This window comes from Pelobates fuscus, chromosome 3 (genome assembly GCF_036172605.1).
Source record: "Pelobates fuscus isolate aPelFus1 chromosome 3, aPelFus1.pri, whole genome shotgun sequence".
Taxonomy (NCBI): Eukaryota; Metazoa; Chordata; class Amphibia; order Anura; family Pelobatidae; genus Pelobates; species Pelobates fuscus.
The window spans coordinates 389,105,090-389,393,447 of record NC_086319.1 but is presented as its reverse complement, the minus strand read 5'-3'; the positions used below and the strand labels follow the sequence as shown (position 1 = coordinate 389,393,447).

Below are 288,358 nucleotides of genomic sequence, written 5' to 3'. Positions count from 1 at the left end.
CGTTTGGGTTTGCGGGAGAGTGTGGTTATGAGGGTATTGAAGTAATTAACTTTTGCAGAGGAAAGAGCCAAGCTGTATGAGCTCAGCATAAATTTATATTGGAGAAAGTCAGATGCACAGTGAGACTTTCTCCAACAGCGTTCAGCAGTTCTGGAGCATTTTTGGAGGTATCGAGTGAGCTTGGTATGACAGGGTTTTTGTTGGGGGCACTTAAATGTACAAGGTGCCATGATGTCTAGTTGAGAGGAGAGGGGGGAATTGTAGAAGGAGGTTGTAGAACTAGGACAGGTGAGATTTGAGATAGGTAAAAGGAGAGTTTGGAGATTAATGGAGAAATGCTCTAGGTCAAGACATTGGAGGTTTCTGTGAGAGTGATGTTCAGACGGTGGTGTCAATTGGGTCTTAGGTATGCCAATGTAAAAAGTCAGCAGAAGGTGGTCAGATAGTGGAAAAGGAATATTGGAGAGATTAGAGGCAGTACAGAGGTTGGTGAAGGCAAGATTAAGAGTGTTTCCCGCTGTATGGGGCAGGGTATTGTGATGAGGTTTATGGGGTTTATGGTTGTCTTAGTGTGTGTACAGAAGGTGAAGGGCCCTGGATTGGGAGAGACATCACCAGCTGCTAGAAGTAGGAGGAGAGAAAGTGACAGGAGGTGTGAATGGATTTTGTGTGCATGGGGTAATAACTTTTATTTCATTTTCATTCAATAGTTATATTCCTTACTATTCATTCTTTACTTTTATTTTCATATTTGTATTTTATTTTAAATGTATTTTTTTATTTACCTTTTTATATTTATATCTAATTTTATTTTATTTATATTCTATATATATATATATTCAAATTTATTTTCATTCTTTTTATTATTCATGTTTGTTTGTTTTATATATATATATATATATATATATATATATATATACAAATATATATATATATTGGGTGCAATAAAATACACATACTACTGAAAAAGTGGCTTCTTACCTTCTTACTGCTGACCCCTGGAAGTACCACTGGTGTGGAGGAGGCAGGGAAGGTTTTAGCCCCCCAGTCTGAATCAGGGAAGGCACCCCAAGGCACAGAGCATCACATCTTCTTGTGAGTGTACATCTAAGAGGGGTGGATTAATTGGGAAAACCTCTTGGGAAGCTGCATCATTTATATAAAAGCTAAGGACCACTGTGTTTGGTGTGTTGCACACCTGGTTTGGGTGACAAAGAGGTGAGATACACACCAAAATGTTGTTATTGTATATTTGCAACATTATATCCTGTTTTTTCTCTTGCCTCAATAAAATAAGAATAGACACAAAAAAAAAAAAAAAAAAGATTTACTTATAACAGCACCCCAAACTGAACTGAGTTACAATTTAAACGAACACTATAGTCACCAGAACTGATAGAGTTTAATGGAGGCAGAGGGGGCCGAGCCTGCTGCACAAACATAAGCATGGCGCTGAAAATAAGGTGTGTTAAAAAAAAAAGTTGGGCCGATACCTAGACTAAACTTTCACAACCCACACGTTTGTTTTCCTGACACTATAGTGTTCCTCTAAGCTTTAATCTGTTTTATTTTTCCTACATTGTTTCAAATATTGAGACTTTTTTCCTTTTTTACTGGTTTCTCACACTCTGCATTTTATTTGAATTTAAAAGCTTTAGGGCATCATTGTTATAATATATTTGTTTTTCCCATGGTAATTTTGTTTAAAGTAGGTTTTTCGAAACTTTGCTGACAGTAATCAATTAAATATAGCGTCATCAATACGGCAAGCGGAAAATGTCAACTGTCACTTGAATAATACTTTAAGCACAGTTACAGAGAAATTCCGAAATCTTAGCCAAATACCAATTCTAAAAGTTAATGTGTACTTGCGATTCTAGTTGACTGCTCATACAGTAAGAGTGTAAATCATGGGTCCTCAAACTCCGGCCCCCCCAGATGTTGCTGAGCTACAACTCCCATGATTCTTTCAATTACATAGATAACCAGAGGATCATGGGAGTTATAGTTCAGCAACATCTGGGGAGGCGGAGTTTGAGGACCCATGGTGTAAATTGTGTGAGTGGTTAAAATGCCACATTAAAAAAAATTAGCCATATTACTTAGTGTACGTGAAAAAAGGATACTGTAGAACATAACTCCCATCATTATTAGCTAGGAAAGGCTAAGCGAGCAGTGCGGAGAGTTATAGGGTTCCACACATCTTGTATCCATGTAAGATTTGGGGATCTGGACTAACTCATAATTTACAGCTAGTGTCAGAGCTATTTGGGGCAGGTGGTAAACAGAATTCAAAATTAAGTCCTAATTCTAATGTCCAAATTTTTCGGTATAAACGTCTCTACTCAACACAGTTATCTGCAGAAAATAACATCCTGCTAAAAACGTAGTAGAAAAACGTGCAAGAGTGTACCGCTCTCACATATTATTATTATTATTATTATTATTGCCATTTATATAGCGCCAACAGATTCCGTAGCACACATACAATTTATAAACATCCAATAATTTATCCGCACCACATTTTTAAAAGGAAATATTTATTTAAAAAGTTTCCACTTCCCAAATGAAATTCTTCAACGTACAAATATTTAAAATATACATATGTATAAATCATTGTTTAAACAAAAGCCTTAAAAAAAACATACATTCGAAACAAAAGAAAATAATATTTGCGTTAAAATATTTACATCCAGCACTGAACAAGGAATTGTTATATATAAAACACAACATACATGGTCAGCATTCTAAATTTTCTTGAAATATTTAAGGCTGTAATTGGGGGGAAATGCAGATTAAACACTACAAGAGGCATGTACTAATTCAGGAACCCAATAGCAAGTTTGCAAATGTTAATCAAATTGTACATTCATATCTTAAACCTATTTAGTGGGGTTTTTTTCTCTGTTAACCTAGCTGTAATTTCTTCACTTCTCCTCCTACTCCAAACAAGTGCGAAATTTTAATTCACTGTTCTGGAAAGCAAAATGAAATCAATTCAACAAACCCCCTCCTACCTTCCACTAGGCTCCAGCATTGGTCTTCACCTGATGGAGAAATTAATTTTACCACATGAGCTCAAAGACATCTATAGTTGAACCACATTCTAAATATGAAATTGATATTTCGTCCTAAATTTACAGGCTGGATATTCATCACATGTTTCAAATAAATATTTTGGGAAAAAAATACTAAATTAATATTTTTAATCAGAAAGAACTCGGTAATGGAGGGGTTAACAGTAACTAAAGTCATAAAACAAACATGTTTCTGTAACAGCATCCAGGAAAAAGACATTTTTAAAACATGTGAAATACAAATTACACTTAGAAATGCATCAGCCCTTTGATTTGACACATGCTAAATGTTTACATGTTCTTTTACACATTCGTTTTACAAGTGTTAATTTTCTTGCACATTTTTTGGGTTATAACACCAGGTTTATTATATTTACTAGTCACTATTTTGGCATTTTATTTTTTTCTTTTAGTTAGTACATGCCTCATGTAACAGAAATATGTGAGCATAAAAATAAGTTCTCTTTTTCCAAAAAAAAATGACTATAACGTTCTCAGGATGTGGGAATATCAATTACGTAATCACAATCTTTCAGATGTAAAACCATGCGCAGTAAAAGGGAAATGTCACGTATGTTACTGTAAATAATTTTTTTCCCCTCTTGTTTTTGTTTCATTTCTCACGCTTTCACAGAATTTAAGTGTTTACTATGTTAATAAATGTAGCGGAATGTCAAGAAGAATTTGCCTACTCTGAGTCAATAGGGAAGTGGTGCCACCTTTCGGAAATTGTGTTCTTTAGACTCTTACTGCACAAGTTATCTTGTATCCTGCACTGAGTCTATACGGCACACACTACACATATTGATTCTAGCAACATTCTGGACCATGAGCATGATTTGCCAAAAACATATGGTTAATTTGCATAAATTAGCCATTACGCCAATTTGCACATGGCTGTTGTAACCGAATCCTCCGTTACCTTTGTACTTGGAGAGGAGAGGACTGCAGGTCAGCTTCCTTCCCAACGACTATGGGCCCTGTCCTGAAATAGGGTTCAGTTTTGGGGAGGCTGGTACACGGGTTGCATTAAGATTGTTTTCCCCCTGAAGTGTTCCAGCGTACCACCACTTGGTGGAGGTACTTAGTCGGAGAACGAAAGCTCCATCACATCATGTGGCAGAGGTTGGAAGGAGGCTGAGCTGCAGTCCTCTCCACATACCAAGGCACAGAGGATTCTGTTACATTGTTTAATAGAAATGATACAGAAAATGTTTATTTTATTAATATTTTTGTTTTACTGCTAAAATAATTTAAATATAAATAATAGTTTCAGTAATTAAGGTAAAGAAAAAAAACAGAACACTTATTCTATTGATCAAGTTTTGTTTTTTTCTTGTTTTTTTGAGACTGTCATGGTATAATTATTGGCACTAGAACTGCATTACTACAAATTTAGAAGAATTAGATCCATAATCTGGTTTTAAAAGAATTTACTCAAATTTATTATTATTTAGAATTTTCCAAATTTAGACTTATAAAATACATGCTTGAATATGATACTTCTTTGGGTAAATATTTATTGCTTTCTCCAGCGATCTCACAACTCAATGTTGGCAGGTACCTAACCGTGGGACAAACTATTTACAGAGCCACTAACATTGCGGAAGTAGTTATGGTTCAGTCTTACATGGTTATTCAGTAAAGTGACAATTTCAAATTTAAGGTAAAAAAAAGGCAAACTGGCAAAATCCTCTAATTTGGTTATACTTTCAGTTCTGCTACTCAAAGTTCAGCTGGCCTTAAATTTGAAATTCACTTTGAATTCACCTTGAATTCTCACGTTAATAAATAACCTCATTAGATTTCAAAGCGTATTTGAGATACTAAGCTTTTATTTGCAGTATGGAAGTTATGAAAATGTCCAACCTGTGTGAGTAATGCACTGTTCCTGGTTGGATGTGTCTTCTGAAGAGGGAGGAGTCTCTCTACACTACACAGCAAATCTGCAGTGAACATTTAAGGTAACTGTTTATGTTTTACTCTAATTTCTTTTGTTTGCATTATTTTTTTTAATAGCATTAACACATAATGCATTAAAAAAGGATCAATTTTCCCTATAATTTTAAACGTATGTCTATTCTTTGTTTAACTTTTGCTATGAGTTTTATTCACTAAATAGTGAAATGATTTGTAAACCGTACCGAAAATGTAGCCCATAAAGAGTTAAACAAAATTAGAAAAGAGAAGAAAAAGTAATTGTTTTTACCTCAATCTCAATTCTCGTGTAGAAATTCCGGTTTAAGGAATAAATCCCCTTTTTATGCATCTGTATACTCTGTTACTGATATCTCATTTAGTAACGGGTCACAGCCAGGTCTGCTAGAATTAGCTTAAAATGAATTACAGGAAGCAGTAAACCATCAGTTGGCAGATGTTTGTGGGTTTTTTTGTTGTGTTTTTTTTTGGGGGGGGGGGGTGAGGGGGGGTCTGTTGTTATAATAGGAAACTGACTTTAAATGTTCTTTTTAACTTGCAATTCTTAGAAGTTTGGAAATGTAAAGGAAATTTCAGCCAACACTATTTAACATGTCTGCAGTTGGGCATCCTTTGTGCAGATATGGTATGGATATTTATGACTGATTTTATCAAGCTCAATCAAAAGGCAGAACACTCCAAATATGTATAAGACATTTAAAGGTTTACAAAACCAGTGAATTAAACCCAAATTGGAAATTTTAAAAATCTATCATCTAAAAAAAAAAAATCTATAATCACAACTATTGAATATCTAGGCCTAAATGTTGCAGTTTGCCACCCTAATGTTAATGCATTCAAGATGGCGGCTTAGGGGTAAGATACAATGTATCTATTATATAAGTTCATTATCAGCTTAATCTAGTGTTATATGTCTTACAGAGGAGAAAGAGAATGACAACTTTACATCTCAAAAACAAATATTCCCACCTCCCCCAAAAAATAAAAAAAATAAAAAATTCAAACTAGAATGTGAGAGGTGTAAAAATTATGCTCAGGACACATTTCTCTCCAATGTCAACTCCAAAACAGAGTGGCACCCCCTAGTGTTCAGGTTTTTTTTGGAAGCTCTGAGTTCAGGTAATATACTATCCGCAGTGCCTGTTTTTTTCGGTCTCCATCTAACCATACGATTAGATATAATACTTGGGTTGTTGGAAGCAAGTAAATATAGCGCACTAGCTACAGTAAAATCTCACTCTGTAACTTCTTCTAGACATGTTTACATATTTACCTACAGCTACCAACTTTCCTGTTTACCAATTAACCTTACTCTATTGGTCTGTCTCTCTACCTATATATACTTATCTTCTTTTCTATTACTATGTATCTACCTCTGTACCAACTTCTATTGCTATAGACATCTACCTATCCCTATTTCTATAACTCTGATATTGTGCTTCTCAATATTTATTCATCAGTATCTCTTACAGCCTCCAGCAATGAGTTTTCCAACCAAATCTTTATTATTGTGTCTCCCAACCTATCATTACCATCTGTCTCACAACCCATAATTTGCATATGTCTCCTGACTTATCATTACAACCTGTCTCCCAACCCATTGTTATTATCTGTCTCCAAACCTAGCATTGCCACCCATCTCCCAAACCATCATTACCATCCGTCTCCTAAACAATAGTTACCATCCGCCTCCAAACCTCATTACCATCTGTCTCCCAACCTATGGTTACATCAATCTCCCAACCCATCATAACCATCTGTCTCCCAACCTATCGTTACCATCTGTCTCCCAACCTATCGTTACCATCTGTCTCCCAGCCTATGGTTACCATCCATCTCCTAACCTATTGTTACCATCTGCATCCAAACCTATCGTTACCATCTGCATCCAAACCTATCGTTACCATGTGCCTCCCAATCTATCATTAACGATCTATATCTTTACTTATTAAGTTATCTTTCTGACTATTTTCACCAACTGTCTCTCTTATCTTCTCTTCTCTTCTCTTCTCTACCAGTTGTTTCTCAGCCTGTCATTACCTATCTGCCTCACCACCTGTCATTACCAATCTGCCTATCAACCTGCCTTTATCAATCTGTCTCTTTACCTATCTCTGTAGGTCTGTCTCTACTCTTCTGCCTCTCTATCTGTACTTAGCAATTGGCCTATCATTCTATCTATCTATATGTATAAGGGCCAATTTAAAATTAATAAAACAATTAGTAGTGAATTGAAGACTTTTAAGACCACTCAGGTTACTATTTCCAGCATCTTAAGAAATAAAACGAAGTAGTGTTGAAAACTACAGACATATACAGTATATACAAACATATAAATTATATACATACACAAACATCTAACTCATATAAATATACTTTTGCACGCATACAAAATATATACAGACAAAATATGTACACAAGCATAAATTATATAAATACGCATATAAAAAGCTTACATACACATATAAATAAAACAATAATAAACTAGGCACTCATACATCCACTCATATAGAACTTATATTCACTCAAACTGAATGTGGTCGCACTCATGGATATGATATATGTGCACACCTGCTAACGGCTCACACATACGTATTTATGCGTTAGCTGATGTGACTGGCAGTTCATACACACACTAGAAGTCCTATCAGAAAAGTCAGGATGATTCCGCCCTTTGGAGACAGGCTGTCTTTTCCAGCACTGCTATACCTGCCCCCTCCTCTTCGCCCTCCTCTTCCCGAACCACTGGGATTCTGTTTCCTGTTCCTCCCTGGACGTTCCTTTGGTTCCGGTTCTGGTGCCTTAGGTCTTACCACAGGTTTATCAGTGACAGGTTCGCCAGCTCCGGAACCACTGCTGCCATCATCATCTACTAAAAGATAAAAGATGGTGAATATATACATGGGTACTAAATCGAAATTCTGCCTCTTGTACAAACATGTATGTAAAAAGTTTATCAAAGTTGGTATTGTTCGCAAAAACAATGTGATTATTACATTATCAGAAAGTGTCCTTCTATTATAAACCTTGAGCTTATCATGCTATCAGGAGACACGTTGTTAACAGGCGTTTTCTCATGACACTATCAGGTGGCACAATGCTAGCAAACAGACTGTTAGGATGACATCATTGTTATGATGATATCTCATGATGACACCATACCAGATTGTGGTTATAATATCTTCAGGAGACATAGTATTCATGGGATATCATGATTATGATGTCATAAGGTAGTAAGTACCCTGCTACCAAACACATTGTGATTATGACATCATCAGAAAGAACCTTGATGAAAGACATATTGTGATCCAGACATCACCAGATGATGCATACACTCACTTCATACCCAAAATGTTCCCCCAATTTGCTCAGTTCATTTACAGCAGGGCCCCCTATATCACGCTGGCAGACTGTCCAGATTAAACTCAACATTTTCCACAGTTTTGGGCACTAGCAGGGTTATTCAATAAAGTGAATATTAAAGTAATGGCAAAATAACCAAAATAGAAGCATAACTGGCTTAGAGATAATTTTTTCAGTTTAGCCATTTTGATCTTGGCAAGCAAATGTCCATGGGTGTACTTTTACGATGCTCAAAATGCCACCACATATGTATGACAAGGAGATGATTCGAGTAGACTACTGGAGTTAGCCTACATTAGCTTTACTTTATATAGGCAGTTTTATTTACAATAGTACATTCAGTACTATTGTGTTAGTACCAGATTTTGGAAATGCTGTAAGATAGAAATTTGTTTGTAGGATCGTCTAATAAAATATTACGTCAATCAGTGGTGAATTCCACAAAAAAAAAATATCTATATATCTATATATATCTATTTTTTGTGGTATATATTTATACAGTTGTAAGAAAAAGTATGTGAACCCTTTGGAATGATATGGATTTCTGCACAAATTGGTCATAAAATGTGATCTGATCATCATCTAAGTCACAACAATAGACAATCACAGTCTGCTTAACTCCTTAAGGACCAAACTTCTAGAATAAAAGGGAATCATGCCATGTCACACATGTCTTGTGTCCTTAAGGGGTTAAACTAATAACACACAAATAATGAAATGTTGCCATGTTTTTATTGAACACACCATGTAAACATTCACAGTGCAGGTGGAAAAAGTATGTGAACCCCTAGACTAATGAAATCTCCAAGAGCTAATTGGATTGAGATGTCAGCCAACTGGAGTCCAATCAATGAGATGAGATTGGAGGTGTTGGTTACAGCTGCCCTGCCCTATAAAAAACACACACCAGTTCTGGGTTTGCTTTTCACAAGAAGCGTTGCCTGATGTGAATGATGCCTCGCACAAAAGAGCGCTCAGAAGACCTACGATTAAGAATTGTTGACTTGCATAAAGCTGGAAAGGGTTATAAAAGTATCTCCAAAAGCCTTGCTGTTCATCAGTCCACGGTAAGACAAATTGTCTATAAATGGAGAAAGTTCAGCACTGCTGCTACTCTCCCTAGGAGTGGCCGTCCTGTAAAGATGACTGCAAGAGCACAGTGCAGACTGCTCAATGAGGTGAAGAAGAAGAATAAATAATGTTATTAGTTTAAGCAGACTGTGATTTTTATTGTTGTGACTTAGATCAGTGCTCCCCAACCTTTTTATCGCCGCGGACCGGTAAACGTTTGATAATTTTTCCGTGGCCCGCTTGTTTTGATTTAGTAAGACAAAAAAAAAAAAAAACAGTCACATATATTAAAAAAAACACGCAGACACATACATAGTCAGAAAATCACAAACACAGTCACATAAAGACATAGACTCAAAATTGTGTGTATGTGTGTGTGAGCGGTGCAGTGTGTATGTGAGGGTGGCAGTGTGTGTGAGAGTTGCAGTGTGTGTGTGGGGGGCAGTGTTTGTGGGGCAGTGTGTGTAGTGTGTGTATGGGGGAAATGTTTGTGGGGCAGTGTGTGCAGTGTGTGTATGGGGGCAATGTTTGTGGGGCAGTGTTTGTGGGGCAGTGTGTGCACGGGGGCAGTGTTTGTGGGGCAGTGTGTGTAGTGTGTGTATGGGGGAAATGTTTGTGGGGCAGTGTTTGTGGGGCAGTGTGTGCATGGGGGCAGTGTTTGTGGGGCAGTGTGTGTAGTGTGTGCATGGGGGCAGTGTGTGTAGTGTGTGCATGGGGGCAGTGTTTGTGGGGCAGTGTGTGCATGGGGGCAGTGTTTGTGGGGCAATGTGTGTAGTGTGTGTATGGGGCAGTGTGTAGTGTGTGCATGGGGCAGTGTTTGTAGTGTGTGTGTAGTGTGTTTATGGGGCAATGTGTGTAGTATGTGTGTGTGGGGGCAGTGTGTGTAGTGTGTGTATGGGGCAGTGTGTGTATGGGGGGTAAGGAGGCTTTTTAAAAATGTATTTAATTAAAATTAATATATTGATGTCCCCCCTCCCTTCTTACCTTTACTGGGAGGAGGGGGGACATTTCTTAGTCCCTGGTGGTCCGGTGGGGAATCCCTGGTGGTCCCAGCGGTGGTGAGGTGAACTCTAGCCCAGTTACAGGGCTAGAGTTCACTCTCGCGAGATTTGGAGCGTTGCCGTGGTTACCGCGGCAACGCTCCAAATCTCGCGAGAGGAGGACCCGGAGGAGCTGCAGGTAAGAGCTCCTGGGTCCTCTCTCTCTCCCCTGCCGGCTGTCAGCAATGTGCCTGCAGACCGGGGAGGGAGATCTCTGATCTCCCCTCCGGTCCGCAGGCACATTGCAGGGCTGGCACTTGGGCAATGCCAGCCCTGCATTAGCCGGCAGGCTCGCACACCCCACACCCCTGGGCGGCCCGGTACCGTTTGATCCACGGACCGGTACCGGTCCGCGGCCCGGGGGTTGGGGAACACTGACTTAGATGATGATCAGATCACATTTTATGACCAATTTGTGCAGAAATCCATATCATTCCAAAGGGTTCACATACTTTTTCTTGCAACTGTATATATTTGTGAAATATAGTTTCCTCTATTGGGGCTGTGAAGGTTGTACTTAACTACTAATAGCTAAAATGGATCTAGTAAAATGAGTGAATTTAATCTTCCCGATCATCATCAATATCTCAAATAGCATCAAATATACCACAAAAATACCATACCACAAAAACAATTAGATTCCTTTCTTTACAAGACAGTTACTTATCTAGGCAGCTGTCCACTGATGAATCTGCACTTCAAAACCCTGAAGAACTTTAGCCTGCTGAAATGTTTTGTGAAAAATTGTACTTTTAGAAATTAACCTTGACAATCAGACAACCCTATAACTTCTCCTGCTATTTCCTGGTTCGGTAAGCTCAGTGGAGCTAACCTTTAAGAGGCAGCCGATTGCCGATTGAGCTGCATTGGGAAGCCTGTTAATGGACAGATATAGAAAGTCTGGGCGGGGATCTGCAGCTTTTGCAACCTGTTTTTAGATATAACCGTAGTTTAAAAATGCTCAATGAAATGCATGAATGTTAGGCTGCTGAAAATTCACCACAGGGTCTGGAAACCCTTGCGCTGCCATGGACTTATGCACTAACCCGTTTCTGCTTTCCTTGTCTCTATATAACCAGCTGCTGGGAATACTCAATGAAGTCACCACTCATGGATTATTAGTAAGCATTCAAAGGGTTCAATGAATTACATCGTGTGTATAAAACACAGTTTGTCAAGGTGTGTATTCACCAACAGCATCAATGGCAATATCAACCAATCATGGGGTCTGTTAACATCAAAAGTGAAAGCATCATCTCAATATAGAGTTTGCAATACTGACAGTCTGGGTCATGGACTCAGCGTAGACATGCAGTTAGGTACTTTTCTATTATCAGCACAAATAGTAACAGTTAAAAGCAGGGGTTCCCAATTATTTTTTCCCTATGGAACCCTTTGACATAGTGTATCAACATCGTGGAACCCGTTTTCTCCCTTTTGCGCTGTGTGTCTGTTTGTCATGGTGTGTGTAAATGTGTATCTGTGTGTGTGTGTGTGTGTATGTATCTGACACAGATACATACACACAGTGTGTGAGTGTATGTATCTGACACAGATACATACACACACACACACTGGCACACAGATACACACACTGACACAGATACACACCTTGACACATAGTGTGTATCTGTGTGTGTATCAATGTGTCAAAGTGTGTGTATCTGTGTTTTTATTTGTCAGTGTGTATATCTGTGTTTGTATGTGGCAGTGTGTTTATCTCTGTGCCAGTGTGTATCTGTGTGTGTGTATGTATCTGACATGCAGAAACACACACACATTGGCACATAGATACACACAGACAGACACACACACCTTGACACACAGATACACACACCTTGACTCACAAATACACACACACTCAGACACTTGCACCCACAGATACACACACTGGTACATATACACACATTGACACATCCACACAGTGTCATATACACACACTGACACACTCGATACATACACACTGACATACACACACACACACACATAGGCACATACAAACACAGTAATATACACTGGCACACACACACACACACACATACTGACATACACATGCACACTCAGATACACACAGTGACACATACACAAACCTTGACACACAGATACACACACTGACACTCAGACACACATACACTCTAACTGACAAACACACATACTCTTTTACAGACACACATACAAACACATATACATGTTCACTGACAAGCACACATACATTCTCACTGACAAACACATACACACTCACACACTCACTGACAAGCACACATACACTCTCACTGACAAACACGCAGACACATACAAACTCCAGACACACATACTATTTTTTATTGTTTTTTTTTACTCCACCCAGCCCCCCTACCTTTGGGAGTGCTGGCATGGAGTTTCTGTGCCCATGTTGTCCAGTGAGGCTGCTGGGCTGAGCGTGCAGTCCCAGGGGTCCAGTGAGGCTGCTGAGAGGTTGGCATCCGGGCTCCCTCGCGCGCCTCTTAGTGATGCCGGAGCCAGAGTGACGTCATTTTCCGGCTCCGGCATCACTGCTGTGCGCAGGGAGATCACTGCCCACTGCTCCCTCACCACCCGCGGTCATTTTGTTTTTAGACATTTTGGCGAAACCCAAGTTGTGTTCTCGCGGAACACCAATTGGGAAACACTGGTTTAGAGAAACAATTATACATTACAAAAGTAAAAGCAGAATACAGTTTGTACCTGTGGCATGAGACATAGTTCAAGCTGAATATCAAAAGTCTCCAATCACAAAAGAAACATTTCATAGTTTGACAAAATTCGAGTTTAACTCTTTCAGAGCAAAAGTATCATAATCATGCCTATTGACCATTTGACACTTACAATGAATATTTTAATTGCCGATATACTTACTGAATAGTGATTTTTTTATTTGAGCAGTGAAGTGTCCCTTTAACATGGACAATGTGGTAAAGGGGTTCTCTATTTAAAACCTTTCTCTATGTACAGTCAAATCACAACTCCAAGTACCCATTAAATCTCATGGTATTGCCCTAGATAACCCTGAATTTAATTCTAATGATGCCTCTAGTAATGATATTTTCCTGCATTTCTGCATAATGTCAGTAACAACTAACATTTGGGCTAGGCTAGGGGAGAACTTGAAGGCTTGCAAAGGCTGCAGACACAAGATCGGACGTTTTTGCAAGCTGTTTTTAGATGTACCCCCAATGAAAAATACATAATTAGGTGCGTGCATGTTTTCATTGAGGGTATATCTACTAAACAGTTATTTTTATATTTATTATTCAAATTAAAATAAAAAATATTTTAGTTTTACTTTGGGCAATGGCTCTTGGAACTTGGGGCCAGCATCTCCAGGCTAGCTTGCTTGGATTCGATAAAAATAGGTCTACTGCCCACATTTCTATACCTCCATATCCCCTGTTGGGAAATACAACAGCATTTACTGCATAATATGTATATATACGTTGCACTTGAGCTGTAGATGGCACTGTGTCGTTCAGAGTACTGTTTATATATGCATAACCAAAATCCGCATCAGCACAGAAGATTTTATTAGACAGTTCATGTGGTCAGTTGAAAAATAAAAAAGACACAATTTCATTGGCCAAACTAGTCATTACTCCTGTAGTATAAAAGGAGTGTATTCACTAAACTCTAAATAATTGAGCCAAAATAGCCAACCACAGCCGAGACTAAGAATTTTAAGAGCATTAAAAGCAGAGGTTTATAAAGAATTGTTATTTTTTTGGGAAGTCACAGTTCCTTGTTCTGTAGACACAAAAGGTTCTGTGCACTCCCTCCACAAACAAGGTGCTTAGCTGGACAAGAGGCTAGCCAAACCTCGGTCAATAGTAGAAAAAACTACTGGTGGTCCAGGCACGCAAGGTGTGTAAATCAGGCAGGTTTATTGGAAAACACAGCAACATTTCAACCTCAACTGAGGTCAAGCTTGATAAAGACACCAGTTGAGGTTGAAATGTTGTTGTCTTTTCCAATAAACCTGCCTATTTACACACCTTGCGTGCCTGGACCATCTTGTTTGTTCTACAGTTCCTTGCTCTGTAACCACTTATTTTATGAAAATTGAGTCTCCTGTCCTCTTGTTCATTCCCATGGGATTAATTTATCCACATCCCAGACATACATTAAAAAAGTCATAAATCAGGACAAGTAGCTTGTCATGAGAGAAAATCAGACAGTGGTACCACTCTGGTCTCGTGGACAAATATATATTTTTTAAAAGGCCCACACCCCTGGAAATGCATGGATCGACCAGTTGTACAGAACAAATTTCCTCTTTATAGAATTCTAGAATTCATTATTTCTCCAGCTCTATTTTGATTTACAGCGGTCAGTGGGGTCCTGGAGACTGGAACAATTGTATCCAATCTTCGTGTATAAATTGCAAAGAGCAAATCGTATTAGATCGTGTTCTTTTGGTTAATTACACTGTGCAAGTTTTATCAGATGGGCAAATCTCCTACAAATCAATGCTGGAAGAATAATGTGATGAAATAAGCTCTGATAAAAAATGGGTGATCAATGTTTTCTGAAAAAAATAAAAAAAGCAATCCCAGTATAAACTTTAGCAAAATGCTTGTCAAGCCAAATACATCAGTTTAAAGGAAAACAAACTAAATGTACATGTTACACTGGTGTTTTCATAAATTTGAAGGTTAATCATTAAAATTGAAAATGATCAAGCATTATCATGGCATATAGGTTTTTCCTCATATTGTCATAACACGGCAAATGTACCCAGTATCTGCAGGTCGTCAATGATTATCTAGGAGATTGTATTGTCACTTACAGGGGTCTTGTGTATCACTGTCCTTCCCACTGTAAGCTGCCCGCAGTTTGCTCCTCACCACACGGAGTTGTAGACCAAGCTGTCGTGTTCTAGGGTCGGGAGGCGACATCTGAAGTTCCACCTCTGGATTATTTATCTGGTTGACGAGTCCATCACCTGTTACCTGTGGAAGATACCTAAAGGAGCACAGAGAAGGTGAATACAGATTAATATATTTCCAAGAAAACTAAAAACGTAGGACTCGTTTTAATATTTTTGGGAAAGATTTACAAAAATTTATTATAATAATATTTTTGATAAACTTTTGAAAGAACTTAAAGGACCACTATAGGCACCCAGACCACTTCCGCTCAATTAAGTGGTCTGGGTGCCAGGTCCCTCTAGTTTTAACCCTGTAGTTGTAAACATAGCAGTTTCAGAGAAACTGCTATGTTTACATTACGGGTTAATCCAGCCTCTAGTGGCTGGATTCTCAGTGTGAAAATCGCATTGAAGACACGCTGGATGTCCATAGGAAAGCATTACGATAGCCAGGTTTTACTCTGCTATTTCTGCAGAAGCACCTCTACTGGCTGTCGTAAAAACAGCCTCTAGAAACATTTAACCCCTTAAGGACCAAACTTCTGGAATAAAAGGGAATCATGACATGTCACACATGTCATGTGTCCTTAAGGGGTTAAACACTGCAATGTAAACATTCTCATTCTTGAATGAAGTGGTCTGGGTGCTTATAATGTCTTTTTAATATTACTGGGTGCAAAGTCAGCTGAGGCAATAGTCAGTAACCAATGAGACCAAATCTCTGCGTATGTGTTGGAGGCATTAGCTGCACTCATGTTGAGGTCCTCCATTGCTCTGAGCTCTTTCATCTGAGAAACCCAGTTACTGCTTCTCCAGCATCGATCATTGTGGTTTGGGTTAATAGCATAGAGTAGGGCCGTATCAGTATGGGCGGTATCAGTTGGTCATCAGTTTGAAGGCTGTTTCCTGTGTTTTGCTAAAGACTGACCAGTGGTGCGTCAGGTAGCACATCTTCTCCCATGCTTTGTCTGTGAAAGTTCTACGCAGGGCAGTTTCCCACTTGCCCATAAAAATAGGCTTCCCTGTCGGGGTTTCCTCCTGCAGCATGGAGTACAAGAATGATATTCCATGGGGCAGGAGGTCTGAGTCCATGCATAGTTTTTTGAAAGTGGTGGGGTTTCAGGTCAGCGCAATGCCCGTAGGAAGGGTGTTAATATAACTCAGTAGTTGCCTGTATTTAAGGCTCTGTAGGAAGGTGTGAGTGGCTCGCTCTATCAGGTTTGAGACCTTCCTGCAGCTGTTTGTGTGAAGATATGATGCAGTCCGGGTGCAGTTTTTTTTAGTAAGTCTCTGAATGCGTTGGGGTTCAGGCCTGGTGGGAAATCATTGTTATGAGTCAGGGGAAGTAGAGGAGACGGGTATGGTGACAGGCGGCACCTTCGGGACACCCCCTACCACACTCGCAGGGTGCTGTATAGCAATCTTCTCGTTCCCCCGCCCCCAGCCTCCCGGGCCACCACAGCAAAATGGTTACTGGTCTAACCGCTTCTGTCTGTTATTCCCCCTCTTTTAGAGTTTATGGATCTTTGACCATTTCATCACTCTTTGGAGGTGAGAGGCCTCGTAGTATAGGTAGAAGTCAGGCATGGCCAAACCTTCTCTGTCTTAAGGTTACACTCTTGGCCGTTTCCCATTCCAGGCGTAGCATCCCATAGCCTTTCTCAGGAATGTGAAGAAAGATTTCGGCATTGTTATGGGGAGGGCTTTTGGGGTAGGAAATTAATTTTTATGACATGTATCCTGCCTAACCAGGAGATATGTCAGTATGCCCAGCTAGTTAGTTCCGATAATTTCGACAGCAAGTGGGTGAAATTAACCCTACATAGGTCTCCGCTTCGCCTAGTTAGCCAAGTGCCTAAGTATTGTATCTTATGCTCTGCCCATTGAAACGTATAGCTCTGGTGGAGCATGATGGCCTGAATATTGGGTACACTGATTTTAGTATGTATGATATGGAGAAGTTGATCTTTAGGTTAGATATAGCTCCAAAGTTGTATGTTAGGCAGTGAGATTTCTGGCTTGGTGACGAAAAATAGGAGACCCCTTTGTGGTGTGCGCCTTCAGCTATGACCCCTGTGATGTCATTGCCCTGTCTTATGTGTTGCAAGAATGGTTCTAGGGCAAGAATGAAGATCAGGGGGAATAGGGGCAACCCTGGTGTGTGCCATTATGTATAGTGAATTCCGTCGTTAGTGCCCTGTTAACTATGACATGAGCGGTAGGTCCATGATATAGTGCTTCGATCCATTTACGTATTTGTGGTCCCAGACCCACATGAGTCAAGGTTTGGAAAAGATAGTCCCAGCTGACCCTGTCGAAGACCTTCTACGCGTCTCTTAATAGCAAGAGAAGACCTCTGACTCCTCCCCGCCTCTTGTGCATACATGTGAGTGCTCGGATAGTGTTGTCCCTAGCTTCTCCCGTCACAAATCACACCTGATCCGGGTGCGCCAGCCCGGGGATATGGGTTTGCAGTCATGTGGATAGGATCTTTGCCATCAATTTGATGTCACAGTTGATGGGCATGATGGGCCTGTAGTTTCCACAAGGCTCTCGGTCCTTGCCCCCCATTGGTGTTATCGTGATGTGGACAGCTAATGTTTGTTTTGTGCAATGTCCCTCCTGTATTGCATTATAGGATGCCAATAGCGTGGGGGGAGTGGGGGTTATTGGGTTTCGGCAAAGTCTTTGGATGCTGTCCTGTAGGCGCCGTCTCACCGCGGCAGTTTGGGGCTGTGGGAGCAAGTATAGGTCTGAATAATAGGTCCTCACTACTTCCAGTATTTTTGTGGGCAGGTGATGTAGGGTGTCATGTTTGTCTCTTATTCTGTCTATGAATGTCGTCTGTCTCCTCTTAGCTAGCATTCTCGCTAGTGATTTTCCACTCTTGTTTCTATGGAGGGAGAAGAAGGCTCTGTACCTTACCGCATCCCTATGGTGTTTTGAGTGGAGTAGTGAGGTCAGGTCCTGTCTTAGTTGTTGGAGTATCGCTTGATGGGTCGGATGTTGTGAGCTTTTGTTGAGCTTCTCTGTTTTTTGGATGTCCTCAATGATTTCAGTCAGTCAGCTTTCCGTTTGTTTTTAAAGTGTCGCACCCTGTCGAATAAAGTGTCCCCTGACCACACTATTGTGGGCCTCCCACAGTACAGTTGGTAAAGTTTGTATATTTTTATATATGATATATTTTTTAATATTTAATTATTTTGAAGAAATCATTTTAAAAGTGTATCCAAAATATTAAATCATTTGAAAGGCTAATCCAAAAATATAAAATTGAGGTCGTAATACTTAGTTGAGTACACGACATGTAGTGAGCACTTAATTCTGTAAAATGTCAAGTTACATTCAAACACCTTACCTAAACACCTGATAAGAATGATCTCAAAATGCTCCAACACACCTCTCTAGAAGTTAGTATAAGGTTATAATAAACAGATTGCTGAACACTTTGGAGGTATGCCAGACCAGTTTTCTAATCCAGAAGTGAATAATGACAGGCCTATAATTATTTATCCATTGTAACACTATAGCCATCATTTTAATGAAAATGAAGTCATCTGCAGACTTTTGCTCCTCGGTATAGCAGACTACAAAAGCTCTGCATAGAGTATATTGAAACTCAATGCTAAAATATGTTAGAGCTCCTCAACTTTGTCAATAGCCTGCAATGTTTATTGGACATACACTTTTTCCGCATGTTAATACTGGTGGCATAAGGTTATAAAATATGGGCCTGCAGAAAAAGGGTCCCTTCTTTTAGTTCCCCAGAATCCTATGCTATCTTATCTACTCATCTGCTACACATATCTACTGAACCAATATAAATTGGGGCAGTTGAACCAAGTCTGACCTTCCACGAGTTTGTCCATTCCAACATTTGTCCTGGTTGCTGAGTCCGGCAGAGACTCTATGATCCGAGCAGAGGGAGAGGGGAAGGAGCTTCCAGAGCCCCCGCAAGGGACGAAGTTTGTCAACAATTTCTGAAACCTGAATGGAAAAAAGGTGGCATGTGATGGAGAAGTTATGAGTTCACAAGCCCACCATGTCTATTTTATTCTGCTTCTTCTCACCAGTCTGTCAATATTGGTGCCAGCTGCTGATGTGGGCTTCTCCTCATTGCTGTACTTCTGAAATTTCCGCGTGGGTTCTTCTCGTGGGGAGCGCCTGCTGCGAGATGGAGGTGGGGTTCCACAGGCTTGGAATATCTATATAAACACATGAGTAGAAAATGTGGTCTGTAGCAAACACCAAAAAAAAAGAAATAAAAAATCTTTCCAGTTTGTCATCTACGGAAAATCTGCCGTCCGAAATAATACTGACTAGTGACTACTCACATTTTAAACAAATTGTTTGTATATATTTATTTCAGATAAATATCCATATTTCTGTATTTATCTCCACATGGTCTCCAGCAATAATACACATAATTATTGATAACGAATAAAGCCTATGTATATGTAAGACAATGTTGCGATAGCTGTCTCCTTGCCTACAGAGCTTTGGACAGGTTTCATTCCCTCTCAGAGTCTGCATAGCCCAGCACAGCTGTTTTCCTAGATTGGGTTCAAAAGCTTGCTTTCCTCTGTAGAGTATAATACTGTTTTTGCTCCACTATTGTTATTGTATTGTTATTATTGATATGTATATAGCGCCAACTTATTCTGCAACGTTTAACAATATTATGGACGGGGGAAATTTAACAGTAAAAGGGACAATTACAAAATGATACAGGAACAATAGGTAGATGAGGACCTTGCTCATATGAGTTTACAGTCTAGAGAATCGAGCCTTTCCCAATTGTATTCAGCTGTGCAGCTCCAACTGTCCTTAAATTATGCACTACTATACCTGGGCTGTGAGTTGAATACTTTCCTCCTGAAGAGTCATTATCGCCTCCGAAATCTTTACTGAGATGGATTCAGTGGCAAGTTCCACATTAAATGGACCGGTCAGACGCTCTGCAAGCTCCTGAAGTCCATCTGAAAAAAATTAGTTAAAAACCTATTAAATGTTTATTATCATTATTCTCAGGGCTGATAATTTCCACTCTCCCACTAGCCATTTGCATGATAAACTTTACCCCTGATGAGTAGCATGAAACCTGAAATTGTGAGCCCTGATTATTACAATTAGTATCATTTACATAGTGCAGACATATTATCAGGATTGGTAGGGAATCTCAACACGCAAATTTAGGAAAGCTAAGCAAATAGAGCGTATTACTCCTCCTTAACATTATAGTACAGAGCAAGAATGGTCAAAGAACAGGCTGAGGTCAAGGGGTACAGAAAGACAACAAGACGGTGAAACAAGTCAAAGTCAGGGTTAAAGTGAACAGAATGGTCAAAAATCATGCCGAGGCCAAAATTATGAGTTGCATAATTAGCGATGCCCCCTCAGGACCATGCCTATACCATCCAGATTCCATACCTCCTATAATTGGGCACTGACATTGTAAAAATATTATTATTATTATTATTATAAACGCAGAAAGATAAGTCCTGCGCTCACTCCCATCACTGGGCGGCAGCAATGACTACAGTACACATCAGCACCAATATATAGTAAAAACCAAAGAAAAACAAGTTACCTGCGCTCTCTCCTTAATCCCTATGTATTTTTAAACAAATGGAGGTTTTTTTAGTTACCTCCAATGGCCATGAGAGCCCTATGTATTTTTAAACAAATGGAGGTTTTTTAGTTACCTCCAATGGCCATGAGATGTTTGATATTTTAAAAAAATTTCAGTTTGTGCTAGATTTGATGTTTTTTGGAAATTCATGAATTGTAAGAACTACGGAACAAGGAAAAAATCAACTCACTTGATTGTAGACCAAAGGTTATAGGAGATGTAAAAGCTGAAGTAAGCATGCTGCTCAGGTAGTGTAGGTTAAAAGAGGTGTGGGTAGATGGAGCTAGCATGCTGCTCAGGTAGGGAGTTGTAGGAGGTGTGGGTAGATGGAGTGTGCATACTACTCAGGTAGTGTGGTATATATAAGGTGTGGGGAGCATGAGTGGGCGAGTTGCTGAGGCAGTGTGAGTTGTAGGAGGTGTGGGGAGCTGGAGTAAGCATTCTGCTCATATAGTGTGGGTTATATAAAGTCTAGGGAGCTGCAATGAGTGCGTCGCTTAAGTAGTGAGAGTTATAGGAGCTGTGGAGAGCTGGAGTTGGCGGGCTGCTCTGGTAGTGTGAGATATCAGAGGTGTGGGGAGCTGGCGTTGGCGAGCTGCTCAGGTAGTGTGAGTTATAGGAGGTGTGGATTGCTGAAGTGGGCGAGCTGCTCAGGTAGTGTGAGAGATAGGAGGTGTGGGGAGCTGGAGTGGACAAGCTGCTAGAAGAAAATCAATACGAAACCGCACTCCACATGTAGAATATGCATTTTTTTTTTGTTATTTATTAAATAACAGCATTATCATGAATTGTGTTTAAGGAAACATGCACAGACACCAGTGTTGGTTTGGAGCACCACAGATGTTATCATTTATTTGATGTAATTAGAAGGAGAAGCATATCTATTGAAAATAGGCAAGTACTGAAATTGTGGCCCTTGCGGCCCCTGTCCAAACATCTGGCACCCATCTTTTAGATAACTTTACATTAAAATCAGCTTGAAAATACAAGCATTAGGTATGGTGTGTGCTGGCTGTATGTGATGTTTGTTGGGTGAGCTGGCTGTATGTAATGTGTGAGTGTGGTGTGTGTTGGCTGTATGTAATGTGTGTGTTGTAGCTCCCCACACCTCCTATAATCTACACTACCCAAAACATGTGTAATATGTATGGTCATGCTCTGTGTATCCCCCTCCTGCTTGGCTTTATTCGAGGAAAGGGGCTATGATCCTTGATGGTCCAATGGGTGGGGGGGTCATACTACCTGGGGGTCCAGCAGGCGTGACTCTGTTTGGTGGTGTAGCTGGGATCCTGAGTCTTTGATGGTCCCACTGGGGAGCGTGAGGTTTGCTTCCCAGTTCGACTCTCAGCAAGTCAGAGTGCAAGCTGGGAACATTCGCCGGCAGCGCTCGGATTCATTAAAAACAGCTGAATCACAAAAGAACCCCTACTGAGGTCTGAACCTGCCAGAGATTCAAACTTCATGCTACCAGCTCTGATCCCCCCACCAAGACAGCCCTGTGGCTGAGTAAAAAGAATAAAACAGGCTGCCTGCCCAGCCACTGCTCAGCAGCGCTCCCTTCAAGTGGTGCCCATGGCACGTGCCATATCTGCCATACACTAGATACACCACTGATCACAAAGCTTTCACAATTTATTTTATTTGTTTCAAACTGCGGCTTAAGGTGTTAAAAAGTTTTACGTTTATAACAATTTCTAATGTCAGCGGCAGTACCAGCAGCTAATGAGTAAGACGTTTTGGATTGCGACCACCTTGAAAAAAAAAACCCACACAATTCTGCCCAAAATTCAGAAATCATCGCCAAATGTAAACAAGCATGGGATTGTGATAAAGGCCTGTGCCAGCTTATCATGCCTGCCATGTATTCAGTGCCGACCAGTTATCCAGAACTCCTGGCAGCCTTCTAAATGAAGGCTAGACATTGAGCTGCACGGATTCAGTGGTGGCCCAACCAAAAACCCCACACTCTGTCTGAATCCACACCCACAAAATACACCTCCACTTCCATTGCAACAAAAATGACTTGTGTTTACTCCTCCTTCAGCTGATATGCCCCTTTCACTGCTTCCCCAGTTCCATTCGGCCAAAACAAAATAAATATCGACTGGTTGTAACTGATATTTTTATTTCATTTTGACTGGATTTGCTTCCAGACAAAATTCTAAGAGTTTAACACTGTTAAGCAGGTTGGCTGTTTAATAAATATTGTTCCATAAATGAGCTTCAGAAGCCCTTTTATTGTTCTGTTTTAATAACTAACCCTGTTAATCATTAAAAAAAGATAACAAATAAAAGTCTGGAGGCATATCTACTATCAGCGACCAGCCTGTGGCTGCTTATTGCAATAAAATAATATGAATAGCTTACAGGAGGGGCACATTTCCCCCCTCCCCCAAACAGAATTTGGACAGATCATTGTCAGATCATCACTCTACCCTAACCCATGGCTAAATTTCTTCTCTGTACAACTACGATCTGCCACATCTCCCCACAATATTTGCATGCAGTCACATCTATCTATAGTTCACCTGAACAAAGCCTCAATCCTCTTTTGTGCCTTTTCACTTAGCCCCATACAGGGCCGATGCCACCGTTAGACGTACTAGGCATTCGCTTAGGGCGCCGGCCTGCTAGGGGCGCCCACCGGGATGCTTTTATGAGGGGGGCGGCAAAATGGATCTTTGCCTAGGGCGGCAGAAATCCTTGCACCGTCCCTGGCCACATACCTCTTCAATACACACCACTTATTCATTCTAAGTGCATATTCCACAAATTCCTAGACTGCATCTCCGCACATTCCCAGGGCACCTTCTCCACATCAATCCATGTGCTCTGCATCCCCCGTGCATCTTTACCATGTGCCTCAAGGCATCTTACCACATGCCCACACTGTCTTTTTCTCATATTTCCCCAGTGGATTTTCCCACACTGCCCTAGGACTTATTTCAAACTTTATGGAGCCTTTTTACTATTTATATCCTATCGGTACAACTTGATAAGGTGTTATTTTAAGTGTTTACAGCGCTGCACTATGTTTCTGTCTCTCCTTTGTTCCCACATGTGTATATCTGGATAAGCAGAAGAAAAGGAAGCTCTGCATCTATACATTCTATTCTGCTCATTACAAATATTACAAATAGTCTGTGAATGCAATATATCTCTGTCTGTGAGTGCACTATATCTCTGTCTGTGAGTGCACCATATCTCTGTCTGTGAGTGCACCATATCTCTGTCTGTGAGTGCAATATATCTCTGTCTGTGAGTGCACTATATCTCTGTCTGTGAGTGCAATATATCTCTGTCTGTGAGTGCACTATATCTCTGTCTGTGAGTGCACCATATCTCTGTCTGTGAGTGCACCATATCTCTGTCTGTGAGTGCAATATATCTCTGTCTGTGAGTGCAATATATCTCTGTCTGTGAGTGCACTATATCTCTGTCTGTGAGTGCAATATATCTCTGTCTGTGAGTGCAATATATCTCTGTCTGTGAGTGCACTATATCTCTGTCTGTGAGTGCAATATATCTCTGTCTGTGAGTGCACTATATCTCTGTCTGTGAGTGCAATATATCTCTGTCTGTGAGTGCAATATATCTCTGTCTGTGAGTGCAATATATCTCTGTCTGTGAGTGCAATATATCTGTCTGTGAGTGCAATATATCTCTGTCTGTGAGTGCAATATATCTGTCTGTGAGTGCAATATATCTCTGTCTGTGAGTGCAATATATCTGTCTGTGAGTGCACTATATCTCTGTCTGTGAGTGCAATATATCTCTGTCTGTGAGTGCAATATATCCCTAAGTCCTGTTTGGAGATAAGACTTACTACACTATTGTGGTCCTTTTTTTATTTATATTGCAGATTATATTTATATATTGTCTAATAAGAGGAAGTAGAGGAATCTCCCTCTAACCCGCATACTATTAAAGGTAATTTGTCTCTTTTTCCACTGGTGTTTATTTCTACTGAGTATTGTGTATTATTCTTGGTGTGCCACATTCTGCCATGTATCTTCCCACATACCCATCATTCCTTGACACAGTTACATATATACTCACACACTCAAGACAGCCACACACTTATATAAAGACTGACACACACAGAGACGCACAAATCATCCAGTATCTGCTTACCATCCCTTTCCTGAACCCCAAATGTGAGTGGGAAGGTGAGTGTAATCCTGTCAGAGTGCCAAATCTAACAGCTACATGGAAACACGTCATATAATCCATTAGTAAGAGGGGGCTCATGGGGCAGGGGAGACTAGTGGGGTAATAAATGCCAGAGAGGGCAGAAACATGTTGCCCCCTCCAACTGCTGTCTGGGTCCAGGGAACCTGAGCAGGGACAGCCTTATTTAAGCCATCAACACTCCCATGGATTCTCACATCAAAAGAAATGCAATTTCTTTCACAGTGGCATTGACCATAGCCATATTCTTTAATGGCTTTTATTGTTGGCCTCCATAAATACTATCTGAATCAGTATTTACATTTTATTTAAGTTGTAGATTGCATCTGAAATTGAACACACTCAAACATAACTGATTTCCAAAATGTACTGTTTTTATTTTTATCTTTAAATTAATTGTTGTGCCCAAATTTCAATTCTGATGTAAATCCGCTGTTTTATGTAAACTGCTTTTAGGTTCTTGTGTTGTTTTCTTACCCACTCAGCATATTTTAGTTATTGCTGGATTTCACGTTTCATTTCTCTTGTTCTGAGACAGGTGATTTTTCCACAGTATGTGGTAAAAAAAAATCTCACTAATAAATGTGCAGGATGTTTCTGAATATGATATTAAGAATCTGACAGGAATTATGTCAATGCTAATAGACTCGATGTTATTGGCCAGGAGGTGCTCGAACATTTGATATCACTACCCAAGATGTGCCAAAATAAATTGTGTCATTACACAAGAAATGTCATAGTATAGAAGATAATGGAATTTTAGAATAAGGCACCAGGAGGAAACCCAGGCCCCGTAGTAGGTACGTTTTTGCACAGGAATGTTCCAGATAGGAACCATGGATACATCGACTCACTAAGATATAGGAACGCACAATTCAGACACTGATAGAAAACACAAGGTTAATTTACCAAGGACATCTCACAAAATTCTCACCAATTAGGCTGTTCCAGTCAGCGTCCATGTCAGCCTGGTGTGCAAGGCAGCCCTTCATCACATTAAGACAAAGTCCATGGCAAGGCCGAAGGGATGTGTGGCCACGGCACATTGGGCAGTACCACATCCTCATAGTCGCACGGAGACAGTCTGGGGGGTAAGACGCCTTAACAACAAAGAGAAAAATGGGAGAAAGAAAGCAATCAGCATTCACATATTAAAGAGAGGCTGATACAATGGGAGTGTGGGTCTACACAGGCCTAGCGCCTGCATTGTCCTGGCCCTGATCTGACATGAACTAGCAAACCAGAAACTGCAACTCTTCCAGTAAAGTATGTCTATGTGTATGGCAAAGGTAATGTGATATACAGCATGCCTTCAGTATGAGCTTGGCAAGAACGTCACACAATAATAACTACATTAATGGTTGAATGACTACATAATAACCATTTAATCCGGGGAGCCTATTTAAACATTGAACAATAATGATAGTGATTAAACTATGAATGGTGTAGCCCTGGAGAACTGGAACATAAGACTCCCATGAGACGTGTAATCCCATTAACCCATAAACCATGGACTAATTAGTAATCACAAAGGGCTACTATTATTCTCCAGAATTTATCGCCGGGATGTTTTCCATCTCGATTTAAAAAAAGCATGTTTTAAAATGTAATGAAAGCGTAGGGTTACAATTTAATTGTTTTCTTCTTCAATGCACACTGAGGTAACAGCTCATCAGTTATTACCACTTCAGACAGGGTTTCTTGGAGGCAAACAACAATTGGAACGTTCGCCCTCTGTTGCCCCAACTGAAGCTCTGCTCTCAGTTTAGAAAGAATAAATAAAGTCATGAAGGTGACCTGAGCGGGTCTTACCTTGGCTGCCCTGCTGACGATATCTCCTCCGGTTGCTAAACCCTGGACCAAAGTCCGAGCTGCTCCAAGTGCACGTGTTATCTGTATTAAATGAAAAGATAACTATCAATAAAGTCTATAAAGTAAGTTGAACTAATAAGGAGGAAAAAGGACATGTCTAATATTGTAATGACAGACTGGATTCAGTGCTAAAAAAAACTCCAGCAACAAACTTATCATTAAAGGGACACTATAGTTACCATAACAACTACAGCTTATTGTATTTGTTCTGGTGAGTATAATCATTACCATCAGTCTTTTTGCAGCAAGCACTGCACTATATTTTCAGAGAAATGCAGTGTTTACATTATAGTCTAGGGACACCTCCAGTGGCCACTCCTCAGGTGGCTACTAGAGGTGCTTCCTTGGGCAGTGCTGACATTCAGTTTGACTGAAATTCAGTGTCTCCACCCTCTGCATGGAGACACTGAATTTGTCTCATAGAGATGCATTGATCCAATGGATCTCTATGAGGAGATGCTGATTGGCCAGAGCTGTGTTTGGCTTGTGCTGGCTCTGCCCGTGATCTGCCTCCTTCACAAGCTCAGCCAATTCAATGCTTTACTATGGGAAAGCATTGTGATTGGCTGAGATCTTCACTTCTGATGATGTCATCCAAAGAGGCAGATCAGGGGCAGAACCAGCACCTTCAAATTGGAATAAAGGTAAGATTTTACTAAATTTAGAAGGGGCAAGGTGGGGACCTGGGGGGCTACATGGCGTTTTTAACACTGTAGGGTCATACATGTTTGTGTTCCTGACCCTATAGGGTTTCTTTAACCCCTTAAGGACACATGACATGTGTGACATGTCATGATTCCCTTTTATTCCAGAAGTTTGGTCCTTAAGAGGTTAAAGAAGAAAGTAGTCAGTAATTCAGAATACACATTGACTGTCACATTATCCAGTCTATTAGGCAGGCACCTGATGAAAACCAAGAAATGAAATGCATTGTGCCTTGCGGGAGGCTATATTATGGTGATAAGTATCACTTTACTTCATCAGATGTTATTTATTTAGTTAGCACTATTGTCCTTTTAAATTGTATGTTATTTTACATCATTGTGTTTACTACATCTATTCATTTATTAGTGTGTTAACGACTCCTAAATCCGAAGCCTGAGAAGGGGCCACCTTGAAGTGGGTTATATGGAGCCTGGTCACGGTTCTAGACCACGTGAGTGGTTCCTTTTAGCAGAATAGCAGACACAATGTGTAGTGCTGTGTTATGCTATGTGGGTTTATTTATTTTTTCTGTTTTATGTAGATATTTGTACACTGTATATAAAAAATTTAAAGGGGGATTGTGTCTCCTTGTTTATATTGATGGCACTGTTTTTAGGGTGGGTGATTTCTTGCACTGTATATTTTGGTTGATTAACATTATCCAATCAGTCTACGTCCCATGCTGTCTGTCCTGACCTCCAGATCCCTCCACTCCTTTCTCTTATTTACTCACGCACCACAATAAGTCCGTCACCATACTCCCATAACAACCTAGGGTGGTGAGAACTTACTGTTGTGCTCTCTTTCTATTTTCAGACATCCCAACATTTAAAATGGACGAAGATGGCCAATTTAATTTTAGAGGTGTAAGTGGGGGTGTGGCCAGGGGTGTATCTTATTTACACAGACTGATTTCTAAACACATTTATTGTAGTTTAAATACACATTACTGGGAGTATTATTGCTGTGTAGCTCTGATATACACTCAGACACATTACTGGGAGTATTATAGCTGTGGAGCTCTGTTACACACTCACACACATTACTGGGAGTATTATTGCTGTGGAGCTCTGTTATACACTCAGACACATTACTGGGAGTATTATTGCTGTGGAGCTCTGATATACACTCAGACACATTACTGGGAGTATTATAGCTGTGGAGCTCTGTTATACACTCAGACACATTACTGGGAGTATTATAGCTGTGGAGCTCTGTTATACACTCAGACACATTACTGGGAGTATTATTGCTGTGGAGCTCTGTTATACACTCAGACACATTACTGGGAGTATTATTGCTGTGGAGCTCTGTTATACATAGACACATTACTGGGAGTATTATTGCTGTGGAGCTCTGTGATATACTCAGACACATTACTGGGAGTATTATTGCTGTGGGTGTCTGTTATACATTCAGACACATTACTGGGAGTATTATTGCTGTGGAGTTCTGTTATACACTCAGACACATTACTGGGAGTATTATTGCTGTGGAGCTCTGTTATACACTCAGACACATTACTGGGAGTATTATTACTGTGGAGCTCTTTTATACACTCAGACACATTACTGGGAGTATTATTGCTGTGGAGCTCTGTTATACACTCAGACACATTACTGGGAGTATTATTACTGTGGAGCTCTTTTATACACTCAGACACATTACTGGGAGTATTATTGCTGTGGAGCTCTTTTATACACTCAGACACATTACTGGGAGTATTATTGCTGTGGAGCTCTGTTTACACTCAGACACATTACTGGGAGTATTATTGCCGTGGAGCTCTGTGATACACTCTGACACATTACTGGGAGTATTATTGCTGCGGAGCTCTATTATACACTCAGACACATTACTGGGAGTATTATTGCTGTGGAGCTCTGTTATACACTCAGACACATTACTGGGAGTATTATTGCTGTGGAGCTCTGTTATACACTCAGACACATTACTGGGAGTATTATTGCTGTGGAGTTCCGTTATACACTAAGACACATTACTGGGAGTATTATTGCTGTGGAGCTCTGTTATACACTCAGACACATTACTGGGAGTATTATTGCTGTGGAGTTCCGTTATACACTAAGACACATTACTGGGGGTATTATTGCTGCGGAGCTCTGTTATACACTCAGACACATTACTGGGGGTATTATTGCTGTGGAGCTCTGTTATACACTCAGACACATTACTGGGAGTATTATTGCTGTGGAGTTCCGTTATACACTCAGACACATTACTGGGGGTATTATTGCTGTGGAGCTCTGTTATACACTAAGACACATTACTGGGAGTATTATTGCTGTGGAGTTCCGTTATACACTAAGACACATTACTGGGGGTATTATTGCTGCGGAGCTCTGTTATACACTCAGACACATTACTGGGGGTATTATTGCTGTGGAGCTCCGTTATACACTAAGACACATTACTGGGGGTATTATTGCTGCGGAGCTCTGTTATACACTCAGACACATTACTGGGGGTATTATTGCTGTGGAGCTCTGTTATACACTCAGACACATTACTGGGAGTATTATTGCTGTGGAGCTCTGTTACACACTCAGACACATTACTGGGAGTATTATTACTGTGGGGCTCTGTTATACACTCAGACACATTACTGGGAGTATTATTGCTGTGGAGCTCTGTTATACACTCAGACACATTACTGGGGGTATTATTGCTGTGGAGCTCTGTTACACACTCAGACACATTACTGGGAGTATTATTACTGTGGGGCTCTGTTATACACTCAGACACATTACTGGGAGTATTATTGCTGTGGAGTTCCGTTATACACTAATACACATTACTGGGGGTATTATTGCTGCGGAGCTCTGTTATACACTCAGACAGAGCAACGATATGGAGCTACTAGAAAAGAGGGACATTTGGGTAGAAAAGAGGGACAGGGGAATTTGGGTCCGAAAAAGAGACTGAACCTCATTAAACGGGACTTTCTGACTCTTTCACATGTCTGTATTATGTTTACCTGAAAGGCGATTGCGCGAGCTATCTGAACTTCAAAAAAACACAGACAAAGCATAACAATTTTCCCTGCAATTTTCATAACCTTGTGCAGTCAACTTGTCAGCTTGTAACATTGTTGCACTCTACATTGACTTAAAGGATCACCATAGGGTCAGGAACACAAACATGTATTCCTGACCCTATAGTGTTAAAACCACCATCTAGCCCCCCTGTGCCCCTCATGCCTCCATAAATATAGTAAAAATCTTACTGTATTCAAGCCAGAAGCTGTAAATCTGCATGCTGTTAGACTCAGAAAAACAAGCAGTCTGCTGACATGTGGTATCCTGATCCAATCACAGTGCTTCCCCATAGGATTGGCTGAGACTGACAAGGAGGCAGATCAGGGGCAGAGCCAACATGATTCAAACACAGCCCTAACCAATCAGCATCTCCTCATAGAGATGAATTGAATCAATGAATCTCTATGAGGAAAGTTCAGTGTCTGCATGCAAAGGGAGGAGATACTGAATCACAGGATGCTGTGCACAGAGCTGCCCTGTGCTCTGCTGACAGCAGATCTGAGTGGATGGAAGCATATTATGCCTCCATCAACTCTCAAGTCCCTCTGGTTCACTCTGAGTGACTGCAACTGGAGGTGTTCCTAGCTTTCAATGTAAACACTGTATTTTCTCTTAAAATACAATATTTACATGAGAAAGGCTGCAGGGAGCTATAGTTCTCACCTGAACAACCTCATTAAGCTGTAGTTGTTCAGGTGACTATAGTGTCCCTTTAAAAAGTTCAGCACTCTCTATAATGCTAGCAATTAGATTACCGCAATGTAGCATACATACCTGCAGTCTTGGACATAAAATGTCTGTCTCAACTTCTCTGTGATACCAAAGAAACTCACTGAGACATAGTAAATACTGCACAAACATCACAGACATCATTTGTGCATACGCAACCTTCTGGAGTGCTCTGTGCATAGTTAATATTATATGTTTATATACAAAAAGAATAAGGAAGGAAGACTATGGGGATTTTGAAACTGCATCAAGAAAAGGCAGAAAAAAAAGATCCTGCAGAATCTAATGGAGATTCCCTAACCCTCTCCTCCTTCCCCTGGAAGAAGCAGCGGCTGACATTATGCCCCTGGGGAACAGAAGGTGTAACATAGAAACATAGAATGTGATGGCAGATAAGAACCATTCGGCCCATCTAGTCTGCCCAATTCTCTAAATACTTTCATTAATCCCTGGCCTTATCTTATAGTTAGGATAGCCTTATGCCTATCCCACGCATGCTTAAACTCCCTCACTGTGTTAACCTCTACCACTTCAGCTGGAAGGATATTCCATGCATCCACTACCCTCTCAGTAAAGTAATACTTCCTGATATTATTTTTACACCTTTGCCCCTCTAATTTAAGACTATTGCAGAGTTCTAGAATCTATTTTCTTTTCATTTGTTGATATTATGAATAGATAAACTGTTAATCCACTTCAAATGGCAACATGTCCTATTCACGCAACAAGTGACAGACTGAGAAAAATAAAGTACCCGGTGTATGCTATTATTATTAGCATATATAGCGCCAACATATTCTGCAGCGCTTTACAATTATAGAAAGGGGATATTTGAAGGCTGTGCTCAAAGGATCTTACAATCTATGAGGGTTAGAAGTAGGCACATATATCGTTAGTATGTAATTGTCTCTAAGCTTTAACAGTATCTGAGACATTTTGTCTAGAATAAATGTTAGTAAAACAATTTAGAGTTTGTTTTCCCTTAAATCTGGTTCTATACCTGTACTCTTAATCGTTTGGGTGAATCGGCAAAGGGTCGTAACTCCTCGGCGGTCCGGCCCGCGCATTCCATGTAGTCTGCGCTCAGCTCGTAGTGAGGGAGAAGGAGGCGGAGAGTGCGTTCTAGAAGTCCTGCCCAGAACTCAGACAGTGCGTCAGCAAGCCTGGAGGCTCCTCCCCCCATGTAGTACGCTCGCAGCTCGGAGTAGAGCGTGCTGAAGAGTGCAGCATTCTGGGAGTACAGGCGTCCGTAGGAGAGCACAAACATGGAGGACAGCGAGTGTTCAGAAGAGTCAAGGAGAGCCAGGAAAAATTCTACACAAACAAAGAGATAAAAGCAGTGAAATTCACTTGGCGTGATTGCAGATCTTGTGAAACAGATAACCAGAACAAAAAAACTAAGTGAGGTTCAGGAGGACAGAGCAACAGCTTTTGTTCTGATGGACTTGCAATGTGACCGTCTGCGCAGAGACATGTGACAGAGAACCATTCTATTAAGAGATTCAGGATACAGCACGACGGATGGTTTTATGGAAGTGTGAATTAGATGAAAATGGGGCAGAAAAAAAACAAAGAAACGTGGAATTTGTTTCCCTATCAAGCTCACATGTTTACACCTTGATATCAAGAGGAATTAAGAAATTAAGAACCATCTCAGACATACTCTTAAAATGAAAGAGAGTCATCTTATATTAATTAGCCGATAGATAGACAGACAGACAGACAGACAGACAGACAGACAGACAGACAGGCAGGCAGACAGACAGACAGGCAGACAGGCAGGCAGACAGACAGACAGACAGATAGATAGATAGATAGATAGATAGATAGATAGAATGGCAGGCAGACAGACAGAGAAATCAATAGATAGATAGACAGAGAGATCAATGGATAGACAGATAGATAGACAGACAGACATATAGATAGATAGACATATAGATAGATGGATAGATACATAGATGATAGATAGACAGAGAGATCAACAGATCGATCGATAAAGAGAGAGAGATTTACTTATCTTTATTCATTTATTTATGTATTTTTAGATTTATTAAATAAAGAATAGAATTGATGTTCCAAGTTTTGGTTATTAAATTACTGAATAAAATCAAATAGGGAAAAAGGCCAACAGGTACAGAAATAATATAGAGAAACATGGAGATACAACGTGACAGAGAAAGAGAGCGTTTTCATTAAATTATGCATCAAAATAAACACATGCCCCAATCTCAAAACAATCAGCCCCTTTTAAGTTCTGACCAGCTCTCGCTTCAGAGGGAAACTGGATTATAGCGGCCAGGAATCAATCAATAGGGTAAGTGTGCAATAAACTAGAATTGGTTTGAGGAGAAGAATCAATCAATAGAGCTTACAAGTAATTAACGGAGACTATACTATATCCTATTGGACAGGTCAATAAATACGCCCAACTTCATGACCAAAAATACATAAAAATGCACTAGACAGGTCAAGAATATAGTCTATCAATGTGTCAGAGAAACGGAACTAACTGCTCAATGTAACAGGGATTAATGAACCCTTAGAAATCTATCTATACACTCAGAACTTGTTGTAAATGTATGAGCGCCCCCTGCAGTCAGCTAGAATATCAATTCACTAACATTAACAGACCTGCCAGCTTTGAAACACATTTACTAATCAGTAGTACATGAAAAGCTGTTTCTATGTTTAGCAATAGAGAAATTAGATGCTATACAGTAGCCAGTTATCAAATTAAAAAGAGGTTTGGTAATCCAGGTTTAATGGACACAGATATGCAGATAAAAGTGACATTAAGACGGAGTTCAGGTTGCCCAGAGACCTAAGGAGGATGCTAGATTGGGGGGAGAGAGGGAGAGGGAGAGAGTGAGAGTGAGATATGGGGAGGTAGAGGAAGAGGGAGAGTGAGAGGAAGAGGGAGAGTGAGAGTGAGATAGGGGGAGGAAGAGGGAGAGGGAGATGGAGAGGGAGAGTGAGAGTGAGATAGGGGGAGGAAGAGTGAGAGTGAGATAGGGGGAGGAAGAGGGAGAGGGAGATGGAGAGGGAGAGTGAGAGTGAGATAGGGGGAGGAAGAGGGAGAGGGAGATGGAGAGGGGGAGGAAGAGGGAGAGGGAGATGGAGAGGGAGAGGGAGAGGGAGATGGAGAGGGGGAGGAAGAGGGAGAGGGAGATGGAGAGGGAGAGGGAGAGGGAGATGGAGAGGGGGAGGAAGAGGGAAAGGGAGATGGAGAGGGAGAGGGAGAGTGTGTGTGATATAAAGGGCAAAAAATGTAGGGAGGAAAAGCGGACCTGTTAATAAAAACTACATCATGTGTGGGTGAATGTGTATGTATTGGGAGTTATTCACTTAACCTGCTGAAATATCCAAATTAAGAAAATGGCTTTTCTTACTTTTAATCTTTGACCTGTTTAGTCTATAGCTCACTAGTTTGGTGTAGTTGTATTCAGCAACCACACACAAAGTTATTATATTCATTTTGCTATCAGTTTTAAAGCAAATGCATAGATTGGAAGATAAACCTATTAATGTGGTCTTTTTCCTACATTTCAGTGAAATCTTCGGCATAGACACTATGCTGACAAATTGACTGACAAGGGAGAGCAGTACGACCCCCCCCCCCCCCCGCCCCCCCCCCCCCCCCCCCAACTGCGGTTGCTATGGAAACTCCCTAGCCAGCACAGCTAGCACGACGGTCATGCTGGCAATGAAGCCGATGTGTCCAGCGTCACCCAGGAAGCTCGCCCTGCTTGGGGTTGTGTCCCCACGGAGGGCAAATTAAAAACAAGGGAGCAGATGGAGCGTGAGTTGGACCGGCGGTGGGTGTTACACACTGAAACGGAGGGATGATGAGTGATATCTCTATATTTTACACTGAATACATCGTGTATCTATGTGATATATGACGCATTTAAGGTATCTGGGGGAATTTAAGTAAAGTAAATAACTGCACTTAAGGTTCCCTTTAATTCCCACACAAGAAAGATAAAAAAAAATACAGTTTAAAACAATATCCTACTGTTGCATTTAAATAAATAAAACAAACTGTGCGGCTTTAAAGATGTTTTAATCTCACAGTAACTAATTTCGTTCAATAGAGATATAATCTCATTTAAAACCACTTGAAATCCAGCAACAAATTATCCAGCACTTAAACATCCCTTCAAGGCTTTCGTTTTTTTTTCCCCATGTCCCATTCAGCAGAAGTGTTACATTTCACACCGAAGAGACACCACTATTGCAGAGCAGACAAATGAAGAATCCTGGAATTTTGAGTGTTTTACGAGCAACGTACTAAATCAGACTCTGCATTGCACGGTATGTGCTTCCTGTTCAGCCATTTCCTTTATGGAATTGGGCACAGGTAGTGACATGCATACAGCAGTACAGCTGGCCTCCTAACTGTCCAATTCAGGAGGGACAGTGCGAATTTCAGGGTCCTGTCCCTCTGTCTCGATTTTGTTCCCTGGTATTCAAAAGCGCAACATTACACATGCTCACACTACACACAGGGCACTAGGACCATGCAGAGTAGTGGGTAGTCTGCATGATTGGTAGGGCTTCAGACTTACCTGCCGAATTTTTCTGCAGGACAATGCACAGCAGGTTTACCAGCCAATTTATCTGGCAGACCAATCCCCTTTTGTATTAGGTCCCCTCGTTTTGATGGAAATACTGATCACTTTTACCCCACCCCTCCAGTGACCCACTTCACCCGATGCTGATGTTTGGGGGTATTGCTGCTAAATATGCTGTGGCTCTTAATACACTGGGAACAGTAAGCGCAATGGTGTTGTTAGAATGTGATTATAAGGGCTCTGAGTATTGATTTCTGCATCTTTAATATTAAATTTTAAGTGCAATGTACCTGCCACAAACAGCCCACCCCTCAACCCTTTCTGATAACATACACACAGAATGTGACGGTAGATAAGAACCATTCCTCCCATCTAGTCTGTCCAATTTTCTTAATACTTTCATTAAGAAAGGAGTTTAAGCCTTATGCCTATCCCACGCATGCTTAAACTTCTTTACTGTGTTAACCTCTACCACTTCAGCTGGAAGGCTATTCCATGCATCCACTACCCTCTCAGTAAAGTAATACTTCCTGATATTATTTTTAAACCTTTGCCCCTCTAATTTAAGACTATGCCCTCTTGTTGTGGTAGTTTTTCTTCTTTTAAATATAGTCTCCTCTTTTACCGTGTTGATTGATCATAGTTTCCCAAAGCACTTCTGGTCATGACCAGAGATAGAGGCTGCAGAAATACCAAATTAATGTATGGTAGTACAAGTAAGGATTTCCCAATAGGGTTGCCTTTTCCCTTCTAATAACCTTATTACATATTGGCATAGGAGCCAACAGTCCTGTAGTTTCCGGGAAAGCCCAGTATTATGTGGCAGGCCCAACCCCTTCAATGACCATCACGCCCCCTATACTCTTTTATTCTTCAATGCACACCTCACCCATCAGGTCTGTCCTGACGATATCAGGATAGTTGCGAGGCATGCAAATTGATATCACTTTTTGAGCCTGCTTAGTTTATATAGGTATTTTACTTTGTGAGACCTTGAGTGTCTCTGTTAGTGAGTCTGTGTTTTTTCCTGTTTGCTGTTAGTGTGTCTGTATATTTGTTTTTTAGAGTTTATGTGTTTCTATGCATTGCATATTTCTGTGTGCATGTCAAATATGTGATTCTGTCTATGCCTGTATGTCTATCTATCTATCTATCTAAGTTTTCCTTCATATATATGTGTTTGTGTGCATGTTTGTGTCTTTATCTGTGTCTGTTACTATACCTTTCAACTGTCCAATCTTGGCGGCACAATCTCGCTTTTCGGGTTCATTCCTACCACACCGATTTTGTTCCCTACTGTCCTGCTTTTGGGACAGTGCCTATTTTGTGCCCAAATCCCTCTGTTCCTCTTTTCTCTCCTAATGCTCCTCTTTTCTGGGTGGTCCATATTGGTGATGTGTCTGAGTGTATAACAGTGCTCCACAGCAATTATACTGATAGTAATGTGTCTTTAAACTACAATAAATGTTTTTAGATTTCAGTCTGTGTGAATAAAACACACTCTTTTTCTTTCACTAACCTGGCTTGGAAAAGGTAAATTTTTATGCAAGCCAGCTGACCGCTCTCAGTCAATCAGCAGCGCCATTGCACGGCAGCACTCCACGCTTCCTGAATCTAAAAATTCAGAAGCTGGAAACCACCAAGGAAGGAGTGGAGACCAGCGCTGGAGACAACTTAGTTGAACGGTTTAACCCCTTGACGTAAGACTGCCAGGTACCAAAACAACTTTATTTAGATTAAGTTGCTTTGGTGTGTGGAGTGTTCCTTCAAACTCTTTTTGAGCAGGTTAACAGTAAAAAAGAGTCCCTGGCCATCCACAACCTGGCCCATACTGGAGGTATGGTTAAGGCAGAGATTACACACTTCCTTGTAGCCATACTAATTCATATCTGTAATGTCCGCTGAGATAGGCTGAACGCAGTCAGCTGACGCTCGCAGCCAATCACAGCCACCCACTGCTCCCTCATTAGTCCAAGCAGCACATAGGGGATGGACTGTTTAGGACGCTCATTAAAACGAGGGGGCTACAAACTACTAGGACTACCGGGGCATCTACAAACTAGTGGCCTTTCTTGCCCATGAAACACAAAGACCTCTGCGTAACACAAAGACCTCTTACTCAATGAAGAAATTATATATAGATTTAACAAATGTAATCTGCAGATGGTTCTAGTTGGACTTCATAAATCAAAGCAACATCCATCAGAATGGCTTCTGCAGCCTAAGGGTGGCAATCAGAGACAACTGTGTATGTCTAAGAGGTTGACTCCTGAAAATCCATTGTCTACTGAAAATCAATTGACAACAAGGGTTCATCTTATCCTGCAGCTGCTTATTCACATCATACGAACTCATCACAGTCTGTCTGCCTGATTGGCTTTAAATACCTCAGTCTGTGAGGTTACAGCCCACAAACTATACCTGCTTGTAGTCTGGGTGAGTAATTACACCCCTGCTCCCTCCCAGAAATCCCTACCGTGCTTGGGGGCAACAACAGCTGATAATCTCAGCCTATCATAGGCCTTGTATTGCGATTAGTATGTGCTGCTGCTAAAATTATAAAACATAAAATTATTCCTTATATAGATAATGTACATGTGAAATTTAAATAAACAAAATCACAAAAGGTCACCTCGAAAGTCGCAGAGACATGTATACGGCATAGCAAAAAATCCTAGTTTGATACTTTATATACACTGCAGCTATCTACTGCTAAGGCCAATCACGGGGTGAAGGCCATGGAGAGCTATGGCAAGGTGTGGTTGCGTTTAAAGCTTGTGTTTCTGTGCTTTACACGTTAGTCACTAGTCTGCAAGTGGCCAGTATGTTTGCAAACAGATGCTATTGGCGGTCAGCTTGTAATAAATTAGAAACAATGGAAACGTGTAGCAGCCAATGTTCTAAGCACTACCTGTTGTCAATGGTGACAGCTTACGGAAGCTATTCAGTGACAAGGTTGGAGATGCGCCCTTTCTTTAATAGCATGCTTCTAACTATGTCTGATTGTAATCTGATGGCAATTTCAATTTACAAATAAAGTGCGCAACGGGAAATAAAAAAAACTGGCGCAACTATTAATGGTATGCCCAACAATAACTTGCACAAATAAATGGCTATATAATGTAATACGTACTCAATAAAAAAGATGGACACTTAACAGTCATTTTACTTTTACCTAAGAAAAAATAAAAAGTTGCAAAACAAATTCTCTGATCATTATTTTAATAAGAACCATTTACAAAATTGCTCTGTGCTGCGAGTTATTTAAGTACTAATGATCACGCACTAGACATTTAAAGTGGGCCCCTAATTACAGGTGATTTGCAGATATATCATTCTTTCTTCACAATCTGCTTGACTGAGAATGTGTCAGTGTCACAAAGGAACGTACCTAAGTGCTGCTGCATTAAATTCCTTTGTTGCAGACACTGAGTGTGATTGGAGGTCTTTCAGTGGCACTCGGGTGTGCTGAGTGGGTTAATCTCCACGCTACGCGCTGCTTTTATAAGCCTGGCGTTTCACACATCTCATGGATGAGGTTTTCGGAGGTGCACACTAACAAGGTAATTTACAAAAGTGAGATTTGTCGGGAATTCAGAGTGAATTCAAAGAGAATTTCACATTTAAGACCAAAGGCTGATGTAGAAAATGTTCCTTTTGTGTTACGACCATTGTTGTGCGATTTGGCAAATGCAGGTTTAACCCATGACACTGAGGTCATGCCTAGGTACTTTTCCAAGGAATGATCATGGAAGTTTGGTGACACTTACGTGATATTAAATATGTGATATTGTTTAGTGCAGGGGTGCCCAAAAGGAAGACCCCCAGATGTTTTACAACCCCAGCTTTCATGATGCTTTGTCATTCTGCAAAGAATCATGGAAGCTGTGGTTCTACACCATCTGGGGATCTTTCTCTTGGCACCTCTGGTTTAGAGAGCATAAAACAAAGCAAGGCATTCTGTTAGGTAGAATATTGCAAGTAACCCATAGCATATTCTCATTCAATGACTGTATGAATAAACTTGACACTGAGAAGAAGAAAACATCTGTTTGGTCTCTTTCAATATTCACGTAACTGTAGCCAAAATTAAATTTAGCTACTTTGGTCTTTTATGTGAAATTCACTTTTAACGTTGATAGTATTAAGAGATCTCTGTCCCTCTGCTTCTCTAACTGGGTTATTAACTAAAGTAAATAGCCAAACTGGAAGCATAGCTGGCTTGAAGAATGTTTCCAGTTTGGGTATTTTAAGTTTAACCCCTTAAGACCGCAGCCAAATGTACAAGTTGTGATCCAAAAAAACCGTAAACAAAACCTGGCATTTGCGCTATATGTCTGTCCAACCATAATTCACCTCTTTCATATTAAATGCACCCACACTTATTATATATCATTTTATTCCGGGGAAACAGGGCTTTCGTTTAACATCAAATATTTAGGTATGGAACATAATTTAATATGAAAAAAATATAAAAAAATGGGAGAAAATAAGAATTTTTAAAATTGTTTTAGTTCTACGTGACATTCTAACTGTCAATGTCAAAATACTGTTTGCTTTTACTGAAATACAATACACATATTTGTATTCAGCGATGTCTCACGTGTAAAACAGTACCCCCTATGTACAGGTTTTATGGTGTTTTGGGAAGTTACAGGGTCAAATATAGTGTGTTACATATTTCAGTTTTTTCACTTTGAAATTCGCCAGATTGGTTACGTTGCCTTTGAGACCATATGGTAGCCCAGAAATAAGAATTACCCCCATGATGGCATACCATTTGCAAAAGAAGACAACCCAAGGTATTGCAAATGGAGTATGTCCAGTCTTTTTTAGTAGCCACTTGGTCACAAACACTGGCCAAAGTTAGTGTTAATATTTGAAAATGTAAAAAACTAATTTGAACGCAAATTTTTGCCAGTGTTTGTGACTAAGTGGCTACTAAAAAAAACTGTACATACCCTATTTGCAATACCCTGGGTTGTCTACTATTGCAAATGGTATGCCATCATGGGGATAATTTTCATTCCTGGGCTACCATACGGTCTCAAAGGCAACCTGGCGAATTTTAATGTGAAAAAACTGAAACGCAAGCCTTATATTTGACTCTGTAACTTTTGAAAACACCATAAAACCTGTACATGATGGGTACTGTTATACTCAGGAGACTTCGCTGAACACAAATATTAGTGTTTCAAAACAGTAAAACGTATCACAACAATTACATTGTCAGTGTAAGTGCCATTTGTGTGTGAAAAATTCAAAAAATTTCACTATCACCGACGATATCGTCGTTGTAATATATTTTACTGTTTTGAAACACTAATATTTGTGTTCAGCGAAGTCTTCCGAGTAAAACAGTACCCCCCATGTACAGGTTTCATGGTGTCTTGGAAAGTTACAGGGTTAAATATAGTGCTAGAAAATGTAATTCCCTGAACTTTCGGCCTGGGTTGTCAGGCAGGTCCTGCAAATTGTAATTAATAAAATGACCTAATTATGTAAAATTATTACATAAATATATGCGTAGAATTATTATATATATATGTGTGTATATATATATGTATATAATTTTTTTTAATCATTTTTATTTATATATAGGTATATATATAGTGATATATACGTATATTCTTATGTATATAGATACTTATGTATATAGATATATATATTATTTCGTTCTACATGTATTTTGATATCAATATATATATATTAATTTTAAAATACAGTTAGAACGAAATTACGCATGTTTATATATTTTTTATCTATTTATTTTTTTATTATTTTTTATTTTATTTTTTAACGTATTTATATATTTATTTCTTTTTTATTATATATAAATATATATATATAATGAAAAAAAAAAAAAAAACAAGATGTTAAGCGCTAAGTGAATATAAACCCCTTATATGGCAAGCAGGTTTCACTATGGACAAATGGTGAAGGAAGTCCATATAATATTGTATGACAATTACTGATGTAAATTAACCAGCATAATAGGTGAAAAAAACACGCAAGGGGGGGGAAGAGACAATGCCTGCGACAAAATCCTCCTTCAGGTGATGTACCTTTAAATATAGAAAGAAAAATACATAGCGTGATACCGTAAAATATATATTGGTTTATTAACAATCTGGGGCCCCCAAATTAAAAACTCTTTACAAGAGATTTTTGTGGCTCTTGTCTCCAAGTCCCACACAACAGCTTGTCTGTTTTAGCCCAGCGGCTCTTTAAAACACGTTACCGATCCCAGTCGTCTGCAGTTGATGTTTAAAGTCCCGTGCACTCGGACAAGTTGTTTATCAATGCAGGTAAATGCTGGAATCTCGGTTTAAATGTTCGGCTTACTGGTGTCTTTAGTAAGTTGATTTAATCAATTTCATCTACGCGTTACGCCTGCTAGAACCCAGGCTTTTTCAAGATGTCTTGAAAAAGCCTGGGTTCTAGCAGGCGTAACGCGTTTTAAAGAGCCGCTGGGCTAAAACAGACAAGCTGTTGTGTGGGACTTGGAGACAAGAACCACATATATCTCTTGTAAGAGTTTTTAATTTGGGGGCCACAGATTGTTAATAAATCAATATATATTTTACGGTATCACACTATGTATTTTTCTTTCTATATTTAAAGGTACATCACCTGAAGGAGGATTTTGTCGCAGGCATTGTCTCTTCCCCCCCCCACCCCCTGCGTGTTTTTTTCACCTATTATGCTGGTTAATTTACATCAGTAATTGTCATACAATATTATATGGACTTCCTACACCATTTGTCCATAGTGAAACCTGCTTGCCATATAAGGGGTTTATCCACTTAGCGCTTAACATCTTGTTTTTTTTTTTTTTTTTCGTGTTGTTTATAACTGAAAATATCTGAGAATTTTCATGTGTATGTTATAGCAGCTTTCTACTAATTAGTCACTTATTACATCTGTATATATCGCGCTCTCTAAACAGTTTTGTTTTGTATATATATAATGAAAATTATATATATATTTAATCAATATCATTGTACATGTATTTTGATATTAATATATATATATATATAATTATGTATATATTAAATTAAAATACACGTAGACAGTGTATGTATATTTATGTGTATATGTGTATATATATACTTAGATCATATATATAATAAATATATATATGATCTAAGTATATATAATCTTATTTTTACACTGTTTTAACTGATTTTATTTTATTTTCAGACAGCAGGGGGAGTACTTGTGATTACAGGCACTCCCCCTGCTGGCACTGCCTTGGACGGCTATGCCGTCCATGTGATCGCGGGGTCCTCGCAAGGACCTCGCGATCACATGGCTCTGGGCGGCCGAAGAGGACAGAGGGGGACTCCCTGGGCTCCCAGGTAAGTCCCCCATACCGCGATCTCCGGCGTGGGATCGCCGGCGACCGGGTAAGTACATAAGATCGCAGGACGTTCTATGCCGTCCTGCGGATTTTAGACCTTCTAAAATGGGGACGGCATAGAACGTCCTGCGGTCTTAAGGGGTTAAAGGGGCACTATAGTGTCAGGAACACAAACATATTCCTGACACTATAGTTCTAATATCACTATTTACGCAATTAACCAACTTGTCAGAAAATTAAAAGGGATAACACTCACCTATTTCCAGCATAGCCCAAGGATCCTAGTGTCTGGCCCCGCCCCTATTCACTTCCTTGGCTGACATCTTCAGAATTGATTATCTCAGCCAATCACAACGCTTTCCCACGAGAAATGATGATCTCAGCCAAGGAGGTGGGTCAGGGGGCGGAGCCAAGCGCTGCCCTGGACAATCAGCATCTCCTCATATGCTTTGAATTAATGCATCTCTATGGGGAAAGCTCAGCATCCACCCCCAACATCCACCCCCAACAGGCCGCATCCCCGTGGGATCTTTCTAGCAACAATGGCTGCGCAGTCGCTAGTTTTAAAAAGCTTACTAGATATGCACCAACCTGCTGCATGGAAGGTGAGGGCGTAGAGAGGTTTTAAACATCCCTTGTCGTTATACTGGGCTCCCTTTGCCCCCCTATTGTGGTTTAATTTATATATATATTTTTTACTTTGTTTAACCACTTAAGGACATATGACATGTGTGACATGTCACGATTCCCTTTTATTCCAGAAGTTTGGTCCTTAAGGGTTTAATGTAGCGGCTGGCCAGCATCCACATACATTTCCTTAGTATTGCCAAGAATTAAATAACTATTTACTCCAGGGGTTGCTAGCATTGACAACAGGCAAATAGCAATTACATTTATCGTCTGTTTGCAAAATTAAGTGAAGAATGTGCAGCCGGACAGAATCATTGGGTTCTGAATTTTATTAATGTCGGAAGTTTGTGAATCTTCCAAATCCTATAAATTGAATGGGATTCAGATGTGAAAGCACTGATTTTTTTCAGCATTGAACGTATCTGGATGACTTGCTCAGACCATCTGATATCTTACCGATTTGGCTTAGTAGATATGAGAATTGCCATTGCAGTCTGAATTTGGCCATTTTCACTGGAATTAGTCCACCCTGACAGTCTTCTTGGTAAACGTTTACCCATAAGGATAAAATGTCTACAAGGATCACTACCGCACTGATGAGTTTGACCATTAACGGAATATAATTAATAAGTCTAAGAAAATGATCCACATGCATATCTCTTCGTTTGGTAGGATAAGAGAAACAGATAGGTCAAGGAGGGTCACTCACTATGAAATGTAGGAAATTGCAAAATGAATGGAAAAATGTAGAGAGAAATAATCAATACCGGAAAAAAACTTTCACAAATTCAGCTCTAGTCACAGCTTAGCTATTTTGGACTACGCTTTGCCGTTCGGCAGTTATTTGCCTATAATTCGGCTTTGCATTGGCTGAGAGAGATAAGCAGATCTAGATTAGGCCAAGTTGAACCGTGTCGTTTTAGCCATGGAGGGAATTCTACATCAAATTGGCTATTTTGCAGTGTTTACAGAATAATACCTGTGAATTAGTAAGGATGAGATGCCACGTGTGATCATAAGGCCGGTGTTTTCCGAAAGATGTTACGGGAGAATAAAAGAAATACATATAATAGTATAATTTAAGACGGACAATACTTACCGTGAAATTTCTTTCGTGCGCCGGTTAATACCCCCATAGGATAGCTGACACTCTCATTCACTATTCGCACCAGATCCCGAACACTTTCTGCACTGAGTCTCTGCTCTGTTTCACTGGTGCAGCAGGTGTACTCCTGGGGACATATTCGGAGGTGCTCTCCTACAAAGGAGGTAAGTGGAACTTAATAAACCATAAAACCTAGACACAGTGTGGGTTAGTAGGATCAATTCCGGCAGAAAGCAGACAAGCCTTATCCCTGGGTAGAGAGCGAGTGACAAACACCTGTCTGTACATAAGTCCGAATGCAGCATCAGGACCAAACCTTCCATTAAGAAAGTAGGCAGGCACATTCCTAGCATATACCTTGGTGATGCCTAACATTAGTCTTTGAACATCTTGTGTGCTATATTTCCCATGATGCTGCATACCAAAATCAAACAGTATCCCCAGACAAATTTGTGTCAAATAGAGAAAATAAATTGGATAAATATATAATATATACATTGTTGAAGGAGTAGCAGCGTTAGTCCACTGATGCAGATGTAAAATAAAAGATGTTCGTAGTATATTGCAATACATTTTTTTAGTCTGAAGCATTTAGCCTTGACAAAGAGAGGATCTCCCCAAACCTCATTGTTCCAAAAACCTGCGAGTACAATAACAAACAATATTACAGAATATTTTACAAGCAGCATGCGCTTCAAATAGACAGATACAACAACTAGATCATTGATAGTAAATATAAAATATAAAATATGGATCAAACTGAACGACTGACAGAGAGACTGAAGATAACAGGATACAATGGAGATGATGGAGATAGATAGATAGATAGATAGAGAGATAGAGAGATAGATTACATACATAGAGAGAGAGACAGACAAACCATTATATAAACAAATCAGGAGGTGATGACAAAACATGCAGTATTAAGTAAATTATATATTTTATTATACATTATATATACAATATTGAATCCATGAAATATAATGCTGTGTATAAAATACATAATACATAATATTCAGCCGGTGATAACATTATATACAATATTATAAAATATATATAAAATATATAGATTATTCAGTAAATGGTAATACATTCTTTATAGAATGTTCAGTAAAGGATAACACATTGTATATAGAATATTCGGTAAATGATCCATTCTACACAGAATATTCAGTAAATAATAACACATTCTATATAGAATATTCAGTATATGGTACATTCTATATAGCATGTTCAATAAATTATACATTCTATATAGCATGTTTAATAAATTATACATTCTATATAGAATGTTCAGTAAAGGATAACACATTATATAAAGAATATTCAGTATATGATAACCCATTCTATATAGAATGTTCAGTATATGATAACCCATTCTATATAGCATGTTCAGTATATGATAACCCATTCTATATAGCATGTTCAGTATATGATAACCCATTCTATATAGCATGTTCAGTATATGATAACCCATTCTATATAGCATGTTCAGTATATGATAACCCATTCTATATAGCATGTTCAGTATATGATAACCCATTCTATATAGCATGTTCAGTATATGATAACCCATTCTATATAGCATGTTCAGTATATGATAACCCATTCTATATAGCATGTTCAGTATATGATAACCCATTCTATATAGCATGTTCAGTATATGATAACCCATTCTATATAGCATGTTCAGTATATGATAACCCATTCTATATAGCATGTTCAGTATATGATAACCCATTCTATATAGCATGTTCAGTATATGATAACCCATTCTATATAGCATGTTCAGTATATGATAACCCATTCTATATAGCATGTTCAGTATATGATAACCCATTCTATATAGCATGTTCAGTATATGATAACCCATTCTATATAGCATGTTCAGTATATGATAACCCATTCTATATAGCATGTTCAGTATATGATAACCCATTCTATATAGCATGTTCAGTATATGATAACCCATTCTATATAGCATGTTCAGTATATGATAACCCATTCTATTCAGTAAGTGAGGAAAGAATACCAGATATTGGGGCTCGCATCCCAGGGGTGTCCCCCAGGCCCCTGTCCCGCAGTTCCCTTGTAGTATCCGCACAGCTCCGGACCTCAGTGGCCGCGGAGTCCATCCCCGGGCGGGGGACCAGCAGCAGCAGCAGGAGGCTGAGCCCGGGCAGGTCCATGATACCGGGATACAGGCAGCACCGGGCAGCCAGCAGCTGGGAGGACAAAGAACACACAGAACTCCCGCGGTCCTAGCGCCGCCAGCACAAGCCTATGTGTGGCCAAACACTGGAGGGCGTGTACACTGAGGGGGGGAGGCAGCTGGGGTGATAGGGGGGCACACACAATGCAGCTCACAGATATATATATATACAGAGACAATAGAGCTCACAGGGTATATACAGAGACCAATACAGCACACAGGGTATATACAGAGACAAATACAATAATAGGACAGGGTGTACAGAGAAAGTATACAACTCATAGAGTAGGGGGTATACTGAAATGCATCTGGGGAGCATATTCCCCTACTATGTAGTTTATATATGGTATAGGTATATTCCCCTCTATATAGTTATAGTATAGGTAAATTTCCATCTATATAGTTATAGTATAGGTATATTCCCCTTTATATAGTTATAGTATAGGTATACCCCCTCTATATAGTTATAGTATAGGTATACCCCCCTCTATATAGTTATAGTATAGGTATATTCCCCCCTCTATATAGTTATAGTATAGGCATACCCCCCCCCCTCTATATAGTTATAGTATAGGTATATTCCCCTCTATATAGTTATAGTATAGGTATATTCCCCCCTCTATATAGTTATACTATAGGTATATTCCACTCTGTATAGTTATAGTATAGGTATATTCCACTCTATATAGTTATAGTATAGGTATATTCCCCCCTCTATATAGTTATACTATAGGTATTTTCCACTCTATATAGTTATAGTATAGGTATATCCCCCCTCTATATATTTATAGTATAGGTATATTCCCCCCTCTATATAGTTATACTATAGGTATATTCCACTCTGTATAGTTATAGTATAGGTATATTCCACTCTATATAGTTATAGTATAGGTATATTCCCCCCTCTATATATTTATAGTATAGGTATATCCCTACTCTATATAGTTATAGTATAGGTATATTCCCCCCTCTATATACTTATAGCATAGGTATATTCCCCCCTCTATATAGTTATGCTATAGGTATATTCCACTCTATATAGTTATAGTATAGGTATATTCCCCCCCTCTATATATTTATAGGTATATCCCCACTCTATATAGTTATAGTATAGGTATATTCCCCCCTCTATATAGTTATAGTATAGGTATATTCCCCCCTCTATATACTTATAGCATAGGTATATTCCCCCCTCTATATAGTTATACTATAGGTATATTCCACTCTATATAGTTATAGTATATGTATATCCCCCTCTATATAGTTATAGTATAGGTATATACCCTTCTATATAGTTGTAGTATAGGTATATGCCCCCCTCTATTTAGTTATACTATAGGTATATTGCACTCTATATAGTTTTAGTATAGGTATATTCCCCCACTCTATATAGTTATAGTATAGGTATATTCCCCCCTCTATATAGTTATAATATAGGTATATTCCTCTCTGTATAGTTATAGTATAGGTATATCCCCCTCTATATATTTATAGTATAGGTATATCCCCCCCTCCATATAGTTATAGTATAGGTATATTCCCCCCTCTATATACTTATAGCATAGGTATATTCCCCCCTCTATATAGTTATACTATATGTATATTCCACTCTATATAGTTATAGTATAGGTATATTTCCCCTCTATATAGTTATACTATAGGTATATTCCACTCTATATAGTTATAGTATAGGTATATCCCCCCCCTATATACTTATAGCATAGGTATATTCCCCCCTCTATATAGGTATACTATAGGTATATTCCACTCTATATAGTTATAGTATAGGTATATCCCCCCCCCCATATAGTTATAGTCAGGGCCAGAATAAGAGCCCAGTGGGCCTGGTGCTGACAATTATGCACAGAATGTTATCATCCAAAAACACTAAAACAGACATACCTCTCAAGCGTTATGTATCTGGTAGAGATGTTGTCGGAGGGAAACTCATAGGATGTAGCTATAAGAAAAGCCAGATTCTCTTAAAATATGCTAATCTCTCTCTAATTCGTGCTTTCATCTTTTAGGTAAATCCATACCCCCTAACAGCAGTTTCCAGTGAAGCAGGAAGTCAATGGGCGGTGTAAAAGGGTGGGCCACTGACGCAGATCATGTAACCAGAACTTCCGAAAGGCCCGAATATGCCCATAAAGGAGGCGTGTCTGCCCAAAGAATTGGAAGGCTAGCCTGGCATGAATGCATGTCAGGCTGCCTGCCAATCATGCATGCTGGCCAACAGCACCCTTATTTATTTATTTATTTATTACAAATTCTTAAGAAACGCAGTCTTATTACCCATAGGGTCTCGATGCGCATACCAGCAATCAAAAACAAGCAAAACAATATCCAGCACACAACAGCATTATAATCACATGCATTTGGACCAGGTTAAAAATTTCATGTCATCCCGTATGCCTGAGCAAATAAAACTGTTTTTAAGCTCCGGCGGAACTTCAGTAGATCATTCTCAAGTCTTAATGTCAGAGGCAGGGAGTTCCAAAATTGCGCTCCCTGAACATCACTCGTCCTCCCTCCGCACTTTTTCTTTTTAAAATTTGGAATCTTCAATAAGGCTAAATCAGCTGATCTCAAGGATCGACTGGGAGCATAGCGTGTGAATTTATCCTTCAGATAGTCTGGTCCCATACCGTGGATTGCCTTATATACCAAACAACCATTTTTAAACAGAACCCGTTCACGAACGGGCAGCCAGTGCAGGGCTTTTAAAGATGGAGTGATATGGTGATTGCGGGCCACACCCATAAGTAGCCTAGCAGCTGCGTTCTGTATCAACTGTAGCTTGTGTATGATGTTCTGAGGCAGTCCAAGGTACAGGACACTGCAGTAGTCCAATCGGCTACCGATGATGGCGTTGACCACCGAGATTTGATCGGAGGGGGCAATAAATCTAAAAATAGACCTCAGAAGCTTCAGCTGGTAGTGGCAAGAGCTTACCACCTGATTGATCTGGGGCTTCAGTGTCAACCTAGAGTCGAAAATGACTCCCAGATCTCTGACCTTGGTGGCAGGACTCGGAGATGGAGAAAACGAGTCCGGCCATGAGGGAAAGATACTATTCACCTCCTGGTTACTGAAGATGATGCATTCAGTTTTGGAGCCATTAAGTTTTAAATAATTGGCTCCCATCCACGACTGGATATCCTGTAGGCAGGAAGAAAGATTGATTTGATCCTCCTTTTTCTTGGCCAGGCGAAAGTACAACTGGGTATCGTCGGCATAGATATGATAGGGAAGCATGTGGCGGCGGATGATATGGGTCAGTGGCCTCATATAGATGTTAAACAGGATTGGAGATAAAGCCGAACCCTGGGGGACTCCACACGTCAGGGCGATGTTAGAGGAGTAAAATGTTCCCAATTTTACCCTTTGAACCCTGTCGTGGAGAAACGAGGTCACCCAAGCCAGCGCCCTGTCATCCACACCAGCCACAGTAAGTAGCCTCTCTGTCAATCTATCATGATCGATGGTATCGAAGGCCGCCGATAAATCCAGGAGTACCAGGGCAATTTCCTCCCCTCTGTCCAAGGCCCACAGGAGATCGTCGTGGACTTTAACCAGGGCAGTCTCTGTCCCTCTACCAGGTCGAAATCCCCTGAGCTTGGCATAAATGTGTCTAATGATGCGCTCGCTCCATGCTTTCTAAGGACTGTCCCCTAGCACTCACGTGTCCACTTGTCTCCTTACCTTCTTACTAGCAGGCAGAAGCACCTGGTATACAGTCTGAGACATAGAAAAGGTGGATGTAGTGAGTGTAGAAGAAAGGGAATATGCCACAGTGTTAATGAGACCACAGTCAGCATTACCTTAACTAATTTAATTTCAGCTAGTCCACACAAGTTTTGTTTCTATATATACCTCATAAGTTTCCATACTTAAGCTAGAGTATGTGAAGAGTAGTTAGGGTTGCCAACTTACTTGGAAAAAAATACAGGCCTTACTAATTTGCATAACTAATTATGTATGCGTGACATCACATGATGTAAATCACAAGGAGTGACATAAGAGAACATTCTCTAAAATCACCAAAGAACTACTTACAATTTTATTCTGCTGTACAGATGGATTCCTCCCAGTGTCTCCCTGTCTCCCAGGTCTCCCAGTGTCCCCATGTCACCCAGTGTCCCCTAGTGTCTGTGTCCCCATGTCTCCCAATGTCCCCATGTCACTGTGAGACATGGGGACACATAGACACTGGGGGACACTGAGACTATGTATCACAGTGTTTCAGTGCCCCATGTCTCGCAGTGTCCCCTTGTCTCTGTGTCCCCATGTTGCCCAGTGCTTAAATGTCGCCCACTGTCCCCTAGTGTCTGTGTCCCCATGTCATTAGGGGACACTGGGATGCATGAGGACACGGACACTGGGAGACATGGGGACACAGACTCTGGGAGACGCGTGGAGACTGGGAGACATGTGGACACTGAGACACTTGGGGACACTGAGAGACATGGGGACACAGACACTAGGAGACATGTGGACACTGGGAGACATGGGGACACTGAGACACTAGGGACACTGGGAGACATGGGGACTCAGACACTAGGGACACTGGGAGACATGGGAACACTGAAACACTAGGGGCACTGAGAAACTGGGAGACATGGGGACACTGAGACACCAGGGACACAGGCTGTGAGACATGGGTACACTGAGACACTTGGGGACATTGTGTCCCTGGTGTCTCAGTGTCCCATTGTCTCCTAGTGTCCCCAAGTGTGTCTGTTTCCCCATGTCTCAGTGTCCCCATGTCTACCAGCATCCCATAGTTTCTCAGTGTTCCCAGGTCTCAGTGTCCCTTAGTGTCTCAGTGTCCTCATGTCTCAGTGTCCCCAAGTGTCCCCATGTGTGTCTGTGTCCCCATGTCTCAGTGTCCCCATGTGTGTCTGTGTCTCCAAGTGTCCCCAAGTGTCTCAGCATCCCCAGAGGTCTCCCTGTGTCCCAATGTCTCACAGTGTCACCTAGTGTCTCAGTGTCCCCATGTCTCCCCGCAGCCTTTACCCCATCCCTCACTTCCCTGAGTTGTCTCTGCAGGCTGGGAGCCGCTGTCTGAACTCTCTGTGCTGTGTAGCTGCTCCCCCGCGGATCAGTGAGTAGAGAGATGCAGGTATATGCTGTAACTTCCTATCCCTGCCTCTCTCCACACACACAGCGAACCCTATTGGCCGGTGCTGATATTGCAGAGTAATCTTTGTTTATACTGAGAAAAATACCGGCATTTGTATTGCCGGTAATACTTCAATTACGGCACCGTCCAGGCAGCCTCAAATAAAAAACGTTCAGGGGGCAACCCTAAGAGTAGGTATATCCCCCCTCTATACAGTTATAGTATAGGTATATTCCCCTCTCTGTACATTTATAGTATAGGTATACCCCCCTCTATACAATTATAGTATAGGTATATTTCCCCCTCTATATAGTTATAGTATAGGTATATTCCCTTCTCTGTACATTTATAGTATAGGTATATCCCCCCTCTATACAATTATAGTATAGGTATATTTCCCACTCTATACAATTATAGTATAGGTATATTTCCCTCTCTGTACATTTATAGTATAGGTATACCCCCCTCTATACAATTATAGTATAGGTATATTTCCCCCTCTGTACAATTATAGTATAGGTATATTTCCCCCGCTGTACAATTATAGTATAGGTATATCCCCCCTCTATACAGTTATAGTATAGGTATACCCCCTCTCTATATAGTTATAGTATAGGTATATTCCCCCTTCTATATAGTTATAGTATAGGTATATCCCCCCTCTATACAATTATAGTATAGGTATACCCCCTCTCTATATAGTTATTGTATAGGTATATCCCCCTCTCTATGTAGTTACAGTATAGGTATATCCCACCTCTATACATTATAGTATAGGTATATCCCCCCTCTATACAATTATAGTATAGGTATACCCCCTCTCTATCTAGTTATAGTATAGTTATATCCCACTCTCTATGTAGTTATAGTATAGGTATATCCCCCTCTATACAATTATAGTATAGGTATACCCCCTCTCTATATAGTTATAGTATAGGTATATCCCCCTCTCTATGTAGTTATAGTATAGGTATATCCCCTTTCTATACAGTTATAGTATAGGTATATCCCCCCTCTATACAATTATAGTACGGGTATACTCCCTCTCTATATAGTTATAGTATAGGTATATCCCCCTCTCTATGTAGTTATAGTATAGGTATATCCCCCTCTCTATGTAGTTATAGTATAGGTATATCCCCCCTATATACAATTATAGTATAGGTATACCCCTCTCTATATAGTTATAGTATAGGTATATCCCCTCTCTATGTAGTTATAGTATAGGTATACCCCCTCTCTATACAGTTATAGTATAGATATATCCCCCCTCTATACAGTTATAGTATAGGTATATCCCCCTCTATACAATTATAGTATAGGTATACCCCCTCTCTATATAGTTATAGCATAGATATATCCCCCTCTCTATGTAGTTATAGTATAGGTATACCCCCTCTCTATATAGCTATAGTATAGGTATATTCCTCTCTATATAGTTATAGTATAGGTATACCCCCTTATACAATTATAGTATAGGTATACCCCCTCTATACAATTATAGTATAGGTATACCTCCTCTCTATACAGTTATAGTATAGGTATATCCCCCTCTATACAATTATAGTATAGGTATACCCCCTCTCTATATAGTTATAGTATAGGTATATCCCCCTCTCTATGTAGTTATAGTATAGGTATATCCCCCTCTATACAGTTATAGTATAGGTATATCCCCCTCTCTATGTAGTTATAGTATAGGTATATCCCCCTCTCTATGTAGTTATAGTATAGGTATATCCCCCCCTCTATACAGTTATAGTACAGGTATATTCCCCTCTCTGTACATTTATAGTATAGGTATAGCCCTGTCTATACAATTATAGTATAGGTATATTTCCCCCTCTATATAGTTATAGTATAGGTATATTCCCCTCTCTGTACATTTATAGTATAGGTATATCCCCCCTCTATACAGTTATAGTATAGGTATATTCCCCTCTCTGTACAATTATAGTATAGGTATATTTCCCCCTCTATACAATTATAGTATAGGTATATTTCCCACTCTATACAATTATAGTATAGGTATATTCCCCTCTCTGTACATTTATAGTATAGATATACCCCCCTCTATACAATTATAGTATAGGTATATTTCCCCCACTGTACAATTATAGTATAGGTATATCCCCCCTCTATACAGTTATAGTATAGGTATATCCCCCCTCTATACAGTTATAGTATAGGTATTTCCCCCCTCTATACAATTATAGTATAGGTATACCCCCTCTCTATATAGTTATAGTATAGGTATATCCCCCTCTCTATGTAGTTATAGTATAGGTATACCCCCTCTCTATATAGCTATAGTATAGGTATATTCCTCTCTATATAGTTATAGTATAGGTATACTCCCCCCCTATACAATTATAGTATAGGTATACCCCCTCTATACAATTATAGTATAGGTATACCCCCTCTCTATACAGTTATAGTATAGGTATATCCCCCTCTATACAATTATAGTATAGGTATACCCCCTCTCTATATAGTTATAGTATAGGTATATCCCCCTCTCTATGTAGTTATAGTATAGGTATATCCCCCTCTCTATGTAGTTATAGTATAGGTATATCCCCCCTCTATACAGTTATAGTATAGGTATATTCCTCTCTCTGTACATTTATAGTATAGGTATACCCCCCCCCCTATACAATTATAGTATAGGTATATTTCCCCCTCTATATAGTTATAGTATAGGTATATTTCCCTCTATATGTAGTTATAGTATATGTATATCCCCCCTCTATACAGTTATAGTATAGGTATAACCCCCTCTATACATTTATAGTATAGGTATATTTCCCCCTCTATACAATTATAGTATAGGTATATTTCCCCCTCTGTACAATTAGAGTATAGGTATACCCCCTCTCTATATAGTTATAGTATAGGTATATCCCCCTCTCTATGTAGTTATAGTATAGGTATATCCCCCTCTCTATGTAGTTATAGTATAGGTATATCCCCCCTCTATACAGTTATAGTATAGGTATATTCCTCTCTCTGTACATTTATAGTATAGGTATACCCCCCTCTATACAATTATAGTATAGGTATATTTCCCCCTCTATATAGTTATAGTATAGGTATATTCCCCTCTCTGTCCATTTATAGTATAGGTATCCCCCCCCTCTATACAATTATAGTATAGGTATATTTCCCCCTCTGTACAATTATAGTATAGGTATATTTCCCCCGCTGTACAATTATAGTATAGGTATATCCCTCCTCTATACAGTTATAGTATAGGTATATCCCCCCTCTATACAGTTATAGTATAGGTATAACCCCTCTCTATATAATTATAGTATAGGTATACCCCCTCTCTATACAGTTATAGTATAGGTATATCCCCCCTCTATACAGTTATAGTATAGGTATACCCCCCCTCTATACAATTATAGTATAGGTATACCCCCTCTCTATGGAGTTATAGTATAGGTATACCCCCTCTCTATATAGCTATAGTATAGGTATATTCCTCTCTATATAGTTATAGTATAGGTATACTCCCCCCCTATACAATTATAGTATAGGTATACTCCCCCCCTATACAATTATAGTATAGGTATACCCCCTCTCTATACAGTTATAGTATAGGTATACCCCCCTCTATACAATTATAGTATAGGTATACCCCCTCTCTATATAGTTATAGTATAGGTATATCCCCCTCTCTATGTAGTTATAGTATAGGTATATCCCCCTCTATACAGTTATAGTATAGGTATATCCCCCTCTCTATGTAGTTATAGTATAGGTATATCCCCCTCTCTATGTAGTTATAGTATAGGTATATCCCCCCTCTATACAGTTATAGTATAGGTATATTCCCCTCTCTGTACATTTATAGTATAGGTATACCCCCCCTCTATACAATTATAGTATAGGTATATTTCCCCCTCTATATAGTTATAGTATAGGTATATTCCCCTCTCTATGTAGTTATAGTATAGTTATATCCCCCCTCTTTACAGTTATAGTATAGGTATATTCCCCTCTCTGTACATTTATAGTATAGGTATACCCCCTCTCTATACATTTATAGTATAGGTATATCCCCCTCTGTACAATTATAGTATAGTATAGGTATATCCCCCTCTATACAGTTATAGTATAGGTATATTTCCCTCTCTTTATAGCTATAGTATAGGTATATCCCCCCCTCTATACAGTTATAGTATAGGTATACCCCCCTCTATACAATTATAGTATAGGTATATCCCCCTCTGTACAATTATAGTATAGGTATATCCCCCCCTCTATACAGTTATAGTATAGGTATATCCCCCTCTGTACAATTATAGTATATGTATACCCCCTCTCTATATAGTTATAGTATAGGTATACCCCCTCTCTGTACATTTATAGTATAGGTATACCCCCCCTCTATACAATTATAGTATAGGTATATTTCCCCCTCTATATAGTTATAGTATAGGTATATTTCCCCCTCTATATAGTTATAGTATAGGTATATTCCCTTCTCTATGTAGTTATAGTATAGGTATATCCCCCCTCTATACAGTTATAGTGTTGTAGAATTATTAACCCCTTATAACCTATATCCATTATTAGGCCCCTTATAAACTATATAATCCTTACTGGGCCCCTTTTAATACTATATTCTCATATTCAGCTCTCATGCCTCGTAGCTTAAACTTTACAAGATTCCTTTGTTCGTAGAAACAGCATGTCAGTAGAAAATGCTAGAATCTTCTGATTCAAAGAACACACTGTAGCAGATAGTATTGATAGAGTGTATAATTGCCAAAGAGGCCTTGAGAATACTGAGGATACTAACCTTGAAAGACTAAAGGTACCAGCTACTCTTTGTGGATAGCTGCCAAAATGCCCCCTCCCATCGAGAGAACTCCTCGTACTAGCAAGATGGCGCTGAAATCTGGAGGAGAACTTTATGACGTCAGTTATGATGTAAGACGTAACACCCAACAGGGAGGGCATTTAACTAACCACTTCTTCTCTAAGCCAATTGACAATGTCTATTTGCTTATATCTCGATATTTTGCAATGATGTAATTTTACCTTTAAAAAGGGCTTGCTTAGCCACCCTAACAGGGGGTTGAATACGTTGGGCTGTAGACAGACGGGGTATTTACTATGTGCATACACCCTAAGTCTCAAAGAGTACTTGTGCTATGTTAGTTCAACAGCTATTTGGAAAATGATTGTTTTTATATTACTGAAAAATCTAAAATCCAAGACGTGACACCATGATTATCTACTGCTTGCTGGACTATGGCTTAAAGGCTGCCATTTATGGGGATACCGTCAAGATGGACAACTCAGCGATTTAACTTTTTTCCTTTATAAACTAGTTACTGTTTTTGACGTCCTTACCTGCGATGATCTAAACCAATTGTTTACTGTTAACTACGGTTGCTCTCTAATTGCATGTGGTGTCTTGTCTTGTTATAAATAAAGAATTCAAAAAAAAAAAAAAAAAGGGCTTGCAAGCCTGCTTTTAACCAGATGCTAATAAATTTCCTGAAGTGCTTTTAACCTGAACTCCGTGTGTCAGTGTGAATTTACTTCTGCGTATACGCAATTTAAACATCTCTAATTTGGACAGGAACAGATAGTCATTCAAACTTCTTTGTTTGCTTAAAAGATTCCCTTATCAGCTGGCGTCCAACTGTGCGGCCTGGGTTATGCCCTGCTAGAGCAGCCGTCCGAGAAAGACGTGGAGCAGATGAATCCTGGGGGACGGATGGAGATTGATCACCTCTGATTACACGGTTGAGTCTGCAGCTCCTATCCGGTATGTTCCGGCCCCTGTGATTGACCTGCCCCAGAGTCTGTGACTGGCTACCTAGAGGTCATCAAAGTCAGGTAATATCTTGCCCAGAGACCCCACACCTTACTTGTTGATATTTACTTTTACCTGCACATACTGACTATCTGTTGCCTGGGTGTGCTCTTATTGATTTGTCCTTATTTTTAGTGCCCGGGTAGTTTTATTTGTTTATTTGCCTGTTTACCCCTTTTAGGTACCACGTGGCTGTGGTAGTAAGGAAAAAGGGGGGTGGATCTGTGGAAGTTTTCCTGGGGATCTTCTGTTTGCCTGTTTACTCCTTTTAGGAACCACGTGGCTGTGGTTGTAAGGAAAAAGGGGGGGGGGGAATCTGTGGAGGGGTGTAGACTCCTGGGGGTTTCCCATAAGTGTCACTTTGACTGCTAGCCTCATTGGACATCACTTTACTCTGCTTGTTGTGTGCAGAGAGGTGGAACACTGCAGCCTCGAGCGCTGACGCTGGGTGTTCCAGTTTAACTTTTGTGGCAGGTGGATTCAGGCTGGTATTGCTGTCTCCATTACCACGTGGTAGTGATACTTGCGGGAGGGTCTGCAGGTGTACTACGGGATTGAGTTAGGTGGCTTTTGCCACACGTGTAAGGAAAGGGATTTTTGTTAACCCTGTTTGAACTGTTGAACTTATTTGAACTGTGATGCATGCACTGTATTTTACTTGAAATGTCTTAAATTGTCTGTCACACAGATTCCTGTGTTTACTTTTGTCTTACTCTCTGTACTATTTACACTTTCCCCTCCTGTCTCTCTCTCTCTGTCTCTCTCTATATCTGGGACGCCTCATATAGAGGATCTGGGACAGAAATTAGGAAAGCTCAGTAAGGGGTGGCTTGCGTGTGATTTGGTAGAGGATAGAGAAGGGGAAGAGATGGTTAAGAAGGTTGATAAGATTGCTAAAGTATGTGGAATTGCCGTACCTGTGTGCGGAAGATTGCAGCCAGAAAGCTAGGCGTAAGTTATTGACAGAAAAGAAAGGGAAGCTTTTAGATCATGATTTAGTCCGTACAGCAGAAGCCTGGTTATATTATAATTGTCCTTCTGTCTTGTTACTATAACGTAACTGTCCTTCCAGCACTGACATGGTTAAAGAGATTCGTGCTTACAGTCTCTCTCTCTCTCCCCCACCCCTCCCTCCTTGCCTTCTGTGAGACGCGAGGGGGGAGAGAGGGGGGGGGGGGCATGATTTGTTTCTTCAGTGAGAGTTATTCAGAAACTACTGATAAGACTTAGCAATGGAATTTTTGCTAGAAAATATTCTAATTGTGTATTTTGTTATTTTAATAGAAGTTGTGCCATTTATATGACGCCAACAGATTCCGTAGCGCTTTATATATATATGTCAGGATCGGGACAGGGATCCAACACGCAGAGTACAAAGAGTGGAAAGGTACGTATACCGGGCCTTAGAATGGCCGGACTAACGTACCGAGAGTAATAAAGAACAGTCAGAGACAAGCCGAGGTCGAGGGAACGAGAAGACAGATAAGCGAGAGACAAGCCGGGTCAAGGGATAACAGAGAAGCAGGGAAGTACAACGAGCCGAGTCAAAACCAATAGAGCAAACTAGAATACCAGAGCACTGAGTGACTAGACAAGCTAGAACCACGACAGGGCAATGAGCTGAAGTGAGAAGTAAGCTTAAATACCCTGGCTCTGGATGGTAATCACGCCTCTGACAAGTACCGATTGGATATCGGACACTTGAGTGACAGGTCGCTCGTGATAGCGTCATGACGTCACGTATTGAGCGTCCTGCTAGAAAAGGACGTGGATTCCTCGCGGCCGGTGTTTAAGTGACTGGATGAACCGCGAGGAACGGAGGAAACAGCTCGCCTGGACGGATAAACCACCAAGTCTCTACCTCCCTTAGAGGTAGAGACCTCAGGTACCCTGACAGTACCCCCCCTCTCAGATACGCCCACCGGGCGGAATGAACCGGGGCGAGATGGGAAGCGGAGGTGAAATGCTCTGCGAAGGCGAGAAGCATGAACGTCCTCCTGAGGTACCCAACTCCTCTCCTCAGGACCATATCCCCTCCAGTTGACCAGATATTGCAATTTTCCCCTTGAAATTCTGGAGTCAATGATGGAGCTGACCTCGTACTCCTCCCGACCCTCCACCTGAACAGGACGAGGTGAGGAGACCTTAGAGGAGAATTTGTTGCAAATAAGAGGTTTCAACAAGGAGACATGAAAGGAGTTAGGAATGCGTAAGGCAGGTGGCAGAGCAAGGCGATACGCAACCGGATTGATACGAGTGAGAACCCTGTAAGGGCCTATGTAGCGAGGAGCAAATTTCATAGATGGAACTTTTAGGCGAATATTCTTAGTACTCAACCATACCCTATCCCCAGGAACAAAAACAGGAGCCGCTCTTCTATGCTTGTCAGCGTGTTTCTTGAACAGCGAGGAACTATGTAATAGAATTTGCCGAGTCTGATCCCATAATTTCTTCAGGTTGGCGACATGATCATCAACCGACGGTATCCCCTGAGAAGAGGAAACCGAAGGAAAAATCGAAGGATGAAAGCCATAGTTCATGAAGAAAGGGCTAGAGCGAGTTGAATCGCAAACAAGGTTATTGTGTGCGAACTCCGCCCAAGGAATCAGACCGACCCAATCGTCCTGGTGTTCGGAAACAAAACAACGCAGATACTGTTCGATCTTTTGATTAGTACGTTCAGCAGCTCCGTTAGACTGAGGGTGATAGGCAGAGGAGAAGTTCAATTTGATGCCCATTTGAGAACAAAAGGATCTCCAGAAACGTGAGACAAATTGAGAACCTCTATCAGAAACAATCTCCGAAGGAATCCCATGTAGGCGAAAAACCTCTCTCGCAAAAATCTCCGCCAATTCAGGAGAAGTCGGAAGTTTAGGTAATGGCACGAAATGGGCCATCTTAGTAAATCTATCCACCACCGTGAGAATAACAGTCTGTCTCTTGGAAGCAGGCAAATCAACGATAAAGTCTATGGACAAACAGGACCAAGGTTTCTCAGGAATGTCCAAGGGGTGTAACAGGCCACATGGAGATGCATGAGGTAGTTTAGTCTTGGCACAAGTCTCACAAGCTGCGACGAACTCCTCAATATCTTTTCGAAGTGAAGGCCACCAGAAATCCTTGGATATCAGAGAGTATGTCTTGCGAATACCAGGATGACCAGCTATTTTACTTTCGTGAAAGCATTGTAAGAGCTCCAGTTGAAGTTCAGGAGGAACAAAGTTTCTTCCCTCAGGAGTGTTTCCGGGAGCTAGATGTTGTGACTTCAAGATCTGGTCAAGTAGCGGAGAATGAATTTTGAGACTGGTATTAGCAATAATATTGCATTTGGGTACAATGGATGACAACAGTGGTTCAACTGAGGCAGAGGGCTCATATTGGCGAGATAGCGCATCGGCTTTAGAATTCTTTGACCCAGGTCTGTAAGTCAGAACGTAATTGAAATGGGTAAGAAACAACGACCAACGAGCCTGCCTGGAGGACAGACGCTTGGCCTCTCCGATATAAGACAAGTTTTTGTGGTCTGTCAGAATGGTAACAGGATGTAAAGTACCTTCCAATAAATGTCTCCACTCTTTCAAAGCCTTGATAACCGCTAGTAATTCTCTGTCACCAATGTCATACCTGCTCTCAGTACCGGTCAATTTTTTAGAGAAAAATCCACATGGATGTAATGGTTTATCAACACCCAACCTTTGAGATAGGACAGCACCTAAACCAGTCTCTGATGCGTCTACCTCAAGTAAAAAAGGCAGAGAAGTGTCGGGGTGAACCAAAATTGGAGCGGAAGCGAAAAGCTCCTTGAGAGTTTTGAACGCCAGGAGAGCTTCAGTAGTCCAATTCTTAGTATCAGCCCCCTGTTTGGTCATGTTAGTGATAGGTGCGATAATGGAAGAATAGCCCTTAATAAAGCGCCTATAATAATTAGAAAAACCAATAAATCTCTGTACGGCTTTAAGACCTTTGGGTAAAGGCCACTCTAGAATGGATTGGAGCTTATCCGGATCCATCTTAAATCCCTCCCCAGAGATCACATAGCCGAGAAAGGTTACCTGGGTTTGGTCAAAGCTACATTTCTCCAACTTGCAGTACAAGCCATGCTGGAGAAGCTTGTGCAAAACCCTCCTGACTTGCTTGTGATGAATCTCAATGTCACTAGAATGAATGAGTATATCATCTAGGTATACAATGACGCAATCTTGCTGAAATTCCCTAAGAACCTCATTTATCAGATCCTGGAATACAGCTGGTGCATTGCATAAACCAAAAGGCATAACAGTATATTCATAGTGACCATATCGAGTATTGAATGCCGTCATCCACTCATGTCCCTGCTGGATTCTCACCAAGTTATATGCCCCTCTGAGGTCTAACTTGGTGAAAATTGTAGAGCCCTTCAAACGATCGAAGAGTTCGGTAATCAAGGGGATCGGGTAGGCATTTTTAATGGTTATCTTATTTAGGCCTCGATAATCAATACAAGGTCTCAAAGAACCATCCTTCTTTTTAACAAAAAAAAATCCAGCCCCGGCAGGGGAGGAGGACCTTCTAATGAATCCCTTGTCTAAATTTTCGTGAATATACTCCTCTAGAACTGAGTTCTCTTTCGTAGATAACGGGTATACATGACCTCTGGGCGGCATGGTACCAGGGAGTAGGTTAATTTTGCAATCAAAGGACCTGTGTGAGGGTAAGGTATCGGCTTTCTTTTTGTCAAATACAGCCTTTAAATCTAGATACTGAGACGGAATTTGTGTCTCTGTAGGATTGTCAGAGTTAGCCGATGTATTGGTTAAGCCGAGAGGTGAGACTTTCCGCAAGCATTTCTCTTGACAATTCTGTCCCCACGAAACTATCTCCCCTGACTCCCAATTAATAATAGGGTTATGTCTCTTCAACCAGGAGTACCCCAGAACTATGGGAATAGACGGAGAAGAAATGAGCAGTAAGGATATGTCTTCTCTATGTAGGATGCCAACAGTTAAGTTAATCGGTATGGTCTCATGGAAAATAACAGGCTCAAGTAACGGTCTACCATCGATGGCCTCAACGGCCAGTGGTGTCTCTTTTAACTGGGATGGAATAGCATGCTTGGCAGCAAAACCCTGATCTATAAAGCTCTCAGCAGCTCCAGAATCGATTAGTGCCATAGTCTTAACTACTCCCTTCTCCCACTTTAAAGAAACGGGTAACAGAAGCCTGAGCTCTTTGTAGTTGTGAATAGAGGACAAAGTAGAAACACCCAAGGCCTGTCCTCTAGAGGAACTTAGGTGCGAGCGTTTCCCGAACGATTGGGACAATTTAGGCGTAAATGACCCCTGACTCCACAATACATACATAAACCCTCCCTTCTCCTGTACTGTCTCTCCCTCTCTGTGAGATGAGTACTGCCTATCTGCATAGGTTCAGGAATACGTAAGTCCTCGAACTCAGAAATTTGAAAGGTAGGCGCTAGTTTAAAGGAGGGTCTACGGGTCCTATCTCGAGTGTTCTGCCTCTCTCTTAAGCGTTCATCAATACGAGATATAAAAGAAATTAAATCCTCCAAATTTTCAGGGAGTTCTCTAGTAGCGACCTCGTCAAGAATTACATCTGATAACCCATTCAGAAACACATCTATATAAGCCTGTTCGTTCCACTTAATTTCTGCCGCCAAGGACCTGAACTCTAGTGCATAATCCACAAGTGTTCGATTGTCCTGTCTAAGGCGCAACAGTAATCTAGCTGCATTGACCTTTCTACCAGGAGGGTCAAAAGTTCTTCTAAACGCAGCTACAAAGGCATTATAATTATAGACTAGTGGATTATCATTCTCCCATAAAGGATTGGCCCCTCTCAAAGCTTTTTCAATGAGTAGAGTAATAATAAATCCAACCTTCGCTCTATCTGTAGGATAAGAGCGGGGTTGTAATTCGAAATGGATGCTAATCTGGTTTAGAAAGCCACGACACTTCTCCGGTGACCCGCCATAACGTACTGGTGGGGTAATACGGGAAGAAGCACCTACAGTGGCTACCTCTAGGCCTGAGACTGCAGGAGAAATAGAAGGAGTACGTGTCTCCTCAGGTGGATTACTAACACGAGACAAAAGTGCCTGTAGTGCCAAAGCCATCTGATCCATCCTATGCTCCATGGCGTCAAACCTGGGATCCGAAGAACCAAGCTGACTGTTTGTACCTGCAGGATCCATTGGCCCTGTCGTAATGTCAGGATCGGGACAGGGATCCAACACGCAGAGTACAAAGAGTGGAAAGGTACGTATACCGGGCCTTAGAATGGCCGGACTAACGTACCGAGAGTAATAAAGAACAGTCAGAGACAAGCCGAGGTCGAGGGAACGAGAAGACAGATAAGCGAGAGACAAGCCGGGTCAAGGGATAACAGAGAAGCAGGGAAGTACAACGAGCCGAGTCAAAACCAATAGAGCAAACTAGAATACCAGAGCACTGAGTGACTAGACAAGCTAGAACCACGACAGGGCAATGAGCTGAAGTGAGAAGTAAGCTTAAATACCCTGGCTCTGGATGGTAATCACGCCTCTGACAAGTACCGATTGGATATCGGACACTTGAGTGACAGGTCGCTCGTGATAGCGTCATGACGTCACGTATTGAGCGTCCTGCTAGAAAAGGACGTGGATTCCTCGCGGCCGGTGTTTAAGTGACTGGATGAACCGCGAGGAACGGAGGAAACAGCTCGCCTGGACGGATAAACCACCAAGTCTCTACCTCCCTTAGAGGTAGAGACCTCAGGTACCCTGACAATATATATATATATATATATATATTTTGTGTTTTGTGATAAGGCAGTGAGGATCGTGTGGGAGACTAGCTCACAAGAATACATTCCACCTTTCTGAGGCTGTATTTCCTTTCGCGGTGCAAAGTATTTTCTCCAAGACTGGTGTGTAAGATAGGGAGTCGGGGATGTAGCTCAGTGTTGATTACGAAGGTTAGGAAAGTGAATCTGATGCAGGAATAGAGAATTATTTGGACGAGTTAAAAATGTAAAGGCAAGTGTGATTTGTTGCAATACTATGCAATGTGGATAGAGGGAATATGCAAAGTTGTTAAGTTAGATTGTGAAGAGGAAAAGTGATTAATGGCTGTAGGTAAATTGTTTGAATTCCGTGAGTCTATTTTTCATCAAGCTATCTTAAAGTACATGTTTCTAGAGAGTCCGTTCATAGTTTAGTATTTCATTTTTGCAGAACAGAATGTTGCTTCTCTGATTTATTTTATTAGCTATGATATAGTGTAAAGTTGAAACACCCTAAAAGAAAATGGCTCCTAGTACAAAAGGAGGTTGGCCCTTCGGCCCTTACCATGCCCACACCTCCTGCCCACATCCAACATGGCCGCCACTTCCTCACTTCCTTCCACGCCTCCAATATGGCGTCCCCCAGTACCACAGCACCTCTTATGCCGGTCCTTCCGAATGATTTACTTCCACCAACCCTTAGTACACCGGCAGCCCCAGCCGGAGGAGTGACTGTCCTGCACCCCTTAAACCCCAAAGATCTAACAGGCCCAAATCTACCACTAAGGCCCCGGCACCTCCTTCACCTGATTCAGCCCAGGAAGACTAGGATATTGGCAAGCCTGTATCATTAACCCCTGTTATGGCAGTATCTGCAGGGGAACAAGGGGGGCCATTAGCCACTGTAACTTTACCCATTGAAGGCCACCCCACCACATTCCTTGTTGATACAGGTGCAGCCCGAAGTGTTCTGCGAGAACAAGACCTGCCTGATTCTTCCTTTTTATCCAATATTGATGTCTCCTGTGTGGGAGTGGATGGTCTTCCAAGACAAAGCCCATTAACTACTCCTTTGCGGGTTGGCAGCTGCCCTAGTCTGCTTGCCCGTTTTGTGGTGTCATCCACATGTCCCATTAACCTGTTAGGTGCTGATGTACTTTCCCGCCTACAGGCTTCAATCACTTTCACACCTGATGGCCAAGTGGAATTATCTTCAGCCCTCTCTGACTCAGATACCTCAGCCTTGTGTTCCTTACCCCTGATGCTTCATCTAGAGACTCCACAGGGCTATGCAGAAGGCATGAGAGACAATTTCCCCGAATCTCTAATGAACAGTGTCCCCATGTCAGGGTTCTCACCTGTGAGACAGACGGCCAGACGTGGTCGCTCCTGGAATTCCCAACAGGGGACTTGAACCGGGGAACTTATCTATCCTAGTCCTGCTTTCTGCCTCTGAGCCACAGCAGCTTTACCAGAGACTACTGATTCCGGTCTTGTTCACCCTGGCAAGGCTACTACACCGGGGGCTGCACCTTGTCTGTGTCTCACCTGACTCTGATCGATCATCAGCAGGGTATTTAAACCCAGCCTCGCCCTGTGCTCAGTGTCAAGTCTTTGATCTAGTGTTCCTGTGTCGTACCAGTGTTCCAGTTTATCTGCTTCGTATTTTTGACCTCGGCTTCTGACTACGTTTATTCTGACCTCTGGCATCCCTTGACTTCGGCTACTCCTCGTTGTTCCTGACCTCTGGCATCCTTTGACCTCGGCTATCCCTCGACTATCCTGCTGGTTCCGTCCTTGCCTGTCCTGCGTATTTGGTACTGCATCCTGCACAGCCCCCGTGCACAGACCCACAGGCCGGGTGAATTCTTACCTGACCACCTTGGCCTGTGGCTATCTGCAAGGGTGAGCAAAATATCTGTGCTACAGACTCCCAACTCAGGTAAGACCCTGACACCCCAAGACTTTGTGGTCCTCAGGCCCAGAGGACATAGGCCATCTGAAGGTCCCACCAGTAATGGTCAAACTTATCCCAGGGGCAAAGCTACCAAGAAAGTCCCAATACCCATTGAAACCTGCCCAGGCGGCAGCCATTTCCAAACAAGTCCGGGCATTACTTGAAAAGGGGGCTCTTGTTAAATGTGAATCTCCATGTAATACTCCTTTATTTCCTGTGAAAAAGAAGACACCCAAGGGTGAACCGGAGAAATACCGAATGGTCCAGGACCTCAGAGCAGTAAATGAGGCAACAGTCCTGGACACCCCAATTGTGCCAAATCTGCACACACTCCTCTCTGGCGTTCCACCTTCTGCCAAATACTTCACAGTGATTGACCTAGCCAATGCATTCTTCAGTGTTCCGCTGGAACAAAGCTGTCAATACCTGTTTGCCTTCACACATGAAAAACAACAATATACATGGACTATTATGCCCCAAGGGGCACAGAATTCCCCAAGCCAATTTGCAAAAGCAATGAGTATCATCCTTGACCCCTGGCAGTCTGACCATCCAGAGGTTGTCCTACTCCAATATGTAGATGACTTGCTCCTTTGTGGAGATGATGTTCCCATAACTGAAAAATGCTCTCTGGATCTCCTCTGTTATCTTGCAGATCAAGGATGCAAGGCGTCTCTCATCAAACAATTCTGTCAGCCTACGGTGATCTTCCTAGGCCACTGCCTGTCACATGGCACCAGACACCTCACGCGTGACCGTGTCAGAGCAGTGTTGGCCATTCCACCTCCAAAGAGCACAAAGTCCCTACATGCTTTCCTAGGCCTTATCTCATACTGCAGAGCCTGGATCCCTGAGGCCTCTCTGCTCATGCAACCCTTGTATGACGCTCTCAAATCGGACCCCTTCTGCCTGTCGCCAGAGGCACTTGACAACTTCTATACTCTCCGGCGAGCAATTGCCTCTGCCCCTGCTCTTGGCCTACCAAATTATGACAATTATGACAAACCTTTCAAATTGTTTGTGTCTGAAAGACAAGGCCATGCTACAGGCGTCCTCACTCAACCACATGGTCCTGGCGGACGTCAGAGGCCTATTGGATTCTTCTCCTGTCAACTGGATATCGTAGCCAGAGGCACCCCTTCCTGCCTTCGTGCTGTCTTCGCAGCCCAAGAACTTATTGACTGTACTGGGGACCTAGTTCTTGGTCACCCTCTTAATGTTTTGGCACCTCATGACATTTCTGCGATAATCAACCAAGTCCAAATCAAACATGTCACAGCTGCCAGACACCTTCGACTCCAGTGTCGTCTTCTACTGCCTGACAACGTCACCCTCCAAAGATGCCAGGTTCTAAACCCGTCCACTCTTCTGCCACTCCCTGAGGGGGGTACCTATTATGGATTCATCATGGATGAAGGATATGTCCTACTTCTTACACACACCCTGGCAAAACTGCTACCCAACTTGCCTCCCTGTGACGGGCCTGAATATGCTTTTTGCACCATGTGGTACAAGCCAACCATCAACCCTGAACCTCGCTATGAGGATGAACTTTTCCAGTTGGTTGAGATAACACTCACCTTACAGGACTTCTACTATGATACTGAAGGTAACAGCATGGCCTTAGTCCAACTGCCACATGAACTTAAACATCTGTACCATCATTGGGACACAGCCATTCCACATGTCCCTGTAACCAAGTCAAAGACTAAGTCATGGGGTGATCTTGGTCCCATGGCAAAATTATGGGCCACCATGGATGATTCACAACACCAAGAAATAGGCGTTGCCAAGTATCCATCAACTGAACGTGAACATATAAGAGCATGGCCACGTTACTTTCTGGAAGAAGAATTTGAAGACCTGGTCATACAGCATGACTATGATCCAGAAACCCCCCATGACTGCTTTGAACAGATGAAAATGGAAACAACGCACCTACCAACCGTGCATGAGGATCAACTAACAGATCCTGACATCACCCTGTTTGTGGACGGCTCCAGGTATGCTGACGAAGAAGGAAAGTATCATACAGGATATGCCGTGACCACAACAGATGAAATTATTGAGTCATCATCTCTACCATCAACAAAGTCTGCACAAGAAGCTGAATTACAAGCTCTAACTTCAGCATGCAAGATTTCTGAAGGAAAGCGCGCCAATATCTACACAGACTCAAGATATGCACTGGGCGTGGCTCATGACTTCGGAGTGATTTGGAAAACAAGAGGATTTCTTACTACTGCCGGTACACCAGTCAAGCACAGTTTTGCGATCAAGGAGCTGATGGATGCCCTCCTACTTCCAGAAGAAGTGGCTGTTTTGAAGATAAAAGCACATGGGAAGTTGGACTCAGATGAAGCAAAGGGCAACCATCTAGCTGATCAAGCTGCAAAGCAAGCTGCAAGAGGACCACAGGAAGTGGAAAGAAGAGTGTCCGGAAATGAAGAAATTCCAAGAAATGAAGAAATTCCAAGAAAAGAAGAAACTCCAAGGAAATGAAGAAATTCCAAGAAAAGAAGAAACTCCAAGAAAAGAAGAAACTCCAATATTCACTCTGCAAACTCTTCCAACCGACCTAAAGATCTTACGAGAACAACAGGCTGCAGTAGCCCCTGAGGAAATACAGAAATGGAAGAAGAAAGGAGCAGTCCTAAAAGATGGAGTATATTACAACAACCTCAGATTCTGTCTCCCTAAGAGTTTGTACCCAGCAGTTGTTCAATGGGCACATGGCCCTGCACACTTATCAAAAGATCTGATGAATGCTCTTGTACAAAAGTACTACGAAGCTCCTGGAATTACCACGCTAACCAATAACTACTGTAAAGCGTGTGTCATCTGTGCTAGATGTAATCCTGGGAAAACAGCTAAAGTCCCCTCGAAGCACCTGGCTAAGCCCATGTATCCATTCCAAAGAATCCAGATAGATCATATCCAGATGCCAAAGAGCGGCAATTATGAATATGCACTAGTGATAGTGGACATGTTCTCAGGCTGGCCAGAAGCCTACCCAGTGATTAACATTACCGCCAAAACAACAGCACGACGTCTACTTACAGAAATTGTGTGTAGATTCGGATTGCCGGAAGTCATTGAAAGTGACCAAGGTCCGGCCTTCGCAGCATCAGTTGCCAAAGAAATTTGGACTGCTCTAGGAGTGACTCTTGCTTTCCACACCCCTTACCACCCACAGAGTAGTGATCCTGATTCTGACACAGGCAACCACAGTCTGCTACCCGGTGATTGGGTCCTAGCCAAGAAATTTGTGCGAAAACACACTCTGGAACCAAGATTTGAGGGACCATTCGAAGTTCTCCTGATCACCGCTACCTCTGTCAAGCTGGCTGGTAGGCCACATTGGATTCACGCCTCTCACTGCAAAAAGACACCTGCTCCAGAAGAAGCTGATTCCGCACAACCATGTACTTCTGGTACCTAATCCCCTTGATTGGCCTTCTTAAAGCCCAGCAGGTGGCTAAAGATGCTAGTGGGTACACCTTCTGGTATAATTCATCATGTACCCGTGTGGCCACCTTTACCTTTGATTACTGTGATATTGTAGATTGCCCATTCCCTAAATCACAGATTCAAGCCATTTATAAAGACATACCGCAAGCAAAAGACCCCTACATTTGTGTAGTTGATAACCAATGGGGGCATAATTGTGATCATTGGGGGGGCGGCGGGATGGAATACCGGGCCTGCCTGGGGTTACAAACCAAAAAGTGCTTTATCAAAAGTAGATGATCATGGTAGATCCCTCCTCCAAAGAATGACTTTAAGAAAGCCTGGAGGAAGAACACCTATGAAATTAGTATTAAATATTGAACATCCTGGCCCAGAGGATGCTGGCCAATATGTAATGGGAATGTACTGGTGAAGGGGTTCCTACAATAAACTAGGACATTTCTACCTCAATGATATGTGTCACTCTCCAGAGTGGCAAGGGGCTGTACATATGGTCCCAAATCCGCTGAAACCACACATTCAGTCCTTTAGAGACATGATGGCCATTGCTAACCCTACTTTTGAAGATACCATGGCCACTGAAACTGGATTTAATGACATTAATTTGTGGTTAGAGTGGATGAGATATAATGCCAATAAGCATAATTGAACCGCATGTTATGTATGTGGTGGTGCCCGACCTCACCTTGGCACCGTTCCCCTAATCCTCCCTTTAGAAATAGGAGAGTGTACCTTGGTCAAAGTCATCATGCCCATCCACATTATTTCTGATAATCATCCTGACACTCATAGTCCGGCACACACATCAGCCAGAGCCAAACGGGAAACCCCAGTAAAAGGCAGTTTTGACCCACATGTTTACATAGATGCCATTGGGGTACCTAGGGGGGTACCTAATGAATTTAAAGCTAGAGATGAAGTTGCAGTGGGGTTTGAATCACTGTTCACTATAGTCACTGCCAATAAGAACCTTAACTGGATAAATTATATCTATTACAACCAACAGCGCTTTGTTAATTATACCAGGGATGCCCTCCAGGGTTTAGCCGAACAATTACAAGCGACATCCCAAATGACCTTCCAGAACAGACTGGCCTTAGACATGATTTTGGCTGAGAAGGGGGGTGTATGTAAAATACTACCCGACACCATGACTTGTTGCACTTACATTCCAGAAAACACAGGCCCTAATGGTAAGGTCACTTTGGCCATAGAACAATTAAATAAACTCTCAGAAGAGTTAAACAAGAATTCTGGGGTGACAGATCCCTGGGAAAAATGGTTTGGTTGGATGACTGGTTGGCAAATAGCTTTAGTTCATATTGGTATGGCTCTACTAGTTTTTCTTTTTGTTCTCGCTCTTCTCGTTTGTTGTGTCCTCCCATGCCTCAGAAAATTCCTACAGAAGACTGTAGACCAAACGACACCAACCTTTACTCATCTGGAAATTGGTGATCAAGATCTCACATCGCCCTGCATTCCGCTACAAACTCTTCCCTATGACGATGAAGTGCAGAAATTCTAGGGAGGGACCAGCTTAGGGACAGCATCCGTCTGTACAGGTTAAGTCTACCGTGTGGAGAAGTGGTGGGCTCGCCACCGTGGGCCACCCATGGGAGTGAAGCGTTCGAGTGCCATACTGACGGATGAGTTAGCCTACTAGGGTCAGATTAGGGACAGAATTGCACTTTGCACTAACACCAAAGTAGCGGACATGGTTTTTTTTTTATGTGTCTTTGGGCTAACAAATCTTCTGATATTAACAAATAAAGTTTATCCTTTTTAGCAATTAACACTCTATAGGGGGGACTGTTGTAGAATTATTAACCCCTTATAACCTATATCCATTATTAGGCCCCTTATAAACTATATAATCCTTACTGGGCCCCTTTTAATACTATATTCTCATATTCAGCTCTCATGCCTCGTAGCTTAAACTTTACAAGATTCCTTTGTTCGTAGAAACAGCATGTCAGCAGAAAATGCTAGAATCTTCTGATTCAAAGAACACACTGTAGCAGATAGTATTGATAGAGTGTATAATTGCCAAAGAGGCCTTGAGAATACTGAGGATACTAACCTTGAAAGACTAAAGGTACCAGCTACTCTTAGTGGATAGCTGCCAAAATGCCCCCTCCCATCGAGAGAACTCCTCGTGCTAGCAAGATGGCGCTGAAATCTGGAGGAGAACTTTATGACGTCAGTTATGATGTAAGACGTAACACCCAACAGGGAGGGCATTTAACTAACCACTTCTTCTCTAAGCCAATTGACAATGTCTATTTGCTTATATCTCGATATTTTGCAATGATGTAATTTTACCTTTAAAAAGGGCTTGCAAGCCTGCTTTTAACCAGATGCTAATAAATTTCCTGAAGTGCTTTTAACCTGAACTCCGTGTGTCAGTGTGAATTTACTTCTGCGTATACGCAATTTAAACATCTCTAATTTGGACAGGAACAGATAGTCATTCAAACTTCTTTGTTTGCTTAAAAGATTCCCTTATCAATAGTATAGGTATATTCCCCTCTCTGTACATTTATAGTATAGGTATACCCCCCCTCTATACATTTATAGTATAGGTATATCCCCCTCTGTACAATTATAGTATAGGTATATTTCCCCCTCTATACAATTATAGTATAGGTATATCCCCCTCTCTATACAATTATAGTATAGGTATATCCCCCCTCTATACAGTTATAGTATAGGTATACCCCCCCTCTATACAGTTATAGTATAGGTATATCCCCCTCTGTACAATTATAGTATAGGTATATTCCCCCCTCTGTACAATTATAGTATAGGTATATCCCCCCTCTATACAGTTATAGTATAGGTATATTTCCCTCTCTATACAGTTATAGTATAGGTATATTTCCCTCTCTATATAGCTATAGTATAGGTATATCCCCCTCTCTATACAGTTATAGTATAGGTATATCCCCCCCTCTATACAGTTATAGTATAGGTATATCCCCCTCTATACAATTATAGTATAGGTATATCCCCCCTCTATATAGTTATAGTATAGGTATACCCCCTCTCTATATAGCTATAGTATAGGTATATCCCCCTCTCTATGTAGTTATAGTATAGGTATATCCCCCTCTCTATGTAGTTATAGTATAGGTATATCCCCCCTCTATACAGTTATAGTATAGGTATATTCCCCTCTCTGTACAGTTATAGTATGGGTATATCCCCCCTCTATACAATTATAGTATAGGTATATTTCCTCCTCTATATAGTTATAGTATAGGTATATTCCCCTCTCTATGTAGTTATAGTATAGGTATATCCCCCCTCTATAAAGTTATAGTATAGGTATATTCCCCTCTCTGTACATTTATAGTATAGGTATATCCCCCTCTGTACAATTATAGCATAGGTATATCCCCCTCTGTACAATTATAGCATAGGTATATCCCCCCTCTATACAGTTATAGTATAGGTATATTTCCCTCTCTATATAGCTATAGTATAGGTATATCCCCCCCTCTATACAGTTATAGTATAGGTATACCCCCCTCTATACAATTATAGTATAGGTATATCCCCCTCTGTACAATTATAGTATAGGTATATCCCCCCCTCTATACAGTTATAGTATAGGTATACCCCCCTCTGTACAATTATAGTATAGGTATATCCCCCTCTGTACAATTATAGTATAGGTATATCCCCCCTCTATACAGTTATAGTATAGGTATATTTCCCTCTCTATATAGCTATAGTATAGGTATATCCCCCCTCTATACAGTTATAGTATAGGTATACCCCCCTCTGTACAATTATAGTATAGGTATACCCCCCTCTGTACAATTATAGTATAGGTATACCCCCCTCTGTACAATTATAGTATAGGTATATCCCCCTCTGTACAATTATAGTATAGGTATATCCCCCCTCTATACAGTTATAGTATAGGTATATCCCCCCCTCTATACAGTTATAGTATAGGTATATCCCCCTCTGTACAATTATAGTATAGGTATATCCCCCCTCTATACAGTTATAGTATAGGTATACCCCCCCTCTATACAGTTATAGTATAGGTATATCCCCCTCTGTACAATTATAGTATAGGTATATCCCCCCTCTATACAGTTATAGTATAGGTATACCCCCCCTCTATACAATTATAGTATAGGTATATCCCCCTTTGTACAATTATAGTATAGGTATATCCCCCCTCTATACAGTTATAGATAGTATAGGTATATCCCCCCTCTATACAGTTATAGTATAGGTATATTTCCTCTCTATACAGTTATAGTATAGGTATACCCCCGCTCTATACAGTTATAGTATAGGTATACCCCCGCTCTATACAATTATAGTATAGGTATATCCCCCTCTGTACAATTATAGTATAGGTATATCCCCCTCTGTACAATTATAGTATAGGTATATCCCCCCCTCTATACAGTTATAGTATAGGTATACCCCCCTCTGTACAATTATAGTATAGGTATATCCCCCTCTATACAATTATAGTATAGGTATATCCCCCCTCTATACAGTTATAGTATAGGTATATTTCCCTCTCTATATAGCTATAGTATAGGTATATCCCCCCTCTATACAGTTATAGTATAGGTATACCCCCCTCTGTACAATTATAGTATAGGTATACCCCCCTCTGTACAATTATAGTATAGGTATACCCCCCTCTGTACAATTATAGTATAGGTATATCCCCCTCTGTACAATTATAGTATAGGTATATCCCCCCTCTATACAGTTATAGTATAGGTATATCCCCCCCTCTATACAGTTATAGTATAGGTATATCCCCCTCTGTACAATTATAGTATAGGTATATCCCCCCTCTATACAGTTATAGTATAGGTATACCCCCCTCTATACAATTATAGTATAGGTATATCCCCCTCTGTACAATTATAGTATAGGTATATCCCCCCTCTATACAGTTATAGTATAGGTATATTTCCCTCTCTATATAGCTATAGTATAGGTATATCCCCCCTCTATACAGTTATAGTATAGGTATACCCCCCTCTGTACAATTATAGTATAGGTATACCCCCCTCTGTACAATTATAGTATAGGTATACCCCCTCTGTACAATTATAGTATAGGTATATCCCCCTCTGTACAATTATAGTATAGGTATATCCCCCCTCTATACAGTTATAGTATAGGTATATCCCCCCCTCTATACAGTTATAGTATAGGTATATCCCCCTCTGTACAATTATAGTATAGGTATATCCCCCCTCTATACAGTTATAGTATAGGTATATTTCCTCTCTATACAGTTATAGTATAGGTATACCCCCTCTCTATACAGTTATAGTATAGGTATACCCCCGCTCTATACAATTATAGTATAGGTATATCCCCCTCTGTACAATTATAGTATAGGTATACCCCCCTCTGTACAATTATAGTATAGGTATACCCCCCTCTGTACAATTATAGTATAGGTATATCCCCCTCTGTACAATTATAGTATAGGTATATCCCCCCTCTATACAGTTATAGTATAGGTATATCCCCCCCTCTATACAGTTATAGTATAGGTATATCCCCCTCTGTACAATTATAGTATAGGTATATCCCCCCTCTATACAGTTATAGTATAGGTATACCCCCTGTGGCGAAACCAGCTTCGCCACTGTGAACTGGAGAGGCCTGGCTGCTAGCCTCCTGCCCGCTGACTATGGCCCCTGGACATATTGCACTTTAAAGACTATATTTGGGCATGTACTAATTTATATTGCTGCTACTGGCCCTTTAAAATCAGCGATGGACATATGGGGACTTTTGGGACTACTGTCCCTTTAAGACTGTGTAACATATCACAGTAATACTGTCTTAAATATTATGTAGGTATTTATGTGTTCAGTTAAACTGGGGATATGTAGAAATGTGTGTTTTATGTGTTAAATGTATCAGTAGGTAATTTTATGTCTTTTACTGTCTTTTTGCAACCATGTGGTTAATGGAGTCTGACTCTAGTCCTAGATAATTGAATTACTTCTCCAATTATCTCCAGGGCAGAAGGGAGGAAGCCGGGATGCATTGTGGGGGATGTTTTACTTCTGTTTGAGCCAGATTGTGCCATGCTGCAAGCCCAGGCCCAAAAGATACTTTTAGTAACTTTTTAACCCCTGGTCGGATTCATGCCATTTTTTAATATGTTGTTCCCCTGAATGGATTGATTGTGGATATGTATTTTTATGTGAATGTGATGTATGGTTTTAAAGTTATGGAAGTTGTGTAAAAGTATATTTTAAACTGTATGCATAATGGGATTATGTGTCACACTAAGGGGAGGGGATGTGTGGGAGGTAACATCTCTGTCATTGGTTATTTTATGCCTCCCCCTGGGTGTGGCCTGTATGTGTGAGTTGGAAATAAAAGCCAGACTGGATGTCCCAGTCTAGAGTTCTTGCTTAACCCTCAAAGCGATGTGTCGTCTCGGTCTTTGGGGGAATGGGATTGTATGCTGACTGCCAAGAGTGTAAGCCGATGTCTGCTTTTCTTGTTCAGCTGTTCCAGTGTTCGTGTGGTTCCAGTCGGGAGAATGGTGTTTGCAGTAGCTGCCTGTGCATCTGGAAAGGGGATTATCGCCTAAACTGGGTTTTATCCTCTTGTAAGTGAAACGGTCCGTTACAATTGGTGGCAAGCGGCGGGATCGTTCCTACAACCAGAGGGACAGCTACAGACAACACCATTTTTTGGATTACAAATTGAGGGCAACGCTAGTATCCGTACAGCGACCCTATCTACAAAGGAACTCAGAAAATGGAGGAGAAGTTTCAAGTTAGATTGGACGATTACGTCCTGGAGTCTGGAGCAGTCTCAGTGGAGAACATGTTGATGTACAGAGAGACTGTCAGAGCCAGATTGTGGGACGAAGCCCTAGAGGAAGTACAGTATTCACGAGGGGATCAGCGCCGCAGCAGAAGGCAGCGAATTCTGGCTAGAATGGCAGAGCGGATGCCCCTCCTGAGAAAACAGACCACAGAAAAGTGGGTGACTAGACTCGAGATTCTAGTATACGCAGAACTGGTGCTCGACGACGCATACCAGGCGCTACAGTGGTACGCGGCTCAGTGTGTCCCCAGGATGGCAGAGTATGAGTTCCCAGAAGGCGGAGATTACACTGGCCCCGGTCGATTTTGGAATAATAGTGGTGACGAGGACTTTGGGGAAGATACCGACTATCGTTTTTGGGACCTGTACGGCATCCGAGAGAACATGCTGGGTCTCTTTGGCGCTATTGACCTCGAGGCAGACCTACGATATTTGGTTAACCAGGAATGGAACCTGGAGGGGGATTACCTGCGACTCATCAATGAGGCCTGGGAAGAGACAACCGGTCCTCCCGCCCAACAGCAACCAGCAGTACCCGAGGTAGCAGAGGTATCCAGCGACTTGGAGCAGACAAGTATGGAAGGCTCTGACGCTGAAGATGATTTTATGGCCAAGGTGAGGCAGCAAGTGGCCCAGTATGGGGGTTATATATCCATGGACACATTCCAGGGGATCTGGAACCAGGTCATGGCTGAGCAAAACTCAAAGATGGACGAAGAGTATGATGAGCAGGAAGAGTGGTACAGCAGCAGAGTAGAGGCTGCATCCGAGGAGGTTAGCCGCCCCCCCCTGAGGCGGCAGGAAGAACCCGAAGTAGGGGTCCTCATAGACTGGTCCTGTGAGCAACCCCAGGGAGGTGAAGGTGTCGTCCTTCCTCCCCAGCGGCAGTGTGTACCCCAGGGAGGTGAAGGTGTCGTCCTTCCTCCCCAGCGGCAGATTGTACCTCAGGGAGCTGAAGGTGCCGTCCTTCCTCCCCAGCGGCAGTGTGTGTCCCAGGGAGATGAAGGTGTCGTCCTTCCTCCCCAGCAGCAGGCTGAGTTACAGGGGGCAGAGGTTGTTGTTCCTGCCCCCCAGCAGAAGAGTGATATGCCAGGAAGGCAGTGTGAAGTAAAGGGAGAGGAGAGCAGCGTCCTCCCTCCCCAGCGGCAGTGTGTGTCTCCGGGAGCTGATGGTGTCGTCCATCCTCCCCAGCGGCAGGCTGAGTTACAGGGGGCAGAGGTTGTTGTTCCTGCCCCCCAGCAACAAAGTGATGTGCCAAGAAGGCAGTGTGAGGTGAAGGGAGAGGAGAGCAGCGTCCTTCCTCCCCAGCGGCAGTGTGTACCTCAGGGAGCAGAAGGTGCCATCCTTTCTCCCCAGCGGCAGTTTGCCATCCAGAGAGAGGAACTTGTTACACCCTCTCTCCCACGGCAACCTAATCCACCAAGGGGAGATGTTAAGCCCCACAACTGTGCAGATGGGACCGTAGTCTCTGCACTTACAGCACAAGGGATAGGGACGGTCGGTCCTGTTCCCCAGCCTCAGTGTGATGGATCCAAAGGGGAGACAGTCGGTCTCCCCCTCCGGCAGTCGAGCTGTGCACCTAAAGGGGAGACAGCCAGTCTCCAGCAACCAGGCGCCCACCAGACTACTCCCGTGGTAGGGCTGACAACAGGACAGAGTACCGCTGGTCTCTGCCCCCTCAGCAACCCACCAAGGCAGCCTACCCGTCTCCCACCCAGCAGTGGTGAAACACCAGAACTTGGACAAAATCCTTCCTCACCCAGATGTAGTAACCGGTTAGTGTGGGTGGGCTGCTCTGTTATTTCTGTTTCGTGGGTGGGTTGCTGGACTAACCAGGGCACTGACCGGCAGAAAGTCAGGTACCCTGTTAGTCTAATTGACAAAGGGGAGAAATGTGGCGAAACCAGCTTCGCCACTGTGAACTGGAGAGGCCTGGCTGCTAGCCTCCTGCCCGCTGACTATGGCCCCTGGACATATTGCACTTTAAAGACTATATTTGGGCATGTACTAATTTATATTGCTGCTACTGGCCCTTTAAAATCAGCGATGGACATATGGGGACTTTTGGGACTACTGTCCCTTTAAGACTGTGTAACATATCACAGTAATACTGTCTTAAATATTATGTAGGTATTTATGTGTTCAGTTAAACTGGGGATATGTAGAAATGTGTGTTTTATGTGTTAAATGTATCAGTAGGTAATTTTATGTCTTTTACTGTCTTTTTGCAACCATGTGGTTAATGGAGTCTGACTCTAGTCCTAGATAATTGAATTACTTCTCCAATTATCTCCAGGGCAGAAGGGAGGAAGCCGGGATGCATTGTGGGGGATGTTTTACTTCTGTTTGAGCCAGATTGTGCCATGCTGCAAGCCCAGGCCCAAAAGATACTTTTAGTAACTTTTTAACCCCTGGTCGGATTCATGCCATTTTTTAATATGTTGTTCCCCTGAATGGATTGATTGTGGATATGTATTTTTATGTGAATGTGATGTATGGTTTTAAAGTTATGGAAGTTGTGTAAAAGTATATTTTAAACTGTATGCATAATGGGATTATGTGTCACACTAAGGGGAGGGGATGTGTGGGAGGTAACATCTATGTCATTGGTTATTTTATGCCTCCCCCTGGGTGTGGCCTGTATGTGTGAGTTGGAAATAAAAGCCAGACTGGATGTCCCAGTCTAGAGTTCTTGCTTAACCCTCAAAGCGATGTGTCGTCTCGGTCTTTGGGGGAATGGGATTGTATGCTGACTGCCAAGAGTGTAAGCCGATGTCTGCTTTTCTTGTTCAGCTGTTCCAGTGTTCGTGTGGTTCCAGTCGGGAGAATGGTGTTTGCAGTAGCTGCCTGTGCATCTGGAAAGGGGATTATCGCCTAAACTGGGTTTTATCCTCTTGTAAGTGAAACGGTCCGTTACACCCCCCCTCTATACAATTATAGTATAGGTATATCCCCCTCTGTACAATTATAGTATAGGTATATCCCCCCTCTATACAGTTATAGTATAGGTATATTTCCCTCTCTATACAATTATAGTATAGGTATATCCCCCTCTGTACAATTATAGTATAGGTATATCCCCCCTCTATACAGTTATAGTATAGGTATACCCCCCTCTGTACAATTATAGTATAGGTATACCCCCTCTGTACAATTATAGTATAGGTATATCCCCCTCTGTACAATTATAGTATAGGTATATCCCCCCTCTATACAGTTATAGTATAGGTATACCCCCTCTCTATACAGTTATAGTATAGGTATACCCCCGCTCTATACAATTATAGTATAGGTATATCCCCCTCTGTACAATTATAGTATAGGTATACCCCCCTCTGTACAATTATAGTATAGGTATACCCCCCTCTGTACAATTATAGTATAGGTATATCCCCCTCTGTACAATTATAGTATAGGTATATCCCCCCTCTATACAGTTATAGTATAGGTATATCCCCCCCTCTATACAGTTATAGTATAGGTATATCCCCCTCTGTACAATTATAGTATAGGTATATCCCCCCTCTATACAGTTATAGTATAGGTATACCCCCCCTCTATACAATTATAGTATAGGTATATCCCCCTCTGTACAATTATAGTATAGGTATATCCCCCCTCTATACAGTTATAGTATAGGTATATTTCCCTCTCTATACAATTATAGTATAGGTATATCCCCCTCTGTACAATTATAGTATAGGTATATCCCCCCTCTATACAGTTATAGTATAGGTATACCCCCCTCTGTACAATTATAGTATAGGTATACCCCCTCTGTACAATTATAGTATAGGTATATCCCCCTCTGTACAATTATAGTATAGGTATATCCCCCCTCTATACAGTTATAGTATAGGTATACCCCCCCTCTATACAATTATAGTATAGGTATATCCCCCTCTGTACAATTATAGTATAGGTATATCCCCCCTCTATACAGTTATAGTATAGGTATATTTCCCTCTCTATACAATTATAGTATAGGTATATCCCCCTCTGTACAATTATAGTATAGGTATATCCCCCCTCTATACAGTTATAGTATAGGTATACCCCCCTCTGTACAATTATAGTATAGGTATACCCCCTCTGTACAATTATAGTATAGGTATATCCCCCTCTGTACAATTATAGTATAGGTATATCCCCCTCTGTACAATTATAGTATAGGTATATCCCCCCTCTATACAGTTATAGTATAGGTATATCCCCCCCTCTATACAGTTATAGTATAGGTATATCCCCCTCTGTACAATTATAGTATAGGTATATCCCCCCTCTATACAGTTATAGTATAGGTATACCCCCCCTCTATACAATTATAGTATAGGTATACCCCCCCTCTATACAATTATAGTATAGGTATATCCCCCTCTGTACAATTATAGTATAGGTATATCCCCCCTCTATACAGTTATAGTATAGGTATACCCCCCCTCTATACAATTATAGTATAGGTATACCCCCCTCTATACAATTATAGTATAGGTATATCCCCCTCTGTACAATTATAGTATAGGTATATCCCCCCTCTATACAGTTATAGTATAGGTATACCCCCCTCTATACAATTATAGTATAGGTACCCCCCCTCTATACAATTATAGTATAGGTATATCCCCATCTGTACAATTATAGTATAGGTATATCCCCCTCTATACAGTTATAGTATAGGTATATCCCCCCTCTATACAGTTATAGTATAGGTATACCCCCCCTCTATACAATTATAGTATAGGTATACCCCCTCTCTATACAATTATAGTATAGGTATATCCCCCTCTGTACAATTATAGTATAGGTATATCCCCCCTCTATACAGTTATAGTATAGGTATATTTCCTCTCTATACAGTTATAGTATAGGTATACCCCCTCTCTATACAGTTATAGTATAGGTATACCCCCTCTCTATACAGTTATAGTATAGGTATATCCCCCCTCTATACAGTTATAGTATAGGTATATTTCCTCTCTATACAGTTGTAGTATAGGTATACCCCCTCTCTATACAGTTATAGTATAGGTATATCCCCCCTCTATACAGTTATAGTATAGGTATACCCCCCCTCTATACAATTATAGTATAGGTATACCCCCTCTCTATACAATTATAGTATAGGTATATCCCCCTCTGTACAATTATAGTATAGGTATATCCCCCCTCTATACAGTTATAGTATAGGTATATTTCCTCTCTATACAGTTATAGTATAGGTATACCCCCTCTCTATACAGTTATAGTATAGGTATACCCCCTCTCTATACAGTTATAGTATAGGTATATCCCCCCTCTATACAGTTATAGTATAGGTATATTTCCTCTCTATACAGTTATAGTATAGGTATACCCCCTCTCTATACAGTTATAGTATAGGTATATCCCCCCTCTGTACAATTATAGTATAGGTATATCCCCCCTCTATACAGTTATAGTATAGGTATATTTCCCTCTCTATATAGCTATAGTATAGGTATATCCCCCCTCTATACAGTTATAGTATAGGTATACCCCCCTCTGTACAATTATAGTATAGGTATACCCCCCTCTGTACAATTATAGTATAGGTATACCCCCCTCTGTACAATTATAGTATAGGTATATCCCCCTCTGTACAATTATAGTATAGGTATATCCCCCCTCTATACAGTTATAGTATAGGTATATCCCCCCTCTATGTAGTTATAGTATAGGTATATCCCCCCTCTATACAGTTATAGTATAGGTATATCCCCCCTCTATACAGTTATAGTATAGGTATACCCCCCCTCTATACAATTATAGTATAGGTATATCCCCCTCTGTACAATTATAGTATAGGTATATCCCCCCTCTATACAGTTATAGTATAGGTATACCCCCCTCTGTACAATTATAGTATAGGTATACCCCCTCTGTACAATTATAGTATAGGTATATCCCCCTTTGTACAATTATAGTATAGGTATATCCCCCCTCTATACAGTTATAGTATAGGTATACCCCCCCTCTATACAATTATAGTATAGGTATATCCCCCTCTATACAGTTATAGTATAGGTATATTTCCTCTCTATACAGTTATAGTATAGGTATATCCCCCTCTATACAGTTATAGTATAGGTATATTTCCTCTCTATACAATTATAGTATAGGTATATCCCCCTCTGTACAATTATAGTATAGGTATACCCCCTCTCTATACAGTTATAGTATAGGTATATTTCCTCTCTATACAGTTATAGTATAGGTATATCCCCCCTCTATACAGTTATAGTATAGGTATATTTCCTCTCTATACAGTTATAGTATAGGTATATCCCCCCTCTATACAGTTATAGTATAGGTATATTTCCTCTCTATACAGTTATAGTATAGGTATATCCCCCCTCTATACAGTTATAGTATAGGTATATTTCCTCTCTATACAGTTATAGTATAGGTATATCCCCCCTCTATATAGTTATAGTATAGCTATATCCCTTTATTTGGAGCTGTATTGTTTTTTGTTTGTTTATTTTTGTTTTTAATGTTACATCAGAGCTTCTGAATGCACAACTTATTCTGAAAAGAAATATCATTAGTATAGTGCCCTTTAGGTGGTGCAGCGTGCTGGTCACTGCACCCCCCTCTAGGTGGCGTGGCGAGGCGGCATTGAATGGCTGTGCTGTATGTGCTTGATTCTAACTATCATATCATTGACATCCCAGAGAACATCAGCAAAATGCTGTTACTGTGTAGTGGGGATATAGAGAGACGGAGTACATATATATATATAACATAATAAAGACAAATAGAATTAAGAGCTGCGCCTAATAAAAATAAATAAAATAATGGACAGATAGTCCAAATATAAAAAATGAAAATAGAAAGTCTTATCTAAATCGTTCTGATGTGGTCGTCTGGTACATCAATGTTCAGTCCGCAATATTTGTCCTTGTTTGGTTCTTCCTTATGGATCCACTCATATGTAAGAGACAAAGGGTATATAAAGGAAGCCAGATAGTGTAGTATTGTTAAAAATAAAGGTAATAAAATGGATAAAACTCTTGAATGCAAACTCACATTTGAAAGAGCAAAAGCCTGCTCTGGTGTAGAGGGCGTGCAGCGGTTTGGATATGCAGTAGGTGTCCTCCGTCTTTAGTGTGTTTTCTTCGTCCTTTGTATGGCAAACACTCGGGTAGAGAGAGACAACCAAAGGAAGCAGGAGGAGCTGCAGTATCTCTGGAGCTGGAGCAGCGAGGTTTGGTCCTGAGAAATCCTAGGTGGGGATAATACCACCAGCGCTATTTTAAAGGAGCAGTGTACCTGCTCCCCCATTGTGAGTACCCATTTTATTTCTTTCATTTAACCATAGTTTTATATCCAGTGTACACTATTGGTTGTCTCTCTCTACCCGAGTGTTTGCCATACAAAGGACGAAGAAAACACACTAAAGACGGAGGACACCTACTGCATATTCCATAAGCGGGGATCCAAACCGCTGCACGCCCTCTACACCAGAGTAGGCTTTTGCTCTTTCAAATGTGAGTTTGCATTCAAGAGTTTTATCCATTTTATTACCTTTATTTTTAACAATACTACACTATCTGGCTTCCTTTATATACCCTTTGTCTCTTACATATGAGTGGATCCATAAGGAAGAACCAAACAAGGACAAATATTGCGGACTGAACATTGATGTACCAGACGACCACATCAGAACGATTTAGATAAGACTTTCTATTTTCATTTTTTATATTTGGACTATCTGTCCATTATTTTATTTATTTTTTTAGGCGCAGCTCTTAATTCTATTTGTCTTTATTGTGTTACTTTTAAGGGTCTTTGAGGGATTCCCTTATAGAGTTGCTGCCTCCTGTGTTATCCAGCGCTTACTCATTTTTCTGTTTTTATATATATATATAACATACCCAAACCCAGTTAGCATATACTAACGGTAGGGTTTAATATATTTTCATTTGGGCTAAAGTCCAAGGTATTTCTTGAACCAGGCAACACACTTAACCAAATACACATGCATTCCCACACACAAACACATAAACAAAAACATACACACGGATATGCCTTTCAAAAACACTCCTGCATTCATACACGCACTCTACGCAAAAACACACACTGGCGTTCTGCATTTCCACACATGCTACACAAATATATATATTTGAATACATATACACCTACAAATACAGCTCTGTGTTTACAGAGTTCACAAAAATACAGCTTTGTATTTACATACTGACTTTGGACACGGCGATGGTCCACACAAATACACCCCTCTATTAACATACAGTGAAAGTCCACACAAATACACCCTTCCCTTAACACACAGTGACACTCCACACAAATACACCATTCCCTTAACACACAGTGACACTCCACACAAATACACCATTCCCTTAACACACAGTGACACTCCACACAAATACACCCTTCCCTTAACACACAGTGACACTCCACACAAATACACCCTTCCCTTAACACACAGTGACACTCCACACAAATACACCCTTCCCTTAACACACAGTGACACTCCACACAAATACACCCTTCCCTTAACACACAGTGACACTCCACACAAATACACCCTTCCCTTAACACACAGTGACACTCCACACAGATACACCCTTCCCTTAACATACAGTGACACTCCACACAAATACACCCTTCCCTTAACACACAGTGACACTCCACACAAATACACCCTTCCCTTAACACACAGTGACACTCCACACAAATACACCCTTCCCTTAACACACAGTGACACTCCACACAAATACACCCTTCCCTTAACACACAGTGACACTCCACACAGATACACCCTTCCCTTAACACACAGTGACACTCCACACAGATACACCCTTCCCTTAACACACAGTGACACTCCACACAGATCCATCTCTGCAGTTACAAACCAACATTCGCACTTTAGTGAATATTCTGATAGGATTATAGGGAATTGTGGAAAACAGAACATTCTAGCCCAGGAGAGCTGAAATGGAAAAATTCAGCAACTCTGCTATCATTATAATTACAGGAACTGCAGTAAAGGGTATTTTGCATTGGTACCTATAAAAATAAAAACCTTTTTTTCTCCATTGACTTTGACTGAAGCAATTTTTTTATTTAACAGAAAAAAGAAGGAATGGATATCTCAATTGGGATAGGTATGGGAAGATCTGTGCAGGAAAACAGTAAAAATGAAGGCGAGGGTGTCTTTGACGAAACTGGCATTGGGAAAGCAGAGAGAATTAATTAAATCCTGGGTTTACTTTTTAAGATCAAAAAAAACATTTTAAAGGGGTTACTTTTTTAACTTTTAGAGCAATGACAAATATTAAATATGTCTGAAAAAAAGAGAAATATATAGCAAGATAGTATACATGTTTAATACATTTAAATAAATAAAATATTATTGTTAGAATTAACATATTTATATAAATGTCTTTTTCTAATTGTCTATGCAACATGCTGTTACAACGTATGTTTTTGTTTATGTATAAATGTTCTTTTTCTGATCCTTTAAAAAAAACAAATGTATTTACTAATTTTATGTAATAAAATATAATTGAAAGAAAAATGAATAAAAGAAAACATATGATTTGTTCACTTTTATCCTTTTCAGTGTCAATCTCACTGGGGCCACCTCTCTGCCCCTCACTGAGATCATCATTACTGATGATCTCAGCCAATAATACTTCTCCATAGAGAAGCATTGGGGAGAGCCTATGGTGCATGCTCAGCAATTGCCGCACTGAGTTAACCAGTATATCCTCATAGAGTTGCATTATACCAATGTATATCTATGGAGACATTCAGCATTTTCATGTTGGGTGTGAGGATGCCAAATGTAGCTTATACAAAGATTGCAGAACAGTAATAGAGGCTGTCTGAAGTGTTTTTGGTGAGAAATGTAAACACAATTTTTCACAGAAAGGCAATATTTACAAAGGAGAGAGTGCAGATGTGGTTCCAGAGAAACTCTAATGTTTACATTGCAGCTCTAGTTCTGCCCTCAGAGGCTGTCTGCCAGACAGCCACTAGTGGGCGTCCTGCATCGATTCAGAGCTTTGGTCTGGTATATGGCAGGGTATATAGAGAGACAATACAGCACACAGAGCAGGGTATATAGAGAGACAATACAGCACACAGAGCAGGGTATATAGAGATATAATACAGCACACAGAGCAGGGTATATAGAGAGACAATACAGCACACAGAGCAGGGTATATAGAGAGACAATACAGCACACAGAGCAGGGTATATAGAGAGACAATACAGCACACAGAGCAGGGGATATAGAGAGACAATACAGCACACAGAGCAGGGGATATAGAGAGACAATACAGCACACAGAGCAGGGTATATAGAGAGACAATACAGCACACAGAGCAGGGTATATAGAGAGACAATACAGCACACAGAGCATGGTATATAGAGAGACAATACAGCACACAGAGCAGGGTATATAGAGAGACAATACAGCACACAGAGCATGGTATATAGAGAGACAATACAGCACACAGAGCAGGGTATATAGAGAGACAATACAGCACACAGAGCAGGGTATATAGAGAGACAATACAGCACACAGAGCAGGGTATATAGAGAGACAATACAGCACACAGAGCATGGTATATAGAGAGACAATACAGCACACAGAGCAGGGTATATAGAGAGACAATACAGCACACAGAGCATGGTATATAGAGATACAATACAGCACACAGAGCAGGGTATATAGAGAGACAATACAGCACACAGAGCAGGGTATATAGAGAGACAATACAGCACACAGAGCAGGGTATATAGAGAGACAATACAGCACACAGAGCAGGGTATATAGAGAGACAATACAGCACACAGAGCAGGGTATATAGAGAGACAATACAGCACACAGAGCAGGGTATATAGAGAGACAATACAGCACACAGAGCATGGTATATAGAGAGACAATACAGCACACAGAGCAGGGTATATAGAGAGACAATACAGCACACAGAGCATGGTATATAGAGAGACAATACAGCACACAGAGCATGGTATATAGAGAGACAATACAGCACACAGAGCAGGGTATATAGAGAGACAATACAGCACACAGAGCATGGTATATAGAGAGACAATACAGCACACAGAGCAGGGTATATAGAGAGACAATACAGCACACAGAGCATGGTATATAGAGAGACAATACAGCACACAGAGCAGGGTATATAGAGAGACAATACAGCACACAGAGCATGGTATATAGAGAGACAATACAGCACACAGAGCAGGGTATATAGAGAGACAATACAGCACACAGAGCATGGTATATAGAGAGACAATACAGCACACAGAGCATGGTATATAGAGAGACAATACAGCACACAGAGCATGGTATATAGAGAGACAATACAGCACACAGAGCATGGTATATAGAGAGACAATACAGCACACAGAGCAGGGTATATAGAGAGACAATACAGCACACAGAGCAGGGTATATAGAGAGACAATACAGCACACAGAGCAGGGTATATAGAGAGACAATACAGCACACAGAGCATGGTATATAGAGAGACAATACAGCACACAGAGCAGGGTATATAGAGAGACAATACAGCACACAGAGCATGGTATATAGAGAGACAATACAGCACACAGAGCAGGGGATATAGAGAGACAATACAGCACACAGAGCAGGGTATATAGAGAGACAATACAGCACACAGAGCAGGGTATATAGAGAGACAATACAGCACACAGAGCATGGTATATAGAGAGACAATACAGCACACAGAGCATGGTATATAGAGAGACAATACAGCACACAGAGCAGGGTATATAGAGAGACAATACAGCACACAGAGCATGGTATATAGAGAGACAATACAGCACACAGAGCAGGGTATATAGAGAGACAATACAGCACACAGAGCATGGTATATAGAGAGACAATACAGCACACAGAGCATGGTATATAGAGAGACAATACAGCACACAGAGCATGGTATATAGAGAGACAATACAGCACACAGAGCATGGTATATAGAGATACAATACAGCACACAGAGCAGGGTATATAGAGAGACAATACAGCACACAGAGCAGGGTATATAGAGAGACAATACAGCACACAGAGCAGGGTATATAGAGAGACAATACAGCACACAGAGCAGGGTATATAGAGAGACAATACAGCACACAGAGCATGGTATATAGAGAGACAATACAGCACACAGAGCATGGTATATAGAGAGACAATACAGCACACAGAGCATGGTATATAGAGATACAATTCAGCACACAGAGCAGGGTATATAGAGAGACAATACAGCACACAGAGCAGGGTATATAGAGAGACAATACAGCACACAGAGCATGGTATATAGAGAGACAATACAGCACACAGAGCAGGGTATATAGAGAGACAATACAGCACACAGAGCATGGTATATAGAGAGACAATACAGCACACAGAGCATGGTATATAGAGAGACAATACAGCACACAGAGCATGGTATATAGAGAGACAATACAGCACACAAAGCAGGGGATATAGAGATATAATACAGGACAGGGTATATTGAGAATACAGCTCACACGGCTGTATTCTCTATATAACCTGATAGAAATAGAATACAGAGCAGGGTATATAGAGAATACAGCTCACACGGCAGGGTATTTAGAGATATAATACAGGGCATGGTATATAGAGATAGAATACAGGGCAGGGTATATATAGAGATAATACAGGGCATGGTATATAGAGAGATAATACAGGGCATGGTATATAGAGATACAATTCAGCAAACAGAGCAGGGGATATAGAGATAGAATACAGAGCAGGGTATATAGAGCTATAATACAGCACACAGAGCAGGGTATATAGCGATACGATACAGCACACAGAGCAGGGTATATAGAGAATACAGCTCACACGGCAGGGTATATAGAGATATAATACAGGGCAGGGTATATAGAGATAATACAGGGCACAGAGCAGGGTATATAGAGATAATACAGGGCATGGTATATAGAGATATAATACAGGGCATGGTATATAGAGATAATACAGGGCATGGTATATAGAGATAATACAGAGCAGGGTATATAGAGATAATACAGAGCAGGGTATATAGAGATAATACAGGGCAGGGTATATAGAGATATAATACAGGGCATGGTATATAGAGATAATACAGGGCAGGGTATATAGAGATATAATACAGGGCATGGTATATAGAGATATAATACAGGGCATGGTATATAGAGATAATACAGAGCAGGGTATATAGAGATAATACAGGGCAGGGTATATAGAGATATAATACAGGGCAGGGTATATAGAGATAATACAGGGCATGGTATATAGAGATATAATACAGGGCATGGTATATAGAGATATAATACAGGGCATGGTATATAGAGATATAATACAGGGCATGGTATATAGAGATAATACAGGGCAGGGTATATAGAGAATACAGCTCACAAGGCAGGGTATATAGAGATAATACTGGGCATGGTATATAGAGATAGAATACTGGGCAGTGTATATAGAGAATACAGCTCACAGGGCAGGGTATATACAATGAACTGCAGACTTTCCAGTTTGTTGGATATTTTGGTCTGAAATTTTCAATCCTCTTTGTCAGTTCCCAGTTTATTGAGTAACTCCCCCCCCATGTCATTCTCAATTATTTCCTCCAGTGGATCATCTGTCCCTCCATCTGTCAGTCTCCTGAGAGTTGGCTCTGAATCATCCGTAAGGATCTAAGACGAGTTCCTGCATACAATCAGATCCGCGTTTACAGGGTGAAGGGCGTTCTTACTCATTCTTAATCATCTAACCATTACCGAGCATCTGTCATGGAATCACAGAACGGGAACGTAAAAAGAGCAAATACATTTCCTTTTTTTTTTTTTTTTTTTTAAAACAGCACCCCCCCCCCCCTTCAGTGCTGATAAATTACACATTCTAAAATGCTAACAAATGTGTAGATACACGTCCCAAAGTTCCTCCTTTCTATCCTAATGACCACTTTTTAGCAGCTATAAATATCCAGCGTGAGAACATAACAGAGCTTTACAGCAATAAAACTCACAGCAATGTGTCCATGAATTAAACCACAATAAATATGTTTAGAAATTCAATATCTCTAGATAAGCATTGTTATTATTGTTTAAGCAAACCTCCAAATATTTTGGTTAATTATCACTTGTTTACGGAGCTGCATGAGGGATACAATTTCTGAGTTAGTTTATGCGGCTCACTTATATTATATTTAGCATATTTATACTGATCCACTAAAACTGGTTTAAGTTAAAAGGACACTCCAATGCCAAATACAAAAAATAATACAATTCACTGTTTAATAGATTATACCTTTGATGAAAACTTGCATTATTTGAATTCAACTTTTTTTCACAATTTTAATGGCAGGTATATCTAAAACCTACTTGCAAAAGCTGTAGCTCTTTTGTCTACACAGCTTTTGCAAGCCCTTCCCTTCTAACCCTGCCCAGACTTTCTGTGGTTGTCCAATCACAAACCTCCAAAGCAGCTAAATGAAAAGTCTTTGGAAGGCTGGGTTATTTCTGCCTCTTGAGTTTATCTCCGCTTTTATCTCCGCTGAGCTAACCTAACCAGGAAGTAACAGCACCGGCTGTCTGCTTGAAAGCAAGGGGGGTGTAACAAGGTTCATTTATAAAAAGTGTCATTATCTATTGAAAGCTGCACTTTTTACAAAATGAATTAAAAAATAGGACACTCTTTGTACTTAAAGCATTTCTGCAAGCTAAATGTGGAATGTCCCTCTAAATATTTTTAGAAATCAGTCTGTTTAATAAAAATGCTTAAGACTTTAAAATTGACTTATTAAGTTACAGTGATGGTTGGTTAGCGGTAAAACAAGACATTTTGTAAAATTGCCCCATCCCCGGCGACTCTTTTAGGCGCTACTACTAAAATAAAGAAGTGAAGAAATTGGAAACAAGCGCTGATAAAAAAAAAAAAATTAACTCCTTAAAGGAACACTCCAGGTACCATAACAGCATGCTGTGGTGGTTATGGGCCAGAAATGCCCTTGTGCTTTCCCAGGCTAAGTAGTGAAAACGGTTGAGAACAGTTTGACAACTTATATGGGATTTGCCAGGCACAGATTACCTACTCTAGCTAAGCCCTACACCAGCAGACTTAAATTAATGCAGGTGGCACAGAAACAGTCCTGGCACCATAACCACTACAGCAGGCTGTTGTGGTTAAGAAGTTAATATTTTTGAAGTTCGCAGCCAATGGTGAAGGCCATAGATTGGAAAGATATATTAGCTCAGGAGAGCGAATGGACATTCCTGCTTAGTAACTTTTGGCTCTCCAACTTTGGTAGTGGAGGCATGGAGCCGAACCCGGCAGACCTAAGGTAACAAGTCAAATGGTCAAACATGTTTTGACTCCTGACCATGGCGGGAGCAAAGCATTCCTGGCACCAAAACTATTACCGTGAACTGTAGTGGTTATGGTGCTTGGAGTCTGCCTTTAAGGGGTTAACAACAAAAATGTTAGTCCATTGATATCTGAAAAGCACGTGTTAGTTTCTGAGGATAATAAAAAGGCTAATTTGAAATATTATTATATTTCTTCATGATATAGTAAGCGAGAATGGCTAGGAATTTGCTAATCGCTAATAAAAAACAACCTATATTCAGAGATATGATTTAATTAAAGTTAATGGAAATAGAGCCCCAGAGCCTTACGGTAATCACCCACAGGTACCTAGTAAGCTGAGTGCAGAAATAGCTAAATATTTAAAGCCTAGAATATACAGACCTGTGAACTCACATCACTGGAAAATTGTTTGAGTAGTTATTAAGGGATAGTATTCAGGAATTGAATTGAAATGGCAATGTGATTGGTAGGAATACGAAAGAAAGGCAGATAATATCAAGCTAACTTAATAGCATTCCCTGAAGATATTGATAGAAGCACCTCCTTGGCTGACATCATCAGAATTGACAATCTAAACCAATTCAATGCTTTCCCATAGGAAAACATTGGATTGACTGAGATCGTCAATGCTGATGATCTCAGCCAAAGAAGGCGGTTCGGGGACAGAGTTAGCACCAGCGGACCCACGCATCGCTGGAATGAAGGTGAGTTTATTACCATCTTAAGGGGGGCACGGGAGGGTCGGCCACCTAAATAGTGTTTTTAAAACTTTAGCGTCAGGAATACATCAGGGACTTCCTGGCATTATAACAACTTAATTCAGATCAAGTTGTTATGGTGCTCGATGTGTCCCTTTAAGCATGCAATATATACAATAGGGGTTAAGTTTTAGATATGAAGAAAGGCTATGCAAGTTGCATATTTACTCTACATTAAATTTGTCTGATATATAAAATGAGAAATGGTTACAATATACACTATACAACAATATAAAAGGTCTGAAAGTTTGTCAGCAAAGCACAATATTTAAAGATATTTAGGTTGTTAGGACACCAGACCTTGTTTGCAGAGGAGACTGGAAGAAGGATAGGCCAAGGTATCAAGGGGCATATCTATGTTGTGGTCGAAAGGCCAGCCTGTAGTCAGGGCATGCAATAGGAATTTGTGGTCCCGAATTCAAACCAATAGTCAAATACCTTGCGCAGTCGCCTTTTTAAGCGAGCATAATGCAGACATGTGAAAGAGTCAGAAAGTGGTTTAATGAGGCTCAGTCCCTATTTTGGGCCCAAATTCATCTGTCCCTCTTATCTCTCCTAATGTCCCTATTTTTTAGGAGCTCAATATTGTTGGTGTCTCTAAATGTATAACAGAGCTCCACAGCAATAATACTCCCAGTAATGTGTCTTTAAACTACAATAAATGTGTTTAGAAATCAGTCTGTGTTAATAATATACGGTTTAAATAAGATAAGATATGTTCTTGTTCAAAATTACATTTTTAGTTGTATAAATTGCTATTAGTAAGTCACCTAAAATTTCTCAGCACAGTCCCACCCCTGGCCGCACTCCCACTCACACCCTTAACCCCTTAAGGACCAAACTTCTGCAATAAAAGGGAATCCTTAAGGGGTTACAATTATAGTGTCCATCTTTGTCCATTTGGAATGTTTGGAGATATTTAGTAGTGAATATGCAGAGTTTTAACAGCTACTTAAAATGACAAAGGAATAGCACATTTTACACAAAAACAGCTGACTTGGAAGAATTCCAAGCATGATTTGGGTCTTACTATGGCAAATTCCACACACAAGGTCTTTTTAATTGCTGCGTAGTCTTTGCCCCATCTTGACTGAGAGGTCCCCATTCATTTTAAAGAGTCCATCCGTCCAATAAATGGATAGGCAGCGGGTTTATTGTCAGGTGCAGGCTGTTTACAGAGCGCAAGTCTCCAGAGGCTCAGTATCCCAGCCACTAATAATTTCTATAGTCTGTCAATCAGTAGCTGAAATCAGAACATAAAAGCTGCTCACTGGCAGAATACAGCATCCTATGCCGAGCGGAAAAGATTAATCACATAACAATCCCATACATTTTTTATACTGCTGTCGCTGCACCAGCAGATATGGGATACATCCTGACAGACAGCACTTTTATGTGCTGGTCGACAGCCTGAATTTGTACACTGCTTGCACAAAATCGACAGGCTTCGCCTGATGAGACAATAATGATGGAAGATGTCATTTCATGGCTGCAGTAAAGAGCCAGTATTTCTCTTATACCTTTTCAAAGTAAATAATCAAAATACTGAAATTATTAGCATTACGCTTGTGCATTCGTTTTGTTTGCAGGATGTGTTTTGTCAGAATTTTGGTAGATTTACTACAAATTTTGTAATGCCTATTTAATTGCCTCTGACTGGATGAACCCCACTCTCCAGGAATTACTGGAGAAAATACACATTAATTATATTTATGAGGAAATGGCAAAACTCACCGCAAGCAACGAGCCTAATAATCAAATATGGGCTCCTTGGTGGTCCTTTTCACGCAAAACACAGAACCTTACACGCTTGGAGGGGTGGGCGAACTTCCACTATAGCATTTCCGCTTAAAGGGATACTATAGTGACAGGAATACAAAGCTGTCTTCCTGGCACTATCGCTCCCCCTGCCTCCCCTCTTCCTCACGCCCCTCCAGTGTATAAAAAAACTTTTATTTACTTAACTTATCTCAGTTCCAAAGTCCCTCGGCGTTGGGTCATTGCTCCGCCTCCTCAGACGGCCCGCGATGGGCGGGCACTAATGCACATGCACAGCAAATACCACGCGCACATTAGACCTTACCATAGGAAAGCATTGATTCAAGAAAAATCTGACGCTGTATGTCGTCCAGCGTCAGATACCGATATATACAGATAAGGTCTGTTACGATGCAGGAAGCGCCTCTAGTGGCTGTCTGGTGACTTCGAGCTGTTTTACATTGCAGCACTAAGAGGAAAAGGGACACTGCACCCAGACCACTTCAATGAGCTGAAGTGGTCTGAATGCCTATAGTGTCCCTTGAAGCTTATAAGTGATTCCTTGCATTGGCCTCTCCAGCTTTAGATGTGGGTCCCGGCACCCAATAGAAGGAGATAGACTAGCTGTGTGATTGTGTATTTTACAACAAAATTGTGGCCAGGCCCCACACAGCTACAGGATTGGTTAGGGGCCCCCCAATTAAAAAAAATACTGTCCACCCCTTTCACTCTATTAATAAATCATATTATAATGAAATTATAAAAATACTTACCATCGGCCATTTTCTATTTTCTAAAAATCTCAATTTTTTTTAACACCACAAAAGGCAAAATAAAAATGTACTAATTACCAATGCTACTATTACAAATAAAAAAGAGACCTAAACCACAAAAGTCGCTACGCAGACAAAATTAATCTATCTTCACCCATGGAGAAGGTGCAATAAGTCCTTATAATGGCTTTTGCACAGTATGCAAGCTCAGTCAGAGCATTCTGAATAGATGGTGAATGACCCAGCGGGTGCTAGAGAGCCACATTAGAATATTAGAAGAAAAAAAAAGCCCATGGGGTCAATATACTAAACCCCCACAACAAACCAGAAGACAATGTATCTCATACACAAGCACTAGATACATTGTTTCTCTATGGGAAGCATTGGAGGCACAGCAGAGTAATTGCCGCTCATATGACATGTCTTCTAACGGTTCTCTATATTAAGCATTCTGTTGGCCCAGAGATTATCAGTAAGGTGGTGAGCAGAGCTGTGGGGAAAAATCGTTATTTAATAGGAAAGGGAGGGCAAAGGGGCTATATGAGATTTACTAACGTATTTATTCGTAATACTGTAATTAGGACCGATCCTAGGGTCACAGGCGGCTGGGTGCAGAAATTTGTTTGGCGCTCCTATGTGGGCGTGGTCATCCTCCTCTTTGCGCATGTCCAGACATACATGTCTCTATGGCATTGATGCCACCTCTCCATCTATAAGCCCCACCCATTTATCTAATCTGACACACACTCACTGACTGTCACACACTCTCACTGAGAGAGACACACATGCAGACACACACAATCTCATTGATTTGAAACACACTCACTGACAGACACACACATTCACTGACACAGAATCTCAATAACAGACACATTCTCAATGACATACACACATTTTCACTGATTTGAAGCACACTGACAGACACACAATCTCACTGATTTGAAGCACACATACTGACAGACACAATCTCACTGATTTGAAGCACACATACTGACAGACACAATCTCACTGATTTGAAGCACACTTGCTGACAGACAAACAATCTCACTAATTTGAAGCAAACATACTGACAGACACAATCTCACTGATTTGAAGCACACTCGCTAACAGATACACAACTCACTGATTTGAAGCACACTCGCTGACAGACAAAGAATCTCACTAATTTGATACACACTCACTGACAGACAGATACACTTACTGACAGACACACACACACACACACACACACACTCAATGACAAACACACATGCAGACAGCCACACACACTCACAAACACACACTGACACAGACACACATTGACAGACATAAACACTCAAACACACACAGACAGACCAGACAAACTCACTGACAGACACAAACACTGACAGACAGACACACTCCCTGACAAACACACACACATTTTTGAAGCCAACCCTGCTTCTCTACCTCTTCCTGGAGTCCAGTGTGGGGCTGTGCTGTGCCCGTTATTAACTCCTCCTACGCGCTGTTTAGTAATGACGTCATATTCCGGCTCCGGGCATCACACAGGGTGCATGAGGTAGGAGTGGGAACTGCAAAATAAGCCTCCCTTGTCGCCGTCTGCCTGCCTGCCTGCCTCCCTCCTCTTCTCCCCCACATTCCTCCAGCATATATCAGAATAAGGACTGCACTGGAGGCACCCATAGGGGGCCATTTGGCCACCTCCTGGGCCCAGTGCACCCACCCAGGATCAACCCTGACTAATATTCCTTTTAGTTTTGAGCAGGTGGAAATCAGTGAAGAGTTGTTGCTGCCTTGTTGGCCTGGCTGAAAGAGTGCATACCTCCCAAGTGTCCCTATTTAGGTGGGACAGTCCCTATCTCTGGTCCAAATCCCTCTGTCCCTCTTTTCTAGGAGCTCCTTATTGTTGGTGTCTCTGAGTGTATAACAGAGCTCCATGGCAATAATACTCACAGAAATGTAGCTTTAAACTACAATAAATGTGTTTAATAGGTTTTTGGGGCTTATGGAGTAAATATAAAAAGATACCAGGATAGGCTGGTGATATGAGCAGTAGGTAGGAAATGAATGAATGAAAAAGATTTAAAACAATGGGCAACATGAGGCGGCAAAGGAAGAAAAGTAATTGCATATTCATAATGTATAGAATAATGTTATATTTAGGACACTTTGAAATTATTATCTTTATCATTATTGAAATGTTTTATTAATCAGTAAGTGCCAACACTTTTTGCAGCACCTAATACACGGTGCTTAGATGTTTATTACACATTGTATTTAAACCCCTTAAGGACCAAACTTCTGGAATAAAGGGGAATCATGACATGTCACACATGTCATGTGTCCTTAAGGGGTTAAGAGAGACAGACTGATGAATGTAGAGCTATATGTGAAGGTTAGGACTGAGTTCCATAGGCTCTGTAATTTCCTTCACCATGTTAATAGATTTCCTTTGGTTACTAGAGGAGACATTGTTAGGCAAAGTCAGATTTCTCGTTAGATGACCACGCCAGAATGTTTTACATAAAATTATACTTTCCTTCAAGTGGCTTGATGTTGTTATTACAACTGACCGCAGAAGGAACAAAGGTTTGAGTCATCTCTACTGTACGTAAAATCTGCACCCTGGTGGTTTGGATGGTTACTACAGATGTCACAGCTAGTGTAATAAGTAAATCATATTTGTTTCTATAAAGTAATATCACTATTGCTAGATTCTAGAAAACAAAACCTTAAAGGGATCTTCTAAAACCAACTTTAGATTAATGAAGCAGTTTTAGTGTGTTGATCATGCCCCTGCAGTCTCACTGTTAAATTCTAAAGTCATTTAGGAGTCAAATCACTTTTGTTTCTGTTTATGCAGCCCTAGCCACACGTGCCCTGCCTATGACTCACACATAATACAAAAGTAGTTTAAAGGACCACTATAGTGTCAGGAAAACAAACTTGTTTTCCTGACACTTTATAATCCTTAGGTTCCCCCCAACCTTCAAGGCCCCCCTCCTGCTGGATTGAAGGGGTTAAAACCCCTTCAGCCACTTACCTTTATCCAGCGCCGGGCTCCTGCCGGGCTCTGGTGACCTCTCCTCCCCCTCTGACGTCAGCTCCCAAGTGGAGCCGAATGCGCATGAGCGTCTAGAAGCGCGCACATTAAAAATGCCTATAGAAAAGCATTTCTCAATGCTTTCCTATGGATGTTCTGCGTGCTCAATGCGATTTTGGCATTGAGCGTCGGGGAAGCGCCTCTAGCGGCTGTCAGGGAGACAGCCACTAGAGGCTGGATTAACCCTGCAATGTAAACATAGCAATTTATCTGAAACGGCTATGTTTACAGCTGCAGGGTTAAAACCTGGGGTAAGAAGATAAGGTCCAAATATGGACCTTCATATAAGAGTATAAAATACAGCTAAAGGAAAAACCTCTCAACTGAAAGAAGAAATCCACTAAAAAGTCCCTTTAAGTGCAATGAAAAAAGAAAGTATCAGATAAAATCCAATACATTTTCAGGAGTGGTATACCTTTAAATTGAAGGAGTATTATTCAGTGCTAAACAGACAATGTATAGCTTGTAAAAACAGGTTATGAACAATATGTGCAGATGTATACCTTAATGTTAAAAAACATAATGTAATTACTAAATAAAGTATAAAAACATATATAACTTAGTGATATAAAATGTCCCTATATGGATACAGTAGTATCTTTCAAATTCAAGTTCACAACAGTCTGTGATCTGTGAGCTATTACAGCTATTTCCAGTTCTAGTCAAACTGGGATTATTGAGCTGGATAAGCTGAATTGATATTGTACAACATTATATATATTATCAGGTTCTGCAGTATATTTAATAATAATAATAATGTACCTGGTATATAACTTAGTATAATAACTAACAGATCATAGTTAATGGTCTGTAGTTTAGTAGATAAGTTCATTCTTTCTTGCGGAAAGTGAATTGAAATCCAAGGTGCTTAGTGCATTAAAATCCGTTTATTAAATAGTATAAAAAAGGAGGAATATGCACTCACAGTATTGCAAAGAGTTTCTGGTGCTAAACTGGAAACTGGAAAGTACGGCGTTAGCCGCTTGATCTTATCGGTCTGCCGGCAGATGAATGGACCTGTTGATAGCCGCGTGCGTGTCTCCGATCTCCCTGCGTTCCAAGTGAAGCCCGTTCTTCTTTGCGATGGGTGCCAGAAAGTGATAGAGTCCTTTCGCGTTTCGTAAGTCTAGTGCTCACTTCATTAGAGGATATTGAGCAGGAGAAGCCCACGGGTTTAAATAGCCGGTGTCTACCTTGGCTTATATTAACCCTTTGAGGCTTAAGTCCATACTTGCTCTAATTGTTTAGATTAATTCCACAATTTAAATTTCTATAAGTTATTAGTAATATACACATATAATCTTATTAAACTTTACTACTAAAAAAAAAAGTGATCTTTAATTAAAAATTGGTCATAGTATACTAATACATAAATCTATTAAATATAGCAACATACTTCCAAAGAGATAAAATATAAATAATAAACGAATCTTGTAAAAAGTAGTTATTGACACATCAGAGTATAAGGTTTGAGAGAATGAATATGTGCATAAGTTATTAATATAATGCAAATGTGCATATACATAAAAATATAGATATGCAAATGAGAACAATTAAAAGACTGTAATAGAGAGATGAAATTTAGGACTGGAGAGAGACTCATCAATTGTGTAAAAGTGAACAATGTAAAAAGAGGGAGACATAGGATAACATAGGAATAATAATTACAGATTAAAAGATAAATAGATAAAAAAAAAGTAATTTTCCTATAAAAATGCTGGCAACTCGAAATCCACATTAAGTGCTTTTGGTTCTAATGTTTCTAATTTAAATATCCAACTGGCCTCTGCTTTATCTAATTCTTTATCTAAACCGCCTCCTCTCCATGGGGTGTTCACTTTTTGTATTGCCATAAATGTAAGGCCCTCAGGATTTCTTATATGTTTAACATCAAAATGTTTAGAGAGATTATGTGAGTGGAGTCCATTTTTGACTGGCGATATATTATCATGTGCCAAAAATTCATAAAACTTTAACAAAACCACCAGGGCGCCCTATTATTTCTGGTATTGGTTCTTTGGCTTCCAATCTATCTGAATATGTTGACCAATTCCTCCAAGTAATTGTTCCAAAATTACGATCCCACTTAAGAGACACCACTCATATAATTAATATTCTATCAGATATCCACTGGGATAAAGACCTTATTTTAGTCACAGCTGACGTCACATCCCTATACACTGTCATTGAACACTTACAGGGATGTGAGGCTATTCAGTATGCGTTGGCAACCCATTCAGAACTAAAAAATTACCAAATTGAGTATATTGTCAAATGTGTAGCCTTTATACTCAGCCATAACTTCTTTTGGGGCAACCACCATCACTACCTTCAGATTGAGGGCACAGCCATGGGGACCAGATTTGCGCCTAGTTATGCAAACTTATTCATGGGAAAATGGGAAGACGAACATATCTGGTCCAATAACCCATATGGCGCAAATCTGGTCTCATGGCATCGCTATATAGACGATTGTATTTTTATTTGGAAAGGAGACACTGTAGCACTTGAAAATTTTAAATAATATCTTAATTTTAACCCTTATAATCTTAAATTTACTTTTAACCAATCTACAGAAAAACTTGAATTTTTAGACTTGGAAATCTACATTAAGAATGATCAATTAGAAACTAAAACGTTTAGAAAAACAGTAGCATGTAACAGTTTCATCCCTCACAATAGTTTTCACAAAAAAAGCTGGCTCAACAATATCCCATTTAGCCAATTTAGAAGGATCAAAAGGAACTGTTCAGAACCTAACATTTGTGATGAACAAACAACAAAGATGATATCACAATTTCAAGCTAAAGGCTATTCAACAAACATACTCAATGAAGCCCTATGCAAAACTTCACTTTTAACAAGAGAACAAATTTTAGCAACGAAACCAAAAATTAATAATGCCAATCTAGAAGCTCCAGCTTTTATAACCAGATATAACAATCATACTCATGAATTTAAAAAAAATCTTACAAAAGAATTGGAGCATTTTAAAAGGTGATCCTCAATTAGATCTAAAATTAGAAAATTAACCTAGAATAATATATTCCAAAGCTCCTAATCTAAGTTTGCTATTAGCCCCCACAACCAAACAAGAAAAAAAACACAAGAAAACACCAATACCATCTCAAAGAAAACTTCAGGTTTCTGGAAATGTGGAAGATGTCAAGCTTGTAAAAACAATCCAAATCAACCAATAAAAACAACACAATTTGCCCATCCCCAAACAAAAGATCTTTTTAAAATTAAATCACAACTAACATGTAACACTAATGGTGTAATTTATTTGTTAAAATGCCCCTGTGAGAAATTATACATAGGGCGTACAAAAAGAGCATTCAAAACAAGAATGGGAGAACATATTAGGAACATCAAAAATGGACTCCACTCACTAATCTCTCTAAACATTTTGATGTTAAACATATGAGAAATCCTGGGGGCCTTACATTTATGGCAATACAAAAAGTGAACACCCCATGGAGAGGAGGCGATTTAGATAAAGAATTAGATAAAGCAGAGGCCAGTTGGATATTTAAATTAGAAACATTAGAACCAAAAGGACTTAATGTGGATTTCGAGTTGCAAGCATTTTTATAGGAAAATTTCTTTTTTTTTTTTTTATCTATTTATCTTTTAATCTGTAATTATTATTCTTATGTTATCCTATGTCTCCCTCTTTTTACATTGTTCACTTTTACACAATTGATGAGTCTCTCTCCAGTCCTAAATTTAATCTCTCTATTACAGTCTTTTAATTGTTCTCATTTGCATATCTATATTTTTATATATATGCACATTTGCATTATACATATCTCTTTGGAAGTATGTTGCTATATTTATATATTTATGTATTAGTATACTATAACCAATTTTTAATTAAAGATCACTTTATTTTTTTTAGTAGTAAAGTTTAATAAGATTATATGTGTATATTACTAATAACTTATAGAAATTTAAATTGTGGAATTAATCTAAACAATTAGAGCAAGTATGGACTTAAGCCTCAAAGGGTTAATATAAGCCAAGGTAGACACCGGCTATTTAAACCCGTGGGCTTCTCCTGCTCAATATCCTCTAATGAAGTGAGCACTAGACTCACGAAACGCGTAAGGACTCTATCACTTTCTGGCACCCATCGCAAAGAAGACCGGGCTTCACTTGGAACGCAGGGAGATCGGAGACACGCACGCGGCTATCAACAGGTCCGTTCATCTGCCGGCAGACCGATAAGATCAAGCTGCTAACGCCGTACTTTCCAGTTTCCAGTTTAGCACCAGAAACTCTTTGCAATACTGTGAGTTCATATTCCTCCTTTTTTATACTATTTAATAAACGGATTTTAATGCACTAAGCACCTTGGATTTCAATTCACTTTCCGCAAGAAAGAAATAACTTATCTACTAAACTACAGACCATTAACTATGATCTGTTAGTTATTATACTAAGTTATATACCAGGTACATTATTATTAATATTAAATATACTGCAGAACCTGCTAATATATAATTTTGTACAATATCAATTCAGCTTATCCAGCTCAATAATCCCAGTTTGACTAGAACTGGAAATAGCTGTAATAGCTCACAGATCACGGACTGTTGTGAACTTCCATTTGAAAGATACTACTGTATCCATATAGGGACATTTTATATCACTAAGTTATTTATGTTTTTATACTTTATTTAGTAATTACATTATGTTTTTTAACATTAAGGTATACATCTGCACATATTGTTCATAACCTGTATTTACAAGCTATACATTGTCTGTTTAGCACTGAATAATACTCCTTCAACTTAAAGGTATACCACTCCTGAAAATTTATTGGATTTTATCTGATACTTTCTTTTTTCATTAAAACCTGGGGTACCTGGCACCCAGACCACTTCATTGAGCTGACTATAGTGGTCCTTTTAATGTTCAATCAAATGTGACAGCATTTAAATCACACACAGGAGGCTATAGCAGGTGTTGTAATTTTATCATTATTTATCTTTAAAATGCAATGTATGTGTGTTTCGTTAAGAGAGACGATGATGGCTCTCACACTCCTCCTTAAATATGTGGGCCGTCATTGTCTCTCTGCACTGTAAACTTGGTGCCTACTTTTGTAAAACTGTGCTGTTAAATCACAGGTCTGCTATCTTCGGCCCCAACGCCTAACCCACGAGAGCTTCTAATGTGTCCAGTTGAGAAAAATAATTCCTCTTACCAAACGACTTTTGAACAGATTCACTACTTTGACTATTTCGTTCTAAGATGCTCTAAACTTCTATTTGACTTCCCAAAATCTACCCGGACTGGCTTTATGATAACTCGATTTGCTTAATCCATTGAACACGGACTAATAAAAAGGAATTGACCTGGCTTTGTTCCAAGGATTGTGTAGTCAGGACGTTCCCTCTGAAATAAACCACACATTGTGGATTAAAGCATTACGCTTTCATTCATTATGTTGTTATTAAGGAAGTTCCTAATTAATATTACTGCAATATTCATCTTCTGGAAATAAAGAAGTAAATCTTACTAACTCCAGTTTCCGCTGGATTCCTTCCTGCTGCTGTTTTCACCTTGAAAATGTGTTACAAGTTCTGTGCAAACAAATTACCAGATTTTACTATTTACATGACGTAAAGTCATGATTTTATTAACGACACGGAGGCGAGTATTATGCTGCACTCTTTCTTTATTTCCCTCAGCAGCAAAGAAAAAACTTTAACAATAATATGAACACAGGAACAGTCCTTAACACATATCTTCCCTGGCAACCAATCAGCCAATCAGGTTCCACTCTCCAGCATAATAGGCGGTGTTCTTATGACAATTTCCTCTTTCTTGCGATCCCGAATTTGTACCGCCATCCAAACGAGAGAAGTAATTCAAACAATGGGAGAAGTCATTGATGGATGAACTTTCAATTTAGGCTGTAAAAGAAAGTAGAATTTGGTAGTATCCAAGTATAAAACTGGTTGTATGCATAAATACCATGTTATACTTTATGAGGCAATATCTCCACTGCAACTAATCTTAAGTCAATCTGTCTGAGGTGAGAACCCAACGTGTATAGTCAAAACCCATCACATTACCATTGAGAAATCTGAATCAAGTTAACTTACCGTACTAACTTACCCAGGTGAAACAACATCCAGGGAAGGGTGGGAGGGATAATACTCGCCTTTGTGTTGTTAATAAAATCATGACTTTACGTCATGTAAATAGTAAAATTTGGTCATTTTATTAAGACACGGAGGCTCCTATTATGCTGGTTTAAAGCTGTGATATAATTGTTCCGGCAAAGTGTTCAATCGGTTTGAAGTAGAAGTCACGGAAAGTGGATTCCGAAGACCAATCGGCCGCTCTTAAAATATCCTCCAAGCAACATCCCACCGCGGAGGCTTTTGAGGCCATAGCTCCACGAACAGAATGTGGAGAGAACATGTAAGTATTGATGCCTGCCAATGTCATAATCCATTTGACCCATATGGCTAAAGAGGGAGATGATATTGGAAGATGTGGTTTGCGGACAGAGATAAATAGTTGGGGTTTCGTGGGATTGCGAAGTGGAGCTGTACGGATTTTGTACTCCCGTAAACATGCAACTGGACACAATAGAGGCTTCTGTGGGAAGGCCGGGTATAGTACTGACTTAGAAGACGTTTTGGGCCTTCTAGAGATATCAAAGAGGACGCCTTCTGGTGTAAAGGATTGAGCGTCTGTATCCAAAGCTTGAACATCCGAGACTCTTTTGCATGTGTGTGGCTATTTCTCCCTTTAGTCCGTTTTGTGTGTCCCTACCCTCCAGATCTCTTTGTGTGTCTTATCTTCCAAGCCATGTAGATATAGATATGCAGGCAAAAATACATACACACTTACACGATAATAGAGGCACACAGACATTGTTTTTTAGGCACACAATCAAACAATGTCATACAGGTACACTGTCATAATCAAACAGAGACATACAGACAGAGAGATACAGACATACAGAAACAGTCACACAGACATACAGACAGTCACACGGAGACATAAAGGCAGAGACATGCACACATAAAGAGACATACACACATACATAATAATATCATATAGTATCAATAGTATCATAATAGTATCATAATAATAATAATACAGAGGTACAGAGACATGCAGAGGCATACAGGCATACAGAAACATGCATACAAAGACGTAAAGGCATGCAGATACATACATACAGACACATACATGCGTACAGAGGCATACATACATACATGTGTACAGAGACATACATAGAGAGACAGACATGCACACAGAGACATCCAGAGACATCCATACATACAGGCACACAGAGACATACATACATACAGGCACACAGAGACATACATACATACAGGCACACAGAGACATACATACATACATGCACACAGAGACATACATACTTACAGGCACACAGAGACATACATACAGGCACACACACAGAGACATACATGCACACAGAGACATACATACAATACATACACACATGCACACAAAGACACATACAATACATGCACACAGAGACATACACACAATACATGCACAGAGAGGCATACATACAGGCACACACACAGAGAAATACATACATACATACAGACACAAACACATACATGTGTACAGAGGCATACATACATACATGTGTACAGAGACATACATACAGAGACAGATATACAGAGAAATCAATACAATACATACATGCACACAGAGACATCCATACATACATGCACACAGAGACATACACACACACACACACACAATACATGCACACAGAGACATACACACAATACATGCACAGAGAGGCATACATACATACATACATACATGCACACAGAGACATACACACACACACACAATACATGCACACAGAGACATACACACAATACATGCACACAGAGACATACACACAATACATGCACACAGAGACATAGACACACAATACATGCACACAGAGACAAACACAAATGCACACAGAGACACACATACACACACACACAGACAGTCACAATGACATACCTACTATACATACAGGTCATTGAGGTGCATGCTGACAGGTGACCGGCTCTGTGGAGTCCTGACTTGTAGCCCAGCCCCATCACTGGGCGCCAGCCGCGCTGTATGGTTCACAGGGAGCAGGGATATGATGTCATTCATATCCCCGCCCCCTCCACACAGCTTACGGCAGATACCAGTTCTCCAGGCTCCTCGGGCGGCAGTAAGCTGGGCGGGTGGTAAGCGGCTGCACTGAGGGGAGGCGCTTGCGCTCGACTTAATAAAGTAACCGGCTGGAGGGGAGCGCTCCCCTCCAGCCGGACAGTCTGACATTGCGCCCCCACGGCCGGTGCACCCTAAGGTGGCCGCCTGGGCCGCCTTATGGTAGCGCCGGCCCTGACCACACCTATACCTCATTAGAACCTTCACACCAGTGAACATAAGTGCGAAACTGCAAGCGAAATGATTAATTAACCGAATACACGTGGTCGACAAAAGGATGGTGGCCATTTTGTCTCCCGAATGCGGGCCGCGGTACTTGGTCGTCGAGTGTCTGGAACTCTTTTGGGCTAGGCATTAGCACGAACTTTAAAAAAGATAATACCACTGTCCGTCCCATTTCCCAACCAGCTATTCGAAGAATTTCGGGAGATGGAAACTACCGACTGGGGGGGAGCATCGCTCCCTGAAACCAAGAGAATACCTTGTATGGTGTTCACACAGCAACCCCCGAACAGAGACAGTCCGGGACACCTATTTCTCTGGAACTGTTTTGGGCTTTCACCTCGTGGCCGACCGGCCGGTCAGAACTTCACCCCAGTGGCGATTGCATTCTACCAAACGGATCTGAGCGCTATTTGGCCAAGTTGGGCACTCAGACCAGGGCTATCCAGGGATATAACTCTTGTAGACATGTATGTATTTTATGCATTTTGCAAGTGTGTATAGTGAACGATTAAGTCACAATAAAAAATATTTTGCACATTCAAAGTTAGTTAAATATTTACACCACCTTGTGTGTGCTCAACTAGGAGTGTACCACATATTACAGTGACCTGTACTCTAATTAATTTCCTTAAAAAATGTAAAAATACTATTCATCAAATGTAAAATAATTTTTATCCTTGTAAATACATTTGGGAATGTAGGTTATTGCGTGATTTTGATTCACTTCTATTCTTCTCCACATTATTCTAATAATACAAGCTTTGAAATTGCTCTGGTAATGACACCCCCTCTGCCTTTTACTAATATAGGATAATAAAGTGTTTCCACTCTTAATGACATATATCGGAATGCGACAGTACATTACCTTGTGTGGTATATGCTTCTTAGATATATGTCTTTAAAAAGCAAACTACCTTAGTGAGAGCTTTGAGAAAAAGGTAAAATAGCATTCGGTGAAACAGCAAATGTCAGTATTAGGGGACAATGTCCCTATCATGTAAACAAGGGCAAAAATAATATTATGGTCCCTCCCACTGGGCCATCAAATAAAGTGTAATAACCCAGACATAGCTACACCCTGTTTACCCATAATTTAAAACAATGGGTGGGTGGACAAAAAAAGTTTTTGTAAATGTTTTTTTTTTTTCTGTGTGTTTCAAGTAAATTAAATCTGCTTTCTTTACACTCACTAACATGAAGCTCTCTATTAATTCTTATTAAAATTGACATTCCCACTTGTTACAAATAATAACATTTGGATATTGATGGTGAAAATGACACAAGTCACATATAAGACTGGAATTAGAGAGCAGAACTTGGCCTAGCCGGCTGGCATACTCTGAGAGCAATTATCTGCTGTTATTAAAAGGTTACACAAAGACTGCTCTATGAACAGCAGCCAGAGCCCCAGTTATGGCTTATCCTGCCACATCCAATATGGCACGATGACTGCTCTATGAACAGCAGCCCCAGCCCCAGTTATGGCCTATCTTGCCACATCCAACATGGCACTCACACACTCTACACAGCAAACGTGATGACGTACCGCGTGGGCGGGGCTTCCGCTAGACGTCGCGGCCAGTGAAAAGAGAAGGGCGGGGCTTTAGTTTTCACAACTAGTGATCGGAAGTGGTGGCTGTGGCGGGAAAGGATTGTCCTGAGGTAACTGAGGTCGAGGGGAGTTTGCTGCTCTGTCTGTGAATAATAACAGTAATAATCACCTAATTAATAATAACCTTATCTGTGCTGACAGTAATAATAATAATAATAATAATAATAATAATCACCTAATTAATAATAACCTTATCTGTGCTCACAGTAATAATAATAATAATCACCTAATTAATAATAACCTTATCTGTGCTCACAGTAATAATAATAATAATCACCTAATTAATAATAACCTTATCTGTGCTCACAGTAATAATAATAATAATCACCTAATTAATAATAACCTTATCTGTGCTCACAGTAATAATAATAATAATCACCTAATTAATAATAACCTTATCTGTGCTCACAGTAATAATAATAATAATCACCTAATTAATAATAACCTTATCTGTGCTCACAGTAATAATAATAATAATCACCTAATTAATAATAACCTTATCTGTGCTGACAGTAATAATAATAATCACCTAATTAATAATAACCTTATCTGTGCTCACAGTGATAATAATAATAATCACCTAATTAATAATAACCTTATCTGTGCTCACAGTGATAATAATAATAATCACCTAATTAATAATAACCTTATCTGTGCTCACAGTAATAATAATAATCACTTTATAATAACCTTATCTGTGCTCACAGTAATAATACTCACCTAATTAATAATAACCTCATCTGTGCTCGCAGTAATAATAATCACCTAATTAATAATAACCTTATCTGTGCTCGCAGTAATATAATAATCACCTAATTAATAATAACCTTATCTGTGCTCACAGTAATAATAATCACTTAATAATAACCTTATCTGTGCTCACAGTAATAATAATCACTTAATAATAACCTTATCTGTGCTCACAGTAATAATCACCTAATTAATAATAACCTTATCTGTGCTCGCAGTAATAATAATAATCACCTAATTAATAATAACCTTATCTGTGCTCACAGTAATAATAATAATCACCTAATTAATAATAACCTTATCTGTGCTCGCAGTAATATAATAATCACCTAATTAATAATAACCTTATCTGTGCTCACAGTAATAATAATCACCTAATTAATAATAACCTTATCTGTGCTCACAGTAATAATTATAATCACTTAATAATAACCTTATCTGTGCTCACAGTAATAATAATCACCTAATTAATAATAACCTTATCTGTGCTCACAGTAATAATCACCTAATTAATAATAACCTTATCTGTGCTCGCAGTAATAATAATAATAATAATAATCACCTAATTAATAATAACCGTATCTGTGCTCGCAGTAATATAATAATCACCTAATTAATAATAACCTTATCTGTGCTCGCAGTCATAATAATCACCTAATTAATAATAACCTTATCTGTGCTCACAGTAATAATAATCACTTAATAATAACCTTATCTGTGCTCACAGTAATAATAATAATCACTTAATAATAACCTTATCTGTGCTCACAGTAATAATAATAATCACTTAATAATAACCTTATCTGTGCTCACAGTAATAATAATCACCTAATTAATAATAACCTTATCTGTGCTCACAGTAATAATCACCTAATTAATAATAACCTTATCTGTGCTCGCAGTAATAATAATAATAATCACCTAATTAATAATAACCTTATCTGTGCTCGCAGTAATAATAATCACCTAATTAATAATAACCTTATCTGTGCTCACAGTAATAATAATAATCACCTAATTAATAATAACCTTATCTGTGCTCGCAGTAATAATAATAATCACCTAATTAATAATAACCTTATCTGTGCTCACAGTAATAATTATAATCACTTAATAATAACCTTATCTGTGCTCACAGTAATAATAATCACCTAATTAATAATAACCTTATCTGTGCTCACAGTAATAATCACCTAATTAATAATAACCTTATCTGTGCTCGCAGTAATAATAATAATAATAATAATCACCTAATTAATAATAACCTTATCTGTGCTCGCAGTAATATAATAATCACCTAATTAATAATAACCTTATCTGTGCTCACAGTAATAATCACCGAATTAATAATAACCTTATCTGTGCTCGCAGTAATAATAATCACCTAATTAATAATAACCTTATCTGTGTTCACAGTAATAATAATCACTTAATAATAACCTTATCTGTGCTCACAGTAATAATAATAATCACTTAATAATAACCTTATCTGTGCTCACAGTAATAATAATCACCTAATTAATAATAACCTTATCTGTGCTCGCAGTAATAATAATAATAATCACCTAATTAATAATAACCTTATCTGTGCTCGCAGTAATAATAATCACCTAATTAATAATAACCTTATCTGTGCTCACAGTAATAATAATAATCACTTAATAATAACCTTATCTGTGCTCACAGTAATAATAATCACCTAATTAATAATAACCTTATCTGTGCTCACAGTAATAATCACCTAATTAATAATAACCTTATCTGTGCTCGCAGTAATAATAATAATAATCACCTAATTAATAATAACCTTATCTGTGCTCGCAGTAATAATAATCACCTAATTAATAATAACCTTATCTGTGCTCACAGTAATAATAATAATCACCTCATTAATAATAACCTTATCTGTGCTCGCAGTAATAATAATAATCACCTAATTAATAATAACCTTATCTGTGCTCGCAGTAATATAATAATCACCTAATTAATAATAACCTTATCTGTGCTCGCAGTAATATAATAATCACCTAATTAATAATAACCTTATCTGTGCTCACAGTAATAATAATCACCTAATTAATAATAACCTTATCTGTGCTCACAGTAATAATAATCACCTAATTAATAATAACCTTATCTGTGCTCACAGTAATAATCACCTAATTAATAATAACCTTATCTGTGCTCACAGTAATAATCACCTAATTAATAATAACCTTATCTGTGCTCGCAGTAATAATAATAATAATCACCTAATTAATAATAACCTTATCTGTGCTCGCAGTAATAATAATCACCTAATTAATAATAACCTTATCTGTGCTCACAGTAATAATAATAATCACCTAATTAATAATAACCTTATCTGTGCTCGCAGTAATAATAATAATCACCTAATTAATAATAACCTTATCTGTGCTCGCAGTAATATAATAATCACCTAATTAATAATAACCTTATCTGTGCTCGCAGTAATATAATAATCACCTAATTAATAATAACCTTATCTGTGCTCACAGTAATAATAATCACCTAATTAATAATAACCTTATCTGTGCTCACAGTAATAATTATAATCACTTAATAATAACCTTATCTGTGCTCACAGTAATAATAATCACCTAATTAATAATAACCTTATCTGTGCTCACAGTAATAATCACCTAATTAATAATAACCTTATCTGTGCTCGCAGTAATAATAATAATAATAATAATCACCTAATTAATAATAACCTTATCTGTGCTCGCAGTAATATAATAATCACCTAATTAATAATAACCTTATCTGTGCTCACAGTAATAATCACCGAATTAATAATAACCTTATCTGTGCTCGCAGTAATAATAATCACCTAATTAATAATAACCTTATCTGTGTTCACAGTAATAATAATCACTTAATAATAACCTTATCTGTGCTCACAGTAATAATAATAATCACTTAATAATAACCTTATCTGTGCTCACAGTAATAATAATCACCTAATTAATAATAACCTTATCTGTGCTCACAGTAATAATCACCTAATTAATAATAACCTTATCTGTGCTCGCAGTAATAATAATAATAATCACCTAATTAATAATAACCTTATCTGTGCTCGCAGTAATATAATAATCACCTAATTAATAATAACCTTATCTGTGCTCACAGTAATAATCACCGAATTAATAATAACCTTATCTGTGCTCGCAGTAATAATAATCACCTAATTAATAATAACCTTATCTGTGCTCACAGTAATAATAATAATCACTTAATTAATAATTACTCTATCTGTGCTGACTGTAATAATAATATTCACTTAATTAATAATTACTCTGCTGACTGTAATAATAATAATAATCACTTAATTAATAATTACTCTATCTGTGCTGACACTAATAATAATAATCACTTAATAATAACCTCATCTGTGCTGACACTAATAATAATAATCACTTAATAATAACCTCATCTGTGCTGACAGTAATAATAATAGTCACCTAATTAATAATAATTACTCTATCTGGTGACAGAATGTGTGAGAAATACTGTACTAACTCGTAATAATAATCTTTGGTGACAGTATGTGTGTGAATACTGTACTAAATATAGTAATTATCTTTGGTGACAGTATGTGTGTGAGGTATACTGTACTAACTATAGTAATTATCCATGTTTACAGTATGTGTGAAGAATACTGTACTAACTAGTAATAATTACTCTGTGCTGACTGTAATAATAATTACTCTATCTGTGCTGACTGTAATAATAATCACTTAATTAATAATTACTATCTGTGCTGACTGTAATAATAATAATCACTTAATTAATAATTACTCTATCTGTGCTGACACTAATAATAATCACTTAATAACCTCATCTGTGCTGACAGTAATAATAATAGTCACCTAATTAATGAGGTATACTGTACTAACTATAGCAATAATAAGTATCCATGGTTACAGTATGTGTGAAGAATACTGTACTAACTATAGTAATAATAATCTGTGGTGACAGTGTGTGTGTGTGAATACTGTACTAAATATAGTAATTATCTGTGGTGACAATATGTGTGTGAAGTATACTGTACTAACTATAGTAATAATCATTTGTGCTGACAGTAATAATAACTACTCTATCTGACTGTGTGTGAGGAATACTGTACTAACTATAGTAATAATAATTTCCTCATCTATGGTGATAGTACGTGACTGTTTTATGTTCAACATAAAGTGGCTTGACATAAAAATGGCCTTCCACTGCACTGAGTATGTATGTATGTATGTATGTATATATATATATATATAATCTATATATCTCTATCAGGGCTTGCCAAATTTGAAATCTAGCAGCCAATTTTTTTTTGGTGACAGAATGTTAAGTTTAATTTTCAATGTGAAAAATGCAATTCGTAAGTGTCAGTATAGAGAGCAGAACCACTACAGCTTAATGTAGTTGCTCTCGTGTCTATAGCCTGTACCTGAAGACCCATCAATATAAACATTGCTGCCTAGTTACAACTCTAGTGACAGTCACTCAGATGGCCACTGGAGAGTCCTTGGTCGCAACACTTATGTTCAGCGTCTCCACGGTCTGCATCGGGGCGATGAAGTTTCACCATGGACATGCATTTATTCTAAGAAGATGCTGATTGGCACAGAACGGTGTTTTGCTGCACGTGCGCAATATGCTTCCAATGCTTTCCTATGGGAAAGATCACAAAGATTTATGAGCTAACCCATGGAGGCAGGACCAGCCATGGCTAAACCGGCACAGCATGATAAAAAAGGTGAATAAAAACAAATTTCTCATGCGCTTGGAGGGGGCAGGCACTTAAAAAGACACATACCTACACACCCACACATTGACCGACACGTACACACATTTTCTTACAAACTCACAAACTGACATTTTTATTTTAAATCCACTAAGCCTTCCTACCTTAGGGGGGAGTGGATCTTTCTCTGGGGTCCAGTGGGGCTTCTCTCTAATCTTTCTGCGAGTGAGGGAGCAGTAATCTTCCTGCAGTTCCTATCTGCTCCCTCGCGCTCTCAGTAGTGGTGGCGTGACCGGAGTGATGTCATATTCTGGCTCCCGGCCTCATGAAACAGCGCGCAAGGGAGCAGAGAGGAGCTGCAGTTAGATTACTACCCCCCTGCTCGCTGCCTCAGCTGGCCGCCTCCATGCTCACAAGGTCTTCCAGCTCCAATATTCCCCTCTGCCGGCTTCAATGCTCCCTCGGGCAGCCGCCTTAACTTAAAGGACCACTATAGGCACCCAGACCACTTTAGCTCAATGAAGTGGTCTGGGTGCCAGGTCCATCTAGTGTTAACCCTGCTGCTGTAAAATCGCTCCCTCTCCAATCTTTTATTTTTTTTATTTTTATTTTTTTATAAGTTTTACCGGGCAGAAGAACAGGTTGTCAGGATTCTGGTTGTGGTGGGTCTTGAAGTGATTGGAGACGCTTTAATCCTTTTTTGATGTTGCGCATATGTTCTGAGACCCTAATGTATATTAGGGATCGACGATTATCGATTTTACCGATATTATCGGCCGATATTCAGTATTTTCGGCAATATCGGTATCGGCCAATAGAGATACCGATATTGCCGATGATACCTCCTAGGACCGCCGGGCTCATTACAAGCCCGGCGGTCCTGGGGGGGCCCGCAGGAAGCTGTTACTTACCTTCCCAGCAGCTCCCCAGTGCAAATCTCGCGAGACCTGCGGCCGCAGAGCGTTGCTATGGGTTACCATGGCAACGCTCTGCGCAGCACGCAGACTGCAAGATTTACACAGGGGAGCTGCGGCCCCCCCCAGTACTTAACAAGCCACCGGACCACCAAGGAATACTACTTAGCAGGGAGGGGGGACTAAACAAACAAAAAAAAACATTTAATTTTTTTTTTTTTTTATTAAAAAATGCCCCCCCATTTTACACAAATTACATCACTACACACACCCACACTGCATTATATACACACACACCCACACTGCATTATATACACACACTACACAAACACACCCACACTGAATTATATACACACACTACACAAACACACCCACACTGAATTATATACACACACTACACAAATACACCCACACTGAATTATATACACACACTACACAAATACACCCACACTGCATTATATACACACACTACACAAATACACCCACACTGCATTATATACACACACTACACAAATACACCCACACTGCATTATATACACACACTACACATACACCCACACTGCATTATATACACACACTACACAAATACACCCACACTGCATTAAATACACACACTACACAAATACACCCACACTGCATTATATACACACACTACACAAATACACCCACACTGCATTATATACACACACTACACAAATACACCCACACTGCATTATATACACACACTACACAAATACACCCACACTGCATTATATACACACACTACACAAATACACCCACACTGCATTATATACACACACTACACAAATACACCCACACTGCATTATATACACACTCTACACAAATACACCCACACTGCATTATATACACACTCTACACAAATACACCCACACTGCATTATATACACTCTACACAAATACACCCACACTGCATTATATACACACTCTACACAAATACACCCACACTGCATTATATACACACTCTACACAAATACACCCACACTGCATTATATACACACTCTACACAAATACACCCACACTGCATTATATACACACTCTACACAAATACACCCACACTGCATTATATACACACTCTACACAAATACACCCACACTGCATTATATACACACTCTACACAAATACACCCACACTGCATTATATACACACTCTACACAAATACACCCACACTGCATTATATACACACTCTACACAAATACACCCACACTGCATTATATACACACACTACACAAATACACCCACACTGCATTATATACACACTACACAAATACACCCACACTGCATTATATACACACACTACACAAATACACCCACACTGCATTATATACACACACTACACAAATACACCCACACTGCATTATATACACACACTACACAAATACACCCACACTGCATTATATACACACACTACACAAATACACCCACACTGCATTATATACACACACTACACAAATACACCCACACTGCATTATATACACACACTACACAAATACACCCACACTGCATTATATACACACACTACACAAATACACCCACACTGCATTATATACACACACTACACAAATACACCCACACTGCATTATATACACACACTACACAAATACACCCACACTGCATTATATACACACACTACACAAATACACCCACACTGCATTATATACACACACTACACAAATACACCCACACTGCATTATATACACACACTACACAAATACACCCACACTGCATTATATACACACACTACACAAATACACCCACACTGCATTATATACACACACTACACAAATACACCCACACTGCATTATATACACACACTACACAAATACACCCACACTGCATTATATACACACACTACACAAATACACCCACACTGCATTATATACACACACTACACAAATACACCCACACTGCATTATATACACACACTACACAAATACACCCACACTGCATTATATACACACACTACACAAATACACCCACACTGCATTATATACACACACTACACAAATACACCCACACTGCATTATATACACACACTACACAAATACACCCACACTGCATTATATACACACACTACACAAATACACCCACACTGCATTATATACACACACACACTACACAAATACACCCACACTGCATTATATACACACACACACTACACAAATACACCCACACTGCATTATATACACACACACACTACACAAATACACCCACACTGCATTATATACACACACACACTACACAAATACACCCACACTGCATTATATACACACACACACTACACAAATACACCCACACTGCATTATATACACACACACACTACACAAATACACCCACACTGCATTATATACACACACACACTACACAAATACACCCACACTGCATTATATACACACACACACTACACAAATGTACACACACTCTGCATTATATACACACACACACTACACAAATGTACACACACTCTGCATTCACTATGCACACTACACAAACACACTCTGCATTCACTATATATACACACTACACAAATACTCACTGCATTCACTAGACACACTACACACACACTCTGCATTCATTACATACACACACAGCTCCCCTGTCTAAACACACTTCATCCACTACACGTGGCATGTATATTTTGTGCATTTACCGTTAGAATTCGTTTATTTTTTCAAAATGGTAAATGTACAGAATATCGTTAAGTTATTGGCTATCGGCCTGAAAGTTCACAGATTATCGGTATCGACTCTAAAAAAATCAATATCGGTCGATCCCTAATGTGTATACGCAACATCAAAAAAGGATTGGAGACCCACAGCGTCTCCAATCACTTCAAGACCCACCACAACCAGAATCCTGTCAACCTGTTCTTCTGCCCCTTAAAACTTACTAAAAAAGATTGGAGAGGGGGCGATTTTAATAAAAAAAATAGGAACAGAAGAAACAAGGTTTATTTATAATTTCAATACTCTTATACCCCACGGCTTAAACTCAGATTTTGAGATCTGCCATTTTTGTTTAATCAAGAGTACTTATACACTTTACTTCTATATGCACTTTCATTTCTTCCCTTTTATTCTCTTTTTTTATCCACCTAAAAAGTTGGGGTTTACAATGATTTAAGGGATACACCCACCTGTCACAATAAGTTTACGTATACCGGTTGATAATGCTAATTACTTGTATACTAGAGGTCTTTAAAGGATCACTATAGGGTCAGGAACACAAACATGTATTCCTGACCCTATAGTGTTAACACCACCATCTAGCCCCCCTGGACCCCTCATGCCTCCATAAATATAGTAAAAATCTTACTGTATTCAAGACTAAAGCTGTAAATCTGCATGCTGTTAGACTCAGAAAAACAAGCAGTCTGCTGTAATTTTCCGGCTTCCGACATCATTACACAGCGCGAGGGAGCAGAGAGCAGCTGCAGGCAGAGTACTGCTCCCGCGGGCGGCCGCATCCTCCGTGCTCCCGCAGCTGGCTGCCTCATCTAGGCTCCTCAATATTACCTGTGACAACCGCTGTCAAAGCTCCCTTGGCGGCCACACTAACTACAGAGCTGGCACATCCCAGGCGCCAGGGCGGAATTTTTAGTCGCCGTGGCGACCTGGCACCTGGGATTTCTCGACATCTGTTTTACAATGCATGAAGCCAAATATTGATACACGTATATTATGTTAGAAGAATAGCAAAAAAACTAAGGAAATAATAATGCTACATGCTTAATGAACAATAGAACTTTACATATGTCTCCAATACTGTCTTGCTGATTAGAGGCTATCCTTTATAAATGTATCACTAGTTAGGTGTAAGGGTTGTTTTTTCAAATTCCTTTGTAAATTTTAAAAGCCTAGTTTAAAGCTATGAAGCCACAATAAGCTCTCCTTATTAACTGTTCTTTTTAACTGTGTCTAATTATTTTCAGTGTTAAAGGGACACTATAGTCACCTGAACAACTTCAGCTTAATGAGGTTGTTCAGGTGAGTGCTACAGCTACCCGGAGCCTTTTTCTTGTAAGCACTGTATTTTCTGAGAAAATGCAGTGTTTACATTGGAAGCTTGGAACACCTCTTGTTGCAGTCAATCAGACGGCCACCAGAGGGACTTCCGAGTTCAGAGGCCCTAAAAAGGCCTCTCGACCGATGCATTCTGGGTGAATGCATCAGACGGGCTATCAGCACACAAAGCACTGTGAACGCGCTTTGTGTGCTGATAGCCTGTCAGCACTGCTGTGGGCGTGGCTTCAGCTGACAGCTTCAGCTTCAGCTGACAGCTGAAGCCCGAACCCACAGGGACGCTTACGGTCCACAATAGTGGTTGAAGGGGGGGGGGGGAGAGACCTACTCTCCTCCCCCCCCCCGGCCCCCACCGCTGTGCGGCGGGTGGGGGCCCTAAAATTATCAATAAGGGGGGGACCTATTGTCCCCCCCCGGCCCCCACCCCTGAGCGGTGGGTGGGGGCCCTAAAATTATCGATAAGGGGGGGGACCTACTGTCCCCCCCCCCGGCCCCCACCCCTGTGCGGCGGGTGGGGGCCCTAAAATTATCAATAAGGGGGGGGACCTACTGTCCCCCCCCCCCGGCCCCCACCCCTGTGCGGCGGGTGGGGGCCCTAAAATTATCAATAAGGGGGGGGACCTACTGTCCCCCCCGGCCCCCACCCCTGTGCGGCGGGTGGGGGCCCTAAAATTATCAATAAGGGGGGGACCTACTGTCCCCCCCGGCCCCCACCCCTGTGCGGCGGGTGGGGGCCCTAAAATTATCAATAAGGGGGGGGACCTACTGTCCCCCCCCGGCCCCCACCCCTGTGCGGCGGGTGGGGGCCCTAAAATTATCAATAAGGGGGGGACCTATTGTCCCCCCCCGGCCCCCACCCCTGAGCGGTGGGTGGGGGCCCTAAAATTATCGATAAGGGGGGGTGGGGGCCCTAAAATTATCAATAAGGGGGGGGACCTACTGTCCCCCCCGGCCCCCACCCCTGAGCGGTGGGTGGGGGCCCTAAATACAAAGGGGGGGGGACCCTAGTTAACCCTCCCCCCCCCCCAAAAAAAAAAAATTATCTCCCTACCTACCCCCCTCACCCTAAAAATAATGAGGGGGGGAACATTAACTAAAAACCTGTAAAAAAGAAAAAATGAGATAAAATCAACTTACCATTCGATGTTTTCTTTCTTCTAAAATCTTCTTTCTTCAGCCCAAAAAAGGGCAAATAAAAATCCATAATAACCGACGCAATTAAAAAAAAAAAAAAAAAAAAAACGAGCGCAAAAAAAATAATCCGTCTTCACCCATGGAGGGCTCCGCGCAGACTGAGCTCCGCAGGGTGGGGAAGGCTTATAAAGCCTTGCCCTGCCCTGCAATTAGGCTAAGAACACTCTGATTGGTGGGTTTAAACCAATCAGAGTGCTCTTTGTCATTTTACAAGCGTGGGAAAGTTCTTTGGAATTTTCCCACGCTTGTAAAATGACACAGAGCACTGTGATTGGATGGATTTCAAGCCATCCAATCACAGTGCTCTGTCATTTTACAAGCGTGGGAAAATTCCAAAGAACTTTCCCACGCTTGTAAAATGACAAAGAGCACTGTGATTGGATGGCTTGAAATCCATCCAATCACAGTGCTCTGTGTCATTTTACAAGCGTGGGAAAGTTCTTTGGAACTTTCCCACGCTTGTAAAATGACACAGAGCACTGTGATTGGATGGCTTGAAATCCATCCAATCACAGTGCTCTGTGTCATTTTACAAGCGTGGGAAAATTCCAAAGAACTTTCCCACGCTTGTAAAATGACACAGAGCACTGTGATTGGATGGCTTTAAATCCATCCAATCACAGTGCTCTGTGTCATTTTACAAGCGTGGGAAAATTCCAAAGAACTTTCCCACGCTTGTAAAATGACAAAGAGCACTCTGATTGGCTTAAACCCACCAATCAGAGTGTTCTTAGCATAATTGCAGGGCGGGGCAAGGCTTTATAAGCCTTCCCCCGCCCTGCGGAGCTCAGTCTGCGCGGAGCCCTCCATGGGTGAAGATGGACTATTTTTTTTTGCGCTCGTTTTTTTTTTTGCGGGACAGTAGGTCCCCCCCTCATTGATCATTTTAGGGCCCCCACCCGCCGCTCAGGGGTGGGGGCCGGGGGGGGCAGTAAGTCCCCCCCCTCATTGATAATTTTAGGGCCCCCACCCGCCGCACAGGGGTGGGGGCCGGGGGGGACAGTAGGTCCCCCCCTTATTGATAATTGTAGGGCCCCCACCCGCCGCTCAGGGGTGGGGGCCGGGGGGGGACAGTAGGTCCCCCCCTCATTGATAATTTTAGGGCCCCCACCCGCCGCACAGGGGTGGGGGCCGGGGGGGACCACTGTCCCCCCCCTTATTGATAATTTTAGAAAGCGAGCTGAGCTGTCAGTCAGACAGCTCAGCTCGCGAACGCGCATTCCGCGCACATGCGCGGTAAAGCGCTCAGGTTCTTCATAGGGCGGCATTCAATGCCGCTCTATGAAGAACGCGATTGGTGCAGCGCGAAGCCGTCCCATTGGGCCCCGCGATTTCGTCATTTTGACGAAAAAGGGGGCGCGGCCTAGCGGGGAGCTCGGCGCTGGAACGGAGGTAAGTTTTTAATATAAAAACACCTCGAAATTTATTTTTAATAAATGAAAGTACATATAAAAGCAAGAAGGAAGGCTGGGGGACCTGTCTTTCTTGCTTTTATATGGTGACTATAGAGTCCCTTTAAGTCTCCTTTTCATCAGGGCACCTTGTATATGTAGTACTGAGTTCACTGAGAATTCTCAATTTGTTATATAATACACTGTTAACACTGCCCTCAATGGGCAGTGACTGCATCAGTGTTAGTAAAGTGACTACATTATATTGGCTAATACAATGTTATTAAGTGTTCTTGCATAGCAAGACCACTTAATGTTATCTCACATATATATTATTAAGTGTTCTTGCATAGCAAGACCACTTAATGTTATCTCACATATATATTATTATTAAGTGTTCTTGCATAGCAAGACCACTTAATGTTATCTCACATATATATTAAGTGTTCTTGCATAGCAAGACCACTTAATGTTATCTCACATATATATTATTAAGTGTTCTTGCATAGCAAGACCACTTAATGTTATCTCACATATATATTATTAAGTGTTCTTGCATAGCAAGACCACTTAATGTTATCTCACATATATATTATTATTATTATTCTTATTATTCTTATTATAGCCAAATTTGCCACCCTAACTCCTCCCACAGTTTTTACACTACATAGACAAAAATATACCAAAACGTGCAGATTGTTCCCGATCGGATTGCTATTACTTTGTGGAACGTTTCGCCGAATGGTTCACGGAATATCGTCGTTCTTGTGGCGAAATTTGTCCCATAGGAATGAATGGCAAAGCTAGAGTGGGAGCTGGCAAAAGCTGAAAAATCAGGACATGATTTCTAAACTGCCACCACTCCCTCATTTTCAGGCCCACCTACACAAATCTTATATCAAAACGTTCAGCTATCCCTGCTGCCATTAGAAATGTCCACGGCTAAGCCATAGTCCTGATAGTTTTCACAATATGACCATTTGTTTGCAACTCACGCAGTCCATTGACATTCATTGAAACTCCACTCTGCAAAGCTCACATTTGAAGGGCAATTTCTAAACTGCGACTGTGCCTTCATTGTTAATATCTCAGAGACATACTATACATCAAAATGTAGGTCTGGGTCTTGTGATTCTCACAATATAAAGCTCTTCACTGTAGGATTTATAGTTTTAGAAATATGACCGTTTGAAGATGGCAACCGCAAAAATACTCTGACCTGTGCCAGGCTGCAGCAGCAAGTGATGTCATAGACAAAGCATTTTACACCTGCTCATTTTTTTATAACTGTATGTTTTAATGTAACTGTGAAGCACTTTGGGCAACAACATTGATATTAAATGTGCTATATCAATAAATAATAACAGTTACTCCGCCCACTCGAGTTGTAGACTACTGGTGGAGGCAAGAACACTTCACAATTTCCCCAGAAATTGTAGCTTTTCTAGTTATTATTATTCTTATTATAGCCAAATTTGCCACCCTAACTCCTCCCACAGTTTTAACACTACATAGACAAAAATATACCAAAACGTGCAGATTGTTCCCGATCGGATTGCTATTACTTTGTGGAACGTTTCGCCGAATGGTTCACGGAATATCGTCGTTCTTGTGGCAAAATTTGTCCCATAGGAATGAATGGCAAAGCTAGAGTGGGAGCTGGCAAAAGCTGAAAAATCAGGACATGATTTCTAAACTGCCACCACTCCCTCATTTTCAGGCCCACCTACACAAATCTTATATCAAAACGTTCAGCTATCCCTGCTGCCACTAGAAATGTCCACGGCTAAGCCATAGTCCTGATAGTTTTCACAATATGACCATTTGTTTGCAACTCACGCCTTCCATTGACATTCATTGAAACTCCACTCTGCAAAGCTCACATTTGAAGGGCAATTTCTAAACTGCGACTGTGCCTTCATTGTTAATATCTCAGAGACATACTATACATCAAAATGTAGGTATGGGTCTTGTGATTCTCACAATATAAAGCTCTTCACTGTAGGATTTATAGTTTTTAAAATACGACCGTTTGAAGGTGGCAACTGCAAAAATACTCTGACCTGTGCAAGGCTGCAGCAGCAAGTGATGTCATAGACAGGGCCATTTGCACCTGCTAATGTTTTTATAACTGTATGTTTTAATGTTACTGTGAAGCACTTTGGGCAACAACGTTGCAATTTAATGTGCTATATAATTATTAAGTGTTCTTGCATAGCAAGACCACTTAATGTTATCTCACATATATATTATTATTCTTATTATTCTTATTATTCTTATTATAGCCAAATTTGCCACCCTAACTCCTCCCACAGTTTTTACACTACATAGACAAAAATATACCAAAACGTACAGATTGTTCCCGATCGGATTGCTATTACTTTGTGGAACGTTTCGCCGAATGGTTCACGGAATATCGTCGTTCTTGTGGCGGAAGTTTTCCCATAGGAATGAATGGCAAAGCTAGAGTGGGAGCTGGCAAAAGCTGAAAAATCAGGACATGATTTCTAAACTGCCACCACTCCCTCATTTTCAGGCCCACCTACACAAATCTTATATCAAAACGTTCAGCTATCCCTGCTGCCACTAGAAATGTCCACTGCTAAGCCATAGTCCTGATAGTTTTCACAATATGACCATTTGTTTGCAACTCACGCCTTACATTGACATTCATTGAAACTCCACTCTGCAAAGCTCACATTTGAAGGGCAATTTCTAAACTGCGACTGTGCCTTCATTGTTAATATCTCAGAGACATACTATACATCAAAATGTAGGTATGGGTCTTGTGATTCTCACAATATAAAGCTCTTCACTGTAGGATTTATAGTTTTTAAAATACGACCGTTTGAAGGTGGCAACTGCAAAAATACTCTGACCTGTGCAAGGCTGCAGCAGCAAGTGATGTCATAGACAGGGCCATTTGCACCTGCTAATGTTTTTATAACTGTATGTTTTAATGTTACTGTGAAGCACTTTGGGCAACAACGTTGCAATTTAATGTGCTATATAATTATTAAGTGTTCTTGCATAGCAAGACCACTTAATGTTATCTCACATATATATTATTATTCTTATTATTCTTATTATTCTTATTATAGCCAAATTTGCCACCCTAACTCCTCCCACAGTTTTTACACTACATAGACAAAAATATACCAAAACGTACAGATTGTTCCCGATCGGATTGCTATTACTTTGTGGAACGTTTCGCCGAATGGTTCACGGAATATCGTCGTTCTTGTGGCGGAAGTTTTCCCATAGGAATGAATGGCAAAGCTAGAGTGGGAGCTGGCAAAAGCTGAAAAATCAGGACATGATTTCTAAACTGCCACCACTCCCTCATTTTCAGGCCCACCTACACAAATCTTATATCAAAACGTTCAGCTATCCCTGCTGCCACTAGAAATGTCCACTGCTAAGCCATAGTCCTGATAGTTTTCACAATATGACCATTTGTTTGCAACTCACGCCTTACATTGACATTCATTGAAACTCCACTCTGCAAAGCTCACATTTGAAGGGCAATTTCTAAACTGCGACTGTGCCTTCATTGTTAATATCTCAGAGACATACTATACATCAAAATGTAGGTCTGGGTCTTGTGATTCTCACAATATAAAGCTCTTCACTGTAGGATTTATAGTTTTTAAAATACGACCGTTTGAAGATGGCAACTGCAGAAATACTCTGACCTGTGCAAGGCTGCAGCAGCAAGTGATGTCATAGACAGGGCCATTTGCACCTGCTAATGTTTTTATAACTGTATGTTTTAATGTTACTGTGAAGCACTTTGGGCAACAACGTTGCAATTTAATGTGCTATATAAATAAATAATAACAGTTACTCCGCCCACTCCAGTTGTAGACTACTGGTGGAGGCAAGAACACTTCACACAATTTCCCCAGAAATTGTAGCTTTTCTAGTTCTTATTCTTATTCTTATTATAGCCAAATTTGCCACCCTAACTCCTCCCACAGTTTTTACACTACATAGACAAAAATATACCAAAACGTGCAGATTGTTCCCGATCGGATTGCTATTACTTTGTGGAACGTTTCGCCGAATGGTTCACGGAATATCGTCGTTCGTGTGGCGAAATTTGTCCCATAGGAATGAATGGCAAAGCTAGAGTGGGAGCTGGCAAAAGCTGAAAAATCAGGACATGATTTCTAAACTGCCACCACTCCCTCATTTTCAGGCCCACCTACACAAATCTTATATCAAAACGTTCAGCTATCCCTGCTGCCACTAGAAATGTCCACGGCTAAGCCATAGTCCTGATAGTTTTCACAATATGACTATTTGTTGCAACTCATGCCGTCCATTGACATTCATTGAAACTCCACTCTGCAAAGCTCACATTTGAAGGGCAATTTCTAAACTGCGACTGTGCCTTCATTGTTAATATCTCAGAGACATACTATACATCAAAATGTAGGTCTGGGTCTTGTGATTCTCACAATATAAAGCTCTTCGCTGTAGGATTTATAGTTTTTAAAATACGACCGTTTGAAAATGGCAACCGCCAAAATACTCTGACCTGTGCCAGGCTGCAGCAGCAAGTGATGTCATAGACAAAGCCTTTTGTACACCTGCTAATGTTTTTATAAATGTATGTTTTAATGTAACTGTGCAACAACATTGCAATTACATGTGCTATATAAATGATAACAGTTACTCTGCCCTATCCAGTTGTAGACTACTGGTGGAGGCAGGAACACTTCACACAATTTCCCCAGAAATTGTAGCTTTTCTAGTTATTATTATTAAGTGTTCTTGCATAGCAAGACCACTTAATGTTATCTCACATATATATTATTATTCTTATTCTTATTATTCTTATTATAGCCAAATTTGCCACCCTAACTCCTCCCACAGTTTTTACACTACATAGACAAAAATATACCAAAACGTGCAGATTGTTCCCGATCGGATTGCTATTACTTTGTGGAACGTTTCGCCGAATGGTTCACGGAATATCGTCGTTCGTGTGGCGAAATTTGTCCCATAGGAATGAATGGCAAAGCTAGAGTGGGAGCTGGCAAAAGCTGAAAAATCAGGACATGATTTCTAAACTGCCACCACTCCCTCATTTTCAGGCCCACCTACACAAATCTTATATCAAAACGTTCAGCTATCCCTGCTGCCACTAAAAATGTCCACGGCTAAGCCATAGTCCTGATTGTTTTCACAATATGACCATTTGTTTGCAACTCACGCAGTCCATTGACATTCATTGAAACGCCACTCTGCAAAGCTCACATTTGAAGGGCAATTTCTAAACTGCGACTGTGCCTTCCTTGTTAATATCTCAGAGACATACTATACATCAAAATGTAGGTCTGGGTCTTGTGATTCTCACAATATAAAGCTCTTCACTGTAGGATTTATAGTTTTTAAAATACGACCGTTTGAAGGTGGCAACTGCAAAAATACTCTGACCTGTGCAAGGCTGCAGCAGCAAGTGATGTCATAGACAGGGCCATTTGCACCTGCTAATGTTTTTATAACTGTATGTTTTAATGTAACTGTGCAACAACGTTGCAATTAAATGTGCTATATAAATAAATAATAACAGTTACTCCGCCCACTCGAGTTGTATACTACTGGTGGAGGCAAGAACACTTCACAATTTCCCCAGAAATTGTAGCTTTTCTAGTTATTATTATTCTTATTATAGCCAAATTTGCCACCCTAACTCCTCCCACAGTTTTTACACTACATAGACAAAAATTTACCAAAATGTGCAGATTGTTCCCGATCGCGTTGCTATTACTTTGTGGAACGTTTCGCTGAATGGTTCTCGGAATATCGTCATTCTTGTGGCGAAATTTGTCCCATAGGAATGAATGGCAAAGCTAGAGTGGGAGCTGGCAAAAGCTGAAAAATCAGGACATGATTTCTAAACTGCCACTACTCCCTCATTTTCAAGCCCACCTACACAAATCTTATATCAAAACGTTCAGCTATCCCTGCTGCCACTAAAAATGTCCACGGCTAAGCCATAGTCCTGATTGTTTTCACAATATGACCATTTGTTTGCAACTCACGCAGTCCATTGACATTCATTGAAACGCCACTCTGCAAAGCTCACATTTGAAGGGCAATTTCTAAACTGCGACTGTGCCTTCCTTGTTAATATCTCAGAGACATACTATACATCAAAATGTAGGTCTGGGTCTTGTGATTCTCACAATATAAAGCTCTTCACTGTAGGATTTATAGTTTTTAAAATACGACCGTTTGAAGGTGGCAACTGCAAAAATACTCTGACCTGTGCAAGGCTGCAGCAGCAAGTGATGTCATAGACAGGGCCATTTGCACCTGCTAATGTTTTTATAACTGTATGTTTTAATGTTACTGTGAAGCACTTTGGGCAACAACGTTGCAATTTAATGTGCTATATAATTATTAAGTGTTCTTGCATAGCAAGACCACTTAATGTTATCTCACATATATATTATTATTCTTATTATTCTTATTATTCTTATTATAGCCAAATTTGCCACCCTAACTCCTCCCACAGTTTTTACACTACATAGACAAAAATGTACCAAAATGTGCAGATTGTTCCCGATCGGATTGCTATTACTTTGTGGAACGTTTCGCCGAATGGTTCACGGAATATCGTCCTTCTTGTGGCGAAATTTGTCCCATAGGAATGAATGGCAAAGCTAGAGTGGGAGCTGGCAAGAGCTGAAAAATCAGGACATGATTTCTAAACTGCCACCACTCCCTCATTTTCAGGCCCACCTACACAAATCTTATATCAAAACGTTCAGCTATCCCTGCTGCCACTAGAAATGTCCACGGCTAAGCCATAGTCCTGATAGTTTTCACAATATGACCATTTGTTTGCAACTCACGCCTTCCATTGACATTCATTGAAACTCCACTCTGCAAAGCTTACATTTAAAGGGCAATTTCTAAACTGCGACTGTGCCTTCATTGTTAATATCTCAGAGACATACTATACATCAAAATGTAGGTCTGGGTCTTGTGATTCTCACAATATAAAGCTCTTCACTGTAGGATTTATAGTTTTTAAAATACGACCGTTTGAAGATGGCAACTGCAAAAATACTCTGACCTGTGCAAGGCTGCAGCAGCAAGTGATGTCATAGACAGGGCCATTTGCACCTGCTAATGTTTTTATAACTGTATGTTTTAATGTTACTGTGAAGCACTTTGGGCAACAACGTTGCAATTTAATGTGCTATATAAATAAATAATAACAGTTACTCCGCCCACTCCAGTTGTAGACTACTGGTGGAGGCAAGAACACTTCACACAATTTCCCCAGAAATTGTAGCTTTTCTAGTTATATTTTATTGTAGTATGCAGTGAAGGCAATAATAAGAAATGTTATTTTAATTTCTCCATATACACATCTCTACAGTTAATAAAACCTCTGTTGTGATGCAAAAAATGAAAGGAGCACTATATGGTCAGGAACACAAACATATATTTCTGACCCTATAGGGTTAAAACCAGCCTCTGGGCCCCCCTTGCTTCCCTTAATATGGTAAAATCTTACTTGTATTCAAGTCTGCAGCTACATGCTTTGTCACGGTTTCCTTTTGAACCTGCCCACTGCCTGCTGACATCATCAGAAGTGGTAGCCTGATCCAATCACAGTGCTTCCCCATAGGATTGGCTGAGACTGACAAGGAGGCAGATCAGGGGCAGAGCAAGCATGATTCAAACACAGCCCTGGCCAATCAGCATCTCCTCATAGAGATGAATTGAATCAATGAATATCTATGAGGAAAGTTCAGTGTCTGCATGCAGAGGGAGGAGATACTGAATCACAGAATGCTGTGCACAGTGCTGCCCTGTGCTCTGCTGACAGCAGATCTGAGTGGATGAAGGCATATTATGCCTCCATCAACTCTGAAGTCCCTCTGGTTCACTCTGAATGACTGCAACTGGAGGTGTTCCTAGCTTTCAATGTAAACACTGTATTTTTTCAGAAAATAGTGTTTACGTGAGAGAGGCTGCAGGGAGCTATAGTTCTCACCTGAACCACCTCATTAACCTGAAGATGTTCAAGTGACTATAGTGTCCCTTTAAGTATTGACTTTTTGAAAAATCCATATTCCAAAGGTCATAGATAGAAATTAGAACATACCGTAGTCATTTTTTAGACTGTTTTTTAGGTTATTATATGTACAATTTTTTTTATAAGAAATATTATTTATCTCCAGAATATACCCTACCACTTTAAACATTACCTTTTTAAGAAAACATTAATTTGGTGATTTCTATTATTCACTCTGTCAATATAGACCTATTACCCATTACTGCAGATTGAAATCACAAAAAGGAAGTCTAACAGCTTAAAAATAGCTTAAATGTTAATTAACACTCATTGTTAGAAAGATATCTTATTACCTTTTTAAGAAACCATAAATTTGGTGATTTCTATTATTAACTTTATTGTCAATATAGACCGTTTACGCATTACTCCAGATTTACATCACAAAAAGGAGGTCAATAGCTTAACAGCTTAATTGCTAATTAACACGCATGGTTAAAAAGTATCTTCTAAGGCTGAGACCACGGACAGCGATTTCTAAGTTCCGGAAAAATTCCCAAGTGGAACGCACCTGTCACACGACATGCGTTCCAGTGACGTCAGCTATGTGCCCAAGTTGGCAAAAGTGACGCAAACCGCATAATGCGTTCCAATGTGCGACAGCCGAACCCGGAAGTACATTCATCTGTTTTTTCAAAAGGACGCCAAGGAGCTTACACACACTATTACCGAATGAGGAAGCCCCCTGGACACTTTGGACATTATAGCCACTTGGCAGGACTCTATTCTGGACTGATTGAGCCCCACTGTCATCTTTTATTCATTTAAACCGATTTTATTGGTTTTTATCACATCTTTTGGCACACCTTTTATTTTAATTTTACCACATGACAAGAGGCTTCGTATTTTAAAGAATACCTTGCTTGTGCAGCTCTACCCTATTTATCCTGAAAAAAACACAAGGCCACCTGGAAAAAGGACGGGGACATCCTATTAAAAGGTCCCACCGCGCTGCCAATGAGAGCCATATGTTACGATTTGGCTCCAGGCTTGTGAGTACTTAATCTCCATACCATTTACACATCATATATACTGGCAATATTGCACCATATTTTGTCTTTTTTTAGATACATCAAGACGTGTGATCCACGTATTGTATGTATAGTAATTTTGTATTTCTTAGAGTGGTATAAGGGGTTCCCACTTAGGTGGTCTGTAGCATCTTTTGCTACCACACTCATCTACTTCTATCGCATTCACTGTATATATTTCTTTACTTTCTTAATTTACTGTACATGGGCTTTCATCAGGATGGCAATAAAACACACAAATTCATATACAACATACTTATATAGGTAAGCATAAAAGAGTATAGCCAATGTGAAGGTGAAGCGCTATATAAATGGGTAACCAGAATATAGAATATATTCCGTGCAGTGGAGAGCAGAAATATAATAAAAAGATACCTGCGTGGTCTATTTGAAATCACAATGGTTCTTAAGTAGTTTCCTAAAAACACAAGCAAGAAAACCAAAACATAGTGCAAACTACGTTACAGAGGTAGATATATATATCTATATAGATAGATAGATATAGATATAGATATATGAAAAAACAAAGTTCCCACTCACACTTTTAGGAGCTAAAAGGGTATAGCTCAATAGAAGCGCTTTCAGGGTTCGTAAAGGCGATCCTTATCCCTTCTTTAATATGAGTTCTTCTCTCTCTTGTATTCTGGAATGGATAAGGGAGAACACCTCTGGTGCAATAACGTACGTTTTATGTATAATATAGAATAAGGGAAATATGGTACTTACAAACCCAGAGCCTTCCACATCGGCTCTGATCCAAAAGCATATGTGGATTAAGGACCACACTCCTTCTTTGTAAATAGCAGGAAAATGCCAATAGTGATTATAAAAGAATATTAACTTTATTTTACTATATGCAATAAAAGTATAAAAATATATATATAAAATAACACAATATAGGCATAAAAGTAAAGTGTTCCAAAGTCTTGTTTCTCACAGTGGTCCCAGGACGCGTTTCGCCGTGAAGGCTTCCTCAGCTGGATGTGAAAAAAGTCTCAATGTCTTTTCTTGCACTGGTTCCTGCTATATGTACCCCTCTCAGGGGTAGACTAATTGATTTTCGGCTTGTAGTTTTGCGGGCAATCACCATGACGACGGTGACGCCCAGCGTATCTAGCCTCTTTCTTTGCATACTTCCGGGTATCCATGTCGGTTCGTCACTTCTGGTTTCGTGATTTCAAGCCGATACGTCATTTCCGTGCGCTCCAGCTTGCGGTTCACCTCCCCTATCGTGTACCCGAACCGGCATAATTGTAGGGAAAAAAGAAAGTAGATTTAAATGCAGCAAACATTATACCTATACATTAAATAATGCAAATATTTAAAGAGTTCTTTTGTTTGTTGATTTCTTGTATCCATAGGCTTAATGGACCAGTATACTATATTTAAAGGTATTCCTTTCTTCTATTAGTATAGAACTGAAGGTCCTAACACCATAGTTATTTTCCTGGGTATTCACCTCGATTCCATGGCCATGGAAGCCAGCCTCCCGTTAGATAAAATAAGTCATATAATTCATATCATCAACCAATACGTCCAAGTTGGTTCCTGTAATCACAAGGAGTCAAAATTACTGTTGGGTTTCCTGAATTTTGCATTACGAATCATTCCTTTATCTCCAGACTGTTTTTTTCCAACGACGATAGTCTTATCATCCTCGCTGGCTATAATGAGTTTCATTAGGAGACTGACTTGGTTAGCAGCCTGTAATAATTTTTATTTGGTTTGTTGCCATGTTCATGGAGTTTTTAATACCGCAGCTGACTAGTTGTCTCGTTTTTAATTCCAGGCATTCCGAGAAACACTACCCACTGCCTCCTGTACAGCCACGGCCACCCCTTCGTTCCAGGAGCTAGTCATGGATTAAATTAATTACTGGTCCATAGTCAAGTCCTGACCAGCTTAGCCCGTTCAACCAATACCCGTCAAGCATATGATAGGACTTTCTCTTTGAATAAGAAATTCATGGCTGAACATACAACTCATATTATGTTTGACATTACATCATTGGTAGCGTTCGCTACTTTTTGCCACCTTAAGCTTCAGCTGTCCCATAATACTATCAAGCTATACTTAACGGGCACTCAACACCCTATGTATTCATATTTCCCAGACAACACCAGTTTTCTTTCTTCTTATCCAATCAAGACCATACTTAAAGGCATACACAATTGATAAACAGCTGTTCAAGGCAATATCGTACTTGCTAGATGCATCCCCTTTTGAACCTATCACCAATACGGTCATTAAAGCTACAATCTACCTGGCCTTTTTTGGATTCCTTAGACCACGTGAATTTACCATCCATAGCAAAAATCACTCCCATGAATGTCTCAAATGCTCCTACTTGGTTAGACATCACGATCATTATGTACTGTCACCAGTACCAAGACTAGTTGGCTGGGACAACCAGTTCAGATCACATATTACCCGACGCAAAACAGATGGTGCCCAGTGAAGGTTTTGGAGGCTTATCTCGTCACCCTACCTACACCATCAGACACACCTTTGCTGTCACTTAACGAAGCAGTCCTAACGACATCAAAGTTCATGTTGTATGTATGATTGTTACTAACAAGATTGGGTATAAGTACATACCAGTCCATGTTCTTAAATCACAAGGTCAATGGAAATAATCCGTCTTTTCAGTATACATACCGCAACCCATACAGGAGATGCGGAGGGCTTTTGAAAAAATGGCATCTTAAGGTATTTCTTTGTATTAATTCATTGTATTAAAATTTTCTTTGGCAAGTTACTTCTTTCTTTTTGCCCACTTTATTTACTGACCTACCGCATACGTTGGTTCCGGCACACTTCAACCGACTTTGTTTTATAACGTGTTGCGTCACAACATGACTTTGCATCAACATATCGATGGTTGCACCAAACACAAATATCTATATCATTTTTTCTCTATAGATTTCTAACTCACAGGCTGCAGGAGGGACAGCAGAGAGTCTGTTCAGTGGCAGTCAGGAGGAAAGAGGGTGGGCTTGGAGGAGGTAGGAGTGCGGGCTGGCAATCTAGGAGGTTACAGACTGGAGGGCTAGAGGTCCCGCGCACACACGCAAAAATAAAATAAAAATACAGGAAAAGTGGGATTGCAGGGGCGATCTAGTACAACGTGGTTGCTACTTCCGTTAACTTAAAGTGTCACTCCAGGCAGCCCTTTTTACTCACCTCGTTCCAGCGCCGGGAGCCTCGTGAAGCCGCGCCTCCTATTTCGTGAAAATGACGAAATAGGCGGGCCCGAGCAGGGAGCAATCAGCCTCTTCCATTCAGAAGTGTCATTGCCCCCCTGTGCGCATGCGCGGCTTCGCCCCACATGCGCACATACTTCATAGGGCGTCATTCATGCCGCCCTATGAAGTCCTGAGCGCACTACCGTGCATGCGCGTGGTGTGTGCGGCCTGACCGCTCAGCTCGAGGTCTTTGCCCGCCCCCTCTCCTCTGCTGACCGGCAGGAGAGAGAAGGCGCACACACAGTGCCTTCTATCTCCTGCACACGTCAGACGTATTTTAATACGTCTGACGTGTACATGGCCCTTTTAGGGCCATACATGATAGGAAGTCCCTCTGGTGGCCGCCTGAGTGAGTTCTCTGAAAATACAGTGTTTACATTAGATTGCCTGCAGGGAGCTATAGATCTCACCTGAACAAATACATTAAGCTGTAGTTGTTCAGGTGACTATAGTGTCCCTTTAATAGAGCTAACAAAAGCAGGAAGTGAATATCCTTAGCTGTGTGTTTGACAGCTGGGGAGGTGTTCCTATTGTTAAAGAAAAAAGTGCCAGTTTCACAATTAAATTGGCAGTTTTATAAATGGAACTTTAAAAGGGATATTCTATAGCCATAAAGCATTTCAGCAATCTGAAGTGCAGTAAGAGTCTGCGGTGGTCTTTTAAAGGGACACTATAGTCACAAAATCAACATTAGCTTAATGAAGAAATTTTGGTGTATAGACAAAGTATCCCATACCAGTCCAGGATTTAGGGATTACCCTGTTGTGTTTTTTTTAATTTTAATTTTAATTTTTTTTTTTTTTTAAACACCTTAGACACAACAGGGTAATCCCTAAATCCTAGACTGTTAGGGGGTACTTGAGGACTGGGTTGGGAACCACTGGTATAGACCATGCATCTGCAGTCTCACAGCTTAATTCTCTGCCATTTAGGAGTTGTCACTTTTTATGTTTATGCAACCCTAGTCAGACCTCCTTGCATGTGACTTACACAGCTTTCCTAAATATTTCCTGTAAAGAGTCATCTAATTTATATTTCTATTATTTCACATTCTGTTTCATTTAGAAGTTCTTATCTCCTGTTCAGTTAATAGCTTGCTAGACCTTGCTGGAGCCTCATGTATGCAATCAAAGTTTAATTTACAGAGCAGGAGATAAAAATATGCAAAATAAGATATCTGGTTCTCCAGCCATCCTCCTTCCTCCCGCGCAGCTCTGTGTTTTCTCTGGGAGGAAGTTGCTCGCGGCTGTCAATTCATCTCAGCGCTGCCAAAATCCAAGGGAGCCCGGTTGGGCTGTTAAAGGGCCACAACGCTCGATCGGGCCATTGCGGATAAATACCCACTAGGAGGCCCGTCTTCTTAGTGCATGGGGGATAAATACAGATGAAGGCAGCGGGGTCCACAGGCCTTGTGCCCCCCCAGAAGTAACTGGGCCCGGGGCAGCTGCCCCCTTTGCCCCAAGTTAAAGACGGCCCTGCTTCCACCGCAGCAATAGAAAAATTACTCGCATGGAACCACAAGTCCCGGTCATCGGGAGATATAAATTCCACATACCTGCTCTTCAACATGTAGATTTTTTTTAAAAATTCCACAACCCTGAACAGATAACCTGAATAACTCCAAAACTATTACATAATATGTCAAGAACATTACATTCCATACGAAATGATAAAAAAAGAAATGCACATGTGCCTTGAGGAGATGAAAGGAGTTCAGTTTATTCAACACAGTTTACCCATAATAGTGGTGCTGATTTATAGGGCTTTATACTGCCTTTTATTATAGCCACAAGAGGTCTTCTGTAGTTGATATACAAACCTTTTCAGGATTTCAAACTCCCACCACTATCATCCTCAGCCAACATCCCATCCAGTCTACTTTAGAGTCTGCCCCCACTTGTTATTATAGAGCCTTTACCTGTTTATGGCTCTTTTTAATGGGTCTATGCTATATATGTCTTTTTCTCTAAATACTTAATATAATAAAATGTATCTAATTGTATATATCTTTCTAGTACTATATTTCACAAGTAACCTTTTTGTGTCCATTGGGTTTTTTATCTTCTGGACATTTGCATTCTTCCTATTGTCAAATGAAGGGTTACCCACTTTCCAGGTGCCCTTAAAGGAGCACTATAGGGTCAGGAACACAAACATGTATTCCTGACCCTATAGTGTTACACCCACCATTTAGGTGGCTTGCCCCTTTAAAAGGTAATAAAACTTACAATATTTTCAGCGCAGCACGGGTCCCCTGATCCGCCTCCTTGATGACATCAGAATTGCCAATTTGTAGCCAATTTTCCATGATTTGTAATTGCAAATCTTTTAATAAAATGTAATACTTGCTTCCTAGTACTTGCTGTCCACTAGGACTCTCCACTTCCCAGCACCATGTAGAAAAAAAAAAAAATTGGTTCATTCAATGGAATGGATGCTCTAAAATTCAGATTTACCCCTTACCTATAAATCTTGGAATTTGGATATGTGTGTTCAATTACGGGTTTGGATGTCACTTCAAGCAGCTTGTGGGTGGCCAGTCCTTAACCCCTTCTACTTATTTATAATTATAGTTCCCACCAATATCTCCCACACCACATTGTGGTAAGTTCACTTGAAAACCCTTGAAGATGTTTGTCTTTGCTTTGATGCTCAGCATAAGAACATTCTTAAAAATGTAGGGCTTGTTTATATATTATATACTATAATTTCTCATTTTCCTTCCAGGATGTCTGTGCGTCGCTTATCCCACCCAATGGAGCATACTGCTGTATTACCATCTGTGCAAAGCAGCCCCTCCAGTGAGTTGTTGCCTCGTAGCATCCATAGCCCTTCCTCTGAGCGCTCACTTCGCATTGCTGGAAGCTCTGCATCAGAGATGTCTCCTGAAGTCCACTCCAGCTGTTCCTCTCCTGAGCTGCCATCACGTATCACCCGTTCACACACTTCGTCTATAAGGTCCAAAACCATGTTAACATTTATTGGAGGTGGAGGAGCACCTACAGTTGGTGCTGAGAGCGCAACCAGCCTGTGAGGAAAAGCTTATTTAATCTTTTTAACATGTAAATATGATACTGAAATGTGTACTAAACAATGCCATACTGTCTAATACTAATGCCGAAAGCCATTTTATTAAAAACAGTTTTTTTTTATATATATATATATATATATATGCTATTCCATGGGTTTTGCACTCTGTGTTCTTAGTCCAGTGCTCAGCTGCACAAATAATATCTCCAGTAGCAAAGCAGCACTCGAGGACTTGTCAAATAAGGTAACTTTAATCTATAGATTAATACAGATTACAGTACGGTGGTCAATGTTTCAGTTCATACATTAGAACTTTCTTCAGGACATAATACATTAGAAGAAAGTTCTAATGTATGAACTGAAACGTTGACTGTAATCTGTATTAATCTTTAGATTATATTTACCTTATTTGACAAGTCCTCGAGTGCTGGCTTTGCTACTGCATAATGTATATATCTGTATATCTATATCTCCAAAATTCAGAGGAGGGTTTTAGGAGTAACTTTTATTAAAGAACCAATTTGACAGATATTTCATACAATGAATGCTTAACATATGGAAATTTGTTTGGCGAGTTAGAGAAAATTAAAAAATTACATCTTTTAAATGAGCTCCATTTGCCACCTGACTTTTTAAATCGCATTGTTCACAAGATTAGTAAATGTTTGAGGCACTAGCGCATAAAATTTTGCACAGATATTCACCTTGAGTTGCTCAAGATTACATAGCTTGTTTATGTACCCCCGCTCCTTCAGTGGTCCATACAGGAAGTAATCAGGAGCTGAAAGGTCAGGCAAACGTGGCGTCCAATCAATTTTTTAAAATTACCCACTCACTGAACAGTTGTCTCATGAAGTCCATTGTTGTTCTGGCTGTATGGGCAATAGTCCATCCTGATGAAACCACATTTCAGGACGATTTTCCACTACAGGACGTAAAAAGTTTTCAATCATATCCCAATATCTCACTAATAAAATTCCAAAATTTTTACTCGTTTCTTTGTGAAATTCGTGATGAATCTCCCAAGACTCCGTTAAATGCACCTTCAATAAAAAAATTGAACTGACAAATAAGTTATTTACAAGTCAAAGTCTACTCTGAATTTTGGCCAGCCCTGTATATGTATGTATGTATGTGTATGTGTGATATATAGTGCACTGGATTGTGTGTGTGTGTGTATGTATATGTATGTGTGTGTGTGTATGTATATATATATAATTATAATTTGTGTTGGGTGCTTATGATAGTACAGTGTGAAATACCATAATTAAATGTAGGATAGTAAAAAGAGCAAGTCGGTTGTGGTGTGCCGGAACCGACGATGAGGTAGGCCTGAGAAAGAAGAGGGCAAAATTAAGTAATCAAATTTATTACAGACAACCAATATTGATACATTTATCAACCAAACATGTTTTTGAAAGCATCCCTTAATTCTTGTACTGGGTTTGGTATGTATCGTGAGTAAGCGGATGACTTCCAGCGCCCCAGTGTTTTTATAACATGCATTGGAATGTTGACACTGGAGGCTGTGGATGCTGCTCCTATGCGAAAGGAGTGCCCTGAGTAGTTAGCTGCGTTGAGGCCCAGTTGAGTGAGCAAGGACCTAACGTAGGTCATGAAGGTTGTAGTGGTGAGTACTGAACCTTGTAATTGTAGTAATGGTTGTGATGGTAGTAAATTATGATGTATGTATGCATCAAGAACCCTGACGGGACACCACCTGTTGTGTGTGGGATAGTACGGAATGTTTACTGGTATGTGCTGACTGGTTTTGGAGTGAGGTAAAGTCAGGACGTAATGATCCATGTGTTTTGTTAAGTGGGAATAGAGGAGGATAGGAGTAGATTGTGTTGTGGTGGTTGTAGTTAACTCTCTAGGTCTTAGAAATCCATAGAAAGCTATGTATATTGCTGCTTTGATGATAGAATTTGTATTGGTGTCAAACGGTTTTAAATCAAGCAGGTTATACAATGCTTTGAAGATATGGTTATCTATGGGAAGCCTCTGTGATGTATGTGTGGGTTCAGATTTCTGAATGCCTCTGAGTATGGTCTTAATCTGGTGAGAGGCCATGAAACTATTGTTATTTGGGTGTAAGATTAGCATATGGTGTTGAATGCCAGTGAGAGAGAGTTTGATGGTGTTATGACATTTTAAGTTTAAGGTGGCAAAAAGAAGCAAAACCCCAAAAAGATGTCATAACAAATGGTTGCATGATGTTATGTTCCAGAATGAATCTTTTGAATAGTGTAAAAGTCCTGTTGTATATTTTGTGTGTATTTTTTTATAGTGCCAATTCGGACAATGTCCTGCTATGCTGCATGATGGTTTCTAGTCCAGTATGAGTTGTTGAAATGTTGGAGTGATGGTGGCTGTGGGTGCAGCTGACGGGAGTGCTTGATGAAAAGCCTGAAATTTAAAACGAGACAAATTGTCAGCAGCTGTGTTACATATACCTGGAACATGGAAACAACATAGAAAGAAATTATGAAAAGCTGCCAAACAAGTGAGTTTCCTCAGAAACCTCATGATCGTAAGGGATTTGGAAAGACCTTTGTTGATGATGTGACAGGTTGCCTGGTTGTCTGAGTAACAACGAACTGGCATATTAGCCCATAAATGACCCCATGCTACGGCAGCCGCCGCGATGGGATAGATCTCAAAGAGAGCTGAGGTAGTGGAAAAACCTTCCAAATCCTGAACTGCTGAAGGCCAGCTGCCCCAAAGCCATTCGTTCCCAAAAATTGCTGCAAAACCTGTGGTAGATGCCGCATCTGACCAAATGGTAGGAGATGAGTCAGTCAATTGAGGGAGGAACATACTTTTACCATTCCAAGTGGTTAAAAATCTCTTCCACATGTTTAGATCTGCCGTAGCTTGGGTATCTAAGGACAACCTGTGTGTGTCATGTAGGAAACGTGGAAAAAGATGCAATAGTCGTGATATAAAGGAGCGGCCTTGAGGTATGATACGCATAGCAAAATCTAGTGATCCCAGCAGGGACTGTAGCTCTTTGCGGTTGCAAGTACCGAGCTGAAGGTAGCTGTTGATGTAAGTAAATATGTTCTCTATCTTGTCGTGTGGTAGGCTCGCTTGCATTGTGGCTAAGTCTAATTGAATACCCAGAAAAGTGATAACCGTGTCTGGCCCCTCTGTTTTCTTAGGGGAGATAGGTACACCTAGTTGCTCAAATAGCTTGGTGGTAGCTTTGAGACTACTAGGAGGGGAAGTATTCTCCTTGACCAGTAGGAAATCGTCCAGGTAATGTAATACCGTAGGGCATCCGGCTATGTTCAATAGTAACCAGCACAATGCTTCGGCAAATGTGTCGAAAATAGCTGGGCTACTTTTGGACCCAAAAGTTAAACGGGAGAAAAATAGTAGTTCCCAGACCACTTGATGCCATGCAGGTGCCACAGTGTGGGGTGGATTGGTAGTCATTTAAAGGCATTAGTAATATCGGTCTTACTAAGCCAGGCTCCAACCCCTGCTTGTATGATAGCATTAATGGCGTGATCTATGGTGGTGTATTGCAGGGAGAATTCCTCGGAGGGTATGAGGGAGTTAAGACTGGGGTTGGCCGATGAGTGTGGTGCCGACAAATCAATGAGGAGTCTCTGTTTAAGGGAAGATTTCCCTGTGATAATACCAATGGGGTTAGTGCGCCATTCTATGAATGGAGGAGTTTTGAAAGGCCCCAATACGAAACCCTCAGCCACTTCTTGGGGTTTGAGAGTGTCAACTGCTGTGGGGTTGTGTTGTGCGGATTGTATATTAGGGCATTCCAGAGTCCCGGATGGTATGTGTACCTGTGTGGAAGCCTTCTGTTAAACCAGAGATAAGAAAGTCTACTAGGTGTCTAGACAAGTGCTGAGACATAAATGCAGTAAATACCGGCATATTAATGGACGTTAGGTAAGGCTTGGAATACATTTTATTTGGACACATGGTTTTGCATGTGCCCTAAAACATTTTAAACAGATATGCAATAATCTACATCCACTATAATTACAAGACCCAACATTGAAGTTATTACTTGCCCAGAAACTTGCCCCAGTTTGTCTCTTGACAATTTCTCTGGAACACCAGAGGAACTAGCTCCTTGTGTGGAGGCATGTTCGTCCGCTGTGTTGGGACAGAAATTTGTCGTATGGGCTGTAGAGGAGCAGTATGCACTAGCCGGTGATCTTAGACCTGCAAAGTGTCTGCAAAATATGACGGTATCAATCCTTCCCCAGTTGGATCTTGTTCCATACTTGGAGAAGGCTCCAGACACTTTTGCAGAAAAAGACCTATGGTAGTCATAAAAGGCTGAACCACCATATTTGTTGCCCAGGTCTACCAGCTTGTGCATATAAAGATCAAACTCCTCTCTTCTGTTGGGATAGACCGCCCAGATGACATCCCGGTAAATACCAAAGGCCAGTACAAACTCAAGGATAGTCAGTTTTCTGTTTAGGCAGGCATCCCTAGATCTGACAACAACAGACACCTCATCGTAAGCATAAGTCTTATTTTCCACAATATCCTGGGAGGCAATCAGCAGGGAAGCCAGGTTGACGTCTTTACCTTCCAGGATATCCCTTTTTATGTGCTCAGGGATCATATGAGCAGGGCTAACTTCCTGGTCATCCAGGGTGATCCACCAAATTGTACTGGCAGGCTAGCTAAGCCGGATGGCGAAACATTATACTTGTTTGGTGACAGGTGAGGCCCTACTAATTGCCAAGCGGCTTGAGAGGCTCTATATATGCGTTGGCGCGAGGGGATTTGAGGCCACTCGTCGTAGTGGCAGGAGTTTTAGGCCTCTCGGTGACTGTAAGACAGAAAACAGGGGAAGGGAGTGACAGGTGAGGCCCTCTCTATGCAACATGTGAGGCGGCTAACTTCCGTGTGGCCCGATGGGTGTTTGCCTCTGAAACGTTGAGGCGGGGTGTTGGCCTCGCGGGACCACTAACTGATGGCGACTGCCAAGAAGGGGTAAATACCTATTGGGAAGCCTATGACCCTATTGCCAGTACTCTAACCTAGGGGGGAGAAATGAAATGTATGGTAGAATACCATATGAGCAGGTGTACGTACCTGGTAGTATGAAAAATCTCACAGGAAAAAGCGTATGGTGCAAATATATTTAAGCTGGACAGCCTGAAACGGATAAAAGAGAGTAAGTATGAGGAGTGTGGACTGTTGGAAAGAAATAGACTTTGTAGCCTGTACCAGCGATGTTTTTAAGGCTTGCTGGCGTGTGACTTGTAAAATGAAATGTTGTGATATACCATGGAAATATAAGTGTTACCCAGGAAAAGTGATGCTGTGGCTTTAATACAACATCTGTCTGAAATAGTGGGGAATGTATGACGGGTGTCAAGAAAAAATAAGAGGAAGGGTTGAGGGAGGCCGTGGCCTATGTATAAACAGCATATGTGTTATATAATAACAGTGTGTAAGGGAAAACATGAAAATTGATGTAAGTTATATATATATATGTATATTACTGTGCAGTAAAAGACTTGGTGGATCAGTACGTGTGATTCAACCTGAGCATGCATGAAAAGGAAAACTGTATGCTTATGTATGTGTCATAGTTTACAACACAGAAATGAGGCCTGTAACGTAGGCTGAGTCAATTTTAAATGAAATGGATAATTATGGAAAACTCCTGGAAGCGTGGGAGTCAAAATGATCCATACAGATATGTTAGCTGGTTTCAGGCACATTGATAAAAGACGTGATACCTTTAAATAGAAATGAAAATAATCTGTCTATTAAAACAAGCAACTTATTAACCGAATGTCATATACATGAAATGATGAAATGTAACTCCCGAAAAGATCTATGCGTAATACATAGCAGAATAACCGAACCCAATATGAAGGGAAACAGAAGCTAGGATGAATAGTTTAAACGTATGCATTTTTATGCGAACAGCAAGCGTGCTTAAGTATAACATGAATAAAGTGCCGACCGGAAAACACAACCGAAATGATAGTTGTTCAGTGTAGCAAGGGAACAGTTTGTGCGAAATTATCACTTCACTTAATACACATGATTTGGCCGAATAACCGTACGAAATGAAGCCGTGAACGGCTTGTGTAATTGCGGCATAGCAGAGAAAAAAACGTAAAGCGAGGACCCGTGCTGTACCGTGCGCCGTGGGAACCGATCCTGGCGTGACAGGTAGGTCTAACTTACGGTTTAGGAGTCCCTGGGACGCGATCTACGACGAAGACCGGGGTAAGAAGCTGGCCGGACGGAAAAGGCCTGCAACAGGATTCCTGGACACAGCTTGCCGCGGAGAAACTCGTGGGTAAGAAAACAAAGATGGCGTCTGAGAGAACCCGGAAGTGGATCCTCATTCCACGCTGATCTCGAACGGTAAGGAGAGTGCCTTAAGTAGGCTAAGAGTGGAAACCAGCACCTCCCACAAATCCAGGCAAAATTGCCTTAATACATACATACATACATACATACATACATACATACATACATACATACATACATACATACATACATACATACATACATACATACATACATACATACATACATACATACATACATACATACATACATACATACATACATACAGAGATATATATCTCTCTTGTAACGTGGTTTCATACAATTAATTATTTGGATGTAAAACTAAGCAGTTATTTACATGGTAAATGTAGGGGAGTGGTGGACTAATATATAAGTGAAAGTATAGATATGAGCCAGACAAAATAGCACCACTGAGGTGCTATAAGTTGTAATGTAGGTGTGTGATGAGCAACGTACACACTTGAGGTATGGATGCCAAGATGCCTTCAAATCATACAACAGCCAAAATCTAAACAGTTGGACTATGTGGCTGCTTAATAGAATCTTCAGGATTGAAAATGTGAATGAAAGACTTCTATAACAGGGCTTGACAGATTTGTTTGGAATCTAGGAGCCAGCTAAACAAGTTAGGAGCCATTCATTTTCAACGAGAAAATGCAATTCTTAAAGGGACACTGTAGTCACCAGAACCACTACAGCTTGATGTAGTTGTTCTGGTGTCTATAGCCTGTCCCTGCAGGCATGTTAGTGTAAACACTGCCTTTTCTGCAAAAAGTCAGAATTTACATTGCTGCTTAGTAACGCTTCTAGAGACAGCCACTCAGATGGTCACTAGTGTCTTGGGTCACTGCTGCACCACGTGCAGCACCCAGGTTCAGTATCTCGAAGCTCTGCATGGAGGTGCCTAATGTTCCTCGTAGAGATTCATTAATTTAATGCATCTCTATGAGGAGATGTGGATTGGTACATTTGCTGCGCATGCACAAATCCTCCAAATGGGGGGAAAAAAGGTGAGTAAAAATGATCGGAGAGGGCAGGTACCTAAATGCGCGCGCACACACTGACAGGCTCCCATACACACTCATGCTGACAACAGGCTTGCATGCACAAACTCTTGACAGACACACACACACACGCACACACACACACTCTTGACAGGCTCTCACACACACTTACGCTGACAACAGGCTTGCGCACACACACACACACACACACACACACTGACAGGCTTGCACGCACATACAGGTGCGCACACACACACATACATACATACATACATACATACATACATACATACATACATACATACATACATACACTGACAGGCTCACACACACAGTGACAGGCTCTCACATAAACATACATTTTTGTTTTAATTAAAACCCACTCAGCCTCCCTACCTTTGGTAGAGCTGAGATGGTCTTTCCTGGGGCCCAGTGGTGCTGCTTTCTTCTTGTGTGAGAAGGAGCAGTACTCTGCCTGTAGCTCCTCGCTGCTCCCTCGCGCTCTGTAATGATGCCAGGGCCGGAATTACGTAATTTTCCGTATTCCGACGACATTACACAGCGCGAGGGAGCAGAGAGCAGCTGCAGGCAGAGTACTGCTCCCGTGGGCGGCTGCCTCCTCCATGCTCCCGCAGCTGGCTGCCTCATCTATGCTCCTCAATATTGCCTGTGACAACCGCTGTCAAAGCTCCCTTGGCGGCCACACTAACTACAGAGCTGGCACATCCCAGGCGCCAGGGCACCTGGGATTTGTCGACCTCTGTTTTATAATGCATTGAGCCAAATATTGATACACGTATATTATGTGAGGAGAATAGCAAAAAAACTAAGGAAATAATAATGCTACATGCTTAATGAACAATAGAACTTTACATATGTCTCCAATACTGTCTTGCTGATAAGAGACTATCCTTTATAAATGGTAGCAAAGGTAAAAGAATGAGACAGCGCTAGTTAACTTATAGGCAGCAACCCTTTAAAAGGGGATCCCTCAGACCCTTTAGAGCAAGACAAGTATAAATAGTAAAAAAAAGGCTGCGCCACAAAAAATAATAAAAAGTCCAATTAGAAAGGAAAGTCCAACTTTTGTATCCTTACAAATGGTCTTTGATGTAATGGTGAGGTCTTCTACTACTGTAGTGGTTCCACTTTATATAGAAGATAAAAAGAGAGAGAAGGACAACCAATGGTTCAGTATGTAAAATTCAAATGTAGACGTAAAGGAATAATAGTATAAAACTCACATTTACCAGAGCTAATATTCAGCTCTGGAGTGAAGCGCATACAGCGGTTTGATCCCCGCTTATGGGATATATAAAGGGTTCCTCTCCGTCACTGGTGTCCAATTCTCGGGATAAAAGAGACAGCCAATAGTGCTCACTGTATAGCAATATTGTTAAAATAATAAAATAATGTACTTACAAGAAAAGAGCAGACCAACTGCTCTGTGATGACAGCTTAGGTGGATTGATCCCCACCTAGGGTTTCTTTAAGTACAGGAAACTTCCAGGGGTATTTTCCAGGGTTTTTTAAAAAAAACAATTGAAATAAAAAATAAATAAAATACCCGTATATACTCGAGTATAAGCCGACCCGAATATAAGCCGAGGCCCCTAATTTTACCCAAAAAAACTGGGAAAACTTATTGACTCGAGTATAAGACTAGGGTGAGAAATGCAGCAGCTACTGGTAAATTTCTAAATAAAATTAGATCCTAAAAAAAATATATTAATTGAATATTTATTTACAGTGTGTGTATAATGAATGCAGTGTGTGTATGAATGCAGTGTGTGTGTGTATGAATGCAGTGTGTGTGTGTATGAATGCAGTGTGTGTGTGTATGAGTGCAGCGTGTGTGTATGAGTGCAGCGTGTGTGTATGAGTGTAGTGTGTGTGTGTTGCAGAGCCTTGCTGGGGGGCTGGGCAATTTTTTTTTTTTTTAATTTTTTTTATTATTATTATTTATTTATTATTTTTATTCATTTAATTTAATTATTATTATTATTTATTTATTATAATTTTTTTATTATTACTAATTATTATTTTTTTGTCCCCCCTCCCTGCTTGCTACATGGCAGGGAGGGGGGCTCCTTCCCTGGTGGTCCAGCATTGGCAGTTCAGTGGGGGGGAGAGGGGTGCTGGCAGAGCTGTTACTTACCTGTCCTGCAGCTCCTGTCAGCTCTCTCCTCCTCCGCGCCGTCCGGTCAGCTCCCTCTGTCAGCTCACACTGTAAGTCTCGCGAGAGCCGCGGCTCTCGCGAGACTTACACTGGGAGCTGACCGAGGTGCTGAACGGACGGCGCGGAGGAGGAGAGAGCTGACAGGAGCTGCAGGAGAGGTAAGTACAGCTCTGCCAGCACCCCTCTCCCCCCAGTCTGTATTATGGCAATGCAAATTGCCATAATACAGACTCTGACTCGAGTATAAGCCGAGTTGGGGTTTTTTAGCACAAAAAATGTGCTAAAAAACTCGGCTTATACTCGAGTATATATGGTAATAATAAAAAGCCAGGGTAAAAAGAAAGGTTATGTGTCTATAAAAAAGGTGATTGGCACAAACAAATGACCAAAAATACTTTAATATATATAAAAGAACACAATACTTAAATTTCCATAACGCGTTTCGTCAAAAAGACTTTATCAAATGGAATAACATGTAATACCTGGCTCATAGGTGTTATATAAGAACATAACTAATTGAAATTTTGGCGCCAAAATTGGTCCATCCAATCAGAAATAAAAACATATTTATAACATTAAAATGCATAAATAGCTCAATAAATAAATAAATAGTTTATAATACTATAACATGATTCTGATGTGTTTGTGGCGCAGCCTTTTTTTTTACTGTTTATCCTTTATAAATGTATCACTAGTTAGGTGTAAGGGTTGTTTTTTCAAATTCCTTTGTAAATTTCAAAAGCCTAGTTTAAAGCTATGAAGCCACAATAAGCTCTCCTTATTAACTGTTCTTTTTAACTGTGTCTAATTATTTTCAGTCTCCTTTTCATCAGAGTAGTACGGAGTTCACTGAGAAATTCTCAATTTGTTATTTAATACACTGTTAACACTGCCCTCAATGGGCAGTGACTGCATCAGTGTTAGTAAAGTGACTACGTTATATTGGCTAATACAATGTTATTATATTTTATTGTAGTATGCAGTGAAGGCAATAATAAGAAATACGTTATTTTAATTTCTCCATAATACACATCTCTACAGTTAATAAAACCTCTGTCGTGATGCAAAAAATTAAAGGAGCACTATATGGTCAGGAACACAAACATGTATTTCTGACCCTAAAGGGTTAAAACCACCCTCTGGGCCCCCTTGAGTATTTCTGACCCTATAGGGTTAAAACTACCCTCTGGGCCCTCTTGCTTCCCTAAATATGGTAAAATCTTACTTGTATTCAAGTATGCAGCTGCATGCTTTATCACGGTTTCCTTTTGAACCTGCCCACTGCCTGCTGACATCAGAAGTGGTAGCCTGATCCAATCACAATGCTTCCCCATAGGATTGGCTGAGACTGACAAGGAGGCAGATCAGGGACAGAGCCAGCATGATTCAAACACAGCCCTGGCCAATCAGCATCTCCTCATATAGATGAATTGAATCAATGAATCTCTATAAGGAAAGTTCAGTGTCTGCATGCAGAGGGAGGAGACACTGAATGTTTGGATGCATTTTAGGCAGCCATGACCCAGGAATAATCTCTAACAGCTATCTGAGGAGTGGCCAGTGAAGTTATCACTAGGCTGTAATGTAAACACTCAATTTTCTCTGAAAAGACCGTGTTTTCAGCAAAAAGCCTGAAGGTAATGTTTTACTCACCAGAACAAATTCAATAAGCTAGTAGTTGTTCTGGTGACTATAGTGTCCCTTTAATTTATGCAAATTTACTGTATACTTCTTTAAGCACAACAATCTTTAAACAGTCTTATGTGCATTTCAATGGTCATATCAAAACTTGTGTTAATTTGATATTGTTTGAAACTTGATTTTCTCCAAAACTTCATGTTTCTTCACCCAATGTTTATCTCTTGTCACAAGTTCCTTCCAGAGAATGTTCAGTCTCTAGATCCCCAACCCTTCCCTTTCTGTATTGTCCTGCTGGGATAAGACATCATGATCTTGTAACACGTTTGTTTCAGAGATTTGAGCAGCGAGGAAGACATTGATATATCTGATGATGGAAGTGACTTTGAAGAGACTTTCAAAAAGAGACCAAGGAGAAATTTCAGATCATCTATCAGTGACACTGTAGTGAGTGATACATGTTACACTGTGATCTTCAGTTATTCTTATGCTGTAATTGTCGTTTGCTTGCAACTTGTACATGCTTTTGTCTATCTTCGTTGTCATTAGATGTGAATACCTTGCTTCCCCCATGTGTGAACACCATGCATCTATCACAGTGTTTGTTTGTTTTGGCTTGTGTATTACAGAGTTAAGAGTGCATCTGACTCAATGCAATGGCTTACTTCTTTTTGAATTTCTAGGCCTCCAAACGTCCAAAGAGGGCTATAGAAAAAGAAACCCCTCAAGATAATGCAGAAGACTTGTTTGAAGCGATCAAACAGGGGAAAAGTGCCGTGCAGGTAAGCACTTCGAAGATGTTTCATTTTATTTTTATTTATTTTTCTAAGTATTACATAAAAAATTCACCTGATTTTAACAGTTTATGTAAAGTATTTAACATTTATCTACATACAAAATCAATAATAGGTGAAAACATGACTTAAATATTTTAAATTAATTATAAAGTGCTATCCATGTGACTGTACTTTGTATGTGCAAATATCCAAAGATGAAAATATCTACAATACAAATTTAATCTCACTATAAAGTGTTTTAAAGTGAAATAAAATTGAATTCAAAGTGAGAACCGAAAAAGATTGGCATGACAAACTCAGGGCATAAAAATATATGACCGTAATTTTTAACCAAAATTAGAATTTCACTCACAAAATAAGAGTGAAAGATCAACCCCTTTTGCGCGATGCATTGGTTCCCTGGGCCGAATAGTTATGAGTTGGTACTCTATCCACTCCTATTTTGTGAGTGAGATTCTAATTGTGGTTTCAAAATTAAAATAAAATACGTGCACAGTTGTTTTTTTTATTTTATTAATTTAGAAGTATGAACTATTTAAATCGAGAAGTTAAAGAAAGGAGTATATTTGTAATATTTTATAGCGCATCATATTGTATTTCAACATTCATCTAGTTACAGCTGTATAGCAATCCCACTCACATACTAATATAAATCAAATTTAGTGGTGTATTAAAAAAAAAAAATACCCATACATACATACATACATATTGGGGTGTAAAGAAAAATCAACAAAGCATTCACTTAACAGAGTCAAAATATGAAGAACTGTTTCATGTGTTTCATGTAGATTATGAGTAACAGCCATGGTGCTTCAATGTCCCTCCAGTACAATATGCAATATTATTTTATGGCTTTGTTATTTATACACCTTTTTTGTTTTAATTGAATGTTAAATATATTTGACTCTAGCTCTTTATCTCTTTATCTTATGCCTCCTGGAATAAAAAAATTAGATTCTAATTGATGAATGGCTGGAGAGTTACAAACAAGACCGTGAGTCTGGCTTCCTTGAGTTAATCAACTTTTTGATGAAAGCATGTAGCTGTAAAGGTGAGTTTGGATTAGGAGATTCCTCGCATTACTGAAAGATTGTCTACTGACTGGTAGATAACAATTTTATTTATAGAATAGGCTGATGTACACATTTATGAAGTACAATATAGTCAACATGCACTTAGACATTGCCTGAAGGTACTCTGATATTGTGCACTTATTTATTTTCCTCTTATGTTCTACGTTCATGTTGTGCCAGCCAAATGATTAGAATATTTGTACGATTAAACTGTTTCTAATTCTTGTACAAGCTATTTGGAGCAGAAACAACTCCCGCCCATCTGTTCATGGTGACAGTGTTGATGGTGCTGTAATATTTTATTCTACATTTATTTGTGATTTTGCCAGAATAATGTTTAGATTATAGTTAATTTTACTGTTATCCACACATTTTGTTTTGTGTTGATATGATTTTTTTTTTAAAAAAACCAAACCGTAAATCTAAAAATTGTAGAAACCGTTTTGTCCATTACACAGTATGGAATACAGTAGAGAACTGTTCAATAACAAAAAAGCATATGATAAATCTCATTTAATAAAGTTTCTCACCTTTCTGGGTGGTATTTTTGTTTTGTATATTCCTCATTAGAGGCCTACAATCATTGGGTTTTGCACAGTATCTTAGCTGTACTTTTCTAACATACTGCACTTTTCTGGGCAGACCTCTCCAGTGTCCCACCTGGAATCTGTTGAAGCCACTCTCCCAACTTGGGGGTCACAGCCCTGAGTGCTACTATCACATCTGGGACTGCTACTGACTTCACTTTCCACATCCTCTTTTAGCCTTTGGTATTTTTCCACCATCTCGTGTTCCTTCTTGATGTTTTGGTCACTGGGTGCATATATATCCACCACCACTGCAGTTTACTGTTCCTTGCCGAACACCATGATGTTGGGTTGGTTGGCCATTACTTGCTTGTCTCTCTGGATCTGAAAGTCTCACAAGGGCTTACCCGTGTGTGTGTGTGTGTGTGTATATAAATTTATATAGCGCCATCAAATTCCGTAGTGCTGTACTATATGTGTATATATATATATATATATATATATATATATATATATGTGTGTATTTTTTTTTTTTTTTAAATGGATAAAATAGCATACAAACTTTAATATATCCTAATCAGTCCCATTCATTTAAAATGGGTACCAAAGTATAAGCAAAATTGACACCTATATGCTATTGCATTCACGATAAGATGGTACTGGGGTGATCAGATCCTGATTGTTCGGGCAATGGGACCCAACATACAGATTATATCCTGAGATAATGCATACCGGTCCTTAGGATGCATTATCTCAGGCTTTACATAGGTAAACAGAGAATAGTCAGGGACAAGCCAGATACATTGAAATCCAAAATATAGAGTAACTATAGCCGAGTGAAGGATTACAGAAAGGCGAGTAGTCCATAATAGCTGAGATCAGAACCAGAATAATTAACACAAATAATAATGCACTATTGGGAACTATTAAGAACCACAACAGGACATCAAACCAAGCCCTAAATAGCCATTTCTAGTGTGGTTCATTAAGGAAGTATCCATGCCCCAAAACGTGCGGTAACAACAAGATTGACATTGCCTAATGTCATCAGCGCAGTGACGTTGGCACGCATGCATTGCATCATAAAGTGGGCAGAGCAGACGGCATTCAGACCTCTGGGAAGAGTGGTAGTGCCATGAGAGGTCACAGGTAGGTATAAGACCTTCAGGAGGGTGTCCCCCAGGAGTCTGGATACAAGGTGTGGCGTGTGGTGGAGAAAACAGATTGCTTTTCTCCAATCAACAGAATAATTCCAAAGAGACAGGGAAGGAAGACAAATGTTTGTGTAGCAGTATTAATAACAATTCATGTTACAAATGTTTAGTAGGGAAAACTAGTATGAATTGAACATTTCTTCTCTATGAACATTGTGCACTCTTATTCCTAAGAACTTTTTCATTCAGTGGTTTTGTAAAGTAACAAGATATTGCTTCAGCTTCCCCCCCCCCCCCTCCCCCCGTTTCTCTTGTGATTTAGGTGTGGTAACACAGGAGATGCTAGAACATATGCAGAATGCAGACATCATACGAAAGATGACAGAGGAATTTGATGAGGTTTGTGTCTACATTTGCCCCTAAAAGTAGTCTTTCACTAGTGGTAATTTACTGTGTAGTTTGGAGATTTATAACTTGAATTTAGTCATTTTACTCAGACTTCTTTGTTTTCCATCACATTGTCATCCTACAAGGGGGATGGACAGACTCCTTTTGTCTGTGTCACGTTGCAGGGGACTAATAATCAGAAAGGAATTTTGCTTTTACACTTTCTTTGCTGTCCCTGGTACCATAGGCTTACTAAATCGTTTCCCCTGTTATTGTCTTTCTATAGGACACTTCAGATTACCCGCTGTCTCTCAGTAACCAGACCTGGAAGAAGTTCCGCTTGAATTTAGGGGAGTTTTTTGTAACTCTAGTGAGCCGCTGCCAGTACAGTATAATTTATGACGAATTTCTAATGGATGCTCTCATTTATCTTCTTACTGGACTCTCTGACTCGCAGGTGCGAGCCTTCCGACATACCAGCAGTTTTGCAGGTTAGAGCAGCCCTGAGGGGGATCTAATGAATGCAGTTGACTGTATTACTGGGATATATTTATACCATTAAAGGGACACTATAGTCATCAAAACAAGTTTAGCTTAATGAAGCAGTTTTTGTGTATAAGTCATACCTCACTGCCATTTAGGAGTTAAATCACTTATGTTTCTGTCCATGCAGCCCTAGCCACACATTCCCTGACTGTGAGTGACATGGCATGAAAAAAATGGTTTCATTTTAAATTAGAGGTTAATTTACTTTAGAAGTTTGTCTCTTGCTCTTTAAATTGATCTTTAATCACATACTGGAATCTTGTGCAAGGTCTAGCAAACTTTTAACAGTGCATGAGATAAGAAATTCTAAATTAAACAGACTATGAAATAAAGGAAGCGTAAACATTAAATTACTCTTTACAGGAAGTGTTTAGAAGGCTGTGCAAGGAACATGCCGGGAGGTGTGACTAAGGCTGTATAAACAAAGTGATTTAATGGAACACTATAGTCACCCAAACGACTTTAGCTTATTGTAGCAGTTTTTGTGTGTAGATCATGCTTCTCAAGTTTCACTGGTTATTTATTTGCCATTTAGGAGTTAAATCACTTTGTTTCTGTTTATGCAGCCAATGTAACACCTCCCCTGGCTGTGACTGACACAGCCTGCATGAATTTTTTTTTCTCACTTTCAATCAGATGTAGTGTACTTTAAACAATTGTATCTCTTTCTCTGTAAATTGAACTTTAATCACATACAAGAGACTCTTGCAGGGTCTAGCAAGCTATTAACATAGCAGGGGATAAGAAAATCAAAATTAAACAGAACTTGAAATGAAGGACTCTTTACAGGAAGTGTTTAGGAAGGCTATGCAAGTCACATGCAGGGAGGTATGACTAGGGTTCATAAACAAAGGGATTTAACCCCTAAATGGCAGAGAATTGGGCAGTGAGACTGCAGGGGCATGTTCTATACACCAAAGCCACTGCATCAAGGTGAAGTTGTTTTGGTGACTAGTGTCCCTTTAAATAAATACATTTGTGCTGCTGGAAGCATAGTTAAAAGAGCCTTAAGCATTACACTGTAGTGGTTTTAATTCCTCCCCCCTCCCCCCCCCCCCCGCCCCAGGTCCCCTACTCCATTGTAAGTAACTAACCCTTTAATGGTGTAATTTGACTTATTAACCGTGTTTTGCCTGGAACAACTCGCTCTATGCCTCCACTACAACAGACAGAGATCCAGAAGCTTTCGTTATCTCTCATGAAGTAAGCCTTCAGCTCTGTCAAAAGTAATAGAGGCGGGATATGGCGCTCTGCAGACCACAGGTAAATATGTGAAACCATTTTTTTTTTCTTTTTTTTTTTTTCCAAAGCACTCCTGATGCCCATACCACTTCTGCACCCAGTTAATGCACCACTATGCTGTAATGACTTGTACCATGGTAGGCTTGTTTCAATGTGATATAGATCAACACTTAAGTGTTTGCACATGTTTTATATATTGTAAAATTGTAAAGCTCCTTGGAATATGTTGGTGCCATATGAATGAATAATAACCACTGCTTCTGGTGCTCAACATGAGCTGCATTTTCTTTTAATCTAGCCATGAAGCTGATGACTGGGCTGGTTACAGTGGCACGGGACTTGACTATTCACATGGAGACATGCAATAGACAGTATGAAGTTGAAAGGGCAAAAATCCCTGAAAAGAGAGCCCCAGAGAGACTGGAGGCTTTGTTACAGAAGCGGAGAGATGTAAGTCTTTTGTAGAATGAAAAATATCTTTGGAGTGTGATCTCCGCTAATGGCATAAGATGATTGTAATGCAATAGAGCACCTAACTGTGTTTTCCAAATACGTTGAATGCTGGGGCCTGGAAAACAAACAATAAATGGGATTATCGTTTCTTCTTGAAAATCTCAGGGAAAGATGCGGTTACTTTCCAGCATTTTTATGTTTAAATATTTTAACTGTGTATTGTATTAAAAGGGGATGATTGATTGACATGATTCAACAGTTGCATCTGGTCCTCTAGATGCTGAACAATAATTTGTATAATCTTTGCCAGGATATAGCTTAAGAAAAGTATGGTAATCTAATAAGCCAAAATTACAATCCCCTTGATGCAATGTACATTTTACATCTAGATCTAAATTGCATTTTCTGTTGAAGATACACTATAGGCACCCTGACCACTGCATCTTAATGAAGTAGTCTGGGTGGCAAGTCTCCCAGAACTGTATAACTGCAATGTTTTCATTGCAGTGTTTAAGTACCTCTAGTAGCTGTGTGTGCTTCTGAGGAAATAATAAAGGTAAAATCGGAGGGATGTTTTGCCACTCATACACACAAGCCTCTGAATGCCCTCCTATAGCATGTCAGAAGGAATGAGACTGGCACCGCGAGGGAGAAAAGGTAAGTAAAAGCACCCCCCCTATTTACTGTAGAGCAATGCTGTGTTAACCTCAAGTTAAATCCTACCAACTGAGACTGCAGGGGCATGATCTATAAACACAAACTGCTTTATTAAGCTAAAGTTGTTTTAGTGACTAGTGTCCCTTTAATGATACATAATTTCCCTCTACAGCTCCAGGATAATTTGGAGGAGATCGGGAATATGATGAATGGAATTTTCAAAGGAGTGTTTGTGCATCGTTATCGGTGAGTTTAGCAGCAGCTTTTTCCCCCCCCTTATCCTTCCCTCGGGGATTGTGAGATTTTCACTTGTTCTACTGTCATCTCATTTCTATGTCCTGTTAAGCTGTAGAGAAGTTTTGTTCCCAGTCAGTTTCGTTTGAATCTCCACCTGCTATATGATTTTTATATTCACCACATTTACTAGAGAAACATGATTCCACTACTAGAGAAATTGGTTTCCTTACTACGTCAAGAATTTAGATAAGGTGTAATGGTAAACTAAAGCATGATTGCAACATTAGTATCTCCAAACCTCTAGATTTAATTATTTTTAATAATGTTCAGTGTAGGCAAATGTTTAAGAAATCAGAGATTGGAAAGTTGATATAGCACAAACTCAGATTGTGAATATTTATTGAAAAGGTAAAATACAGATAGATTTTTTTTTTTGTAGTAATAACAATTAGCTGTAGACCCTGTATAATGTGAATATAAAACACACCATAGTGTAAACCATTACAACTAAATTCAATTGGTAAGTAAAAATGGAACACACAATTTTCAGAGCCATAAAGGCTAGGCTCTGAACTATAGAAGCATTTCATCCACTTATAGGGATGGCTGGATCTGGTTGTTCCTCCCAATATTGCAGGTGTAGAAACTTTCTCAGGGACTGGGACCTTCAAGATGGCTATTAGTCATTTTTCTTCAAATAATTGCCCAATATGACGACGTATTCATCCCAGTGGAACACGTCCGTCGTGTTTCCCAAGATGGCGGTACGTCTGTTTCCGGTGACACACTTCCGCTCCGTCCCGTTTCACTGGAAATGGACGTACCACAATCTTGGGAACCCCGACGGACGTGTTCCACTGGGGTGAACACGTCGCTATAATGAGCAATTATTTGAAGAAAAACGACTCATAGCCATCTTGAAGGTGGCAATAATGGACAAACGCCGGAATCGGAAGTATCGCCAGAAGTATCGGCGCCGGTCCATATTTGGGCATGAAATTACCTGAGCAGTGGCCACACTTGCTTTTGTACCTGGCAGGGGGTACAGGTGTGCAAGCTAGAGCTAAGACATACTGCACCTAAGGAACACCATAAATGGTCGTTGTGCTTATTTTATTTGACATTTTATTTATTTTATATATTGTTAGAAATTCCTTTTTTAACCATCTTCATCTGGTTCCTGAGTCCCTGGCAACGTTTCCACACCTGCAATCTTGGGAGGAACAACCAGATCCAGCCATCCCTATAAGTGGAGCTTTTATGGCTCTGAAAATTGTGAGTGTTTTTACTTACCAATTGAATTTAGTTGTAATGGTTTACACTATGGTATGTTTTATATTCACATTATACAGGGTCTAAGCTAATTGTTATTGCTGCAAAAAGGACCCATCTGTGAATATTTACTGAAAAGGTAAAATACAATCTGCGTTTGTGCTATTAATTTTCCTATCTCTGATTTTATTTGCATTTATAGTATATGTAGTGACTATACACTGAGGTGGTTATAAGCTGCACTGGGTTATATTTTGTGATTGTAGCGTCCTTATTTCCCTTTTTACATTTTTGTATTTGAAATGCTTAAGAAAGCAAATCATTGAAAGTGTAACTTTTATGATCCTTTTTTATGCCATCCCGTTCCTGGTGCTTTTGTGCATGAAAGCTCAAAATAACAACTTGGGAATAATAGACTTAAAAGTGAAAGTATATATTCAGGGGCTATTTTCCCCCATCTGTAACCTTCCTCTAACAACATGTTGCCTTCTACATTGTCTTTCTGGTTATCTACCATTTGACTTAATTGTGGCCATTGTTTTATGGAAGTGATGTTTCTGCTTTGTCGTGCTTTCAACTTCACTTCCTCCAAGTGTCTGTTCTGGCCTCCAATCAGTCCTTGTCAGTGGTTTTTTTTTTGGTTTTGTAAAACATACTATTCAAGTTTTGTGCAATTTAAATTCGCTTAATTTAAATTATTTAATCTAACATAGGCATACCAACATACTGCCTGCCCTTTTCTCTACTTTTATGACTTCCACTTTCATTTATGTCTATTTTTCCACATAACCATCATAATGTCTGTCCTTCTTGCATGCTTTGTGATCTTTGCTTTGTCCTTTTCATAAGTGATATTGTTCCTGATATACGTGCTCTCTGCATGGAGGAACTTGGCAACTGGATGAGAACTCATAGCCAGTCCTTCTTGAATGATAGTTACTTGAAGTATGTGGGGTGGACACTTCATGATAAGGTGAGAGAAATGGTAATAAACTAGAAAGCACTTATTAGAATTCACTGAGATACTGTGGTGATAAGTGGTATTGTGTGTTTGTAGCAGGAACATTTCTGAGTAAAAATCTTGAATTTTGATAATTCTGACCATAAGTAATGTTTTTCACATGGATAGCAAGGACATGTTAGATTGCAGTGTGTCCGCAGCCTCCAGAGTTTGTACAGTGTGGAGGAGATGTCTGGAAGGCTGGAACTTTTCACAGAACGCTTTAAGGTAAGTTATTAATGACGGTCTTTGTGCGTGTGTGTTGCAATTATCACAGCTATATTTAAAAGTCCTATCTATTTTTGTATTTCTCAGGAGCGTATGGTGTCCATGGTACTGGATAAAGAGCAACAAGTTGCTGTCGAAGCAATAAAATTGCTTGGTCTCATCTCAGCGTAAGGATAATATTTTCTTGCTGAATTAATTATTTTGACCAAAAGTATTATGAATTGCTGGTCTTAAAGGATACTGGTTTTCTTTAACATAAGGACCCTTTGTCAAGTTTTGAAAGGAAATAGATTGTGTGTTAAATATATATACTTCACAGAGCAGCATCACAGTATCCTGATGTTCTTTTTTTAAAGTGCATTTTGTAATATTTTTCTTTATAGTTTCAGTCAGAAAAGTAAGTCAATTTTGTGCAGTGAGAGCTCTTCACAGTGACTTTTAGCAACATGATGTGTTTCTGAACTGCAGGAACATGGACAATATGTTAACCAAGGAGGACTGCGAGACTGTTTACCCATTGGTATTTGCATCCAGCCGAGCCGTTTCATCTGCAGCAGGAGAATTTCTTTACAAGAGGTTTGTGACAAATTTAGCCTATCTTTTTTGCCTGTGGTAAAAAGTGATTACGTCTTGGTTTGACAAGAGGTGTGACATAGCTCTATTCATTATTTGCTTACGATAACACAACATAAAAACACTTGCGTTTTTATTTTTGGATTGGTCACAAGCAGATAACACATTTCTTCCCTTCAGGTTACTGGATATTAAAGCTAAAGAGCTCAGTACTAAGGAAAAAAACCGTCGTGGGTGGAACACTGCCTTCTTCAGACTGTTGGTTTCTTTCTTTATTGAAAGTGAAGTGAGTAAATATGCATCTGCCGTATATGTTCTATAACATTTTCCCTCATGCTTTGACTCATGTATAACCTTCTCTCAACATCTACCATGCCCCAGATTGCAGACCATTTCTGCCTTTTTGTTTCTTAACTTGATTTTTCCCACCATACCATCACAGCTTCATGATCATGCTGTTTATCTGGTGGATAGTCTGTGGGACAGTGCTCGCACTCAGCTGCAAGATTGGGAGTGTCAAACTGACCTACTTTTGGAGGAAGAAGGTAAGGTTTAAACGGAAGGAGAAACATTTTTGAGACAAAAACTGTCCCTAATAATTCTAATTGTGTAAGTTGAAATAATAATGTTATGCTTTTAACCTACACAGAGGCTTGGTGTTTGGATACAGACCAGATACTAAGCTCAGTGGCTTCAAAAAGCTTTGAAATTAACAGTGGCGGTTTTATGAATATTTTGTTGATGGAATCATTAAAACTAAATAATAATCCAAAGGTTGTGTGGAAGTCGCCAGCAAATGTGTAAATTAAGACACGCCTACCAAAGGAGTGTGTTCTTGAAAAATGGTCGGAGCAGTGGCAACTGACATTTAATCTGGATAAGTGCAATATAATGCATCTTGGGTGTAAAAACCCAAGGATAGAGTATAGAATATTTGCTACAGGAAAGGGATTTAGGGGGTAATTATTTTAGATGACTTAACCTGTTAATGGTGTTCCATGCTGTCCTGTTTTAAATGGGCTTTAAAGCCGTTGCGCTGCATTAAACCCCGTAACGCCTTTGAGCCCCAGAGCCCGCTCTCTACTCATCTCCACCGCGATCATCTTCTTAAACATGATGATCTCAGCCAATCCAATGCTGGTCTGCTCTGCAGACAGCCACCTGTGCTCTTGCAGCCGCACGCGATCTACTGTAAATCAGACAGGAAAGATGTTTTCTGTCTTGGGCTGGTCGCAGCCACAGCACAAAGCGTCCCAGGGGAGTCGGGCCACAAAGATATATTTATTGTGGGCCGCAAGTTTGACATGATTGCCTTAAAGGGATACTCTAGGCATTAAAGCAACCTTAGCTTAATGAAGCAGTTTTGGTATATAGAATATGCTTCTGAAGGCTCACTGCTCAATTCTCTGCCATTTAGGAGTTATTTTTGTTTATGCAGCAATAGCCACACCTCACCTGGCTGTGACTCACACAGCTTGCATGAAAACAAAATGGTTATATTTTCATTTAGATGTTAACTTGCTTGGCAGTTTTTCTCTCTACTGTAGTGCTTATGGTGCTGGGAGAACCCTGGCACAGTTCCACAGTAGTTCACCTGTTTAAGAATGGTTTGAGCCCTGACCCGGTACCTTTCACTGGCAACAATGGAGCTGGGAGCTCCTTCCATTAGCCCTATTGAGCTACACCATGTCATTCGAGGCTGGCTGAGAGTGTCAGCTGAATACTGTTAGATATTGAATGCAGCCCTGCAAGGCCAGGCTTAGCTCAGTGGCAGAGCTACGTCTACCAAGGAGGTGGTGGGCACTTGGCAGACCCCCAAGTAAGTTGTCAGAACATTCTTAAATGGTTTGACTACTTACTGAGGGAGGTTGTCAAGCTGACTGACATTAAATCGTATTGTAGTGGTTATGGTGCTTGGAGTGTTTCTTTTATGCTTGTGACTTTGTAGAAAGAATAGATGTTGAGTGAATTGCATTCAGTCTGGTTTCCGAGTATACTACAGAGTGAACAGATCATTATTTTTGGGATATTCCCCCCCCCCCCCCCCAAAAATTTTATTTGCTTTAACCCTTTTATCTTTTGCTCTCTGTCTCTTTCCCCCCCATTCATTTGGTCTATTTCTGTTTATTTCAGTCATCTTCTCACCATTTATATTTTACTATACAAATCATTCTTTTTTGGCGAATGTATGTATATTTCTTTTAAACTGACGTGTCAGAACATACTGCTGCTCTTGTGTGTCTTGTGAACGGTTTGTTTACTGTTTTTTCTTTGTTTTTAAAGCCTCCGGATCTTGTCTTGTCAAATATTCAGCAGATTATGTGACTTGGCATTGGCCTGAATTAAGTACAAACTGGCTATAGAAAATTTCAAAAATGCTAGTTAAGATCAAATTTCCTCTCTATGTTTGATTTTATCAGTTTTATTGCAGCAGTACTTTATCTACAGGGTTGCTTCTTTACAGCTTTCAACCCATGTTTCCAATTCCTAGAGCAGGCATAGGCAACCTTCTTTTTTGATTTTTTTGTGTCACATGTTTTGTTTTCAGAGGGTTTGAGGGTTCCCTTTTGTTGGGGCGCTGCCTACATTCTCTTTAGTATTAGCGCTGACCCTTCTTCTATTCTTTTTATTATAGGGGATGTAGTCCACAACATCTGAAGTGCCGATGGTTGCCTATCCCTGTCATAGAGGATTATTCACTAAACAATGGAGTTTGTCTGGAGGGATAGAATCCAGTGATAATGCCTGAATTCTGACTGCAGTGGCAATTCTCATATTTACTAAAGCCAAATACAGTTGGAATTTGGTCTGCCGAGCAAATCGGCAGCAATCGATCGGGTGCATTCTTTGTCCAGATTAAAACTGGTGCTTAAGCGTCAGAGTCCCATGCAAAGAATAGGATTCCTAAGGTTCGCAAAAGCACCAATTTTAAACTCTGTAAGTTCCAAAGCATCCAGCAGAATGCATGTTGGCAAATTATCATTCACTTGCTTTCATGCAAGCGTTGCCAGTGGGCAAATAGAATTTTTCTTAAAAACGGGACTGCATTTAAAAGAGTTTTGGTTTTGCTTAATTCCATACCAAATACATGCTTCCGAATTGCAAACTCCGAATATTGCTAAATAGCGTGAACAATGTCTAGATTTTGCAATCTGAATGGGCCCTGTGTGCAGCCAGATTGTTTTGCCACATTTGGCACTGGCCCATTCACATTTAAATGAGAAGCCCCTTTAACTCCTTAAGGAACAAATTTCTGGAATAAAATGGAACCCTGACATGTCACACATGTCATGTGTCCTTAAGGGGTTAATGTGCAATATATTTTGTCTGATAGTATATAAATGATGTATAAAATGGCTTAATAAAGTCATGTTTGGTGTTGAAACGTTGTCTACGTTTGGATGTGTGAATACACTATTACATTATCTATGCCGAGTGTTGGAGTCTTATTTTCTTCATGGTATTAGTGATCTTTTGGAACAGGGGTCATTTCGGGCACAGGCACCAAACGTTAGAATTTTTTTTTTTTTGCATGCCTCTACATTCATAGTGCTTTCATATATATTTTATCAGTTTGTTTTTTGTCAAGATTGGAGTCCTGCAATTCCAAGTTAAAGTAACACTAGTGCTAGAAATACAAAAATGCCTTCCTAACAGTATAGTTCAGACTATCTGTTGGGGTCCTCTGCCTCCATGAAAATGGAGAAAATGATATAATTTTTCAGCTGTAAGGTAATAGCTTCTTGTTACAAGGATAAATCTGACTGTAATTCTGGGGTTAAGAGGGAATTTTTTTCCTAGTATGTTGCAAAATTGGAACTGCTTCAAACTGTTTTTTTTTTATTTGCCTTTTTTTTTTATTCTTTATTTATTTCAAGACAGGGTTACAAAAATAATGCATACAAAACAAGATAACATTGCGTACAATCAAAACTTTGTACAATCATGATTTCCATGTTCATTTACATATTGCCAGCAAAATTACAGCCAGTGACATTGTAACAACAGAGATCTTGAAAAGCGTCAGCGACCGTGTATCGTGAAGTAGAGCTTTGCCTTCTTTTTGATCATGAGCAAAAAACTAAATGTGAGGAAGGGTGAACTTGGACACTTGTCTCTTTTCAGCTTATGTAACTATGTAAATAAGGAATTTAACTTACATTTTCTCCCTTGCCGTGCCGGTCTTGCCTCCAAATCTTGGCTGAAATCCTCAATCTTGGTGATCGCAGTTAATCCAATTGGAAGGCTATTGTGCATGCTCAGCAAAAAATTCAGAAAGATGCATTGAATCACTGTGCACCACTGAGAAGAAGTGTGAGTGACTGCCACTAGAAGTGTTACTAGACAGCAATGTAAAAACTGCCTTCTATATGAATTTGAAAAGCAAAATCATATAATCATATCTTCTAACATTTTGTGGTACAAAAGTTGGACTGGAAGTAGGTGTGGCTGTTAGGGACACAACAGTGATGTGTTAAATGTCTCTGATAACGTGGTAGAGGGATTGTTACTGTGAACTGTTGAAAAGGCTGACTATGGTCCAGGCTGACCAGACTTCTAAGTGTCCTCCACTGCTAAGAACAGTCATAAAGCACTGTAAAGTTTGTACAGTTCACTGTTTAGTAAATAAACACCTAGTTTGGCGAAATATTGCCAGCTTCACTAATGAGTAATTAAACTACATTCATGTTGATGTCTGATGTAATAGACTAGTAACTTGAGATATTCTGTCTTTTGATATCCAAGTCTTTTCTATGGTATTTAAGAGGGTCTTCTGTTGTTCATTCTTTGTTACTGAACTAATGTTCTGGATTTCAGGCTGAGTCACAGCCTGTGAAGTGTTTAATAACTTATTTTTCATTCCAGGTTTGGATGACAAGCAAGAGAATGCACTGATAGAGATCTTGGTTTCTGTTATTAGACAAGCTGCAGAAGGAACCCCTCCTATTGGACGAGTGCCTGCCAAGAAGGTTGCTCCATCTAATTCATTATCTCTTCCTTAACTTACTGTAATCTATTTGCTTTTTACATGCCTTGTCATTAACTATACTGTTGTTGACATTTTTCATTAATATAGAATTTTTTATTAGGTTATGTCTGCGAAGGACAGGAAGACTCAGTTAGAGCATAAAATCAAACTAACCAGACACATGATTGTAGCTCTACCCCATCTCCTGGCCAAGGTATGGAAAGGGGCACATAACGATTAAAGTGTGTTTGTGTGGTACACTTTCATAGCCTGGGAGATACATATTGTGACACTATTGTACACAAAGATATATCCAGCAGATTTTAATACCAGGATCATGCTTAAGATAGGTAAACAATGTAATAGAGCAGCAGGAAATGCTAGCAGAATGCTTGATTGTATAGGGAGAGGTATTAGCAGTAGAAAGAGAAGGCAATTGAAACTTTAGAGAGAGTTCAGACAAGGGCTACTAAACTGGTTCATGGATTGCAGGATAAAACTTACCAGGAAAGGTTAAAGGATCTTAACATGTATAGCTTGGAGGAAAGACGAGACAGGGGGGATATGATAGAAACATTTAAATACATAAAGGGAATCAACACAGTAAAGGAGGAGACTATATTTAAAAGAAGAAAAACTACCACAACAAGAGGACATAGTCTTAAATTAGAGGGACAAAGGTTTAAAAATATCAGGAAGTATTACTTTACTGAGAGGGTAGTGGATGCATGGAATAGCCTTCCAGCTGAAGTGGTAGAGGTTAACACAGTAAAGGAGTTGAAGCATGCGTGGGATAGGCATAAGACTATCCTAACTATAAGATAAGGCCAGGGACTAATGAAAGTATTTAGAAAATTGGGCAGACTAGATGGGCCGAATGGTTCTTATCTGCCATCACATTCTATGTTTCTAACCCTTGAGTGGCAGAGATATGACCAACACATTGCTGAAACGGTTAAAGAGTTACCTTTTATTGCTTTGATTAACTGATCAAAGCAATAAATTAACTGCAATTGATTAACTGATTAAATATAGAATGATTTAGTTACAGCTGTAAAGATAGGCACTTTCACTTACCAGGATTTTTAATACTATCTATATCTTATATATGCCAAATATGTGTTTTGTGACGTCTGAAAAATGATATAAAGTGTAGAAATAAAGCCTTTTAATCCTGCAACTGGGCGCCTCCATCTTGGTTCTGTGTTAATCATTGTTATGAGCTCTGCCCTTTGAACACTTAATTTATGTTTCTCTTCTTTTAATGTAATATGTCCTGGCTGTGCTGGGACTTAAGTCTCAAGTGGATTGTGATGTTGATTGCTTCTTTGATATAAGTTATTTATTTTTTAAATTGAGCATGGCATAAAAAAGGGTTAACATAGTCTGCACATAGTTTTCAATATTATTCTTTTCATATAAATGATGATTCTCTTTAAAAAAAACATATAGGTGATAGGATTTAGTTTTCACCTTAACATTTCTATCTTAAATGTTCACTATATTGTCAGGAACACAAACCTGTATTCCTGACCCTATAGTGCTAAACCCACCATTTAGGTGGCTTGCCCAGCCCCTTAGTCCCCCTATAAAAGTTTTAAACTTACCTTATTTCCAGCGCTGCGCAGGTCCGCCGGTGCTGGCTCCGCCCCCTTTGTGACGTCATCAAGATGACTGATTTTTAGCCAATCCAATGCTTCCCGTAGGGAAGATGCAGTGAATCCATGTATCTCTATGAGGAAAATTCTGTGTCTCCTAGCAGAGCATGGGGACGCTGAATGTCACGGCTGCTTACTGTGCAGCCCTGAACCAGGAAGCCCCTCCAGTGGCCATCTGAGGAGTGGCCACTTGGAGGTGTCCCTAGGGGCAAAGTAAACACTGGCTTCTCTCTGAAAAGGGAGTGTTTACATGAAAATGCCTGAAGGGAGCAATTATACTCACCAGAACAACTACATTAAGCTGTAGTTGTTCTGGTGACTATAGTGTCCCTTTAAGGTATGATACCTGTGAAGATTAGCGGTTCCATTATGGATTATATTCCTGGTTATGAGTCTCTATATGGAACTAGTATGTATAAATACCTGTACAATAAAATGAGTGCACAATGTGGGGGTGATTAGGGACTAATGCTCAAACACCTAAAAAGTGGTATCCCCTACACCACTTAACAATACATAGCATACATACATACAAAGGCGGAGCTCAATGCAGCAAATATTCTGAAAAGTAAAACAATGCAGCAAAATAGTGTAACACAGTATATGAAAATTTCCAATATAAGAATGTAGTAATATTACTCACAAGCCTAGAGTCATACCGTCATATGACTCAGGTTGTATACGCCTTTGGACCATTCAAGGTTGTCCAAACCCCTTCTGTATAAGGTGCTTTCTTTAAAGTGCTGTGCTTTTTTCCTTCCAAGTGCTTTGGGTTCCTCCTTTCCCTTTTTGGCCGGTTTCAAATAATAGATACACCAGGTCCAGGGTAGTGAATCCAATAAAGTGCTTTATTCATTTAAAAAAAAATCATAAAATAAATATATCTGTGCCAGATGTGTACCTGGATAGACTAAATAGTCAATGTCAATTGTCCAAAACGCGTTTCGCCTTGTTAAAAGGCTTCCTCAGTTGGCTGTTCTGTCTCTTCCTCTCTCCTTCTGTTTTTAAATCACCCGCTTCAGATTGTTGGTCCTTGTACTTCCGTTTCCGGTTTCTCGTCACTTTTTTTAGCCATTATTTCGGTGGAACGCCACCTGCGTCGTGTTTCCGCTTCCGGTTTTGCGGTCTGTAGAACGCACGTGCGTTCCAGCTTGCGTTACCACGATCTCATCAGTTATAATCACTAGGCAGAAACACATACATATGTAATACATATAGATAGTGCAATCCTTCACATCAGAACTGGACCTTATTATTTCAATGTGTTCAATTCCAGAGTTACTCTTATAATACTGCTGTATTTCTATATTGGTATATTTCAATGTGTTCAATTCCAGAGTTACTCTTGTAATACTGCTGTATTTCTATATTGGTATATCTTTCAAGAGTGACTTCATTAATATTTATATGAATTTTTAATGTTTTTGGTTTGTATTTACCTCCATGTGTATTAGGTACTATAATCATGAATATGTTTATAAAAAGAGACTGTTTAAAATGAACTTGTAAATAAAAGGCAGTACTGATATGATCTAGAAAACATACTGATAAAATGAAGTAATGTTTCAAAGCCAATTTTTAAAACAATTAATTAAGATGTACCATATTAATTCATAAAATGGCATAATTCAAAATCATTATTTAGCCCATGTGGAGTCATAGTGTTAAAATTGTAAATAAATTTCATCTCTTCCCTTCCAATTTTTTTAATATAGTCGCCACCTCTCCAATCCTTCTTCACTGTTTTGATTGCCATAAAAATTAGTCCTTCAGGGTTAAGGTTGTGGACTTTTTTAAAATGGTTTGAGACGCTATGCGTCTCTATTCCCTTTCTTATGTTTCTTATATGCTCTGCCACTCTTGTGTTTAGGTTTCGGATTGTTCGGCCTACATATAAAAGGTTGCATGGGCATTTTAAAACATATATTACTCCCTTTGAATGGCAGGTTAGATGGTCTTTTATTTGGAACTTTTGATTTATGATGGGCTCCACATCTATTATATGGCGTTTTTTGCTTTTGGTATTTCTGCATGCCAGGCATTGCCCACATCCATAAAAACCATTACTCATATTCAAAAAGGTTTTGTTGGATGGTGTTATGTCTTTGTTACAACTTTGCACCAGCGTGTTTTTCAAATTCCTCGCCCCTCTATATATTATTTTGGGTTTGTCTGGCAGAATGTTTTTAAGAACAGGATCATCTTTCAAAATGTGCCAGTGTCTATTTAAAATCTTGTTTATTTTCCTATTGTTTCCATTAAAGCTGCATACAAATGGAGTGGTATGGCCACCCCATTTCGGATTCTTCTTTTTATCTTTATAAACTAAAGTGCTTTCTCGTGGAATCTTACGGACCTCTTCTAAAGCTACTTGAAGTTTTGTTTCCTCATACCCCTTTTGTAAAAATTGGTTCTTAATTTTGTTCGCTTGTGTTATATAGTCATGGTCTTCTGTGCAGTTGCGTCTAATTCGCAGGAATTGTCCTTTTGGGGCGTTCATTAGCCAAGGTGCATGATGGCAGCTTTCCTTACTAATGTACCCGTTGGCATCAACCTCCTTGAAGTGTTTTTTTGTTACGATCCGTGAGTCCATTATGTTGATTTCTAAATCTAAGAAGTTAATTTTATGGGCTAAATAATGATTTTGAATTATGCCATTTTATGAATTAATATGGTACATCTTAATTAATTGTTTTAAAAATTGGCTTTGAAACATTACTTCATTTTATCAGTATGTTTTCTAGATCATATCAGTACTGCCTTTTATTTACAAGTTCATTTTAAACAGTCTCTTTTTATAAACATATTCATGATTATAGTACCTAATACACATGGAGGTAAATACAAACCAAAAACATTAAAAATTCATATAAATATTAATGAAGTCACTCTTGAAAGATATACCAATATAGAAATACAGCAGTATTACAAGAGTAACTCTGGAATTGAACACATTGAAATATACCAATATAGAAATACAGCAGTATTATAAGAGTAACTCTGGAATTGAACACATTGAAATAATAAGGTCCAGTTCTGATGTGAAGGATTGCACTATCTATATGTATTACATATGTATGTGTTTCTGCCTAGTGATTATAACTGATGAGATCGTGGTAACGCAAGCTGGAACGCACGTGCGTTCCACAGACCGCAAAACCGGAAGCGGAAACACGACGCAGGTGGCGTTCCACCGAAATAATGGCTAAAAAAAGTGACGAGAAACCGGAAACGGAAGTACAAGGACCAACAATCTGAAGCGGGCGATTTAAAAACAGAAGGAGAGAGGAAGAGACAGAACAGCCAACTGAGGAAGCCTTTTAACAAGGCGAAACGCGTTTTGGACAATTGACATTGACTATTTAGTCTATCCAGGTACACATCTGGCACAGATATATTTATTTTATGATTTTTTTTTTAAATGAATAAAGCACTTTATTGGATTCACTACCCTGGACCTGGTGTATCTATTATTTGAAACCGGCCAAAAAGGGAAAGGAGGAACCCAAAGCACTTGGAAGGAAAAAAGCACAGCACTTTAAAGAAAGCACCTTATACAGAAGGGGTTTGGACAACCTTGAATGGTCCAAAGGCGTATACAACCTGAGTCATATGACGGTATGACTCTAGGCTTGTGAGTAATATTACTACATTCTTATATTGGAAATTTTCATATACTGTGTTACACTATTTTGCTGCATTGTTTTACTTTTCAGAATATTTGCTGCATTGAGCTCCGCCTTTGTATGTATGTATGCTATGTATAAATACCTGTAACTGAGTTTGTAACTGAAAGTTGCGGCGCGTACATACCCTGAGCAACTGGATTTTCATTTTTACTATACCCTGATCAACTGACCTGACTATTCTTCTATGTTGGCTTCAGAAGATATAATATCTTGTTTGGTAGAAGTCTACGTCGAGCTGCTTAAATTAGGCACCGGGGGCTTCAAACGCTGGCTTGGAGCTTCCTTTAGCGGCATCTTCCCCTGGAGAGTGTTCCCGACGTCTGACAAAGTAAAGAACCATGCACATTATAGCCAAGGAAAGGTGCTATCTGCTGGATAAGAGGGAACATACAGCTATGCAGTCCAAAGCGTCAGTATTTAAATTAACAGGACCTAGAAAGAAAAGAAGATGTAAAAGAAGCCTTCCCTCCTCCTCTGTATCTGTCGTAGGTCAGGTTAGTGTAGAGAACCTGTAGAATCCAGAAAATCAGTATGATGGTACCAGATCCACCAAAGGGCTTGGACCCTAAAATGTGATATGTATAGACAAAGGGAGAGTACACCCCAAGCCAGGGGGGGTGGGGTGAATTATATTAACAGCTAAATAGCTTGCTTAAAGATGAGCTTTCTGTGGCAATAAACCAAATTCCCACAGCTAGATTATACAATATGTATCCAATATACAAATACTTTATTGGATAAAATAGGAACAATAAGATACAAAGTGGAGTAAAGCTGGGGAGCCAATATAGTTGCAATGTAAATATCAACACCAGATTCCATCCTTGTCTGTTGGTCTCAAAATACAGCTAAATATAACATGGCGGAAACGAAGCCCTTGTAGTACCTGCTGAGACCAAATGACAGGATAAATTGGTGCGAAAAAGTTCACTAAACAGTGAGCTAGGTAGCTATGTCATGGAACAGCTATAAGTACAGGAGTCAAGAGGGCCAGGCAGATATAGCCTGAATCTAGGAGATATTGATAAATTAAATTGCCATGGGTAGTATTGTCGGTTTCCAGTTGAATGAGTGTGGTAATCACTCATACCTACTAAAGAAACATGGGAAACTTTAAGTATCTTTTCTTCTACCGGTGGATAATGAAAACCTCTTTGGAATAGTTTGGTGGGAGAAGGGAGGGGCAAACATCCATGCAGAACAAATAAATCTAATCGGTACTAAATGACCTTTCTTCTAGTCCTTAAATCTCCTAAGAAACACCTTTTTAGGTGTAATATGCTAATACCTTATCTCTACTAGATTCATGCCCTCTGCTTCAGTCAACCCACACAGACACATCAAAAAGAAAAAGGTGCTCCATATTCAAGTGCTCCATAAGGTGAAAATAGAAAGACCTGACACGCGTTTCGGTGCATAGAACTGCACCTTCGTCAGGGGATAACCTTCTCTCTGTGTGGACCGGAGTTTTAAATGCATAAACCTCCACGTGATGTTGTGTTTGCAGTTCACATTATTGCCAAGTGTGAGAGAGAGGAGGGGGGGTGGCATCCTCTGACAGACAGGTCAGATCCTCCACGTCACAGCTCCCGCAGACTCTCCAAAATTTTCATCATCACAGCTCTGCCCCTGGGGGGCGGGGGAGGGATAGGCGGAAAAGCAAAAGACCAAGGCGGAGTAATAGTCTATAATTTACAACTACATATTTTATTTGCCGATACAGTTCATAAGAAGGTGATCTAAGTAGATCTATAAGTCTCCTTCCTCCAGCCAGTACTTGGTGTGCTCGGATGTTGATAGGAGCTGGGTCATCAGTGAAGAGTCTTTAGATTTTTAGGCTGTAATATTTGTAGTTGATTCTCTTTACTAGTCAATTTGACAATTTATGGGGAACTATATTGTGAGTTCTCAGATGATCAGAATAGTGTCAGAGGTTCATATATTCAGCTGATAATTGTAAAAATGAGTGTGCAATTGGTATAGAAAAAAATGTCATACACGAATCATGGAGAAATCCATATAATTAAGATCCTAATGTTATTAAAATTATTAAAGCATATGTTCAGTGAATTGCATACTCTGTCCAACATTTTAGAGATTCTGGATATAAATAAAAGTTAAAAAAAAAAATATGTTCCATAAGTTTTAAATTGCTGCAATATTTACATTTCCAGTATGAGTTATCATTGATAAAAAGGAATAAGAAAATCCCTCATTAAGTCCAGGATTTTTTTCATTAAGTCCAGGAGGGGGATAGGGTTTTCAAAACCGTAAATCCAAAAGCATTTTCTTCTCCTCAGACGTTTGTCTAGATTACCTTTCCTTTGGTCCAATTTGACTAGTTCAATGCCCAGGAGTTTTAGTACTGTGGGGTCCCCATGATGGGCAGTCTTAACATGCCTGGAGATGGGGGTCTCTATATTTATAGCAGTTCTTACAGAATTAAATGCTCTAAAATTCGTCTTTTGAAGGGACGAAAAGTCTTGCCCACATATACCATGTTACCCTGGCATACCATTAATTATACCACCCCTTTAGTGTTGCAATTGAAAAAGGAGTAAGGTTGAAACTTTTTGGTATGTGAGCTGTTTTCAAAGCTTTTTGAATTTTTGCAGATAAAGTTGCATGCTTTGCAGCGGCCACATTTGTAGGTCCCTATCAATTTATTTGACAACCAGTGTGTGGGAGATGTTATTTATTGGAAATGGCCGTGTACCGATAAATCTTTGAGGTTTTTACCCCTTCTTGCCGCTAAACATGCATTCAATGGAATTACATCCTTTAGCTATTCGTCCTGTCTAAGCAGTGGCCAGAATCTGTTCATGATTGTTTTCATTTGGTCCCAGCCTGCATCAAATGTTGCCACGCATCGAAGTTGTTTTTTATCTGAATTGGTGTGAGTGAAGAGGGACACATTGTTTTACCTTATACGGCCTTCTCTGTCTGTTAAGAGCCCTATCTTACTCTCTTTAGGCATTTGTTCTGATATCCTTTAGCTTTGAACATAGAGCGTAGTTCTTTAGCTCTTTTAAAAAAAACTTCAATATCCGAACAACTATGCCTAAGTCGCAGGTACTGGCCTATGGGGATGCCGCTTTTCTGCTGCACTGAGTGATAGCTCCTCCAATTGAGTAGGCTATTAGTGGCCACATTTTTTTCTGAATAGATCAGTTTTTATTCTTCCATTAGACTCAGGCGTCCAAGTTAAATCTAGGAAATTGTGGGAAGGACTACCCACTCCACAGTAAACTTTAAATTCTGATCATTATTATTGAGTGACTGTACAAAGTGGAAAAATGTATCACATGTACCAGTCCAGATGATCATGATGTCATCAATGTATCTCTTCCATGAGTATATACATTGAGTAAATACATTTTGAGGGTCAGTAAAGTCTACTTGTTCTTCCCACCAACCCGTGTGCAAGTTGGCGTATGAGGGCGCCCAAGACGTCCCTATTGCTGTCCCCTGCACCTGGTGGTAAAACACTCCATCAAATATGAAGAAGTTATGGATGTTGACAAATTGAAAGAGATCAATGGTGAAATCACTGTGTTTATCTAAATGTGCTCCCCTCTTCCTTAGGAAATAGTATGTTTAAGGCCCAGGGAGTGAGGAATCGAACTATACAGGGCCTCTACGTCCAAATTGCAAAGTATTGACTTATCGGGCATATTTACATGAGCCAAGTCTGCCAAAGCTTGTTTAGTATCCCTCAAATACTAGGGGAGTCTGACTACTAGAGGTCTTAGAATACGATCTAAATATGTGCTTACATTTTAGGTCATTTTATTTCCCGATACTATAGGTCTCCCTTATAATACTGGATGTCGTTTGTGTATTTTAGGTAGACTATAGAGCATCGAGAGAAGTGGATTTGTATTCAACATGATTTTGTAATTATTCTTCGAAATCAATTTGTCATTCAATCCTGTTTGTAGGATATTTTTTAGTTTTTCCAAAAAGACCTTTGTGGGATTTGATTTTAAGGTCTTATAGGTGTTTTTGTCAGTGAGGATATTTTTGGTCATCTCGACATACTGGGTGGTGACTAAAAATACAATATTCCCCCCTTTATCTGAGGGTTTAATTGTTATCCCTTCCCTCTCTTGTAAGTCCTTCAAAGCTTGAAATTTCTTTATTGTTAGAATGGAATTTGGTTTGAGAGTCAGGGTTGGAGATGTTGTCGATTTTCCTTGCATACCAATTCAACAAACGTTTCCACATATTTAGAGTCTCCCAATCTTGGGCAATATTGGCTCTTTTTTTCTCAGATCAGTGATTGGACACTGGGCTCCCTCATCCCTGTCATTTTTTTCTAATAGTTCTGCTAACATCAAAGTTAGTTGATAATCTCTGGATTCAAGGCCAAGCAATTGAGCTTTTTTGACATTTTTTAATTTTGTGGTTCTTGTGTAGTATTAGTTTCCGTGCAAACAGGTGAACATCCTTGATCCAGTTGAACTTATTAATGCGTGGAATTGGGATGAATTATGTAGAGCCTGGCTGTAGATGTCATGATGAGAATAGAAGAGAGCTCAGATGATCGTGAACGTCATCTGAATGCTAGAACAGTCCTTGAAGAAATGGAGGTGCAAGGCAGAGCTGGTACTTATGGTGGGGAAATATGAACACATTTCTGTTGAAATTAGTTAAATTAGCAAACCTTTAGCAGTTGTGACTGAGATGATAAAAAAAATATTTTACACAAAAAAGAAGTCCAGATCAGGCTTGTGGGAGTAGCAATTCTAAAAAAGGATTCATTAATGTGACAATAGTCATAATCATTGGGAGCATAAGACGGACACTTTCTATAGGTCCCTGGATGACTCTTATGTTTAAAACACCCTGTGCTCATTATAGGTACAGGGTGTGAATTGTTATTTCGTAAATGTTTTGTATGTTCTCCTGTCCTGCTTGTGCTCTTTACTGACAAGGTGGATTTGGCTGTTGAGCCTGTACAGCGCCATCTATGTGTTCTGATCATCTTGCAACAGTTATGTGCAGCGCCACCTGTTGGTTGCAGCTGTTATTTGTATTACCTGAATAGCAAGACTCTGTAATTTGCATCTTGGATTTGCATGTTGTAGTTTCTGCAGACAGGGTATATATTTCTTGTCAGTTATTGTTTTCCCCACCCCTTTATAAATATTTTATTGTGTTATTTTGAGTGTGTCTATGATTCTCCATGCAATTTAGTTATATTTATTGGATTGATAGTGTGTTGCCATAACTTTAATGTAATGTCTTGAGTGAACTGTGTGTCCTGTTTGGTTTGTCTAGGGATCAGAGTAACAGAGTTTTTGGCTGGCTGCTGTTTCCCAGATGAGTTAAGAAAAAGCTAGGCCTGAGACCCCTAATTGCCTTTGTAAAGGCAGTAGATGGAGACATTTTAGGAAAGGGGATCTGAAATAGGAACTGGAAAGGTGGAGGGGATATGTACTGCAGCTTGTCCTGGGAAAAGCTAACTTTAGTCGGAGTACGGGAACAATGTCACAATTAATGAGTTCTGTAAAATGGAGGCTTTATCGTGTGAAAGTTCACTGTTAGGATTTAATTTAGCCACACTTTAAATAAAAAATTTGGAAAGGATAATGTTGATTTAGTATCGCTTCTGCCTTTAGCAAAATATTTCCATAAAGCAGAAAATTAAAAATATGAGAAGCGTAGGTTAATTCCACATAAGTTTATTAACTGGCTTCAAGCTTTTTATATTTTGTCAGTCGTGCTGAGAAGAGAAGCCAAGCTTTGTAATGTTTTTTTTTCAACATTTAGAGGCAATACCCGAGGCTTATAAGAATTTGAGATTTAGCATGGACAAACTTTTCAGACAAAAGAACACTATATCCAGGCGCTTAGTAAGTGTAGCATACTTGTTAGATTTGCTAGGAAAAAAGATATTGGTGAAGGCGTACGTAAATAATTGCTGAAAGGTTATTTTAAAAGTGTTAAAGTTCCTGATGTAAGGCATCCCATTACTTATTTGGTGTTAGGAGATTTACTTGATGTTTTGAATGTAATATGTTTTTCTCAATTTGAACTATTATGTTTTCAGTACTTTTTTTTTATTATTTATTTATTTTATTTTTTTTTTAGAAATTGTCAGAAATGTGATTGCAGTCTTAAAAAAAAAAAAACTATCATATGGGAAATGTTGATTATCAAGGAGAGAACAGTTTTCCCAGTTGAAACGTTGCAAGTTTATTTAGCTGTCTGCCCTGCTGTACCTGGTTGTTTGTTGGTTCCTACATCAGTCTCTCCACTAACAAGTCCTTGCAGTTATGCTTTGAAAGACTTTGTTATAGAGGGAAATTTACTTCTCATTCTTTTAGGATTGGGGCAGCTAAATTGAGTTTTGGAGCAATCAAGAAGATTTGGATTTGGGAATCAGATTGGGTTAAGTTATATGTGCGTGATATGTTTTCTTCCTCTTGTCATTATTTACATTGCCATAATACAGACCAGGGGCTGTGTAGGAGGGGGGCTGGCAGGAAGTGTTTACTTAACTCTCCTGCAGCTCCCTTCTACTCCGCGCTGGTCCGGTTAGCTCCCCTGTCAGCTCCCAGTGTAAGTCTCGCGAGAGCCGTGGGGGTCATAGCGCGGCTCTCGCAAGATTTACACTGGGACTTGCAGAGGGAGCTCACCGGACCGGCGCGGAGGAGAAGGGAGCTGACAGGAGCTGCAGGAGAGGTAAGCGCTCTCTGCCAGCCCCCTCCACTGAACTGCCAATGCCACTGGACCACCAGGGAATTAGAGCCCCCCTCCCTGCCCTGCCATGTATCAAGCAGGGAGGGGGGACGAAAACAAATAGAAATATAAATAACAATTAAACAAAAAAAAATTATTATAATAATAAAAAATAATAATAATAAAAATGCCCACCCCCCACCAAGGCTCTGCAACACATACACAAACACACACTGCATCACACACACAATGCATTCATATACACAAACTGCATTCATTATATACGCACACTGTAAATAAATATTCAATTAAAATAATTTTTTTAGGATCTAATTTTATTTAGAAATTTACCAGTAGCTGCTGCATTTCCCACCCTAGTCTTATACTCAAGTCAATAAGTTTTCCCAGTTTTTGGGGTAAAATTAGGGGCCTCGGCTTATATTCGGGTCGGCTTATACTCGAGTATATACAGTATATTTAAAAACGTTTTTGAGGTGACGGTTGTACCTCTGGAGTAGATGGAGAACCTGTTAGTTAAGTGGAGTGCAAGAAGTATGGCTGTATTAAAGAGACACTTCAAGCACCATAATCACTACAGCCCACTCCGCTTGTTATGGGGCAGGGGGTGCCCTGGTGCCTTCTCTAGTGCCCTAGTAGTCAAACTGTTTAAGAAAGGTTTAAGAACTTTTCTGGGGTCTACTTGGGGTTCACTGCCTCCTTTTCAGGTAGAATGTCATTCACAGAGCTAAACATGATACAACAAATACAGAGTGCGCTAAGTAGGACAATGAGAGATAATAAACAAACATAATATAAAGAGTCTCTTAAAGTACAGCGAAGACCAATAGTGCAAAACCGTTTTAGGAAAGCTGGATCACGAACAACATAGAAGTAGAGAAGTACCAACTCACAATTTAAAGAGCTATGCCCAGCTCTAGGTAAAATAGCATACAGTGGTATTTAATACTCCCCACATGTAGGATATAACTGGACACTTGGAGGTGTATCCTCAAGACTTCTTACAGCATTCCAGATAAGTGTCCGCATATAAAATACATAAAAGGGGGAAAAACCCAATGGTGCAATAATGTAGGTTAACTGCAACTACAGACAACACTGAGGTCCTAAGAGTGCCAACTTACAATTGGGAGAGCTATAACCAGCTCTGGGTAAAACCGCATACAGTGGTATTTAAACTCCCCACATGTAGGATATCCTTCTAGCGATGCTTGCAGTGCCGGTCTTATGAAAATAAAATCACAAGAGAGGGCCCATAGTGTTTACCGTATAAAAAATAGCAGTAAGGGGGCGTGGCTTGGACGCCGAGGCTAATGGCGGCGTAAACCGGGAGCTCCCCAAAGGCTCAGCACAAATCCTCGCCCTACAAGCGATAACGACCGCATAAATGGGAAGAAACCATCGGACATCGCAGGCCAGTCAGCCCTCCAGCACCCCGAAGGGGGCACAACACTCAGCCATGAGGCAATTTCTCGTGCCGCCGGCCGAGCCGCCAGCCCAGGCCTCAAATGACTCCGAGGCCTCAGGCCTCTCCCGCCCGACCTCACCACATGTCGAGCACCCAGGGGGAAACAGCACACATCACCCCCAGCCTGAATGGATCGAGATGATCCGAAACCTACCCACTAAAGCCGACCTGAAAGAGGCCAACGCCGCCCTACACAAGTCCCTCTCAGAGGAACTGCGCACCATGCGGGAAGACATTCAGGGCACCCAACAGAAGGTGGCCCAATTGGAAGCCGACTGCGACCACATGGCAGCGGCACAATCCGCAACCACCTGCAAACTCCAACAGCAGGGAGTCCAACTACGGCAAATGGCGCAGCACATTGAAGACCTTGATAACCGTGGGCGGAGGCAAAACATACGGATCAGAGGTATGCCAGAGGACTTAGACCAAACCACCCCTATCAGGGACACGTTGTCAGAGCTCTTTAACAACCTCCTCGGCCGACCGCCAACCACCCACATAGAATTTATTAGGGCACATCGAGCCCTCAGGCCAAGAGGACCCCCTGACGCCCCTCCTAGAGACATCATTTGCTGCCTTGCCCACTTCCAGACAAAGGAAGACATCCTACACAGAGCCAGAGACACCAAACAAGTGATCTCCAATGGGGTAGAGGTACAACTGTTCCCCGACCTATCACCAGCGACACTTGCCTACAGGAGAGCGATGCGCCCTCTCACACGGGCACTGCAGACCAACAAGGTCCGTTACAGATGGAACTTCCCTACGGGCCTACAAGCAACCACACAGAACGGTCCTTTCACTGTGAGAAGCGAAGAGGACATGGAAGACCTCCTGAGGGAGCTACACCTCACGCCGGTCCAAATGACCTGGCCAGACCCTCTGAACTTTTACTCCTTTCCACAGGGGCCGAACCCCCCAGCCCCAAGCCAACAGCAACGAGTGAGGAGGCCCCGACAGCAAGCTACGAGACCGTCTGGCGCACCACACTAACGGCCCGAAGTGGATATTACCCGAAACTGGACATTGTGAAAGACTTGGCCTAACCCTGCACGGCCCTCCTGGACACCCCCGACCACATGCCCTCCCGAGACACTGCCTGAACTGTTTACCACACGGAACCAGCACAGCAATGTGGAACTGTTACCGCAAGCGACCCCCCTGACGGGCCGAGCCACCACACCAGCGGAACCACCGAGAACTGAGATGGACTAACGCTGGTGGACTAATACCAACACTGCCAGACCTGGCATACAGAACTGCTGTGAGCCCTGGCTACTACTAATACTGCCAGACCGGGCATACAGAACTGCTGAGAGCACATGCTCGCAAGTACACCAGGGCCGTAAAGGAGGGGGGGGGGAGGGGGGGAGGGGGGGGACCTGACTCCCTGGCTGGGGCCTGTCGCCGCCACCCACCCGGCCAGTAACGACCCTCGGCGAGCTGACCGGGAGGGGTGGTGCCGGCGGGCCACACCTGGGGAGGGGGTTCCGGGGTGGCCCGGAGATACTGGAACCCGGGGTAGCCAGATCGCAGACTTGACAAAACATTGATGGAGTGACGACAGGGACCCACGGGGCCAACACACACAGAGGGGCGACGACACCGGGGGTGACCTCAAGCCCACTCACTAAGCACACCCCGGAGCCAAGACGAAGCGGACAGACCACTGACAGACAGGGAGCACACAACACACACTACCCGCTGAAATAGAGACCAAATAGACGGGGGGGATTGAACGGGAGGGGGAGGCGAGGGAGGGATCCCGGTTATGACATAGAGTAATAGGCCTCTACAGGCAAGCTTCACGATGTCCACAGCTAGTTGGCCAAAACTTTGTTATCGTTTTGATAGACTCGTTGTCTAATGTATGTAATGTTAATGTTAATGTTCTAATGATGTTCTCGATGATAATGCTAAATTTCGATGACTTTACTCCCACACAGGCCACGAGGCCACACAACCTCGGGCGAGGATTACGACACCAGCCACATACGAGACGCGCATTGGAGCCACAGGGGATCGACACGGGTCTGTGACGGCAGTAGGTGACCAAGGAGAGATCCGACGGTTACGGACCGGACTCAGACGTGCCCGCTAGGTGAGCCCTGACCTCCTTTCACTACCCCACGGGACGAGGCGTCAATCCAAGGTGTGCTGCCCACACGGGTCACAAGTGGAACCGTGCGCCGCAGCTCCCCGACGCCTACACCCAGACGCCACCGCAAGGTGACGAGACCAATACACCCCCCCACCCCTGACACTTCCCTCTACACCACGCCCCTATACCCCCTCCCTCACCCCACACCCCCCCCCACTACTGACGGAGAGACCCCACTAGGCAAAACATGGCACTGACCCCCGCCCCCCTCACTATCATGACTGTCAACGCCAGGGGACTCAACCAGCCCGAAAAACGGACTGGAGCCCTGAGGGACTTCCATGCCCGCAGAGCCTCAGTGGTCATGATCCAGGAGACACACTTCAGGAAAGGTGACAGACCGAAACTGACGGACCACCACTACCCGCACGGATACTTTAGCGACTTCCAAGGAGGCAAATCTAGAGGGACTGCCATTCTCATTAACAAACGAGTGCCGTTCCAGGAGGGGGGGTGCCTCACCGACGACGAAGGTAGATACCTTTTCCTCAAGGGCAAGATAGCTGAGCAGACCTACACATTTGCAACCATCTACGCCCCTAACAGACGTCAGTGCCGCTTCCTACTCCAGACACTACGCAAACTCCACACGTTCGTTGAGGGGACACTGGTACTAGGGGGGGACTTTAACATCACACTGGACCCAACCTGGGACTGCTCCTCCGGCACGTCCCATACCCCACCACAACAGCTGCACTCCCTCAAGTCACTCCTTAGATCACACCGGCTGGTAGACTGCTGGAGAGCTCATCACCCCGACGAAAAAGACTACACACACTTCTCCCACCCCCACCAGACATACTCCAGAATAGATCACTTCTACACCACACAACACGCGTTACCCCTGGTGGAAGACGCGACGATTGGTGTGGCGACGTGGTCGGACCACGCACCCGTTACCCTACGCTTAAAATCCCCGCTCTACCGACCCTTCATCACTAAATGGAGACTCAATGAGTATCTCCTGACCAGAACAGACCTCACAAACCACATCGGAGGAAAGATCAAGGACTATTTCCTAGACAACCCCCCAACTGAGACGTCCCCGACGCTTAGATGGGAAGCCCACAAATGCGTGATCCGGGGACACTTTATACAACAAGGGGCCCTACTCAAGAAACGCTCCGAGGCCCGCCTGACCCAGATCCTGACGGACATCCAACACGAGGAAGACCTAAACAAACACTCACAACACTCCACACACCAAACGAAACTCCTACAGCTGAGACGCGAGTTAACCTCGCTGCTCCACTCTAAATTCCACAGGGACGCGATAAGGCACAAAGCGTTCTTTTCCATACACGGGAACAAGAGCGGAAAACTTTTGGCCAAGATGCTTACCAAAAAGAGACAGCTCACATACATCGACAAAATTAGAGATAAAAGCGGTAAACTCCATCGCCTCCCGACCGACATACTGACCACTATAAGGACGTACTACGCGGACCTTTACTCCCTGCCACAACCACACACAGAGACGGCGAAAACACGACTACGAGACAAAATACGCACATATCTCACCACCCACACATCCCCGACTATAGACGACACAACTGCAGCACTGCTGGACGAACCTATCACTCTGTCAGAGCTGGCACAGGCGATCAAACAAACTAAACCGGGCAAGAGCCCAGGCCCTGACGGCCTCCCATTAAAATACTACAAGACCTTCTCGGACAGTTTATACCAGCCACTAGTAGACTCCTTTAACGCGGTGAGAGAGGGCCAACACATCCCCAAACAAGCCCTGACAGCCCACATCACCATAATCCCCAAGGAGGGCAAGGATGGGGAACACTGCGGGAATTACAGGCCAATCTCCCTCATCAATTGCGATGTCAAACTCCTTGCAAAGATCCTGGCGTCGCGGCTACATTCGCACATCCCCAGGCTGGTCCACCCAGACCAGGTCGGGTTTGTGGGAGGTCGTGAGGCCAGGGACAACACCATCCGCACACTCACCCTCATGCACGGCAGGGGGGCGGGAGCCGGGGGCCTTCTCCTACTGTCCACGGACGCGGAGAAGGCCTTCGACAGAGTCGGTTGGACATACCTTTTCGACACCCTGACACACGCGGGCCTGGGAACCCACATGATGCGTTGGATCACCGCCCTATACCATGAGCCGACGGCACACGTCCTGGTTAACGGCGCGCTGACCCCCGAACTCACAATACACAACGGCACCAGACAGGGCTGCCCCTTATCCCCACTTTTGTTTGTCCTAGCCTTAGAACCATTCCTGACACATATCAGAAGCAACATTGACATCACAGGCATCACGACGGGCGACGTCCACCATAAAGTGGCCGCCTTCGCAGACGACCTGTTATTCTTTATCACCAACCCAGAAATAACCTTGCCCAACATCCAACAGGCCTTTAAGGAATTCGGAGAGATCTCCAACTTAAAAATCAACTATGCTAAATCCCACATCCTGAACGTCAATATCCCCAAAAGACGCGCTGACCCCCTACGCCAGAGCTTCCCGTTCCAATGGGCAGACCAAAAAATCAGGTACCTAGGAACCTGGCTGACTAGGGACAGCAAAGACCTCTTCCAAGCCAACTTCGCCACCACACTCACCACCTTCCAGAAAGACATGAAAGAATGGGCACACCCACACATATCCTGGCTCGGGAGAGTCCAGGTCATCAAAATGAATTTCCTCCCACGCCTACTATACCTCTTTCAAACCATCCCAATTAAACTCCCCGGGGCGTTTTTTGCCACACTAAACACAGCCATGATCAAATACATCTGGGATGGTAGACGTCCCAGGATGAAAACCACCACCCTAATGAAACCAAAAAACATGGGGGGCCTAGCACTGCCAGACTTCCGCTCATACCACACGGCCACACATCTCCAGAGGGTGATGGAATGGACGAAAAGCGGAGTCCGTAAAATGTGGAAAATAGCGGAGGAATCGGAAGCGAGCATGCCGCTCGCAACCATACCCTGGGGCAGGAAAGACCCAGACACCCGAGCCATGTCCCCGTACATTAAATCCACTCTGGACATCTGGCGCAAAACGGCGAAAACACATAGCTTGGCACCCTACCCATCCCCCCTGACACCTCTGGTACATAACGCAGACTTCCAACCGGGCTTCGACCCGAAAGCCTTTCAAAACACCCCCCAGACCCCGATTCCGAGACTGCACCACGTCATCACCAACGGCAAATGCACACCACTAACATCCATGCTAGGAGGTGAGACACCCACCTTCACACAATGCTTCAAACACGCTCAACTTACCGCCTTCATACGCACCCTACCGCAAGGCACCGCACTCACCAGGACCCGGACAGCGTTCGAGACACTGTGCGATAGTCCAGACCCAACGACACACGGGGTCTCCCTCATATACACATTATTACTAACAGGGACACCTACTGCTAAACCTTTATTCATGGGGAAATGGGAAGCGGCACTGAACACGACATTCACAGACGCAGAATGGGAGCAGATATGCTACCTCACCCACCACTGCTCGACACACAGCAAGACCCAGGAGACAGCATTCAAACTCCTGACAAACTGGTACCGCACCCCACACCTCCTCCACAACATAGACCCAGAACACGCCAATCTCTGCTGGAGGTGCGAGAAGGAAACAGGGACCGCAATCCACGTCTGGTGGGAATGCGAAGTAATTAGACCATACTGGGAAGACATACACACAATTGTAAAGATGTTCTCGGACGCCCCCCCCCCCCTGGAACCGGCAGCAATGCTCCTTCACCACACCACAGTATCTAAATCCAAATACAAGAGGTCTATGACGGTTAGGATCCTAAACGTAGCTAAACAGATAGTCCCCCTCTACTGGAAACAAAAGACCGCACCCCCGCTGAGGGTATGGTTTGCCAAGATGGAAGAACTTAGGGCCATAGAAAACCTGCTCATGTCAGCCTCAGACAAACCCCAGACATACGCTGAGACCTGGACATTGTGGCTCCTTGAAACCGCCAAGGACACCTTCCTGGACAAGCTCAAAGACAGAGACACGACTGAACCCCGACCCCCCCTCCCCCCCCCCCACCACGGCTTAGACTGAACGCGACTCGAGACTGGAACCCAGGACCGGACCACCCTGGAGCTCCAATGCGCACCTCCATTCTACCAAAATGAAGACACGTTCACACTGCGCTGCTACCTACACAGCAGCACTCAACATATCACGCTTTCAGACACAGGTTTAAGTATCTACCACAGCGGTCACACGCAACGCCCCGCTGTGGCACACATAGCTAACAGATCCCGAACGGGAAGGAGACCCAATACCAAGTACTGCAACACTCCTCCTAGAAGGTGAACACTACCATGAGCCTCGAACACACACTAGGGATGCAAATAATCCAAGCACACGAAACATGACTAACATAACGCTGCATGCCCACATGTTATACGGGACCTGCGTGCCCGACATTACAAGGGGCCTGCGAGCCCAACTGAACATGCAAAAGTACTGCCCTCAACAAGGGACAGGGCACACAATATGCTCTTGCTTAAACACCTGTGACATTGTATCAACCTGTTCACTTACCCGTGAGGGCCTGCGAGCCCGAGATCTTTTTGGTACTGAACGTTAAACCTGTCTGCATATTCTAACTTGACTAGAGACCTGCGAGTCTCCAAACTTTGAACGTAAACAAAACAAAAATAAAAATTATATTTACAAAAAAAAAAATAGCAGTAAAAGGTAAAATGAAACGTACTTACAGTGTTCAGAGCAGCCACGCTGCTCTATGAACCAGGCGTAGGTGGAATAATCCCCACCAGGGATTTCTTTTGTAGTACTGGATCTTTAAAATGATAACAAATCAGCTAGGATAAAACAGCAACAAATAAAAGTAAGTGTGCAAAATACTTTTATTGGCTTCTTATAAAAACACAACGCGTTTCGCCAAAACAGGCTTTATCAAGTGTAAACAACCAATCCTGGCTATTCACCTTTTATAGGCAAGTAAAATGGCTTAAAATGTGAAGATTGGCGCCAAAATGATGTCATTTCCGCATGACTGTGGTCACATGATTAAAAAAAATATTTTTTTTTCCTTTATTTATACACATTAAAACAAAAGAACAAGTAAAACAGTAGATAATGCTCGTTTTCCAATATATTATATATAGGGACATTTGAATCCCATGCAGAACCTTTATTCAACTGAGGAAAAGTGACATATGGTGAAAGTAAAAGTAAGCATTAAATACCACTGTATGCTGTTTTACCTAGAGCTGGGCATAGCTCTTTAAATTGTGAGTTGGCACTTCTCTACTTCTATGTTGTTCGTGATCCAGCTTTCCTAAAACGGTTTTGCACTATTGGTCTCTATTTTTGCTTTTGTATTTCATATTTACCACTGAGGATTCAAAGCAAGAACTGAAGAATATACACTCCAGGTCTTCGCTGTACTTTAAGAGACTCTTTATATTATTTTTGTTTATTATCTCTCATTGTCCTATTTAGCGCACCCTGTATTTGTTGTATGTTGTTCTCTCCATTCTTTGAAGGGTTTGAGGGTTACCCTTCCCCTCAGGTGTGCAGCTCTATTCTCCCCTGTGATCAGTACTGTAGCGCTGTTCCTCTCCTATTTTTTTTTTTTTCTGTTACAGAGCTAAACATGGCCATGCATGGCTGTGTTTATGACTGAGCGCACTTGGCTGAGGCTTTCATGCAATGAACAAGGCAGGGCTTAGTTAAGATGGCCAATGGAAGTACGGGCAAGGAGCTTCTCTTTGTAGAGGAAGTGGTGGCGGCAGGGGCCTGCGGACTCTAGGTAATGTGTCAAATCATTTTTAAAGGGACTATGCAGACCCCTAAAGCACTTCATCTTGCTAAAGCACTTTGTGTGAAGAGTGGGTCCTCTTCTCTCCTCCCCCTCCATCATTTTACAAAAAACTCAGTGGAGCTAAACTCAAAAGATAGGCATTGAGCTGTATTGGGTAATTGTACACGCACAGAAAGTGCGGAATTAGAATGGGAGGGGAGGGCTTTCAAAAGGTTCAGACAAGAGATCCACAGCCTTTGCAAGCTGTTTTTATATATGCCCCTATTGGAAAAAAGTACATTCTCACTGGGGTATAACTTCTAAAGTGTTTTTTATTTTTTATTTGAGCAGTTGAGTGTCCCTTTAAACAGTTTGATTATTTACTCTGTATGGGCTCCAAGGCACTCCTGGCACCATAACCACTAAAGAAGGTTGCAATGGTTATGTCATTCAGTTATTAAAAATGTTTCCCTTTAAAGGATCCATTCAGCTGCTATTACACAAGTTGGATATTATGTATTCGGACATCCTTCAAATATAGGTGATTAGTTGCCCTTGGAGGACCTCTATTGGTGAAATATAAAAATATACTTTGTACTTCATATAGGGAACTAAGAGAAAATAGTCAAAGACAAAAGGAGTTTTTCTATGGAATCTTTTGAGATACCTTTTTTTAGTTGCTTAGGTTTCAGGTGTAATAACTGTTCTTTATGTTTTAATCCGTGTAATAAAAGCCAGGATTTAATTTAATGCCATCATCCTAATATGATTTTGTGTTTTTTGGTTTGAATTTTATCACATGACAGGAGGCTTCATATTTTGCATAACTTTCTTTACTTTATGCCTCCAGCAGCACAAGTCAATCAGAAAAAACTTTAAACCAATCAGTAACAGGCATCACATCCATATATAAAGCCCTGACAGACACATGACTTCCTCTTTCTTTGCTGCTTACCAGCCAAGGCACAGGTCAGATATTACAAGTATCATTATATTTGAATGTTTATGGTGTGGTATTTGTCCCCTGCTACACTCTCCCTTCTCTACCCTGATAATTTGCTAAGTTTCCTTTACATTTGGTATTAGCTTTGTCTTTCTAACCTGATAATTTGCTAAATTTCTTTTACATTGTGGGGATTAGATTTGTCTTTCTTCCCTGATATTTGCCAAGTTCCTTTTACATTGTGGGGATTAGATTGGTCTTTCTACCCTGATATTTGCTGTTGCTTTTACCTTTTTATATTAGACTTGTCTCTGCTGGCACTTTGTTTTATCACATTCTCTGCTTTAGTCTCGCTTGGATCGCAGCGTTTTACCGCGATCGCGTTTTGTTTGCTCTGGTGCCAGGACTTCAAGGCAGGTCTCTGGGGGTTGGGGGTACCGGGGGGACTCAGTACTGCACCGGCGGGCCGCGATCGCTTTAGCAATCGCGGGCCGCGCTGCGCATTTGCGCGCGAACGGCAGCCATCTTGAATCTCGTGAGATTCACGTCGGCCGTTTGGTTTTAGCCAGTTCGTGATTCCCACGAACTGGCAGCCTGATCTGTACTGTCTAAAATAAGTTTCATGTGAAATAAAGTTCTCCAAGTCCTTTTCTGGGAGATTATGTATGGAATGTTCACTGCTGAAATCAATACTGTTACATAGCATTGGCAGGTGGAATAAAGTTTTATAGGTACCTTTTCTGGAGGATTATGCATGGAGTGTCCAATTATGTAGGACTGATCCTTGCTTTGTGCATATAGTCTCATGTCTGCTGGCAGTTTGCTCTATAATGTTATATACAAATGTCATGTTGAATAAAAGTTTTCTTGTACATCTAGAGGATTATGAATGGACCGTTCCCTGCTTTGGGCATATAGTGGATGCATTACTCTATCTGGTGGCAGGGAGATTAAATAGAGACGCTAATTTACCCAGCTCCCTACTCCAACTGGACCTCACAACCACTGGATACACTCCTTCCCTACAGGGATACACCCAGGGTGACCCCCAGGCGAGTCTTACTCCAGTGCTAGTGGCATAGGTACGAAGGGGTGACCCCCCTGCCGGACGGGGTGACCCCCCGAGCCCTTTCTAGGGCTTCTATCTTCAGAGTACGCTCTGTCATTGTATGCACAGACCAGGGCGCACTAGATGCATGTATTCCGACACCTCTATGCTTCAACTGGGGGATCCGTATGCCCTTCCCTTAACCGAGAAGGAGAACTCACAGTGCTGCCAAACTCCACAATTCTAGGCCATATAAGGATGAACCCTTGGATTATACATATTGAGGCTTTCACGTCTCCCATACTCGGGCTACGTCCCGACATTGCAGACCGCTCATCCCGGTCTTACTGAGGGTGTCTTCATTCTCAGACCACTCCCCGGATCCTGCGAAAGTGGTACTGATTGATCGAAATTCTGGGTAACCCCAGTTATACACAGAGGCCCACTGAGTGGCAATAAGTTTACTGTTGTACAATCCTGTCTCCCACAGACCGAAAGGGTGTGAACCAACAGGTCGGCTTTCCTCAATATCCCCAACCGATTTTTCAGGCGAGGATTAAGGCCGCCAGGGCAGCTCCGGGGGAAGAAGTCCTCTCCAATATGCTGGCTAACAACCCATCCAACAGAGCGGGTGCAACGGCACCAACACCAATGCAAGCGAGAGATACCGACAACGTTAGGTCGGTCACCTTATCATCTAAACACCATTGGAAGGGCTCCAACGCGGCTTCTCCAAAGGGGAAAGAGAACACCCCGACTTAGCGGAACCGTCTCTCAGAATGTCCTTTCCATTAATCATCTCAGGCTCCATCATCAGGGGACGAGGACTTCATCCCTCCCCCTTCTCTGGAGATCATGAGAGAATGGAGAGCAGAAGAGTCTCCATCTGAAGAGGTAAAGTGACAAGACCCGCCTAGCAAGAAAGGTTTTTCTTTGGCACTCTGGACACTCTTGTTTTGACTCACGCGCCATCCGACACCCAGGGTCATCCGAATGGGGTTTACCGGAGCACCGGGCACACTTTGCCCACTTCCGGCATAGGGGAAAAGAAGTCCGAGACAAGCTCAGGGTGGAATGCCCACGCCCTCTATGACCGAACAAGAAAGTCCTCACCATGGAGCTCGGTATCACTGTGGTGATATTTATGTCCCGATCAGGCCAGGGTCCATGTAAAGGTGTAGAAGGACTCAAAACTAGTTCGGATGAAATACTGGACATGATCAGCCCCGAGTAAAAATTCTATACTTTGCGGAACTGACCCCACCCAAGACTCACCTCTAGAAGCTCACGATGTGAGGGAATGGGTGCAAAGGGCAATATGTAGGTTGGGGAACGCAAGGCAGACAGGGACACAGAACGGCGCAAAGCAGCCCAATTAAAGATGGTTTTTAAACCATTGAAGTTAGGGACGAAAGAGCGAGGACCTCAGGCGGAAGGACTATTGTTTGGAGAAACATTTATCTCAGCAACGGTTTGGTAGTAAGGAAGAAGACCGGAGACTATCGCTCAGTCATCAACCTACGCCAACCCAATGGTTTTGGGGCGTACCGACAACTCAAGAAGGAAGGTATCCATCTCTTTGGGGACCTACTCCTTGAAAGGGATTCGCAAGGTTGGATTTGAAGGACACTTACCTACTGGTTCACATGGTGCCTCATGAAGTTTCTGAAGCCGGTCACGGCGCACTGAAGAGCAAAGGGTATCCGCTGTCGCATACCTAGACGACTTGCTGACCTTTTGCAAGTCCAATTCCTGACTACGTTTACAAACGAGATTTATTTTACAGTTTTGGGAATTGTTGGGATTCATAGTGAACAGAGAGGAGTCGGTTCGATCCCAGTTCCGAGTGACTCTGTTCCTCTACTTCGGAATAGATTCCACCTTGGGCGGATTACACCTTCCCACATTACACAATCCGTAAGGAAATCCGACGGGTACGGCGGAAAGTCACCATTATTATTATTATTATTATTATTGTCATTTATATAGCGCCAACAGATTCCATAGCGCTCTACAATATTATGAGAGGGGAATTTAACTATAAATAGGACAATTACAAATAACTTACGGGAACAATAGGTTGAAGAGGACCCTGCTCAATCGAGCTTACATTCTATAGGAGGTGGGGTGTAAAACACATTGGGACAGGAATTTGCAGTCAAATAAGGTGGGTTGCCCTTTAGGAGAGAGCAACCATAACCCTTTGACTATTTCCCAGGACAACTTCACTACCGGGCCAGACATCGGCTGAAAGCTCACTGCCTGAGATCCGGGCACACCTATGAAATTGGGATCAGAATAGCAAAGACTTCGATAGTACTCATTACTGAGGTAAAGGAGTCAAGCGTGGCACCCAGAATGATTGTCCTTAATTGGGATCATCCTCTGCTTCTTCAGTTTTAACTTGCCATCAGGCAGATCCAAAAGGAGAACATCATCCATTGATAATGCAGGAGCGTCTGGAGTTGGTGGATTGGTGTCTTCCAGGGGAGACTGGTATGTCAAGGGACTATCGCAACCAACTAGAGACCTATTATGGGACTCATGGACACCAGGCATTCCCCGAAAGAACTTATCCGCATGGAACACCTGGAGTTCGCTGGTGTATGGAAAGGGACTGCGATCCCTTTATTACCCCTATCTCCTCGATGCTGAATCTTTATCATACCTTTTCACTACGGGCCGATCGGAACGATCAGACCGTTCCATTAACGGGATACGTTCCGCGATTTTGACGACGCATAGTACGATTCACGACATTCCGGTCGATCAGGAGCCTTTGATATGCCGCTTTCTGCGGGGTATCAAGCTGTCCAGAACCATGAGGCAAAGTATCACTGTTGTGGGACTTTGATTGGGTTCTTTTGGAACTAGTCAGATAACACGGACCTATCCCTCCGTAAGCCGTTAGCCATAGTCACGTTACTTTTAGGTCTTTTCGTTGGGTATCAGATGTACTGGAGTTTGACGTAGACGGTATTTTCGGTTTCACCAGAAGGAATGATTTCTACGGTGTCTCGTAGAACTAAATCTTATTCGCGTCCGTATCTTACCCTGTTCCCGGCGGTTTCCTAGTCTTTGTGCCGTTACAGCGGTACTTTGTGATATGGAGATCACGACAACACTTAGATTGTCACATTCAGGACATCTGCTGGTCTTATACCAACCATACAAGCCAGTTACCATGAACACTCTGTCTAGATGGGTTCATTGGTTGTTATCGCTAGCGGGGGCTGGAGACGTGTTTTGGGTACTCATTCGGTACGAGGCGCGGCTGCTTCTGAGGCCTTCACGTTGGGGGCCCTCTATATTTTACAGGCGATGAATTGGACACGGCGAGACAACTTCCGTATATTTATTTTCGTCAAACCACACACGCATCCTTCTCGCTCATACTACAGCTTTAAAAATGCAAAATATGAAGCCTCCTGTCATGTGATAAAATTGTAGATTATGGTAACGTAGTGTACCTATAATCTTAATTTTAATAATGACAGGAGGCGAGTATTTTCCCTCCCTATACTCTGGGAAATTCTAATTGTCTGGTTGTTATTTTCACAGTGTAATTATAAGGTTTTGGTATTTCAGTATATTTATGGGATGCTTATCTGGTTGACATGTGTTAGATCCGTGTTGATTACTGAGTATACTATGGTTGTTTAATGTTTCAGTATATTAACTTAATATAAATATAGAAACGTATAGTACTGGATTTAATGTGGACAACAGTTGGATTCCATCACCTTTCACGTATTTCTGTTCTTTTCAGCGTAATCATCATAGATGGATTCAACAAGATAAAGCTGGAAGGTTTCAAGTCTCGTTCCAAGTTATGTTCTACACGTTACTCAGGACTGTTATTTGAATTCCCTGACGTTATAATAGACTGTTTTTCGCATCAAAGAAAGAGGAAGTCGTGTATGTCAGGGCTTTATATATGGATGTGATGCCTGTTACTGATTGGTTTAAAGTTTTTTCTGATTGACTTGTGCTGCTGGAGGCATAAAGTAAAGAAAGTTGTGTAACATACTCGCCTCCTGTCATTATTAAAATTAAGATTATAGGTACACTACGTTAGCATAATCTACAATTCTAGCTCATAATTTTTATTTATTTTTCATTTATTTTCTAAACTTTTAGATAGCCCCTAAACTTCATCCACAATTCTGAAACTCTGCATTTTTACAAATAAGAATGAAGTACTTTTCAGGTTTTCTGCTCTATTCTGATAGCCAATGTCTTATCAATTCATTTTACTAGATCAGAACTGTCACTAAAGCCGGACATTGAAATGCAGTACCTAATCAAGATTATTTTATCATTCATAAATCACTGGATGACAAGTTCAAAAATATGTAGGCATAGATTTAATTTATACAATCTGCTTTCAAAATTGCCTTAAAAATGAAATTCAAAAAGGTGATACAGCAGCTTAAGAAAGTTACTGTAGTGTCAGCGTGATGACGTAGGACGAGCACGCGGGTGTCCACGTGGTGTTGAGCGCAGGTGTGGTGATATGAAGAGAGGCGGTAGTAAGTGAGAGTGTACGTGAAGACTGCAATCTGTAGCTTGGAGCAAAGGAAAATAAAGAACGAGAGATTTTGGGCACTCTTGTTGGAGAGCACCTGGTGAGGCCTATTGTTCTGCTGCCGTCTGTTCTGGCGTGTCAGGCTACTGCCCCTGTTGGTGTGTTGGTCTGCTGCCCTTGCTGGAGTGTTGAGCTGTTGGTGAAGAGACCCGAGAGATGAAGCATCCTCTAAGCGACTGCAGCACGCCGAAGCCCACGTGGCAGGTGAGCGGAAGCATAATAAGAGTGCTCCCAGCCCGGGTCCAATACAGCTTCTGAAACTGCGAGGTGAAAAATTGCAGCTCCAAGCATAGAATTAAAGAGCATAGCAATACCTATGTACAGAGTCCTTTATATCATATTAATACAGCAGAAATGTTTTAGTCTACAATACTATTACGTTTTTAAGGCTCAGAGGCAGATAAGCAGAACTCTTTTCGAATTTTTTAAGGAGACTGTATCACTGCCATAATTAGTTACTTTTTGCATTTCAGTTTGCTCTCTGAACTTTATTTCCTGACCTGACCGATGTTACATTAAGAAAATTAGAATAGAGTAACAAATAGAACTATTGCATCAGAGTTAAAATTTGAAAATCTTTGAAACTGTGAAACTGGAAAGTTTAAAGAAGGAAGAAGATATCCATAGAAGAAAGAGCATATATACAATTATCTAGAGACTTTGGTTTGTGTAAAATATTAACTTTTTTTTTCTAATATTGTTTAATAATTAACATTAGAGTGGAAATGGAAAGGAAAGAGAAAAAATGAGAAATTAGAAAAATCTAAAGATTTGAAAAAGGGGAACCTTAAAGGTGTAAGTGTAAAATAAATCTAGACAAGGGAAATATAAAGGCAAGTCAGGGTAGGGGTTTAGAGAAAAGGGGGGGGGGGAGAGAAAGGAAACTAAGAAAAAGAGGAGAAATCTTCCTCTATAGACAAAACAGAAAAAATAAGTTAACACGTATTATTCACCTAAATCTGAAACCAATAAAACACTAGCACAGAGGAGATCCCTCTCACCTACACTTAATGCAGAGCTTAATTTGACAAGTCCTGCTAATAACCCTGTAGTTTTAGATAGTGAAAGAGTTGGCTTACAAAGCTTGACAATATTAAAGGGAAACTCCAGTGCCAGAAAAACGATCCGTTTTTCTGGCACTGGAGGGTCCCTCTCCCTCCCACCCACCAATCCCCGGTTACTGAAGGGGTGAAAACCCCTTCAGTGACTTACCTGGGACAGCGGCGATGTCCCTCGCCGCTGTCTCCGCCTCCGCGACGCTCCTCCTAGTGATTACGTCGGCCGGTGGGCGAGACTGATCTCGCTCACCGGCCGAGGAGACCTAATGCGCATGCGCGGAAATTCCGCGCATGCGCATTACGTCTCCCCATAGGAAAGCATTGAAAAATAATTTCAATGCTTTCCTATGGGGTTTTGAGCGACGCTAGAGGTCCTCGCACAGCGTGAGGACGTCCAGCGACGCTCTAGCACAGGAAACCTGTGCTAGAACCCAGGAAGTGACCTCTAGTGGCTGTCTAATAGACAGCCACTAGAGGTGGAGTTAACCCTGCAATGTAAATATTGCAGTTTATGAAAAACTGCAATAATTACACTTGCAGGGTTAAGGGTAGTGGGAGTTGGCACCCAGACCACTCCAATGAGCAGAAGTGGTCTGGGTGCCTACAGTGTCCCTTTAATGGAGGAGTTATATGGGAAAATTAATGATCTCAAACAGAATGTCAGATCTAGTTAAAGGAATTTCTGGCTTAAGCACAAAAATTGAGGTACAAGATGGCGAAATTGTCAAAGATTCCCTTGCTAACCAGTTAAGAGTTAGAGTCCAGGGTTGTTGAGATGGAAGATCGGTCTTGTCACAGCAACCTTAGATTCAAAGGAATCTCGGAAGACATAAAACAATTTAATTTGGAGAAATATACTAATGAATTTGTCTCCATATATAGATCCACAAAAAAGGGTCTCATCTCCGATAGAAAGATGCCACAGAATCTATAGATCAATTAATTCTGCAGATTCTAGACCGAGAGATGTCATTGTCAGATTAACAATGGATCTATAATAGATCACTTAAAGAAACAAATGAGGGTAAAATCTGATTTACAAAACTACAAATTTAAAGATATTCTGTTTTTTCCCGACCTATCCTTAGCCACACGAACAAGCAAGTTTTAAAGAAATCACGAAAAAACTTAGACAAAATATTATTTCTAGATGGGGATTCTTGACTAAGTTAATAATTTCATTTGGAGATCAATCTGTCACCATGAATGATCCTATAAAGGATTTATATAAACTCAAAGATATAGGTATTACGGAATAGTCTTTATAATGCCCAGTACTAGTATGCAGATATAATATAATGAACTAAAGAGAATTTATGTATATATTAGATTTTTTTATTTTATAAACAACTTAAGTGAAATTGATTATGTCGATATGTTTTACGAAAAATTGAAGCTCTATTGAATCTAATGAGATTGGGTAAATATATATTTTGATTATTTCCAATTAGAAGCACTTTAATAATATAAATTTGATAAACTTGGTTTTATGTAATAACAATTATAATATAGATCACTTTGATAAAAAGCACGAGGTGAATCAGGAGAGAGCATAGACTCTATTAAATAGTAAGTTTATTATGGGATAAAACCGATAAGATACTTAATTGAGAATCGGGAAGAGGATTTAGCACATGAGCATTTGACCTGTTGATAATAAATGAATTAATATCTATTTAAAATTGATTATAAACCACATATTTAATATTAAGGAGAATTTGGGATTATATAATATTGATAATTAAGGATGGGATTATTCAATGGTGGGATAAGCATAGATCACTATAGTGTAATTACAATTAATAATTAGATTAAGACATGTAATTTATTTAAAGAATTTGTTAGTAATAGTATAATTTATTGTAAATTTGATCTATATGCCTGCGCTAAGATTAGGTCAGATTAGTATGTGAATATTAGATTTACCGTCAAATTTTACTAATGGAATATAAACTTTAGCCAATATCACCACCAGCGTTTATATATCCCTGAATAAAGAATGTGGATGATTGGATTTCAGGGTAACCGCCAGATAAGATTTTATCAAAGGTGGTGTATTGTATTGAGATTGTGTATTTACGTTGTGTGTTTTTATTATATTTTTTCATGTGTAAATTTGAATGGGGTTTCATGTTGTGCTTAGGAAGATAAGAATTGTATGAGTTTACAATCTGTAGAAAATAAAGACAATTTTGTAAAGAAGACTTAACTAAAGAATGTCAATCAAAATAGCATCTATAAACGCCTAAGATTTGAATAACCCAATTGAGAGAGGTATATTGTATATAAGAAACTAACAGATGACAATATTGATATGTTTCATACAAGAATCACATTGGAAAGACAATAGTCAATCAGTGGACATTTTCTAGATACCCAAAGCAAGAGAATTGGAGATGGGTCTGCGCCACTGTGTACAACAGATAATGATATTAAGTCCAATGGGATCTATATCGTTGTGTCCAAAGTTCTACTTTATACGATATCCAGAAGATGTCAATGACATGGAGGATAATCCAATTTTATAAAAAAATGGAAGAGTTCTTACTTACAGTTGACAGAGCTTAATCCAGCTCTGGTGTGAATGGCTTGCAGCGGTATTATCCCCGCTTGCAGGATATACGGCAAGTGTCCTCTTCCATGTAGTGGCAGGTAACCAAGTTGGAAATAAAAATGGAAACGCAAGCCATTCACAAGCCATTCACACCAGAGCTGGATTAAGCTCTGTCAATTGTAAGTAAGAACTCTTCCATTTTTTTATAAAATTGGATTATCCTCCATGTCATTGACATCTTCTGGATATCGTATAAAGTAGAACTTTGGACACAACGATATAGATCCCATTGGACTTAATATCATTATCTGTTGTACACAGTGGCGCAGACCCATCTCTCATTCTCTTGCTTTGTCTATTTATCTCCAGGGAGATTAGAGGGAGTCCTTGTTTGGGACTGCTGCCTTGCTGATTAGTGCTGACTCTACTCCTTGTTTTATTTTCTAGATACCCAACTATCATATGTGCAAATCTAAGGAGTGCAAAAAAAAAAGAGATGGCCATCATAAAATTAAATTTGAAACAAATATATAGAGAGAGAGCTCCAGATGAATTTCCTAATTAGTATAAAAAATTAACAATAAAAAAAAAAAAAAGATTTTCAAAATGGCACAGAACCTAAGTAATATGCATGCTAGGAATCTGACATACCAGCCTGACCGTTTTTCTTTGACAATCTACTGCCTAGGTTCCAAATTAAGATCCACAGCTGGAATATGCAGGAATTTTAGATTTTGGCATGACTCAGAGTACTATACACAGAGGCATTGGTATTGATAAATTGAAAATCCATATTTCCTCTCCTTTATTCCTGAATACTCTCCCCTGTCCCCTCAGTTTTCAGCTGATGCAGAGAAGGTGACCTTGCTTATGAAGGTTACAGGTTTCCTAGAGCTGGAGGTTTATTACACCGAGAGGTTGGAGAAGGTGAGCGTATTATATCAGGAAATGTAAGCAATACAAACGGACAATATAAAGAATCATAATGATAGAAAGAGACTGGCTTGTTGATTTACAGAATGTGTTGCCCAGAAAGGCTAAAAAGGGCCAATGTTCCTTTCCAAAAAAGTTCATTTTACTTCTCTTTTACTCTTCAACCTTATTTTTTTTTTTTAGCACCTGGACCTCTTGCTCGGGCAAGTGCAAGACATCCTGGAGAAGCACACAGAACCTGATGTGCTTGAGGCATGTTCTCGGGCACTGTATGTATTCTGTGACTCTGCACAAACCGTGTACAAGCATGCTGACATTGCACGCAGTCACTTGATCGACCAGCTCACTGACCACTTCTCGCAACAAATAACAGATTTTCTACAGGTATTATAATCAGCTAGTCTCACTAGTAGCCAATTGTTCTTTGCCTCCCACTGTACATGCAGGAGGTCGGCTAACGATTTTCGGCAGGACAAACAAATTATTTTGATTCCTCCTTTCGGACATTTGGTAATCTCCTTCCTTTGGTAAAAGGGAAGACTCCAAATATGTGTCCTTTGTCTTTTATAACCCCAATTGGCAAGATCTCCAGACTGTCAAGTAGACCGCCAGATGGGTTCCATTCCTCACTTGCCTAGTGTCTCATATAATCCCTCCTCTTGTTTTTCTGCTCTAGCATTTGTATAGGAACTACACTCTGTCTCTTAGTCCTCCTCTACTGTGTCTCTGAGTCTTTCAACCCCCTTTGTCCTTCACCCTCACTTCTGTCTCTCTAAGCTTCCTCCTCCTTGTTCTTCTTGGTAAGCTGTCTTTTTAACCAATCTCATGCTTACCTTTTTTACTTTTATTTTTTTATGTCTATTTTTAAGAGGGCAGAGTGGTTCAACAGGGAGTCTCCAAAATGCCATACCTATTGAAGCACCTACACAGTGCTGGCCTCAGTGTAACTCAACACATGCTTTCCTGTGTCAGTGGACATCAAGTTAGAGAAGCAGAGCCTTACATTCTCCTCTTCCAAATGCCACAATTCTTCCCTTTATGGCTTTTGTTTTTTACTTTCTTACCCTCAATGTATTAATCAGACCTACATACTCCACTTGACCACTCGTTGCTACTGTGTTCTCCAGGTGTCTTCTGATCTTGATGAAGATGAAGTTTATAACATTGCAGCCACAATGAAGAGAATTTCAGCCCTCTACAGGTGACACACATAAACCTTCCCCTCCTTAGACTTAGACAATATTTTCTTTAGATTTTTTTACTTCATTTATTTGATCCTTTGATTGAATTTCAGTATATAATTTGTTTATTGAAATTGAGTTTTATTAGTGTATTGAAGTGTAACTGTTGCAAATGGTCATGTTTGTAGTTTTTTAGATACATCGCATTGGCATAGAGACATCGGATGTACCATTTTATTCAAATATGGACACTTTTAAATGGTTTTATTTGATGTATTAAAAATAATAGTAGCGAGACTGCAGGGGCATGATCTATACACCATAACTGTTTCATTAAGCTAAAGTTGTTCTGGTTACTATAGTATACTAACAGCATTCTCCTAATAACACACACTGCTAAATGCCGCAGATAGAAAAAATTTCCTGCTGGAGTCTAAGCAAATCTTCTGTTTGGTTAGCAAGATATATTGTCTCTAAGGGCAGCAGAAACTATTAATATTCGCCATATTGTCAGTGCAAACACCAAAGTCCAGGATGGTAGTATCTGTGTCATGTGTCCTAGTTAAGAGTAATGGTGTTGGGCAGCCGGTGTTCCATACAAATTACACCAGCAGACAAGGCTTATCTGTCTACAGTTGAGGAAGATGGCGAAGTAGTAGGGTTGCTTGTGATACCACGGTCTCTGTTAGAGACTCTTCTATGTACTACCTTTATATCCGACTATGGTAGTCACACAGTGCCGAACTGGGAATGGCACACAGGGCCGGACTGGGAATGAAAAGCAGCCCTTCTGTCAGACCGGGTAGGGGAACAGGAGCTTCTCTAACCGCGAACGAAAACAACAATATATGTGAACACAACCCCAGTGAAAAATATATATAATTCAAAGCAAACCGGGACTTCCCCTGTATTTGGGTGAAGTATCCAGGTGAATCCCCGAAGACTTCCTCTTGTCTTCAATAGGTATATACGAATAGAATAGGGGACAATCTGCTAAATACAAATGAAATTAAAAAAAACATAGCGTATAACTGTGTGGGGACTGGCACTGATATACAATCACAATTGGTCACTCACAAATCTGTAGAGTTAAAATAGCCTTGAGTGGTATCTTTTCCGTTAGTGTCCAATATGTTGTCCCTCCACACATATCCATCAGCGTATAGGTATATATGTCTCAAAAGAGAAGAATATATACAAAAATGTAGTGCACTTCCAGAGTATAATAAAAATATAATTTAATGACTTACATTCAAGTATAAAACAAACAGCATGTCACCATAAAGCGTCCTACGCGTTTCGTCCTTGGATTGGACTTCCTCAGGGACTTGCTGAAGTAAAGTGGAATAAAAAATAACAGCAATTAAAACTATCCCTCCCGCAGTCTTTTTATACATCCCCATTTAGTGTTGAAAGTCTTTCAGCTGTTGTTCGATTTTCCTTTTGGCGGTAAGGAACCGGATGACGTCATCGCGTGCGTTCCACAGACCCGGAAGTGGGTCGCGATTGCTGGTCTGTCTTTCTTGTTCTGATACATTGACTCAGGACATATATAAATGGATGGACAAAACGGGGAAGGGGAGGAGATAGCAATTAAAATAATTCTCTGGGTGGCACTACAGTAACAAAATAAAATAAAGTAAAATCGGAATTGTTACAAATTGCTATTTGTAACTGGCCCTTTAAATGAGAAATTGCCCTGCTTCCCTGGATTGTGGAGAAGCCTGTTTGCCAGCCTCCTTCCTCATGACTATGGCCCTGGGAGATTGGGCCCTTTAAAAACAGTATTCGGTCCTAACAGAGTGCATGTCACTCATTCTGGCCCTTTAAATACAGTGGGGTCATTCGGTACTTGCCCTGTGTGAGCGGTGATACCCCAGATAGCTATGCCATGGAGCCTATTCATATAATGAAAGACTATGGGAAAGACTTTAGCTCCATGGCAATTGAACGGTGTGAATAGGATCTGTGCGCTATTCGGTAGTTTTGTGCGCTCAGATCCCAGCTATCTGGGGATATGTGAAATGTCTGTGTGTTATGTGTAAAAGGTGACTTTATGTATTTTAAAGTGTTTTACTGTCTTTGTGTCCCCATGTGCTCAATGGAGTCTGTCTTTGTCCTGGGAATTAATTGGATTACTTCTCCATTGTCTCCAGGAGAGAGGGCTCTGTAAAACCGGTCTGAGACGGAAAGCCATGCTGGCAGGGGTTTTAAAAGATACTTTACTAACTTTTGAACCCCTGGTCTGATTCATGCCATTTTTCCATATGTTGTTCCTCTGAATGGATGGATTGTGGATATGTATTTTTATGTGAATGTGATGTATGGTTTTAGAGTTATGAAAGTTGGGTAGAAAGTATGTTTTAACTGTATGTGTAATTGAGTTTCCTCTCAGGATAAGGGGAGGGAATATGTGGGATGTAACTGATGTGTGAGTGGTTGTTTTATACCTCCCTGTGGGCGGACCTGTATTTGTAACAACTGCAATAAAAACCAGACTGGGTGTGCCAGCACCTCAGACCTCTTCTGACCCTCAATACGTAGCCTTGTCTCGTTATTGGAGGGAACTGCTATATCACACTGGGGATTGCTATGCTCTGCATATTCCCCTGAGCTTTAATCACTTAGCTCTTTTAAGAGCTTGTTCTGGAAACGCTCTCCTGGAGGAGAGGTCTTCCCTACACGGTCCTGGAGGACAGAAGCCGATCCAGAGTGGAAGGAAGACGGCGAGGCTCCAGTTAAGCTTCGGCGGTTGTGGAGTCTGCAGTGGCTGTGGTGTCCGGTGCGGTGCTTGTGGTCCTCGGCGCAAACTAGGAAGCGTCCATCAACGGAGGGTACTCGGCCGGAGTACACGGAGCTCCGTTACAGGAATAATTGTATATTCACAATGTGATCTGTGATGATGGACATGTATATGTATATCCCATTTATAAAGCGAATTACACAAAACATACGTTTTTTACATATTCAACTTATACATACTATTCACACAATTTATACAATATATACGGAAAAATAATTTTCACAAGGTGCATAGGTGGTGATATAAATTAACATCTTGTATAATTATAATGCACTAAACGTTATATAAGTATATATAAGTAATGGCATAGTTGGTGAAACCCATTTATATTGCACTTTTGTCTCTTTCTCCTTAAAGATAAATAGAATGAAAATATATATTTAGATGAAAAGATAAAAATGGATAAAAATGAAAAATAAAAATGAAAAAAAGGCATAAAAATAAAATTAGAATGAAAGTAAAAATGAAAATAGAAATAAAAATAAAAAATGAAATCAATATGAAAATCCAAAATAAATGAATAGGACGATGAAATAAAAGACAGAAATTCGAAATAAAGTAATGAGTGAATAATAATGAAAATAAAATAAAATAAAAATGAATATAAAAAAATAATAAGGGGCGTGGCCTGAGATCTGACCTGGATGGACGCCTGAGCTGAGAGCTCCGTACCGCCGGCACACTAAATAGCCGAAAATTCAGCACCTACCAGCGCTTATGGGGCTCCACCGACGGACGGATACCCCCCAGACCCCGAGGGGCTCCCAAACAGGTCAGACACACGGCCCGATGGACGGGCATCTCCAGTCCCAATCTGACACGGGCGGGGAGGCAAGCGGATCCAGTATGGCGCCGGCGGCCCCATCCCCCAGGGAACCGCATGGCGCTGCGTTAGAGAGGATAGGAGTAGAACTCCGTAATATGGCTGCAGCCATGGCCACAAAAACAGACCTCCTAGTCCTCACTACCACCATCCAAGATGCCCTCCGCGCTGAAATGGCGGGAATCCGGGCGGAGGTGACAGCACAATCAGACCGCATCCAAGACCTGGAACGCTCACATGAAACCCATGCCGCGAGGCAAGTAGCGACAGACACTGCCCTTACGCGCCAGGGGGAGCTGATACTGCAAATGAGGTCAGTCAAGGACTTGGATAACAGGGGGCGCAGGTGTAATATCAGGGTCCGCGGGGTCCCCGAAACTGAAGAGGGGGCAGAAAATGCAGAGGAAACTTTACTGGGCCTATTCCGCCTCATACTAGGGGGGGCTGCTCCCAACGCGCTTAAATTTGAACGAGCTCATAGAGCCCTGCGTCCCCGGTCCCTGCTGTCTTCACTCCTTTCAGGATAAGGATACCATCATGAGAGCAGCCCACTCCCGCCCGACCTGGGATTACAGAGGTGCTGCGGTCTCCCTATTCAATGACCTCTCCCCCATTACGCTCGAGACAAGAAGAGCACTGAAGCCAATTACAACAGCCCTACAGGAACGGCACATTCCTTACAAATGGGGCTTTCCCTTTGCTCTACTGGCCCGCACTCAGAACGGCTGGACATCGGTCTGCTGGCCCGAGGAAATCCCAAGATTCCTTGTGGAACTGGGCCTGCCTCCAATAGCGGTTCAAGACTGGATACTGGGCCCTCTAGGAGGGAGACCACGCCAACAACGAGCACCTCGGAGGCGCGGAGACAATCCAATCATAGGTCCAGCACCCCGCAGACGGAACAACCCGGAGGCACCGGAGTAGCAAGTAGACCCCCGTCCACGACCCTCTCCTAACGCCCAATTTCCTTAGAAGAACATTTTTTCCTGCATGGGCACTATATTAAGAACTGCAGCCCCTCAAGCCCAAACCAGGGACTGGTAAGCCGAGTCGACGGCACCTTGCTTTGCCCCCATGCGAGCCCCAACCATCACCAAGGAGCTGCAACACAACGGTCCCTGTTCTCTCTGTACCCATGGAGATTTGGGTGGGGGGGACCGGGTTAGGTCTCTCTTTTTGACTGGGTGAGCAGGGTGGGAAGGGGTCTTTTCCCATACAGGCTCACAAGATGCATGACACCGTAGATTGATATTTGGGAGGGGGGATTGGTGCGGGGAACTTTCTGCCTTGCATAGGGGGGGTCCTGATACCGGCCTTATGTCACGAGCCTGCCATTTATGACGACGGGGAACTCACCCGCACATGGCGGAGCATGGACCGACAGGACATTGTCGCAGCAAACCCACGCCCACTCTCTTGAAGACATGTGTACTGGACTCACGGTATTGTGCAATGCCCACTATATACACTACGGGTCACATATATCACCCCACGTAATCACCTGCTACACCATGAGTGTTTACTACACATATTATACCGTAATCACAATCTGTATCACGCATAGATGTTCTACGTATATGGTACTGGCAATTGTATATCACTCCCGCTGATTATGCTGACCCCCCCAGACATCCAGACGGGCTAATTCGCCCTGTCAGTATGACGCCCCGAGGGATCGGGTGGTTGGATGGCTGGAGGGATCGACATGTCGCGCAGTGGAGGAGCGGACCTCCCGCAACGATCGGCACAGAAAGGTGGACACTCGGGTGGAGCTAGGGGATGGAGAGGGGCCTAACCGGGAAACTCTATAGTTGGCAGTTGGTTAGTATGTGCTCGGCGGGTCTTCCTTTACTCATGGGAGGGCGGGGGGGGGGACAATGTGAGCATTATACACGTCTGCTGTTCATTTACAGGGAGCTCATCGGGGTCATGGGGGTGGGGGGGCGAAGGGAGAGAAGGGGAAATAGAATAATGATAACGAACATATTACTCTCCATGTTGTTTTCGCAATTGCCTGATTTTACAATGTTGATATATTTATGTTCATTTACGCCACCTCCGTTCGGTGGTGCCCAACATATGGTTCATATGGCACACGGCTATGGAGCTGGCGGGGACGATACATGGACACTTACACTGATACCTCACTTATATCCCATATCCACACCGGTTCGGAGCGGAACCACTGACTCCACTTAAGGGTCGTGCACTTTCCTTGACGGCGCAGCCCCCGGAGAACCACACCCCGGTCTGGTTACTGGAGTGGCCTCTGGCGACCCCTGCTGTCGCACGACTGCCGCCTCCTTAAACCGAGGTGGCACAGAGGTGCACCCTCTTCACTTTCCCCACTGCTTTTTGAGGGACACCTCTATCTGGGGACTCTACCGTACCTTTCCCCATTTTTTTACTTTTCTTTTCCTACCTACTATACTCTACACCACTTATACTTATCTAATAGTACTTCCTTGGCTCTGATACAGGCGCACACTATAGCTACTACACGCAGCTCCCTCACATCGGCACCACCATCCGCTAGTAGTCGGACACACAGTAGCGACTGCACAACCCAGCACAACTCGCTGGAATACGGGAAGGGGGAGGGGGATGATCCTGCACACGACGCCATTACACTCGGGCACTTGCCCAGGATCTGAGAGAGCTCCTGCTGGCCCTCCACTTCAGCAGCTACACCAACCGCTAACACCTAGTGGGCTACACCGGACAGGGGAGTGAGACAGGTCACTGTAATTACCCTAGGAATAGAGGCGGGAGAGACGGGGCGCCGGGGTCTTCGCGTGCCTTGGGTCGGGTGCCGGGATGGCCGTACCTTATCACAGTGCCCCACTAAACGTTGTCACTCTTAATTGCAGAGGACTGAACGTTCCTGAACGCCGCACCCATCTCCTACGTGACCTACGGAAGACACACGTATCTGTAGCTATGCTTCAGGAAACCCACTTCCTAGAGGGATCCGCACCAAAATTGCGGAACCGGTACTACCCCAACAGTTTCTTCAGCAATCACAACACGGCACGTAAGGCAGGTGTTGCCATCATTTTGTCTGCTGGCCTGGATTTCAGGGAACTGGACAGGATGGTGGACACACAGGGGAGGTATATCTTCCTAAAAGGCTTAATTTTTTTTTTAATTCTTTATTTTTGTTGTGCATGGTTAGACAAAATTATGTACGTTGCCACAACAGCAGACATAATCACAGTAAGTTCACAGGTTTATACATATGCGGCATTGAGGTAAAAGCACATTTTTTTTTAACTTTGTTAAACATAGCATATAACGGTGTAGGTTCTCGCTTGTATAGATAGGTAAACATAATAGGTACATGTTAATATTAGGAGAGACAACATATAACGGTGAAGTTCTCGCTTGTATAGATGGTTAAACATTGCATTATTCGTCTTGGCGTTTGCCAAAGAGGCACATGTTAATATTAGGAAAGACAATATATAACGGTGTAGGTTCTCGCTTGTATAGATAGTTAAACATAGCATTATTCGTCTTGGCGTTTGCTAAATAGGTGCATGTTAAACAAACTTACAGTGACATCCTGATATCAAAAAGTACAATGAGGTTGAAAGCAAGATCTGTCTATGTGGCTAATCTAGTACATATTGCTTTGGATGCTGGAGCAGCAAACAATCATGTGTAGAGCAAAAGAAAATTAAATAACACATTAAATGCAACTCGCAAGAAATTAAGGGACATAGTTACACTCGTCATAAATAGAGTCAGCGAGCAGAAAAATAATGGCACAATAAGAAAAACAAAAAAAAAACCATAAAAGCAGTTCACATAAAAGAGGGTCCGTTTTAAATTAGATCGCTGGAAACTGTCTGAAAGTGAAGAGGCCAAAACATTATACAGCGGGCCTGTCCCTGTCATAGTCACCAGTCAGCCGATTCCCAAGTTCGGAAAAAGCCAGCAGAGTGCTGTTGGGCTGTCATAACCAGTTCCCTGCGAGGGGAGGCTGCATGAGCCGTCGTGCCAGAGTCCAGCAAAGGTGAGCCGGGAGCTCGTCACCCGTGGGGTGCATCTTCGGTCTGGGCCCTGTGATCTGCTCGCTGCATTCGGTGCTGGACGTGTACCAAAGGCGGCTGTTTGCCGGGGGCAGGGTGGGTCCTCCCTCCAGCCCCAGGCCGGTATGAAGGCCGACATCTTTGTGCCACGGGCCCGTTCTCTTCCAAGGACCAGGTCCTTCCCATAACGGGAGTGACGGAGGGATGCGAGGGTTTGTCGCCGTCTGTGGCGGCCGTCTCTCCGTCCGTGTGGGCGGTGTCGTCGGGTCAAACCCTTGGTGGCCTTCGGCCCAGGTGGGCCACTAGTGAGAGGTGCAGGCTTGTTTCGATGCTGTAGGCCCGAGGGGGTCCTCTGTTCCCTCCGGCTCTTGCAGTCCCGCTTCTGGACTCGAGGTTGGAGCGGCTTAGGAAAGAACAGGGTTTCCAGTTTCATCCAGAACCGTTGTAGTGTGCGGTCCACGGAGCAAAGGACTGGGGTACATAGCTCTCGTGTCTCCCCATCATGCCACGTGTCAGGCGCCATTTTCGCTTCGGCCCTCTCCATGTGGCTGTGCTCCGTTCTGGGTCTGTGTGCCGATATCATGTTACTTGAGTTAGGCTGTCGAGCGTAGACCGGGATGACCCCCACCGGTCCAAGGGGGGGGGGGGTAGGAGTGTGTCTATTCTCGTGGGGTACCTGGAAGCAGGGAGGTCGGCCGTCCCTCCCCAGCTCCGGTATAGTAGGCCGCAGCGGCGCTCTCCCGGTTTCCCGTGCCCAATCCGCTTTGCAGAGTCTCAGGGTGTCTCGCTGGGTCCCCTCTGGGCTCTGTGCTGCCCGTCAGTGGGGTCAAAAGCTGATTTAGCCCGTTTAAAGGTGGTTTGTTGGCCTTTTCAGCGGGAGCTCACAGCATGCACGTCCACTCTCCTTGAGAGCCAGGCTCCGCCCCCCTGTTTGCATATATTTTAATGAATGATCTGTATCCCTTGCGTGGTTTCCTGTTTCCCCTAAAAGGCTTAATTGACGACAAACTATACACACTAGTGTCGATCTATGTGCCTAACACAAACCAGGCGAGATTCCTTAGGAGAACCTTACAAAAGCTACGAGGATTCTCGGAAGGGGCGCTTATAATAGAAGGCGACTTTAACACCCCTCTAGACCCCCGGAAGGACACATCGACAGGCAGTAGCTGTCTACCACAATCAAGTATTCACTCGATCCGCAAATCAATGGGAGAGATGGGTCTCGTGGACTGCTGGAGAGCGCTCCATCCGGACTCCAAGGATTACACCCATTATTCGGCACTCCATCGCCGCTATTCACGGATTGACTACATACTGCTCCCACAAGAGGGCCTGTCAAGACTCAGGACAGCTACCATCGGCCCCGCCACCTGGTCGGACCACAGCCCGATGATGGTTGAACTGGAATCGTCACTATTCAAACCGGCCCGTTGGACGTGGCGACTGAACGAGTCTCTGCTCCAAGACCCGGAGGTTCTAGGGGAAATAACACAGGCTCTGGAACTATACTTCAGAGAAAATGAAGGGGAAGAAACGTCACCTATATCGATCTGGGAAGCGCACAAAAGCGTAATCCGTGGAACTCTCATTAGGATAGCTTCCCGCAAGAGGAAAGCAGCGGTACAAGAAATGGCGGAAGTCTATGGGACCATAGCAAAATTGGAACTCCAACACAAACGGACACAACGCGCTGACATTCAAACGGAACTGTTGAATGCCCGCCGACAACTCAGGGACCTTATCACACGAAGGTACGATCGCTCCTTACAATACTCAAAGAATTTCTTTTATTTTCACGCGAACAAAGGCGGCAAATTTCTGGCACGCCTTCTGAAAGGCGACACCCTGCGAACATGGATACACAAAATCCGTCTCCCCTCGGGGACCTCGACCTCCTTCCCAGATGACATCGCAAACGAATTTCGACGATATTACCACGCTCTATACAACCTTCCCGCCCTTAATGGGGAGATGCCGGGACCTGCCACTCTCGTGCCCACCCGGACCTACCTCCAGGATAATGTCTGCAAACGTGTGAACCCGGAAGCGACAACTATGCTAGACGATCCGATCAGCACCGAAGAGCTAGCCGCAGCTCTGAAGGCCACGAAGGTAGGTAAGGCTCCGGGCCCGGACGGATTTCACGCAGGGTACTATAAACATTTTTCCGCGATACTCCTACCCCGATTGACGAAGGCACTCAACGCCATCACAGCAGGAGGAAGATTTGGCATGGAATCTTTGACAGCTACAATCACGGTTCTACTTAAACCCGGGAAAGACCCCGAGCACTGCGGTAACTACCGACCGATTTCCCTACTGAATGTGGACACAAAACTGCTTGCGAAAGTGCTGGCAACGAGGCTGCAACGCGCACTACCGAGTATAATCCACGCAGACCAAACGGGGTTTATCCCTGGACGGGAAGCTCGAGATAGCACTCTACGACTTTTCTCCATACAACACCGAGCTCGACTCTCCCAGGAACCCCTCTTACTACTCTCCACGGACGCCGAAAAGGCCTTTGACCGGGTCAACTGGTCGTACATGATGCAAACGCTGAGGGCCATGGGATTGGGATGTAAGATGATGTCGTGGATATCGGCCTTATACGACAACCCCCACGCAGCGGTCAGGGTGAATAGAGCACTGACCGCCGACTTTGACATTAACAACGGGACCAGGCAGGGTTGCCCCCTATCCCCTCTCCTGTTTGCAATGACCCTGGAACCGCTCCTACAGGTGATAAGACAGAACCCAGACATCCACGGTTACACATGGAAGGGGTCGGAACACAAAGTTGCTGCCTATGCAGACGACCATCTCTTTTTCATTACTAACCCACGAATCACGATGCCATGTCTACTTTTAGAGTTTGAACGCTATGGAAGGCTTTCAGGATTCAAGCTTAACCTTACGAAATGTGAGGTTCTTAATGTCACCCAACCACAGCGTGAATATGTTGCCCTGAGCGATGCTTTTCCGTTCCGCTGGTGCGAGGGGAAAATGAAATATCTGGGCATTTGGATCACCACCGATCCACAAGACATTTTTCGACACAATTTCACCACCATGTTACAACAAGTGACATCAGACCTTGATCGCTGGGCATATCCACACGTCACCTGGCACGGCTGGATAGCGGTCCTCAAGATGAACGTTTTGCCACGGATCCTTTACCTATTTCAAACCATCCCTATATCACTACCGGCAGCCTTCTTCTCGACTTTAAAATCTGCAGTCATTCAATATGTCTGGAGAGGGGAGAGATCCCGACTACGACATGAAACTCTGTGCTTACCCAGATGTAGGGGCCTGTCACTCCCGGATTTTAAAAAGTACCACCAAGCTACCATGATGCAACGTATCCTGGAATGGCACGCAGCCGAAAAACCGAAACAGTGGGTAACCCTGGACAGAGGCGACTCGGGGACTAAACTTAAAGCCGATGTATGGCGAGAGGTGACGGGTCGTGGTGGGCGAGAGGGGGCCGGGAGTCCAGTGACACAGACTCTGAAAACATGGAAGACGACTAGAAGGTTGGCGCAGGTTTCCCCGACCCCTAGCCCTATACTCCCGGTCACGCATAACCCCGATATCGGAGGAGGACTTCCATGTGGGACATGGGCATTTCTGGGAGATAGGGAATATGTCCCGTTCTGCACTATTTTAGAAGGGGGCACCATACGACCCCTGAACTCATTGCTAGCTGGCAGACCACGGACGCCCCTACTAATCCTCCAATTGACACACTACTACAACTCGTTACCTCAAAAACAGCTACTACACAGGGACCTTACGTGGTTCGAGGGCCTTTGCCGTCGAGGTGCCAAACTTGAAAAGGCAGCATCTATCCTCTACCAACACCTGCTAACAGGGGCCTTATCGGATAATAACACCTTTCAAAGGCGATGGGAAATACAACTGGAGACACGAATCACACCTATACAATGGGGAACGGCACTGTTATGGCAACATAAAAGTTCCTCAAGCTCCTACTACCAGGAGGTCAACTATAAATTGATCTCCATGTGGTATAGAACCCCGGTCGCAATACAGAGGATTTTCCCAGAGACATCCCCAATGTGCTGGAGATGTCAGGAGGCACTTTGCTACACCTATGGTGGGAATGTCGCAATACTGGGATCGCATCCATACGGAAATAACGACAATCCTGGGAGACGACACAGAATGGTCCCGAGAACTGGCCTTGTTGCACATCACATCACATCGCAATCCATTCCTGGATACAAGAGGTCAATCTTACGCCACTTACTGGATGCCGCCAAATCCCTGATTCCTGTTTATTGGAAACGGTCGGAAACCCCCTCTACGGAGGAATGGCTACACAGAGTTGGGGATATACAAGCGGCAGAGGCACTGCGGGCATCCCTGGCGGGGCAATCGACGAGGCACGCGGAGACATGGCGACCCTGGTTTTCATATCAGGCGCGTGGATAGCGGGTGTCCGACTCACATTCGGATTGGAGGGCTGGTCGGTGGGTCCCAGACCCCTCATATCACTGGTCATGACCTCCCCCGGGGACACCTTGCCCCGATGGGGATCAAAGTTCTTAGATTCACACGCTCCCTTGTTAGGGTTGATCATTTACAGAACACACGCATGCTGATTGAACGTCAACACAATATCACTTGATCCCACTCAAGGACCACACGGGCGGCTAACATATACCTCGGATACCAACGTAAAATACGTGACGCAGCATGCCAATGGGCGACCGGGGGACCAACACTTAAAAAGAAAATCCCGACACAACATCCTAGAACAGACACCTGATCTACCGGTAGCGGGAGACAGTAGCCCGACGGCGGACTTGACTGCATAACCTTGTACGATCACCACAGTCCACCGCTACATGTTTAGACAACTCTCGAATAACGCGTACCAGACACTTACACACTCAGCTACGGAGAGGAATTGCGGAAACCAAGGAAGGACTCTTCTAGGCTTATGTAACCTTTCTCCCCCTTTCCTCTCTTCTCCCCATACTAATTACCCCCCCCCCCCCCCCCCCATCTAGCCTGTACATGGCACAGGAACACAAGAGCCATACTTAATGTACGCAAACGGGGTATTTAATCACACAAAAGGCCATGAAGAGTACTTGGATTGTAACCAGTGGATACACGCAAGTTTCTTACCCGAATCTGATCATCGGGAAAACACCCTCATACCACGATAACACACTCCACAGATACACCGGCCATATCTTATATCTCTCGCATTGTACATTACCTTAAAGTTACACATAGAAACATAGAAACATAGAATGTGACGGCAGATAAGAACCATTCGGCCCATCTAGTCTGCCCAGTTTTCTAAATAAATTAAAAGAAAGAGTAGAGTAGGGAGAGACTGTCAGGTTGCCATAAGCGTATTGGGGGGTAACCCCTATAGATAATCGAAATAACTAGAAGAAAAGAAAATACTAGTTCTCAAGGAAGGAGAAGAAAGTATATCAACTTTAATGTTTCATTCTCAAATTCCTAATAGGAACTAGTACCGTATAGGCAACCCATAAGGTGTACATATATAGTGAATATTAATGAATATTAAAATATACCTTTTAATCGAAAACATTAAAAAATGTGTCAAAAATTGTCAAAAAATGTATAAAAACGAAATTAGGCTGTGATTAGCAAACCGTTTGGTTTAATGGCAAGCAGGCTAAATAGCCTTTAACTTAATAGCAACATAAGTGGGTATAGTAGAGTGGTACAAAAGGAAACATAAATGGTAGAAAAAATTGCTACAGAATATGTTTAGTACAATCCTATACTGGGAATTCTCCACTCTAAATAGTGAAACCACCCAGGAGAAAATAAGATACAAAAAACTCCTCACTGTTGCATAAATCACGTCCCAGCTGCTAAATTACCTCAAACAGCTGTCTGTTGGAGCTCGTTTTTAATCTAGTCTAAGTAGTGAAAATGGAGACAACGAGATCGGTATAGTCCCCTGTCTAAACTCCAAAATCCTAGGAGCAGAACACGAAAACTCCTAATCGTTGAGTGCCCCTGCGGCTAGACTCCCAAACGGCTGCAATCTGTGCCTCAAAGAATAAACTAAGCTAGAGCTTTGCTGGAGAGATAATATCAAAAAACATTCTATCTGTCCCTTATCTAAAACTCCATTGCTAGCTATAGTGTGAGCGTCCCGTCCCGACACGCGTTTCGCCGTAACTCGGCTCGTCCAGGGGAACCGGGTCAATGACAAGTTGTAGTTTAAATATCCCGCCCTCTGCTGCAATTGGCTGGTACTTCCATCAGCCGTTATTGAGAGGGGAGGGACAAAGGAAGAAGGATATGTAACCCTTTGTAGCCGGGTCTCAATAGGCATGTTTTATAGAATGATTAAATTGTATAGTAATTTAGGCAAATAAATGAAATAGGAAAATGTAGTCTTTTACTGAAAGGGTGAAAGAAATCCCCAACAGAATAAAAATGAAATACAGAATCACAATTAGTGATTCATTATTGTTGAGATTGTAAATGTTATAAGCTGCAATTCCAAAAGCCAGATACAAATGTACCAGCGCTTTGAAATATTATGTTGAATAGATATTAGTGAAGTATTTAGTATGTAATGATGTAGCATTGTTGAATCATAACAATAATTTGAAGGTAGGAATATAAGAGGTAATTAAACAAATAAAAAAAAAAAAAAATTTAAGATGAAACTCAAATGTGGCATAAAGGAGCAGTTTTGTCAATGATAATACGTATGTGTATTGTCAAAATAAGGTTCCTAGGTTCACCCTTCTCTGATAGTGGTAATCAATAGTGGATAGGGTGAATGTCCTTAGAGAATTGAATTAAAAGTTTTTATTGTAAATCCTATGTCCGAAAACACCATTTAAATGGTGATTGTAAGGTGTAAAGAGCACTCCAAAGGAGGGGAGAGTAAGATATTCACATTATTGTTATGGCATTAACAGAAAAACTTGGACTCCCTCATGTTTAAGTGCAAAAATAAACAGTCTTAAAACAAACGTCAATTTCTTTCTATTTTAAGAGTGAATAAATGGGGTGAAATTGAACTCTTCATTGAGTCCTTTGGGATATAAAGTCTGGAAGGATTAGATCCAGCGGGATTCAGCCTTTAGTAGAGCAATATTAATATCACCTTTTCGGTGATTGAGGGACAGTTTTTGTATCACCTGAAATTTCAAAACTCCAGGTTTGGAGGCATGATGGTTTCTTACATGCTTCGAAATTAGAGTTTCAATATGTAAATTGGTAATTGAATTAATGTGCTGTAAAATTCGTCTACGTAGTTAAGTTTTGCCAATATACTGTAGTCCACAGTCACAGGTTATAATGTAAATGACATTGGTGGAGCTACAGTTAATAAAGGCGTTGATACTTATCTCTTTAGACGTTCTTTTATTAAGGACAGATTTTGTAGGTAGAATGAAATTACAAGCTTTACAATGACCACATTTGTAAAGACCATTGGTCGTCCGAAGCCAAGTGGGAGTAGGAGGTGTGCTTGGAATGGGTTTAAAATGACTGTGTGTTAGAATGCCCCCTAGATTGTTCGCTCGTCTGTATGTCATTGATGGTTGTTTGGTGATGGTATTGCTCAGGCTAGTATCATATTGCAGTACCGGCCAGTTTCTGCTGAATACATGTTGTGCTGCATTCCAATGTTTGTCAATAGTGCATATGAATCTAGTCATACTAGGAGTGGTAGAGGGTTCTCTAGGTGGTCTGTGTAGACTCTCAGATCTATCCACGATTTTGGTTCTTTGGTAGGCTCTTTTTAAGATTCTGTTCGGGTAACCCAATGATTTGAATCTTATTCTGAGCTCTTTAGCTTCCTTCTCATAGTCTTCCTGATTGGAGCAGTTTCTCTTAGCTCTTAGATATTGGCCATACGGTATATTGGCTTTCAGATGGTGTGGATGGTAACTCTGCCAATGCAGTAGACTGTAGAAATTTAGTACTTCTAATCACCTCTAATGTCTCTTGAATATGTACTTTGACTGACTTCTCAGGATTTTTAATATTATGTGTACTTATCCCTATATTTAAAAAATATGTATTTGTAAGTTGTGAAAATAGAATTAAATATAGAAATCCGTACTACTTTATCCTTCAACTGGGCGTCTTGATTTTAGCTCCTGTCATTAGTTATTACCACTGCCCTTCGCACCTTGCAGTCAGCATAGAAACATAGAATGTGACGGCAGATGAGAACTATTCGGCCCATCTAGTCTGCCTAATTTTCTAAATACTTTCATTAGTCCCTGGCCTTATCTTATAGTTAGGATAGCCTTATGCCTATCCCACGCATGCTTAAACTCCTTTACTGTGTTAACCTCTACCACGTCAGCTGGAAGGCTATTCCATGCATCCACTACCCTCTCAGTAAAGTAATACTTCCTGATATTATTTTTAAACCTTTTGTCCCTCTAATTTAACCCCTTAAGACCGGAGGGCGTACTATTACGTCCTTTTAAAAGCGGCTCTAAACGCCGCAGGACGTAATAGTACGCCCTCCGGTTTTTAGTAACTTACCCGGTCGCCGGCGATCCCACGCCGGCGATCGCGGTTGGGGGGGACTTCCAGAGAGCCCCCCGCGGCACGTCTGCTCTCTTCAGCCCCCCCGGGCCATGTGAGAGTGAGGTCCTTGCGAGGACCTCACAATCACATGGCCGGGATAGCTGGCTGCAGCAATGCCAGCAGGGGGACTAACTGTAATGACAGTTGGTCCCCCTGCTGGCTGAAAATCAAATTAAAATAAGTTCAAATAAGTGTAAAAAAAATATATATATATATATACTTAGATCATATATATATATATATATATATATATATATATATATATATATGATCTAAGTATATATATATATATATATATATATATATATATATATATATATATATATATATATATACACACACACACACATACACCGTCTAGGTGTATTTTAATATTAATATATATATAATTATATATATATATATATATATATATATATATATATTATCAAATTACACGTAGACTGATACTGATTAAATATATATATAATTATTGTTATATATATTTATATATAATATAAAAAAATATGTAAATACGTAAAAAAATAAAATAAAAAAATAATTAAAAATAAAATATAAAAAAATATATAGATGTTTTATTTCGTTCTAACTGTATTGTGATATTAATATATATATATTTATATCAAAATACACGTAGAACGAAATAATATATATATCTATATACATAAATATATTCGTATATATCACTATATATATACCTATATATAAATAAAAATATTAAAAAAAAATTATATATATATATATACACATATGTATATATATACATATATTAATTCTACACATATGTTTATGTAATAATTTTACATAATTAGGTATCCTAATTAATTACAATTTGCAGGACCTGCCTGACAACCCATGCCGAAAGTATAGGGAATTTAATTTGCTAGCACTATATTTAACCCTATAACTTTCCAAGACACCATAAAACCTGTACATGGGGGGTACTGTTTTACTCGGGAGACTTCGCTGAACACAAATATTAGTGTTTCAAAACCGTAAAATGTATTACAACGATGATATCGCCAGTAAAAGTGAAGTTTTTTGCATTTTTCACGCACAAACAGCACTTACACGGACAATATTATTGCTGCAATACTTTTTACTGTTTTGAAACACAAATATTTGTGTTCAGCGAAGTCTCCCGAGTACAACAGTACCCCTCATGTACAGGTTTTATGGTGTTTTCAAAAATTACAGCGTCAAATATAAGGCTTTTGTTTCATTTTTTTCACATTAAAATTCGCCAGATTGCTTACGTTGCCTTTATGACCCTATGGTAGCCCAAGAATGAAAATTACCCCTATGATGGCATACTATTTGCAATAGTAGACAACCCAAGGTATTGCAAATGGGGTATGTCCAGTCTTTTTTAGTAGCCACTTAGTCACAAACACTGGCCAAAATTGGTGTTTTTTGCATTTTTCACACACAAACAAATACCAACGCTAACTTTGGCCAGTGTTTGTGACCAAATGGCTACTAAAAAAGACTGGACATATACCCCATTTGCAATACCTTGGGTCGTCTACTATTGCAAATGGTATGCCATTATGGGTGTACATTTATTTCCTGGGCTACTATACAGTCTCAAAGGCAACGTAACCAATCTGGCGAATTTCAATTTCAAATGTAACACGCTATATTTGACCCTGTAACTTCCCAAAACACCATAAAACCTGTACATAGGGGGTACTATTTTACACGTGAGACTTTGCTGAATACAAATGTGTATTTTATTGCAGTAAAAGCAAACAGTATTATGACATTGACAGTTAAAATGTCATGTAGAACTAAAAAAAATCTTATTTTCTCCCATTTTTTTCATATTAAATTATGTTTCATAGCTAAATATTTGATATTAAATGAAAGCCCTGTTTCCCCTGAATAAAATGATATAAAATAAGGGGGGGTGCATTTAATATGAAAGAGGTGAATTACGGTTGGACAGACATATAGCGCAAATGCCAGGTTTTGTTTACATTTTGTTTCGTTCACAACTTGTACATTTGGCTGCGGTGTTAAGGGGTTAAGACTATGTCCTCTTGTTGTGGTAGTTTTTCTTCTTTTAAATATAGTCTCCTCCTTTACTGTGTTGATTCCCTTATTTAAATGTTTCTATCATATTCCCCCTGTCTCGTCTTTCCTCTAAGCTATACATGTTCAGATCCTTTAACCTTTCCTGGTAAGTTTTATCCTGCAATCCATGAACCAGTTTAGTAGCCCTTCTTTGAACTCTCTCTAAGGTATCAATATCCTTCAGAAGATATGGTCTCCAGTACTGTGTACAGTACTCCAAGTGAGGTCTCACCAATGCTCTGTACAATGGCATGAGCACTTCCCTCTTTCTAGTGCTAATACCTCTCCCTAAACAACCAAGCATTCTGCTAGCATTTCCTGCTGCTCTACTACATTGTCTGCCTACCTTTAAGTCATCAGAAATAATCACCCCTAAATCCCTTTCCTCAGATGTTGAGGTTAGGACTCTATCAAATATTCTGTACTCTGCCCTTGGGTTTTTACGTCCAAGATGCATTATCTTGCACTTATCCACATTAAATGTCAGTTGCCACAACTCTGACCATTTTTCTAGTTTACCTAAATCATTTGCCATTTGGCTTATCCCTCCTGGAACATCAACCCTGTTACATATCTTAGTATCATCCGCAAAAAAATGTACTTAGCGCGGAAGAGAAGGAAAATGGAGATGCCGTGACCCGGATTTGAACCGGGGTTGCTGCGGCCACAACGCAGAGTACTAACCACTATACGATCACGGCACAATGGCTGAGCCAGGTAGGAGTCGAACCTACAATCTTCTGATCCGTAGTCAGACGCATTATCCATTGCGCCACTGGCCCAAGCTTACACATGTTCCATGTCGCAATACTATGTCAGTTGTTAGAAACTGTTAGATAATGTATGTCATAATTTACTACACTGTTTTACCTGGAGGCCTGCGAGCCTCATTCTTTGTGTCTCATTTCTCTATTGAATTTACCTAAATAAAACCAGATTTACAAAAAAAAAAATAATAATAATAAAAAATAATAACTTAATAGAAATAAAGATAAAAATAAAATAAAAATAAAATAAATATGAATACAAATAAAAGTAAAATAAAAATAAAAGTGAAAATAAAAATAAAATTAGAATGAAAATGAAAGTAAAGATAAAATAAAAATGAAAATAAAAACCCTTAATTTCCAAATGAGGGAAAAGTGCAATGATTCCCAAACACTCCACAAAGAACAGAATATAAAATTAGTGGTTCATTTAGTCTTCAAAAAAGCTCCACAAATCAATGTCTAAATTTAAACCGAGGGGTTGAAGTGTTTTTAATTTATTGATCCAAAAAGTCTCTCTCTGGGAGAGCTTTTTGGTCAAATTCCCTCCTCTCCAATATGGGTCCACATGCTCTATGCCCAGAAAGGTGAAACTCCGCCAATCAAATTTATTGCAGGTATTGCAGTGTAATGGTACTATGTGTTTCATTGAGTTTTTTCTAATGTTATTTTGGTGTTCTAGTATTCTCTCTCTTAACTTTCTGCATGTTCTCCCCACATACTGTTTCCCGCAAGGGCATTGTAGCATGTATACCACATTTCTCGTGTGATCATAGCATGATCTACTTCTCTCTCTCCCCCTTTCCTCTTTCTTTCCTTATCTCTCTACCTCTTTCCAGCGCTCATGATCTCACCCGGTGGGAGCTGTTTGAGCCTTGTATCCATACTCTGCGCAGAGGAATTGACACAGGAGAGGTTCCTGAACAGGTATAACAGTTTATTGCAACACCTTTCCATCCTTTGGCAATATATTACTTCATAAGGAAAATATATAGGTAAGAGTGGAGCAGTATAGTGAAGTAAACGTTTAGGTGATAAACCCAAAACAAGTATAGATAGATTGTGAAAATACTCAATAGTCAGTAGATGGCCCCAGGTCGACACATCTCACACAGCACATATGGAAAAAAAATGCATAAATACACATAACCGTGCAGACTTCTTTAGACAAGTAATGATTTTAACAACATATGTTAATATACCAAGATTCCCATAAAATTACCCTAATAGTTAGGTTAAGGAAATCAGGTTACAGTCAAATAGTGAAAAGCTCTGTTGTAACAGTAAAGTGCATACAAATTTATTAGTAAAAAACTCTCTGATAATAAAAGATTTCCTTTTGATTTGTATATTGGGATTTAACACATTGAGTGTGTTAGCAGAATTTAAGTAAATTCATACCAACTCGAAGTTGTATTAATTCCACACTATCAGAGCGCTCCAAAATGAAACAAGAATATATCACTTCATACTGTTTCTCTCTCTGCCTCACAGGTTCTCCTACCTGCTCTCACATGTTGTCACTTTTCTCTACTATGGGATCTCTGGCATTGCTACAGCTCCAAACCATCAGCGGTAAATGCTCAACATGAAACCATGTACATCCTATTTTGTTGTGGACAGTTTACGCTAAATAGTAATGGTTTTAAATTTGCCTGTCATGTTTTTACCTCTTATGTACATTTTATTGTTTATCACAAATCTCCTACAACTGTACTGATTGCTTGTCTTCAATTTTGTAATCTCTTTTTTTCAGTAGACCCTACCAAGCAATTATCAATATCATCTTCACAGCTTATTAAATATTTTTTACATGTCCCTTAATGTGTCATAAAAGAAGAAAGACAACTGACAAAAGTTCCTGTTAGAGCATTAAACCTATAGGATGGTCAATTTCAACCATGTCCGGTTTAGGAAGGCTAACTGTAGAACGGAGTAATTTGTTCATGTTCTGATGGAAAATGCACTTATTGTAAGCTGTGCAGTGGCATTTATCTATAGTTTCTAAGCGAATGAATGTTCAATGCGGCAGCCATTACCTTAACTGGGGTGGGACACATACAACGGGATGCCTGTAGCCTAATATTTAGAAATTTCCAAGTTCCCTAGTTTTATTTATTTAGAGAGATGTAAAATAAAAGATGACATTTGTATCATTAACCCCTTAAGGACCAAACTTCTGGAATAAAAGGGAATCATGACATGTCACACATGTCATGTGTCCTTAAGGGGTTAAAGAAATGCTTCAGAGTTGAGAGAGAAATTCTCCTAAAAGTTTGCCATTCCAAAATTCTATTAGTCCAATAAAAAAGGTATTACAAGATATGAATTTCATCTTTTTTCTTACTGAAAAGAGAAATGCTTCAATCAAGTTCAGCCTTTCACATATTTGATTTTTTCTGTTGATCTAAAATAAGGCAAAATACCCAATCTGGAGCGCTTCTAATTGTGCAACAAACTAGGAAAAAAATATTCTTGACCCCAGAATGACAGTCCGATATCTCTTTGGATCAAGAAGTTATTAACCCACTAACTAAAAATGATATCCAAGTATGTTATGTCTGTTACGGTTGCCTCCAGGCTAGCTGAAAGTTGGACCATAGAAAGATGCTCCTAGCACTCACCAAAGGACCACCATCAGCACCGTAGGCACCATAAGTACTGCAGACTCCACGAACCGCTGCTGCTGGGCTGGGATCTCGCCATCTGCTATCCACCCTGGACCTATAACCAGGCTCCAGGTTCCAGTGGGTGAACCTCTTCCTTCTGTAGAGTGAAGCAGGATGAGGAACAAGAGCTCTTACAAGAGCTCAGTAGCTAAGGGAGTATGCAGAGCATAGCAATCCCTGTAGGGATTATAGCTGTTCCCTACAAACACGAGTTGAAGCTGCGAGTTAGAGGGTCAAGTAGTTCTGTTTAATAAGCACCAAAGGACTTTCTTTTATGCAAGTTTTTACACAAAGTTACCACCCACATGGTCTTGTGGAACAGCCATTCAAACACATGATAATACAGTCAGACACTCCCAGTTAGGACACACAAACCCTCCCCTCTGCCTGTGATATAATTACTGTACACAATGGGTTAACTTAATTATCACAGGCAGGAAAATACAGTTTCATACAATATTCCTAACTCCTAAAATATATATGCAATCTCCATAAAGGTTACATATTTTGAATCAGCATACTCCATATACAAACATACTCAAAATCATACTAGACTTTATTGGGTTCCCTGAGTGCAACACTATCTTTTGCATTTGATATTTTCTTTATTTAATCTTTTTTTTTTTTTTTTATTCCTTGCACAACTTTTGTTTAATTTCTTTTCAACACCTCTCTCTATTTTTGTCATTCCTTTTTTTGTCAGGATGCATTGTCTGCTCTAAAGCAGAGACTTAACAAGTTTTGTGACATTTGCCAAACATTTCTGTCTGATCATCATGCTCCTGTAAGAGAGCAGGTAAGGAGTGATCATATGCACCATAAAATGTGCATAAAGCAAAATTTGCATACAAATATACATTTTAACTCTCGTACCTTTCCCTCCCATCTATTACATCACTTCCTCTCATAATGTCTCCCCAATCCCATACTTCCTGCCTCATTCCTTTTCCATTTCCCAGGCATTTATCCTCCTTAGTGATCTGCTTGTTATATTTGGTGGCCACATAGCCAGTGGAGAGAAATCTCACCTCCAGACTCTAATATACCGTCCGGAACTGTCCCTGCAAGCTGAGATGGCAGGCTTTCTTATGGATGACGTATTCATTGAGGATGAGGATTGCGGTGAGCTTTAGAGGGAAAATGCAAGGAAGTGAAATACTTCTTCTAAGGGGCACATTTTCTGGGAGGAGGCTCCAATGGAAATAAATGTGGTGGGAAATAAATTCAGTGGTGATGCTCTAAGTATAATATAACAGTAAAAAACTGGGCACAAATTGGAGAAGGCCAAAGGCAGATTTTGTGAATAAAGACTATATTTTGTCTCCAAAAGAGCTTTTCTCAAGCTCTTTTAGAGACAATTTTTTGTCTTTATTTAATAAATCTTCCTTTGAACTTTTCAAACTTGTGCTCAGGGATTTACTTTGTGGAATATATAAGGATATAGTCTGCTCTGAACTGGAGGCACTTTGGGTGGCCCTTTTGCATGGGCCTTTCCTCTTTTTTTATGTAATTGTAATATTAAAAAAAATATGCTTTTCTTAAGTGTATTCATAAAAAAACCCCTCATAAAACTCAATCTTTATATATTATTGTGGTGTTAACATATATAAAACTCACAGCTGCTTCCTAAGGACTTCCAGGTGTAAGTGTCATCATCAGGATACAATGCTATGCACACTCCTATACTCTCAGGCTTTGCCTTATGGAATGGATACACATTCCTTTTGTACTGCTGGACATGTGCATGTGCCCTTAAAGGGACACTGTAGGCACCCAGACCACTTCTGCCCATTGGAGTGGTCTGGGTGCCAACTCCCACTACCCTTAACCCTGCAAGTGTAATTATTGCAGTTTTTTTTAAACTGCTATAATTACCTTGCAGGGTTAAGTCCTCCCCTAGTGGCTGTCTATTAGACAGCCACTAGAGGGAACTTCCTGCTCTATAGCACAGGTTTTCTGTGCTAGAGCGTCGCTGGACGTCCTCACGCTGTGTGAGGACCTCCAGCGTCGCTCAATTCCCCATAGGAAAGCATTGAAAATCAATTTCAATGCTTTCCTATGGGGTGCGCTAATGCGCATGCGCGGCATTGCCGCGCATGCGCATTAGGTCTCCTCGGCCGGTGGGCGGGATCAGTCTCGCCCACCGGCCGACATAGGCAGAAGGTGGAGCGGCGGGGGAGGAGCAGGCAGCGACGTGGGACATGTCGCTGCCTCTGGTAAGTGACTGAAGGGGTTTTCACCCCTTCAGTAACCGGGGATTGGTGGGTGGGAGGGAGAGGGACCCTCCAGTGCCAGGAAAACGGATCGTTTTCCTGGCACTGGAGTTTCCCTTTAAGGTACCACATGAGTTAAAGTGGCTCTGTCACCCCAAACCTTTCTTCTGTCAATTTCTCTTCACTTCCTCTTTCCAGATTTGTTCTTTTCTTCCTTTCTGATCTTTTTCTAGTAAAATACATTTGACAAATTAGGGACTACTTTGACTTATGTATTTTTTTTCTCCAATTAAAAAAGGGTAAAGCTTAAGGCAAGCTCCACTTTATTTATCAAATACCCATTTCCCCAGAATGCTGCCTGCTAAATCGCACATTCTTATTACAAGCTCCTTTGCTTTGTTTGATTACTATTTCCCTTAGTGCCTGTCCTATTGTGTTTTATACCCCACCTCCAATAGACTGTAAGCTCGTTTGAGCAGGGGCCTCATAAACCTATTGTTCCTGTAACATTTGAAATTTGTCTCATTTATTGTTAAATTTCCCCCTTTTAAAATATTGTAAAGCGCTGCGGAATATGTTGGTGCTATATAAATGCCAAAAATAATAATTATTTTTAAAAAGTGCACATGTTTAATTGCACTAGATTGTATGTCTTTCATTGGGCTTGAGTTTTATTTTTTTGTACAGAACAGGTTTTTATAGCAGCTTGTGGATTTTTACAGGGAATGACGCCCAACAGCTGTTTCTGCTACACAAGAGACGCAACTTGCTCTCTGGATATTGTAAACTGATTATCTACAGTGCTCTGCAGCTCCGGTCTGCCAGTGATGTCTTCAGACACTATGTGAAGGTCAGAGGTCACATGCCAAGGCAGTCAATGCACTAACTGAGCAAATACTCCACTGGTGACAGAATCTCTTTAATTATACCTTTTTTGTAGTGGAGACAAATACAATGGAATATTTCAAGGAAACATTGGGATAGACATACTGTCATCCTGAGCGGGAAACAAAATCAAGAATGCATTTTTTTGTGTTTGAATATAATCTCTCTAAAATGTCCTCTCTGGGTCCGGAATGCACCAATTAATCTGCATAAATTGACATAAGAGTGGATGCATTTACTTTACATTTTTGTAACAATCATACACCTATCCATTCTTCTAGGACTGGAAAGTACAACTAACTCAGCAACACACGCCAAAAATACTATCCAGTGAACCATATAGCACTGTTTTTAATAAGTTACTGAAATTTAGTACTTCTAATGTCTCTTGAATATGTACTTTGACTGACTTCTCTGGATTTTTAATATTATGTGTACTATGTATTTGTAAGTTGTGAAAATAGAATTAAATATAGAAATCCGTACTACTTTATCCTTCAACTGGGCGTCTCGATTTTAGCTCCTGTCATTAGTTATTACCACTGCCCTTCGCACCTTGCAGTCAGCATAGAAACATAGAATGTGATGGCAGATGAGAACTATTTGGCCCATCTAGTCTGCCTAATTTTCTAAATACTTTTATTAGTCCCTGACCTTATTTTATAGCTAGGATAGCCTTATGCCTATCCCATGCATAAGGATAGAGAAGGCATACAGAGAAGAGGGGAAATTAAACAATGTTTGTATTTTTTCCTCTCTAATCTTATTGATTCTGCTTTATAAACATGAGCAAATCCTAATTTTGATGCATTTGAATACATGAACAGCATATCCTTATAGAGTCATCCTTTACTTTCAGTTTTATACAGATTTTGGAGATATTATTAAAGAGACCCTGCACAAGTCCCGCATAATCAACAAAGGCGAGAGTTCAAGGATACTGCTGCTGAGCCTCACACAGGTGAGGATGGTACACGTTTCCCATTACAGGGGCCCGTTTGGAAGCTATAAGGAAAGGACTTTTATGAGAACAGTGTATATTTAGGTTCTTTAGAATACATTGTATGGTTCTCTAACAACATTTTTGTTAGGAAGACCTTAAGATATATATCAGTGTGCTATTCAGATAACTGCACTGTACAGGGATACAGCCAACTCCCATTATGAGGAGTGACATTTTGCTTCTTCTTTTTTTTTTTTTTTTTTTTACACTGACTATGGTAGATCCTAAACATTTATTCCTGAGATATAAATCAATTTATTGCCATTAAATGTCCAAAAATGACCATTGGAACATTAGCTTATATCTGTATTTTGTAAGCGTAAATTATTATACCACATCATTCATAAAAATGCAAGGATCAATAACAAGTGCATAAAAGGAATACAAGGTGTATTATCCACTACCACCAGACAAAGAAAACCTAGCATGCATGGTTAGATTAAAACATAACCTTTAATGAACAGAGATTTAAAAAAAAAAAAAAAAAAGGTAATAACCTATTAAATATCCTATTACTAAATATATAGTTAGATAATACACATACAGTGTAATCATGGGTAGTGACCTCAGATGAAGTTTCAATATTATGTATCTATATATTAGAGATTAGTATTCTATAGGTTAGCAAAAACCCAACCTACAAAGAGGTGGTAACAAGTGAAGACACAACCTATTATAGGTGGTAACAAATAGACAAACATACTGTGACGAACGCCCCCTTGCCTGGATGTTCATCCGGGCTTTTGGAGGGACGTGGAGGCTGGGCTCCTGGATGAGTGTGGAGGCTAACCTACTGCCAACTGACTATGGGCCATAGAAAAGGCTGGTAAAAATACTTGGTTTGTGTGATTTTTGTACCGTTCGGGAACCGAACAACCACACGAACCAGGGACCACCTGCTTAACCCCTGTTAACACCTTGGAACGGTTCTCACCTCAGTGTTCTAATTTTTCATCTGGGTGGCGCAGTTCATATGAACGACCACGTGGTGGCAGCCATCTTGTTCACATGAACGCAGGCAGCAGTGTTTGGTTGTCGAGTTCATGGAACTATAATTTGACACTGAAACTTCTATCATCGCCTGGCCCTGGCCTACTATGGGAGGCTTTGGAGGAGGACAGTGACTTTGGCAGCACGGAGGAGTCTCTGTATTGGGGCATCTGGGAATATCATATGGATGCACTGGAGCTCCCTAATACTACAAACCTGGGACCGTCTGGTCGCTATAGAATGGGAACTTGAGCAGGAATACCAGAACCTACAAAAAGCAGTTCAGCAGCAAGTATCACTGGGAGTGGAGATGGTCGGTCCCACTATCCAGCACCAGACAGCGTCACAGGGAGAGGAGATTGTCGGTCCCTCATCCCAGCAGCAGCAAGCATCACTGGGAGAGGAGATGGTCGGTCCTACTACCCAGCACCAGGCTGCGTTACTGGGAGTAGAGACAGTCGGTCCGACTCCAGCGGCAGCAGGATTTAAAGAGAGAAGAGACAACCAGTCTCTCTCCCCAGTGGTAGCCAGCGTTACAGGGAGTGGAGATTGTAGGTCCCTCATCCCAGCAGCAGCAAGCATCACTCGGAGAGGAGATGGTCGGTTCCGCTACCCAGCACCAGGCAGCTTTACCGGGAGTCGTGACAGTCGGTCCGACTCCCCAGCGGCAGTATGGTTTAAAGGGAGAGGAGACAACTGGCTCCTCTCCCCAACGGCAGAGCCTGTTATCAGGAGACAGGACAATTGGAGCGATGGGACCGAGGTCTCTGCACCAGCCCTACAGGGATGCTGGGTAGCCTTCCAAGATCCCCAACCGCAGCAGGAGTTCAAGGGAGTAGAGGCAGTCGGTCTCTCTCCCCAGCAGCCGAGTGCCTACCTAGCAGAAGAGCTGGCATCAGGGCAGAGCACCGCTGGTCTCTATCCACAAGTCCCTGAAACTTTTGGCAGGAGGGGTGGATGGGACCGTGGTCTCCACCCCTGGAGTACAGGGATGCTGGGCAGTCTGCTCGGATCCTCAACCCCCTAGTAGGGGATCCCAAGTAACCCCGAGGGTCTGGGATATGATGCCATCCGTATCCCTCCCCCAGGGCTCTGTGTATCCCTGAGCCCTTCTCCTCCAGCAACAACGGGATGCCTCAAGAGTGGATTATAGTTGGTGCCCTGCCCAGGAAGACCCTGGATATTTCAACTGGAACATGGGGCAGGAGGCCCTCTGGAGCACTGCACTGTTTGGGAAAAGACCCCAGACTAACACAGACCCAAACCGATTGAAGTTCTGAGGTCTGGTTTGTCTCCCCAAGAGGGGAGAGATATGTGACAAACGCCCCCTTGCCTAGACGTTCGCCACGGGCTCCTGGGGGAATGTGGAGGCTAGCCTCCTGCCCACTGACTATGGGCCATAGAAAAGGCTGGTAAAAAGACTTGGTTCGTGGGATTTGCTTGTACCATTTGGTAACCGAACCGTACAAACTAGGGACCACCCGGAAGCTTGTTAACCCCTATTAACACCTTGGAACGGTTCTCACCTCAGTGTTCTAATTGTTCGTCTGAGTGGCTGCAATTCACATGAATGACCACGAGGTAGCGACCATCTTGTTCGCATGAACGCAGGCAGTGGTGTTTGGTTGTGGAGTTCATGGAACTATAATCTGACACTCCCGTACATCGCTGGACTTCCATCATCGCCTGCGTTCGGTTCTATAGATCTGAATCTGAATGAGAGGAACAAGCTCCACGGTTCAAATAGAGACTATGTTCAGTATTTTATTCATTTTTATGTTCCCAAAATTGACTGACCGCTAGCCCTGATTTCGTGGAACTGTTTTGGGCATACGACCATGTGCGTGGTCGGTCTAATAATTGACTTCCTTGGAAATCTCGAACCCCTGAACTGATCTGGGTGATTTTTGGATATGTTGGTCACCCACATTGGGGCTATCGAAGATGTAACTTTTATGGGGTTTTCATGTGTTTTGAAGGTACTTTTGGGGTGTTTGTAAATTGTATATTTTTATGTGCCTGGAGATAATGGAGTTTGTACTGTTCCTGACTAAATTATCTACCAGGCACAGGGGAAGGATTACCCTGTTTTATGTGGGAGTGTCATGGATGTGTTTTCTGTGTCCTTGTACTGCATAAAAGCAGGCCATTGAGCCTGGATTAGACAGACCATCTTACCCCTTCATGAAGTCTAGGCTCATGTTTGGGGGATTGGTAGTTATATGCACACTTATAATCACTACGGCGCTTGGGAGATTCATCACGGATGTACTCCGCTTGAGTACTGGGATCCATTACACATACACACACACGATACAAAGACCTAACCTACTATAGGTGGTTACAAATAGACAAACATAAACATGAAAAATATTCAAATAAACCCCAACCAACAAAGAGGTGGTAAATGTTATTCAACCTCATCTATAAAAAGTCTGAATGACTTTGGTTATGAACCCATTAAAAAATAGAGGAGGCAAAACCAAGTCTACAAATTGGTAATCTGAAACCCACAAGGGGCAGTCACGCGTTCAAATTTGACAATAGAGCTCACTAATTTTCCGCTTTAGTTGTTGCCACAAAAGTACATTTAGAAGATATCCAAATGTTTACTAGTTATCAGACTTGACCACAAGAGGTTGCCAGAATAGATGTATTTTACACAAACACCACATACATTTTTACATGTATAGCAATCGTCCACTCAATGTCACTGTTGCTACTTGTGTGGTATGATTCACAGCTGGTTGGTGTAGTATAGAAAAATGACCACAAGGGGTCGTTTGTACTAAATGTAATTTGCAAAAACAACACTGTGATATTAAAAGGGGAAACCATGTATGAAAGTAATAGTCACAAGCTTCACTGATGGGGAAACACAGGTCGGCTGTTACCTGATATAGCTCAACTATAAGGAATAATAGCAAGTCCCTGCATATTTACCAGCCAATGTGTGTTCCCTCTTAGAAAGATAGTAATGTAAACTATTCAAACTAGTGTTTCAGGATCAGGTTACCCACTGTGAAGTGGAAATAGCTGTTACAGCATAGTAAGAAAAATGGAACCCGACACACGTTTCACCCAGCGTGTGATGCCCTTTAAGTGGTACGTTTTGTGTATTCCTCGGTCTCAATCTTGGGTCCTCTAGCAGAGTCTGAGGGTGCAAAACTCCTAATAATATCCAGTCATGGGGGAAAAAATGACACACTTTTAATTTTATGGTTTTACATATTAGGACGTAATAACAATCATCTGGTCTTAAAATTGGGTCAATACATCCTTAGATGAACAACACATGACATGTTACACTGTCATGATTTATTTAACAAAATTAAAGCCAAAATGCACCTGTACATTGACAGAATGGCTGAAAAAGAAAAGAATCAAGGTGCTGCAGTGGTCCAGTCAAAGTCCAGACCTAAACCCAATTGAAATGCTGTGGTGGGAACTTCAATAAACTGAAGCAACGTTGTAAAGAAGAGCGGACCAATATTTCTCCACAACGATGTGAGAGACTGATAAAATCATAAAGAAAACAATTCAAGTTATTGTTGCTGAAGATGGTTCTACAAGCTATTGAATCAAAAAGTGTGCTTTGTCTTTCACACATGGCTTCTCCATTTTGGCTATATTTTTGTTAAATAAATCATGCCACATAATGTCATGTGCTGATGTTCATGTGAGGTTGTATTTACCTCATTTGAAGACCTCCTAAGGAACAAATGATCGTTATTAAGTCCTGATATGTGAAACCATAGAATTCAAAGAGGGTACACTTTCCTTTTCCCACGACTGTATACTTCTACCTTAAAAATACGAGTTACACAAACCAAGAGAGTCATGCCAGCTTATCCATCCAGGTGCACATCAGGTGTTAGGCAATCAGACGACAAGTGATGGCTACTGGAACAAACCATTCATGGACATATATACGGAATGCGTAACCATATAGATTATACATTATACAACAGTTATGTGACTTAGAGACGATAAATGCAGGTAGAATGCACAAATTATGTGGGCATTATCACGTATTGGTTCCAGCTGAGATGAGACTAACTCCTAAGTCTAGTACTATAGCCAGGAAAAGAAAATTAGTTATCCACGTTTTCTCTTGTTCTCTCCAACCATGACAGCATTGCTTATGGATTTGTTCTGTGTCCAGCTGGAAGACTTATGAAGCATATTGTCACAAAAAACATCCAGGAATAAAACTAACATTACATGCTTGTTTTTTTTTTTTTCATTATTAATTCAGATATTTGCAATAAGAAATATACAACTCTGACTCGTTTCTCACTTGTATTGTCAGCGCATTGCTTTATGTCTACCTTTCTCTCACATTAGGCTTACACAGCACTGTGTTCTGAGAAAAACACTCCACCTCGACGCACTTCACACTCATTCTTGGACATCCGTGATCTTGCCAGACGATTCGCTCTTTTGTTTGGGCCAGACCAGCTGAGAAATCGGCAGGACATTGTTCTCATGCACAAGTGAGAGAACTGTATAAACATTCTGCCTTTTCAGTGTCCAATGCTACACTTGGATTTCAGCCCACTTTCTTTTATGCACTCTTCACGTTTGCAAAGAGAACAGCCCTTCCTCCTTTTCTACATTTTTACAACCATATCCTCCCCATCTACAGTTTTACATCTACAACCAACACAACTGCTCTTTCCTCATTCCCCCTCTTCAACACTCAAACCAGAACAGCTCCTTTTTCCTCATTTCCCTTCTTCAATACTCAAACCAAAACAGTCCCTTCTCCTTCCTTTGCACTGTAACATTGGAGCTTGGAAGCTCTGAACTCATCAGTTAATCAAAGGTACAAAACCTTGGACTGCTGATTGACTCTGGCCTATCATTTAAAAGCAGATTTCCTCTGTAATAAATTCTGCCTACTTTCATCTAAAAAAACCTAGCCAGGATACAACACTTAATTCCACTGGATGATATGCCAACATTAATCCATGCATTTGTATCCTCTCGGCTAGATTACTGCAATGTACTTTACTTGTGTCTCCCAGAAAAAGAACTCCATCGCCTTCAGACAGTACAAAATGCAGCAGCCAGACTACTGACCAATCAAACTCGCTCCTGCCACATAACACCTGTTCTCCACTCCCAGCATTGGCTTCCAATTAAATGGCGAACATATTTTATAATTGGCCTGCTAACCTGCAAAGCCTTAAACGATCAAGGCCCACAGTACCTGAAAAAGCTCCTGAACCCTACATTCCAACCCGTACACTTCGGTCAGCCAGCAAATCCTTCCTGTCATTGCCAAGAATAAAGACAGATTCAGGTTCCAGGGCATTCAGCCATGCTGCCCCTACCTTCTGGAACTCTTTACCGTGCATAATCAGAGAGGCACCGTCCTTACAGACTTTACCTTTTTTTATCTTTTTATCAGGCATTCAGTCAACTCAGCTGACCTTCAAAAACTCCTAACTTTTATGTCTTTATGTTTGTATACTTGTAAAGTGCTTTGAGTCTCATAGGGAGAAAAGCACTATAAAAATGGCAAACTATTATTATTATAACATTTTCAATCACAACCACATCCTTCCCAGGTCCCTTCATTACAGGCTTCACTTAAATTTTTTTATAAAAGGTAAAATATGCCATTTTCTGCAAATAGAACATTTTACTCTAACTAGGGTGCCATCTTCAATTCTCCAACCTGCACAAAGCCTTCTCCACTCTCCATCTTCTGATGCTTCGGCCACTCACTCAGTCACTTCCAGAACAGCATCTGCTCAATCCTCTCTACCTTTAAAACTATTTTAGCACCCCTCTGCTCTCCCTCTTCTTCAACACTCCTATTAGAACACTCTACTCTGTATACTCTGCACTCTTAAATATTCCAAGAAAACCATTAGTCATACTGATTACTGACTTAATTTAATACTTTTTTCATTGTTTTTTCTATGAGTCCTTGTAGCCATTTACTCTTCTCACCATCAGTCAATCTGTTTGCATTAAATTTTTCGTTGCAGGGAAGGCATAAAATTTTCTCTGTGGACTTCACCAGGATCTGAATGGTCACCCGAAAACCTGACTTTTTTTGATGTGCTTAGTGATTTCTCTCCCAAACTTCTCAAACAGGACAAACGGGCTCTGTAAGTAACCAAGTATGCAGGGGAAGATGAACCAGAAATTTAGTGGGGACAAGAGAGTTTGGGGATAATACAGCCATGTGCATTAGAAATATATTTCTGGTCAGTATCCCAGTGAATAAGCTGATATACATCATCAATCCACTTTATTATAGTATGTGTTTGTGATATATGTATTTTTATGTTTAGCTTGTGAGGTATATTGCCTTTCACATTTTTCTTTTTGTGGGGTATTTTTTTTCACCCTTATTTGAAAATGTTTGGAAAATTTATAAATAAATAAAAAGGTTAGTTGAAGCATTTCGTTTAGATTAGATGATATTCTACCGGTATTGCTGTACCTATATTCCCTCATTTATTACTAAAGCTGCAAATCCAGACCACTGTTGCTTCTGCAAAGTACTTAAAGGGAAACTATAGTGCCAGAAAACAAAGTTGTACAATGTTTCAGGTGATGGTGGATGTCCCCATGCATAGCGTGAGGACGTCCAGCGGCAGGCAACCAAAAGTTGCCTAACGTCCCAAAAGTCCCTTTAGTGGCTGCCTGGCCACTAGAGGTGGAGTTACCCCATAAAGCTAATTAGTGCAGTTTAGAAAATAACTTCAATAATCTTTGCAGGGTTAAGGGACCTGGGAATATGCACCCAGACCACTTCAATGAGCTGAACTGGTCTGGGTGCCTATAGTGTCCCGTTAGCAGTGAGACAGTCAACAAAATTTTGTGAGTAATATTTAAGGCCAGGGGGTACTCTAAGCACCAGAACAACTACAGCTGAACACTTTACTATGGAAGCCAAAGAAAGCAACGGCAAATGTAGAAAGTACGTTTAGATAGGAAGAACACCTACTTGCCAGCTGCAATGCCTTAATGAAGCTCATGAACTGCCCTACGTGTGATCTAGCAGTGTAAGTATGTTGCATTATGCTAATAAAATGTTTTCTCCTACAGAGCATTGCACAATAAAGGAAGCTAGACTGCATGCTCCTTTTGTAATTATGGCATTTTGGAGTTAACGCAGTGTAGTAACCTATCCTTTTTAGTCACCAATTAATGCTTATATAATGCATAGCTGGTATAACTGTAATATAGCCCATGTTACCAAAGAGTTCACTTTGCTTCTTGGAAAGTGATGTGTCCGTTTCTGTAAATGGATTATACAATATAGTAATCATTTTAGTAAAACAGACAAGAGTTCCAGAAAGAAAAAAATCTCTACATTTATTTAAGGGAACATTAAGAATAACAATCCGTTTTAGATACATTAAGGCACCATGCAGGCAATGGTATCAATTCCCAACCTAATCTTCTCCCCGTTTGGCTTGTAGATACCACTGATAAAAAGCTCCCAAAACAAAAGAAAAAAGATGGATCTCATAGGGCAGTAGGCAATTAAAATTGCAAGGAGAACATTAAACTTGCTCTCAAAAACGACAACAACAATAATAGCATATCTTTATATCTTCAAGGTAACTGGGGCAGCACTCTTCATACAATATAGCTTCAAATTTAAGTCTTCTTTTACTGAGTAAAAAAAGTGCTGATTCAGTAACCATAGGAAATGGTGATACTGTATAATATGTGAGTGCAATTTTACATTTTTATTGCTTACTTCCTTATTAGATCTAATTTTTATATATATTTATTTAGTTATGTATTTTTTTTTTTTTTTTTACCAAGACTTTTATATACTGTACATTGGAACTGTTTAGGGATTTGGATGAGTCCTTGGAATACATCTCTCAGGGAAGAGTATATATTATTATTGTTATTTATTTCTTTATTCATTGTGGGTCTGTTTAGTTGGTTGGCTGGTAATTTAAGAAGAAAAGCCTGAAAAAGATTAAATGGCTGCAGTGTAAAAATATTACAATTCCAATATATGAACTGAATGACTGGAATGATCTATTTCTGATTCCATTGTTAATTTTAATGAGAGGAGGTTTCAGTTTATCAGTATGCACCTATATTTTAGATCTGTTTGGGCTCACCACTGCACCTGTGATTTAGATTGTGTTTGTGTTCAGTTGACCATTCACTCAATTTCATCATATCCTTTTTACCAGCTTACAGTACCTGGAGCAGATGTGTCAGCAGTGCCAACCCTTTCAACATATTGATGATGACGAGCTGAAAGCACCTCTTCTAGCCTACAAAAAGTCTCTTCGCGTAGACGGTGACTCCCTAAGCCGAACCAGGGTCCATAGGGAAAGGATAAGGAGCCGGACTCCTGATACTGAGGTCCCACTTCCTAGCAAGCGGAGCAGGACAAAGAGCAAGGGTTAGACAACTGCAGGGGAATCTAAAAGATATATAACAGGGTTATTTATTAAAGTAAGAATTGTCGGTAATTCAAAGAAAGTTCAAAGTGAATTTAAAAGTTAGACCAAAGTAGCCAAAATTGAAACATAGTTGAGAAGTGTTCCAGCTCAGCGGTTTTGGACTTAAATTTGAAATTCACTTTGGATTTCTGATAATGATCACCTTGTGAATAAGCCTTGTGAGAGTTATAAACCGTCAGCAACATTTCTCAACTTTTTTTAATGCATTATGAATATCAAAGGTTAAAGCTATATAATTTATATAACGTGTGGTAATCCACACATTTTTTTTATTTTGTTTCTTTCTTTTCTTTTTTTTTTTTTCTCCTCCCCTTGCACCATGACAGATGTGGGTGAAGATTCCAGTGTGATCACAGAGGAAGCTGGAAGAAGACACCCACCTTTAATGAGTTCAACTTTGGTAAAGGAAAAGCAGACCCCTTCAAGCCCGGCCATGGGAATAGAGGATGAGAGTGCGGATTCCGAGGCAGATTTTGAGCCCAGGTTGGTCAGCGGCTGCTGAGTCTTTATATGGAGACTTCTTTCATTTTTTAAATTTTGTATTTTTGTAGTGCATATGAGTATAACAAACACGCTTGAGGTACCCCAACGAAAATTCTCAGGCTTTTTGTTTTCCCACTTGTAACATTGAGGTATTCGGGTATGCATGCACAGTTTTATATTTTATGTTGAGATTAAGCAAGATTAGCATAGAGTAGTTACGGTTCGAAGCAGGACATAGAATTATACAATTACTCAAGAATTAGAGTAAAACAAGAAGGGAATAAGCGGTGTAAGTGTTACGTCTGCTGAGCATATTAGAAAAGAAAAGAAAGAGAGAAAACAACATAACATGCCATCAGGATATGACAGGCTAGTAGTAGAGACCACTGGAGTCGATCTGTCCGCCTTGGGATGTTGAATATCTGTGTTGGACTCAGCAGGGGGGAGCTGGTGGAGGGAGTTCATGGCAACATTTCAGCTCTCATGCGGCATTTATTAAACTGGATGCTGTTGTCTCTTATTGAGGCTGTGCTATGTTGGGCTGTGACTGTCTCTGAGCCTGCATGGGGTGAAGAGCCTGCACAGTTAAGCTTAAAGACCTATAGCCTGAGGCAGTTCATTACCGTGGAGTAGCATCACGTAAAATGATGGAAAAACCACAGGTTCTTTCAAGAGGTACCGGTGCTCATCTGGGTGGGAGACTTCTTTCATTTTTAACTCCTTAAGGACCAAGGCTATTTTGAGATGTGACACTTTTTGGTGACCAAATTGGCACTTTCTATTTCAGTATACCCATACATTTTTTACAGGAGAGATTATTTTAAAACCCTGTATACATAACACAACATTAAATATGAATAAAATATTTAAAAAAAAATGGAAAGTGCAACTTAAGAAATTTAACTCCTTCATGAATTAGTCTTGATTTGTTAAAATGTCCAATATGTCTTGTATTTCAATACATTTTAGAAGTTATAAAACAAATATTGCAAGGAGTGAATTATGGTTTTAAAGCTTTACCTTTGCAAAATTTGTCATGCTGAGATTACAACTGTTCTAATAGTCACAAATTCCAAAACTGCTACACAAAAGTACATATTTGTAGAAAAGTATATTTTATCACCAACTTCACTCAAATATGCTACTTATAATTACATTTTTTTATTTTTCAAACATATGTTTTTTCATGGGAAAATTCACAGACCATATGTGTCCATCTATATTAAAGACCCCATTTTTGTATTCTACTACTGTTTTGGATTACAATGACACGGTTTCCCCTAATTCAAACCATAATCCAACCACCAGTAAAACCTGTCCATTCCATCTTTAAAACATCGCCCGCATCCGCCCCTTTCTCACACAAGATGCTGCCAATGAGCTTTCTCATACTCTGGTAATCTCTTGCATGGATTACTGTAATTCTCTCCTAGTTGGTCTCCCCAGATACCGAACAACCCCACTACAAGTGGCAACGAATGCTGCCGCCAGGCTGATCTTTCTCACCCGTCTCTCCTCCCATAACTCTCCCCTCTGTCGATCCTTACACTGGCTTCCTGTATCCTCTAGGTGTCAATTCAAAATACTTACCCTTACCTATAAAGCTTTAAATAACTATAGCCCCTGTTACATTTCTTCACTGATTCATAGATATGCCCCCACTCTGTCTCCGCTCTGCCGGTGACCTTCTCCTGTCCACTGCTCACACCCTTACTGCTAACTCCCGCTTGCAAGGCTTCTCGTGGGCGTCTCCCTTCCTTTGGAACAGCCTGCCTAACCCCAGTCTTCAATTGTTAAAGAAGTCCCTCAAAATACATCTGTTCAGAAATGCTTATGGACTCCCAGAGTAACTTATACTTATCCATATCTGTCTCTTGCTCTCCTAAAAGAGCCACACTCCACTCTCACCTCTAGTTCTGATACTTTTCCACCTTGTTTGGTGGCTGTCACCTTGCTGCCGTGTTGTGTATTTGTACCCCACCTCCTCTAGACTGTAAGCTTGTTTGAGCAAGGCAGAGAATCTCTGCTGTGAACGTTCAGCCTACATGATTTAAAAGGCTTTGTGCAGGACTCACTTTGAACACTGTATACAGCTCATCTGTCAGTCTGGGGTCACCAATTGTGACCACAACTCACAGTAGCGGCTCTCAGGTGAAATGATACCCGAGGCTCCCTGATAACAAGCAGGGATTCAGCCATGATGGTACTTTTACTTTACCTTTTTTTTTTTTTTTTTTTAGAGCAGTCCTTAAGTGGTTATGGGCACGGTAGAGTTACTTTCCCTTATGAAATGTCTAGTTTTATCCTGCTAGTATGTAGATTATATATTAAGTGCAACATATTGTGCCTTTGATCACTTAATGGAATAATAGAGGCATCAAATCAACTTTAGCTTAACTAAGCAGTTTTGGTGGATAGATCATGATTGTGCAGTCTCTATCGGCTATCTAGGAGTTAAATCACTCTTGTTACTGTCCATGCAGCCCTAGCCACACATCCCCTGGCTGTGACCCACTTAGCCTACATGAAAAAAATAGTTTCATTCTCAATCTGATGTTAATTTACCTTACTCTTAACTCTGTATATTCAACTTTAATCACAAACAGAAGGCTCCTGCAGCGTGTCTATAGTATCCCTTTAAATGTTTTGTTGTCCTGTTTAGTTAGTTTATTGTATTATGTAGCAAAATGTATGCATACTTTATGAAAGCATATGTTTCTTGTAAATAAGTGCAAGTCTGAATGCATGTTTTCTTTTTCTTTCCATGCTCCTACTTCTGTGATTTTTCATTATTCCTCGGTTTTGTGCAGCTCTCTATTTCTTCACCAGTTTTCTCTTCATATAAACCCTCAATGTTGTTTGTTTATGCTTATCCCCTCTACATTCCCATCAGTGTTTTGGTATTTCCATGTCCTCCAGGTTTGTGTCTGTGCTCCTCTGTTTTGTCTGTTTGTGACCTCCACAGTGTTATCTGTGCTCTACACATTTTTGTGTGTCTTTGTAGGTGGTTCTATGGCTCTTCCTCAGTGTAGGTAATCAATCCATTTGTCAATGGTTTGACTTTTTACCATGGTTGTGCCAGACACTGTCCCTTGCCTCTCTGCAGCCTGAATCTCTCTGCCTGATCTAAGCCCAGCTGTGCAGGCTTAGCTTATTGGCTAGCCCTGACTTAAAGGGACACTCCACAGCCCACATACATGCATTAATAAATAAATACACTATGTAGTAGATATAGCCCAATGAAAACTAGCATGAATTTATGTCACGGAGGATGTTCCCAACTTTTGTGCTCCATCATTTGCCTAATAGGCACAGTCTAGCTTAATGCCCCAGATACTGGCCACCTAGTTGCAGAAATTTCCAAGGATCAACCGGTAAAGACTGGGAAGTATAAGCCTACTGTATGTGCCTATACAGCGGACCGGACATGTGTGGCAAAGGGGATGAGCTAGCCGAGAATACTCATGATTATGAGGTGCTACCATACACAGCGTTTGAGGGCCCCATTTTTACTTAATTACATCACGGAAGGCAGTTAATAGGGGATAGAAAGATATTCATCCCAAACTTGCATGTGTCTTTAATTACAAGAATAGGCTGCTAGTGCTGGGGTAATCCTGCTGCTATGAAGCAAAAGTATTAAATCCTCCAAAACCATAATTAATTTTTATGTTATTCCTGTTTCAGCCAGTCTACAGTTGGCAGACATCTTAGAACTCCCAGCTCTTCCCAGAGGATGTTGAGAAGGACTGCAACCCCGTCAACACTGAGTGGTGGCCTGCACCGGTAAAACGTTTCTTGCATCACTCTAGTCATGTATTTTTTTTTTTGTTTTTTAATTGATGTCCTTGCATAAATTATTGGTGAAATTGTTTAAAGAATTTAAAAATCTGTTGATTTTGCTGCCTCAAAAAATGAAAGATTGTGTTATATAAGTAAATGTACTCCAGTGGATAGGCCCCAAGTCTCTCTCCTCTTCTTCCAAAGTTTAAGTATTGTTGAAAAAAAAAGGTTGGGAAAATGAAAACATAGGGTCTGCTAGGTATAGGTATGCAATGGATATAAAGATTACCTCCTTAATACAGTGCCATGCTTTTTTTAGAGTTCAGTATCGCTCATTCATATAATCACCTCAATAATGTAGCTTCGTAATACCAATATATGCAAGGATTCCCTATACCATCTTTATCTGTGCAATTAATGTCTTATTGCTCAGTCCTAGACGGTTTAGAAACACAAATAGACGTCATAAAATAGCGCTTTGATTCTAACAAACAAATATTTTGGAATATGAATTGGAAAAGCCTAAAAATAACACAGTAAGCGAGGAAGGATGTTAGTTATATTATTTCTCCCACCTAAAGTAAATTGTGATCAGTTCCATCACTTTAGGTCCTCTGATATCTGATCTTAAGGCTTTGAGAAAATAGCCAAATATAACCTTGTAAAATCCCTTTATTTTCCTCAGACAGTGTAGTAATATACGATGCTAGTTATTGATTAGAGTACATTACATCCATTCCTTTTCACAATTTTGTTTTTTTATTCTTTATTTTGTGTCAGAAACCAGCAGAATACATATACTGCATCGTATTAGTCATTACGTGCTGTACCAGGTTTTTATTTAACAGTAAAGAACATGTACAGGTGTACGTGCTGTCCTCTTACAATACATGAGAATACAGAAACCGCATGCCCATAAAGATATATGTTCAGATACCAGGAAGTGCTTCCCAGAGGTATGTGGTAGGATATCCCTGAGAGAGCTGGTGTACTACGCATACCCCCATGTCCTTTAAAACAAGGAAGAGCAAAAAAAAACAAATAAGATCATGCATATCAAGTGGAAATAACAGGGATTAGAAACTGGATAAAGAACTGCAAGACCATGGACAAGCCTCTCACGCTTCCATTTCCCCTCTAGACTTCCAGCTTTGTCAAGTGGGCCTAGACCTTTTCAAATGCCTGCATAGAGTTATGTACCTTTTTTGTGAGCTAATACATGAGATAATTTTCATTTATTGCATGTGTGACTTCTGCCAAACTGGGGACTGTATCACCCAGTCACACCAGGGCGCTCCATGCCGCCAGGACTTCCGGGTTCCCATGGTGGAATATGTTTGTGTCACAGTAGAGAGAAGCTTCGATATATTTACTATGGTTACCACGGACAGAGTGCTCAAAGTGGAGCTCAAGCTGCCATACAACTCGATATCCAAACCATGCCTCCTTCACAATTTTTTTTTTTAAAACAGTTTCTGCCATTTTTGAGTTGGTAATGTGTCCAGTTTCGCATGTCCACATTAAATGCATCTTCTTCCTACACATTATTCCGGAATGGCAGTTTCTAAAGGGACACTCTCAGCAGCATAACCACTGCAGTAGTTATTAAGATGCGATAAATCCCCCTCCCATTTTTATTAAACTTTCTTATAAGTCTCTAATCGCTCACTGTTAATGCAAAACATTTACTTTAACATTTTACAGCAAGCCAGCCTTGTAACAAAATGATGGGCTGCAAAGGAACAACAACATCCTCAAAATCTTCAAAAATACCATAAATTTTCACATGATCTCTGGCTCCCTCCCTCCCCCCCCATTTTCATTCAATCCCTGAAAAAAAATCTCTTTAACCCCTTAAGGACCAAACTTCTGGAATAAAAGGGAATCATGACATGTCACACATGTCATGTGTCCTTAAGGGGTTAAAGAACCTTACAAATCTCTCTTTATCCCTATTCTACAACACTATGTTCACAATCTGTTAGTCTTGGTACACACTTAGACTGACAACAACATTTTTGAAAACCTGTCTGCAAGCTTACAATCTGAAAGGAAAGTTTGTTTGCCTACCAAAATATGATATACTCATTCCATCAAGAGCTGGCTATTTATGTTGCAGTAAATAGCAATAAAACCATGATTGCGTTTTCTTTTAATCCTGTTTCAGCCAGTCTACGGTTGCCAGACACTATCTTAGCACTCCTAGCTCTTCCCGTAGGATGCTGACAAGGACTGGAACTCCATCAACACTTAGCGGCAGCCTGCGCCGGTAAGAAGTTCCTCACAACAATCTAGTCACTTTGTTTACATATAAGTACAGGATGTCAGACTATTAATGCCAGAACAACATGCAGAATGCTATCCTCCGTCACATCCTAGATAATGGCCTCCCCCAGTGATATTACACACTGCACGTTGTCCACACTGAATGCAATTTCAATACAATGCTTAATGATTATCCAATTAACTGCTCCCCTTGCAGGATGAATTTATTGGAAGAGGAGGTCATTGAGATAGATGATGCAGGAAGTAGCTCGGGGTCACAAGGAGGGGAGGCGGTGAGTTTGATGCATGGAAATAGTGTTGGTACCACAACAAATTCACACTATCACCACAACTTTTCTTGCCACATCTTCACACTAAAACCACATCTTCTGTACACACAACAGGTCATTCAACTTCACACTACAAATCAACACATTATAACAGAACTTCACTCCATATCCACACCTCATCTTCATTAGTTTCTAAACAGGGCAGATATAATATAATGGCATTTATACTATATGTGACGTTACAACCTCTGTCTCACACAATGGCTGCTTTCTTTTGCTTTCAGGTACTGCTGGACTTGCTGGATTCTGCTATACTGGATAGTGAGGTGAGGGTTTGTACTAATAGTTGTGCAGAATGTGGATGGCAAGAATAATAGTAATAATGCACATGTACCAAGATAAGGAGGAGTAAGATGCAAAGTGAGAGAAGACAAACTACCACAACAAGAGGACATAGACTTAAATTAGAGGAGCAAAGGTTTAAAAATAATATCAGGAAGTATTACTTTACTGAGAGGGTAGTGGATGCATGGAATAGCCTTCCAGCTGAAGTGGTAGAGGTTAACACAGTAAAGAAGTTTAAGCATGCGTGGGATAGGCATAAGGCTATCCTAACTATAAGATAAGGCCAGGGATGAATGAAAGTATTTAGAAAATTGGGCAGACTAGATGGGCCGAATGGTTCTTATCTGCCGTCACATTCTATGTTTCTATGTGATAAATAACTGTAACTAAAAATATTTTAGTGTCATAAGTAAAAAGAAAAGGATGTTTTATTAAGAAAAAAAAGCTATGGTTTCCTTCAAGAGACCGGCACGTTAAAGGAAACTAGTAAGGCAAAAACGATCTATTTTATGAATTTAGGTGCATTAAAATTTAAAGTTCCTTGCTCCGGGTGAATTTTGAGCCCTAAGATAAGTAAACTCACCTTTATGCATAGTTAATGGGACACTGCTCTAATGTAAAAGAAATATTCAATACAAAATGTGTTTAGCAGTGTGACGGACCGCCTGGCACCCCAACCGTGTACCTCCGTCAATTGCTGCTTCCTAGTACTTGTGAGCACCATAAGCACTGTACTGGAACACCATAACCACCGCAAACCTCATGAACCGCCGCAGCTTGGTTGGGGTCTCACTGTCCTCCACCCACCCTGGACCTCAGACCAGGATCCAGATTCCGGTGGATAGACCTCTCCTAGTCCAGAGAGCGTAGCAGGAACAGCTCTTATAAGAGCTAGTGATTATACTCAGGGGAGTATTGTGATATAGCAATCCCCAGAGTGACTATAGTTCTCCAATCCCCCAAACATGAACCAAGACTTCATGAAGGGGTAAACAAATCTGTCTAATGGGAGACACACTTGGCCTTATATGACAATCCCCATGCAAGGGGTATGCCCACATGGACCTGATGGTAGACTGATTTACAACATCACAGACCAATAAGGTTACAAGGCACGACACTCCCACACACAGCATGCAATCCCTCCTCTCTGCCTGGGAGATAATTGCGTCAGATACTGTATTAACCCAATTATCTCCAGGCAGAAAAAACACATTTCTATAAGACCCCAAAAGTACCCCAAAACAAATAATATCCCCACAAATGTTACATCCCCTAATAGCCCTGATCTAGGTGACAAACATATCCAAAAATCACCCAGATCAGTTCAGGAATTCTATGGAAGCCATTTATTTGACCGACTGCAGGCATAGTCCAATGCCCAAAACAGTTCCAGAGAATCAGGGATTGCGGTCGGTCTAGTTCAGTAGTTTGAAAACGAACAAACTACCGAACAAAGTCAATAGTCTTACCCTGGAGCTTGTTCCCCTCATCCAGATGAATGATCTCACCGAACAGTGCCATTCTAAGTTTAATAGAATCGAACGCAGGCGATGATGGAAGTCCAGCGGTGTTCGGGAGTTTCTGTATCCGATTTTTGTTCCATGAGATTCATGCTCAAACACAGCTGCCTGCGTTTGTGCGAACAAGATGGCTGCCACGTGGTTGTCCATAGGCATTGCGGCCACCCGAACACTGTGGTGAGAACCGTTCCAAGTTGTCAATAGGTTTTAACAAGCTCCAGGGTGGTCTCTGCGTGCGGTTGTTCGGTAATTCGAAGTGTGGCCATACAAGTCCAAAAAGGCACACACAGTGGTTTTAATCAGGGTTTAACACAGGGGCCATAGTCACAGGATACGAGGCTGGCAAACAGGCCCCTCCAAAAACCAGTGGTGAGGTTACTTTCACCACAAGTAGAAATACCCCAAATTAAAACTTGCATGCATTTAATTACCGGATATACTAGAGTATAAGCAGAGTTTCTCAGCACATTTTTTATGCTGAAACAGCCCCCCTCTGCTTATACTCGAGTCAAGGTCTGTATTATGGCAACTTACATTGCCATAATACAGATCAGGACCGCCGGGCTCATTACAAGCCCGGCGGTCCTTTTGGGGTCCGGGAGCAAGCTGTTACTTACCTTTTGTAGCAGCTCCGGTCACCTCCGTTCAGCTCACAGTGTAAGTCTCGCGAGACCCGCGGCCGTCAGAGCGTTGCCACGGGTTAATGTGGCAACGCTCCGTGCGGCACGCAGACCGCAAGACTTACACTGTGAGCTGAACGGAGGTGACCGGAGCTGCTGTAAAGGTAAGTAACAGCTTATGTGTTATATATTGTGTAGAATGCAGAGGTAACTGGGTCTGGGGAAAATGACTTAGCAATGAAATGTTGAGGAGATTTTATGAGTTGACAGCGTCATGCTTTTTGTTTACTCTTAAGCCAGCGTACATGATTGGTAAAGCAATCAAGATTTATGGGGCTCATGAAATGCATGCAATTATTGTGCATTTAAATGCACATTGCTTCTCAAACTATCTAACAATTGTATTCTAAATATTATCCGCCTGCTATATATGCAGGATTCTTTTCTTTTTATACTATAGAAATACAGCTTCTTTAAATAAAAAAAGCTTACAAAAGCTGCAGTTCTCTTGTCCCTGCCCAGACTTTCTGTGGCTGTCCAATCACAGTCTTCTCAATGCAGCTCAATGAGAAGTCTTTGCAAGGCAGGTGCTCTGGGCAATTGCCTGCCTTTTGAATTAAGCTTCACTGAGTCAAACAAACCAGAAAGTAACAGAACCTATTATCTGCTTAAAAGCCAGGGGGTGTAACCAGGTGAATTTATAAAAGTGTCAATTTCCACGTGTGCTTTAGGAATTTGGAGTGTCCCTTTAAAGTACAAAAAGAATCTATACTCTGTGCTAGCAAATTTTCTAACAAATGTACAATTTTTCAGTGAAAAAATAAAATTGGTCCCTTTCCATACCTGCCAATCAATTGTCAGCATATAGACCTCTGGGTCGACAACAGAAAGTGTATGCCAAGAACTATAAGCGAGAGACAGTTCTCCTGTTTTCAGTCATAGCTTTATTCCACAAGTAAATGTAGAGGGAGTATACGAATGAAGTGCCAGAGTGTTTCAATATCCTCTGAGCAAGGAGCGTAAATAAGGAAGGAGAGCCCCAGAGTGAGTGATTACATTAGTATAAAGCCTCAGTGATGACTGCACTGTTGTCACTGGATAATAGGTTAGTGTTGTATTAAAATCTTAAACAATTAAATATGCAATGCATTACTAATATAAATAATTGTATTGCATAAAATTATTTGGAACTTAGTTAACCTCATTAATAATCCTATTAATTTAAAATGGTCTCTCTTGGCGCCATAACCACTATAGCTCAGTGTAGTAGTTATATTGCTGTTAGTTTTTGGAATTGATCCCACAAATATTTGTGTAACAGAGCTCCCTGTACCCCAGCTGGGTACCTCCACCAAGGACCACTTCCTAGCTGGAGCAGGGGAATACCGCAGCGCTTCTGCCCATAGTCATGTAGCTTGACTGGGGCCGAATAGGGAACTCGCTCTATTCACCCCCAGGCACTGGATGACACTCAGTCCTGGGAGCTCTAGTAATTACAAGGACTTTCCCCGTTGAATTCTCAACACTGGAACAGTGATTACCCCTTTCCCCTCCCAGTAACCAGACGACACATAGTTCTGGGAGGACAAGCTGGAATGCTTTAATCTGGCCAGATGGCCTGCTTTTATACAGTTTAGACACAGTGAAACACACCCAGAACACTCCCACACAAACAGAATAATCCCTCCCCCTGGACCTGAGAGGAGAATAGTTACAAGCAAACATCTAAACATACTTCTTCCCTGTGCCTGAGAGATAATTACCTGAGCACAAAAAGATAGAATTGAATTATCCCTCAGTACAGAATCAGGCAATATAACAAAACCCCCAAAACACATGAAAACCCCACACACGTCACATCCCCCGATCTGGGTGACCAACATATCCAAAAATCACCCAGATCAGTTCAGGGGTTCCGGATTTCCATGGAAGTCATAATTTTGACCAACCGTGCACATGGTCCCATCTCCAAACCAGTTCCATGAAATCACTGCTAATGGTCGGTCAAGTTCGGTAGTTTAAAATGAACAAACTACCGAAAGGAATCCATAGTTCTACCCTGGAGCTTGTTCAGCTTGTTTGTGGGAACGTTTCCACCGAACAGTGCCCTTCTAAGTCTTATGGAACCGACCGCAGGCGATGATGGAAGTGTGTTCGTGAGTTTCCATGTCCGATTTTAGTTCCAGGAGATGGATGTCCAAACACTGCTGCCTGCGTTCACAGGAACAAGATGGCCACCACCTCGTGGTCGTTCATACGAAATGCGGACACCCAGACGAACAATTAGAACACTGCGGTGGAACTAGTAACAAGGTGTTTATTGGGCTTAACAAGTTACCGGGTGGTCTCTGGGACAGAGCCTTTTTCAGTGTATTTTGCATGGCTCGTGGCAAACTACCAGACCCAAGGGCGTTTGTCACAATTTTAGAAGTGGTTGGACCAAAAAAAAAAAGAAATATATCCGTGACAAGAGACTCTTATTAATACTGGTGTACTTTTCTAAAGAACAACTGACACTTCAGTGTGTCTTCTTCCCAAAAAAACACACCTCAATTATAGAAAAAAAATTGACCTAAATCACCACAACAAGATAATGGGGTACTTCTATTTCAACAGGTAAACAAACACTCATACATATAAAGATATGTATGTGTAAATTTTGCATTATGAATTCAGATAAGGAGGAAGCTCTCAATAATATTTTGACAAAGAAGGATTGGCAACATAACCACCACATTAAGCTGTACTGGTTATGTTGCTTATAGTATCCATTTCAGTATTTTTTTATTTGTTATTTAGTTAATAAACATTTGTGAAAAAAAATTGATTCATGTATTAGTTTTTGGATTCTATTTTTCTATATTTGATGGGATTTAACATACTGCCAATGTGAACATAATTGTAGAGTAGCTATTTTCCATTAATTAAAAGTGGAAAAATTGCTTCAATAAACTTATTATATACAAATGTGCTTATACTTGTATAAATTGGTACTTTATTTGCATAGCAACGGAAAAAAAAGTATAATTTGCCAAAATAAAAGCCTTTATTGAGGGTCATTGAGGCAGTGTTTTGCATAGAAAAGATGCATTTAGTCACAGGTTTATATTATTATTCTTCGTTGAGGAAACAAAAGTAGTTTGCCTATAGCTGTTGGAAAGAACAGGGCTGTCAAATGAAAAAGCGTTATTCTGTTTATTGTAACAATATGCATTATGTTACATTTACTTCATTGGCCCTCAAACGTTTGTCTTTTCTATTTTGTTAAGTTGAGGTTGCTCGAACAAGAAGGAGCCATATTGACGATTATGACTTGATATTGAATATATTTTTGACTGGAGAACAGATTCTATAATTACACACTGTCAGAGTGCCTACCACACATTGCATGTGCATTTAGTGTATTTAATTTATGTAACCCAGTCTCAGAGACTCAATCCTCTCTTACAGGATGATCTACCAGTTTGATGGAGCTGCTCCGTACATTTTCCTTGAAACATGGATGCCTTCCTATTTTCCAAGCTTTTGGAAAGATTTTGTTTGGTTTGCAGTTAATAAAATGTTCCCAATTGATTGTTCTTGTCTGTATTTCTATCACTAGTATCATCTCTGTATCTGTTAGTGCTGAGTCACTATTCGTGTATTCACATGGGCAGATCATGTATGGCTTTTTTTGTGTCTGGATCCAAGGAGTTGGTCAAATTTGTACAGCGTCCATCTAGGTTATATAGTAAAATGTACTATCCAAGCCGGACACTATATGAGTCACTCTGTGTCAGATATCGGACCCACGTGTGGGTTGGGATTGGACGTTCATTGCGAAGCCTGAGGAAACGGATTTGGAGCCCGGAGCTGGTGATGGAGGGGACTTCGAAGGAAAGGTTCAGTGGTGGTAAGTCCATAAGAGATGGAATGGAGACACACCCAGAGACATCCACCTGAAGGGGGGGGAGAAACATAATTAATGAAGCACATCAGCAAGGATGGAGAATGTTCAGAGTTTACGGTTTTGCAGGGGCTGAAGTTTACCCACATACCCAACATTGGAAGTGTCCCCATCGTAGAATGTTTGTGATGGTTATACTAGCCTCAAAGATTAAAGCTAATGGTGGCAAAGTAAAATTCTATGGAAGCTATCCACTGGAGCAAAGTATTGGAGCTTTGGGGGAGCTGGGACTTGGGGCGATGGAATGGAGGGAGCAGATGTAAAATCAGCTATCATCTACAGCTTAGTAGTACTTATTAATTGCTACTCTATAAAAGTGCTTTAAATAAGGGGTTCATGGATGGACCTTAGTATTACACCTGGGGGTCTATACTCTGAAGGCGAGTATTACATTGATGGCTGTATTTTCTTTTTGGAGGGGATGGTTCTTGCTTTCAGAGGTGGTAATTCTATACTAAGTGGAAAAATAATTTCAGCAATGGTGTTAAATGCTCTAGTTAAAAGGGAAACTGTAAATGTGAAACGGGGAACAAGTGAAATAAAGTTCACCATGGAGAATAACGGAGAAGAAGATCCGTATTTCAGTTATAGAAATTGTGTGTGGAGGGGATTGATAAGTAATATATGACGAGTTCTAAATAGAAAATACATATTGACGTGTTGCCACCTTCCATTACCTTGAAAAGAGCAGAGAGCTGGGTTCCTCCACAAATCCTTGGGATGTTCCAAATAACAGACTGAGAGCTAGGTACAAATTCTGCACTTTGGTCTGGACTGCTGAGCTCCTGAGCGAGGCTGCAAAAAAATTTGATTATCTAGACTGCAGAGACCCATAATGGACAGGAGTCCTTTAAACAACACTTAACACAAATGTTCAATGATGGAAAACCAGCGCTCCGGATTAGCAAATCAGTGACTATTCATTCCCTCTTCTTTAGACAGTAACCTTCTCCAAAGATAAACCTGTTCCCCCGACACAAACATTACTAGTCTAGGACAGCGCCAAGAAATAGTGAATCCAATTTGAGACTCGGCGTTCTACCCCTTTACACAGATGTCAAATGAGTCCAATATTCTACCAAGTATTGTTAAGGGAAACTGTCATTTATCTGGAAATTACACCATTGACAAAAGAACATTGAATATTGTTTATAACTTGTTTCAACCTATTTGTGTGATGCATTTTGTAACGTTTATTTACATTAAAGATTTAGCCAATTAAATTGCAATCCAGTTCAGTCCAGACACAGACAAGACGCACACCACAAATGAGCAGAAATAGTTACCTTCGTTAATTTATCTTCTCTGTACCAGTCAGTCTGCATAGAACATGCATACAGCTTATAATATTGACTGACAGGGAGCTAAGATTAAGGCACATATTTTGCAGGGTTTGAATTTCTACGTATTAATTTTGTACACATTACATATACATAAAGTGACACCCAGGGTGCCAATACAATAATAATGCATTTAATAAGATTTTAACATCTAATGACACACATCAATGAGGTTTTTGCACACAAAAAATATATAAATGTTGTACAAGAAATCTTTCTTCCTTAGCAATGCTCCCTCTTGCCAGTAAGACTATCTGTCTCTGTGTATGTATGCAGCTTTTTTGTTTTGCAAAAACTACATAGATTTGAGCATGCAAAAGAATAAAGCACTTGAGACCAAAGGCTATCAAATAGATAAAGCTATTTGTGCACAGAGTGTCTCTAAGTATAGGGGAGGTGTAGACTGTAATAGCATTAAAAATCCAAGTAGTTTTGATAATTGTAGTAATTGGCTGAGCATTAAAGGATCATAATGTTCAGGAATCCAAATGTTCTAATCTACATCTATGATTCTTAAAATTGAGTTTCTATAAGATAGCTGTGCAGATTATTCAATTTAATACTGACTACCTTAATTGGTATTATTGGCTTTCAAGTTTTAAGTATGGAGCTAAATAGCTTATGTTTTCTTTATCCAGCACAACCTGAAGTGCTGGGACTACTCTAACCAAGGACAATCTTGGACTCTAGATCTTGTGGGCTATGTCTCCCTGAAACTTCGCCAGCATTATAGAAAGAACATTATGGGAGATGTCAAAGCTTGTTTAACCCTGCTCTAACCCAATGATTGACTTATGAAGAATGTTTTATAATTCGAGAAGTGTTTGACTCTTCACAGTGTCTGAATGTAATTCTTGCACACGTTACTGTTTGAGATACATACCCACTGCTGCCTTTTGGCACAGGTAGCTGTACACGGATGTTAATGGCTTGGCTGTATGACAAAAATGACAGTGGAAACAGTTATAGGATAACGAACTCTCTGTTTTATCATCTCATTTCAATAACCCCTTAGAATTCCACCTTTTGCCGTCATTCCCTATCTTACCTTTTGGGGCTCAGATCACATCTCAGCTTCAGATAGATTCGTAGACGACTGGAAAAAAGCAAATTCCCCAGAAAAAAATGGTTAAAGTGTTCTGCAGAGTATTTTCCTTCCTTTATATTTTATTTCTGAATACACAGAGACCATGCCAGGATCCATTTTCACTTAAATGTTTGCAAACTAATGCTTCTCATACAGGTCCCCAAAGACTTATGGCCTGGGTATTCTCAATATCCCCATTTGAATTTGTAATTCCTGATCTCTGACACTTGATTTAAAAACCACAGCTCTACTGCAACGTTTCTCAAAGGTATGGCTTAGTGCTAGTGGAAGGAGATCCCATAAACCACCAACTGTTCCTAACCACTGGGACTCAACTGTGTGTGTGTGTGTGTGTGTGTTTATGTTCATGAATGAACAGTTATTCAATTATTTGACAATTGTGGAGAATAGAAGAAAGGTCTATTTTGTTTTTCTTCTAAAAGAGTTGAACTGGAACAGTTGTCCAACACAGAGATATTTTTCAGACTTGTCTATCAGGGTCTCAGGTATGAAATTCCCTTCTCAGTGAATAACCCTGACAGAATATCACCACTAAAGAATGAGTCACTGTCCCAATTTTACAGTTGACTAATGGGTTGCCAATCTGATGTGAAGTAAGTTACATCTGCCACAGTAGTAAAACTAGAAGCACTGCAGAATTAATTTTAATAAATAATAAATAATCCTGATTGTGATGTGGAGTTTGTGGCTAAATACCTGAGTGGTCAGATTACTGACAAGGCATCCAAATGGTCCAGTATTTCCATAGGAACATAATCTGGTTTGTACTCCTTGAGTACTCTGCTAAGAACCACTGACCTAGGTAGCAATATCTCTACAAGTCTTGAGTACAGGAAATTCTTAGGACCAGTCCAGGTATCATATAGGACATTTTCCCTGTATGGTAACCATACAATTCCAAGCTTCTGTTTGATCAATAGCTTCCCCACTCATACCATTACGTCTGTGTAAAAACAGAAGTATTCTGTGGGATACCATGTTTGCATTCCCATCTCTGTGTTTACCTGCTTGAAGTATCTCTCTCCAGGGTGGGGAAAAGATGGAATGGGAGGGCAGTGGTCAGACTGTCCGAAACCTGGTATTGCATTAGCGTCAGCTGAAGAGAAATAAGAATGATAAGAGAGTTGGTGGAAGATGGTGATCAAAATATGTAGATGTCCTATAAAAAGTTGGAGCTTTAAGGCTGATTTTGACAGTCTTACCTCGCCCTGTGGTGGTAGAACTTTCAGGATACGACAATTTTCAAATTCATCTAATTTCACAGATTCGTGAAACTGACAGCCATCCACATGCACTGCAGTGCCATATCCTATAAGGGAGGTAGTTGTGAAATGCATATGAAAGGGTAGAAAAGACAATAGATGAGTGGCAGAGTGGGACAAAGAAACTACTGGGAAAATTAGAACGCATACGGAGGATGGTGGATAGAGGGAGATCTCGCATTACATACCATGACAACAATTGGCAAGAGATTACAGGCATGCAGAAGAAAATTAAAAACTGATCATTGCAAGGGACACCTCTCTTACCTCTCACTTCTGAGCTCCCAATGCAGAACTCTTCACTCAATCCAATCCGCAGCTCTGGGAAGAAGAAAAACGATTGAAATCTCGTACAATCCTTCAGTAACAATGACAAATCTGGGTATATTACTTACCAGGGCAATTGGGGAAGTAACTTTTCAATCGTAGTTCCCCCTGAACATCAGCCTTCAATAAAGAACCCTAACAAACAAAATATGTGACAATCTTTTCACAGAGGGTTCAGGAATTACCTATATTTTTTGGCATGGTAAAAAAAAAAAAAAAGACTATCCATTTGACGGTTATATCACGTAACAAAGTGCACTCACATTTGATCCAATGGCCACTGTCATACGCTCAATGACATCCAAGAAGATTTCATTTTGCTCGCCCTAATAGAAAATCGTATAATTCAGTCTTATTGTAGAATGAAACATGAGAAAAGATGTGGTCCAAATAATACTGACCTGCTGGTGACGTGAGGACAAGACAGGGCGGCTGGAAGCTGAACTCGGAGCTACCTTGCTTTGCTGAGTCTCTGCTCCAAACTGAATGAGGTAAGACAAGGCGAAGCCATGAGAGAGAGAGTCAGGGGCACTAGACTAAAATAGTACTTGTAAGAAATGATCTTACCAAACCCACTGTGCTCAGGTCCAGGAGGTTGAATGGTTTACTGATCACTGGGTCTGACTGGATGAAATTTTTGAGCATTTCTGTGGATGTTGTCTGGACATATCCATAGTCCTGTGCAGGAGTAAAGGTGTCAGTCATTGCCATGAAAGAAGCAAGTCATTGCTACAATGATTTACATAAAGCACTTTTATAAATCAACCTAGTTACACCCCCATTTGCTATCAATCAGACAACCAGTCCAGTTATTTCCTGGTTTGGTTAGCTCAGTGAAGTTAAACTCAAGAGGCAGCAATTGCTCCGAGCACCAGCCTTGCAAGCACTTCTCATTGAGCTGCATTGGGAAGTCTGTGATTGGACGGTCACAGGTAGATCTGCAGCTTTTGCATGCTGCTTTTAAAGATACACTCAATGATAAAAATGCAAAATTAAATGCATACAACATATTGGGTAGTGGAATACCCTTCAAGGATACAAGCAATTTTCCCCCACAATTCTGCCTATATTAACATGTACATAAACAGTGCAACTAAACAAAAGTGCTTTGAAATAAATATATTTGTTATATGCAGAATTTCAATGTATTGTTAGTGCTTACAGGTCACAACTTACCATTTGTAAGCCTAAGCCTAAAACATTCACAATTCGTATGTTTGAGCTATATTGTTTAATAGCGGTCACTGAAACCAAAACTGGCACATATTTTCATTAGGTAGACACCCTAGGTTATTTATTATGGGGTACTATGACACTCCTCTATGACACTTTTTGTTTGACCATATCACCACCAGTCACTGCTAAATATTTTAGTATTACATGTTTTTTTGTTTGTTTTTAAACACGCGTACACACATGTGCATACACACATGTAATTCTGTGCTATTGCAATAAAACACACAAATTGTGTTTAGCAACATCTACTGAATGCAAAAACATTCTACAGGTATTTGAGATGACACGGGGGATTTTAGATACTGTAACTTGTTCTTTTTGGGTTTTAAACCTTTTTTTTTTGACTGTCTCATTTTAGAGCATTTTAACATCATATTAATTCAAATTGACCAATAAGTGCAAACCATTTCCAAACTAGACGGTCACACAGAGCATTATAAGACTTATTATGGGGAACGGGTCTCCCTCCATCTGTGGAATCCTTGGTGGTGTCATTAATGACATCACGAGTTTGTCAGTGAACACTGTAAAGCCACAATACTTTAAATGATGCGTTCAGCACTCACTTTGAATACTGCACACAGCTTTATTGGCCATATGGGATCACTAAATCTAGTCCCAGTTTACACATCAAGGGATCTACTCTATCTAACAAAAGGAATTTGGATTTCCCGTCCTCTTATCCATGTTGAAAAAAATCATCGACAAAAAGGTCATCGCACCTAGATAGCAACATGATTGGTCAGCATCCAGTCAAACACATCTGGGTTACAACTATGAAGTAGTGGTATTATTTATACAGTTGATTCTATTTCACAGCTCTTTCGGGGGAATTTGAGGCCATTTTGGTTGATTGCGTTTATGTATTCCAATTTAGATTAATTCTAAATGAAATATTGAAACTAAACCAAAAGCTATGAAAATAATAATGTATAGCTTAGTGAATGACTCCTATAGTGATAAGAAAATGTCAGGTATAAGGCACTATCTAGTGGACTGGACTACCACCCTTCGTAGGGAGATGTCCGGTCACCTGGGCATCTGACTGTGTGACCCTAAATAGAACTCACCAGAACTTCATCAAGGAGCTCATAAATCAAAGCAAAGTTCAGACTGACAACAGCCTCGCTAAGATCCCCACAGTAATCACGGATGAGGGACGCCAGCCTAGGATTAAATGTAGGTAGACATAAGTACTGATCCACATGGCAACTCTACGAAATGAAACGTTTCTGCAAAATGTAATGTAACAGCCTGACCCTAACCAGGGCATTGCTGCTACAGCCCAGTGAGGGCCAGGCATACTGTCAGTAATTCAACAGTTCTTAACTTTTGTGTTTGATCCGTACCAACGCTATTGCAGTTTATTGCAATAGGACTGGAACAAGTACATCACTTTTATCAGCAGCACTACAACTGCCAACAATAAACTGTTTGCTGTATTGCCACCGGTTTCCCCAATGCACAATGCGAAGACTATTTTCATATAATTTAAAATACAATAGACGGTCTCTCCAAGCCAACAGCATGTCCGTAATTTTAAACTATGTAATAAAGATATAAAAACAATGTTAGAACTACAGGCACAACTTGCTGTTCATCATGGACAATTACTGAATTGAAACTCTATGGGACACGCGCACACAATCTCACTCACTCACTCTAGCTCTATTATTGACTCTTTAAGTATATTAACATGTAGGCCATTACACAGAAGAAACTGACTATCAGACTATCTGTAATTTAATGCATGCCCCCTTAATTTTAGTTTGTACTGAATAGCAATTTGAAACATTTCTGAATGGGTTTTAAACATGTAGGTGGGGATAACATTATTTCAACTTCTTATCTTCAATGCAGACCAATTTCTTGTAGAGATGGGTGAAGCTTCCCCAGGGTCCTAGGTAGGTAAGTGGTTTGTGGCCCACTTAATTCTTCATGTAAGGATGATGGCCAAGCAATTTCATGGTTCTGGGGCCACTGTCTAGCCCCTGGGCCCTAGACAGACGTCTAAGGTCACGTTATGGTTAGTCCTCCTGCGGTTTCTTGTGCACATGGCAGATATTCACTGAAACTGTGCTTTAACCCCTTAAGGACACATGACATGTGTGACATGTCATGATTCCCTTTTATTACAGAAGCTTGGTCCTTAAGGGGTTAAGCAATAATGTACTTCAATTACACCCAGACCTAAATTCACCACTACATTATAGCAGTAGAAATGTTACTCACCGGTTCAGGAGATCTATGTACATGAAGGGCGAGTCATTGGCCGAGATGCTCATGACAAAATACAGTCCCCTGTGACGTGTGTGAATGAAGTAGAACCCACCATATTCCTGTGTGAAACACAAATATATATCTATATCTTACTGAATATACACCACCAATAACTAATACAGCAGAGAGTACACACCGTCAGCTCTTTACCGGGCAGGCAAGTCATGTATTTGTAACACAAATCAAATGGTTCAGTAACATGATTGGGTAGACATATAGCCTATACCAAAATTATAATGACGTTATTTGCTGGAGGGTGACAGCAAAGTGTCCCCCCCCCCCTTTCCCCCCCCCCCTCAAATCAACAAAACTAAAGCCAATTATTCTGTGGTTTTCTACAGCTATCTTCAAACTCATCATCCCCTCCCATTACAGACACATAAAGAAAGATTGCCAAGAAAGTATAAGAGGGACAATCAGCACTCACTATGACCACGGGGGCCTGGTCTGAGGGCAGAGACGACAGCTTCACATAGAGACCATCAGCCACGTTAGACTGTGCGCTGTTAGACTGTGTGGAGGAACCACGATCTGAGAAAGTCTGTAAGGAAATAACGAGACATTCCCTACGCTCACATAGTAATAATATGTTCTCTCAGACTGGCCACCAATGGATAAAGGGTGGAGTCATTGTTTTATACACAAGAATATTGTGAAATTGTACATAAATGTTGCGAATGTGAAAGAGAATGCATAACTTTTTATACATAACCCCCATAATTCCACAAAGAAGTCACATTGTTTCCTGAGAGCAGCGTTTTAAAGGGTATCTGACTCACGTTTCATACAGACAGGAGCCTCGATACTTACAGCTTCCATGCTTTGGTCATCAACCTCTGTATGCTCTTACCATAATATCAGCCTAGTTTTATGAATATTGTGTCATTGGTTTCAATTCCTACCAAACAATGAATATGAAGGGATACTCCAGGGGGTAGTGACCCCAAGTCAAATAAATACAAATGTTATAGTTCCCGCAGCTAATTCTGATTATCGGAAAACTCTGCCCAGACCAGAAACAGGCTTGTAACTCATATAAAGAGGACATATACTTTACTGAGAGGGTAGTGGATGCATGGAATAGCCTTCCAGCTGAAATGGTAGAGATTAACACAGTAAAGGAGTTTAAGAATGCGTGGGATAGGCATAAGGCTATCCTAACTATAAGATAAGGCCAGGGACTAGTGAAAGTATTTAGAAAATTGGGCAGACTAGATGGGCCGAATGGTTCTTATCTGCCGTCACATTCTATGTTTCACCCTAAGCACCATAACCACTATGGCTCATTGCACTGGTTATGCTTCTATGGATATATGGATAACGCCCACTCCTACTTTTCTTATTAAGTTGTTTGGTAGCCATTTGACAAAAACTTAGATTGCTTTATTCTCATTGCCTAGGTAGACAAAAAAAATCTAACCACCCTCTACACATACACACAAGTAAAGCATCATTCTACATACAATTCCCAACTCTTATTAGACATTTAACCATACAAGTCCCATCAAAATACAGCCCACCACCCATACACCATCACACAACTGCAGCCACATGCACACAAATCCTGTGGCGGGTGAACACAAAATATAAATTGTTATTGGAGGGTGAAGAAAATAGAGACTTGCAAAGTGTTAGAATTGAAATATTGATGGGAAGAGAAACTGGTAGATAAATACTGGGAAGTGAACTAGAAGAAGAGCAGAGGTTAAAAAAGAATGCTGATTGGGATTGGGGAGTAATTCAAAGGGTGATGTAAACCATGGACACTTGTTTAATATACTGTAGTAGAGTCATTGCCCTGGACCTGCTGTTAGTCCAGGTGTTGGATATATGTGTGTAGTGACTAGAACACACAGGAAAGGATACAATCCTTATAAATCAGGAGGTCACCTTTGGAGGACAGGATAAATAGCTGGGATATCATGATGGTACCTGGAACAACATTGGGAAAGAGTAAAATAAAGGGTTAATGACATCACAGATTAAAAAGAAAATCACTAAGTGGAAAAAACATATATTATATTTCATAAGGAGTATCACATCCAAATGAAGAATGGGAGAATATTCTAAGATACATCTCTCGATCAAACTAGAATTAACAGAACTACTGTGCACCAGTTTAGTTATTTAAGTCTAAGTTGTAGGACAAGAGATATGAACCTAGACCCCAGGGCTGAGTCAAGTACAGTCTGAATGCATATGGTTCTTGAAAACATACAGGTGTCAACAGTCCTGATTTTGCCAGGGCAGTCCTACATTTTGGGGACCTGTCCCTTAAAAAAAAATGGTCCGGGGGTGTGGCTAGCGGCCGACCGAGAAAGGCGCATGGAGTGAGAGCTCCCAGGCCTGACGGACCCGAGAGCTACAGACAGCCGGTACAAACCCACCAATATCGACCCAAAAAGAGCCCCATCGTGCAGTACTCACCCACATGGCGCCTTCCAAGCAATTAAAAATCACGGACCCGATCAGATCAGCCAAAAAAGACCGAAAATGGTATGCCATGATGGGGTTATTTCACATTCCTGGGCTACCATATGGTCTCAAAAGGCAACACAGACCCAGCAAACCAATCTGGCAAACTAAATTGGGCAAGCCCTATATTGACCCTGTAACTTTCCAAAACACCATAAAACCTGTACATGGGGGGGGTATTGTTTAATACTCGGGAGACTTCACTGAAAACAAATATGAGTGTTTAAAACAGTAAAATGTATCACGACGATGAAATCAACAGTAAAAGTTCAGTTTTTGTGTAAAAAAAAATTTATAAAAATGCTAACTTTGCCAACTACAAAGTGGCTACTACAATAGACTGGACATACCCCATTTTGAATAACGTGGGTTGTTTAATTTTACAAATGGTATGCCATGATGGGGTTAATTTTCATTCCTGGGCTGCTATACGGTCCCAAAGGCAACACAGACCCAGCAAACCAATCTGGCAAATTTCAATGTGCAAACATGGAAAAGGGGAAAGCCCTACATTTGACCCCTATAAGTTTGAAAAGAAAACATAAAACCTGTACATTGGGGGCACTGTTGTACTCGGGAGATGTTACTGAACACATATTGGGGTGTTCTTTGTCAATAACACATATCAGGAACTGAGAATCCATACCTAAAGTAGAATGTGTGTGAAAAAAAAACAAAAAAATGACTACCTAAAAGTTTGACAAAGACTAGTGGTAGAATTAGTGCATGGAAAGTGTTAAAATATCACCATTCTAAATACCCTATGGTGTCTTATTTTTAAAATGATATGGTTTGATGGGGTAAATTACATTGACCAGCTTTAAAAACGTCCCAAATGGAACATGATGCATGATGACCAGCTAAGAAAATTCCAAGTTGGAAAAGTGGAATGCTCAACCTCCAAATAAGGTCTTTTAGCCCCCAGAGAACCCGACACACCTATACATAGGTGGTATCAGTGTACTCAGGAGATGCTGCTGATACATATCGGTGTGTTCTTTGGCAGTAACCCTTACATGTATTCTTAAATTTCTATGTGTGTCAAAAAAATTACCAATTATTATATATTTTTTTAATTTGGCATAGAATGGTGGTAAAATGGTTGCATGAAAAGAGTTAAAATACCCTGAGTTTAATACCTTAGGCTGTCTTCTTTTTAAAAATATATACCGTATATACTCGAGTATAAGCCGACCCGAATATAAGCCGAGGCCCCTAATTTTACCCCAAAAAACTGGGAAAACTTATTGACTCGAGTATAAGACTAGGGTGAGAAATGCAGCAGCTACTGGTAAATTTCTAAATAAAATTAGATCCTAAAAAAAATATATTAATTGAATATTTATTTACAGTGTGTGTATAATGAATGCAGTGTGAGTGTATGAATGCAGTGTGAGTGTATGAATGCAGTGTGAGTGTATGAATGCAGTGTGAGTGTATGAATGCAGCGTGAGTGTATGAATGCAGCGTGAGTGTATGAATGCAGCGTGAGTGTATGAGTGCAGCGTGTGTATGAGTGCAGCGTGTGTATGAGTGCAGTGTGTATGAGTGCAGCGTGTGTGTATGAGTGCAGTGTGTATGAGTGCAGCGTGTGTGTATGAGTGCAGCGTGTGTGTATGAGTGCAGCGTGTGTGTATGAGTGCAGCGTGTGTGTATGAGTGCAGTGTGTATGAGTGCAGTGTGTGTATATGAATGCAGGATGAGTGCAGTGTGTGTGTATGAGTACAGTGTATGAGTGCAGTGTGTGTGTATGAGTACAGTGTATGAGTGCAGTGCAGTGTATGAGTGCTGTGTGTGTGTGCAGTGTGTGTGTGTGTGTGTGTGCAGTGTGTGTGTGTGTGTATGAATGCAGTGTGTGTGTGTATGAATGCTGTGTGTGTGTGTGTGTGTGTGTGTGTGTTGCAGAGCCTTGGTGGGGGGTGGGCAATTTTTTATTTAATTTTTTTTTATTATTTTAATTTTTTTTATTATTATTATTTATTTTTATTTATTTAATTTAATTATTATTATTGTATTATTTATTATTTAATTATTATAATTTTTTTATTATCCCTAATTATTTTTTTTTCGTCCCCCCTCCCTGCTTGATACATGGCAGGGAGGGGGGCTCCTTCCCTGGTGGTCCAGCATTGGCAGTTCAGTGGGGGGGAGAGGGGGCTGCAGAGAGCGTTACTTACCTGTCCTGCAGCTCCTGTCAGCTCTCTCCTCCTCCGCGCCGTCCGTGCAGCTCCCTCGGTCAGCTCCCAGTGTAAGTCTCGCGAGAGCCGCGGCTCTCGCGAGATTTACACTGGGAGCTGACCGAGGTGCTGAACTGACGGCGCGGAGGAGGAGAGAGCTGACAGGAGCTGCAGGAAAGGTAAGTACAGCTCTGCCAGCCCCCCTCTCCCCCGGTCTGTAATATGGCAATGCAAATTGCCATAATACAGACTCTGACTCGAGTATAAGCCGAGTTGGGGTTTTTTAGCACAAAAAATGTGCTAAAAAACTCGGCTTATACTCGAGTATATACGGTACATGTTTATATACAGGGTTATTCAGGGATTCCTGAGAGATATCAGTGTTACAATGTAACTTGATTTTGAAAAAAAAAAAGGGTTTGGAACTAGCAAAGTGCTACTTGTACTTACAGCCCTATAACTTTCCCAAAAAAAGCTAATAACATGTTTACATTGGGTATTTCTAAACTTAGGTCAAAATTTAGAAACATTTTAGCAGGGTTTTTTTTTGGCGGTTGTAGATGTGTAACAGATTTTGGGGGTCAAAGTTAGAAAAAGTGTGTTTCTTTTAAAAGAAATTTCATCATATTTTATAAAAATTTTTATAGTAAATTATATAATATGATGACAATAATGGTATCTTTAGAAAGACCATTTAATAGCAAGAAAAACGGTATATAATATGTGTGGGTACAGTAATTAAGTAAGAGGAAAATTCAAGATTATGCTAGCTTTAGTGTACTAATAATCTTAATTTTAATGATGACAGGAGGCAAGATGAGAGCTCGCCATCCAGCTGTGCCGCAACCAGCTCTTCCTCCACATCACCCACATGCTGGGGCTCACCCAGATAGGTCTCCTTCACAAAGGAGTTGGGACCCCAAGTCCCGTTATCAGAATGGGGACCTTCTGCTTGCCACTCATCGAGAAACGATAGTGATGGTGGGACCTCCTGCTCCTTGTCCGAGGAAGGGTCATAAGTTGGAGGGTTTACAGGCCGTGTATGTTTTCCCTTCTTTAGGGGAGCTTTACCCTTTGCCTATCCAGTGGCGCTTAGCAGGGCGGCCTTGTTCCTTGGAAGAGGAGTCGGACTCCTCCGAGATGTCTCAGTTGGGAGTGTTTAGTGGGATCTGGTTGCGTCTTGAGTCGCTGGAACGCCTTGGCTGAGGCCTTCTCCACAGAAGCGATTACTGTCACCGCGAGCCGGGTTACTAGATATAAAACTGACCGACTGAACCACCCCTAGGTTAATACTAACCGTGACAGGTCCCTGTAGTAGGCAAGGCGAACAGAAGCCAATTTCTGCACCGATTCCCATATATCTATCTGTAATAACTGGGCTCACCCGGCAATACTAAACCTCCAGGAGTATAATCATAGGAGCTGTAACAGTGACAGACAGATCAAAGGGAAAATAGGAAGCCTCCGGTCACGTGATCAAATTACAGCTAAACACAAACACTGCAGAAATGTAAAAACAGCCCTGGTCCAAAACGGTAAGAAAATGGAAAAACAGCCCTGGTCATTAAGGGGTTAATGAAATCACGGGATCTATAGGGTAAGGCGCTGCAGTACCGCCTGTATCCAGCAGGGAGCAATGTGGAGACAGCTGGGGAATACATACACCCTGTGCTACGTTCCTATTGGCTGTATTAACACGCCGCACTCGTTGAAGGATCCGCTGCTCTGATTGGCTGGCCGTACAAAACATGCCCAAGCCCCGCCTCTCCGTTGCTAAGGGAGGAACCTTGCGCGTGGCAACCGGGGTCCAGTCAGATTGCGAGGCGAGGAATAGCCCGCGAAAAAAAAGCCCGCGAAAGCAGCCATTAGCGAGTGTGAGAGCAGCGAGCGGACACAGCCCAGCATCGACACCATGCCCCGAGACTACCTGGCCGAGAAAGGTGAGCCCCGGGCCGGGGAACAGGCACGGAATACACCCTCACAACCCTCAGCCATCCCCGGGGAACAGGGACTGGCACGGAATACACCATCACAATGCTCAGCCATTCCAGGGGGAGAGGGGGCTGGCACGGAATACACCCTCACAACCCTCAGCCATTCCAGGGGGAGAGGGGCTGGCACGGAATACACCCTCACAACCCTCAGCCATTCCAGGGGGAGAGGGGGCTGGCACGGAATACACCCTCACAACCCTCAGCCATTCCAGGGGGAGAGGGGGCTGGCACGGAATACACCCTCACAACCCTCAGCCATTCCAGGGGGAGAGGGGCTGGCACGGAATACACCCTCACAACCCTCAGCCATTCCAGGGGGAGAGGGGGCTGGCACGGAATACACCCTCACAACCCTCAGCCATTCCAGGGGGAGAGGGGCTGGCACGGAATACACCCTCACAACCCTCAGCCATTCCAGGGGGAGAGGGACTGGCACGGAATACACCATCACAATGCTCAGCCATTCCAGGGGGAGAGGGGGCTGGCACGGAATACACCCTCACAACCCTCAGCCATTCCAGGGGGAGAGGGGGCTGGCACGGAATACACCCTCACAACCCTCAGCCATTCCAGGGGGAGAGGGGCTGGCACGGAATACACCCTCACAACCCTCAGCCATTCCAGGGGGAGAGGGGCTGGCACGGAATACACCCTCACAACCCTCAGCCATTCCAGGGGGAGAGGGACTGGCACGGAATACACCCTCACAACCCTCAGCCATTCCAGGGGAACAGGGGGAGGGGCGACTGGCACGGAATACACCATCACAACCCTCAGCCATTCCAGGGGAACAGGGACTGGCATGGAATATACTCTCACAACCCTCAGCCATCCCCGGGGAGATGTCAGGCTCCGGTCATAGTGGTTAATGGGGTGTGAGGGTTAATACCGGGCCGGTAAGGCTGTGCCGCGAGCAATGCGGCCGGTGGTCTCCGGGCAGAGCATCATGGGAGCTGTGTGTCTATAACTCGGCCTACCGAGCTGTGAACTACAATCCCCATGACGCTCTGCGAGCCCCGGGCCGCGCTCTGTGTTTACACAATGTGGGTCATAGCTGGGGAGCACTGCAAAGCATGCCGGGAGCACCCTCAACCCACCCAGGTATGTGGGGTACCTGCGCGGGGCATGCCGGGAGTCCCCCGTCAGTAAGGGATCTGGCTACCGGTAACACCGGCGGCTCCTGTTCTCCCGGGCCGGCTGTTAAAGGCACTTCCGGTTCCTCTCATCCACTTCCGGCTGTCAGGGAGTCACGTGATCCCAGTACAGAGCCAGGCTCTCACAGTGTGTTTATATCCCCCTTATACCCAGCCTCTAACACAGAGCCAGGCTCTCACACAGCGCGTTTATATCCCCCTTATACCCAGCCTCTAACACAGAGCCAGGCTCTCACACAGCGCGTTTATATCCCCCTTATACCCAGCCTCTAACACAGAGCCAGGCTCTCACACAGCGCGTTTATATCCCCCTTATACCCAGCCTCTAACACAGAGCCAGGCTCTCACACAGCGCGTTTATATCCCCCTTATACCCAGCCTCTAACACAGAGCCAGGCTCTCACACAGCGCGTTTATATCCCCCTTATACCCAGCCTCTAACACAGAGCCAGGCTCTCACACAGTGTGTTTATATCCCACTTATACCCAGCCTCTAACACAGAGCCAGGCTCTCACACAGTGTGTTTATATCCCACTTATACCCAGCCTCTAACACAGAGCCAGGCTCTCACACAGTGTGTTTATATCCCCCCTTATACCCAGCCTCTAACACAGGCTGGGCTTTCACACAGTGCGTTTATATCCACCTTATACCCAGGCTCTCACACAGCGTGTTTATATCCCCCTTATACCCAGCCTCTAACACAGGCCGAGCTCTCACACAGCGTGTTTATATTCCACTTATAGCCAGGCTCTCACACAGTGTGTTTATATCCCCGTTATACCCAGCCTCTAACACAGAGCCAGGCTCTTACACAGTGTGTTTATATCCCCCTTATACCCAGCCTCTAACACAGAGCCAGGCTCTCACACAGTGTGTTTATATCCCCCTTATACCCAGCCTCTAACACAGAGCCAGGCTCTCACACAGTGTGTTTATATACCCCTTATACCCAGCCTCTAACACAGAGCCAGGCTCTCACACAGTGTGTTTATATCCCCCTTATACCCAGCCTCTAACACAGAGCCAGGCTCTCACACAGTGTATTTATATCCCCCTTATACCCAGCCTCTAACACAGGCTGGGCTTTCACACAGTGCGTTTATATCCACCTTATACCCAGGCTCTCACACAGCGTGTTTATATCCCCCTTATACCCAGCCTCTAACACAGGCCGAGCTCTCACACAGCGTGTTTATATTCCACTTATACCCAGCCTCTAACACAGAGCCAGGCTCTCACACAGCGTGTTTTTATATCCACCTTATACCCAGCCTCTAACATAGGCCGAGCTCTCACACAGCGTGTTTATATTCCACTTATACCCAGCCTCTAACACAGAGCCAGGCTCTCACACAGCGTGTTTTTATATCCCCCTTATACCCAGCCTCTAACACAGGCCAGGCTCTCACACAGCGTGTTTATATCCCCCTTATACCCAGCCTCTAACACAGAACCAGGCTCTCACACAGCGTGTTTATATCCCCCTTATACTCAGCCTCTAACACAGACTGAGCTCTCACACAGTGTGTTTATACCCCCCTTATACCCAGCCTCTAACACAGAGCCAGGCTCTCACACAGTGTGTTTATATCCCCCTTATACCCAGCCTCTAACACAGAGCCAGGCTCTCAGTGTGTTTATATCCCCCCTTATACCCAGCCTCTAACACAGGCTGAGCTCTCACACAGTGTGTTTATACCCCCCTTATACCCAGCCTCTAACACAGAGCCAGGCTCTCACACAGCGTTTTTGTTTTCCACCTTATACCCAGCCTCTAACACAGAGCCAGGCTCTCACACAGTGTTTATATCCCACTTATACCCAGCCTCTAACACAGAGCCAGGCTCTCACACAGTGTTTGTATCCCCCCTTATACCCAGCCTCTAACACAGGCTGAGCTCTCACACAGTGTGTTTATATCCCCTTTATACCCAGCCTCTAACACAGAGCCAGGCTCTCACACAGCGTGTTTATATCCACCTTATACCCAGCCTCTAACACAGAGCCAGGCTCTCACACAGTGTTTATATCCCACTTATACCCAGCCTCTAACACAGAGCCAGGCTCTCACACAGTGTTTATATCCCCCCTTATACCCAGCCTCTAACACAGAGCCAGGCTCTCACACAGCGTGTTTATATCCCCTTTATACCCAGCCTCTAACACAGAGCCAGGCTCTCACACAGCGTGTTTATATCCACCTTATACCCAGCCTCTAACACAGAGCCAGGCTCTCACACAGCGTGTTTTTATATCCACCTTATACCCAGCCTCTAACACAGAGCCAGGTTCTCACACAGTGTTTATATCCCACTTATACCCAGCCTCTAACACAGAGCCAGGCTCTCACACTGTGTTTATATCCCCCCTTATACCCAGCCTCTAACACAGAGCCAGGCTCTCACACAGCGTGTTTTTATATCCACCTTATACCCAGCCTCTAACACAGGCCAGGCTCTCACACAGCGTGTTTATATCCCCCTTATACCCAGCCTCTAACACAGAACCAGGCTCTCACACAGCGTGTTTATATCCCCCTTATACTCAGCCTCTAACACAGACTGAGCTCTCACACAGTGTGTTTATACCCCCCTTATACCCAGCCTCTAACACAGAGCCAGGCTCTCACACAGTGTGTTTATATCCCCCTTATACCCAGCCTCTAACACAGAGCCAGGCTCTCACACAGTGTGTTTATATCCCCCTTATACCCAGCCTCTAACACAGAGCCAGGCTCTCACACAGTGTGTTTATATCCCCCTTATACCCAGCCTCTAACACAGAGCCAGGCTCTCACACAGTGTGTTTATATCCCCCTTATACCCATCCTCTAACACAGAGCCAGGCTCTCACAGTGTGTTTATATCCCCCCTTATACCCAGCCTCTAACACAGGCTGAGCTCTCACACAGTGTGTTTATACCCCCCTTATACCCAGCCTCTAACACAGAGCCAGGCTCTCACACAGCGTGTTTATATCCACCTTATACCCAGCCTCTAACACAGAGCCAGGCTCTCACACAGTGTTTATATCCCACTTATACCCAGCCTCTAACACAGAGCCAGGCTCTCACACAGTGTTTGTATCCCCCCTTATACCCAGCCTCTAACACAGGCTGAGCTCTCACACAGTGTGTTTATATCCCCTTTATACCCAGCCTCTAACACAGAGCCAGGCTCTCACACAGAGGCTGGGTATAAGGTGGATATAAACACGCTGTGTGAGAGCCTGGCTCTGTGTTAGAGGCTGGGTATAAGGGGGGATATAAACACAGTGTGAGAGCCTGGCTCTGTGTTAGAGGCTGGGTATAAGGTGGATATAAAAACACGCTGTGTGAGAGCCTGGCTCTGTGTTAGAGGCTGGGTATAAGGTGGATATAAACACGCTGTGTGAGAGCCTGGCTCTGTGTTAGAGGCTGGGTATAAAGGGGATATAAACACGCTGTGTGAGAGCCTGGCTCTGTGTTAGAGGCTGGGTATAAGGGGGGATATAAACACTGTGTGAGAGCCTGGCTCTGTGTTAGAGGCTGGGTATAAGTGGGATATAAACACTGTGTGAGAGCCTGGCTCTGTGTTAGAGGCTAGGTATAAGGTGGATATAAACACGCTAACACAGAGCCAGGCTCTCACACAGTGTTTATATCCCACTTATACCCAGCCTCTAACACAGAGCCAGGCTCTCACACAGTGTTTATATCCCCCCTTATACCCATCCTCTAACACAGAGCCAGGCTCTCACACAGCGTGTTTATATCCCCTTTATACCCAGCCTCTAACACAGAGCCAGGCTCTCACACAGCGTGTTTATATCCACCTTATACCCAGCCTCTAACACAGAGCCAGGCTCTCACACAGCGTGTTTTTATATCCACCTTATACCCAGCCTCTAACACAGAGCCAGGTTCTCACACAGTGTTTATATCCCACTTATACCCAGCCTCTAACACAGAGCCAGGCTCTCACACAGTGTGTTTTTATATCCACCTTATACCCAGCCTCTAACACAGAGCCAGGCTCTCACACAGCGTGTTTTTATATCCACCTTATACCCAGCCTCTAACACAGAGCCAGGTTCTCACACAGTGTTTATATCCCACTTATACCCAGCCTCTAACACAGAGCCAGGCTCTCACACAGCGTGTTTTTATATCCACCTTATACCCAGCCTCTAACACAGGCCGGGCTCTCACACAGTGTTTATATCCCCCCTTATACCCAGCCTCTAACACAGAGCCAGGCTCTCACACAGTGTGTTTATATCCCCCCTTATACCCAGCCTCTAACACAGAGCCAGGCTCTCACACAGTGTGTTTATATCCCCCCTTATACCCAGCCTCTAACACAGAGCCAGGCTCTCACACAGCGTGTTTTTATATCCACCTTATACCCAGCCTCTAACACAGGCCGGGCTCTCACACAGCGTGTTTATATCCCACTTATACCCAGCCTCTAACACAGAGCCAGGCTCTCACACAGTGTGTTTATATCCCACTTATACCCAGCCTCTAACACAGAGCCAGGCTCTCACACAGTGTGTTTATATCCCCCTTATACCCAGCCTCTAACACAGAGCCAGGCTCTCACACAGCGTGTTTATATCCCCCTTATACCCAGCCTCTAACACAGGCTGAGCTCTCACACAGTGTGTTTATATCCCCCTTATACCCAGCCTCTAACACAGGCCAGGCTCTCACACAGCGTGTTTATATCCCCCTTATACCCAGCCTCTAACACAGAGCCAGGCTCTCACACAGTGTGTTTATATCCCCCCTTATACCCAGCCTCTAACACAGAGCCAGGCTCTCACACAGCGCGTTTATATCCCCCTTATACCCAGCCTCTAACACAGAGCCAGGCTCTCACACAGTGTGTTTATATCCCCCCTTATACCCAGCCTCTAACACAGAGCCAGGCTCTCACACAGCGTGTTTTTATATCCACCTTATACCCAGCCTCTAACACAGGCCGGGCTCTCGCACAGTGTGTTTATATCCCACTTATACCCAGCCTCTAACACGGGGTGTGATGTGACTTTATTAGTAAATCGATAACCCTGCTAGGGGTCTCTTCAACTCACAACACTTAAAGTGCTTCACCAAGGTGAAAAACATAGCTAGTATGTGGCTTCTAACACTGCTAGTCACCACAAAGAGCATAACCTATTAAAGAAGTTGAAAATATTATTTGTAAAATACTTTTTTTTTTTTTTCCCCATCCACTTGAAATGCTTGCTGCTGCTGCTCCGAAAAACATAACAGGGAGAGGTGCTCACAAATCAGATGTGCCATGAGTATAGAACTAAAATCGTTTAAATTATTGCTCACAACTTCTATTTTTCAATAGTTTCATTTTGAAATGTAAAACAGGGTCCATGTTTTTTTAAACCTTCACATTCTCTGGGTAATCAATGATTTATGAGACATCCTGTGGCTCTAGGCAGCGATTACACACCAGTCAATGACATGCCAATCAGGAAAGTCTCCTTCTGGCTTATGGGGGCTGATCTTAAAGGAAGACTTTAAGCACCATACACACTACAGTGCACTGTAGGAGTTATGGTGCCAGAAGTGCTATTGCACCCCCTCGCCCTAAGCAAGAGCTTTTGGTTCTGAAGACTGAGGATTTGGGGGAGCAGACCGCAGATTAGAAGTCAAACCATGACTAAACTAGTCGTTCCAGTCATCACAAAACACTAAGAGAAGGGGGAGGTTTACAGGGGGACAAGACCTTCTGCATAGCGTAATCTGGTGCTGTTCATTAAACAATGAGTGAGATTTGACAAAATACAAAGGTTCAGCAACAAGCTAATTTGGGTATAAAGTTGTGTGCTTAAAATATGTGAGGAAACACTTTAAATGTGAAACAAAAAATAATGCTGACATGAGTTGTACATTACCTGTCTTACAAAAAGTATCTCGGCGTGCAATCTTGATAAGTGGTTAGTGAGTGACTGAGGACTACAAATTTTAGGCACATACTTCCTTTCCCAATTCAGCTATTTTTTCCCCTAACCTCTCTTTTGTTAATTACTCACTATAATGAATAGCGCAGAAGGTTTTACATTCTCCTTGTCCCAATCATCACAAAACACTGGAGAAGGGTGACAAAGATACTTGATACATGTTTTGGATGTCGGCCTCTTAGTAGTTTTAACAGAATTGTTAATGTGCTGCTAAAGAAAGCTTGTTCTTTTGTTTGAGCATATACCATATGCAATTGGTTGTAAACTTTTATGGCAGATTTTTTTTTTGTAGAATTAAAGAGCAATGTTTGCATTGAAGTGCCAAGGCAATAATACAGTAGTAATGTAATTAATTGTGCACAACATTCCATACTACACTTTATTTTTTTCTGATTAGGCATAAATGTTTCTTTATTTGTATTGTAGAAAAATGCAAGACATTCCTGCAAGAATTTTATAAGGATGATGAGTTTGGGAAGAAACACTTCAAGTATGGAACTCAGCTGGTGAGTGACAGAAATTCTAGAATTTACATCCTCTGTTTGTGTCTGTTAATGGTGATTGCTGTGCATGCCAAGGACGCTCCTAATGTTTCTCTGCTTTAGTTGAAATGGCAAAATTTCTTAAGTGCAATACACAGTACTTGAATGTAATTTAGTAAATGTTTAAATGTAATTTTATATATCTGTTCTTCAGTTGTAGTTGAACTTGGGAATTTAGAGATTGTTAAATTAGCCTTCCACGTTTCCAAATATTTAGGATGGAAGAAATTATCTACCATTCAGAAGCTAAACATGCATCTTCTGTTTCAGACAAATATTGCTCACAGAGAACAGGTTTCTCTATATATTGATCTGGATGACCTGGCTGAAGAAGACCCTGAATTGGTGGATTCTATCTGTGAGAACACGAGGAGATACACCAATCTCTTTGCTGATGCTGTCCATGAGCTATTACCTCAATATAAAGAAAAAGAGGTAAGTTATTTTCTAGAGGGTAATTGGGATGTGACTGGCTATGTCTGCGTCCTTTAAGCTATTATTGCATAGTTTCACAGTTAAATATAATATGTACATGAATTTGTGGCGTTTCAGGTGATTAACAAAGATGCCTTGGATGTGTATATTGAGCATCGGCTGATGGTTGAACAGCGAGGTAGAGACCCAAATGAGATCCGGGATGCTCAGAACCAGTATCCACCAGAACTAATGCGCAGATTGTGAGTACTCATCACAAGCACAATATTAATCTGTATGGAATTGACTAAATGTAATTTTTAAGCCAATTCTTTCAGCCATTTTTTAGTGATGGACAATTGTCCAATTAATGTGTAACTCTCATTGATTAAAGTCAGGTCTTCCTCCACCTTAGTGGGTCTAGGATGAGTGTAACAAGGGTTATCTTTTATATTACCCTAATTATCAGACATTTATCCATTCCTTTCCCTACAGTGAGCTGTACTTTAAGGCACCATCGAGTGCCAAGGCCCGTGTGGTTCGAGATGTGAAGGCAGATTCCATTGGCAAGCTTGTTACAGTCAGAGGTATTGTAACCAGAGTAACAGAGGTCAAACCAATGATGGTTGTGGCAACATACACATGTGACCAGTGTGGAGCAGAGACTTACCAGCCTGTAAGTGCCCTCCTGGGTGTTTTTATGTAAAACGTATTACTTAAGGCAAAGTGGTTTGTTCAAATGTTTAGTCTTTCTATCTCATTTTACAGATACAATCACCTACCTTTATGCCAATAATAATGTGTCCCAGCAAAGAGTGCCAAACAAACCGGTCTGGTGGAAGGCTGTATCTGCAGACGCGTGGGTCCAAGTTCATAAAGTTCCAAGAGGTCAAGATTCAGGAGCATGTGAGTTTCTGACTTAGTGTTTTCTGGAGCAAATGGTTCCCCTCTATTTTGAATTCAGTCCTAATTTTATTTATTTTATTTTTTAAATCACTGTCATACTTTTAATTTCCAGAGTGACCAAGTTCCAGTCGGAAATATTCCTCGCTGCATGTCTGTGTTTGTAAAAGGGGAGAACACTCGCCTGACGCAACCCGGTGACCATGTTAGCATTACTGGTGTGTTCCTACCAATGCTGAAGACTGGATTTAGGCAGGTGGTACAGGTAAGTGGAGAAATAAATGTCTTTAAGGAAGTCTGGTGTATTCTTGGAAATCGGTAACCTAGAATGGTTGACATTTGATTTGGTAAGAATTTCTTCTGTGAATTCATATGAGCTTTCATTTGAAGGGGTTGCTTTCTGAAACCTACATGGAGGCACATTGCCTGGTAAGGATGAATAAGACTGAGGATGATGAGCTGGGAACTGAGGAGCTGAGTGAGGAAGAGCTTAGGCAGATCACAGGTAAACAGAGGATTATAGTCTCCAAAACTTGTATTGGAAACATGATCCTGGTAAAACAAAACACGAATTCTACATCAATATAATCTCTCCACAGAGGAAGATTTCTATGAAAAACTTGCAGCTTCCATTGCTCCGGAAATCTATGGGCATGAGGATGTAAAGAAGGCACTTCTGCTCCTCCTTGTGGGTGGTGTTGACCACTCTCCACGTGGCATGAAGATTAGAGGTCAGTCTAGCTCTAACAGCTACTTTATACAGGCTTTTTATTTATTTAGGTATCATATTAACATTGTTTCATGTCTTTAGGAAACATTAACATTTGCCTGATGGGAGACCCAGGAGTAGCAAAATCCCAACTTTTGTCATACATTGATCGTCTGGCACCACGCAGTGAGTATAGAGCTGTCCTGCTGGGTTTGGCCCTGTGCATTTTTGGTTTAACTGCATCCCTCGACTTCTATTAATTTTACTCAGAAATTGCACTGCAAACTGTCAGTTGTTGCACTCTTAAGTCTAACTCTTAAATAGACTACCGTTCATTACTGAGACTATTCAGGGAGGAGCAAGAATATATCTTGCTAAAGGATGGCTGGGTAACTGCTTGACATGTACACTGAAACGTTGTGTACAGAGCTAGATTTTTTTTTTTCTGACTGCTTATGCTATAGCAAAGTATAGTCACATCCTGTAATGAACCTGGTACATGGTTTCGCTGTAACCAGTATGTGTTGCTCTTTACCAATTCTTTAGGTCAGTACACAACTGGTCGTGGGTCCTCTGGTGTTGGTCTCACAGCTGCAGTAATGAAGGATCAAGTGACTGGGGAAATGACCCTGGAAGGTGGTGCTCTGGTTTTGGCAGACCAGGGTGTGTGCTGCATTGATGAATTTGACAAAATGATGGACAGTGACAGAACAGCTATTCATGAGGTTATGGAACAGCAGACAATTTCCATTGCCAAAGTAAGCTATATTTACAGTTGTCTCTTACCACTTATATGCATGAAAGAAATGGTCTAAAGTGTACTTGATGTGTAATTTTAGGCTGGGATAATGACCTCTCTAAATGCCCGATGCTCCATCCTTGCTGCCGCTAATCCAGCATATGGAAGATACAACCCAAAGAAAACTATAGAACAAAACATCCAGTTACCTGCTGCCTTGCTCTCTCGATTTGACCTACTGTGGCTTATTCAAGATAAACCAGACCGAGACAATGATCTCAGGTGAGCTGCTTAATGAGCTAAACTTGCACATCATTCTAGTCTGGGGGGAAAACCTTGGCCTCTGAGTTTCAATTTGCGTTGTTGACAAAATCTACAATTTATTCTGATAGTCTTATCCTAATGCTTATGTTGGACCCGCTTTTTTTTTTTTTTTTTTTTAAAAATAGGCTTGCACAACACATTACCTATGTCCATCAGCACAGCAAGCAACCACCTTCCCAGTTCCAGCCTTTGGACATGAAACTAATGAGGTAAGTTCTGCCTCTTTTCTTTTACTTTGCATTTGTTCATGTGCTTCTCTTCCGGTTAATGGTAACATGCCTTTTGGGGGTCTGTCCTGCAGGCGCTACATCACAATGTGCAAGAGTAAACAGCCTGCAATCCCTGAAACCCTGGCTGACTACCTAACTGCTGCATATGTAGAGATGAGGAAAGAGGCACGGACCAACAAGGATACTACATTCACCTCCGCTCGAACCTTGCTCGCTGTCCTTAGACTGTCCACTGCTCTGGTGAGTGTCTAGGTGTTTATCCCACCACCATGGTGGAGCTTTGCACAAGTGACTCTTGCCATTTCAGTTCTTCATAAATCCTGGTTCTAGTTACTCTGTCCATTTGGCTTCAAAGTGCTGTTCGTGCAGGTAGTTTTTGTAATAGACCTACTGCATGGATAGCACTTCACAAGCTCATTGTGACATTTGCATCTCTCTTCCCCAATCGGTTGGTACAGTTCCCAGATGCCGAAGGACTGGCTTGTGTTGACAGGCAGAGACAGGAGCAACTGCTGATGTATTTATGGGAGCATTGCACTTGTCTCGGTCTGATAGTGTTTGCAAAATACACATGCAATCAGTTATGTTGGAACTGCTCCTATATTGTACCTTTTTATAAACCTCTCATACCCTCCAAGCAAGGAGTTTATTAAACTAACTTAAAATTGCAGTACACAGCTCTATCTTTGTCTTGTAATGCAAACCATGTCTAATTCCTAGTATATTAGAGTTGTTCTGTGAAAGCAAATGTTAGGGATTCTCTAAGCTGCAGAACAGTTTGGCTATAGTGTCAAACTGCCTGATTAGAAGACCTGTTTGAACCTTATTTAGTGGTACACTTTAAACTCTCCAGGAGAATGCAGTCTCTGGGGTTCATATGGCAGCTTGGTTTTGGTTCTATAATTACTTTTTATGTGTGTAATGTTTCTGAAATGTTTACAGGCAGGAATGGTGCTTTAATGTAAAGGGGACAACCTATCCATGGATATTCATGTCACTCACTGTGACGTCTAAACACTCTAGCACTACAGCCATTTCATCTTCCCTGGCCACCCACAGACAGCTTTCAACAAGCAATGGTTGACTATTATGGGCTGAAAGCGCTCAGCCGGCAGGAAACCAGTCATCACTGCTGATGGCTCCTCATTAACCTGATCAACACAGAGGGCATTAAATTGCTAGGTTCTAGTTTAGCAATAATCCATTAAAACCTTTTCAATGATAGTTGGTGTCTTGTTCATTTAGCAGGAACACCAAATTAGCCCAAGTGTGTAGTACATTAATTATGCATGTTCTAAGGGCTCGTAATATGAATTACAAGCATGAGTGTGTTTATTAAATCTAACCTTAAAGGATTATAGTAGTGTAAAATGCTCCTTGTTTAACTCTATCAGGCACGATTGCGTATGGAGGATGTCGTAGAGAAGGAGGATGTGAATGAGGCTATGAGGCTCATGGAAATGTCCAAAGACTCCCTACTAGGAGACAAAGGGCAGACCACCAGGTAACTTGGCATATGCATGGCTTAACATTTTTAGCAAGGTCTGTCTACAGGGAAGGGCGTTAGACTCTTTCTATATCTTTATAGTTCTTATTGTCCACTCAGTATGGTAGGTTTACTCATTACTTTCCTTGCATTAAACCTTCTGTTTCAGGACACAGCGACCCGCTGATGTAATTTTTGCCACAATACGTGAAATGGTCCCAGAAAAAGGGCCACGAAGTATCAAGTTTTCAGAAGCAGAGCAGCGTTGTGTGTCTAAAGGCTTTACACCAGCCCAGTTTGAAGCGGCTTTGGAAGAATATGAGGAGCTGAATATTTGGCTGATTAACCAGGCCCGTACGAAGATCACCTTTGTGTAATGTTATCTGCAATGGCCTTCTCATGGTTCTCATTCTTCTGGAGCTGAAATGCTGTAGAAAACTCTGCCTAGTAATTAAATTTTTTTTTCCTTGAAGCCACATCCTGCAAATACCTCGCCCCAAAAAATTTTTTGTGGGGTTTATGCAAGTCTTTTACTCGCATTTCACGCTGTAATGCTGAAAATCCTCTTGTATCAGATGTGGACTTGTAAACATCAGTGGTGTCAAATCTAAAGTATAGAGGCCTCATGTCTACGTAGTAGGTTTATTTTTGTGCTTAATAAAGACTTTTTTAGTAAAGAATGAAACTGTCTTCACTTTTTTTTAAAATTTCCTTTTAAGCTTGCAATACCTTGAATTGTGTAATGAAAGTTTCACTTTTTGTATTATTATTATTATTAGAATATTTTCAATATATCGCTACAGCTTGCCTTGTCAGCCTGAACTGCAGGGTTTTGCATGCTTAGAATTGTGCACTATTAACCCCTTAAGACCACAGGGCGTTCTATGCCGTGCCTATTTTGATGGATCTAAACGCCGCAGGGCGACATAGAATGCCCTGCGATCTTATGTACTTACCCAGTTGCTGGCGATCCCAGGCCGGTGATCGCGGTATGGGGACTCACCAGGGAGTCCCTCTTCGGCCTCCCTGGGCCGTGTGATCGCGAGGTCCTTGTAAGGACCTCGCAATCACATGGACGACAAAGCCGTCCAAGGCATTCCCAGCAGGGGGAATGCCTGTAATGACAGGTACTCCCCCTGCTGTCTGTAAAGTAAAAACAGTGTAAAAAGTATGTACAGTAAAAAATTTTAAAAAAAATATATATTCTCTATATACATATCATATAAAATTCTACGTATATATTTATGTAATTTTATTAATTACAATTTGCAGGACCTGCCTGACAACCCAGGCCGACAGTTCAGGGAATTTAATTTGCTAGCACTATATTTAACCCTGGAACTTTCCAAGACACCATAAAACCTGTACATGGGGGGTACTGTTTTACTCGGAAGACTTCGCTGAACACAAATATTAGTGTTTCAAAACAGTAAAATATATTACGACGTCAGTGACATTTCTTGCATTTTTCACACACACAAATGGCACTTACACGGATGATATAATTGTTGTGATACGTTTTACTTTTTTGAAATACTAAAATTTGTGTTCAGCGAAGTCTCCTGAGTATAACAGTACCCCTCATGTACAGGTTTTATGGTCTTTTCAAAAGTTAGTCAAATATAAGGCTTGCGTTTCAGTTTTTTCACATTAAAATTCGCCAGGTTGCCTTTGAGACCGTATGGTAGCCCAGGAATGAAAATGATCCCCATGATGGCATACCATTTGCAATAGTAGACAACCCAGGGTATTGCAAATAGGGTATGTTCAGTTTTTTTTAGTAGCCACTTAGTCACAAACACTGGCCAAAATTGGCGTTCAAATTAGTTTTTTGCGTTTTCAAATATTAACACTAACTTTGGCCAGTGTTTGTGACTAAGTGTCTACTAAAGACTGGACATACTCCATTTGCAATACCTTGGGTTGTCTACTTTTCCAAATGGTATGCCATCATGGGGGTAATTCTTATTCCTGGGCTACCATATGGTCTCAAAGGCAACGTAACCAATCTGGTGAATTTCAATGAAAAATGTAACTTGTTATATTTGACCCTGTAACTTCCCAAAATACCATAAAACATGTAGATAGGGGGTACTGTTTTACACGTGAGACGTCGCTGAATACAAATGTGTATTGTATTGCAGTAAAAGCAAACCGTATTTTGACATGCACAGTTAAAATGTCACGTAGAACTAAAACAATTTTAAAAAATGTTCTCGCTTTTTTTTTATATTTTCATATTAAATTCTGTTCCATACCTAAATATTTGTTAACTTTTTTTTTTTATTTTTTTTTTTTATTCTTTATTTTTGAGTGCATAAGTAGACAAAACAGCTCACTTTGCCACAATAGCATTTGCAAGCATCAACATAGCACATTGTTATTACAATGATGGCGTTTGAGCGATGCACATTTTTATGTAAAAATAGAACATGAGTTAACATCGGTTGCCTTTTACAATTAAAGTGACTATCTTAATCTGCGCTAAATCAGCAGCATGGCTAAGTCATAAGAGCTGTGGCATGAAATGATTAGAAAGAAAAACAAAAATAAAAGCATAAAGGGGAACAAATAGCAACGTTTATCTGTGTTAGACTAGTTACTTTAGTGACGCTAAAATAGTAGCAGTGTGCTAATGCGCTTTGCCTTGTGGTCGTAGTCTGCCTGTGTGTGAGGTTTACACAGTGTCGCTCTTGTGGGAGTTATTGGAAAGCTGCGCATTTTAGGTAATTTTTCTTTGAGGCAGTTGTAAGGGCGGTACATAAGGAAGATAAGGGAGTGTTGTTAAGTAAACAGACATCGCTGTCGTGACCGTAATGTACCCTTATAAACTCCAGCAGGCTCCAACCTCATTGTATAATAATAATAGTAGATGGAAAACAAGCTGGTTATCAACTGAGAGAGAAATATTAAGTGTCGAAGAACAATACCTTTAAACATAGTAATACGTTTTGAAATGTGTTGCATTTCACAGCCTGAATATACTTGTCAAGCTTAGCCTTATCAGGGATGTGCTACAAAGCCTAACTGGCTAGTCTAAAAATTAGTAGAGTGAAGGCCAGGTTAACCTAGTGCACGTTATATGTCTCTATGAGTTTACATTAGCGAGATCAGGCTTGCTATTCATGAGTGTGCTACCAGAATATGCGTATGCAAACATCAGGGTGTTTCAGGCTATATATACGAAAAACTACAATAATCACTTAGATATAAACAGTATTAGAGTAATTCAACAGGCTGATATCCACCCTATGGCGCACACAGCACTGTGTACTTGTTTGCTGCGGTTGCATGGACTTCAAAAGAAAAATCATAACAAACTTATTTACATTGACAATATGGAAAGATGTGTTAACTAAGGCATTAGGTAGAGTCATTGGATACCGGGCATCCCGCGAGTTTGTAAATAAGTCTGAAAAACTATCCATACCTAAATATTTGATGTTAAACGAAAGCCCTGTTTCCCCTGAATAAAATGATATATAATAAGTGTGGGTGCATTTAATATGAAAGAGGTGAATTACGGTTGGACAGACATATAGCGCAAATGCCAGGTTTTGTTTACCTTTTTTTTGGATCACAACTTGTACATTTGGCTGCGGTCTTAAGGGGTTAAGGGGACAATCCTTGACCATAACTACAACACATGTGTAGAGGTTATTGACCTACATGGAGGCACTTTTTTCTTCTAGCAGTTTGCCCTAGTTGCATAAAACCCACAAGGCAAAATTGATAGTGCAGAAGTTTATTTCCTATCAATTTCACCCATAAGACTTTTCCTTGAACACGTCTTAAACTGAATACAAAGCTGGTAGCCCCAAAGCACCATAACTATGTTGGCACTAACCAGATAAAAGCACAAGCCATCAATATAGCAAGAGGATACTCACAGTAAGTGCTTCTAGATTAGATTTGGTCTGGGCAATGCTCAATGCAGACTTGTAAAGAATGGGTATTTTGCAAATGCAGGCACGTCTCTTAAAGCGGCACTGTCATGCCGAATCTGTTTTTTTTTAACCCCCCTCCCACCTCCACTACATCCAATTGACCCACTAGTAACCCCCAAATACCCCCAGATTACCTCTTTTTAAATCTGTATCTTCTGCCCCGATCTATATTCTGGGCGCCGCCATCTTTGTGTGGGTAGGTGAAGTCCCTGAGGGACATGTCATCTGCCCACACTAGACAGACTGTAAGATTCCCGCACATGCCCAGAGAAACACCAGGACATGCGAACAGGAATTTCATTCATTCATCAGACAGACGAATGAATGAATAGAAAAAAAATCAGACGAACAAACTAACACTGAGTATCAGTGTTCGTTTGTTCGTTCAGTTTGTTACAAGGAGGGAGCTATCGGCTTGCAGCTCTCTCCTTGTAATATGTAAAGATAGAAGCGGCAGGGAGCAGTGATCCCCGCCACTTCATAAGACCCCCATGTCCCCCCCTCACTCTATGGGAGTCAATTTGACCCCCATAATAGCACAAGGGATATTAAAATCTCCCAAATGCCCCTACCCGCTATACCGCGAGTAGGGGCATGTCTACTAAACAGTGAGCAGCCTGTGGCTGCTCACTGTTGAAAAAAAATTACAATAAGGGGGGGCAGACCTATTGTCCTCCCCCCCTCCCCCACCCTGAGCGGCGGGTGGGAGCCATGAAGATAATGAGGGGGGGGGACCTACTGTCCTCCCCCCCCAGGCCCCCACGCCTGAGCGGCGGGTGGGGGCCATAATGATAATGAGGGGGGGGAGGGCCTAAAATAAAGAGAGGGGGGGACCTAATGTCCTTCCCCCCCCGGCCCCCACCACTGTGTGGCGGGTGGGGGCCCTAAATAAAGATATGGGGGGACCTCCTGTCCTACCCCACCTGGCCCCCACCCCTGAGCGATATGGCCTACCCCCCCCCCCCCCCCCCCCGAATATCGTGCAAAAGTTCATTTATTTCAGTAATGCAACGTAAAAGGGAAACTAATATGAGACGCATTACATGCAAAGCAAGATTGCTCAAGCCGTGATTTGTCATAAGTGCGATGATTATGGCTTACAGCTCATGAAACATAGAAACATAGAATGTGACGGCAGATAAGAACCATTCGGCCCATCTAGTCTGCCCAGTTTTCTAAATACTTTCATTAGTCCCTGGCATTATCTTATAGTTAGGATAGCCTTATGCCTATCCCACGCATGCTTAAACTCCTTTACTGTGTTAACCTCTACCACTTCAGCTGGAAGGCTATTCCATGCATCCACTACCCTCTCAGTAAAGTAATGCTTCCTGATATTATTTTTAAACCTTTGTCCCTCTAATTTTAGACTATGTCCTCTGGTTGTGGTAGTTTTTCTTCTTTTAAATATAGTCTCCTCCTTTACTGTGTTGATTCCCTTTATGTATTTAAATGTTTCTATCATATCCCCCCTGTCTCGTCTTTCCACCAAGCTATACATGTTAAGATCCTTTAACCTTTCCTGGTAAGTTTTATCCTGCAATCCATGAACCAGTTTAGTAGCCCTTCTTTGAACTCTCTCTAAGGTATCAATATCCTTCTGAAGATATGGTCTCCAGTACTGTGTACAGTACTCCAAGTGAGGTCTCACCAGTGTTCTGTACAATGGCATGAGCACTTCCCTCTTTCTACTGCTAATACCTCTCCCTATACAACCAAGCATTCTGCTAGCATTTCCTGCTGCTCTATTACATTGTCTGCCTACCTTTAAGTCCTCAGAAATAATCACCCCTAAATCCCTTTCCTCAGATGTTGAGGTTAGGACTCTATCAAATATTTTGTACTCTACCCTTGGGTTTTTACGTCCAAGATGCATTATCTTGCACTTATCCACATTAAATGTCAGTTGCCACAACTCTGACCATTTTTCTAGTTTACCTAAATCATTTGCCATTTGGCTTATCCCTCCTGGAACATCAACCCTGTTACATATCTTAGTATCATCCGCATAAAGACACACCTTACCATCAAGACCTTCTGCAATATCACTAATAAAAATATTAAAGAGAATGGGTCCAAGTACAGATCCCTGAGGTACCCCACTGGTGACAAGCCCAAGCTTCGAATATACTCCATTGACTACAACCCTCTGTTGCCTGTCACTCAGCCACTGCCTCACCCATTCAACAATATTGGAATCCAAACTCAAAGAGTGCAGTTTATTGATAAGCCTTCTATGTGCAACAGTGTCAAAAGCCTTACAGAAATCTAGGTAAGCAATGTCTACTGCACCACCCTGATCTATAATTTTAGTTACCCAATCAAAAAAATCAATAAGATTAGTTTGGCATGATCTCCCTGAAGTAAACCCATGTTGTCTCTGATCTTGAAATCCATGTGTTTTTAGATGTTCAACAATCCTATCCTTTAACATGGTTTCCATCACTTTCCCCACTACTGAAGTAAGGCTTACTGGCCTATAGTTGCCCGACTCCTCCCTATTACCTTTATTGTGAATGGGCACAACATTCGCTAACTTCCAATCTTCTGGGACTACTCCTGTTAACAATGATTGGTTAAATAAATCTGTTAATGGTTTTGCTAGTACACCACTAAGCTCTTTTAATAGCTTTGGGTGTATTCCATCAGGTCCCATTGACTTATTTGTCTTTACTTTTGACAGTTGAAATAGAACCTCTTCCTCTGTAAACTCACGTGTAATAAATGACTCATTTATCCTTTTTCTTAACGGAGGTCCCTTTCCTTCATTTTCAGCTGTAAATACCAAACAAAAATATTCATTGAGGCAGTCAGCTAGACCTTTATCCTCATCTACATACCTTCCTTCTTTTGTTTTTTGTTTTTGTAATTCTTTATTTTGGTCGTGCAGATATGAGAATTACAAACAAGCTTTCTATAAGTCACAGCATCATGAACAAGCTTCAGTACAGTATGTTTAAAACGTAAAGTGACTTTTGAGAATCATGCACATTTTTTATATATATAACAGGTTTGAACCATTTAGTTGCAACTGGAGAGTTCCGCTAGGCATAAAATAAGGGTGGGCAACATAAAATGTTAACATGGAGCTCCGTTAAATGATAAGTACAATATAGTAGCTGATACTATGCAGTTATATACAGTAGGCTTGCTAAACATTGCTGTGGGCATCAGGAGGGAGACAGCCTGGTAAATAATAAAGTGGGACACACTAAGAGCAAGGTATATCGAGTAGCCAGTGATGGCTGACATTTTGCACATTCATGTGTGACTATAAGTTAGGATAACTACTAGGTAGCATTTTTATACATTAGGTTTGCAGCAAGCCTGTTTCAATAATCAGTAGGCCGCCAGTAAGATCTAACAGAGTACCTAGCCCATGTCCAAAGGTGCAAAGATCCAGCTTTCCCTGCACTTAGTCTGGGATCGAGAGTCCTGGATGTTGAGGGTTAGGGAGGCAGCAATTATATATGCGGGTCATGGAAGCGGTTAACGGTGGTGTCTGGCAACAGTCCATCGGTCCTGGGCTTGGGTTAGTCTGCCTCAGCCGATACCTTGCACATTGAAGGGTGTTCGGGATGGTTGAGAGTCCTGGTGAGGCACCGCGAGGTGCAGCTTTGTGGGCTCCAGCTGCTGTCTCGTCCGTCCGTCGCTGTGGAAGCCCGCTCTGACGGTGCAGGCAAGTGGAGTCACCTTCTGGTGCTTTGGGGCCTTCCGTGGCGTCATGTGGGGTCGTTGCTGGCTTGTTGCTGCGTGCTGTTCGGGTCTCCATTTCAAGCAGGATCTGGGTTGATCTTGTGGGCCCGTTAGGGCAGTGATCGTAGCGTGGTGTGATCTTGCCTGTTTGCGTTTCAGCAGATGAGATCTCCGCCGTCGGCGCCATCTTTTAGGTCCCATCAGTCGAGGGCCAGTGCAGTCGTGTCTAGTATGTACGGGTTTCTCGTTGGGTTTATGCACTGGTGTTTTAGTATAGCGCTCTCCTCTTGAAATCTGTGCCCAAAAGGCGTCGAGTATGGCGTCGAGTCGTGCCATGAATCTAATGCTGGGGCTGTCTGAGCGGCAGTGTTGAGCGCACGTGGCATCCGCCATTTTAAAAGCCCGTGTAGCTTGGGGTTGCCCTGAAAGCTCTGCCATCAGCTCGCGTTGTAGCCCTGCTGCCTGGATGGGTTGGACCGGGATCACCCCCGCCGGTCCTAAGGGGGGGGAGCGGGTATTCAGCATTGCAGTACCTCCGGCGTAGGTGCGAGGAGAGCGGCCGTCCCCCCTCTGCTCCTTCCACCGCAGGCCGCTGCCTGTCATCTTGGGTTCTCGCTTGCGGGGAACACTTGGATTCAGTATCTGGTGATTCACCAGGGTGCCCCCAGCATGGGTAACACACCCCGGCATCAATTCAGGCCTGGTATCAGCCAGTAGTTCCCTGTAACCAGTCTATGTGGTGGGAGCTCATCCACCATGCGACTGCTCCGCTTGCAGGTCAGGCCCCGCCCCCCTTCTTTTGTTTTTAATCTAACTAATCCTTGTTTTACTTTTCTTTTCTCATTTATGTATCTAAAAAAAGTTTTGTCCCCCTTTTTTACTGACTGTGCTATTTTCTCTTCTGTGTGGGATTTGGAAGCTCTTATAACTTGCTTAGCCTCTTTCTGCCTAATCTTATAGGTCATTCTGTCTTCCTCACTCTGGGTTTTTTTATAATTACTAAATGCTAACTTTTTGTTTTTTACTCTTTTGGCCACATCTGCGGAGTACCACAGTGGTTTCTTGAATTTTTTGCTTTTACTGACAAGCCTAATGCAATTTTCTGTTGCCTTCAGTAGTGCAGCTTTTAACCCCTTAAGGACCAAACTTCTGGAATAAAATGGAATCATGACGTGTCACACACGTCATGTGTCCTTAAGGGGTTAAATAATCCCATTTCTTTTGGACTCCATTTAAGTTGCTCCAGTCTGATAATGACTCCTTTACACATATTCTAATTTTAGAAAAGTCTGTTTTTCTAAAGTCTAAAACTTTTGTTTTTGTGTGGTGTGACTCAGTCACTGTTCTTATATTAAACCACACTGACTGATGATCACTGGATCCTAAACTTTCACCTACAGTAATATCTGATACCAAATCTCCATTTGTTAACACTAAATCTAGTATGGCCTCTTTACGAGTTGGATCCTCAACGACTTGTTTTAGAGACAATCCCAGTAGGGAGTTTAGAATATGTGTGCTTCTGGCACAAGTAGCTATTTTTCTTTTCCAATTCACATCAGGAAGATTAAAGTCACCCATGGTGATAACTTCCCCCTTCATTGTCATTTTAGCTATTTCTTCAACTAGTAGATTATCTAACTCTTCAATTTGTCCTGGGGGCCTATAAATCACACCTACACGAACTACTGTGTGATTACCAAATTCTAACGTAACCCAAATGGACTCTATGTTCGTCTCACTAACCTTTATTAGGCTAGATTTTATGCTATCCTTCACATACAGGGCCACCCCTCCCCCTTTCTTGCCTTCCCTGTCTTTTCAATATAAAGAGTACCCTGGTATTGCTATGTCCCAGTCATTTTTTTCATTATACCATGTCTCAGTAACAGCGACTAAATCTACACTATCAGTTGCCATTATTGCCACAAGTTCATGGATCTTATTCCATAAACTGCGAGCATTTGTAGACATGACTCTAAGCTTATTATTTTTTTAACACACTTGCTACAGGCACCTTCTGTCCTTGTTTTGGGGGACAATTGGATTGATGTTTTATCACCCTTTTGCCCCCCCCCCCCTCCTAGTTTAAATACATCTTAGCAAAACCTCTGAACTGCTCACTGAGAACATTTGTTCCCTTTTGAGAAATATGCAAACCATCTTTTTTGTACAGTTTATTTCCATTCCAAACAGAGCTACCATGAGCAATAAAGCCAAATCCTTGCTCCCGACACCATTCACCAAGCCACAAGTTAAAGTCCCTAATACGCATCCGCCTGTCATTCTGAGTGTTATGCACAGGCAGAACTTCAGAGAATGACAGTGTGGAAGCAACCTGCCGTATATCATTGGCAAAAACACTAAAAAATTCCTTAACCTCTGAAACCTCATTGCAAGCCAAGTCATTTGTCCCTAAATGGACAAGTACATCCAATTCCCCTTCCTGTTTTGCTTGCTTAACAATATTACAGATACGTCTCCTGTCTCTGTGAGCAGTAGCTCCGGGAAGACACCTCACAAGACCACCATTGTCCATCTCCACACCTCTTATGATGGAATCCCCCAACAACAACTGCTTTCTATTAGGCCTCACCATAGTCTTCAAGCCTCTCTGCACAACACCACTAGCCTCAGTGCCTCTCTGCACAACACCACTGGCCTCAATGCCTCTCTCCACAACAGCACTAGCCTCAGTGCCTCTCTCCACAACACCTCTAGCCTCAGTGCCTCTCTCCACAACACCTCTAGCCACAACACCTCTAGCCTCAGTGCCTCTCTCCACAAAACCTCTAGCCTCAGTGCCTCTCTGCACAACACCTCTAGCCTCAGTGCCTCTCTGCACAACACCACTAGCCTCAGTGCCTCTCTGCACAACACCACTAGCCTCAGTGCCTCTCTGCACAACACCACTAGCCTCAGTGCCTCTCTGCACAACACCACTAGCCTCAGTGCCTCTCTGCACAACACCACTAGCCTCAGTGCCTCTCTGCACAACACCACTAGCCTCAGTGCCTCTCTGAAAATCCCAAATCCACAATATCAGTAAATTAGAATATTACATGCAATCAATAAAACAAGGAGTGTACATAGAACAATATCGGACTTCTGAAAAGTATAAGCATGCATATGGACTCAGTACTTGGTTTGGGCCCCTTTTGCAGCAATTACTGCCTCAATGCGGCGTGGCATGGAAGCTATCAGCCTGTGGCACTGCTGAGGTGTTATGGAAGACCAGGATGCGTCAATAGCGGCCTTCAGCTCTTCTGCATTGTTCGGTCTCATGTCTCATCTTTATCTTGTTAAAGGGACTCTATAGTCACCATATAAAAGCAAGAAAGACAGGTCCCCCAGCCTTCCTTCTTGCTTTTATATGTACTTTCATTCATTAAAAAAAAAATTCGACGGAGTCAAACGATGGGTGGATCTCGAGCACGACATGTTCGGCAGAGACCACCCATCCCTGTATATATGGCTTCCAAAACAAGCCAGACCTCCCACACCAAGAACTACCCCAGCACTGATCAATACAATCAAAATTTGGGACAAAGTCACGCATAAAAGTGGCTTAACCACCTCCCTATCCCCTCTCACACCAATACTCCGCAACACAAAATTTCCCCCAGGCATGTCACCTAAAGACTTCACGCGCTACGAGGACAACAACCTCACACGCCTGTACCACTTCTTTCAGGGCCAACATATCACCCCATTCCCCGATCTGCAGCAAACGACACCGTTCCGGACATTTGACCTGTTTAGGTATATACAGATCAAAAGCTTCCTCGCACAACCAGAATACACAAAGGCGGGCACAACGGCACTTACTTCCTTTGAGAAACAATGCATGCAAGCCCCAACTCAGAAGGGACAAATCTCAGCACTTTACACCCGTATTATTCAAAATGTCCAAAGCGGCGCTCTCACATACGTGTCGGCTTGGGAGAGGGATCTAGGCCCAACAGAAGACCCCACTGACTGGGTAGATATTTGGGAGGCCATAGCAACAGTCTCCATCTGCGTAAATCACAAAGAACAGGCCTATAAAACCCTCATGAGATGGTACACCACCCCCCTTAAGCTTAAACAGATGGGCAGGTCAGACACCGACTTGTGCTGGAAGGGATGCGGCCACAAGGGAACCTACCTCCACCAGTGGTGGGAATGCCCCCCGATCAAACAAGTCTGGCAACAAGTTGCAACCATGGTCTCTAGAATCCTGCACATAGACATCCCACTAAACCCGTGGATCTGGCTGCTATCAAAACCACACGCCCATATGCCCAGAGCCCAAAACAAAATGATAGCAAAAATCGCATTAGCAGCTAGACGGGCGATAGCCAAAAAATGGGGCAGCAACGAAATACCGACTATGGAAGCAATTAGACGAAAAATAACAGACACAGTTAAAATGGATGAATTGTCCGCATTACTTCACGATAATACCAAACACTACCACAAAATCTGGGACCCATGGTTATACGAATACCCGAACATCACCGGCACACACTGAATAAAAACCATACACCCAACACACCCCGAACCAAGACACACTAAATCGCCCACCAGGACACCCAACCACCCCAACAACTCCCCCCCTCTTCTGTTTACACGCTCCCTATTCTCCCCCTCTCATCTCAATCATCCCCACCTAAACTTACAAGACCATCCGACGCCAAAACCACGCAAAATCCACCAAACCCCACACACCTAAGACCAACGACAACAAGAGAACCTGATACCACAAACAACTCACCTACGCCAACGACAAAAGGGAAAATCCCAATAGCAAACCAAAGAAACCACATATAGACACCTACGCCCCACCATAACCCCCCACACTAAATCCCAAAAGCCAAGACTTGACAAGCTCGGCCCAAACCTCAACAATCGACACCCACAACACAGAGGTACTGAATAAACGGACTACATGACGAGATCAATGTACAGACATACCTCAAGATACAAGTTACACACCGTCAAGACAGGGCACCCTTCCCCCCACCCCTTTTACTTCTGTACCCCACCCCAAACCTTAGCAGAAACAGGATTGCAAGCTAATAGGAAAACGACAGACTAAAACAGTCACGCACAATTACTAAGGATGTTATGGCAGAATTCCCACTTGCATGTGGACAGCCAACGCATAGCTTATGGAACTTGATGATGCCGCAAACCTGTAATGTAAACTAATCCCCTCTACTTTCTTTCTGTACCCCTACCCTGAAAAAGTATATATCAAAAACTCAAAAATAAAGAATTAAAAAAAAAAAAAAACTACTGTCCCCCCCCGGCCCCCACCCCTGTGCGGCGGGTGGGGGCCCTAAAATTCTCAATGAGGGGGGTGACCTACTGCCCCCCCCCAGCCCCCACCCCAGAGCGGCGGGTGGGGGCCCTAAAATTATCAATAAGGGGGGGACCTACTGTCCCCCCCCCCGGCCCCCACCCCTGAGCGGCGGGTGGGGGCCCTAAAATTATCAAGAAGGGGGGGGACCTATTGTCCCCCCCGGTCCCCACCCCTGAGCGGTGGGTGGGGGCCCTAAATACAAAGGGGGGGACCCTAGTTAACCCTTCCCCCCACCACCAAAAAAAAATATCTCCCCCCTTATTGATCATTTTAGGGCCCCCACCCGCCGCACAGGGGTGGGGGCCGGGGGGGGACAGTAGGTCCCCCCCTCATTGATAATTTTAGGGCCCCCACCCGCCGCACAGGGGTGGGGGGGACAGTAGGTCCCCCCCCTTATTGATAATTTTAGGGCCCCCACCCGCCGCACAGCGGTGGGGGCCGGGGGGGGGAAGGAGAGTAGGTCTCCCCCCCCCCCCCTTCAACCACTATTGTGGACAGTAAGCGTCCCTGTGGGTTCGGGCTTCAGCTATCAGCTGAAGCCACGCCCACAGCAGTGCTGACAGGCTATCAGCACACAAAGCGCGTTCACAGTGCTTTGTGTGCTGATAGCCCGTCTTATGCATTCACCCAGAATGCATCGGACGAGAGGCCTTTTTAGGGCCTCTGAACTCGGAAGTCCCTCTGGTGGCCGTCTGATTGACTGCAACAAGAGGTGTTCCAAGCTTCCAATGTAAACACTGCATTTTCTCAGAAAATACAGTGCTTACAAGAAAAAGGCTCCGGGTAGTTGTAGCACTCACCTGAACAACCTCATTAAGCTGAAGTTGTTCAGGTGACTATAGTGTCCCTTTAATGCCCCATAGATTCTCTATCGCGTTCAGGTTAGGCGAGTTTGCTGGCCAATCAAGCACAGTAATCTCACGGTCATTGAACCAGGCTTTGGTGCTTTTGGCAGTGTGGGCGGGTTCCAAGTCCTGCTGGAAAATGAAGTCAGCATCCCCATAAAGCTTGTCTGCGGGGGAAGCATGAAGTGCTCCAAAATCTCCTGATAGACGGCTGCATTAACCCTGGACTTAATGAAGTGGACCAACACCAGCAGCTGACATGGCTCCCCAAAGCAACAGACTGTGGAAACTTCAACTGGACTTCAAGCATCTTGCAGTGTGTGCCTCTCAATTCTTCCTCTAGACTCTAAGTCCTTGGTTTCCAAACGAGATGCAAAAGTTGCTCTCATCAGAAAAGAGGACTTTGGACCACTGAGCAACAGACCAAGTCTGTTTTTCTTTAGCCCAGGTAAGACGTTTCTGACTTTGTTTGTTGTTCAGGAGCGGCTTGACAAGAGGAATACGACATCCGAAGCCCATGTCCAGGATCCGTCTGTGTGTGGTGGGGACTTTCACAAGGAGTGGACTGAGGCTGGAGTCAGTGCATCAAGAGCCAACACTTTTGAATGGCCTTTTCCTGACAATCCTTTTCTTCCACATAACTTTATATTAATGTGCTTTGATACGGCACTTTGGGAACATCTAACTTCCTTCGCAAATACCTTTTGAGGCTTTCCCTCCTTATGGAGGGTGTCAATTATGGTTTTCTGCACAACTGTCAGGTCAGCAGTCTTCCCCATGATTGTGATTCCTACTGAACCAGACTGGGAGACCATTTAAAGGCTCAGAAACCCTTTGCAGGTGTTGCTTACTTAGCTGATTAGAGTGGGACACTGTGAGCCTAGAATATTGCACCTTTTCACAATATTCTTATTTACAGAGCTTGTGGATTTGAGGTTTTCATGAGCTGTAAGCCATAATTATCGCACTTATGAGAAATCACGGCTTGGACTATCTTGCTTTGCATGTAATGCGTCTCTCTCATATATTAGTATCCCCTTTTACGTTGCATTACTGAAATAAATGAACTTTTGCACGATATTCTAATTTTTTTGAGTATCACCTGTAGCTTAATGAAGTGGTCAGTGTGCATATTCCCAGGCCCCTTAACCGTGCAAAGGTAACAGCAGTTTAATAATCACCTTTTTGAGTGTGTCTACCAGACAGCCACTAGAGTTTCTCCTGGATCGTTAGGCAACTTTTGGTTGCATGAGGATGTCAAGCATCCCCCGAAGAAATAGGAAAGGATTGTATAATTCTTTTGATGGGGAGGGGGAGAGTCTCAATGTAAGTGTGGCACAAGCACATGATCTCCCCAGCTGGCTGGCTGTGGGGGGAGCAGTAAAATTGAACTCTGATGGTGGACTAAGGTAAGTGGACGAGGAGTTTTGAACCCCTTCTGCACCATGGGGAGGGAGGGGGCTATAGTGTCAGGAAAACCTTTCATGGCTCTATAGTTGGCCTTTAACCATGTCCAATAAA

At 41.2% G+C, this 288,358-nt stretch overlaps 4 protein-coding genes and 1 non-coding gene across 9 annotated transcripts; 2 read left to right on the top strand and 3 right to left on the bottom strand.

The window, feature by feature from the left end:
- Positions 1–6,656: 6,656 nt before the first annotated feature.
- On the bottom strand, positions 6,657–47,484 carry GPC2 (glypican 2). Of its 2 annotated transcripts, none has more exons than XM_063445991.1 (10): positions 47,261–47,484; positions 45,223–45,381; positions 32,557–32,870; positions 27,004–27,084; positions 26,126–26,291; positions 20,217–20,347; positions 19,439–19,573; positions 19,219–19,355; positions 15,288–15,463; positions 6,657–7,884 (listed from the first exon to the last, which is right to left on the bottom strand). In XM_063445991.1, the coding sequence occupies exons 1-10, from the start codon at positions 47,415–47,417 to the stop codon at positions 7,640–7,642; spliced, it is 1,701 nt and encodes a 566-aa protein (XP_063302061.1). In that variant the 5' UTR covers positions 47,418–47,484; the 3' UTR covers positions 6,657–7,639. The 2 variants fall into 2 exon arrangements, with proteins under 2 accessions (XP_063302061.1, XP_063302060.1); XM_063445990.1 differs by having other exon boundaries at positions 6,658–7,887.
- A 61,813-nt stretch (positions 47,485–109,297) lies between these two features.
- On the top strand, positions 109,298–240,277 carry STAG3 (STAG3 cohesin complex component). The gene is made up of 34 exons (XM_063446384.1): positions 109,298–109,329; positions 137,437–137,739; positions 149,220–149,331; positions 149,568–149,666; positions 150,636–150,732; positions 152,758–152,834; positions 153,109–153,313; positions 154,909–155,060; positions 155,893–155,966; positions 158,079–158,202; positions 158,359–158,457; positions 158,545–158,624; positions 158,926–159,033; positions 159,211–159,316; positions 159,473–159,575; positions 163,897–164,000; positions 164,121–164,213; positions 196,489–196,578; positions 196,768–196,968; positions 197,712–197,785; positions 217,700–217,787; positions 218,355–218,435; positions 220,233–220,325; positions 220,489–220,651; positions 222,465–222,592; positions 223,487–223,588; positions 228,968–229,116; positions 230,623–230,745; positions 232,807–233,021; positions 233,409–233,565; positions 237,253–237,351; positions 239,516–239,617; positions 239,831–239,906; positions 240,188–240,277. The coding sequence occupies exons 2-34, from the start codon at positions 137,438–137,440 to the stop codon at positions 240,275–240,277; spliced, it is 3,966 nt and encodes a 1,321-aa protein (XP_063302454.1). The 5' UTR covers positions 109,298–109,329; position 137,437.
- On the bottom strand, positions 216,723–216,794 carry TRNAH-GUG (transfer RNA histidin (anticodon GUG)). The gene has a single exon. It is a non-coding gene; the product is annotated as a tRNA-His (tRNA).
- Positions 240,278–245,418: 5,141 nt separating the features above from the next.
- Positions 245,419–279,716, bottom strand: AP4M1 (adaptor related protein complex 4 subunit mu 1). 4 transcript variants are annotated; one of them, XM_063449662.1, is made up of 16 exons: positions 279,665–279,716; positions 255,757–255,822; positions 254,318–254,421; positions 253,843–253,949; positions 252,681–252,777; positions 250,942–251,052; positions 250,776–250,856; positions 250,638–250,700; positions 250,443–250,509; positions 250,315–250,368; positions 249,988–250,094; positions 249,790–249,881; positions 248,726–248,773; positions 248,561–248,611; positions 247,015–247,132; positions 245,419–246,329 (listed from the first exon to the last, which is right to left on the bottom strand). In XM_063449662.1, exons 2-16 carry the CDS (start codon positions 255,812–255,814, stop codon positions 246,132–246,134), a joined length of 1,356 nt encoding a protein of 451 aa, XP_063305732.1. In that variant the 5' UTR covers positions 255,815–255,822; positions 279,665–279,716; the 3' UTR covers positions 245,419–246,131. The 4 variants fall into 4 exon arrangements, with proteins under 4 accessions (XP_063305732.1, XP_063305729.1, XP_063305731.1 ...); XM_063449659.1 differs by lacking the exon at positions 279,665–279,716 and adding an exon at positions 261,651–261,757; XM_063449661.1 differs by lacking the exon at positions 279,665–279,716 and adding an exon at positions 261,699–261,757.
- Positions 260,364–273,673, top strand: MCM7 (minichromosome maintenance complex component 7). The gene is made up of 16 exons (XM_063449658.1): positions 260,364–260,482; positions 268,082–268,161; positions 268,468–268,632; positions 268,750–268,874; positions 269,107–269,287; positions 269,380–269,517; positions 269,630–269,779; positions 269,905–270,019; positions 270,114–270,245; positions 270,326–270,409; positions 270,770–270,981; positions 271,063–271,244; positions 271,412–271,495; positions 271,588–271,756; positions 272,911–273,020; positions 273,172–273,673. The coding sequence occupies exons 1-16, from the start codon at positions 260,455–260,457 to the stop codon at positions 273,377–273,379; spliced, it is 2,163 nt and encodes a 720-aa protein (XP_063305728.1). The 5' UTR covers positions 260,364–260,454; the 3' UTR covers positions 273,380–273,673.
- Positions 279,717–288,358: the final 8,642 nt, after the last annotated feature.

What these genes read in the sequence shown, in the direction of transcription:
- AP4M1 (XM_063449659.1), bottom strand. An exon ending in AGCTCCTTGATGAAGTTCTG is followed by an intron (nt 251,053 to 252,680) that starts GTGAGTTCTATT and finishes ACTCCTGCACAG; the next exon opens with GACTATGGATATGTCCAGAC. An exon ending in CAGTGGCCATTGGATCAAAT is followed by an intron (nt 250,510 to 250,637) that starts GTGAGTGCACTT and finishes TTTGTTTGTTAG; the next exon opens with GGTTCTTTATTGAAGGCTGA.
- MCM7 (XM_063449658.1), top strand. Translation starts at nt 260,455, where the DNA reads ATGCCCCGAGACTACCTGGCCGAGAAAG. An exon ending in GATTTAGGCAGGTGGTACAG is followed by an intron (nt 269,780 to 269,904) that starts GTAAGTGGAGAA and finishes TTTCATTTGAAG; the next exon opens with GGGTTGCTTTCTGAAACCTA. An exon ending in AGAGCTTAGGCAGATCACAG is followed by an intron (nt 270,020 to 270,113) that starts GTAAACAGAGGA and finishes ATCTCTCCACAG; the next exon opens with AGGAAGATTTCTATGAAAAA.
- GPC2 (XM_063445990.1), bottom strand. Translation starts at nt 47,417, where the DNA reads ATGGACCTGCCCGGGCTCAGCCTCCTGCTGCTGCTGCTGGTCCCCCGC. An exon ending in TGACTGGAACAGCCTAATTG is followed by an intron (nt 20,348 to 26,125) that starts GTGAGAATTTTG and finishes AATTTTTTTCAG; the next exon opens with ATGGACTTCAGGAGCTTGCA. An exon ending in AATGGACAAACTCGTGGAAG is followed by an intron (nt 15,464 to 19,218) that starts GTCAGACTTGGT and finishes GTGCTCCTTTAG; the next exon opens with GTATCTTCCACAGGTAACAG.
- STAG3 (XM_063446384.1), top strand. Translation starts at nt 137,438, where the DNA reads ATGTCTGTGCGTCGCTTATCCCACCCAATGGAGCATACTGCTGTATTA. An exon ending in AAACAGGACAAACGGGCTCT is followed by an intron (nt 230,746 to 232,806) that starts GTAAGTAACCAA and finishes CCTTTTTACCAG; the next exon opens with CTTACAGTACCTGGAGCAGA. An exon ending in GAGGCAGATTTTGAGCCCAG is followed by an intron (nt 233,566 to 237,252) that starts GTTGGTCAGCGG and finishes TTCCTGTTTCAG; the next exon opens with CCAGTCTACAGTTGGCAGAC.